At 39.9% G+C, this 233,617-nt stretch overlaps 1 long non-coding RNA gene across 2 annotated transcripts; it reads right to left on the reverse strand.

Moving 5' to 3' along the window:
* Positions 1–23,428: 23,428 nt before the first annotated feature.
* Positions 23,429–210,327, reverse strand: LOC139076334 (uncharacterized). Of its 2 annotated transcripts, XR_011527797.1 has the most exons (6): positions 209,962–210,327; positions 181,894–181,965; positions 156,266–156,325; positions 27,443–27,572; positions 26,785–27,297; positions 23,429–26,265 (listed from the first exon to the last, which is right to left on the reverse strand). It is a non-coding gene; the product is annotated as an uncharacterized lncRNA (long non-coding RNA). The 2 variants fall into 2 exon arrangements; XR_011527798.1 differs by lacking the exon at positions 181,894–181,965.
* Between the last annotated feature and the right edge of the window lie 23,290 nt (positions 210,328–233,617).

Raw genomic sequence — 233,617 nt, forward strand, 5'->3', positions numbered from 1 at the left:
AAAATGCAAATTCTGTTGTTGTTCCCATTCTACAGGTGAGGAGAGAGAGGCATGACACCTCCTAAATCAAAAAATGGCAACCCAAGGCAACAATCACACAACACTGCAGGCCTCTTTCTGCCTTCCCACGGATCTGAAACACAACTTGAAGTGACAAAGGAGTTGGAAAGACTGGGACCCAAGTAATGTTTCCACTTCTCCTGGCCAGAAAGACTTTATTGTATTGATTCAGCTCATCTCGGATGCATACACCATAGGTCCAAATAGACTCCTATAACTGCATTAGTCATTCTAGACACTTTAATCCATTACTTAATGCATTACTCAGATCCTGGTACCAGGAGGGAATGGCAGGAAGTCAAGGTTGGTTATACATGGATGAAACAATAATAATCTTGAAAACACCTGCACCTGTGAAGAAACAGCAGGGTCTGGAAACATCTGACTGTTTAAAAGTTTTATAATTTGTCATTTAAAATACTTGCCATGGATCTTATTTTTAAGCACATAGTATCTTTGTGTTAGTGATCAACTTTTAAATAATCATCCTCTAATTAGAGTAACCCCCAATCAAAAATGAGTCACTGACCTTTCCCTCAGAGTTGTATTTCAGTAAGCCAGAATAAACACATGGAATGGTTACTATGGAGACCAAAGGTACTGGAGGGACCCAGCCTCTCATTAAAAAATTGACACACCAGCAGGAAAAAAAAAAAAAAATGATGGATGTTGTGGTTATTTTAGGGAAAATCATGTCCCAAATGTTGAGGTTAAGTCAGCCACCCCTTTTCCTCCAGAAAAAAAAGTTTCCGATGCAAATGGTTTGAATTAATGCCATGGATATTTATAACAACAGTCTGGTTAGGGAACTTATTTGCTATTCATCAAGCAAATGTCCCCTAGGATTAAAGGAGCCCAAAGAAAATATTTTTTAAATAATAAATAAAATGTCTTTGGGGATGGGAAGCAGTTATATTCGTCTTCAACAGTGTGACTGCTGAGTTGAGTCCTCAAAGTCCAAGGCCACTGGGACCGGACAGCCCTGAGGTGCCTTTGGAAGAGATTGGCAGGACACGTGTCCCAGCTGATGTGCCAGCAGGAGAGCCAGGATTTTCTTAAGTTGACACCGTAGGTAATAAATAAGAAAAGAGAAACCGAGAATGGCCCAAGATTCAGATCTAAAACAGGAAAGGCATTGACTGCCTCTTTTTTAAGCTCCCTTAGTTGAGTTTTAGAGAGAAAAGGTGGAGGAGAAGAGGTCTAACTATTTTAGCATATCATCGGAAAATGCCATCGTCACTTTTTAAAAATAGCACTGAATGAAGAAACCTTGTTTGGGTGATGCTGCAGGAGCACTACCATAGAGGCTCTTCTCATTCATGGTGCTTCTGCCAGGGAGCCTTGTGTGTGCAGGGGTATGGAGAGGCAGACAGAGGAGCCAAAATGGTATGAAGGGGCCAGGAAGGCCCTGTGGGGACCAAGACAGCAGAAGTGGCCACAAGCAGAAGGCCAGCATTGGGCTCCCCCTCCTGTCTGGTCTCCATCTAGAGCCCTGGTACCCGGTGACCCAGGACCATACTGATTCTATCTTCAGTTTAAATATTGAGATTTTGTTCCGATATGGATTTTTTTTTAATATTTTTTATTTTAAATATTTAATATTTACATATTTTTTAATATTGAATTAAAATATTATTTATCTTGATTGTTGATTGTTTGTATCCCCTCAAATTTCTGTGCCTGAGGCAAGTGCCTCAACCACCTTACCCTCCCACCTCACCCCCTACTGTGGTCCGTCAGGGGCCCTCAGACGAAGAGTACCTGCCTGCCAGGCCGGAAGGTAGGAGAAAGCTGCTCAACATGAGCCCACTGTCAGGGGGAAAGTTGCCTTGAGGCAATGGCTTCTGCTTAGAGGACTTTTCCTCTCTCAGCAAATCAGGCCAAGCAGAACCCACAAGACACCACTTCCCAACCCCAAACTGAAAGCCAAGATTGCAGTGGCAGCTTGGGATCCTTGGTCTCAGTCCCTTGTCTGCCATTCGATTAGTCAACAACCAAACTCCAAACTTTGGTTTCCTGCTGTTTTAGCTGGGCCTAACAGAGAAGCCTACTTCCTGGGGTTGCTGTGAGCAGTCAGTGGGCTAATGCATGTCAATAGCTGAGAAACCGGAAACATTTAACCAGTGTCCGCCATTGTTACTGTTCTTCAGATCTTGGTTCCTCCACTAGGTACTTCACCCCTAGGAATCTCAGGTTCTTCTTCTGCAACATGGAGGAATAACAGCACTCTCTCTCAATGCCACAAAGGTTAAACGTTACTGTACATGAAGTGCCTAGAACAGTGTCTGCACATACCGCTATTATTACTACAAGTACTACTGTTATTATCACAGTACTTAGCTTCTTCACATACTTCACATCACGTACTAGCTTCTTCCTCTTCCTCCTCCTCCTGTTCTTCTTCCTGTACCTGCTATAGCTGCTGCTATCCTCCTGGAGGTTGGGTAGTTAATACAGTTGCAGTGAGATCTAGAAACAACTCCCCCCACCGTGTGAGGGATGCTTAGGCTGTGTTTACACATTCAAATCAATTTACTATATGCTGTGCTTTTTAAAATGTTTTAAGCTATTCAAACCTTTTTATTTTCTGCATACGATGCCAAATAACCTGTTGAATTGATTTTCTCATATTTTTAGCTTAGTTGTTTGGGTGTGCTGTAGACAGAACCCGAGACAACAGAAGAGTTAGTGTACTTTGATTGTTTATAAAGGAGCAGCATAAAAATAATCTTTAAAGCTAAGGGAATGTTAATATTTAGATCCATCTAAGGGAAAATAATAACAGTTTGTGATTTCTTCCCTCCTCACTCCCAGGGCAAACATTTTTAATGGAGGATTTTATTTTATAACATAAATTGTTTTCTATATAACCCCAGAGACATGAGTGATTAATAGTGAGCTATAGAAAGAGATGTCCATAATTAGCAGCTTGGGCACAGTCAGATATAAACATATATTTTGTTTATGAAACATGTAGCTTGAAAAAAAATCACATCTTGCTAGATGTCACAATAGAATTAAGACGATAAGGAAAAAGCCAATAGGACAAGGTTTTTTTTAAAAAAAAAATCAAAATCAGATATAATACATACATGTAGATCTAATACATATGTGCATACGTACACCACACAAGCCTGAGGCAAAATTTTACCCAGGTTTATTTCTTCATCATCATCCACATCATTGTAATTGTTGCTAATTATTATTTGTATCAATTATGGTACAACATTGTGATTCTGACTTTAGTTTTAACTACATAGACCTTAACCAAACACATAATAATTACCTTAAATGCAGATAAATAAATGCTTTTCAGATAATGAGTCAACATTTCATGACTGCACAGTTTATATGGTTTATTATCAATAATAATGGAACAGATGACATCTGGCACTTATTGGACACTTATGAAGCACCAGACACTGGCCTAACTTCCTTAAATACACTGAATTCTTTAATCCTTATAAGAATCCCTGGAGGATAGAAATGATCATCCCCACTTTATTGATGAAGACACTGAGACTTAGCAAAATCAAATAACCTGACAATGTCACATTTGATACGCAGAGTTGGAATTTGAACGCAGGTCTGTTGAACATCCAAGCTTGTCCTCTAAACCACGGTACTAACCAGCAAACCACCCAAGTTGACTAGTAACCTCCTTTGATCACCATGAACATTCACAGTTGCCAAGGTCACCCCTCCCCGTCCTGCTCCATACATTCAGATGGCCACTCAGCACATCTTCAGAAGATTTTCACTCAAGTCAAACAACAACAGTAAGTTCCACCATTTTGTTACATTTGTGAAACAGAAGACTAGCAAGGCTCTTGGCCAGGACCACTGTGTCTGGGTGGCCATGCAGGATGTGCACTGCACAAATTCAGGGGGTGCCATTCACAGAGGACTATTTGACAGGCATCCCCGGAGTTGTGCAATATGGCATCCCTGCGCATCCCTGCCCTTGCTGCTCCAACTGTGGCCTGTGACCCCTCACCAACCACCAGCCAGTGATTGGGCCAGGAGTAGACACCTGACCAAAGGATCAATCAGATTCTTGCTGTGTGGACAATGAACTGAGGGACACAAAGGAGCCTCCTCAGTGGGGCAATTGAACAGACATGAGACCTGGGTGGCGGGGGGACCATCACAGACTGCCCAGGCTGGGGTGGCAGAAAGGAGGAATGAAGAGGGAGGGGGAGGGTACACAAGGAGATATAAAAGAGCTCATCTCTCCTTAGGGACCCTTAGGGACAGTGAAAAAGATCTCGTTTTCCACTTTCCAAGAATCTCCTCAGACCCAGCTCTACTTTTCTGACTTTAGTTTCTAAGAGTTTTTCGTGTATCTTTTCAACAAATCCCTCTTTATATTGGCCTGAGTTTAAGGGCATCCTGATCTTTGCAGGACAGAGAAACACTCATTTTTTTTTTCCCTGAGGAAGATTAGCCCTGAGCTAACATCTGTGCCAATCTTCCTGCACTTTATATGTGGGTCGCTGCCACAGCATAGCTGATGAGTCATGTGGGTCCACGCCTGGGATCTGAACCCACAAGCCTGGGCCACCAAAGTGGAATGTGCCAAACTTAATCACTACACTACAGGGTCAGCCCAGAGAAGTGCTCATTCTTGACCAGACATCATCAAATGGAATTTTTCTTTATTCTACAAAAAGCAGGCTTGAATCTCACTCCCCAGATTCATGTGTGTAAGAAATGCGAATTTACTTTTCTATACCACAACTGAATTTCTATTTTGAGAGCCCATGCTGAAGGGGTGGCAGAAGCTTGGTCCAGTCATTTCAGGATTCTAGGGGAGTTGATTAGTACCCAAGGAGGCAAGGATAGGGGTGGTGGACATTGAGCTTCCGGTCATCATTAGCTATCCACAGCGGCATCTGCTGAGATGCCCTCTGGTCCTGGTTATCATCCAGCAAACTCATTGCTGCCCAGTTCACGTTCCTATCTATGCCTCTGCTTCTCCTGAGTTGCTCTCTGGTGCCCAGGCATGCACTTACTGTTTCACGCCATGCTGGGCTGTGAGAAGCTGTGGGGCCAATCAAAAACCCATTCACTTGGTTCAATCATTCTTCCCACCACAGTGGGCCACAGGAAACTGATGCTGTCTAAGGCCCTTTTGCTCTCCGCACAGTCATTGTTTCCCTGGGCACCATGGCGAGGTGGAAGTTCCCTGTACGTCTAGTTCCCACAAATCTATCTGGGGGCTCTGTAGTCACACCTCCCTAGAGCTTGGCCTGGGTAAGGACAGGGCACAGTCCTCTTTCTCAGGGACTATCCACACAGAAGCTTCCAAATGTGCCCCTACAACTCCCTGATGCCTCCTGATCCACAGAATCTTGTCCCCCTCCACGTGGGCAGCTGGCCCCCAGTCCTTAGGATTCTAGCTCATCTATTGTTCACGCCCCAAGGTTCTTCTCCTGAGGGAGCTAGCTTTTGGAACCCAGAAGCCAAGATTCGGCTTCTCTTCCCTTCCCCAAGGAAAGGAACCCAGACTGACTCAGCTTACCAAGTGGAAGCCAGAACCAAGTGACCCAAGAAAATACCAGAAAAATCCTCAGTTCAAATATCAAAATATTGCCCACTACACTGTGTTGGGTCCCCTCAGCCTCACAAAGCTTTGTTCTGACCATAGGCCCTGATTTCACTGTCCACTTCCCCTAGATGATGTTGGCCAAGCTGTATGGGATAGCTCCAGCCTTCAGCTAAGTTGATGGCTCTATGATTCTGCCAATTCAAATGCGGTAACGGTGATGATATATGAGGAACCATTCATCTAGTTTTGTTTAAGGTTTGCCTTTAGAGTAAGTCTCACGTTTGTAATTTGGGAGAAAGTAAATTGTCAGTAGAGATTTATCCTCTTTCCCTGTTTCACCTTTTCTATGAAAGTTGTGATAAACATTAAGAAAACTTTTCCTTTACTTGCTAAGATAACTGTCAGTCCACACCAAAAGGCTCATAATTCATCCTCCCTAAAATACTTCTCTATCTTTGTAAATATATTAAATAATACTTTCCCTTTTCTATTTTATTATCTCACAAGAGTAAGAAAAACATTTCAATGTGGACGAAAGAACTTATTGGTGGTTTACAGAAAATACATCCACACGAAATACCACATTTAATAAAATTAAGAAAAATGAGTCATACTGCTTTATCACAGTCAATAGCAAAACTGAGAGCTGTATCTAAACCTGACTTTAGCATTTGCTTTTTCTTATTTCTTATTCCCAAAGAATGTTGCCTTTTCTAAGCATCCCTAAGAGGCTCATATCTTCATCAGGATCTCTTAACCAAACAAATGCAATAGCTCATTCTTCCCTTGATTCATTCAACATAGATTTATTCAGAATGGGCTGTGTGTTGTGCCAGGATGCAAAATAACTAAGACAAGGAATTCACACGTCAGTGGAGGAGACGGAAGTGACAGCACAAAGTAACTTCTATAACAGAGAAGTTAAGAGCATTAGGTTCAGTTCTCTGTGTTATGTCTCAGTGCTGGGTCCACCACGCTTCCAGCCTCCACGCTGGCACCAGTTGCCTCCCTCCAGTGCATTCCAGATTATATCCCCCTCCTGCTAAAACACTCAGTGGTGCCCCAGCGGCATTTCCCAATCTAGGTCAGGGGAATACTAGTTTCAGGGGATCTGAGAAGGCATTACACACACACACAGTTTCTCACAAGACTCCAAACACTGCAATTCTGCATCTAGGGTCCTTCATCATCGGGCTGCACCCTGTACCTTCTGCTGCTTTCCCACTGCACCCCAGCTCTACAGTCCTGACCCTGGCAACCCGCTGTAGCCTGTCAATGCAGGGAGCCCATCCCCTCAGTGCCTTCGCACCTGTGATTTCCACCCTCATCCTTCCAGGCTTCCCAATGTAGCTCAGGTGCTCCCCCAGGAAGCCTTCGCTGACTACAGATGCATAGTGATCCTTCTCTAACCCACGTGGTATTTTAATACTACAGAGTCTGTTAGCCTTTATTCGAAATTTTTCTGGCCTAGTGTTCATTGTTGTTTTACCAGTCACACTGAGCTGGAGGGAGGGTGTGGGCTCTGAATTCAAGCAGCTGTTGGCCCTGGAGCCTAATTTCTGAGCTATGTGAAGCCCAGTTTCCTTATTTGTAAAATGAAGAAATAAACACCCACCCCCTGCACAGTTGAGAGTTGCCATGAGCATTAAATAAGGTCTCGCCTGTGAAGTTCCTGGCTCTCTTGCCCTTCATGAACTGTCTTACTGCTCTCCTGGGGCAGGACCATATCCTACACCAGCTCCCAGATCCATGGAATGCCTAGCTCAGTAATGTGGGACATGATCAGCAAGAATTGTCTAAGTGCCCAGAATTAACAAAAAGCTGGAAACATAATCTCAGTTGGCAAGGAAATGAGACAGATCCTTAATCATTCAAGACCAACGTGCCGCTAGAATGGAAAAGGAAAATGAGATAGCATAAAAAAGTTGCCCAGACACGACACACACACCATTTCTACTCTTAGATAGATATTTTATTGAACACACTTAGAAAAACCAATGTCCTGTTTCTATCCTTCAGTGAAGGCTGCCTTGAATCTAGCAGGGATATGCAGTAAAAAGATGTCTCCTTCAGCCCTTTTAACTCACCGAGTTCTGATTAGGTCCTATCACACATTAAATCACAAGGCAGGGATTTAAAATACTATGATCAGATATGCAGTGCATTTCTTAGTTTCTGTGTGAGCACAGAAATGCTGCACAGTTCAGCTATGGGCATTTGCCAGTTAAGTCTCTCTCAACCTTGGAAGTCGGAACAAAACAACAGGCCCTTTCGAGTCCCATCAGCTACACAGTGGGTGTGAGGACAGTAAAGATCTCCAATTTACATGATTCCTATAATTTTCTATCACCAAATGGAAAAAAATGCCATCCATTCACGTAAGGGGTTTCATTGAAAAGCAGAGCACTTCTTTCTATGTACTGAAGTGCCGAGCTCAAACATGTAGAAGCACAATAAATTCTAAACATGGTGCACATCTGGTCCAAAAACCACAATCAATTTATTGCTGCATCTGAAACATTTTCAGCGACTGTCATATAATATATTTTCACACATTTCTAACAAGACGTTTTCTTGGAACCAAAATAGACAGGTATATCTGTCAGTTCAATTTCTTGCAAACCAAAGAGAAAAATGTTTGGCTCAGATGTCTGTACTGTCTTTGGAGCAGTGTAACTATCATGTGAGAAGGGTATTAGTCAAAGATGCCAGAAGCTCAGCAATTACTTCCAAAGAGAGAAATTACTGGCTACACAGAAAAATAAAAACATATATGCATCGATGCATGCCCCTTCCCTTTTTACCCATTCCTACAGGACCGTTTATTGTATGTACTTGAAAGAGATGTACCACAGTCTTGTTAAACCCGTCTATCTCCCAGCACTAGAATATTGGACTCCCTATGAAATGGAATCTTTTGATCCCTGTGGCTCTTACAGCAGAACTTTATTAAAAGTTTTATTAAAAATTAAAATGTAATTGAAATCATGTTAAAATGCTTAAAAGCTCTATATTTTCACCCTAACCCCTCATGGGCATTCACAAGGAGAGTCACAAAGGTATTGAATAGCCAGAGAGCCCCAAGCCCAATAAAGAGGGCTGCCAAAATGTCCCAGTATTGGCCCCAGTGAAACCATTTACTGGCTCACCGTTGGCCGCATAACCTGCCTTTAAGCACTTTCTCCTCTGCAAAAATCCCAGGGCTCCTTTAAGAGCCTTGTCTCAGCACACAAAACTTTCAAATGACTTACCCTTCCCTACCCCAGCCCCCAGCCCCTCACAGCAGCCATACAGGCTTTGACCTTTCCTGATAACCCACTCAAAGCTCCTTCTGCTTCTAGAGTTGGCAAGAAATGCATAAAGGCAAGATTATCTGATCTTCGACAAGATGCCTGCACAAATCAGACATGTCAACCCTCTTTCACACTTTGGAGCCTTTGCCTGTGCTGTTACTCCACCAGGAAGGCCCTGGCTGACTGCTTGGTGAACACCTAATCATGCTTCAGAACTCAGTTCAGCCAGGACTTCTGGTAACACTCTCCCTGACACTTCTCCCCTTGCTGAATTAGGTGGCCCATTCTCTGGTATGGGATGGAGCACGCCATACAACCCTCCTCCAACTCTCCCCTATGATACTAATATCCAAGAGAGTGCAGGATGTGTCATGATATCTGTCTTCTGCAGCAGCCTGCAAGCCCCTTCTGGACAGGGCCTGGGTCTCGTTCTTCTCTGTATCCCCTGCACACAGGATACTGTCTTGCATAAAGAAGGGACTCTGCAAATATTTACTGAATGAAAGAACCATAGCAGCAAGCCAGAAAATTCCTGACTATGTCCAGACCAGTTAAGAGCTTCAGTTGGTTCTCCACCAGCAAAAAAGAGAATATCCAGAGAGGGCAAATTTAGAGTTTTCAGGTCTTTCAACCAAAAGAGCAGATAGTAAGGAAAATCCAACCAATTGTATGGAGATTAAGGAGGGAAACGTATGCCTTTACAACATGGGCCTGCTGTTAAAATTAGAGAAATACAAAACAGTTATAGAAGAGCATCCGAGAGAAAGGAATTTAAGAGATCATAGTGAATGGGAGACAAAACTGTAAGCGCTCTCCACTCTGAAAAGACAAAAGCTGAAAGGACAGGATCCAGGTGAGGAAACCAAGAATGGGAGAGTGGGGTGAAGAAGGGTGGGGAGGACATAGGATTTATAGCCAAATGACAGCACCCTAAAATGGCAAAGGGTCCCTTGAATATAAAAAAGGTACATCCAGGGGCCAGCCCAGTGACATAGTGATTTAGTTCACACGCTCCGCTTCCAGGGTCCAGGGTTCACAGGTTCGGATCCCAGGCGTGGACCCAGCACTGCTCATCAAGCCGCACTGCGGCAGCATCCCACATAAAGTAGAGGAAGACTGGAACAGATGTTAGCTCAGCAACAATCTTCCTGGAGCAAAAACAGGAAGACTGGCAACAGATGTTAGCTGAGGGCCAATCTTCCTCACACACAAAAGGTACATACAGGAAAAACGTAGAAAGACTCTCCCTATGTTAGCAGATAAGAAAAGGAGGGCAAGCAAAGAAGGGGACAGGAGGGCAGACTACTTGAGACTCACACACTGAAATGACCCCATGTATGCTGAGGGAAGTTGAACCAGAAGAATTGCACTGATGAATGAATATGAGACGGATCCTGTACTAAGTTCATAGTCTAGAGAATTCACACAATTCACACAAAACCCAGAAAACTCCAGGAGAGCTTGGCGAGTTCAGACAGAGGCCCACACGGGGCCGCAGGGGCTCACACTCCCCAGCTCGCAGGAACACATCACATTCTGTGTGCTATGGGCGGCGACCTTAAGGAGGTGCAGGTGTGTTTGAAGGAGAACACCTATCAGCAGCTGAAATAACCAAAAACAAGGTGGTAAACGGCTGCCCTGGGCCAATGTGGGGACAAATTGGCAGCATGGAGTGTTCCTCTGCAGAATTCTCCAACTGTTTGAGAATTCTACCGTCTCTCCTGCGCTGCCCTTGAAAAAGCTAAGAGGAAAGGTAGAGCCTTTTAAAATTTTATGTGGTTTCTAAAGCATCTTAATTTTTAATAAAAAGTTCTTAATAACTTTCTGGATGAAAGACTATGGTACTTACAAGATCTTTTTTATAATGCCAAACTCTTTGTGCGATACATGTATATACTTTTTAAAAGACCATGGTTTGGCAAATGCTGACGGCCTTTAACACATACAATTATTCTCCTTCCGTTTACTCTACTGCTTGATGCTGTGGCCAAAGGCAAATCCGTCCAATTCTCTACCCTGACTTTGCTTCCTTTCAAGGTGAGAAGTTTAAAGTGAAATGTAACATAGTGATAATTTCCAACAGCAGTAGCCACCGAAGTGTGTTCATCCAGCTGATACACACATTCCCTAAGGCCCAAGCACGTCAAGAGGCGCTATCAGAGACACATTTCTGGAAATGATGGTTATCTGGGGGCAGCAATCACAACTAAATAAGACACCCACCCACAAGAGTAGAACAGAATCTGTGACATTCTCCTGTCGTTTGGTTAGTGCTTTACAATTTACAAAGTGCCTTCTTTGAGCCTCAGAGAAGTTGTATGATTCACCAAGATTCCGAGGCTTGGTGCCAGAGCCTTAGGCTTGGCAGACTTTCTTCCTGTAGGTCCAGGCTCTGGGGGTACTCTGACTGGAACATCCATGGCCAGCATTGACTCAGCAATAAAATGTATGAGTAATTAACAACTCCATTCTGGAATCATTCAGAACAGTCCATAAGCTAGAGGTGAGGAGGACACAAGGGGACTCTGCCAGAGCTAAGGCATCAATGGAGGACAGAGTGAACACCATGTTCAAAGAATAGCCCAGAAACTTTCCTCAACACAGGAGAGAGGTGGTACCAGAGCACCATCAGGAATGAGTAATGAGAAGCCATATCAGAGAAGGCCGGACATTTTAGGAAGAGAAAATTATATTTCATGTGTCCTAAGCATCAGGGAATTGCTGGAAGGTTAGACTTACCAGAGTAGGTAAATGGGTCATTCACTTAGAAAATGAGTCAACTGGTTGCATCTTGTTACCTTTTATCTGAGAAGGAAACGTAAGGATGCTTGGAGAGAAAGACAAAATCCCCTCAAGAACAAATCCAGTGAAAGCAATGGATTTTTCCAAGCTGTTAGTATCCTATTTGTGAAGTTAGATTTTCTTTCAGCTTCTTGAATTCATGGGTGGGTTTTAAAACTCTCTTCTGAACTCAAATTTTGACTTTTCTTCAAAGGACTAAGAAGTCACCAACAGCCATTGAACACAGAGAAAACACACCAAACTTGAGAAAGAAAACCAAATGACAAGAAAGTAGGAATGTTCACATTAATTCACACATATAGAGCTTGACTCATTTTCTAAATGAATGACACATTGATCCTACCCTATTACTTAGCCTTTTTGTGCCTCAATGTTCTCATCTGTAAAGTAGGAAAAGTAATAGTACATGCTCATGGGTTGTCATTAGGATTAAATGAGCCAATGTGTATAAAGTACCTTGCATAGTGGCTGGCATAATAAATGACAAATAAATGTTAGCTATTATTTGTATCCCAATGAGTGCTTTGGTTTCTATAAATCATAAAAAGTGATCCCTGAACACATGCATGGAAGAAGTTTCCAGTGGTTTCTTAGGTCTGTGAAATTTGATCTTCTTTGCCTTTCCTTGGCAGGAATATTAACTAGCTAAAGTTATTGATCCAGGTAGCAAGACCCACACCTCTACATGACCGTTCCCACTCACTGAAAATTTCCAGAAAGTAATTATTTGAGGCTGAAATTCTCCATGCTTGGTCTGAACCCAATGGAAACTCGCTTGCATTGGAAGATGGGAGCAGAATTCATTCCTTGCTTTGGAGTGACTGGAGTTGAGGAACAAATAGACTTTTTTTTCTATCCCAAAGTAATGTCTTTTCACTGAAAAATCACTAAACATTGTAAATTTAAGCTTCGTTTAGCTCTGCATACAATAAGTAACACCTGCTTTGAAGCTCCTGTTATTTTTAAGATTTTTTAAGCCTCCTTTGAGACAAAGCGGGCCCAAGTTGAAAATTTGGTTTTTTTATATTCAAGTTTTTCAGCTAAAATAGTCTACATTTTAATAGTTGTTTCTGTGATTTTTCTCTTTTAACTTCATAACATTTTACAGCTCTGAGGTGCTGGTAAAATGATTTGGGAACATGTTTTTAACATAGATTAAATGCCAAGAGCCCTCTACTCTACCCACCAGACACATGCAGCCACAAGTCCGTTTCATCACAATGCCAAGACAGTGTTTGGAGACATCAGTGTCTCAATCACCAGACTGAGCAGGATCTGTAGCTTATGTACACCCAGTTCCTAACCCAGGGCCCACCATAATGCAGGGGTGGATGAATGAATGAACAAATGGGCATTATGTGGACCAAACTAGCAGATGGTTTACACAATATTTTACTTATCTGGATACTTCTTAGAAGTGTAATAAAGTTTTTTTTATTATAACTACTTCATTTCTCTAACATAAAGGTTTCTCCTCTCTTTGTCCTCATCACCACTAGCTACCGGTAGTCAAGTTATAGAAGCAGTGGCTACACATCCTCAAACCCACGAGCACTCAGAGTTGTAGTTGTTTTGACTGCACAGCTATCATGGTCCAATGTTCCCCAAAATCAGTGACTCTAAAATGCGACCTTTCTGAACTCCCTCCCCTCTGCCATGCCTCCCATAAACCAAGAATCACTTCTGATCTAAATTAGGAAATGCTTGCAGAGAAGGGAGCAGTGGAGAGAGGGTGAATATTTGATAGAGGAGAGCAGCACTCAAGCACCTCCTCTCACTGGATTCTGCATCAGAACAGCCACCAGGCTTTGTAAACTCTCAGGAATCAAGGATGCAGAAACCATGGCCCAGAAAATTTGCACTCCACTCACCACTCCACTTTGACAAATTATGAGCTCTAGTGAGCCTTAAGCTCCTAAAATGCAAAAACCATGTCATTTGCTTCTTTGTGTTCTCAAGAGCCTAGTGCAGTGGCTGGAATACGGGGAGGGTGGAGCTTAAGATGTGTTTGTGGGAGGAAGGAAAGAAGGAATGAGAGGGAAAGGGAAGATATAAAAAAGGAAGGAAGAAAGGAAGGGAAAGAGGCAGGGAAGGAGGAAGCAAGGAAGAAAGGAAGGGAGGGAGCGAGGAAGGAAGGAAGGAAGTCTCCATTTTGTTAAAACACTACTACCGCCTCCTTTGGAGAGGGCATGCTTCTGCCAGGTCACTGTAGCTACTATGACTTCCTGATGTCTTCCATCCACCTCTTCCATTAATTTGTGCCTGGACCACTTTCAATTTTCTGGACAACATGGGACAGGCTAAGGACCTGGACCTGAAACTCATATAAATGATAAAGTTTTGAATATTAGGTTGGGAATTATCTTGTGGTTCCTCCGCATGTCTGGTTTCCTTTAAATATAGTGTACAGCTGGAGGCAGGGGGAGAGCATGGAATTCTATAAAACATGGAATCGCATCACTGAAAACCATCAGAGGCCTTGAGCTGCTGAGGTTTGTAGGCCTGGGAAATTAGAGCCCTGGAACATGTGACGCCATCTTCCAACAAGAAGACCAGGTTCTTTGATTAGGCTTCAGGCTCCTGGAATCTCCTGATTGTTCATCTCATACTAACAATCAGGGAGAAATCCTAGAAGGCATGTTAATCATACTCGCTGCTGAGTCTGAATTGGGAGGGAGCCACCTGAAATATCAGTAATCGGCCAAAGGAAAGAAATAATGACAGGCTGACTAGATTAGAAATTTAATCTCTACAGTACTTTCCCCTAAGTAAATGAGATTCAACCTGTAAAACATTATGAAGAAAAAAAGCTATCACACACGTGATCTTAGAAAACGGGACACATCTGGACTCTCAGCTATGCCCTCCTCAGAGCCACATGCCAGAGAGGCAGTCCCCAAAGCAGGGTGTAGCCTCCAGACAAGAGATACTTAAAAATGTAAGCCATCAGCCCTAACCCACCAGAGCTGAGCACTAGCATGCCCACCACCCTCCATGATCCAGTGAATACTGAGCGCCCACTGGGGCCCAGCCACTCGTGCCCGAACTAAGAACACAGAAGAGCCCATCTCCAGCCTTGGAGTATGGTAGTAAGTAGTCCTTCCCTTGGAGGAAAACAACAGGAACTACCTTCCCAACTTGAAATCTTGTGAACTAACTTTGGATTTCCATGCTGGGTAGCCCTGCCTGAGCCTAAGTTCCTCCAGCAGAGCTCGTGGAGAATTCTCCCTTTGGAGTCAGAGGATGCCAGCCAGGTCTAGAGAGGCTGTGAGCTTCTGGAAGGCAGCTGACCAAGCTCCCAACTGTCAAAGAGGAGAGTCTGCCATCTATACCCATTGCCCCTCTTTCTCGTTTTCCCCTCCAGTGTTTCCCAACAAGCCATACAGTTTTGTGCCCCAGAATCACTGAGAGCACTTTTTAAAAATATAGATTCCTGACCCTACCTCAGTCTTGCTGAATTAGAATCCCTGAATTGGGCAGAATCTGCTTTGTAAACAACACAGGAAATTTTTACGTCAAGTTAGAGAACCACCGGGTAGTAGAAAGAGCACATGCATTGGAGCCAGATAAACCAAGATCTGAAATCCAGCACTGACAGTTAATTAACAAAATTAACCCCAGGGGACCTGGGTTAATTATGTAACTTCTTTGTGACCCAGTTTCCTGTGCAATAAAATGGAACAATGCCCAGTGTTGTTATAAATTTAGAATAGACTATGCAAAATACCCAACACTGACCCACTACCATAATCCCTTCCCACCTCCACTACATGCCTGCTTCCAGGAAAATGTCCTATATCAATATTTTATAATTTGGTTCAAATTTAAGTCAAATTTCTCCAGGTTGTTGTCTTATGGGTGTATCTCTAGCTGTGGAAAGAAGAGCTTTGTTTACTAATGTTAAAACTCTAAAAAGCGTATTATAAATAGGAAAGATTCAGGAGATTGAGTTGGTTTTAGCCATGAGTTATGGCTACCCTTCCCTGGAAAGAGACAAAGTCAATTATATCCTGAATTACTGGGAGCAAGAGATACAAATTTGGTGAGAATGATGAGAAAGGAGAGAGGCTGCCGTTACTTCCCTTTACATTTCTGTAATGAGCTGCCCTCTATTACATGATGAAGATGCAATATACAAAGAGCACTAGCCTAGGAACCAGAAGACCTGGCTTCAAATCTCAGCCATGTAACCTGACAACTCAGTTTTCTCTGAACCTCAGTCCCTTCCCCCATAAAATGAGGGAATTAGGATGCTAAAATCCTACTACATTGACTTACGGGTTTCATATCTTTTCAAAATACAGAATATTCAACTAATGGTCACATAAATGAAGCAGGAAGGTTCTGGCAGGCATAAGAGCACTGAAGAGCAAGGAAGACCTTCCAGGAAACTGAGCACCCAGGAAGCACAAATCTTGGATGTCTCACAGGAGTCTGATTTTAGACAGCATTTACCCTGAATTTGCCAACCATTGACCACTTTAGCATCCACAAGAGTTGCCCTTGGCCCCAAGTTTTCAGTGAAAAGAGGAATGGGCTGAGGGTCCACATGCCACCTGTCCCTGGATGCTCCACTGGCAGGAGGCAGCCAGGAAATACTTAAACCCAAACAGATAGAAATGAGCTCTATCCAAGACAATATACAAAAGATGAAATTACTCAATTGGTTTTGCAAGAAATTTTGGAGAATGTCATTAAGGGGTGAAAATCCACCCAACAAGGCCAAGTGAGAGCTGGCAGTGGTGCACCCACAGTCTCTATCACCAGTGGTTTAGCAGAGGCTCAGACACACCTCTCCTTGTTAAGGTGTTACAGTTTTGGCAGGGACCACAGCTGGGTTGCCCTTGGGTTGAGGGGTCTTGCTCAAGCACCGCATGAGAGGAACTGTTATCGGGATACTTTGGGAAGAAAGGAATTGAGCCAGAAAACTCCAAGGAACATCAACTTCCTTAACAATATACAGGCCCTAGCATGATCTTCCTTAACTTTGCCTTCTCTCTACTTTCTAACGTATCTGTCTTTCCTCCCAGCTTTCCTTCCTTCCCTCCTTTCCTGGAGGATGAGATGTCACCTAAGCTGACAGCTTTGTATCACCCTGATGGTTCCTCTCTCCTGGATGACCATACCCCACCCTCTCCTGCGTGACCACACATCATCCTGTCCTGGATGACCACACACCACCCCATCCTACATGATCACAACAAAGCTCTTGTTCTCTTGAAACTTTGCGTTGGCTTGTCTTCCTCTGCACTTCCCTTACCTGTTGGTTTCCAGGAATCCAGCCTCAGCCCTTTAACCTCTTTGTTGCACCTTCTCTCCTTGGACCATTTTATCCACACCTATGGCCTCAACCACCTTTGTGCCAAAGACTCCCAAATCAATATCAGAGTTCCCAAATTCAGTCGTAAGGTCCTGACTCTCAGATCTCCATTTTCCCTTTGACCTCTCCTTTTAGGACTAAAAGAAAATGGCCCGAGTTACAAGAAAGAGACTACAGTAGGATGCTCCTCAGAAGGCCTTTTCCTTGGGAAGCCAGCCTAACCACATTTTCTGTTCTCCTATTCAAACCACTTCTGCTTCCCAATCCCATAGCTACTGAAGCAGTATTGGAAATGGTGCAAAGGTGTCGGCAGATTTGAGCCCTTTGTTTGAATCCCATCTCCACACTCAAGACAATTTACCTAACCTCTCCAAGCCTCAGTTTCATCATCTGTCTTGAGGGGTTCATAATAATATCCATACCATGAAATCATTAAGAACATAAAATGGGATGATGCCTATAAAGTGTTTAACATAGTGATCAGCAGTTAGAAAGAGCTCAGTGTTAGCTATTATTATATGCCTGTGGTTATTATGCAAAAACGGTGGCTCACATTCAAACTTATACAATCTCAATAGGAAAAAAAAATTCGTTTCAATGCTTTCTAAGTTCTTTAACCCTTTCTTGCCCCACAGCTACACATAATTCAAATTGGGGGTGCCGAGTCCTGAAGCTGCTGGTAGAAAAGGTTCATTGAGGGAAAAGGGTTTTGTGTCTTTTGAGGTCCTTGTCTAAGCATAAGATTCTCTTATCAACCAGGATGAACTCATTCATGCCAAGCATCCTCCAGTCCAGGGTGAAGCTGAAAGGAAAGATGCATTTCTGAATTCAAACTACAGTGAACCGAAGAGACTGACATCAGGCAGAGTGAGGGAAACAAGGTGCCAAATACGGGAAGCCTGCTTTCTATAGTATAAGAATTTACTCTTGCCAAATTTGCTCTGCTCTCAAATTCCATCTTTTGCCCTGTAATTAAAATTGCCTTGTTCCCACTCCCAATCAAAATGGTTGGGAAAGAGTAAGCTTGAGATCCCACAAGAGACAAGTGACAGGAGAGACAAATTCTTGATCAAATAAAACAATTCTGTCATTAACACTCCTACCTCTTGTGAAAAATTGTAACACTTTCCATAGCTTCATTCTGTGTGGCTTCCCTGGTGTTGTGTGTTTGTTTGCACTCATCACTATTGGGCATACGCCTTCCTCCCTGCTATAGGTCCAGCTTTCATTTTTCTTTAGAAAGCAACACTTAGTGCACTGGAGCCTGCTGATTATGAGGGTGGACAGACCCAGATGAATCACAGAAGCAGGCAGATTGCACAAATACAAATCCTCTGCCTTGTATGTTACGCCCACACTAACCTTCTCATATGGCCTCTCTTCCCAGCATCCCTTTCCTTGATTACCTCATCTACACCCAAAGTACAGTTAGTGCATTCAAGCACTAGAAAAGCTAACAATGCAAGGGAGAGTGTAGCAAAGAACCTCCTGATTCCTAGAATCTAGACAGAACACAAAAGCAAAAGAAATAAAAAAGTAATAGCATCTGTAGCAAGTACGGTGGGGTGCCATCCAGATCTCCCCATCAGCTCATTACCCCAGCTGCCAGGAGCGTTGACTGCTGATGGCACAGTTGAGCCCCTTTCTAGGTTTTGTCCTTGGGCTAAAGGAGCCACCTCTCCCAAGGTTACACCTCCTGCCCAAAGACAGACAGCATACAATACCAAGTTAATGTGATGGATTCAAAGCCTGATCTCTCCGCCTAAATTCAGAGCATCACTGAATGGCCAGCCCAGATCCGGCACTCCCCACAGGGTGATGAGGGCCTTTGTTTGGAATGCATTGCGCTTCAAATTCTCCTTCTGCCAAAACTTGTTCTCCTCACTCCCAATAAATCTCCTGCATGCAAATCTCCATCTCAGTATCTGTTTGCCATTGAACATGACCTAAAACAGTAGCCCAGATAGGCTAAAATGTTAAGCCTCAATGAGACTGATATTCCAGAAACTTCCAACAAGACTTGAAGAACTCCTTAAGGTCCATGGAAATAGTCATAGGGGTAGTCTATGGTATTACAGAGCCAGCCATCAACTTGGCTCCACAATAAGATGAATACTCAAGTTGGGCTCTGGGGAATGAAAAGAGCTGGGAGTGGAGCCAACACGTCTTGGGCTCAGGCCAAGTGCTTCTTCTGTGTGCCCTTAGGCAGGTTTTTTAGAGCAGTACTTCTCAAATGATCAGTGGTAAAGGACATTTTTCATTTTCAATCTATCACAAACCAGCTATATTTTTATATCCAAACAATATATATTTAATACATATCACAAACTATATTTTCATAAAGCACAATAAAATAAATTACTACTGCCCAATCCTTAAGTGTGGGCTGCACATAGGGACTTCTTTCAAAAGAGTACACTATGGAAGGGGGACGTGGGAAGATAACTTTACAGTAGGGAAAACTGACAAACACAACCTCAGCCACATGATCAAGGTCAACATCAACAGTACTAAGTCATGTTGACAGTATGTTGCCTTGATATGATGTGATGAATATGGCCCTTTACCTCTCTGGTCTTCCTCCCAGAAACCCACATGCCCAATTTAATCATGAGAAAACATCAGGAAAATCCCAAGTGAAGGTCATCCTACAAAACTCCTAACCAGCACGCCTCAACACTAAGTCATCGAAACCAACAAGTCTGACAAATTGTCATAACCAAAAGGAGCCTAAGGAGACACAACAACTAAAGATAATGTGGTATCTCAGAGGGGATCCTGGAATAGAAAAAGGACATTACATTAAAAACTAAGGAAATATAAACAAAACATGGACTTTAGTTAATAGTAATGTATCAATATGAGTTCGTTAATTGTAACAAATGTATCATACTAATGTAGCATATTAACAATAGGGGAAATGGTGCAGGGGATATGAGAGCTCTGCACTATCTTCTCAGTGTTTCTGTAAATCTAAAGTTGTTCTAAAAAATGAAGTGTTTTGCAAAAAACAAATATAAATGAATTTTTAAAAAGCATACATAATAATAAGGCAATTTTTTTTAATATCAGTGTCAATCAACAAAACATCTCTGTCAAATTGCTATTAAAGTTTCTAAGTGCTTACTCTCACTTCTGTAGCTATATTGCCACCAACCAGTAGTAAGAAATTCTCAGAAAGGCACCAGTCTGAGGACCACACTCCATTTGACTCTAGGGCTCAGTTTCCTCATCAGTAAAATGAGAGAATGAGACCAGAGGATCAGATCTCCCATGTGCCTTCATGGATAGCCTCTGGAACGCCATGATAAGTGATCACCTTTTGCCAAAAACAGCAGGTACTCAGAAGCAGATGCCAGAATCAAGCCCCTTCTCCATGACAATGGCACAAGATACTCACTGTCCAGCTTTATGAGCAGCCATTCTCTTCCAAAACTTCCTGAACTCAAGCAACACAAAGGGTACTGTCTCTATCTCTGGGCTGTTTTTCTTTCAATACAGAACTAGAAAAGGGAGAAATGAAACATAAAAGTCAGGCTACATGTTCAGGCTGTCACAGAGGGTCCTCAAGCCAGGGTAGTGAGTGTTCCTTTTCTCTCTCTCATTCAGAAACCCTAGGAAACCAAGAGAAGCCTCTTGTGCCAAGAGATTGATGGAGTCATAACCCAGCTGTAATTGGCCAGGAACCAGAAGTCTGTCAGCAGATCATGAATTGTCAAGTTGAGACAGGGTACCATATGAGAGAAGACACACCACAGATGGGGAATTGTAAAATGAATGGAAAGCAAACCTTCCAATGAGCAAGAAGGAGGGAAAAAATGGCAGTTGAAAAATAGATGGTAGCAACCTGTCCCATCGAATAGGTTTTTGAGATGTGAATGGAAGGTTTCAAAACAACCCAAGGAGACAATTATACATTTGAGAGGGCCAGAGATGATTCAATTTCTTATGGGTATTGGAGAGCCTAGAGTTCATACCCACAACTGAAGCCCCAAGAAATAGGAAGCACATACAGCAAAAGCCAATAGGGAATTTGAACCGAGAACACATGCTACCACTCAACCACCATGAGTGAGATGAAGGATAATTAAATATTGGAATTTTTGGAAGGAATTTAAATAGTGAAACACTTAAGTTCCATATACCATTCATATATTATCTCCTATTAATCATCTATTACTCCTTACTAATTAAACATCTGTTCTAACTCTTCTGTGGTCCATGCCCCAGCAAGAGTAGGTCTAGGTATTTGACCTATATTTCAGAAATTCCTAGAGATGGGATATGTCAGCAAAGGTAGTATTCCACAAGAGTAATACATTAGTCAGGGTATTCTAATTGCTATAATGAACAACCTCAAATATCAAAATTTCAGTGGCTTAATATATCAAAGGTGGTTCAATGCAGGACAGCAATAAGAGCTCTGCTCCAGGTGGTCATTCAGGAACCAGCCTCCTCCCAATGTTGTGGCCCCTCCATCTTAAACACAAACCAGTAGATGGGGATGAGGGGAATGGAGAATGGAGAAAGCCCACCCCTTCCTACCTTCCTCAGCTTAGAAGTGACACAATCACTTTTGTTCACATTCCACTAGCAAGAACTAGTCATATGACCTCACTACATACAGGAGGACTGTATGGGAAAATACAGTTGACTATGTGGCCAGGAAGAAGAGAGAGGTTTGGTGAGCATTGAGCCAGTTGCCAAGAGAAATTACAAGAGGCACTCACAGAAAGCTGCCCAAACTTGTTCGTCTTCAATGGTTTCACCTATCTCAGATAACATTCTAGAAAACACAGGTACTATCTGGACAGTTTTCTTATTGGCACTTGAGTCAGTCCTCTGTTAGCACTTACTCATAGGATTAACTACTTTTATTCAAATATGGATTCTGCTACTTGCTTTCTGTGCAACCAACCTGGGATAGGTTATACATCCTCTTGGCACCTCAGTTTTTTCATCTGTAAAATAAGGATATTGATATGTGTTTCATAGGACTGTGGCATTTCAATGAGATCATTCTTATAAAGCACTCATCATAGTGCCCAGCACACAATTTTTTAACACTTGTTAAATACTTCCTATATGCCAGGGAATACCATAAGAACTTTACATGAATAAACTGACAATGCTCACAACAACCCACTGAGGTAGGAACAGTTTTCTCCATTTTAGAAAAACAGGTCCAGAGGAGTTAACCTGTACAGAGCCGTACAACTAGTAAGTGGAAAAGCCAGAACTAACACCCCAGGCATTCTTGCTTCAGAGCTCAGCATCTACACAATCATTTCCTGCCTCTCAATAAATATTTTCTATTGTTATTGCCATCTTAGCACCTTCATTGAGGTATAATTGACCCACAATAAACTTCACATATTTAAGATGTACAACCTTAGAAGTTTTGACATATTATATACCAGTGAAGGTGTCACCACAATCAAGATTATAAACATACCCATCACCTCCAAGAGTTTCTCCAAGCCCCTTGGTAACCCCTGCCTCCCATCACTCCACACTCCCCTCATCCTGAGGCAACTACCTATCTGCTTTCTGTGACTATGAAATAGCCTGAATTTTCTAGATTTTTACATAAATAGAATCATGCAGTACGTGCTCATTTTTATCTGCTTCTTCCTATTAGCCTACTTACTTGAATTTCATTCATCTTGTCACATGTATCAATAGTTCATTCCTTCCTATTGTTAAGTATTCCATGTTTAGATACACCAAAATTTATCCATTCATCTATTGATGGCCAGTTGAGTTGTTTCTTGTTCTTGACTGTTATAATAAAGCTGCTATGAATAATGACGTACAAGTGTTTCTGTAGACATAAACTTTCATTTCTTTTCAGTAAATACCTAGGAGTGAAATGGCTGTGCCATATGGTAAGTCCACGTTTAGCTTTTTAACAAACTGTTTTCCAAAGTGGTTGTACAATTGACACATGCCCCAGCAGTGTCTGAGGGTTCTGATTGCTCCACGTCCTCAATTTGCCATGGGCAGTCTTTACTCTAGTAGGTGTGTAACGGTATCTCATTGTGGTTTTAATTTACCCACAACGGATAGCAATTTTGAGCATTTTTAAATATATTTATTTGCCATCTGTATGTCTTCTCTGGCAAAGTATCTCTTCAAATCTTCTGCCTATTTTTAATTGGATTGTTTCTTCTCTTATTACTGAGTTTTAGGAGTTCTTTACATATTCTGTTTGCAAGTCTCTTATTAGATACATGATTTGCAAATATTTCTTCAAATATGTAATTAGTCTTTCATTCTCTTAACAGTCTCTTGTAAAGAGTAAAAGTTCTTAATTTTGATGAAGTCCTATTTATATATTTTTTTCTTTTATGGATCATGCTTTTGATACAGAATTTAAGAAATTTTTGCCTAATATCAGATCACAAAGTTTTTCTTTTACATTTCCTTCTAGAAATTTTATATTTTTAGATTTTACTTTGAGGTCTATGATCTTTTTTGAATTTGTATATGTTGCAAGGATCAGATCAAAGGTTCTTTTTTTTCTTTTTTTGCATACAGATATCCAATTGCTCAAAAGACTACTCTTTCTCCATTGAATTGCCTTTGGATCTTTATTAAAAATCAATTGACCATATACAAGTGGATTTATTTTTCCATTATATCTGTTGACATATTTGTCCATTGTGACATCATTACCACTCTATCTTGATTATTGCAGCTTTAGAATGTCTTGAAATTAGGTGAGTCCTCCAACTTTGTTCTTTTTTCAAAATTGTTTGACTATTCTAAGTCCTTTGCATTTCTACATGAATTTTAGAATCAACTTCTTAATTTCTACAAAGAAAAAAGCCTGCTTTTAATCTATAGATCAATTTGGGGAAAAGCAACAACTTAACAATATTGAGTCTCCCAATCCAAGAATTCTCTATTTTTTTCCATTTATTTAGGTTTTCTTAAATTTCTCTTAGCAAAGTTTAGTTACTCAAAGTATACAGATATTGCTATTATTTTTAGTAACTTCTCTCATATGCATATTATTTCTCTACCTAGATTGTATCTAAGAAAATCACATCATTAACATTTCTCTTGTGTCCTCACTGAACTTCCGTTTTCTCATGTGTGAAGAGGGAATAAAAACACTTACCTCACAGAGTTGGACACAAAATTGCACATGTAAATCATCTAACATTTATGCCTGTTGCACAATGCTACTGATCTGATTATAAGGTTAATAAATTTTATTTAATAAAAGGATAAAGAGGAAAATAAAGGAGTTGTAAGAATGAGGCAACAAAGTCTGGGTTCAAAGTAAAAGACATCTGAACTGATAAGACAGAGACTAAAGAAGGAACCAACGGCCACAGCAGCAGGAACTGCTCATAAATTAACCGCAGTGCTCAGATAACCAAATGAGGTGCTGTTGTGGCAGCAGCATTAATACTCATGGCTAGACAGAGAATTCATAGTAAGAATGTGCCGTGTGCACATCCATTAAGAGATTAATTGGTAATGTTCCAGTTTTAGGAATGGGACTTGGAAAGGATTAGAAAGTCAGCCAGAGAAGACTGAATATGTAGCACTGTACATCCTCTGCATATCTGGGCAGCCTATGACCTTCTCCAGGCCCTTGTAAGATCTGAATAAAGCTGACCTGGCATGGTTTTAAAATATCTTCACCTCTATTTACCTGGTGATGCAAGAAAGGCCACAACCATCGGGAAAGAGGGTTCTACCAACCCAGAGTGGGCACTCAATAGCAAAATACCCATAATGCTAAGTGCTTGTAACCCACAATAAAGTCTTAACTGACCAATCTTTTGCCAAGTGTAAATACTTTTATAATTAGGTCCCTAAAATGTTTTTTATTGATTGGTGGATGCAGAGAGAATAGATTGATTAATCAAGGTAATTAGCTCTTGCTCTCGCAACAATTAAATCAGAAATCTTAGAGGCCAAGCACAGTAAAGGTTAGTTAATATGCACTGGGTAGCCCTCCTTCATCTCAAAGCTGCACTGTCTCTAGCATGTGGCTTCCAAGGTTGCCACGCCAGGGCAAGAGTGCCACAGAGGAGGACACAGGCTCTTAACTGCTTCAACTCAGAGGATCCACTCACAGTCCATTGGCCAGAACTAACCACATGGCCCCAGGCTAACTGCAAAGGAGACTGGGAAATACAGAGGAGAAGCACATGGTGAGCATTACCTCTATCCCTGCAGATAAACTTAGAAGTAGCAGGGGAGCAAACAGATGAACCATTTAAGCAAAGGGTCTACTTTGAGATATGTTACATGGACAGGATAAAAAAAGATGGAAATCAGGCTGTCGTAATGAGGAAGACTGCTCAGTATTTATGGAAGGAATTCTAGAGAAGTGCTCTCAATGACCGTATTCTTGTACCCAAATATTCCCAACCAAAAAGCTCTGAAATGTTTCAGTGTACTAAACGTGTAACCGAGGGGTGGAAACAAGAGAGACCTCACTTGCCATCACTTTCAAGGACCCATGGGGGGATTTTGTCCTTCCTGTCCCCACAATTCTGGGCTCTGCAGAGTTGGAAGCCTTGGCCCTAGAAAGCCACATTTTTGCCAGAGGACACAGCAAGAGTTCCTGAACTATAAGTTATGACTGTTGACAGGGCACATTGGCCTCCTAGTGCCCAGGAATCACAGGCAAAAGGAGCAGCAGCATATTGTCTTAATATATCTCTGCGGGATCTGTAGTTAGATCCTCTTTTTCACTCCTGATATTGGTAATTTGTGTTCTCTCTTTTTTTCTTGATCATTCTAGCTATGGGTCTAGCAATTCTCTTAATCTTTTCAAGAATCAACTTTACATCTGTGTCTCTCTATTTAAAGTACATTTCTTTTTTTTTTTTATTGAGTTATTGATAGGTTACAATCTTGTGAAATTTCAGTTGTACATTAATGTTTGTCAGTCGTGTTGTAGGTGCACCACTTCACCCTTTGTGCCCACCCCCCACCCCACCTTTCCCCTGGTATCCACTAAACTGTTCTTGGTCCATAGTTTTAAATTCCTCATATGAGTGGAGTCATACACAGATTATCTTTCTCTCGCTGGCTTATTTCACTTAACATAATTCTGTCAAGGTCCATCCATGTTATTGCAAATGGAATGATTTTGTTCTGTTTGGCAGCTGAGTAGTATTCCATTGTATATATGTACCACATCTTCTTTATCCATTCGTCTGTTGATGGGCACTTAGGTTGCTTCCACGTCTTGGCTATTGTGAACAGTGCTGCAATAATTAAAGTACATTTCTTATAACCAACATAGTCTCTCTAATGTTTGTTTTCTTTTTCATTGATTTCTGTTCTTAATTAACTCCATCCTTCTACTGAATTGGGGTTTAATTTACTCTAATATTTCTATATTTCTAAGGTAGTGCCTTAGATCATCAATTTAGAATTTTCTTCTTTTCTAAGTCCTTAAAGATATAAAATTTCCCCAAACAACTTTTATGCTAGCTGCTTTAAAATCCATGTCTGCTAATTCCAATACCTGAGTCTCCTCAGGATTGATCTACATTGATTATATTTTCTCTTGAGAATAGATCAAGAACCCCATTCTTGCTCTTTGTATGTCAGTTAACTCTGGATGATATTCTGGACACTGTGAGTGTTTTGTTGTGAGGACCCTAGATTCTATTATACTTCTCCCAAAGAATATCATATTTTTGTTTTGGCGAAACTGCAAAAAAATTTTAAAAGTACTGTGCTTTTTGGCAATAGCTGATATCTCATTTCAGTCCACTTACCCTGTACTACTTGTAGTCTTCCACATACATCCATGGTTCAGGGGTCAGCCAGATATTTGCGAAGTTTATATGCAGAATTTGGGACTCCCTCCTTTTAGAGATTTCTCCCTTACTTTTCAATGGCTGTGATTGTTCTCGACTCTTTCCTCTAGTTCTTCAGGCCAGAAAGACTACGGACATTGCCCACGGCCTACTCTTAAGCTAAAAACCATAAATAAGGGAGGGAATTCCTTGTCTTGTCCTTTCATCCAAGTGCCAAGTACCCTCCATAATCTGCTTGCTTTTATTCACTTTCCAGTGCTTTCGGGTAGTTATTCTTTGTATTTATCATCTGTGTCAGGCTGGTAGCAACTTAGCCATCGCAGGAGCAAAAATTAGTATGCATTTTTTAAAATAATAAGCATAAAACATTGAAGTGCGTGAATTAACTTCTTGTATTCATTTTTTTCACAATCAGAAGACTTAGAGGAGCAAAAGACCCCAACGCAGCTTGGAGGTGAAGAGTAAACATCTCTAGAAATGGAGAAAACACAGAAAGGGAGGTAAAGCCACCCAAGACAATGTCATTTTGTATTAGGGTTGACTTGGCCAAATCTGACAAAAGTGTTAAAGATTATTGGTTAACACATTTGGAAGGCCACATGGCTGTGCTCAATACCTTCTGCTTGCTCAGATCCACTTTCCAATCTTCTCCACCTGCTCTCTGCCCTGGGGGCTGACCTGTATGGACAGCGTAAAGAACTCCCTTCCCCTCTGGCTTCCACTGGGATCCAGCCAGTGGTGGGTACCTGCAGGAGATCAAAGGGAGGGAAGAAAGTGAGGTCAGGACATTTTTTTCCCAAGATCTCTCCCCAGTAGTTTTCTGTGGGTTGACTGCCTTCCTCCACCAAAGGCCACAGTTTCTGTCAGGCAGCCCTCTGCAAAAACTCCAGATGCTGGTAAACACTCCCTCCCCTTTCCCCTTCAGACTGAGTGTTGGTAATGGCTCCCCACTGGGGTACTGCCACATCCCTTGCTGCTTTTCCTAAATCCAGCACACACCCTTGTAAACAGTCCCTTTATTAAACTCGTCCCAGCATGAGTGCACCATCTGTTTCCTGCCAGGATCCTGACGGATAGATCACTCCCAGAAAAAAATGACTTTAACAGGTCCTTAGAAACAGAGGATGGTAAAATATCAGCTCACATGTTGTCAAGCGGTGGAGGAGACCTTCAATACCTCCAAAAATAAGAACTCATAAATTCACCCACATGCATTGTCTAATTCAATGCAAACAGCATTCTGATTGAGTAGGTACTGATATCATTTCCATTAAAGGTGAGAATACTGAGACCCTAAGGCAGACTGGGGCCATTGGGATTTCCCGGCCTTCTTTAGACTACAAATCCTATCACCTTCCCACTACACTCTGACCCTTTCCATCCAGACCACACACAACACCAATGCTGAAATTCAGAGCTCTCCAAATTTCCAGGACATTTTTAAAGTCCTTGAAGCCCAGGGAAAGGAGTGGTCACTTCTGCTTTGCTGTCTGTTAAAATCCAAATGCTGGAGAAATAGCACATGGCAAATTCAGCCTAGTTTGGAGACCTGAGTTTATTGGTCAGAGACCTTTCCTGTACGTATTTTAAAGAAACTTTATTTAAAAGAAACTGCGATACAATATGGGAGTTGTAGCGTGTACAGTTCACTTAAATATTCCTTAAACATTATCCCATGGCTCCCCAGGAGTTCCCAAGCTTCAGATTGTGAAACTCATCATACAGAACTAAAGTCAGCAGAATAGATTAAGATCTCAGGCTCTGGAGACAGGCAGGTCTGAGTTCTGGTACCACACTTGCTAGTAGCTGTGTCCTAGGTAAGCTGCATAACTTTTCTGATCCTCAGTTTCCTCATCTGTAAAATGGGGATAAATAATAGTACCTACATCATAATGTTAAGTAAGTTAAAAAAAAAAGCTAATGCATTTTAGTGCTTAATACAGGACCTGCCTTGCTGTAATCACTCAACAAAATGCGGCTAATAATTATACCCAGATTCAAGTTCACAGCAAAGATTCATTTTACCATAAGATAGCATATAAATATTAAAAGAAAAAAAGAATGCCTTTGGACACATATTAAAGCTCCCCAATTAGAAATTTACAAAGAAATACAAAACTAATCCTTAAGAACATCCAACATTGCTCCCACTTCCATTTCAATAAAAAAGAGAGGGACTCCAGAAGTTGCTGGCCCTCTATATCAGCCTGTCATTTCCTAAAGTAAATGCTATGTACCACTGGGTATAAAAAGTAACAGAAAGCTATGTGCTCAATTTATTTTATAGCTTCTTACTTATTGTTTTCCATTTCCTGTTTTAAAGCTGCAAACTTCCCTTTAGCTGCAGCTAAAATTATTATTGTCATTGAATTACCTAATTTCTTAGTTCAGAGTCTGGATTGGAGGACACTCCCTCCTACAGTGAGCTGGAAACAGGCATGTTGCTAAGCTGGGGAAGTGCATTTTTCTCTTATACATGGTTGTGACCTTGTCATTGATAGGTGAGTTCTTTCTGCAGATGAAATTACTGCAGTGAGTAATTTTGGATCCAGATTTTGACAATGGGAGGCCTTCTATAAGTATCTGGGAATTGACTGATTTACCAGGAATGGAAATATTTTAACAGTATTCAGTTATCTTCCATAGGGAGACCAGAAGTTCCTCCCTTTTAAAGGCTTTTTAACCTTTTAAATATTTTATCCCCAAATTCCATTAAGTGTCTGGAGGAGCCTCCAATCTACCCTCTTCCCTTCAGTAAGGGCATGAGCAATCAATGAGCTGCCCCCCAAGACCAGCCCCTGGAAAGCATCTGGGCAACCTGCTCCTCAGGCCTTGGCTGTCAAGGCACAAGCAAGGCCTTCTGGGCAACATCATCCTGCAGAGCTGGATTCAAAGCCAGGGTCTTGTCTATTCCAGAATCAGAACCCAGTTAATATTTCTCTCAAACTCCCATAGAAATGATCACAAAATTACTGTTATAATCAAATATCTAGTTGGAGTTTTTGTTTTTTGTTTGTTTTGGCCCCCTTCATAATCAATCTCTGTTCTGAGAAACTAGAAGTAGGTTACAACAGTTGAGGTTTTTCTTATTGGGGTATAGTGTGCACGCGGTTTCAACCCTGCAGTTCACCCATCCTAATCTGAATGCCACCCTCCTCCCCTTGGGCACTCTGGACAAGCCCAGATTCTGTTGTGGGCAATGATTTGTGCAAGCGGTCTTTCAGATGGACTGCAAGACCTCATAACTCAAGATTCTGTAAACTTGTGACAATCTGTGTCAATCATGAACAGAAATCATCTAAAGCACAATGGCTTTAGGCATCCCAAAACTTGGGTCAAATTAGTTTAGATGTCTCTAGGGAAGAACCTATTAGGTTGTAACTTAAAATGTTATAAGAACTTCAGTGACTCTGAAGACTTATATTTAATCTTTCCTTAATAATACCCCCAGCTGATAAGCCAGACAGGACCCCCAGTGTTACTGATATGAAGGTTACTCAACTGTTTGATAAACTCTCTTCAGCAAAAAACAAATTTCAGCTTTTAGTAACCCAAAATAGCACATCACTGTGGCCACTGTTATCTCAGCTATTTCAACCACTGGTTAGGGTATCATTAAAAAATGGAAGCAACTGAGTTCAGTGGTGCTGCCTCAGGCTCTGGGAACCGCCAAGCCTTATTGCCAGGAAGTCTGGATATCATGCAAAGTAGCTGGAAAGCAGGCTACCTGTTGCATGGTGGTGAACTGATGGCGTCATCAGGAATTCTGCCCTACCCACTACAATCTAAACGTCAGCAGATGGAATCAACACAGCGCCAGCTTCCATTGCTGAAGGGGCTCCAGTTGTCTCCATCATCAGACACACCTCCTGGCCCTGGCCTCTAGGAGGTGGCCCAGAGAGGCCAGGTGGGACTGCTTCCACCCTGAGGAGGGCTCCTCCTGCTCTCTAAATGCAGGGGGCTCTTTCGGCTTCTGCTCTAATTTGCCCTGAAAACCATCACTAGAGATTGAAAAAATCAAAACTTTGCAGCAATGATAAGAGCACTGAGAAGCAGCAGACTTCCTGAGTCTTGAAAGGAAAGGTCATTGGAAGATATTTTTCTCACTGCCGCCTGTATTTTCTTAGGCCCAGCTAAATTTAAGGCCCATCTCTCCCAGTCTTAGGTACTTAGGCTCTCTGGTGAAGGAGGGCAGGCAGCTGCCGAAAATGTGTGGCTGTGAGTCCAAGAAAAGGATACGAAACCCTCAGGAAGAAGGTGTGTAATATTTTTGTTGAATCAAATCGTGATTTTGTAAGGGGAAAAAAAGACACACATAAAAGTCCATTTAATGTTTGGCAAAAAGGGAGAAAAAAAGAGCTTTCTGTGTTCAGTGCAAACTCACTTCAAGGGAGCTGTAGATCAAATTACCAGCCTGTGACATGTGGAGATTGGCCGAGGGGGCTAACGGTAACTCAAACTCCAATGCTTCTGGACTGTTCCCGAGCCCATAAACTACACAGAAAATGATCCTGTTTGCTGAATTATTTTCAGTTGCAACAGCTGCTATAACAACTCAGAGAATTTTAATATGTATATACAGGCCTGGTGAGTAACCGCTTCAAATATTCTGTGATGGGGTCCTTTCTTTCCTTTCAATCCTTTTAGCTGAAGCTAATAGAGCTGCTTCAAGGAACCCAGAATGAGGGAGCATGTTCAAGAAGATCACACAAGGAGTAGAATTAGAGCCAGAATTCCAAGTGGAGGATTCACAGGAGGAAAAAAACGTATTTTTTTTTCACAATAAACATATGCATTACTTCTATAATTTAACAAGTGAAAATGTGGTTTCTTGAGATGGAATCTACTCCTGGTGAAGATGCTATCAAGAGTGTTGAAATGACAACAAAGGACTTAGAATATTACATAAACTTAGTTGATAAAGTAATGGCAGGGTTTGAGAGGATTGACTCCAATTTCGAAAGAAGTTCTACTGCAGGTAAAAATGCTACCAAACAGCATCGCATGCTACAGAGAAATAATTCTTGAAAGGAAGAGTCAATCGATGTGGCAAGCGTCGTTGTTGTCCTATTTTAGGAAATTGCCACAGCCACCCCAACCTTCAGCAACCACCACCCTGATCAGTCAGCAGCCATCGACATCAAGACAAGACCCTCCCCCAGCAAAAAGATTATGACTCGCTGAAGGCTCAGATGATGGTTAGCATCTTTTAGCAATAAAGTATTTTTTAAATTAAGGTATGTACATTGTTTTTTCAGACCTGATGCTATTGCACACTTAATAGACTACAGTATAGTGTAAATATAACTTTTACATGCGCTGGGAAACCAAGAAATTTGTGTGACTTGCTTTATTGTGATATTCACTTTATTGCAGTGGTCTGGACTGAACCTGCAATACCTCTGAGGTATGCCTGTATTATATATATATACTCATATATATCATACATATCCACTATATATCAATTTTATATGTAAATATATATATATTAGCCCACAAAAACTTTCTCCCTATAAAACCTTCTTTAACCAAACACACACATAACAAAACGTAACTCAGAGCTTCACAAACCTTTTCCCTTATACTCCTGGGAATCTTAAAGGATATCTCAAAACAGTCTTCAATAAGCATGAAATTCCTTTGGAATCTCCATTTTGCAAGCCTTTCCACAATATACTCGTGTTTATTTTAATATAAAAGTAACTTCCCTCAAATCTTAAAGTGAAATTCACGCTTTAGGAAATCTATTGTGTTCTGCCTGTGGCTTTGTGTCCCCTTTGACGAACCACAGACACACCTAAGGGCAAGCTTTGAGCCTGGCTGCTCTCTCTGCAGCAGGAGTGGGAGGAGGGAATCTGTTACTGCCCTTCCGCCTCAGAGCCACACCCACACCTGGGCTGTTAGAACTTGCTCCTGCAGTATTCCTGCTGTTGCACTTTGCATTTCTGTTATGTTGTTTTCATGAATATTTCAATGGGAAGATGGAGAATGCTGAATCTCTCCATTTCATTGGATAATTTAAGAGAGGGATGTTAACTTGTGGTTTTCCCTAGGTTAGGGATGAGTTTTCTGGAGAACCAACAGTGAAGGACAAGTGAAAATGTAAAATAGATAATGGGAACTAAAAATATTAAATTAAAAATGCAGAAAAGCAGTTAATAATAAAAATTAATAGTCAAGTTATGAACAAAAATTAAAAGGTAGATAAGAAAGGTAGAGTTTTTTCGCTATTTGTGTTTGGTTTTGTTTGTATTTTCTAACTTTCCTCATGAAAATTTTTAAACCCACAGAAAAGTTGAAGAACGGTAAAGTCAATACTTATATATCTTTCATTTAGATCCAATAATTGGGACAGTTTGCCATTTTTACTTTATCCATCTCTCTCATGCATGGCCTAAAAGAAAGGAATTCTCCTACACAAGCTTCATACCATTATTACACCTAAGAAAATGAACAATTATTCCAGTCCATACTCATTCCCACAATCATCCTAAGAATGTCTGCTAGCTGTGCTTTGTTTATTTTAGAACCAGCATCTAATCAAGGATCACAAGTTACATACAGTGAATTCTCTTTGGTCTCTTTTATTTAGTCTGGGACAGTCTCGACCTCATCTTTTCTTTTCCCCCATAACTTTGGCTCTTTTCTGAATTTGTCTGAATATGTCCCCTTGTTATTGATTAACTTTTTCTCTATCTCCTTTATGGAAGGAATAATTTTTTAAAGATGGATTAAAATATTAAAAAAATATTAAACCTTAGGCAGCAAAAAATAATATTAAATGTAATTAAGAAAGTAAAATAGAAAATAAGAGGAAAAAATTGAAAATATGGAACAGAGTTTAAAATAGAAAGAATTTTAGCAATAAAAGCTTGAGAATGATAAATTTGAAAAGAACTAAAACTTTGGCTGCAAAACTGGATAAAAATCATAACTGCAATCTATTTTAATTGAAAGAAAAGCTTTGAGTACACCTACATTTATAAAAGGGGGAGGGGCCGGCCTGGTGGCTCAGCAGTTAAGTGCACACATTCCGCTTCTCAGCAGCCCAGGGTTCACCAGTTGGGATCCCAGGTGCGGACGTGGCACCGCTTGGCAAAAGCCATGCTGTGGTAGGCATCCCACATATAAAGTAGAGGAAGATGGGCATGGATATTAGCTCAGGGACAGTCTTCCTCAGCAAAAAGTGGACGACTGGCAGTAGTTAGCTCAGGGCTAATCTTCCTCAAAAAAAATTAAAGGGGGAAAACAACAGGCCTCCGTGTGTTATTTTCGTAAGTACTTAGAACGGTGCTTAGTACATAGTGATTGGTATGTAACTGTTTTCTATCATTGTCATCATCATCATCACCACCATGTAACATGGATAGTGAAAAGTAAAAGTTAAAACAGGAAATCTGAATGATGAGTGAGAGAAAAAGAGAAGATAATACTATACTGGCCAAGAATTCAAAAGGAAAAAAAGAAGAGGAACTTAAATCATTGTAACAAAATAGTCTGAATGCAAAAACACACATTAAAAATATTTTAATTATATAAAAATTTAGATATCATAGGTGTAAAAAAAAAAGCAGCAGAAAGTAGAAGGTACAGTCTCACGAAGATCATCTGGAGAGAGAACCTGGGGCAGCTCCTCCCTGGATAAAATAATATCCTTAATGATGCTGAACAAAGATGTTCCCAAGGCAGGAGCACACAGCTGGAGGCTCATAAGCAAACCCCAGATCTCTTGGAATCAAAGGTTCTAGACTCAAGTCCAGTTTCCCAGACTATCTAGCGATGTGCCATAACCTAGAAAGCAGGCTATTAGTGTTGGGATAGCTTCATTCTATTTTCTCATCTGTAGGACAATGAGTCAGACAAAACTATTTCTAAGAATTTTCAATTCCAGAAGTCTCTAAATGTTCTGAGGTTCTGGTTTTATTATTCATTCATTCATTCATTTACCCATCTCTCTAATTAAATTTCCCAGGGTTGTTTTGGTTCTGTCTCAGTCAGTCAGACTTGGCTTAAAAGATGGAACCACAGACCTGGCATTGTAGGAATCTGTGCACCCTGTCTAAGTTCTGAGGACTGCTTTTCTCTGTTCTTCCTCACCCATAGATATTCATAACACTAAACAATCAGAGAAGACCTCCACAATCCCCATTTCCAAATCAAGACTAACTAAGGAAAATCCCCTAAGTCCGCAAAACACCTCAGTTGAACCCCACACAATTCACAACTTTGTCACCCCGGGGAGAGGAGGCAAGCATCCTAGAAAAGCTCACCAGGAAGCCGTGACAGGTGAGGGTCTGGGACTTTGCACCTGTGTAGATACACCACTACTGACAAACGACAGCAACCTTTTTAGAGCAAAGGACACAGTGCCCACGTGAATATTTTGGAAATGACAGAGGTTGGGTCACTAATGAAGGTCACCCACACCAGCACAAACACCATCTACCTACAAATGCAGCCATGCCTCCCCTCAGGCCGAGTCCCAGCCCCAGGAAGAGATGACATACATCTCATTCCTTCTGCCTACCATACCCAAATAGGCATTCGTTTAGAAGAAATAGAATTTGGTCTAAGGCATTCAACTTTTTGAGGCTTCTCCCAGTTACGTCCTCGCACAGCAAAAAACATCCCTCCATAGAGATTTTGAAATTGCTTCCAAATATAAAAGTGTAGCAGCCATTCCCTTCTCTCCTACACTTGATCATCTTTCTCCAACAATACCCACCTACCTCATGGCGCGTGCGCACATACACACACACCCCCACCCCTCAATCTCCCAACACCACCATGGCTCTTTTTCCCAGGAGCATTGATTGGCCTTTGTCCCCTTCTCCATTGCTAACCTGTCAAGAAAGAGCAGTCACAGAGCACAAGCTTTGGGGACCAATCCATAAACTTGCAAGGCTGGCCATTTAGTTGAAAATAACAACAATCTTGGGTGAATTTGCTTCAAGTTGCCCCAAATGCTTTTATCCAGACATGACTGTTACCTGATCACAAAACTTTCTGGAGCAAAAAAGTATCCTAGCTGGAATGAAAACAGCTGCACAGCTGTCATTAGCAGCAACAGAAACATGCATGGAAATTAAACTTCACAAAAGTTCCCCAGCGGAGAAGCACAAGCTGTCGAAGCACAGGTCAGCTTTGCCAGTTGGAAGCACTCTGCAGTCCTCTGCCAGTCAGAGGGTCCGGTCAGAGCTCTTGAGTGGCCCCATCTCTCTTATCTCAGATCACAACTGCTCTGTTGTACTTTCCTGATTCTCTATCTTTTCCTCCTGAAATAGAAACGCTCTCAGGGCTCTTCTAGCTCCAAAACAGTAAATTCTAAAATTAATGTGATCTCTGTGATCTTCTTTGTTCATTTCCTAAACTGCACTCTACTGTGCGGTTTCCCACCCACGCTGGCTCTCGTGAAGGCAAAGTTTAAGCAGTTGCACTAGGAATCCATTGACAAGAAATATTTAACAGAATGCCCTAGTTGAATAGAGATTTTGTAAATCATTTCTGTTCAACATAATCTCCGATTTGCACTGTTCTATCATTGCCACTAATTCAATAAATGACCTGTTACAAACTCAGTTGAAAAATATGAAACGTATGATTTGATGACAAAAGTAAGAGGGTTGGATCCTCTGAAAATGTTTCTAAAGGAAAAGAGACTTACATTGCGAGGCAATAGTGAGAAAAGGTCACCAACAGTATTTAAATTGAGATTTCCCTGCAATACAGTCATGCGCAGCTTAACGACTTTCACTTTTGATGAAACTTAAATTCTTATATAAAACACATACAAATGTTTTTTTTAAAAATGTAGGCAAAACATGTAGCATAAAAGATAGTTAATAGACGTCTTTTGAACAAGGGAAGAGTGAGTGAATAAATACATGAAAAATGCAATTTATCCTCAGTGGCGTGGACTAATTTGGTTAGGGAGAACGTGCATAACTAACCCACAAAAGCCCAGATTACACATTTTAATGGGCAGCCTAACCTTCTCCGAGTTTTCAGAAGTTCTTACCAGAGACGTGAACAGGCAGTAAAAGTAACTGTATCTTAGCCTGCCTTTGCTGGCTGCACTGGAACTGCCAGCTGACAGCAAAATTCCCCAAATGCCCTTTTGACCATGAAGGGCAAAAGAAAGAGTCTCACAGCCCATAAATAGGATTCTCAAGCCCTGTTCCCCTCAACATAGAAGACGAAAAGTTACACAATAAAAAAGCACTGATGTTTTTATTCTCCTCTAGGCTATTATCGTCTCAGCAGCATTTGTCACAACTGTCTTTCATTGTTGACTAGAGTCACAGGTGGTTGGCCCTAGCTAGTCTATCAGGAATGTAATTGGAGTTGTCATTGTTTTTAAACACATTTCAGCAATGAGAATTATATGAATCCTAAGCAACCGTATAATATCAAGCTGCAAGCTGCGGACATTCTTTGGGTTTATGCTCTTAATTGACTTGCCACTAATGGGCTCCTTGGACTTTGTGGGTCTTTCATTTCCTAATGGAAGCAAATCTTGTGAGGCTTGAGTTTAATTTGCTGCTACTGCTGTCTCCTCAAGGCTGGATGGGGTGCAAATAAAAGTGGGTTCACTTTTCTCCTCTGCTGCTCAGTAGGCAGTTCAATAGAGAGAGATCCAGCGGCAGGAAAAGAAAGAGAAGATTGCGGCAGTGTTCTGAGTCAGAGCGGCTGGAGCCCTTGCTGACAAGTTTAGGACAAGCGATTTCATTGCAGAAGCAGTGAAAAGCTTAGAGAGAGAAGCCACAGAAAAGAAAGCTTGACCGTCAGAGACTGCTGGATTGATGTGTAAATTAGCACAGGCTTTCTGGGGGGCAATTTGTCCACAAGAATCAAAATCCTTAAAACTGTGCACATGCTTTGATGGAGTAACTCCACTTCTAGGACTTTATCCTAAGAGATAATCACATCTATTTGCAAACATTTAGTGAACAAAGTTAGTTATCACAGACGTGTTTAATAGTAGCAAAAAAATAAACAACCCAAATGTCCAACATTGGTAATTAATTAAGTAAACTTTGTACACATAACAGAATATGATTTAATATTAAGTATGTTGTGATAAAAAGGAAAAGATATTTACAATAGTTAAGTGAAAAAAATACAAAATAGCATAAACAGTATGCTCCCATTTTTGTAATTAGACAGCGGCAGAGAGAGAGAGTGCTACACAGATATATACCAAAAATTAACAGTGATTATCTGAGTGCGGGAAATGGTAGGTAATTTTTATTGTCTGCTTTGAACTTAATTGGGATTTTAATTTTTCTATGCATCAATTTTGATGGAAAAAAAGTTATTTTCAATAGAAAAGAAGTATTCTTCGGAACAAACTGAAGTGTTCACTGGACTTTTTTAAGTTGCAAGGTATAGAGTTGTCAGGTTATTTCAAATTATGATGGACTTTATTATGAGAATGCATTGGACAATGAGGAGTTTATAACGAGAAGTTACTGGAAATAAGAACAGCAATATCTTGAGGAGCCCATGAAGATGCACATCCCAGCCTGGCAAAAGCAATTAGAAGTTTGCAGAGTTGATCTAGGGGTGGGGTTACCTCTTTGCCCCTCCAGAGCAGGGAGTCAAAGCTCATCTCCCCTTTGGTGACTCATATGCCCTATCCTTGTTTCCATAGCTCTTGACACACCCCATCAGCCACCTCACCCTCCACTCTGCTTATGTTTCCTGTCTCCCTCTCAAGGCTTCTGCCTATACATGGCCATGATTTACTCAGGGACCCTCAAGGACCCTGTTGCCTCATGGCAGCCTGTTTATGTGTCTGCTAATTGACTGGCCCTCTCCATGCTTCTCAGTTCTGGCCAGTCCATAAGCTCAGCAGCCTGGGATTAGGTGCCCACTTCTGCTCCAAAGAGCCACAAGAAGAGAAAAGGTCAAGTTATGGCTCCTATGAACAACAGCTTATTTTTCCTTAGAAGAGCAGTTTTCCTTAGAAGAAAACCGTTAAGTATCAAGGCAACATAACTGACCACCAGTATAGGCCAGGGCCAATATTTCAAACTCTGTACTGCCTGCAACATTGGTGTCCCATGAGATATTAAGTCTGTTGGCAAAAGGAAAGTTTCCATGTCCAATAGTTAGGAGTTCCTACCAACTCAGTCTTCTCTTGGAGATTCATAATGCAAATTAGTATATTAAAAGCTATGAGGGTTTCTACAGTAATGAAACCTGCTTGATTTTGTTCAAAGCAAAGTTTCCCAAAGTTATTTGAGCAAAGAATCCTTTTTCTTTTTCCCGAAACACCTGCTAATACCAGTTAGTCATGGAACCCAGTTTAGGAAGTACTGCTTTGGACAATCTTCCAGAAGGAAAGAACAATAAACAATGGTATTTGTTCCATAAATTATTTGGTTAATTAAGATCTTCCATCTTCATCAGAGGCATGAAAATATCTGACAAGCCTAGATTCACTCCTACTATAAAAATCAGGAGTTATTAAACATATTACTAAAATAAGAAGCAGCTTTCAATTACTAACGTCCTCTTAGGGATATAAAACTTCTTAATTAAACAAATAAATAATTAGCCTTGCAAATGAACTTGTAAACAGAATGTAGTTCATGAATTTGTTGGCTTTTCTGCTCCTGTGGATGGTCCATGACATTATTTAAATCTAGAATGATCTGAGAGAGTGGTTGAAAGGTCTATTATCAGAAAGGAATACAGAGAAATGGGGCCCAGGAAATGGAGGTAGGAGCAGCAGGTCATTTAGGTACAATTCTGACATGGTTGGCTGGTAGCTGGCTGCTTTGTGTTTTTTGTGTTTTTTTGTTTGTTTGTTTTTTTCATGCCAGTTCACCATGACTTTGGCCTGGACCCCGTGCTGATCCAACTCAAATCTCTCTGACTCAGCCCAGACTGCCAGCTCTGGAATTCCTGGCCATCAGAATCACTGCGGTTAGAACACTTGGGTCTAGCTGAGAAAGAGGGGCATGGAAATCTAAGACAAGGAAAATGCTTGCTGCCCGTTTTACTATTTTTGTTTTGGTTTTGGTTTTTATCTTTTTTAAGCAAAGGCCTTCTACCCATACACAAGATAAAGCTTAAAGAGCCTGTTCAATAACCAAACCAGGTCAAAGATGACCATTCACATCACTTTCTACATACAGGCATTTTAAGGTGAGAGCCCTATGAGAGGCGGGGAAGGTGAGAGGGAGGAAAAGAAAGAAAGAAAAGAAATAATAATGAAGCCAAAATATATATCAACCCAAAGAATTCCAATAATGATATAATATTATCAGTATAATATCTGATTATGTTTTACCTATAAAACCAAAAGTTTCATACGGCTCACCCTCATAATAACCACACTAGGCACTGTTACTGCCTGCTTACTATGCGCCAGCACTATACACAGTTCATCCGCTATAGCATTTTATTCTCATTACACCTCCTTGAGATACAGATACACAATTTCTCATTTGTAATTCATAAATCCAAAAGTTCTGAAAACTCAAAGATTTTTCATAAATCTAGAGCAAGCTCAGTTGACAGAAAATCCTGACTTGACCTAATGCGAGGCTACTTAGAGCCTTTATTTAACCCATTTGGTGCGCATTTCACTACAGAAATGTTATGTTTCATTAGAGGATACTGCCCCAAACCCCTTTTAGGGTTCTATATAATTAATGACATGTACATTTTCTTACTTTTCTACAATATTAAAAATCCTGAATTCTGAAACTCATCTGGCTCCAAGAGTTTTGGATAAGAGATTGTTTCTCCCTATTTTCAGATACAGAAACTGAGGTCTGTTTGTCTTCATTGATATACTATTCTTCACTGATTTATTATTTTATTTCAGGTCTTTGGAACTTGCTCTTTTGTTGATGGTTTAAAACTTTTTGTTCTGCACAATTTTAGTTCACATATGCACTGACGAGATTTTAGCAATTCTCTTACGGAAAAGTTTTAAAAGACATCTTTTTCCCCCAAAATGGAAAATGCTAACATCCTCAGAAATTTTCCTTGAACCTAACTGAACTCATTTGCATTCCCCCACCCTTCATTTTCAGATTACTCAGTGAGTTTAATGCTACCCTTCCTCAATTCCACCCAAAAGCTCACATGGCGATGTTAAGGGTATTGGTTAAGAACACGTGGAGGAGTCTGAGAAGGCCTGAGAGGCTGCTAAGCACTTTGACATCTGTGGTTAGAGTGTCTACGTGAAGATTACCCATGCTGGGCTCCAGTATTTCAATCACAACCCCAGAATGAGCGCCTGGTCACTCTGTGGTCTAAACTCTGAGAGAGGACAGCATTTCATACTACACTGCATTTCGTAAACAATGATTTGATACATTGAAGAAACCATAAATATTATTTATCTTACCATAGGCATCAGAATGTCCAAACACCACAGTGCAATAATAGATGCAATAAGCCCAAGCCTGTTTTTCTGGTTTATCATAACTAGTAAAGCAATGGTCGTTACTTTCTAATTTGTAAGCATTTTGTTTGATGGCTCTGAGTGGGAAGTATGTAGCATTGCTTGTCCAATGGGAGGCCTTGCCACCATCTAAAGTCAGCACTAAGCTACATCTGTTGCCATTTATGATACTTTTTCCATTTGTTGAAGCACATTATTTGTTATAACCAAAAGAGTATATTCAAATACAGATGGAGCTTTTGCTAAAACATAGAAAGCCATTATTTTCTAACCAGCAAAAAGAAGGATTTGGTTAAAAGAAACTGATGAGAATTTCTTGTTTGGTCTTTCCCCAGCAGCTGACTCGTGTGAAGATCTTAGCTCACAGGCCACAGATGAAAATAAAGTTGATGCTGTGAGGCACTGGTAGCACGCACTAGTATATTTCACCATTTCAGAGTAACCCAGTTGAAACCTTTTAATCAAGGCCCCCAGACCAAGGTTTTTCAACCTCAGCACTACTGACTTTGGGGGGTAGATGATTCTTTATTGTGGGGTTGTCTTTGTGCGTTGTAGGATGTTAGCAGCACCCCTGGCCTCTATCCACTAGATGCCGGTAGCATCCTCCTCACCAGTCATGACCACCAAAAATGTCCCCAGACGTTGCCAAATCACCCCCAGCTGAGAATCTTGACTCTCTTCCACTCCTTGCACATGACACACCTTAATATTTCTGTGGAAGTGACTTTCTAACATTCATAACCTTATTCTTAAACAAGCATATACATAAGTATATACCCTTATTTTGTTAAGAGAGCATTTATTTAAAACCATATTACCTTGTGCACACTGTTCTTGTCTTGCATTTTTTACCTAATCATATATCTTGGAGATCATTATATAGCATTGCATAAAGGGCCCCTTAATTATTTGTAATATTACTTACAAATTATTGTATTGTTAATTAGTTACAAAGCTGTATTATAATATTAGCTGCCTTCTATTTCCTTGAATGGATGTGCCATAATTATTTATCAAAGAACATTTAGTCTGTTTCCAGTCTTCTGCTACTAAAACAATGCTTCGTAAATACCCTTTTACATAAACCACTGGAACATCCAGACACATTGCTGTCTTGAGGCCTTTGCCCTGGCTCTTCCCTCTGCCAAAAATGCTCTTCCCCCAAATAGCCACACAGCTAACTCCCTCACCTCTTGAATTCTTAAGGCTGGGCTAGGCTGCAATTATAAACAAACCACAAAATCTCAGTGGTTTAAACACATAAAAGCCCTATGCACGCTGTTCATAATGACAGCATTCTCTCCAGTAGTGGCCAAATAGTTGGGGCTGCTTCCGTCTTAGAACTCCACCATCGTCACTTGAGGCTTCTGCAGTTTCCAAAGCAGGAAAGAGAAAGCTAGCATCAGGTACCAATTCTCAAATACTTCTGTCCAAATTATTTCCACTTACAGCCTATCGATCAAAACCAGTCACAGGGACAAACCTAATAGCCAGGGATCTGGGAAATGTGGAAGCACAATATTCTGTAAGCACCAAATCTCTCTGCTGGATCTCCTTCAAATTGTTGCTCAGAAGTCATCTTATTGAAGCCAACCCCAACCATCCATTTAAAATTGCATCCCTACCCACTCCCAGCACACCCGATCTCCTTCATCCAATTCTGTTTGTCCAGAGCACCTATCATTTTCTAACATATTTTATCACTTGCTTATTGATGATGTTGATTATTTATGGTCTGTCTCCCCTTACCGGAACACAACCTCCATGAGGGTAAAGATCTTTGGTTTACCCAGTAATGTATCCCAAGCAACCAGAACAGTGACTGACACATAAATACTTGTTGAATGAATTAATAAATCTCATACATATATGAGTGTATTTATTGGATAAATTCCTAGACATGGAATTGCTGAGTCAAAGGATATAGGCATTAAAATTTTTCAGAAATATTTTTAAATTGTTCTCCATACAGCTTTATTAGCTTATATTCCCATCAATGATGTGTGAAATCATCTGTTGCTCCAAACACTCACCAAATATGTTCTCAAACTTTTTGTCCTTTGCCAGTTTGGTAAGTAGAAAAATGGTATCTACCATAACTGTATTTTTTATATTTCATATTATGAGCAAGTTTGAGTATAATTTCATGTCAAAGAGACATTTATACTTATTTTTCTGTGAACTGCTTATTCACAGATTTTTGATATTATATATAATTTATTTTTGATATTTTTATATCTATATAATTTATTTCTGATATTATACATCATATGTATGATATAATATATATGTAAAATGATACAGCCACCCTAGAAAAGTTTGGCAGTTTCTTATCAACTAAACATGCATTGCCATATGAGCCGCAATTCCACTCCTAGATGTTTATCCCAGAGAGACGAACTTATGTTCACACAAAAATCTGCACATGAATGTTCATAGCAGCTTTATTTGTAATTGCCAAAAACTAAAACAACCTTCAGTGATTGAATGGTTTAAAAACCTGTGGTACATCTATACCATGGACTATACTACTCAGCAATAAAAAGGAACAAACTATTGACACATGTAATAACCCGAATGAACAAATGAATGAGTGAATGAATCTCCAGAGAATCATTTGGAGTTTTGAAAAAAGCCAATTGCAAAAGGTTATATACTGTATAATTCCATATATATATACCATTCATTAAATGACACTATTATGGACATGAAGACAGATTAGTGATTGCCTGGGGTCAGAGATGGGGGAGGCGGAGCAGGCGGGAGGTGGATGTGATTACAAAAGGGTAGCGTGAAAACTCCTGTGGTGATGGAACTGCTCTGTATCTTGACTGTGGTGGTGCATCCACAAATAAAACACCAGACACCTGTGATAATCCTCCATAGAATTAAATACACACACACACACACCACACAGGCAAATGAGTACAAATTAAACTGGAAAAATCTGAATAAGATCTGTGAGTTGTGTGGATGTCAATGTCATGGTTGTGAAATGATGCTATAGTTTTACAAGATGTTACCATTGTGGGGAACTGGGGTCTCTCTGTGTTATTTCTTACAACTACATGTAAATCTACAATTATCTCAAAATGAAATGTTAAATTGTGTTGAATGTGACTTTATGTGACATGGATATCTCATCCTATCGTGTAAGAACAAAATAGTAGTGCTTCGTCTGGGTCATATGCTGCAATACGTTTTCCAGTTTATTGTTTGTCTTTTGACTTCGCAGTGTTTTTAATGACAAAAAAATTATTTTTATGTTGTTCATTTCATTAACCTTTCCTTTAACAGCTCCAGAGGGTTGTGCGAGGCTTGCAAAGGCCCTTCCTGTGGTAGATTATTTTAAAACACTGTTGGGGTTGGCCCCGTGGCCGAGTGGTTAAGTTCACGGGCTCAGCTGCAGGAGGCCCAGTGTTTTGTTGGTTTGAATCCTGGGCGCGGACACGGCACTGCTCATCAGGCCATGCTGAGGCAGCATCCCACGTGCCACAACCAGGACCCACAACAAAGAATATACAACTATGTCCCAGGGGCTTTGGGGAGAAAAAGGAAAAAATAAAATCTTAAAAAAAAATAAAATACAATAAAACAAAATACGGTCATGTTTTCCTATAGTACTTTTACAATTTCAGTTGTCCATATATTTAAATCTTTGATGCATTTAGTCCACAAAGTGAAGTAGGGTTGTAATTGTCTGTGTATGTCTGTGATTTTACCACTGGCTACCCAATTATCTCACTGCTACTTATAGAATAAACAGCATCTTCCCATCAGATATAAGGTTCAGTCTTACACCCCATCATGTAGGTATCATACATTCCTACAGGTACTCTCTAGTCTGTGTCATCAGTTTATTATTCCTAGACCCAGCATTCCAATATCCACATTATTACAGCTTCTGTGGTCCTTCAGTGTCTGGTAGGTCTAATCCCCTCTTACTCATCTTTTTTTTTTTTTTTTTCCCCAGAATTTTCAGAACATTTTAGTATGAACTTTAAAATCTAGTTTCCCCCTCCAAAATTTTTTTTCAGGGAAGGGAATAGGAGAAGTGTCGGCACCTTAAATTCACACCTTATTATTAATTAATAATCCTGGGATTTGTTGGGATGGTGTTACATTTAGAGAATGCCTGCTCTACCACCTACCAGTTTAGGCAAGTTACTGCCTCTGCTCAGAAGTCTCAGTCTCTTTATCTGTAAACATGAAAATAGTGGTACTCACCATCGCGGGGGTGTTGGGATAATTCATACAAAGCACCCAGCACTGTGTCTGGCACAGAAGTATTCAAGGCGTGTTACTGTTTATTATTTCTCCTTCTTCCCATGAGTTTTTGTACGTCCCTTCAACTAAAATCCTTCTGCGGAAATTATTTGTTTGCTTGCCTGTTTCTCTGGTCGTGAACCCCAGAGGCAGGAATCCTGTTTTATTCATCTTTCATCCTCAATATCTAGCAGATGGTACCTGCTTTGTCTTTGGCCTCTCATCTCTGCATCACGGCTCCTATCAATCTCTGCTTCTCCCCAGTCATTCAGTACTGCCATTCATCCTGACATTCAGTACTGCCTTCTCACTGTTCAGAAGCCCCCTCCTGCCAGCGTCTGGGCTCCTTAGATTGCGCTTTGTAGCTCACAGCTTCAGAGCCATCCCCTCTCCTCTACTCCTGCCTTTTCTGCCCAGTAAAGTCAATTCCCAGTTGACTTAATTAGGTAAGTTCAGAGTTGACTCTATAGGTATAAAGTCACAATAAAATGTGATGGCTCCTAGGTCAAACACTTCAATCTGGAAGCACATTACCTCAATTCTATTTCTGAGGGATACAGTGTATCTAGCAGTGTTGGTGAAGTCATCTTAGCTCAATTGGCCTGCCACCCCACCCACTGACTACATCCATTTACCCCTCATCCTCTTGAAGTGGTTTTTCTAGAAGTTGAAACACATGCAGTCATACAGCTTCCTCTTCCCATCTGCAAGAGCTCTGGACAAACGTTACCACTTCCCTGAGGAGTTTTCGATTAGCCCTCAAATGAAAACTACGGAAGGGCAACCCTACTCTTCTCAGAGCTCCTGAATTCTGCGTACAGCTTGACTAGGTGGAGAGGTGGAGAGTGGCATGCCCAAAGTCCAGTTTTAACAGGAAGGGAAGGTTGGGATTTGCTGGAACAGCAGATCAGAAAACTTCCCACGGCTCTGGAAACCCAGATACAGCTCCTAAGGTGGGACTTCCCGGGAAGAGAGTTTCCAGGGTTTAGGGGCTTCCAGGAATTTAAAACATCCTTTAAGACCCTAGCCAGAGACTGAGGTTGAGACGCCCACCTCTGTTCCTCAAATACTGCAGACCCCGGAGCAATTTCTGCTGACAAGGCTACACCTGTGGGGAGCCCAGCTCTATTAGGCAAGCCCTCTTCACAAATATTATTTTCCAACTCCCTTGTTGGGTCATAAGAGGGGAATTTCAGGGAAGGGAGTGGGAGCGGTGTCAGCAGCTTAAGTTCACACCTTATTATGCTTTTATTACACTTCCTAGTCACATCTGAACAATTCGTACTAAGAAAGAAACGCTTTGGCCCTCGGCAATATGATATGGAGTTACACAGTCTCTGCCCCTCAGCTCTCCCTCTCTCCCAGGTTAGCCTCACTCTCTCCAATATCATGTCTTCCATTCTCCTCGCCTCACACCTCAGCCCCTAGAACAGCCTCCTCATCAGTTTTCCTCCTGCATTCCTCCCCTCTACTCCATCCCACACACAGCTGTCACGACAATCTTCCAAGAATCCCACTTACATCATGAAACGAACTTAATTACTCCTGCCCCTCTCCCCCTTCCCTCCGCTCCGGGTTCCATCTGAGTTCCATCTCCTCCCTGAGATGTCTTGCGGTAGCCTCAGCCCCAGGCACCTTTGCTCCTCAAAGCTCCTACAACCAGGGCTGATGCTCCTGATCACAGTGCACAGATTGTTCACTCCTACAGTGTGTTCCTATTGGGTCCCATCCAGTCTAATCCCATCTGATGCCTGTGCAGGACCAGTTGTTAAATATGTTGACTGCCATACTTGTCTGCAGCATTTATGGTCTCTGTCACTCATCTGGGTATTCTATCACAAACTATATGCCTTTCTTATTTAAGTATCCACATTGTGCATAGGTTTTGACTTTCCTACTAGATTACAGACCCCCCGAGGGCAGCTACGCTTTCTATCCCAATCCCCAGGAACTAGCCCAGAGGCACATGCAGAGGTGGCCCTAGAAGACTTGCTGAAGGAGCCAGTGGATGAGGTAAATCAATAATTAGCAATAAAATCCTGTGCTTACTTACCCTCATTTACCGGTTTTAGAGCCTCTTGCCTTGCCTAAAACTACCCACCCTGCCAAGTTTCTTTACCTTTGTTCTTACTTTTCCCTCTGACTGCTTATTATTCCCTAACGTGCATGCGCCTCCTGGCTGTCTCCCTCACATATTGGAAAGTAGGCCTCTCTGGATGTTTCCATGTGACATTCCATCAGCCCTAGCAATCTGGACTCCCCACAGTATTTGAAACTTATTTCTGAGAGACTTTAAATTCCCACTCAAGACTCCAACAAGCCAGAGATTTCTGGGCAAAATGTGGATGCCAAGGAAGATATCACAGTTTCACGGCTGACACACTTTATTGACAACGTATTAACTTTAGCTGAAGAAGACCACAGAACTAACCATGCTTTATGGAACTGACAATACTCTCTCCCTGCCCCAGCCCTCTCAATCCTCTTTAACCTGGTCTGTTTACTCTATATCACTCTTGTCCTTCTAACAAAAGTTTATAATATACATATTTAATCTGTTTATTGTTCATTGTCTGTCTCCCCTAACTAGAACATGAGCCCCATAAGGGCAGGGATTTCTTTTTAACTGTAGTAAAATACACATAACGTAAAATTTACCATCTTAACCATTTTTAAATGTGCAGTGCAGTAGCATTAAGTACATTCACATTGTTGTGCAACCATCACCACTACCCATCCACAGAACTCTTTTCCATCTTCCCCAACTGAAACTCTGCACCCACAACAACTTCCCATTTCCTCAGCTGCTGGTAACCACCATTCTACTTTCTGTCTCTGTGGGTTTGACTACTCTAGGTACCTCATATAAATGGAATCACACAGTATTTGTCCTATTTCACTTAGTTAAAGGTCCTGAAGTTTCATCCATGTTGTAGCATGTGTCAGAACTTCCTTTCTTTTTAAGGCTGAATGATACCCCATTGCATGTGTATAACACATTTTGCTTATCCATTCGTCTGTTGATGGACACTTGGGTTACTTCCACCTTTTAGGTATTGTGAATAATGCTGCTATAAAAATGGATGTACAAACATCTTTTCGAGACTCTCCTTTCAATTCCTTTGGGCATACACCCAGAAGTGGAATTGCTGGATCATATGGTAATTATATTTTTAATTTTTTGAAGAAGTGTCATACTATTTTCCATAGTGGCTACACCATTTTACATTCTTACCAGCAATGCACAAGAGTTCCAATTTCTCCACAACCTCACCAACATTTGTTATTTTCTGTAAGGGCAGGGATTTTTATCTATTCTATTCACTGGTGTATGCCAAGCACTTAGAACAGGGCTTGGCACAAATTCAGCACTTGTATTTATTTATTGAATTCAACTGTAGAACGGTTGTTAACCCAGTGGCCCAGGAGTACCTGGATTTGAATCTTGGCTCATGTACTCAGACACTACACCATGCACACATTATTTGACCTCGCTGAAGTTCAGGTTATCACCCATCTGTAACAGCACCTATCTCAAGGAGTGTTATAAAAATCCAATACGATGATGTATGTAAAGCTCCTGGCCCAATATGTGTCACATGTTCCCTTCCTTCAACCCTGATTCTCTCTAAGGGCATATTAAGTGGACTTGGCTAAGAAGGCTATCGGTAGTCAAGGTGGATTGGAGAGAAAGCTCAGCCTTTTTTGGTAAGATTCATTTGACCACTTCTTGACATGTGAATCTAAGAGAATCTTCATTGATCAACAATCTCTTCTATTCCTTTGTTCTTCTTCATAGCAAGTATCATTACCTGAAAGTAATACATCATATCTATTTTTTATTTATTTACCCAATTCTCTATCAGAATGTGAGTTCCATGTAGGCAAGGTCCTTATCCGTATTATTTACTGCCATATCTGAAAGGCCTAGAATAATGCCTGGCACATGAAAAGCCTCAATAAATATTTATTAAGTGAAAAAATGCATTTAAATAGCTACTAATCACCTGCTATAGGCACTGTGCTTACCTACTGGGCATCATGATATGAGTAAGACCAGGAGCTCAAAGTTTAATTAGAAGAGGATTTATAAACAAAGCTTTAAATATAGTGTGAGATGCACAGTAAAGAAGTATGCGAAAATAATACAAAGAAAGAAGTTATTAAGTCTTTTTGGAGGTAGTGGTTTAAGGAAGACTTTCATAGGAAAGCCTCCCTTACAAAGTTTTGAAGATTAACTAGTTTCCCCAGTAAAGAAAGAAGGAAAGGGCATTATACGTTTAGGGGATAGTAAGTTAAAGTCACAGGGGCAGGACACACAAGGATGTGCTATGGAAACAACAAGTAATTTTGTGTAGCTAGTCATGAAATTAAAGGGAGAGGATGACAGGACAGGAGCCCAGAGAGGGGAAAGATCATGGAGGCTTGTTAAAACATCATGCTTAGACTTGATTCTATAGGCAGCAGAACCATTAAAAGCTTGTACACAGGAAGTGACACAGTGAGATATTCATTTTAGAGAGTCAATATGGTCCTGGTGTGGCAGGAAGCCAGCTGGGAACACCAGCGCTTCCTGGAGTGCCCCCATCATGGGCATGGGACCAAGCATTCTGTTTTCATGCTGAGGGCTGGAATGGACTGCTAGACTGGTGCTGGATCCAAATTTGCACTAAATCGGCAAATTCAGAGTCTGAATCTCTGTTCTAGCACTTTAAAAGAAAGATTTGTCAGGGTTCTACACATCTGGGTTTTAGAACAGCTGCTCAGGTTAGGGTAATTATACTGGAGGTGGAATAATTAGTCACTGGAACTTTGGCTTTAACATTCCACATTTCAAATCCCTTTTTATCTATGTAATTAACCTAACCTACTTTTGTTGGCCCACTGGTAATAAAGACGGTGTCTATTCAGCTGGGACTAGTTCATATTATTTGAATGAGTATATTCTGTGTGGTGGGAGGAGAAAGATTTGGCCATTTAGGCCAGATTATAGATTGCCTTCTCTTGGGTCCAGACTACCACACAAGGGGAAGAAAGTCACTTCAAATGTCTCTGAAACCAGTTTAAAATCTACCTCCTCTAGTAACTTGGTCTTCGCTGGTCCTCTCTCGATTCCACATTTCATCCTCACTACACCCTGTGTATGTGACATATCCACCACTAGGACCCACGTCACCTAGGGACAAGAGACATTCCTGACTGTATTCATTTCCTAGGGCTGTCATAACAAAGTACACAAACTGAGTGGATTAAAACAACAGAAATTTATTGGCTTACAGTTCTGGAGGCCACAAATCCAAAATCAAGGTGTAGCAGGGCCACAATCCCTCTGAAACCTGTAGGTGAGAATCCTTCCTTGTTTCTGTCCGAGCTTCTGATGGTTTGCTGGCAATCTTTGGCAATCCCTAGCTTCCAACTGCATAATTCAAACTCTGCCTTCATTGCCACATGGCATTCTCCCTGTGTGTCTGTGTCTTGACAGGCCACCTTCTTATAAAGATCCCAGTCATATTGGATTAGGGGTCCACTCTTCTCCAGTATGAATTACATCTGGAAAGACCCTATTTCCAAATAAGATGAGACTCAGAGGTACTGGGTGTTAGAACTTCAAAACATCTTTTTTGGAGGGACACAACTCAACCCACAACACTGCCTCTTCTCTTGGCGGCTCACCACAGAATTTAGCCCAGTGTTAAAAATGCGATAGTGAATGCTATTTACTGAAGTGAATTAAGCCACCAGGCCATATGCTTGTCTACCAAAGAGCATAGAAGCACCATTGCTACTATGTGCCAACCCCCTAAACAGCTTCACTTTCAAGATGACTGCAGAAAATACTGAGTGAGGTTCCATCAGAGTTGTGGTCCTCCTGGCTAAAAGCCGGAATGAGAATTTTTCAATGTCACTTACAACATGATGGTAATGTTGAACTTTAATGTCATACTGAATAGAGCATAGGTTTACGGGGAGTTCTCAGGTGCTTTTGTGCTATCATTTCATTTGAGGTCTTTCAAAGGACAGAGTACTACTTTCAACCACAGCATCACTATAATTAGCAATGGCAACCTTTTCTTCAAGTTGCGGGCTGTAGCATCTCAGGCTGCCACCCCTGCAATTAGACTAATAGTTGGCAAAGAGCCAAATAAGGGGATGGGGGTAAGTAACTACCAAATGAAATATGGGTTTGTTTTGAATTAAGCATTCAACGTTCTGGTAGGGAAATCTGCTCTGATTGCACCCTGTCATTTATATATGTAAAATATGTTAAAAGAAAAATGTATACCATATACCTTTTCACCATTAACAGTTTTCAGAGTTCTTTCTCATTATGCTATTTCCAATGGGACCCATAGGACTCAAGTTAATGATTGAGGGAGCTGCCCCTATGCCAGAGAAGGGTCCCCAAGAGCAACCAGGAAGACATGGTTTTTGTGCCCCTCATTTATTTTATTTCGTCCAAGCAAACAGTTGGCAAGAGCAGACATTTCCTATTGCCTGGGCAATGTTTTAATCACTGTTTAAATATTTGTCATCCTGTCTTTGTTTTGGTTAGAATTGCTGAGTTAATGCAATACAGCTATGTACTTTCTGCTGAGAGAAATATAGATTTCATCTCATGAACTAGAGCTATGTTCACTGGGAAGAGTTTCCCCACTCCCCACCTCTACTACTTGTCTTTCATTTTATGCCTTGTATTAATCATTTTATATCTTCTCAATGCCAACAGGTTACCGACAAATTGCCCCCAGGCAGATCTAACACATTAAGTTTCAGCAAACCTGGCCCTATGTATGACTCATTGCAAAATTTTAAGGACTCTTAAGTCAGTGTCTCTGAGTACTAGCCTAGAAAAATATCAGTCCCAGGCAAAGCCTCACCATCTGATGAACACTCTGGGATCAAGGTAAAATGAGTTTTTGGTGTCAGGCCAGTTTCCAACAGATAATAGGTTTGTGCCAAAGACTCCTTTTATTAACGAAGCTTTGTAAAGGTTCAGCTGAATCTAGGCTAACTTGGCCCCTGTGTAAGTGATTTCTTCAAGCCTCACCAGCCTGGATTTGCTCTAAGGGTCACATTAACAGTAGTAATTCAAATTTCACTGGTTCTTGCTCCCACCTGCTGATGGAGGGCCTCTGGCTCCATTTTTTTTGGCAGAATTTTTATTAAAAGTGCCGTTTCTGTTTTCACATCCAATCGGCTCTCTCTCTATGCAATTCTTCATGAATCCAATGGGCGCTGGACAGAATAGAAGTATGAGTGGTTGACATCATACTCACTCCTACTCCTCTCTGATAACCAAAATTCAGTTCTTGGGTCAAGCTCATCATGGCTGGCTCCCTTTTCCCTCAGGATCAGCACCCTCTCAAGCATCTTGTCAGTCCCCATCAGAAATGAGGTTTCCAGTAGGTTCCCACCAGAATTACCAGACATGCCAGACAACCAGTTCTGAATCCCATGTAGTCTTACCTAAGGAGCCCAGCAGATCTGAAATAACTGTTTACTCTTCTCAAAAAAACTCGGTTAAAATTAAAAGGTTTGGGGCTTTTTATTCCAACCATTGCAGACTAGGTAATCATTACCAAACCTTTTACAAAAGAAAACTAGAAAAACTGGATAAAGTATCAAAAACATATGTTTGATGGCATTAGAAAGATAACATGATAGTGAATAATTATCGGAGTAGAACCCTAGAAAAAACATAGGACAGAAAAAGAATGAGAAGAGCCCTACAATCGCCCCAGCTTACGGCCATGAAATAGTTTCCAGGTCACGGTACAGGAAGAGGAAACTCAGCTGTAGTCTGGCGGACTCCCTGTGGTGAAAAATGCAGCTAAGAATTTAGAACGACCACTGTAGCTAAAGGTGGCAAGATGGAAAGAGAAGACAGAGCTGCAGGGAAAGAGAACTGGACATCTATGAAGGGTCTCCCTTGTGTATTCAGCAGAGTACTCATTATACACACATGTGAGGAAACTAGCAGAGGCCAAGGAAGAACTATCTGAAACAATTACAAAGAACAGTACCTGGAGCTCACACAAGGACAGGAAAAGTGAATGTTCCCACCAGCCAGATTGGAAAACCTCATAATTTATAGGGAATTGAGTAGAGTACTCAGAAAGTCCTTGCCTCGGTAGTGAGAAATATTAGCCCTAGACCAAACAGTGTTCTAGTCTCACGTAACAAATATTAAAAGTAAGATTTAAAAGAATCAAACAGTTTCTAAGTAACCTAACTGCATCCCATCCCAGACAAACGCTCAAGAAATTTATAGGAATAAAAAAATAACCAGAACTCAGCAATGTAAAATTTACAATGTCTGCCTTGGTATCAAAGATTATTGGGCATGCAGAGAAACAGGAAAATATTGAGGAGAAAAATCAACTAATTAAAAACAACTCAAAGCTAACACAGATGTTAAAATTAACAGACAACAGCACTTTAAAAAAAATATTATAACTATATTCCATATATTCAAACAGTTAAGTAGAGACAGAAAAAATATTTTAAAAACCCAAATTGAACTTCCAGAGATGAAAACTACACTGAAAGGAATTAACAGCAGACAAGACATTGCAGAAGAAAATATCACTGAAATAAAACACAGAGAGAAATAAGACTGAAAAAGTAGTTAGTGAGGTATGGTACAACTTCGAACAGTCCAATACACATGCAATTGGAGTCCCTAGAGAAAGAGACAGAGATGAGACAGGAAAAGTCATGCCAAAGAAGGAGTAGCCAAGAGTTTTCCAAATTTGATGAATCACATATCCAAGAAGCTCAACAAACCCCAAGGACAAGAAACATAAAGAAAACTACACCATAAATTGCTCAAGACACTGATAGATAAAAAAAAAATCTTAAAAGCAGCCATAGAAAAAGATACATTATGTACAGAGGAGCAAAGATAAGGATGATAGGAAAATTCTCATTAGAAACAATGTAAGCAAGAAGACAGCAGAGCAACATCTTTAAAATAAAAAAAAATAAAAGTAGAGAAAGGACAATCTCTTCAATAAATGGTACTGGGAAAACTGATTTTCCACATGCAGAAGAATGAAATTGGATCCTATCTCAATCCAAATACAAAAATCAACTGAAAATAGATGAAAAACTTAAATGTAAGACCTGAAACTGTAAAACTACTAGAAGAAAACACAGGGAAAAGGCTTCTTGACATTGGTCTCGGCAATGATATTTTGGATATGACCCCAAAAGCACAAGCAACAAAAGCAAAAATAGGCAAATGGGATTGCATCACACTAGAAAGCCTCTGCACGGCAAAGGGAACAATCAACAGAGTGAAGAGACAACCTACAAAATGGGAGCAAACATTTTCAAACCATACATCTGATAAGGGGTTACTATCCAAAATACATAAAAACTCAAACAACTCAATGGAAAGAAAACAGTCCAATTAAAGAACGGGGAAAGGACCTGAATAGACATTTTTCAAAAGAAGACATACAAATGGCCAACAGGTACATGAAAAGATGTTCAACATTACTAATCATCAGGGAAATGCAAATCAATACCACAATGAGGTATTACCTTACAACCGTTAGAAGGGCTATAATCCAAAAGGTAAAGGTTAACTAGTGTTGGCATGGATGTGGAGAAAGGGGCACCCTTGTGCACTGTTGGTAGGTATATAAATTGGTACAGCCATTATGGAAAGCAGTAAGGAGGTTTTTTCAAAAAATTAGAAGTAGAACTACATATGATCCAGCAATTCCACTTCTGGGTAAATATCCAAAGGAAATGAAATCAGTATCTCAAAGAGATAGCTGCACTCTCATGTTCATTGCTCAGAGTCACACGGGCTCCAGTAAAAGGTCTGCTGATGCAAGGGCTTCCATCACGTCCTTTGGTGGATGTACATGTGCACACATGAGCCTTTTGGGGGCAGCCTCCCTCTCCCCTACACCTCCAGGCACCAGTATCTTCCCAAGTCTGCATCTAGTGTGATGGCACTGCTGGTCCTTTCTGAGTGTGGCATGAGCTTGGCAGGAGCCTAATCCAAGCAGGGGACTCCAAGAGGGGGGTATAGAGTGAGAGGGTTTCCCCACTGCAGGGCAGAGGGAGTTGATGAGACAGCAAACACTATGAAGTCAACTTCTGATTCCAAACTGGGAAGAAGTGTGCCCCCATTTGTAGTTTAGCAATCCCACCCTGAGGAAGTGTTCTACAAACTGAGGACAAAGCAAGCTCATCAAAGAAACCGCTGGTCTGCCGAAAGCAGAAGTCAATACAAATGATTCATGCTATCATCAAAGTAATGGTATTATGCACAAACCACCCAGCTTGCTACAGACACTGCCAGACTTTCCTCTCCAACTGCAGGAGCAAATGTCTCTCTACCCCCTCAGAAACAGAAAGGAAGCACTCCCCTTCCAGAGAACACCCCAACAGTGCACGTGGGAAAAATACAGTGCTCATCCAGGGCTGGCTTCTTGTTACAACCCCTCCACCCTAAAAAGGAAACGTCTACCCGTACTTTCATCCCCAAATGAGATACAGCCCAACTGTCCACATGAGGCATTTCACTGCTAGGAAGGAGGAGTTCCTCTGGTCTTCTCAGCCAAATAAGAAGTCAAGGACCTTGGAGACATCAGGGAAGTGGGAAATTCCAATTCCTCAGGAGTATTTATGTGGGGGAAGAGCGTAAGCATGGGTGTGTATAAAGCATGTGCGTGTGTAAAGGTCATGCAGCTAGAAAAGAACAAGGAAGAGTTTCAGCACAAGAGAAGAGTTTTTTTTTGTTTCATTTATTTTAATTATGCTTTCAGGTTTTTTCTTTATTCTTCTTCTATTTTTTTCCCTACATGAAACAAGAAAGAGAACGGCATTAAGAACGTGTCTATAAAAAGGCTTCTCTAATATTTTCACCTCCTTGGAGATGCAGTGGGAGGAGAAAGGAAGTTGGTTTACTTCATACTAGACCTTAAAAAAGTCTGATATCTTCGTATATCCTGAGCAGATGTGAATGGTAATAGTGCCAGCATCCTGGACTAAGATTCCACCAGTTTCCTCTGATGCAGCCAGTCTCCCACCCCCAACCCCACCCTCAGCTAAAACAGATCTGAATCTCAGAAAGCCTAAGCATCCTTGCATTTCAAAATATATTTGCAAGTCATCCAGGGGCTTTGTTTCCTTCCTCAAAAAAAATGAGAGCCTCAACACTTATTTTGTGAAAAGGCAAAGAAAACAAAGAATATCTTTTCAGTACCCCCATAGTTTGTAGGCTGACCTCAAAACTGAATATACATGGTCATGACTATAACTTCACTGTCACACCTGCATGGGTGAATAGCCCTATTCACTTCTTTCTTCTCTTCAATATGGAATGAAGATAAACAGTGAGAGTAGCATTGTCCTGGTCTATTTAAACACCAGTCTCTCCTCTTAAAAATACTGTGTTAGTATGAGATTTTCTTGACATGATTTTAAACCCCAGTGTGTACCCCGCTGGTTCTGTACACCAGAAGCTACTGTCGGCTGCCAAGAACCATTAATCAGAAGAACAAACGGATGCAAAGATATTGGAAATGGTGTGAGGACTCTGCTTCTCTGCAGAGGGGCTCCCCTTCCCTGCCTCATTTTGGCCCAGGACCCAGCTGAGAACATAGGACCCCAAGCAGAACACATTCCCTCCCCACAGGGGTGGGGGTCACGGGAGGGCACCAGAGCTCGGGGAGGTACTGTGGCATTCTGAATGCTTGGTGATAGGACTGGTTGTCATGAGAGCCTGTGGATAACAGGGCAAGGGCAGTAAATGGCATAAGATGTGCTTATACCAGCCTAAGACTAGACAAATTCTGGAGACCTTTCCAATCTATGCCCCATAGTCCCTAGAGGCAGCTGTACCCCTTTGGGCAAGTGCACACCATCTCTGTCAAAGCCAACTCCTGGCACCCACCCAATAAGCCTGGGCTGCTTTCCTGTCCACAGTTTATTCTTTCATGACATTTGAAAAGCAAAGGAGAGGAAATGGTCTTAGAAGGTAAACAGGGTACTTTAGTTCACAGACTTGATATTTTAGAACAAGGCTAAACTAAATTATTTCAAGGTCTTAGATTTAATTTGTGCCATCACTAACCAAACATTTTCAAGAGTTACTGAGTATGATGAACTGAAAACTATGATAAAGATATTATCAACATTCAGGCCATACAAAGGGAGTGGAGAGAGAGAGAACAGCTAGAAAAATATCAAACCAAAATATAGGCCAGCCATCCTTCAGAGCTTTTTATTTTATACCTGGGGTAGGGTGGGGTAGAGTTGATGTTAGCTTTTGGTTTCTTGTTTGCAACAAGCACATTTCATTTTTGAGCCAGGCTGTGCCAGTTAGTGACGTAATGTCCACATGGTAATACGATACTGTAAGCACAAATGAAGTGCACAGACCAGACTGCGGCCTGGGAAAGACAAGCTCTGTCCATATATCAACGGGAATGGCCTGGAACTCGGGGAGTGAGTATTTTGAAGCAATCGCACATGAATTCACCTTCAGGAGATTAGAGGCTGATGTCACCAGGGGAGTGAAGTCATCAGAAATGACCTAAACTGATGGGACGTTGCCAGAACAAAGCCACACTGTGCAGACACACAGCTTAACTCCTTCTGGGCTTAAGATTTCTCTGAGGCATTTTTGGTGGATATCAGGAGCTTTCAATGGAGACAACAAAGCCAATATGACTCCCACTGTCCTTGGCATCAGCTGGTGTCACTTGATGGAGGAGGCTTGAAAATAAATAGGTTCCACTAAGCAAATGCCCTGGAGATAAGCCCCCACCTCTTCATCTGAGAGTACTACCCTATCTCTAAAGATTCCAGGGAAATAGTACTAGCAGGTTTTTAATAAGTAGTAACTGAATTGAAGTGAATGGAATCATTAGCAATAGCAGGTCCCCAGAGTGCAAGAGCTAGGCCTCTGGAATGGGGGTGGAATAACACTACAAAAAACAACTCCTTAAAATAACCAGGGGCTGGCCATTGGTGTAGCAGTTAATTTCACATGCTCCACTTTGACAGCCCGGTTCGGATCCTGGGCACGGACCCACATGTGGCTTATTAAGCCATGCTGTGGCAGTCGTCCCACGTATAAAGTAGAGGAAGATGGTCACGCATGTTATCTCAGGGCCAATCTTCCTCAGCAAAAAAAAGAGGAGGATTGGTGGCAGATGTTAGCTCAAGGCTAATCTTCCCCCCAAAAAATAAATAAACAAGCAACTGACTGCCTCAGTCTGTCTGGGATCCTCAGTGGAGTACTCCATGAGCCAGTAAACAATAAGACGCTTGGCTTCTCTCCCTCCATAGAGCTGTCTAGCATCCAGGAGCCATCTTCTTCTCCTCATCATCTTCATTCTTAAGAGCCAGTGCCACTTGCTTGTTTCATGCCCTCTAGTATCAGCCTTCAGCTATGGGAAATGTCATAAAGCCAATCATGCCTTAATGAGGTCAAGTAATAGCAACATAACTTCAAAAGTTAAAAGTTAATTGGACATAGGGCTTACTTTCGGATAAATGTATCCCCTGAGAGGTAGTGACCATATTAACACTGAATCCGCAAAACAAGCTGGAGGATATCCTGTTGGAGGCCTTCTCAGAGGCAGGAGGCTGAACCTGGTCTCTCCTCTAGGATGAAACTAGCATCCGGAATCTAGAACCCATAATCAAGTGGGATACTAGGGACAAAATCAGCTTACAAGCTGAAAAGTATTATTCACTGAAAAATATTTTGATTTCATGATGATCCTTCACAAAGCAAGGATAAAGGAGCAACATCAATAGGTATGACCTTAATGAGTAGGCAAAGTGGGAGGCTCGTGGAAGTTATGCAAAGAAGGTCTCCTGCCCCTATACCTCTCTCCTAACCTGTCATGTGCCTAAAAATCCACCCTCAAACAACTCAAGTCAGTGCTTGTCAATTTTTTCTCAATACAACCCATGTAAAGAATACATTTTACAGCACCGTTCAGTAATCCCTCACACACACACAACTGAAACAAAAGTTTTGCAAAAATAATACTTTCCTTGCTACTGAAGATGTGCTCTGATAATTTCTAGTCTGTTTCACTCTATTTTATTTTTTAATGCTGGTTTGACAAATTAAATTTAACAACCACTAATGGGTCAAGATTTACAATTGAAAAACACTGAGATTTAACACCATTTTGAGGGGGAACAGATAAAATATGAATTACAGTGTTCAAGGTAGGGAAATAGGATCTTGATGGGGGAAAGATTCCACAATGCTTTAAGGTAAAGTGGGAGCTAGGAAGTGGGAGGCTGGAGGGAGCAAAAATCAGCTCCCATCACTTTATGAACTACCTTGGGCTACCAATGGAGACCCTCATCAGAGCCTATCAGTCTTCTAACTACATAACTCCTCCTCTATTCGCCCATTCCCAAACTCACCCACAGTCACAGAAAGATAATATACCCTCCTGGATAGAACCTAACAGAAATCATTGTGCATTGTTTAATGGAGGCCAGTTCAAACCAGTGAATCAAAGACCAAAGGGACAATGACCAATGAATGCACTGAAACCACTATGAAGATAAGATCAAAGTGGGCCGGTTTTCGGCTGTGAGTCAAATCACATTGATGTGAGTGCCCTCTTGCATCTTGCACAGTAAATGGAAAAGCTAGGTCCACTTTCTCACATCAAAGTATCTAAGACAAATCATCAGAGCTGTTGGCTTTCGAAGCTAAGATCGTCTTTTAGTGCCATTGAAACACCAAGAGACTTAGGCTAACTCTATCTTGGGCTGTTAGATGAACTACTGTGACCAGACATTGGGTCAATTTTTCAAACACAGTAAGTATTTACTGAACCTTTCTAGGCTGGGCACCATAATAAATTTGTCAAGGATTATACTTGGTTGAATAGTCTAGGTGTTTAATGGAACTAATAGAATTCAGAGTTGTAGTTACGCTTATTACCATAACCCTGAACCTGAACAGCCTTCAAGATCCTGCACAATTTGTGGGTTTAAAAAACACCATTCAACATTTATTGTACTGTAACAATGTGTTACTATTGATCCTCTGGATGTACTTTACTAAAATATCAATAACTTTCAAACATTCAAATAATATTTGAATAAATGCATTGTCTGCTAAGGGAGGCAATTTACATATCTTAAAAGGGGGAACCAAACAGGTCAGTTTCACTTTCTGTTTCCATCGAGACTAATTTCCTCTGCGCTTGCCTTTAGGATCTAGAGTGAATGAGAAATTTAACCTATTTTTAAAATTAAAACCCATGTCTTTTTTTTGAAGTATTGCACCAGACAGTAAGAGAGTTAGAATGCTAGCACAAGCCCATCCCTAATATTTCTAAGATCCAGGCATCAAACTGAATAAATGGAGTCAGGAGGCCAGAAGGGGGAGCTCTGACGGCCTACCACATGTCATTAATTGTGTTTTCCAACAGAGAGAAACCTACTTTACTACCCAAGTAGAAGGCAGGCAGATTTTCTCCTTGCCTAGCAACCAGCCCAGCCAATGAGAAACCACCATGCTCAGCCAATGAGAAGCTGTCACCACTGTGAACTCTCACTCTCCTCCAAAGGACTCTTGTTCATAACAGCCCCTCCCAACTTCCTCCTTTTCTCTATAAAGTAGGGCTCCCCTCCTTTGTTCTCTGGGCTTGCCCATGGTTTTGCCATAGTTTGTGTGTCCCAAATTGCAATTCCTTTGCTATTCCTGAATAAATGCATTTTGTTGAAATAACTGGCTGTTTTATTTTTAAGGTCGACAACGGCAAGAACACATGTGGAAACCAGGCCCAGGTTGCCCCTTTCTTTGCTCATTCAGCTCTGAGCCGCACCTTAAGAAACATCGATTATATGCAGGTCGACACTCCAGCCAGCAAGTGCAGGCTCTGTCAGCCCTCATTCCACCTCCAAATATGGCCACTCCTCAGACATAGGTGTGTACACACCAGGGTAGACACGGGACCAGGGAAGCTGAGGTGCTGGTCTCAGAGCATAGTCTAGAAGTAGGGTGTAGGGGTTGGGTGGGGGATGGATCCGGAGATGGGTCAGAGCAGGCTTGGGGTCTGGGGAAGGAGCCTTAGTTGCTCAAACCTAAGGTAGGTAAGAGGGACGAGTACTGTGCTGTATTAATACATTCAAATTAATGCATTCAAGGTGCTATCTGCACATGTGACATCCACAGCCAGCTAATGAAACCCCATCATTACATCAACAGAACAAACATAAATGCATGCCCAGCCCTAATTGAGAACCAAAGTGTTAGTGCATTCATTCTTAGCAAAACAAAACAAAAATAAAAACAGATTTTATTGTTTTTAGTCAAGTAGCATCTTTACTTTTTACAAAAAGCTAATATTTCTCATATACTCATTTTCTTAAACATGGCATATCAATTTGGAACCGATTTCAGTCTGGGCCTGCTTTGAGCAAGTTCGTAAAGAGCTTACACTTGATGTTCTCTTTTGCTGTTAATGTATCCTGCCCATTTGCAGGGAGCACGGAGAGGAGAATGACTGGGAAATGCAGAGAAATCAGATCTTTTTTTCGGCAGGTCTGTATGTGAGAGGAAGGGGGGAAGAAGAAGATAGGGGCTATTTAAGCCCCTGTCTCCTTACATCAGCCAGTAAGTATATCATAATAGCCCGTCTGTTAGAGTGTCAAGTAACCCGTAGGAAAGAAAACATTTCTCAAACACCTGTAAGTCCATTCCAGGGGGCAGATATGGCATCCTATCCCACAAGGGACCACTGCAAAGCTAAAATCAACAGTTAAGAACAGCTGCAGCCTTGCAACCAGCTGCCCTTGCTAACCCCTTTGGAGGGAGGGCAGGGAGAGCTCTGGGAGGGGTAATCAACAGAGGAGACTGAAATTACTCTTCCTTTACATGACTTTTCCTCTTGTGAAATGTGTTGGAACTCTCCCGGTATGCTGAAGATGTTCCCAAGACTGTTTTTTCACTTACCAAATGTCCTGCAATATTTCCAAGCCTTGTAGACCGTGGTGATGTCTAATCTTCCATTTCACAGAGCTAGGGCTCAGAGCTTTACACTGCTGCAGGAATAGACTCACCCATGCAAGGAAATTTTGTTGCTTTGGAATAAGTTCCTTTGGGAAGAGATTACTGAAACATGTCATTTAGTCCCAGGCTGTGAGACCTCTTAAGAGCTAAGTGAAAAACAGAAGAGAACAACGGTCACTGATAAAATCATATATATGTGGTGGATCCTCTCAAAGGATTTGACCTACCCACATGTCAGAAAAGAAAGAAGAGCCATAGCCAGGTGATGGGAAGGCTAAAATGATGAATAATAGTTCACAGGTATCTCAGGAGGACAAACCCAAGGAGGAAAAGAATTTAAGGATTATTCCAGGAAGATTAATATGATAAAAAATCATCTGAAAAAATAAAAATCATCTGAGAAAACTTCCTGATACTGAGAACTTTTTTTTTTTGAGGATTATCTCCCTGAGGAAAATGGCAGGAGAGCCATCAGCTAAATCATTTGTAATAAAGAAGGAGAAAGAACCAAAAACTAGATTACTTAGAACATCCTCCCCGCTCCCCGGCCTTTCAGGCAGTAAAATGGTGAGTTAAGTGAGATTATCTCATGAGCCTTCTTGTCTCTTAATCTTGTTCGGAGTGAAAACCTGTTTCTGGCTGCATTTCTCCCACTCTTTTTGCCTATGGCCCTGCTGCTAATGGAGGTGGTCAACACACAAAACTGGTAGTCACTCAATTTTCATTGAGCTTCTCCATTTCGCTTTTAAATGAATTAGGTCGCCTCCTCAGCACAAATTGTGATTTAGAGAGAAGGCAGAAGAATCAATCAGGTTCAAAGGTCCTTTTGCTGTGGATGTTACATGCCTGTCCAGGTGATGTTTTGGTGAATTTAGTTTTTTGGTGCTTTCTTGTGCTCAACCATTCTGGGACTTGATAGTGTGAAAAATAAAAATAAAACTAGCAGCGAAAAGTTGATTTTCAGATATGTGATATCTTGCTTATATGCCTAGGTTGTTTTTAAAATGAGAACACGCTCATCTGTGAATCTGTCAACAAGTCACAGGTCAGAGATCCTGCCATGCATTTGTTTTGCTATGTCACTACACTCCAAATGTCTAACGCAGATGTTTTTGGACCTGAGAAGTCAACTTATGTGAAACATTTTTGTTTAAATTTTTCAGGAAGCTATTGATGGCACCTAATCAAGAAGACTCAATAGAAGTTCAAAGGAAAATAACTCACTCACTGAATCACTCAGTTCTAATATCATAGACTTCTGGGGACATTCAGTATACTTTATCCCTTCTCTTCTGATGCACCCTTATTTCACTCCCTTCCTCAAGTCATTCATGTGAACAGATGTCGGCCAACTTGGATTTCTATATTTCACAAAAGAAAGGGGCATCCAGCACTCTCTTTAATTTCTAGCAAAAGTTGATTAAGGATTTGAGGCTGCCACAAAACCACGTCTTGCACATCTTCAACCACAGGGAATGTAATTGACCAAGGTATCTAGCTGCGGCACTCTGATATCCGCCATCACATGTGTACCAAGGCCACACTTGCCACAGTCTGCTCCCAGCCAATGACCAGGGGTGAAAGGTAGTCCTGTTCCTGGGAAACAAAGGACTTCTCTAGTGGCCAGCATTGGCTCAAGGACTCCCCAGTGGCCTTGCTGAAACTTTCTTAGGCTGGACAGTAGTCAAGTACACTTCCACCCAACCTTCTTTCCTTCTTTCTTTCACTTGTGGTTAGACTTTCCTCATAGGCTAATAGCTGTCCCATCTCCCTCTCTCCATTTTCTCTCACACAGGCATTCCTCCTAATAAAATCTTTGCAGATTTAATCCCATCGTGGTGTCTGCTTCTCAGAGAAACTAGACTAATACAGCCTGCTTTTTCATTCTTGCTCCTTTTCAATAAAGATAGGAAGGCCAGGGTTGTAGTATGTAAATATAGACTCCTTACTTTCTGCTAGATGGGTCACAGTCTAGAGAAAACAGGTGAAACCAGCATAGTAGAGAGCAGATGCTCTCACATCTTCTTTCTTTTAAGGCAGAGATTACCCTGTATACTAGTCCTTGCTCCCTAGTTCACCAATTTCAAATACCCTTAAAAGCCAGGGGGAGAGAGAGGATTAGGGTTGGGGAGGGATACTAAAAATCATCCTACTAAAAATATAAGCAAGATAATCCAACGTCTTAAGGGTTGAGTTTTATGAAGTTATATCTGACAATGTGAATAAGGGTCCATTTCTTGAAGTATTTTTACTATCTTTTGTTTCAAAACTAATATAATAACTTTCTGTTACCAGTGGATGAATTGGGTAGGAATGCCATGGAATCTTTTCTGGGACTCTCAGGTCCAACAAACCACAAGTGAGGTTGTAGTAGGAAATCATCTTGGCCTATCCACTTTCAATAGGAACCATAATGGGTCACTCCTAGGCTTACCAGAAGAGTTTCTGGGACCTTCATTCCTTTTGAGCCCAGTCCTACCAGACAAGGGAATAACAGGAACCATAAATTCCCCTGAGCTGCACCAATGTGATTCCAGCTGTGACAGCAAAAGCCCTGGAACTCTGCTCATCTGATAAGCAGGGAGGGTATCACTTCCTCTTTTCTTCCTTCATCTTCACTAGTTTTGGGAGAATTAGCAGCTGAGTCAAAACTTGCTAGTTGCCTACCCACTGTCCGTTCTCCCCTTTATTCTTATTTGGAAAATCTCAATTTTGTTCAGGGTACAATACACTCAGCTAAAAATACTACATTTTCTAGTAACTCTTGCAGCTAGGGATGGTTATGTGAATAGTTCCAGTCAATGAGATGTAATGAGAAGTCATTGATTGGGGCTTTGAGGACATCTCTTTAAAAAAGAATCAACTAAAGAATTTTGCATGTGGAAAATGATCAACTGATTCTAAACTGTATATGGCTTACATGACAAACCCACAGCTAACATCATACTTAATGGTGAAAGATCAAAAGGTTTTCCTCTAAGATCAGGAACAAGACAAGGGTACCCACTCTCACCACTCTTACTTAACGTAGTACCAAAAGTCCTAGTTAGAGCAATTAGGCAAGACAAAGAAATAAAGGCATCCAAGTCAAAAAGGAAGAAGTAAAATTGTCATCATCTGCAGAAGATATGATTTTATATGTAGAAAATTTTAAACAACAAAAAAACTGTTTGAACTAATCAAGAAACTCAGTAAAGTTGCAGGATATGAAATCAACATACAGAAATTGTTTCCATATACTAACAACAAACATCTGAAAAAGAAATAAAGAAAACTATGCCATTCACAATAGCATCAAAAACAATAAAATACTTAGGAATAAATTTAACCAAGGAAGTGAAATACCATACAATGAACACTATAAGACTTTGATGAAAGAAACTGAAGAAAACACAAATAAATGGGAAGATATTCCATGTTCATGGATCTGAATAATTACTTATTAATATGTTCATACTACCCAAAGCCATCTATAAATTCAATGCAATCCCTATTAAAATTCCAATGGCAGTTTTCATAAAGAGAAAAACAATCCTAAAATTTGTACAGAACTACAAAAGACCCTGAATAGGCAAAGCAATCTTGAGAAAGAAGAACAAAGCCGGAAGCATCATACTTACTGATTTCAAGCTATACTACAAAGCTAGAGTAATCAAAACAGTATGGTACTTGCATAAAAATATAGACCATATATATAGGCATATAGACCAATAGATCAGAATATAGAGCCCAGAAATAGACCTCCACATATATGGTCAACTAATTTGATAAGGGAGCCAAGAACACTCAATGGGGAAAAGATAGGCTCTTCAACAAATGGTGTTGGGATAACTGGTGAGCTGTATGTAGAAAAATGAAATTGGACGCCTATCTTAAACCACTCACAAAAATTAACTCGAAATGGACTAAAGACTTAAACAAAAGACATGACATCATAAAACTCATTGAAGAAAACATAGGGAAGAAACTCCTTGACACTGGTCTTGGTAATGATTTTTTGGATGTGATGCCCAAATCACAAGCAACAAAAGCGAAAATAAGCAACAAAAGCGAAAATAAGCAAGTGGAACTACATCAAGCTAAAAAGCTTCTGCAAAGCAAAAGAAACAATCAACAAAATGAAAAGGTAACATACGCAATGCGAGAAAATATTTGCAAACTGTATATCAGATAATGGGATAATATCCAAAATAAAGAACTCATACAGGGGCCGGCCCCGTGGCCAAGTGGTTAAGTTTGCGTGCTCACTTCAGTGGCCAAGGGTTTTGCTGGTTTGGATCCTGGGCGTGGACATGGCACCTCTCGTCAAGCCATGCTGAGGCGGCGTCCCACATGCCACAACTAGAAGGACTCATAACTAAAAATACACAACTATGTACAGTGTGGGGGGGCTTTGGGGAGAAAAAGGAAAAATAAAACCTTAAAAAAAAAAAAAGAACTCATACAACTCAATAACAAAATAACAAAGAAGCAATTAAAAAATGGACAGAAGAACTAAATATACATTTTTGAATCTAAATAACATCTAAATGGCCAACAGGTACATGAAAAGACACTCAACATCACTAATCATCATGAAAATGAAAATCAAAACCATAATGAAGGGCCGGCCTGGTGGCGCAGTGGTTAAGTTTGCCCGTTTCGCTTCAGTGGCCTGGGTGCAGACACAGCACCACTTGGCAAGCCATGCCGTGGCAGGCATCCCACGTGTAAAGTAGAGGAAGATGGGGATGGATGTGAGCTCAGGGCCAGTCTTTCTCAGCAAAAAGAGGAGGATTGGCAGCAGGTATTAGCTCAGGGCTAATCTTCCTCAAAAAAAGAAAAAACCCACAATGAGATATCACCTCATATGTTAGAATGGCTATCATCAAAAAGACAAGATACAACAAGCATTGTTGCTGATGTGGAGAAAAGAGAATCCTTACACATTGTTGGTAAGAACATAAATTGGTTCAAACACTACGGAAAACAGTATGCAGTTTCCTCAAAAAATTACAAGTAGAACTACCATATGATCCAGCAATCCCGCTTCTGGGTATGTATCCAAAGGAAATGAAACCAAGATATCTGCAACCTCACATTTATTGCAGCGTTATTCACAACAGCCAAGATATGGATACAACCTAAGTGTCTGTCAATGGATGAATGGATAAAGAAGATGTGCCATATATATATACATATATATATATGAATAATATGATGAAATATTATTCAGCTGTGAGAAAGAAGGACATCCTACTATTGGCACCAGCATAGATGGATCTTGAGGGCATTATGCTAAGTGAGTGTCAGACAGAGAAAGACAAATACCGTATGATACCATTTATACGTAGATGCTAAAAAAGCCAAACTCATAAAAACAGACAGTAGAATGGTGGTTACCAGGAGCTGGGGTGTGGGGGAATTGGGAAGACGTTGTTTAAGGATACAAGCTTGCAACTAGTGGATAAATAAATCCTGAATACCTAATGCACAGCATAGTGATTACAGTCAATACCATATTATAAACTTTAAAGTTGTTAAGAGACTAGATCTTAATTGTTCTTACCACAAAAAAAGAAATAATAATTATAAGACATGATAAAGGTGTTAGCTAATGCTATGGTGGTAATTACATTGCAATATATAAATGTATCAAACCAACATGTTGTATAACTTAAACTAACACATCATTACATGTGAATTATTTCTCAATAAAAATAAAATTAGAAATAAAATAAAATAAAATGTATATGGCAAAGCAAAGGGTTAAGTATAGCCAAGGCAATCTTGGAAAGAAGTAGAAAATTGCAAGACTTAAACCGCTAGCTATCAAGACCCATTTTATTAAATAAGACAGTATGGTATTGACTCAAGGATGCACAAACAGACCGATGAAACGGAGTCCAAAAATAGATCCACACAAATATGGATGCTTGATTTACAGCAACGATAACAATGCAATGCTATAGGGAAAGGATGGTTTTTTCAATACACTATGTGGGGTCCACATGGAAAAAAACCAATCTTGACCACTACCTCATATCATATATAAAAATTAATCCAGATACATTGTATATCCAAATGTAAAAGGTAAAACAATAACAGTTTTAGAAAAAAAACATAAGAGGAAAACCATATTCATGACTTTGGAGTGGACAAAGAGTTTGAATTAGGCCCCAAAAAGTGCTAACTATAAGGGAAAAAATGATACATTAATTAATATTAAGATTAAGAAATTCTATTTATCAAAGGCAGCATTAAGAGAATAAAAAGGCAACTAACAACGTGGGGGGAAATGTTTACACTACATATATCCAACAAAGGACTTGTTATGGACTGAATTATGACCCCACAAAATTCACATGTTGAAGCCCTAATTCCCAGCACCTCAGAATGTGACTGCATTTGGAGACTGAACCCTTAAAGAGGTAATTAAGGTTAAAATGAGTTCTTTAGGGTGGGCCCTGATCCAATCTGACTGGTGTCCTTACAGGAAGAGAGATTAGGACAGAGAGAGAGAGAGAGCAGGGCCCCCCTGCACGGACGGACAATATGTGAAGAGGCAGCAAGAGGGTGGCCATCTGCAACCCAAGGAGAGAAGCCTCAGGAGAACCCAACCCTGCTGACTCCTGGATCTTGGACTTCCAGCCTCCAGAACTTCGAGAAAATTAATTTCTGCTGTTTAAGCCCCCCAGTCTGCCGTTTTATGCTGTGGCAGTGCTAGCAAAATAATACAAGACTGATGTCCAGAGGATGAAGAGACCTCTACAAAACAATATGAAAATGACAACACAATGAGAATAGTACAAAAAATAGGAACAAGTCCTTCACAAAAGAAGATATCCAAATAGCCAATAAATATACACATATGAAAAGTTGCTCGACTTTAGTTGATTCATGAGTTATCAGGGAAGTGAAAATTAAAAACACAATGTGAGACTACTACACACCCACTGGAATGGCTAAAATGAAAGAGGCAGATAATACCAAGCGTTGTCAAGGTTACAGAACAACCAAAACTTTCACACACTGCTAGTGGAATAGCAAATCAGTACAAATTCTGGGAAATTTGGCAGTATCAGAGCTAAATATAAACATAATTTATAACTCAGAGATTCTTCGTCTAGGTTCTTCATCTACAGAAACGTGGACATATGTTCAGCAGAAGACTTGCACTGGAATAGTCCCTGCATTACTGTTTATAACAGCTAAAACCTGAGAGCTATCCGAATGTCCACCAATACTGGAGTGGAGGTCTTTTTTAATTTATATTCAGACATTGGAATAATACAGCAGTGGCAATAAATGTTCTATAATTACATGCAATAATATGGGTGAATCCCACAGATGTTATGTAAAGCATTAACATTAAATAACATTGTCAGGCACAAAAGACTACATGCTGTACAATTCCATCAAGTTCAAAATCAGGTAAAATCAACCTCTGCTGTTCCTTTGAGTATATAAGAGGGACTTCTGGGGCAATAAGGAGAATTCTCAGGTACTGGAAATGTTCTGGTTTTTCTTCTGGGTGCCAGTCACATTGGTGGGCTCACTTTGTAAAAACTCATCAAGCTGTACACTGGTGATTTGTGAACTTTTCTGTAGGTGTATTCTCTACCACTATAAAACCTTTATGAAAGCGAGGGAGCCAACTCATTTGGCTTGCACTTTTTCCTTCACCTTTGCCCCTCTTCCTGCCTGGAACCCAGATGTGATGCCTGAAGTGGAACCACGAGGTGACAAGCATGGGAACAACAACCACATGCTAAAGATTGCCAGGCAGAAAACAGAGGGAGCCTAGGAGATCCTTGTGAAGCTCTGTCCTGCCTACTTCCAGTCTTCTTGCTCCATAAGAAAAATTAAAACCCTAACTTGTTTAAGCCAGTATCTAATAAGGCTTGCTGTTACTCACAATTAAATGCAATGAGAAAACCAATTCCTCAGCAGCTTCCTAAAAAATGAGGAAAATAAAGAAGAAAATATGTATTGTACATGATGACCAAGGATAAAGATGGTGGACAGGGATGAACCAAGTCTGAGCCTGCCCCAGCCTTCCTAGTTAGGATTTTTATACATAAGTATGACTCTGAGCTAGGCTTCAGGGAAAGGAATTTAAATTCACAGGGACACTCTCCAGAAGCCTTGAAAATAGGACTGAAACAGGCAAAGAATTCAGACATCACTATGATACAGGAAAAGTATATTCATCCGGCAAAGAAAATAAGTAATTTTATGTTAGTCTTATTACTAGCAATGGGGTATATAGCTCAACTGCCGTAACATGAATCCAAATTGACAATGGATTACGTATGGTAGCCCTTCAGCGTTAAGGACCCAAACTCCACTTGTATTGTTGCTCCACCATCCCTAGGATGTTGCCCTCATCTGCATGGTCCAAGATGGCTCCCCATGACTACTCTGCATTCAAGCAGCAGGGCAGAAAAAGGAAGTCATGGAAGACACATCTCTCTCTCTTTAAAGGCACAATCATGAGTTGCACATGATTGGCCAGAACTCAGCCCAGAATATCAGCAAGAAACATTAGGAAATGTAGTTGTTAGCTGAGTACCCGTGATCTCACTTTAAGATTCTATTACTATGGAAGAAGAAGGAAAATGGATATGGGAGATATGGGTTCTGGTACTCCTGCTGCTATACAGGATAAGTACATTTCTACATCCATTTCATCTATTGAGAACCTACGTACTAGTAAGAACAAGAAACAAATTTGTTTCGTCAAAGCAAGTTTCTTAAAAGGAAGCATGACTTGGAGAACAACTTAAATTCTTTTTAAAAATTTAAACTAATTCTTGCTTCACCATTTTCTTCTGTTCTCTAAGAATTCTGTTCAAAGTTTACCTTTCCTGTTAAGCTCCCCCGATGAATTACACCTGGCTCCAGTCCCTCTGATCACTTCCCAATTTCACCCGCAGCACATATCTGTCTGTGTGTAGCACTAAGTGATTATGCATATGTGTGTACACTTTCTACTGAGCTTAAATGTATTTTTCTATGATGAGGTGGAAATAATATGGCTTTTGAAGTCTGGCAGACACTGATTCAAATCCCAGTTCTGTGACTAAGTGACTCCATGACCTTGCTACACTCCCCCCACCCCCACTGATACCTTTGGTCTCAAAAGAGAAGTCTGCTCTGGTCCAGCCCACCTCTTGACCCCATCCCTCCCACTTACTATAACAGTTATCTTCCCTTGTGCTTTCAATCTCTCTCCACTATCTTCTTTCTCTCATCATATAGACAAGCTCACATCTCTAATTTTTTCAAAACTCTCTCTCATCCCTATTTCCCATCTTGGATAGCTCTTCTCTCTCTTACTTTACCATAAAGGTTCTTAAAAGTCTGTGCCCCCATCCTTGCCTGCCAGTCACCCCTCTGCTGTCTGATTTCATTCTTATCGGAAAATGAATCTGCTCTTACAAAAAGTCCTGACCACTTCTAAAAGTTAATCCAGTGGTCAATTTTCTGCAGTCTCCAACACGGTCAACCATTTCTTCATTTACGGATGTTTTTCTCTCTTGGCTTTCTTTCACAACCCCACCCCCTCAGATCTTCCCTTGCCTCTCCGGGCTTTCCTTCTGAGGCCCTTCATGAATTCCTCTTCCTCTACTACCCATCAAGGTTGGTTTGCCCAGGAGCCGTTTTTGGTCATCTTCTCTTCCCACTCTCTCCATTCCCTACAGATGTTCATCCATGCATTTGGCTTCCATAAATTTCAAATTAATCTCTTTAGCCCAGACTCTACTGAGTTCTAGACCATTCCAGTTTTCTTGGGACCAAAGGATTTCTTGAGACACAGAACTTTCCGTTTTAAGACTGAGAAAGTCTCAGGCAAACCAGAATGAGTCAGTCACTTTGGAAACGCTAAGCACTTCCTAGACATTTCTACTTAGGTGTCCTACAGGACCACAAATTCGACATATCAATCCCTGAAAACATTGCCACGTTCTACCCCAAACCTGCTCATCTTCCTTTATTCACTGTCTCAGTGAATGGTGCCTTAACATTGACAGTTCTCTCAGCCTCTATGTCCACTAGTCACCAAACCCTGAACAGAATCAAAATGAAACTTCATCGCCTCTGTCTTAATTCAGGGCTTCTTCAACTCTTGCTTGAACTATCATGACCATATCCTACCTCCCTCCCTGCCCCTAGCCTCATCCCTCTAATCTACATAGCCAACAGATTGATTTTTCTAGAACCAAAATCGAACCATGTTATTCCCCTGCTTTATCAAAGTTTCCCATAAAGTTCAAACTCCTTTCATTGGACTTCAAGTCCTGCAAGACCTAACCCCTGCCTGTGTCTCCAAAAATCCTCTTTCTGATCCCTGCCCCCTACCCCTTGTAATCTCCTTACCCCAGATACCGAACTCCTTGCACTTCCCTGGGAAAGGGAATGCTGCTTTGCATATCCATTACTTTGCTCATTCTGTCCTTTCTACTTGGAACGTCCCTTCTTGTGACCTGACCAGCTCTTATTAACCCTTGAAGGCTTGGTTCAAGTGTCTTCTTCCCTGAGAATCCTCCGCTGTATCTAGAATATACCTCCATCCCACCCCTTAACACATGAAAATGCAATTACACATGTATTCACATCTGTTTTTCCTGCCAGACTGAGTATAAAATTCTTGAGAGCTGGAACCATGTATATTCATTTTGTATTCAAGGACAGTGTCTGGAACACACTCAGAACTAAAATATATTTTTAGTTGACTAATAACCTCTCTGGGTCTAGTTCCCCATCTGTAAGAACTCAGGTGTTACACCTATCTTGAAGAGTATATTGTGGGGATTAACATATAGGAAAGTACCTATCACTCTGCCTGGAACTCAGCAGACCCTTGTGTTTCTCTTCCCCTTTATTATTGAATTAAGACCTGTATTTTCTACATGCTTTGTTATATCCCCAGTAGAAACCTGATAAATATTTCTGAATAACTGATACCATGGTTTGGAGCTGGGGGCCAGGAAAAGGTCTCCATTCCTCCTTGGGTGAAAGAAGAAGTCATCTTTGGGATTAATTAATATTTGTATCAGTATTGATTCCCAGCAACAATAGATCATCTTTATAGAGAGTTAGCAAGGATCTGTGCTGCTCTACCAGGTTCACATTCATGGAAGAATAATCTTCTTTTAAAATAATTCTCATTTGTGCACCACATACATTGCACTTATCATCACAGAAGTACTCAATAAAGACAGCTGAGATTAAATATTTGAAAAGAGAGGGTAAAACCATTTCACACTCACCAAGCTGACAAAAAGTTTTAAATGGCATTGCCAGATGTTGGCAAAGATGTGGCACAATGGGGATTTTCATACACTGCCAGTGGGAGAGCAACTTGGGACAGCTCAACTTTAGAAAACAGCTGAGCATTACCTAGTAAACTTGAACTCGCACACACCCTATGCCCAAGTAATTCCACTCCAATGTGGATACTCTAGAGAAAGCCCTGCATGTACGTATCAGGAAATATGTGCAAGAAAATTCATAACAGCATAGTTTGTAGCAGAAAGAAGGAAGGGAAGAGAAAGACAGAGGGAGAGAGAGAGAGAGAGAGAAGGAAGGAAGGAAGGAAGGGAAGGGACGGGAAGGAAAGGAAAGAAGGAAGGAAGGAAGAAAGCCAAAGCTCATAAATGAAAGTCAGAGTACTTTATGATAATGAAAATGAATCAGCTACAACAACACATTTCAACATAAATGAATCTCAAAACTCAAAGCTTACAGGAAAAGACAGAGGTGGAAAGGGGCAACCAGGAGGGGTACTGAAGGATTTCAAAAGTGAGCATAATGTTCAGTTTCTTAGTCTGTGTGGTTAGTAAATGGCTGCCTGATCTATTTTTGTGTTACTATTATATTACTGTTCTTTAAATTAGACCCGTAAGTTTATACTCTTTTGTATGTAATATATACTTTAAATTTTAAAAAGTACCTTTTTAAAGAGAGGCTAAGTAATATTTTCAAGGTCATACGAAAAAGTAACAGAGCCACATGTGAAACTCAAGTCTTCCTGACCATAAAGTTCATGCTATTTTACCCCTTAACATACACACTGGCTCCTCAAATATTGCACGCCCATAAAAGTTTCATGTCCTCAGCCCAAGTGTCCATTGATGGATGACTGGATAAACAAAACATGATATAAACACATAATGGAATATTATTCAGCCTTAGAAAGAAGGAAATTCTGACACATACTACAACATGAATGAAACTTGAGGACGTTATGCTAAATGAAATATGTCAGGCAAAAGAAGATAAATGCTGTATGATTCCACTAACATGAGGTACCTAGAGCAGTCAAGTCCATAGAGACAGAAAGCAGAACGGTGGTTGCCAGGGGCTGCGGGAGCGAGAAATGTGTATTTAAAAATATCGTTATTGTTTAATGGTATAGAGTCTCAGTTTTGTAAGATGAAAAGAGTTCTGGAGATGGATGGTGGTGATGATTGCATAAAAATTTGTGAATGTACTTAATGCCACCAAACTGTACACTTAAAAATGATTAAAATGGTAAAGTTTGCATTATCTGTATTTTACCACAATTTTTTAAAAAGTTGCATATTCTTATCTGGAAAATAATCAAGATGAGCGGAATTTAGTGGTGGCGCACAAGAAAAAGCTACTTTCTAGATTTCCAGACATGGCCCAGTAATTCACAGCCGACTTGCTCTCCTTGGCTGCACCATCGCCTGAGTCTCTGGGCCGTGGCCTCCTGAAGTTGGTCTGTCAACCAAGGCAACTGCCATTTCTCGTTTGCCCCTGGCCTTATCCCCATGGTGATGGAATGGAATGTAGGGTGGCTGCCAGATGGCAGATGAGTAAAAGGGCAAGATCTGAGGTTGAGGGAAACAAGAAATAAAGGGGTAGCAGGTGCTGGCAAAGCAGCCTGGTGCTCAGGGGTCTGTGGGTCTAATCATTTCAGCCCATCAGTCTCCAGCCACATGGTGAGAGGCACAAGAACAGAAAGGGATGAGGCATCAGAGGAGGAAATGAGAAACAGAAATCAGCACCTGGAACGTTTGAGCAAAGAAACCAGAATTTGCCACAAAGCTGAGCTTTGAGTCTGAATACATCTCCAAGAAGAATGATTTAGCTCTTATATAATTTAACAACTCACACATGACAGAAACACAACACAATGCACAAATATACATACACAGACACATTCCAAAACATGATGTTGAGAGAGATGTAATTTAATCATCTGGATAATTTGCCTACATGATATCAAGGAGCCAGAATCTAGACGATTGACTTAATTCTTTGTGTCTGACTTTGGCATCATGCTGACCCAGCCTCAGAAGTCCAACTGCAGGCTGACACTCTTTTTCCATTGCATTAAACCTGCTAGGCAATTATCTTAAGAATTATCACAGCTAGTAGAGAGCACATACATTAGCATTTAGAGATGAAATGCCACTGAGATAACAGTGTTCTTAAGCATTCATGACGCATTTTATGTGTGAAAATGCTTAGGAATCACTTTTCAGTTAATCCTCTAAGCAGCCCTAGGAGGGAGGCTATTAAATGATCTATTAATTAGACCTTGTACACATGAGGAGAAACTGAGGCACTGAGAGGCAAAGGGACTGGTCCAGATCACATACAAAATGTTAATTGCAGAATATGCTTAAACCTCCCATGCCCCAAACTCAGGGGTGGGCTTTGCCAACTGAGTCAAGGTACCTCTCCGAGCGGGTCACAGACTAGCACGATCGGCTCCTCACCTTCCCCACGCAAAATGGAATCAGATCCAGCACACATTTCAGAGGGGTTTTTGGAGGTCTCTGTCGTACCTGGCTCACCCTCAACCTAAAGGTCCCCCAAGTAATTAGATCCTCTAAGCATCATTGAAAGGGGGACGTTAAACTACTCTGTCGTGGTCTGGTCTGTGCCTATTTCCACTCTAGCACAAACCAAAACGCCAAACTGTGCCTCAGAAAAAAATCAGCCTTACTAGAGTCCCATCATGCACTTCCATGTCTTCTATCCAACTCCAGCCTCGCCTCAGTCCTACCCCTCAACACACACACCACACGCCTCCAGACTCCAGGGGCAGTGCAGGATACTGTACACCTAGACAGGTCATGTTCTCAAGTAACTGTGTTGAAAAGGAGCTGTCCTGTGTGTGTGTATGTGGGTGGGGAAAACAAGAGTTGGTAATAGTCATTAGTCCTGCTATTTCTTTCTTTTCACCACATTGGCTTCTTTTGAGTCGTTCTCAGTTTGTGAGTGTTTGGCAAAGGCCCCAAATCAAATCCTCTTCATTATCAGTCATCTTAGGACATAACTTCCTGCCTAAGCCATCTCCTCACTGAATCTCCATGCTTTGGAGAAAACTGAATCTCAAAGAACAATAGAAAGTCCTGGTGATGGAAAATTGCAGGTGATGCTAACATTTCTAAAATGTATTAGTTTGCCAGCCCCATGTAGATCATCCGTTAATCGGTCTTTCAAATCCATGACAAGGATTCTCGATATCCAGCTAGCAATTGCTATCCTGGAAAGGCCTTTAAAATTTTTTTAAAACTGTTTTAAGTATGAAATATCAAGAAAAGAAGGAATGTAGTCCCATGTGGCTCTCCAGGTGCTCTCTCCCAGCAGCTCCATCGTGTACCTGGGATGCTGGTGTTCTCCTGACTATGGCTTTCATCATGCTTCTCAGATAGTCCTGTGTGTCCCTAGTTAATTGTTTACTAATGTGGCTACCTCCCAGCTCTATAGAGTTGCATGCACCAGAGCTGGACACCATCTCCAGAAAGCTGAGGACCACCTTGTTATCATCACCACAGAGACGAGGCTCCGAGGTAAAACTATTTAGCTGTGCGGTCCTCCTGGCCACGACAGCACTGGACACCTTCTTAATAATAATGTCCGCTAAGGGCCTGATTTACTAAAAGCAATTTTTCTTAATCAAGGGCCACAAATCTCAGGTTTGCAAAAATGCCATTATTTTTTCTCTCTCAAACTCCGGTTCATGAATGGCAGAAAACTTAATCTAATTGATTCTATATAAACTCAGACCTTTGGAGTTTTCTCAATCATTGCTACTTTTGTTGTCAGTTCCAGATTTTCTCCTTCCCATCCTTTTCCCCTTTCTCCTGGACTGACTTGAGTTGCAGTGGGTTTATAGAATGTCTTGGTGCCAACATTCGGGATAGGAATGTTTTTGGTCTGGAACTGTCCTCTCTCCTCCCCAAGACACCTGAGTTGTTCAGTCCCACCTGGTTTCTATGTAAGACCATCTTTCCAGGCTGGCACTACTGAGGTGTCTGTATACCCACCCTGTCTCTGACTTTGGGGCCATACCACCTCCTGATACAAAGACCCCCTAGGTAGAATCCTAAGACTCATTCAGTTCCACTGACTCTCCTATTTAGTCTCATCCTTCCTCTTTCCCTCAGCCAACTTCTATGCCTTCCGTGGAACATAGGAAAACTCAGCTGTTCTGAGGGTAACAGAAGACCAGATGGGCTGCCACAGGCCTCCTCTCTGCCTGGCGCCCAGTGAAGCCATGTTAACTCTCAGCTTCCACTCCTGCAGTATGGGGAACCTGTAGAAGGCAGCCTCTTCCCAGGGCTCAAGGAGAATGGGGCACGTGTCCTCTCTATTCTTGAACACAAACTTCTCTGTACATTCTGTTATACAGAGTGGGAGGGAGGGGCAAGGCACACAGTCCCTTCTCTGAAATCCCACCACCTACCTCTCCAACTCTCTATCACAGAGGGCTTTATCTCTTCTCTGTTGGAGAAAATTTGTTCTGCAGGTTTGGTTTCAAATATTTCTATCTTATACTTGGACAGTACCAGTCTGGGTTCTTGGTGTGAACACCTCTGGCAAACTTAAGCAGAAAAGGAATTTATTGAACCAATACTGGGTGGTTCACAGAATCACTGGGAAGGCTGAAGAACTGGCTGAGAAACAAAAGAAAGTGAAACCAAACACTGAATAGTTAGGGACTTGCCACCACTGAGCATGCCTCTGTTACCTCTGTGACTAACCACTAGCTATCCCTCCAACTCTGGATCGCCACCTTCACATGTAGTCTTCGTGAGGAGTGCCAAGCATAGTTCACATGTCCACAAGCTGGCTAACAGGTAGCAGAAAGATGGGGCATCCAGCCCTCACGTATTTCCACATTGGGAGGCAGGAGACTGCCTTCCACCAAGACTCATGTGATAGAGGGACCCCCAAAATAGGAAAGGCCTCAGAACTCTTGACAGACAAAAAAAGGTAAATATCCACCACAATGACCAAGACCTCTTAAACTAAGAGTTAAGAATTTGATTTCTTTGATCTCTGACTCAATTCTCTGATTTCCTCTTATCTAGCTGCCTAAATAAAAGAAGATCACAAGCGAAGGGGAGTGTGAAGAAAAAAATACATAAATTAATACCTCATAATATACTATCAAATAAATTTTATCGTCCTAGTTTCTTATCATTCCATAGATTGGTATTTTTATTCTCATTTTGTATGTGGGAATGTCTAGATTAAGAAGGGTGCCATATGATCTTGGGCAATTTATTTATCTTCTATATGCCTCAGTTTCCTCATTTGTAAATTAGGATAAACCTACCTTATAAGACTATTATAATAAGGTTAAGACTTATAGCTATAAGCACCTACAAACAGAGTTCCAGGGAAAACAGTGTAGTGGGAAAAGCACCACTGAACAGGACATCAGGCAAACTGACCACTAATTCTCTGTGCACCATGGACGCATCACTATACATCTCTGGACTCCCATTCCGTCATCCGTAAAATAAGCATGTTGGACTAGATGATTGCTAAACTTCCTTCTGTCTCTCAAATTCATTGTCCACAAGTTCATCCTATAAATCAGCTCCTAAGCCTGCCAGATTCCATGCAATGGGGCAGTGATCAAGATGCTCACTTCCCCTCCCTGTGCAAGCTGCCAAATGAGGCCTAGACCCTCCACTTGGCTCTAGAATAACAGTATGATATGACCTATTAAACCATGAAGCATGATACAGTGATGCATACACACACAGAGCACCCCAGCATCCTTTTCATCAGAAAAAAGGCCAGCATGATCAGAACAGCATCAGTCAAACAGAGCCCACAGAGAAGAGATGCACAGGCAACAGGGCAGAGGGATCACCTCGGATGAGAAAATTCTTAAAGGCAGCAGACCCTAGAGGTTCATCATGAGTGTGAAATATTTAAGATTTGCTTTTAGGTTGCCAGCTCTGTTTTTTGCCAACATCACCGTGTCATGTTGAAGGAGTTAAAGACATTAAAGTCATGAGTTCATGCTGAGATTTGTAAAGAGGACAAGGGCAGATGTAACTGTCTTCACTCTCTGGAGATTCCCAATGGGAGTAATAGACAATAGATGAGTTTAGAAGAAGAAAGACAGGATTGGAGGCTAAGAAGAATAGACAAGAAGAAAATCCCGGCAAATTCAGCTGTGAGTTTGGGAGGGCTCTATAGGTATCCTCTTGGGCTACACCCCGAAAATGGAGTGTTAGTGACGCCCTCCCTTGTGCTCCCACAGCACTTAGCACATATCTTTATTGCACCACTTCAAATGCACACTAACCAGAGTCTGTCTCCTGCACCGGACTCCTGAGGCTCCCTAGTGCCTGCCCCGTGCCTCAGCGCCCAGCAGGTCCTCAGTAATGTTTATTTTACCAATGAAGGCAGCAATTAATTCCAGCAGAGGGGAAGGGGAGTTGGGTAAAGTTCCACAGAGGTTTTAGCCTATGGGCAGAAATTTTTTTTAATAAAGATTTTTCTAGATGGGACAGCAGAGGTAATGTGCTGCAAACAGAAGAAAAAACAAAGAGAGAGAGGACAAGGCTGGTACAAGGAAAGACAGGCAATCTCAGGAGGGTACAGGGCACTGAGTAACTGAGTCAGAGAACACAGGACAAGGGAAGTTTGAAGAGCTCATAGAAACCCAGGAGAAGGTGTCCCGAAGGGAGGGGTCAGTGTGGGTGTGAGGCTGAAATCAGGAAATTGGATAACCCACAGATGATGTGCAGAGGAGGAAAAGATGAGGACCGAGGATGTGACTCTAAAGACGGTAACATTTCAGGAACTGGGAAGAGAAAGCATCAAGGAGACTAAGAAATAACACAGAGAAAGAAGAGGTGAAGCACACGGGGCTGTGCTGGGAAAGCCAAGAGGGAAAAGAGTTTCCACAAGTTCAAAGAGCACGAGCAGCTGAGCCATCCTTTCAGAGTCAACCCAAACAGCATGGGGAGTGGCTGTAATTTCAAATGCCAGAGCCAGCTCTGGTTCAGTGGCTTTGCCCTGGGTCATCAGGGTCCCACCTAGCCCCTGGCAGTTTTCATGGAGACTGTGCAAATCCACTTTGGTACCAATGAATGGGCTTGTGTTCCAGGCTTATTGCAAAAGACTTGAGGTTCTCAGAACTGGTGTCTTTCGGGGAAAAAAAAGAAAGAAAAGTGGGACCTTTTCTAATATGTGATAAAGGAAATGCACGAGAATGTTTCCAGTGTTGGCCTGCGGTGATGGGCAGTTATTTTCCCGTCAGTAAACCTCTGTGAAACAATCCGAGACTGTCCTTCCTTGAGAAGCCGAGGCTGCTGGCAGCGGTCACCATCTGGGAGAGCAGGTGTGGTTGAAAAGAGATGCTGACAGGCCTTGCCACGCACGCACGTGCAGAGGCTGGGTGTTTATTTAAATGCTGCAGCTGCTGCTCGCAGATCCTGAAGCTGTTTGTGCCTAGCTATTAGAATCCACAAGACCTATCCCAATTCTGTTTCCTGCAAAATGTGTATTTGTGTTTCACTTAAGTGCTTGAATTTTGCAAATGTTTTGCACGGCTGTATAGATTGAGCTGGTCTGCCCCAATCATTTCTCAGAAACTCGCTGAGTTCTCACCTAAGGTTGTGCCTGAAATGCCTTCTTAGATGCATCCTGAATTCAGATTGGAGAGTTGACAGATTCCCCTGTCTGCCAACTGGTGCCTGAAATTCCTGAACACAAATCCTTTGAGTTGGAGCACAGTCCTCTGGGACAAAGACATGCCCTTGGGCTCCTGGCTAAGAAAAGAAAGAATGTTCTAAAAACATTCCCACCAAAATCACCTACATGAACAAAGAAAATATGAAATAAGAATTGTCTATGCAATAATGTAAAACCTTAGAAATTACAGCACTCTGGATGCCAATTCAAAATTAAATAATCCTCTTTAATCCATGGCAGGCAGCCAGCATCTGTGCTGATTCCTGAAGCCCTGGAGTGGGTCTTGCATTCTGCAGTACCTTGAGACCATTTTCTTTCCACATCATTGCAGGAAACTACATTTATATTGACTTCCTTTCACCTCTGCATTTTTCTCCGCCTGTTCCTAGCTCGTCCAGTTTACTTGTGGGTCCAGGAAGATGCTCTTTGTTGACTGAGGGCATAAGAGTCAGCCTTTTCTCCCAGGAGCCACTGGAATCGGTGCCAGCGGGACTCAGAAGCATTTTCTGTGAAATGAAGTCCCATAGCAGCAGCCACTTCTTCTAGCACCACCACCACTTGGTTGCCAACTCAGCACCTGCCATGAGTCCTTTTTAGTCCTTTAATCTAGCCCCAAAGAAGACCCTTTGCATTTAACCTAGGTGAGGCTGTGCACCACAGGGCAACCCCCATGTCTTGTGTGTACTTGAAAATTGGGCCCTCACAGATCTTTCTTCAGATGGATAAGTAAAGAGAAACAAATCTGGGCACACGAAAATATTCTACATCACAAGCAGAGATGAGAAAAGAGACAGGGCACTCTGGGAGATTCACTGCCCTCAAAAGCAGGTATTTTGCAAGAACAGAAGGGAAAAAATATCATAATATGTTTTATGTTACTAGTAAAACACAGGAGTACACAATCTCTAGGAATAAAAGGATAAACCATGGTAAAAAGGGAACTATTTGAAAAAATATATATTTCATGCCAAGTAAAGCCTAAATAAGAGCTGCTTTTGCAGCAAAAAGTAGCAGATCAGTAGTGGATAAAACCTAATTAATGAAGTAAGGGGCAAACTTGAACAACGCTCCCTGAATACAAAGGAGGGAAGAATAAGATAGCAGGTGTGATGACAACCAAAAAATAACAAGCATTTCTGAAACAGAGAATAAAACAGTACATACTAGAAGAAATATCCCAATTTTTTAGAAATCCAAGTCCAAACCTAGAGAGTTCTCACAATAATCCAGGCAATAGTTTTGAAAAGAAGTTTATACCTAGCATGTTTTAGTGAATTTTTAAAATTCCAAAAACAAAGAAGAATTCTAGATGAATTCAAGCAAGAACTGCAAGGCACCGATTGTTTTAGCCTGGGTTTCCCTAAAGGCAAACCTGAGGGAAAGGTCTGTGTGCTAGTATTTTGGTGGGGAGCACAATCCCAGGGAAGCAGAAGCGCGGGGAAAGGAAGAGACTAAGAAAGAGCAAATATGCAAGGTCCCCTTGGTATCAAGTCTGCACAGCCCATCTCTCAAAACCTCACAGGACCATCTTCCAAGAGGCCTTTTGAGCTATGGCGACTCAGGGCAGTCTTTCCAAGGGAGGAAGAGAAAAGGTTTTACCCAATGCCTCCCAATTCCCACTGGCCAAAGATTTGCCCCCAGTGGTGTTAACTTGCACACAATTCTGGGTTGCACATATATAACGCCCAACAAGCCCCCAAGATGTCCGTGCCTCAGCATCAGCAGGGAAGCCCCAAGGCAGAAGGCGAGCGATGTGAGGCTGGACATAAGGCAGGCACTGTGCATTATATCCACATGAATCAACTGAAGCCACATGAAGCTGGTCATCATAGCAGCACTTGGGACAGAACAAGTGTCAGGGCCCCAATGAGCCCAAGAGAACCCTAGCTGCCTGCTTCACTGACAAAGGATCAGAAATTAACTTCAGACTTATCCTCAGCAACGTTAATTTTAATTAAGCTTGGCAAACCATGCCAGCTTCATATCAGGCACTACATGCTAATGGAGCAGCATCTCCAGAGCGTGGAGAGAAAAAAGTCACACCCAAGAATTTATATACAGCCATCATCCTTCTTGTAGAAAGACGAAAGAAAGACATCCTCAGATACAGAGGCTCAGAAAATGTCCTGATCTTTTTCTGAATAAGGTACCTGCAACAGGTTCCCAGAACACAGAAATGCAATGCAATTAAGAACCCAAGAAGGAAGAAGTTGTAGCCAAAAAGAATGATCAGGAAGCATGAAAAACTGTTAAATTATGGATACAGGTGTAAATAATCACTGTCAATTTGATTGAAACCTTAACAGAAAAGAGGAAAAATACTTTATAAGGAGATACATATTGACCTTTTAAAATTGAATTGTGGTGTTTATAACCACACATTAAACTTTTAAAGTCTCAAATAATTTACTATTCAAAACTTGGGGTTATAAATGATTATTTTGTTCTTGATTTTGACATTTAAAAAATAGATAGGATTTATGAGGTTAGATTTTATTTCTTTAAGATATATATTAGCAGAATGAGAAAAAGGATGTTCACACTCAGAGGTAAATGCAAAACAGTATTGTAGCATAAATAATAATAATAGCATAATAAAATAAAGCAAATAGTATATATAGCATAAATCTGAATAAAATGGAAATATAGAAACAGAAAGTACAAATCAAGATGCCCAAAAGAAAAATTAGGTTAAAAGGTTATGGGCATAAATGTAAATGGATCAAATGCCTGTACAAAAGAACAAAGGCTTTCAGACTAGATGAATAATAATGACCTACCTATACGAGATTTTATATGCTATTTTTTAAAATTGGCAGGGATATATCCAGCATACGCAATATGCAATTCAAAACAAATTACATTAAATTTAAAAAGAAGCAAATTTTTAAAAGTTGATAAATGGCACTATCCATAATAAATATTTTACAATAGAAATCTCTATATGTAAGAATAAAGCACCAATATATAAAGCTGATTCCAAGCTCAGAAACACCAGTACTAGCCAGTACCAGACACCAATACACCTCCCAACAACACTAGGATATTGACATCATTGATGGTCTTATTTTATAGATAAGGAAACTGAGACTTAAGAAGGTTAAATGATTTGCCCAGGGTCAAACAAATGATATGTGGAAGAGTCCGGAAACTGCTACCAGGTCTTCGGACCAGAAATCCCATTTATTATACCCCCAATTTCATGTCATCCACTGATACCTTATGTTTTCATTTGTCCAGTTGGGTGTAGTGGTCATTAGGGTTGTTCACAAATATGGCAGTTATCTCCTTGCAGGCACATGGCCAGCTTGTATCTCCACTCACTTGAGATTAGGTGTGGCCATGCATCCATATGGACTTCCCCACAGTCTCTTTCCCCATTGTCTTGATAGCCAGCAAGTTTCCAGATAATGAGTATAACAACGGCACAGATCAAGACCCCTACCCATCCCCCATCACCTCAGGATGGACTTGTAGTGCAGGAGAGAAATCAACCTTTATTATTTAAACCAACTAAATTTGGGTGTTGTTCTTTATTACAGCATGGCCTAAAATCCATCCTGACTGATCCATCCTTAATAAAATGTTTTCTCCAAGATAGGGACAAGGACAAAGTCTGGCAGCATCCAACAGAAGCAATTTCACAGGCCAAAAGCCATCAATCAGGGGGCCGGCCCCATGGCCTAGTTGTTAAGTTCACGCACTCTGCTTTGGCAGCCCAGGGTTTCACCGGTTCAGATCCTGGGTGCGGACATGGTCCCGCTCAACAGGCCTTGCTGAGGCGGTGTCCCACATAGCACAACCAGAAGGACCCACAACTAAAATATACAACTATGTACTGGGGGGCTTTGAGGGGGAGAAGGATAAGGGGGAGGAGGAGGGGGAGAGGAAGGGGAGGGGGAGGGGGAGAGGGAAGGAGAGAAGGAGATGGAGGAGGAGGAGAAGAAGAAGAAGACAAAGATTGGCAACAGATGTTAGCTCAGATACCAATCTTTAAAAAAAAAGCCATTAATCAATAATTTTTGGCTTCAGCCATTTAACCAGTTACTAATCCACCTAATTATACTATCACATGGACCACAAGGCTATCAAAAGAGACCTTACCAAAGACTTACGAAATCCAAAGATACCATGTCTGTTGCACTCCTTTATTTATCAGACTAGTAATAATGCCAAAAAAGAGATGAGGCTAGTGTGGAATGACTTCTTTATCAAAAATCCATGCAGGTTACTGGTAGTCACTGCTTCCTTTCCTAAATCTTCACAGATCGGATTTTTTGTTTGTTTGTTTTAGAAATCCATCCTGGGAGACAGAGAAAGGTAACATTTGATCTGAATCTTAAAAGATAAATACAATTTTTCCAGGCAGAAATTGAGAGGATAGGACATTTCAGGTTGAATGACAGAATGAACAAAATTGAGGGGGAACGAAAGTGCATGGCTCTGAGTTATCATCCCTTTGCTTCTATTTTAGACCACAGAGCAAAGGTGGAGACAGTGACTTCATAATATGTAGAGATTGTTACTGTGTGCAACGAGTTTTAGAAACAAAAAGGGAGAGGACTGAGAAAAATTTCATTTTTAAGCCTTCGGCAACTTGTAATAACTGATATAAACTTTGTCTTTAGATTTACTTAGAAGAATTTTAAGTAAATATAAAGAATTAGATATTAACCTAATATAAAGAATTAGATATTAACCTAAGCCCTCCCTAAATTTCCCAAGGAAACTCATAAATTTTCAATAACAACATTTAATTTAAAACTCCTTCTTAAGATCATAGACAGATAAATAAAAAGCTTTTAAAAGTTTTCCACTTGAGGAATGAATTTACTCTGCTAGGCTTTTTTCCTAAAGTGAATTCATTTCCCATGCGCTTGGTGACTACACTCAGAGATTTCACGACAAAAATAATAGAAAGCATCTGCTGAGTAATTATGGGCTCTCCTTGGCTGACGAGGAAAAGCCATACCTCCCCTTCATGCTGTCATCCCAGAAGTCAGAGGTCTATCCGTCAAGTACACGAAGCTGGAAATTTCCAAATAATCTAAGAAAACACTCAAACCGCTTCAGACCGTTTTTTCCATTATTTACGATGCAGCCCATGATAAGATGGAAATTTTCTGAGGGTAGCGTGATAAACTTCATGTAAGCAAGACACAGCTAATGGCTTGAGGAGTGGAATTCTGGTGCTTCCTGAAGAGGCCATTTTACTGCAATTTCCCTTTGACAGGGTTAAGCTGCTTACAGATTCCTTAGATAAGATTGCAAAGCAGACAGCAGAATGTAGCCCCATTTTAATGCCTCAAGACAAAAATGACAGAAAAGAGCAAGGAACTCTTGAAATGCAAGGTGCTTCTCTTTTATACATCCGTCACTTTTTCTGCCTCCACGAGAGACTAAAATGACAGTAAGCTAAACTGTTTCAATAAGTAATTAGCCACAGAGCATGTCTTCCTCTTGGTTTTTGGTCACAAGACAGCAAGATATAACGAGGAGGCCAAGGGAGCTGCACGGGAGAGGTCAGAGGTCTGTGCATAAGTTTGGTGCCTCTGCTGTCAATTCCCCTTAAACAAATGGCCTCACCTCGGGCATCAGAAAGCTCCTCTGTTAAGCCCGCCAAGCAGCAGCTGGGAGCTCATCCTGACATTTCTTAGAGTCCTCTCTAGCTCAAATTTCATAAAAACAGGAAGCAAAAGTCCTAAAAAAGTACAAGTTCCTATTTTCACAAAATTTCTCAGCCTACTTCGCAGTTTCAAACACTAAGCTGGTACCTAAAACTACGAGAACAGAGAATGTTTAAAGCTGTGAGAATCTTTAAAATTCATCTAGTCCAGAAGTCCTTGTGATGATAAAGAAGTAGGAGCCTCAGAGGAGAAGTAACAGTAACGAGGAAAGATCAGTGCTGGTGGGGAGCCAGTTCCCAATTCGCAACCCAGAGCTTGTTTCCTCTATGCTGTGCTGCTGCCTTTGTCCATATTTAAGGTCAAGAAAAGGCTAGAGGTGAAGTGGACAAATTCTACCATCTCCATGTTGCTTGAGTCTGCGTTTCTCTGGCCCATATGTTACTACTTCCCACATTTCTTGAATATTGCTAGTATAAGTAACATTTTATTCCCTAACAGACTGTTGGGACTCAAATCTCATTTTCTTCAATCCTCTTCCCTGCTGTTGAGAGTAAATTAGAATAATTTACCTAAATTTCGCAATGTCAATTTGATCAATCTCCCTCTCCAACTTAAAACCTTGTGATGATTTCCCTTCTTTTATGATGTAAGTTTAAATTCTCAGCATGCCCTGAAAGACCCTTTATGATCTGACCTCGCCTAGCTCTCCGCCCTCCCCAACACGCATGCTGAGCCCCAGCTGTAGGCATTCCTTGCGCATCAAGTTTTTGTCTCTCATTTCTGTGCCTTTCATGTGCTGGTCCCCTTATCTGGAAGATCCTTCTCCCTTTGTTTGACTGGGTAACACTCCTTCCTCTTTCAAAACATGGTTTAAAGAATACTTACCCCAATGATCAATGTCTATTGAGATCAAAATATTGGCCAAACGTGAAGTGACCACACGTCATGTTCAGAAGTGCCGTATTAGGCACCGCACCAGTTTGCTGAAGTATCTTATGAGCACCATAATAAAAATTCATCCAGGGTTAAAATATATGGACAAAATGCTACCTGATTAATAAGAAAGGGAAACACTTTCTGAGCATAAAAGCAACAGAAATCAAGAAGAAAAAACAAGTAGATCTGATTACATAAAAATTAGAAACTCCTGTTAAGCAAAAAGACTTAGAAAATTTTGCATATGACTAAATTAATTAATTACTAAAAAGCTCTTACCAAAGAATAGGAAAAACACTAGAAACCACAACAAAGAAATGAGCAAAGAACATGAATTGAGATTCATAAAAGAAGTACAGATGGCTAATAAACATTTAAAAGATTTAATTACATTAGTAGAGCAAAATAGCAAATTAAAAGAAGATAATATTTTTCAACTATTTAACAATTATCATATTCGGTGATAACAAGAGTAACCAGCAAGATAATCGCTCTCATACTTTGCTAATAGGAGTTACATTTATATTATCTTTCTGGAAAGCAATTTAACAATACATATCACAAACCTTAAAATTTCATCCCTTTAACTCTGTTTTTTTCCTTTAAGGAAAATTAGAAGGAAAGCAAATTGTCATAGATAATAGAAATCTATACTTCACAGTATTATTTATGGTAGGAAAATGGAATACATCACTAGCAGTCAATAAAGGAATAATTAAATAAATTATGATACAAATATAGAATACAATGCAGTAAATAAATTTTCCTTTTAAATATTATTTTAATGACATGAAAAATGCTTATAATTCAATGAAAGCTTTAAAAACAAAATGAAAATCCTGTTTGCAATATGATCCAAATTATATTTTTAAATATATGTATGTCTAGAAAAAAGGTTGGAAAGATATACATCAAAATGTTAACATTGATTATTTCTGGGGAATTTTAATCTTTTTCTTTGTACTTTCCATTATTTTCCAAATTCTCTATGATAATTTTACATTACTTTTATAATAAGGGAAAGATGTTAGTTAAAAAAACAAAAATTTTATATATATTTCTACATAATTATATTTATATTTTATATTTATACATTTATATATTTATATAAATATATAATTATACATTACATACAATATATATTATATATGAATATATATTACATATAATAAATATATATCATATATATTTACGTATATAAAACTTATGTTATATATATATACACATACATACCTACACACACAGATATATGTATTTTACGTGTGTGTGTTTAAGAATTAGTGCAACCCAGCAATCCATTTATAAACTACATGATCAATCTCTTTCTTTCTAGGATGTTCCTTGTAACACCTAATAAAAGTTCCTAAGGCTCCTGATACTCACAAGAAAATGGAGTACAGCAACCCCACCATTGGTGAATCCACCACACAAAAAGAAAGTCTTCTCTAACAGCACCATAAACCTCTTCTTCAGTTACAATTTTACAACGTTTTGTGTTGTTATTTGATTAACATCCACCTCTCCCACTAGATTAAGAATTCCAGGAAAGAGGGCCGCCTACATGTGTGATCCCTAGAGTGTGATCTGGCGTGCAGTATGCCTGGACACACATGAGATGCTCAATAAATTTTTTTAATTGATTTTGAAGAAGAGAGAGAAAAAACAAGGAAATCTAAGGCCATGGGGACCTCTAAGAGAGGCCAGTAAAGCTCTTAGTTATCTCACCTCCTACTTCCCTGTCCCCCACAGCCACTAACCAGAAGGAAATCATATGAAAGGTGGAATCCAACTTTTCTTTTCTTTTCTTCAAATGTATTCTCTTAAAGTCCTTTTCACTAAGATTAATTTCTTCTGGATATTTTACCTAATTAGAGCTACAGACCCTTAGACATTAATTAACACCTGGCTGGATGCAGCCAGGAGGTGTCTGAATCCATAAAGAGGCTCTTACTCTCCACAATGAAATCTTAGTTGGCAAAATGCTGGGTCAGGGAAGGTCTCTGTAGGCCGTGGGCCTTCTAACACCCCTTGGACTGTGTTTCTCACAGCCAGCAAGATCTGTTCTGATCTTCTTCAATGAGAGAGAGAGAGACTGTCAAAAACTAAAAGAGACTCCACAGTGCTTACTAGCCAATCTCCCAACCTCAACCCATCCTCTGCCCCAGGCTTCCTCATCTCTTGAGCAACTACACCTGGGGTCTCAGTAAACACAGTCACCGACAGCTAGGAGAGTGTCATGGATTGGACCACTTAGCGCAAATAAGAAAGGAGAATGCTTTGGGAGGCTCGCCTGGGTTTCTCAATTCAACAATTCATTCAGGGCGAGCAAACAATTAAACCAAGAGGATAGTAGAGAAAAATGATGCTGTTTTACTGTCACTGAGACTTATGAGGGAAGAACAAATTGGTAAACATTTTTAAAATTAGTAAAACATTTTTGCTCATTTATAAGGATCACAGATGAGAATAAATCCTACCACCAAGACTGAGTGAATGAAGAGAGAATGAAGATTTTCCAAGGCATCAAATAATGACTAATATCCCCTGAGCTTCCAAAGTGTGTGATTTATTGATACCGTCTGGAATTTACATTCAAGAGAAGTGAATTATCTAAATTTTTATAAATCCCATCTTGTTCTCAATTTGCAAAACACAAAATAACCACCACAAGACATTCACTGTTGCAAAATAGTCTTTGCAACTAGAAGGGGTGCTGACTTAACCATCAAACAAATCTGGTTTTCAATCTGGCTCAGGCACTAGAGAGTGGTGTGACCTTGGCCAAGTCTCTGTCATCTCTCAAATAGAAAATGATGGCAGCCACGGCAAAAAGATGTTATTAGGATTAAACAAGGATGCCTCTTACAGTTCTTGATAACAGCAGACATTCATAAATGGTCTGTATCCAGATCTGAGTAGGAATAAAACCACTTGACCTAACATTTATCAATAGATACTGCCTCAAGTATATATAGACCTTGAATTTAGATGGTTCCCTTTCCTTGAATGCGAATTCCAGTGGATCTTCTTGCTTGCACCAACATCTCATTTCTCTTTACACCATGCCTGAGAAGTAGCAAAGGTACTTATTACCCTCATTTTGAAGTTGAGAAATTAAGGCTCAGAAAAGTTGAGTGAATTGTGTACCATCGTCACCATGGCTAGAGAGAAGCAGAAATAAAGTGAAATTCCAGGAGTTATGAGTATTCTAAGTACTTTACTCTTTCCATGCCCCTAGATAGCATGGTTTCTAGACAAATAAATCTGAGATGCTGACCAGACCAACACAGTCAACTAAACAACTAACTTTAGAACAGATTCTCAAAACAGGTGATAGAGACATAACAGCTGTGCTCAACAGGTCATCTAGAAAGCACAACCCCACAGTTTGCAGTAAAGGAAATATATATTGGAAAGTCAAACAGCTCAGCAAAAAACAACGGATAGTAAGATAATGAGGAAGCTGAGGGAGTAGGATATGGAACTTCCAGATACAGGAATTACTTTATTTACAAGCAAAAAGATTTTGCAGGGAGATATGTGTCCAAAAAGGACAAAGATACTCCAGTGCTGCTGAGCTAGACTATAAAATAATATTTTATGTTGATATAACATTTTTCTGATTAATACCACACTTGATACAACTCTTTCAGTGAAGCAAGATGGGGACAGGTACACGATTTCTTATCAGCAATTCCAAAATCCAAAATACTCTGAAAACCAAAAGTTTTTTCTCACGTTTGGCACCAGAAACTCATTTGGTGAACTACTATGAGGTTATCCCATGTGGCATGAATATTCAGATGTTCCACATCAGAAATATTATGCTTTATTACAGAATGCTGCCCCAGACCCTGCCTGGGATGCTACGTAATACAGCCACCACATTATTTCTCTAATATCTGCAAAATTTTGAATTCTTAAATATATCTTGGCCCAAAATATTCAGATAAGAACTTTCAGACTGGTATTATTTCCTTCATTTTAAAACTGGAAAGTGAGTCAATCTCAAATTAATTTTTATTTTGCTTTGTGACTAATACCAATCTCTAGGTAAGTATACTCAAAAAGAAGTAAAGAATTCTGCTAAGCATGAATCCATATGACTGTCCTTTTAAAAACTCCTTTTGTACCTGGAAAGAAACCCAGTAAATGTCTATAAAACTAGGAGAAATTAGTTCAAAGAGGAATTAAATCATGCATAATGTTCCCAAGGTTACATCTTAATGACTGTCACACAACTACTAAAGAAAATGTATTTATCAAACCGTGTTGTTAAAACCATTGAGTTCTGATGTAAGAGGAAGATTTCAGCCAAGTCATCTGAGTGGTGTTCATAAAGACATCCCAGACCATTTGCCTATATTTTCATCTCTGCCTTGATGTGTGCCCTGGGACCAGCCAAGGACTCCAGACCTCTCGTCTCTTGGATAACTGCCTAGAACCCAGGCTGGAGAGGAAAAAAGAAAAGCTACATCCTGAAAACAGCAACATAAAAAGATCAAACAACCCACAAAACTCCTCTGTTTGAGGAAGATTTTTTAAAAGAGTTATGAGGTCTCTGGGCGGGGCTTAGGTGGTTTCAAGGTTTGTGTGGCTCTGAATTATTTTGGGTTGTCACATGAAAGTGGGGAAGGGGCAGGCTCCCGGTGGTTTGCTGAAAGTCATCTGCTTCAGATCAAATTATTGGCTTCAAGCTTGGAAGTGAGGAACTAATTCCAAAGTGTACCAAAACTGAAAGAAGGAGGTGTATGCGCATCTTGCGGGGCAGGGAAGGTTGGAGGACCAGGGAAGGGCTAGAGAAAGCATTACATCCTGAACCAGATTCTCCAGAGTTTCCCTGGTTCTTTTTAAGCTACAGATAAATCCTGCCAGGAACTCTTCCTACTCCTCTACCTCCCAGTAACTCACCCGCCCTGAGACAACCAACAGCGATGTTTCTTCTGCTTGGAACATCTTCCCTCCTGTTCATCACTTAATTCCACTCATCCTTCCGCGTAACAGTCTCTTCTTGTAGGAAGCCATCCTTGGCATACACGCTACATGGCCCTGTACTACATTAGGTCTTCCCCTAAATATGCCCACAGCTCCTTGCATCCCCCATCAGAGAGCTTACTTTACTGTTATCACTGCTTTTTCTCTGCCATCCCTGTTGGATATATTGTCTTTGAGGGCAGAGGTTGTATTTATCTTGATTACCATTGTATTCGCAGCACCTACTACAGTGCCCAATCCATGGTATGTGCTTCATAAATACCTATTAAATAAATGAATCAATCAATTAATAAACTGGTTCCTAACTGCTTGGGGTTCAGGGTTCATTTAAGAAAGCTCCAAGTAGGCAGAAGTAGACGCAGTTGAAGTCTTTTAGAAACTAGTGAGACAGACTGGACTGTATCATAGCCCTTAAATGATGCCTAGAATTAAGAAAAGCGGAGTGCTTCCCCCACTGTAAATGAAGGAAAAACACAGAGCGGCAACAGGAATATGCCTGGTGTGTTCTGGAGCAATGACGACTCTAGCTTGCCTTCAGTGGAGGGTCTATGTGAGGAAGTGAAAGGAGAAAATGCTGACGTGAAAGTAAGGGCCAGTCACAGAGCATGGTAGTTACCAAACTAAGGGGTGTGAACTTTGTCCTGTGGTCAGTGTAGAGCCAAGAAGTATATCTGGCCTGAGAATAAAATGTGCAGATGAGCTGTAGGGGAACTGATGGGAGGAATGAGGGCCAGCAAGGAGATAATTTAGTCATAAGGCAACAAGGCATGAGAGTCTGGACTAAAAAGGTAAGAATGAAAATGAAAAGATAGGAAATATTAAGAAGTGTCCAGACTGAGTGATTAATTGGATATGTCTGAGAAAAACAGCAAGGTCTAATTAAGAAGTTAGTTTGAAGAAAGATTATAAGGAAGGATAATGATTGCAACTATCACTTGCTGACTGTGTAGCACATGCCAAAGGCCTTACATTTAATTTAATTTTTACAATAACTCTCTTGGGGAAATATTATTTCTGTGTTTTACCTATGAAAAAAATTGAAAGCCTTTTTTAAAGGCTCTTGCAATCACACAGGCTAGTGGTTTTCAAACCACAGAATCTTCTGGTACCACCTCACCAGGCAAGGCGGGGCTGCTCCAAGATCCCTTCCCCTATGTTCAACTAGAGCAGCTCCCCTTTATATACCTTATATAATAATTCTCTATGTAAGAATTCATCTTTTAAAAGTGTTCTCTTTCTAAAAACAATGTTTGAGAAGTATAAAACTAGGCAGCAGTGGTTAGAAACATATAAATTGGGATATTGGGGAGAACATTTCACTTGCATCAACAGAATTTGGTATTAGTGGAAGAGGAAGAAAGGAGTAGTGGATGATCTTGGGTCTTTGGCTTAGATCCCCCTCACTGGGTAGTGGGAAACTTTACTGAAAGCAGGATACAGTAGGAGGAGAGCACTTAGGGAAGAGAATCCCTTTGGTTTGAATTAAGTTGAGCTGGCCCCGTGGCCGAGTGGTTAAGTTCGCGCGCTCCGCTGCAGGCGGCCCAGTGTTTCGTTGATTCGAATCCTGGGCGCGGACATGGCACTGCTCATCAAGCCACGCTGAGGCGGCGTCCCACATGCCACAACTAGAAGAACCCACAACGAAGAATATACAACTATGTACCGGGGGGCTTTGTGGAGAAAAGGAAAAAAAAATAAAATCTTGAATTAAGTTGAGCTTATGATACCTATAGGACAACCTCATGAATATAATCAGCTGGAAATACAGGTCTGGACTGGCATACAGACGATGGTGAATCCATGGTGTTGGAAAAGATTACTAAGGAAAAGAGGGCAGGAGTAAAAGAAAAAAAGACAATGACAGAAGCCTAAGGAAAACTAACATTTCATTCATTCACCCAACAAATATTTATTTATTATCTACAATGAAGTTGTAAATAGAAAGAAAGAAAAGACAGTGAAAGAGACAAGGAAGAGAGAAAAGTAATAAAAGGAAAATGTGAGTTGTTACAAGAAGGAAAGAAGGAATTTGAAGGATAGGGTGGTTAGCAGTATCAAATATGACAGAATTCAAATAGGATAAGATTGGGGAAAGAGGACATGTTAAATGTGACCATTTGAAGGTCACAGGTGACCTCTGAGATAGGAACTGCTGCTTTCCTTCATCCAACAATTATCAGCATCTCTGAAGTACTAGACACTGGGCCAGCCTCTGGTATTAAATGGTGAGCACAAGGCAGGTCCATGCTTTCATGGAGTTCATAGCTTAGTGAGGGAAACAGACATTAATCAAAGAATCATACAACCTAAATGTAAAATGGAAATTATAACAAGAGCTAAGAAGAAGACACATCCCAGGCCATGGGAGTCTATGGTAGAAGAATGGGACCTTGTCAGGGAAGGTTTCCCTATAGAAATGATACTTGAACTAAGATGTCCAAGATGAGTGGAACTTAAGTAAAGAGGGAGGAGCTCATGAAAGCCTCATGGTAGGAGAAAGCCCAAAATGTGTTGGAGGGATTGAAAGCCCAGTATGTCTAGAGCAGAGAGAGGAGAAGTGAATGAAAGGTAAGAATGCAGAGGCTGGCAGAAGCCAGACTGTGTAAGGCTTTGGAGGTCACATGGAAGAGTTTCTTCTTAGGATATCCTAAGAGTAACAGTGGGCCCTGATGTGTTCAAGTGCTTGGAGGTGGTGAGGTAGGCAGCAAGATACCATAAGATTTGCGTTCTGGAAATATGGGTCCAGTTGGAGTGATTGAAGATGCAAGAGAAGCAGGATATCTTAACAAAGTTCCAAGTGACACATGAATCTCAGCAGGAATGAGAGTAGGGGGCAGGGATAAATTTGGAAAGGATGCCTCTTCTGAGAGATAGGAAGGACAAACATAAAGATGTGAAGAAATGGGGGCCAGCCCTGTGGCCTAGTAGTTAACTTCAGTGTGCTCCACTTCGGCAGCCCGGGTTCAGTTCCCAGGCATGGATCTACACCACTTGGTGGCAGCCATGCTGTGGTGGTGACCCACATACAAAACAGAGTAAGACTGGCACAGATGTTAGCTCAGGGTGAATCTTCCTCAGCAAAAAAAAGTAAAGAAATGAATATATTTGGAAGTAAAGAGAAAGTTTAGAGAAAATTTGAAGTTTTTATTTATCTGCTAAGAATGAAAAAACAAATGGATAAAAGGTGGAGGTACAGTGCCTGCTACAGAGATGACTGCCATCAAAATTTATTGAATGTTACTGAATGTAGAGGTCTGGAACAGCTGCTGTGGCAAACCCAAAAGAGATCCAGCTAGGGATGACTCTAATGATTGCCTAGCAACCCAAGGCCCCACTTTGCTAACACCACTTAGCGTGCACCATTAATGCCTATAGGGAAAATGTGCTGCCTCCAAAATATCATAAACTTGGAAACACTGCAGACACCTGCACTAGGAAAATCTGAATCATGGTGTCATATTGCTTTAAAATGCTTAAAATTAGGGGGGAATGTCTTTAACACTCTTGATTACCACCCCACGAGGGTAACACAGTTCATCCTGTGATTAATCATAGGTGGTTTGAATACTTTGGAAGTGATTTTCGCTGCTGGCATTTTCTAAAGAAGCATAAATTATGACTAAATTTCTCCTGTTTACATTCACTGCCATTTCTTCCCACAGCTTTCATCAACAAATAGCAATCAGAGCAATATGGCTAAGAAGTAATAGCTGTGTCTTGTTTCCAATACCATGCCAAGCTAGGCTGCCAAATGCTGTCTGCTATCTTTTCTCTCCCCCAAGTCACAGAGGGTAAGAGGTAAGACACAGTGGCTGCCACCTTGGAGACCAAATGTGGTAATTACAGAATGAAATATAATTTTAATCTTTGTGATGAGCAGAGTACAATACGTTTCATTCTTTTGTGGCACCTCAGAGATAGAAAGGCATTTTTCCAGTGTTCTCCTAAGCAGCGGACATCATTCCCAATGTCGATCCACTGAGGTATGGGAAGAAAACAGTAGAACTTGATTTTTTATTTTTTAAGACAAAGAATTAAGCTTTACTAGTATTGAATTCTTTATATGAATCAGCACTGACATCTTACTCAGTCTGAACACCAGTTGTCACATGTGGCCCAAGGGGAGAGAGGGAGTTCCACCACACTGGGGGTTGGGCAGTGGTATTCTCTGTCATTGTGTCTACTTAGGTAGATTTGTGAGCAACCTCAGATGATGCAATTTTGTTAAGATGTCAGTTCTCTACTGATTGACCTACAGATTCAATGCAATTCCAATCAAAATCCAATTTTTTGTAACAGCTGAAAGAAAACTTTTCCGCAGGAATTGAGAAGCTAATTCTAAAATTCATATGGAAAAGCAAAGAAAGAGTCAAGAAATAGATCCACACATATTTGAACAATTGATTTTTGACAAAACCACAAAGGCAAGTCAGTGGAGTAATGCTAGACTTTTCCACAAATGGTGCTTGAACAGCTGGATATCCAAATGCAAAAATATAAACTTTTATCCATAATTTGCACCATATACAAAAATTCACTCAAAATGAAACATAGACCTAAATGTAACCTAAAACTATAAAACTTCCACTAGAAAACATTGGAGAAAATTTTTGTGACACTAGGTTAGGCAAAGATTTCTTAGATACAATACCAAATGCACAATCTATAAAAGACAAAAATTGATAAATTAGAACTCATCAAAATCTAAAACTTCTCTCCAAAAGATTCTAAGAGAATGAAAAGACAAACCACAAACTGGGAGAAAATATTTGTAAATCGCATATGTGATAAGGAACTCGATAATAAAAAGAAAAACACCCCAATTTAAAGATGGTCAAAAGATTTGAACAGACATTCCACCAAAGAAGATACACAGTTGGCAAATAAGCATGTGAAAGATGCTGAACATCATTAGTCTTTGGTAAAACACAAATTAAGATCACAGTGAGGTACCATGTCACACCTATTAGAATGGCTACAATTTAAAAGACTGATCATACCCAGGGTTGGCCATTTATATTTTATAAATTTCAATTTATATAAAACTGGGTTTCAATTTATATAAAGTTCTAGAAGGTGCAAATTAATTTGTAGTGACAGAAAGAAGACCAGTGGTTACCTAGGGAATGAAAGAGAGATTATAAAAGGGACCAAGAAAATTTTTGAGGGTAGTGAGTTTATTATCTTGATTGTGGCAATAGTTTTAACAGTTATATACATATGTTAAAATTTATCAAATTGTACACTACACATATGTACAGTTTTGTATGTTAATTACACCTCAATAAAGCTGTTAAAAGAAATTATGTCCTGTTCAACAAAAAATTATTGGTAGATTCAGCAAAATATCCTGAATATTACCTCACCCACCACGGTACTTAGGTAAGAGGTGTAATCTGTTACCTTGCAGGATTCCAGTTGTATATATAAAATGAAGAGAATGCTTACCTCACTGAAGAATGATGAAACTGATATTGAGTGGGTCCACTGAAAGTGCTAATTGTTGGGCAAACTGATTTATTTTTAGTTATAAAATATAAAATATGGCATTTATTTCATGTCATTGGCTCTAAGCATATCACTATTGGCTGAATTTATCCCTAAACACTTTAATTTGGGCAAGCTACTTGATCTGTAACACCAGTTAACTGTAAATGTGGTTCAAGATTTTCAGGCTGTGCTGGTGTACAGGCAAAGATTTTATTTTGCATGTTAATTATATGGCTTATTTAATCTTATTTACACTAAAAACTGAAAAGAATGGTAGATTTCATAAATACAGACAATATTATTGGACTCCATCCATAATCAATTCATCAAATCCACCTGAATGCACCTGAACAGATTTTCTCAAGAGAGAATTTAGTTGCTTATATATCAGGACAAAAAGCCTTTTCTCCTTGGATCTTCACATTCACTGGCTAAGTGTGCTAAACAAGATGAGCATCAAAACCTTGCACTCTAGAGTCACATGAGACTGAGTTCTAATCCCAGCTCTGGAGCTCACTTGCAATGAGATCTTGAGCAAGTTACTTAACTGCTTCAATCTGTTTCTCTCTTTGTAAAAATGGAGTAAGATTCTTGCCTTCTGGGCTCTTAACACATATCATCCTGAAAGCTGACAAACCATCTGAACTTCAATATTTAGCCTTAAATCTTCACTGCAGTGTTGTTTGGTAAAGGAAAGGAACTGATCCTACCAGGGTCTTGCACTGTGGCTTGATCTGACCCTCTAGGGCACATGTCAAAGGTAGGTTTATTTATTCTAACCCATTTATTAAGTTACTCACACATCATTCCCAACTCTTGAGAAATGGAAATTTATTTGACTGAGGCTTATGAGAATTAACCAAATATGGCGACACATTTATATGTGAGTTACTAGTCGCAAGCATCATTCGTTCTATAAATATTTGTTAAGTACTTACCGTGTGTCAGAGAGCCCGCAGTAAAAAAATCTCAGCTTACCATTTGTTATGGACTGAACTGTGTCCCCCCAAATTCATATGTTAAAGCCCAAACCTCCAATGTGACTGTACTTGGAGATGGAGCCTTTAAAGAGATAATTACGGTTAAATGAGATCATAAGAGTGGGCCCCTTTTGGCCGGCACCATGGCTGAGTGGTTAAGTTTGTGCACCCTGTTTCGGCAGCTCAGGGTTTCACCGGTTCAGATCCTGGGCATGGACCTAGCACCACTCATCAGGCCATGCTGAGGCGGTGTCCCACATGGCACAATTAGAAGGACCTGTTTAGAATATACAACTGTGTACGGGGGCTTTTAGGGATAAAAAGAAGAAGAAAAAAGATTGGCAACAGATGTTAGCTCAGGTGCCAATCTTTAAAAAAGAAAAATAGAGTGAGCCCCATTTATCCAATGGGACTCCTGTCCTTATAAGAACAGGAAGAGACACCACTAGTGTCACACAGAGAAGATGCCATGTGAGGACACAGTGAGAAAAAGGCCATCTGCAAGCCAATGAAAGAGGCCTCAGGAGAAACTAAAACTGCTGACACCTTGATCTTGGACTTTCGGCGTTCAGAACTGTGAGAAAACATATTTCTGCTTTTTAAGACACCCCACTCTGTGGTACTTCATTATGGCAGCCCTGGCAGACTAAGGCACCGTCTTTAACTGAAAAACTGGTGTGTCTGGTTTGAGAAGGCTTTTTTCAGGTCATAGGTCAAGGGGGAAGTTACACAAGTTAGAAGCTAAAAATGTGGAGGAAATGTTTTCAAAAATGCTCTGAGAAGGAATGCTCCTATAGTACTGCCATTTCTTGGGTATTGGTCAATTTTTCCCTATGAATCTTTCAGGGAGAGTTGTTATAAGCAGCAGTGATGTTATTACACCATGCAATTTGTCAGCATAGGAAAGTTTGCCTAAGAACGGTGCCTCTGAGGTAACCCCTGGCAGCCCCATTTCAGAGTATCCAGTGCTTGATCCTGGGCATCTCCCTTGATTTCTCCTCCCAGCCCTGAAGGTTCTCACTCTTAGGACAGAAAACTAATCTGGACCATGCATCCACTAGCAGATAAAAAGTTACTCTTAAAAACTGTCCTGGAATATGTGTTGTTACACAGGTGTGCTGTCTTCTGGGCATGTTTGTAGCAGCTTTGTGGTTCTCAAGGGAAGCTGTGTCCTCCACAAAGTGGCTCTTGGTCTCTAGATGATTGCATAAACCAAGAGAAGCCACCTCCACCCCATCACAGGAAGGAAAGCAGGGAAGCAGGAAGGGGATGCAAAGGGTAGAAGCTTTGGAAGAAAACAGACTTTTCTTCTAGTGTGCCCTCCACTTAGACCACATTCCCAACAGAGAAGCCTCCACTATCCCCAGAGCTTCCACTCTTGACTCTAAACTGGTGGTTCCCACGTCGTTATTCTTAATCCCAATTTCTCAAACAGCCCTGGTACTATATCTACAATTGCCTCCTGGACATTTTCACTTAGATGGCCCAAACTCATCTCTCACTAATCTACTTCACCATAACCTTCAGCAATAACATTTTGAGGGTTCTTATGTGTCAGGAACCATCCCACTGAATTTAGTTATCCATTTAATTCCAAGTATAGGATTCTTTATTTTAAATTTCCTATCCTTTGGCCTTTCACAATAGAGGCCTCGTTTGGAGAGGGTTTTCCCACTTTATCTATTTTTTTATTGCTCAAATTGTTCTGCCTTTAATAAACAAGCTAAATGTTACTATTTCTGAACAGTCATTTTTATACATAAAAGCACATTTTAGACACTTTGCACATCCTACCCTCATCCTATGAATATGTTCTCACAGAAAGTTTTAGAATGAAAAAAAGACTTTTCGAGGTTTATTTTGGTTTCAAAAATTAATATTAAATGTGTTAAATTTTACAGTTACCAACCAAATAAACATGAGGCATGGACTAACAATGAGAATCTGTCATGAACCAAAGATTCCAACTGATCCAATTATCTATTTGACTGATGGATTCCAACTGATCCATTTGAAAAAGAATACAAAACATCATTATTCCTTAAACTTTTAAGTTTGGCTTACAAATATTATTATTACATTTGTAACTCCAGCAAATTTTAACAATCACTTTTAAAAGCTTTTGGAGAATATTTATTCTAATGTTCAAATATTTAAAACTAAATTTATAAATTTAATATACTCAATTTACTTCAACTGTATTTAACCAAGACATTTTCCTATGAACTTTAAGTGATTCTCATATATCTGATAAATTTATAAAAATGATGGATCTTAAGTTCTCTTAAACGTTCCAATTCTATATATAAAATAGTCAAACTTCAACTAAAAAAATCACAGCTCAAAATCAACGATTGAAAGATGTAAAATCTCTGTCTTGGTTTTTTTTTTACATATGAACTTACAATTGTTCCAGCACCATTTGTTGAAAAGACAAGGTCTATCCTTTATCCTCTGAATTGCCTTATTTGTCAAAGATCAGTTGACTATATCCGTGTGGGGCTATTTCTGCTCCATCTCTACCCTTTCCCCAGTACCACGACGTCTTGCCTTGATTACTGCAGCTGTACAGTAAGCCTTGAAATTGGGCAGTGTGAGTCCTCCGGTTTTGCTCTTCTTCAGTAGAATGTTTGCTCTGCTAGGTCTTTTGCTTTTCCATATAAATTTTAGAATCAATGTGTTGATGTTCACAAAATAGCTTGCTGGGATTTTTACTGCTGGGATTTTATTTATCAGATTAGAGTGAATCTATAGATCAATTTAGGAAGAATTTACATTTTAACAACACAGTCATGAACAAGGAATATCTCTCCCTTTATTTAAATCTTCTTTGATTTCTTTCATAAGTGTCTTTGTGGCTTTCCACACACAGATTTTATACATATTTTGTTAGATATATATCTAAGTATTTCATTTGGGGGATGCTATTGAAAGAGGTTTGGGTTTTTCTTTTTTAATTTCAAAATCCAATTGCTATTACTGGTATACAGGAAAGCAATTGCCTTTTGTATATTAACCTTGTATCTTGCTACACTTGTTCATTAGTTCCAGTAGTTTTTATGTTGATTCTCTGGGATTTTCTACATAGACCATCATGTCATTTGTGCAAATGACAATTTTATTTCTTCCTTTCTAATATGTAGCCTTTTATTTGCTTTTCTCATCTTATTGCACTGGCTAGGACTTCCAGTACAATGTTAAATAAGAGTGGTGAAAGGACATCTTTGTCCTGTTCCCAGTCTTATGAAGAAAGCATCAAGTCTGTCACCATAACTATGTTAGTTGCAGGACTTTTGTAGATGTTCTCTATCAAGTTCTATTTCCAGTTTGCTGAGAGTTTTTATCATGAATGGGTGTTAGAGTCTGTCAAATGCCTTTTCTGCATCAAATGATACGATCATATGATTGTTCTTTCTTAGCCTGTGGATGAAGATTATATTGATTGATTTTCATATGTTGAACCAGCCTTGCATAGCCGGAATAAATCCCAGTTGATTGTGGTGTATAATTCTTTTTATACATTAATGGTTTCAATGTGCTAACATTTTGTTGAAGACTTTTTTATCTATGTTCATTAGAGATATCGGTCTATAGTTTTCCTTTCTTGTAATGTCATTACCTGGTTTTGGTCTTAGGGTAATGCTGGTTTTATAGAATGAGTTAGAAAGTGTTCCCTATGCTTCTGTTTTACTGGAAAAGATTATGGAGAATTGATATCATTTCTTCCTTAAATATTTAGTAGAATTCACTGAGACTGGTGCTTTCTTTTTTTGGAAGGTTGTTAATTGTTGATTGAATTTCTTTAGTAGATATAGGATTATTTAGGATATCTATTTCTCCTTTTGTAAGTTGTTATAGTTTGAGTCTTTCAGAGAGTTGGTTCATTTCCAAATTTGTGAGCACAGAGTTGTTGTAGTATTCCTTTATTATCTTTTTAATGTCCATGAGATGGTCTCATAAGACATATAAATATATTTTCCATTTAAAGAATCTTAAAGGACTCCTGTATTCTTTTCATGTTTCCGACATCTTGGGACTGTACAACATGAATGGATATTGAAATGATACTCCTTGGAATTCTAGATATATCTCTTTTATTTGTCTATCCTGTTGCAACTTTCAAGGTCATTCTCCCAATAGGGCTAGAAAAAATCTGAGCATATTTATAGTATTTAACAAATTTGAGGCTAAAAGAGCAATAGGTCAGCCATTTTTTTTTTCCTTTTTTTCTCCCCAAAGCCCCCCGGTACGTAGTTGTATATTCTTTGTTGTGGGTCCTTCTAGTTGTGGCATGTGGGATGCCGCCTCAGCATGGTTTGATGAGCAGTTCCATGTCCGCGCCCAGGATTCGAACCAACGAAACACTGGGCTGCCTGCAGCGGAGCGCGAGAACTTAACCACTCGGCCACGGGGCCAGCCCCCAATAGGTCAGCCCCCAACAGGTCAGCCTTTTAATTCTAGTTTAATATTGTTAATTGAGAAATTGATTTAGATGTGATTTTTAAATACAAATCTTACTATAATTATGTACAGTCAAATATTTAAATGATCTTAAGAATCTGCATAATTATAGGTTTATTTTATAGACTTATAAGCATTTTTAAATCTTCAGAAAAGTTTTGGTGTCAGACAACTGAAGTACTTTAAAAATCAAAATATTTGATTTTAAAAATAAGTTAAATATAGAGAAGAATGTAAATAACTTTGTAAATCAAAATGTAACCCAAACGCCATCTTAAGAGTGATTGCTAAAATTTATTGACATAAAGTTTATTGACATAAAAGATCTGTAAGCTAAGTTTAGATATTAAAGGAAGAACTAGGTTTTCAGATGTAACTTTAAAAATTGAATATTAATTTTAAAACTAAAATAAATCCTTTGAATTGCCTTTTGTGGGCAGAAGGCCACTTTTAGGGCCATCAAAAATGCACATTTAATGGTTCCAGTATTTTGAGGCCAGAGAACTTAACAAGGAGAGAAGGCCAGGCAGGCAGTCGGAAGGGTGCCTTTTCACAAGTGCTTGGTGGCAGTTCTATTCTTAACAAAGTGCCATCACTGAAGATAACCTATCACTAAGGGTTATAGTACCTTGGTGCTTGAAAAGGCAAACCAACTCCATACTGCATACTTTCACTTGCCAGAGACTGGAATGAATAAGGAGGAGAAAGACAAGCACAGGTTGTGATGAGACTGGCCCTGTTTTTTAATTGTGTACTTTAACATGTCTGCAGGAATACCCTACTTGCTAGCACTTGAAACTGAGGTGTGCCCTTTCAGCAAGATCAGAAACTTATATGGGGGCTGTAAAACAGAACCTCAGACACTTCAGCAGCTTAACAGAACATTAACCAGTGCCTCCAAGTGTGTCTAACAATCAACAGTGGCTAGCCTGAATGATATGGCAGATGCCAACAGACACAAAGCTCAGCCAAAGACTCGTTCTCCATCTAGCCAAAAACAGTGTCTCCCTTTTCAGACCTTGTGTGACCATATATTTTTCAATCACGTTAACCTTTTAGATGAAAAGTATCACACAAGTACAGGCCACTTTATCCTGATCCCAAACAATTCTTTAAAAAAAAAATGGCTTTTTTTTTAAAAAGTTGCTACACTGACTAGTGGTAAATAAAATGCACAAGGAAGAGAACTAACATTTGGATAGTACACATTACGTGCCCGGTATTACAGGAATCATTTCAGTTAATACTCCCAACAACCCTGTGAGGTAGATATTATTATCCCCCTTTAACAGGGGATTGGAAATTGATGCTTTGAAAGTTTCAAAAATTTATCCAAGGTCATGAGGCAGAAAAGAGCAGTGCCAAGCCTTGAACTTCCTAAGCTCTTGCTCTTAATTCAACACTGTCCAATAGAAATAGAATACAAGCCACAAATGTGAGCCACATATGTAATTTTAAGTTTTCTTGTAGCCTCACTTAAAAAGTAAGAAGAAACAGATGAAATTAATTTTAATAACATTTTATTTATCCCAATATACTCAAAATATAATTTTAGCATGTACATCAATATAAAAATGATTAATGAGATGGTTTACATCTCTTTTTCATACAAAGTCTCCGAAATCTAGCATGCTCTTCTAGCACATCTCAGTTGGGACTAGCTACATGTCAAGTGCTCAACAGCCCGTGTGGCTGGTGGCTACCACATCCCATGACACATATCTAACCTCTGGCCGCTTACCAGACTGTTGGACCTCCCTGGTAAGCTGCATTCGTCTGCGCAACAAGCATCAATGCACTAACTGCACTGAGCTGTTTACCTCAATGACACTGGAAACCAATGATCTAAAATTCATAAACCCACATCTTCAGAAAGTGTAGACTGCCAAGGAGGGTAGTAAACCCAAGTGAGTCCTATCTGAATTCTTCTAGGCTGTCCTTTTTTAATCGATTTTAGAGGAATCCCCCACAAATTATACAGCACTATATAAATTTTATGCATCCCCCACTACCATCCACTCTAAAAAAGCTCTCTCAAAGGGCTTAGTTTGGGTTAAGGAATTTCCTTTATTTATTTTCCATTTCCTTCCTGTTGTAACCGTATTTTTATCCATCCTGCTTTCCCCTCTTCCTTTCCTCTCTTTTCTAGTTGGTTTCCCAGATTCTTAAAACTGCACTAGCTTTTTTGTTTTGTTTCGTCTTTGTCTTTCAACATTAACTGTTGTTACTTTGCTGCCGCTTTTCATTGCTTGCCTGCCACGCAGATCGCATTTCCTCCTGCCTGGAGGAGAAAGAGAAAACCTCTCCCGCACCATCCTCAGGGTTGCTTCAGCCCGCCCGCCTCACAGGAGCAAGGGAAGGAGGGATGTTGCAGACTTCCACCCCACACAACTCCTGGTGAGGGAGAGTGGAGTGGGGTGGAACGTGTCCAGCTGCCAGCGCAAGTTTTCAGTGAAATTTTTACAAAACTGTAACATTGTAAAATTCACCTACTTTGGTTGTTCTGGATTATGTTTACAAAATGAAAATAGCTTAATTTGTTTAGACTCCAGAAGAATACAAAAAAGCAAAAAGAAGAAAAGATAAAGCACCTGAAATTCCACTAGCAGAGAGAACCAGTTAGCATTTTCATTTAAAAAAATCTTCGGGGCTGGCCCTGTGGCCCAGTGGTTAAGTTCACGCGCTCCGCTGCAGGCGACCCAGTGTTTCATTGGTTCGAATCCTGGGCACAGACATGGCACTGCTCATCAAACCACGCTGAGGCAGCGTCCCACATGCCACAACTAGAAGGACCCACAACGAAGAATATACAACTATGTACTGGGGGTTTTGGGGAGAAAAAGGAAAAAAATAAAATCTTAAAAAAAAAATCGTTTAGTTTTTTAACCCACAGAAGGTTAGTGAGCTGCCACTCACTCCCACCCAAGGTGAGAGGGGAAAGAAAGAAATAGTTGTGACTTAGTTCTGACATAATGTAACAATATTTAAGTCTGAAATGAGCACAAAAGTCAAATTACACGTGAGCTATCCCTCACTCAAGCTGCTGGTGATCTTTGTCTGAATATATGTCCTTTTGAATGTAATTATGAGATAATAATAAAAGTAATAAAATCCATCATTTACTGAATACTAATTATGTGCCAAGCATTAAACTGGGTGCTTGGCCTATGTTTTTCCATTTTAATTCTCGTCACAATTCCATGAGTTACAGAGTACTTTTTCCATCACACAGGTGGGGAAATTAAGACTCACAGAGGTTAAAGCCAGCTACTAAGTGATAGAATTAGGATTTGAATTTAGGCCTGTCTGATTCCAAAGGCTATGTTCTTTTTCCAATACCCTACTGCCGTAGCTAAAGTCATTGTATAACTGTGCCATCTAGAGTTGAATGTTTATTGTTTTCAAGAAAATAGTAAGTTAATAAATTTACCTTTACCAGTTTTAGAACCTAAAAAGTCGGGCCTAAGAACTTGAAGATAAATATGAAGTAATTTAATTCTGGCAGGAAGATACCTAGAATTTTCACCATACAACTTCACCAACCCCAGGGACAGCAGAAGAGCTTCCTCTCTCCAGGAACTCCCCACTCTAGCAGACTTCGGAAAGGAAGTGTGTGCCCCCCAGCCAACTACCATCTCTTTCAGGGCCAGGAGAGCCTTGAGTTCTGGTTACAAGGCAACCACCTTCATTTTCTACAAAATCAAGAGAAGTCTTTAACAAAACAGCTAACAGGAGAAACATTTTGTTTTTGGTTAACAACAATCTTTCACCTTGAAGGACCATGGGGCCTGGGCTGTTTTCCCAGGGGAAGAATTGAGGTTGGAGTGAATAAAGAAATTCACATTTGCTGTCCACAATCTCTGTACACATATGCCCTAACATCTAGTTTGATTTACAAGTACTTAAGAGCGTTAGAGAGAAATTTGTTCTTAATACAAAGAAGAGACATAAAGAACTCTTGGCAATGGGTTAAGCTGATGAAGGCAAGGTTCTAGCCAGCCCACTGGAAATTGGATGACCAGATAGGTAGCCAATGACTCTGCAGAGTACTCTTCTTTAGATCACTGATTCCCAGTGTTGTCATGTCATGGCGCTCAGAGAAAATAATAACACTTGTATGGTACAACGGGGCCAACTGGAGGAGAGCAGGAGGAAATCATTAAGGTTTCCTTATGTAACATATTTACAATTGAACAATAAAATAAAATTATTATGAAAGATATTAAGTACTGAAATATGTAAAACTTCCAAATAGGATCTTTTCAGATTTTTAATGAGAAATATGAGCTTGCTCCTTTGAACATAACTTTTTCATATAAGGTTTGATGCATAAATTAGCTACATGTACTTTCTGACACAGGTTTTATAAATCATCATCTCTTTAGAATTCTTGGTCACCGACAATGAGAAACTTTGCACAAGCAGATGATTAAAATTTTGTAAACATTTCATAATCATTCAAAATTCACAACCGCAAAAGCTATAATTAGCAAATCTAAGCTCTGCCTCTTATTTTAAATTGAAATGTCTGCTGATAATATAACTGTGTTCCAAAACTAACAAAAGGTGTTCATATCAAGAATTTCAAAATAACAATGAAATTCTAATTTTTAGAATGCAAACAAGTTGTTGGTGCCGTTCTTCTGAAGATAAAGCAGATGCCATAAAGAAGGCATATCAATGGCACGTAAACCTACCTATCAATTTGTGAAGACAGAGATTTGGGGTGGCCATCTAGAGCTGGGCCTTCCACCAAAGGGACTCATCCGGACCAATATTTCATACTGTTAATCCACTCACAGCACGCTCTTTGGGAAGTTTTACCCTGAATGAAGGTCACAAACCTACATGGACCTTTTCCAAAGTTTAATCACTTGTTTTCCTTCACTACACACATTCTAGTTCCTGCAGTCAAAACAGCCTTTCTCTCTTTACTGATCTGGTATCATCACTTAAACTTCCACTGCCTGCATGCCTCCATTTCACTGAGTTCTCTTTGCACACACAGACTCTCCTTCTTCATACCGCACAAAAATCACCAAGGGATTTCAAAAATGAAACTCCCATAGTGGATTTCAAATTGCTAATTTAAATTCTAAATTAAATACAACTTTTTAAGAGCCTTTATATGTAACTTTTTAATAATCTTTTACAGTCCTGTGGGAACTTGCATGTCCATCATCTTCAGATCCTTAGAAGGATACTTAAAAGAGACAGGGTGAGTATTATTTTTTCCAATTTTACGTGAGAAGCTGCTACAGAGGGACTTAAGTAACTGGCCCAGAATCATTCTAATAGTAAACAGCGAGCTCAAATCTCCTGACTCATAAGCCAGTGCTCTTCTTCTCTGTCACACCTCTTACCTATTTGAAGTCAACTACTCATGCCCTGTAGGTTCCCAACTAAAAAGCAGAAGGGGATAGTGTAAAGTGGTTGTTATATTTATGACTCCAGGGCCTCAAGTCCTTCACTCACTTACTGTGGCCCAAAGTGGACAGACTTCAAGGGTAACCAGGACTGTCCAGGAGAGGTCCTGCTAAAGGGGGTCTGGATCCAGGGCGGGGTGGAGAAAATCACCCCTTCCTTCTCCTCAGCTCCTTTTCCGCCCCTATTTCCCCACCCTTCAGCCTGACCACTACCATGCATTTTCCTTTGTTTGATGAGTGTGAAACGAATAAAAATAAACTTGATTGAAGGCAATTGCACAGAGAAGGAAACCACAAAGACAAGCAGGGTCTACACATGAGGGAAGCCAGGGGAGTCCTTTTTCGCTTTGAGAAGGTGAAAAGAGAGTGGTTTCTCTGCAGCTTAGCCAGAGACTTTAAGGCACTTGCTGGCAGCGTCATCAACTTCACCTTACTTCTTCCAGCATTTGTTACTTGATGAACCCCCATCATGAACAGTGCTGCACCCAGGCATAATGATGCTGCCAGTTTTCTCTGTTATGGCCAAAATGCACCTGAGCACTCAAGAGGTATTAAATTCTTAGCGTGGGGGGGATCATACATTGGATGGATGCTACAGCTGTGCAACCATATGATTCCAGTATAGCATTTCTTATGCATCACTGAAAATATGGCAAAATGTCAACAAAAATATTGTAGGCTGAAGCTTAGTTCATTCCCAGCTGTCTCTCAGCAGATATACACTGATTCTCAGAAAGGATAGCATTGTGTATTCATCCAGTTAGTGTCCATCTTTCCAAATGATTAACTGTCATTGCTTCAAATGCTCTATAATTTTAGCTTTAGCAACTTTCTTTGGCACCTTTTGCCTCTGTGAGTTTTTCAGCACATGGATGTCCTCCTTCTGTGAGGGAAGAAGGGAAAAAACACACTGCTGGCTAGTACCCTGTCCTCCTCAGTTCTAGTTCTTGCCTAGTTCTCTTTATGCCCTTCGTGCCCTAAAGTCCTAGTTGAACCCCTGAAGAACTTACAAATCAAGATTACTGTCAGGGTTGTTTACACTGCATTAAACCTTTCTCTGTATAAATCAAAATGAAATTACACCACTATTTTAATTTAAAATTTCCCATGAAAGGCTGATGGTTAGTACTTCTGTTGAAAACCCAACACAGTAAACCATTTATGACCAATTCATGTAACTCTATTGTTGCGAGAGTTTACTGTGGTTTTTCCTTTTTGGTGATATAAGGATGTTTCACAACTTCATCAAATGGGTCAGCTCCAAAACTCAGAAACTTTTAGCCATGAACATTAAAAATTGTAGTAACAAGATGAATAATGGTTTACAATTAAAATTTCAGCAGCACTAAAGATAGCGAATACCAGAGTTAAAAGGTAATAATGTAATTCAACAACCTCTAGACCCAGCAATACCTCAAATTGGTCTATAGTAAACTAGTCTTTTCACATGTTTTTAATTTATTTTTAATTTTAATAGATTGTTTTCAATTTTGTACTCCTCAAAGTGAGAAACCCATTAACTCAGAAATAAGTGAAGCAAAATTTGTTACATGTTAGCAAGTTTTTACAGAGCTCTACTTGTGTTATTTTTTCTGATTCCAAATTAAAAATCCCATAGTTCTTGAACACTATTTACCTGGCTTTCAGTAGCATTGGGCATAGGTGACCCCTCCTTCCTTTCTGAAGCACTTTTCTCTCCTGGCTTCCCTGACCACACCTTCTCCTCAGCTCCACTTGCTGCTCCTCGTCAGCCTCCTTTGCTGGTTCCTCCTTGTGTTCCCACCTTGGAATTGTTGGTGTTCCTCAGAGCTCAGTCCTAGACTTTCTCTCTCTTTTTCCCACACTTTCCTTAGGTAATTACATCCACTCCTGAGATTTTAAAGGCTCTTTCCTTCCTGATTTCCAATACTATATCTCTGACTTAGACGGCTCTGTCTCAACTTCTGCACTTGAATGTGTTACAGAGAGCTTAACCTTAACATGAAGGGTATAAAAGGAATTAAAATTCAAGTGTTCAAAGAAGAAATGGTCTAGGCAACATATTGTTGTTTATCTTTTGCTTCAATATCTCTCCAATAGTTCTTTTTAACTGTATTGAGGTATAATTGAAATACAGTAAACTGCACGTATTTAAAGTGTATAATTTGCTCAGTTTTGACAAGTATTTATACTTGTGAAACAATCATCACAAACTTAACAAATATTTCATCACTCCAAAATTTTGGCCCTCCCTCCCTCTTCCCCTGTTTCCAGGCAACCACTGATCTACTTTCTATCACTATAGGTTAGTTGGCATTTTCCAGAATTTTATATAAATGGAATTATATAGTATATATTCCCTTCTGCCTGGATTCTTTCACTCACCATAATGATTTTGAGATTCACCCTGTTGTTACATGTATCCATAGTTCATTCCTTTTTTTAATGAGTAGTGTTCCATTGTTTGGTTATACCACAATTTGTTTATCTATCCTCCTGTTATGTTCCTTTGAGTTGTTTCTATTTTGGGGCTATTACATATAAAGCTGCTATGATTGTTTGTGTTCAAGTCTTTCTATGGACTTATGCTGTTTTTTTCTCTTGCGTAAATACCTAGGAGTGGAATGGATGGATGGTGCAGTAGGTGTACTTAAAATCTTTAAGAATCTGCTGATTCCAGTTCAAGACAGTGACGTAGGAGGCTCCTGAACTCACCTCCTCCTATGGACACAACAAATCTATAATTACATACAGAATAATTCTCTCTGAAAGAAATCCAGAAGCTAGCTGAGTGACTCCTACATACAGAGCAAACAAAAAAAACACCCCACATCAAAATGAATAGGAGAGGCTGAGACACAATCTTGCCATAAACCCCAACCCTGGTGTGGTGATACACAACTAGGAGGGAACTCACAAATTCCAGCTTCTCCCTGAGGAGTGAAGGGTTTAGACCTCACATCTGGAGCCCCAACTTTCAAGACTTCCATCTGAGAGATGGGCCTCCAAAACATCTAGCTTTGAGAGTCAACAAGGCTTGCATATACAAGACTCACAGGGTCACAGAAAACTCAGAGACTGTTCTTAAAGGGCTTGAACGGACTCACCATGGCTATTCCCCCAGGGATCAGTGCACAGGCAGGAGACTGAAACTCACCCAGTCTCTTTGTGAAAGAGACCTATTTGCTTATCTTAAAGGCTGTGGCATCAGGTGTAGGCTTCTAATTTAAAACACACCTAGGGACAGACTGTTATAGTCTCCAGAGGCTGTGGAGGCTGACAGGTGCCATCTTATCACTCTCCCTCTGCCTTGCTCCAGGTTGCCAGTATCTCCAAAAAGGAGCTTGTGCACATGTGTGGTGCCCCACGTTTTGTGGCTATTGCCCAGTGGACGCATCCCTTGATAGCCTGGCTCTGGTGGCCAATGGGTCCTGTGTTCACGGGTTCAATGGGATGGTAGCAAACAAAGAAACAGTTCTTAACTGGCTATCAGAGCTCAGTGCAGAGGCAGCAAAGAGAAACTCCCATATCCCAGTCTTCCTCTGAAAGAGGTACATTTGCATACTTTAAAAGCTTCTGACTGAGAGTCCAGCTTCCAATCACTCTGCATCTAGGTGCTGACTAAGATCTTCCCATTTGAACAGTGACAGGTCGTGGTATACTCTCAACTACCGGGAGACACTAAGAACAAAGAAGGCTGCTTGGACAATCAGAAAGGTTTTAGAGAGAACCAAGAGCTAGGGCAGTGTTGAAAGATAAGGTTCATCTCCTATATGAGACCACTACTCCTTCAAGACTGGGAGAGGTAGCTGCTTTACCTAATGCATAGAAACCATCACAGAGAGTCAAGGAAAGTGAAGAGACAGAGGAATATGTTCCAAACAAAAGAATATGAAAACATCTCAGAAAAATAACATAATGAAACAAAGATAAGTGATTTACCTAATGAAGAGTCAAAATAAGGAGGCTCACTGAGGTCAGGAAAATAGTGCAGGAACAAAGTAAGAATTCAACAAAGAGATAGAAATTATAAGAAAGAACCAAACAGAAATCACAGAGCTGAAGAAGACAGTAACAATTGAAAAATTCAATGGTTCAACATCAGAAAAGACAAAGTAGAAGAAAGGATCAGTGAACAAAGACAAAGCAGTGGAATTCGTCCATGCAGAGCTGCAAAAAGAAAAAGAATAAAAAAGAGTCAAAATAGTTTAAGAGACTTATAGAACAACAGTAGTCAGACAAATATTCACATTATAGGGGTCCCAGATGGAAAAGAGAGTGAGAAAGGGGCAGAAAACTTATTTCAAGAAATAATGGCTGAAAATTTCCCTAATTTGGGGAAGAAAACAGACAGCCAGATCCAGGAAGCTTAGAAAGTTCTAAATAGGATGAATCTAAATAGAGCCATACCAAGACACATTATAATTAAGTAGTCAAAAGTGAAAGACAGGGAGAGAATCTTAAAAGTAGCAAGAGAGAGGGCCGGCTCTGTGGCCAAGTGGTTAAAGTTCTGCACCCTCCGCTTTGGTGGCCCAGGCTCATAGGTTCAGATCCCGGTATGGACCTACTCCACTCATCAGCCATGCTGTGGAGGCATCCCACATACAAAGTGGAGGAAGATTGGCATAGATGTTAACTCAGGGTGAATATTCCTCACACATACGCACAAAAAAAGTAGCAAGAGAAAAACAACTTGTTACATGCAAGGGCCCCCCATAAGACTATCAGGAGATTTTGCAGCAGGAACTTTGCAGGCCAGGGACAGGGGGGGCATGATACATTCAAAGTACTCAAATAAAATAACTGCCAGCCAAGAATACTCTACCCAGCAAAGTTGTCTTTCAGAATTGAAGGAGAGAGAAACAGTTTTCCAGATAAGCAAAAGCAGAAGTTCATCAGCACTAGACAGGCTTATAAGAAATGTTAAAGGGACTTCTTTCAGCTGAAATTAAAGGGTGCTAATTAGTAACAGGAAAACATGTGAAAGTTTAAATCTCACTGGCAAAGGTAAACATATAGTTAAAATTAGAATAATCCAATGTAATGGTGGTAGGTTAATCACTTTTAAATCTAATATGAATGTTAAAACACAAAAGTAGTAAAAATAACTATAACTACAATAATTTGTTAATGGACACATAAGATAAAAAGATAAAAATTGTGACATGAAAAACATAAAATGTGGGGGAGCAGTAAAAATGTAGGGCTTTAGATTGCATTCAAACTTAAGTTGTTATCAACTTAAAATAAACTATTATAAGTTGTTTTATGTAAGCCTCATGGTAACCACAAAGCAAAAGCCTACAGCAGATACACAAAAGAGAAAGAGAAAGGAAGCTAAGCATACTGTGACAGAAAATTAGCAAACCACAAAGAGAGCAAGAGAAGAAGAAAGAAACAAAGGAATTACAAAACAGCCAAAGAAAACAATAAATAAAATGATGATAAGCCCATACCTAGCAATAACTACTTTAAATGTAAATGGACTAAATTCTCCAATCAAAAGACATAGAGCAGCTGAATGGATTAAAAAAAAAAAAAAGACCCACTATATCCTGCCTACAAGAGACTTTTAAAGACAAATACAGACTGAAATTGAAGGATGAAAAAGATATTCTATACAAATGGAAACCAAACGAAAGCTGGGGTAACTATACTTAAACAAAATATACTTTAAGATAAAAAAAGGGGCTGGCCTGGTGGCATAGTGGTTAATTTCATGCACTCTGCTTCAGCAGCCCAGAGTTCGCACGTTCAGATCCTAGGGGTGGACCTATGCACTGCTCATTAAGCCATGTTGTGGCAGCAACCCATGTACAAAATAGAGGAATATTGGCACAGATGTTAGCTCAGGGATAATCTTCCTCATGCAAAAAGAGGAAGATTGGCAACAGATGCTAGCTCAGGGCCAATCTTCCTTACAAACAAAAAAAAAACCCTGTAATAAGAAACAAAGAAGGTCATTATATAATGATACAGGTGTCAGTCCAACAAGAAGATATAACATTTGTAAATATTTATGCATCCAACATAGAAGCCCCTAAATATATAAAGCAAATATTAACAAACCTAAAGGGAGAAATAGATAGCAATACAATAACAGTAGGGGACTTTGATATCCCACTTTTATCAAGGAATAGATACCTAGACAGAAAATCAGTAAGGTAACATTAGACTTAAATGACGCATTAGACTAGATGGACTTACTTAACAGACATTTACAGAACATTCCATCCAAAAGCAGTAGAATGTACATTCTTCTCAAGTGCCCATGGAACATTCTCCTGGATAGATCACATGCTGGGCCACAAGACAATTCTCAACAAATTCAAGAAGATAGAAATTATATCAACTATCTTTTTTGACCACAATGGAATGAAACTAGAAATCAGTAACAGGAGGAAAGCTGGAAAATTCACAGAAACATGGAAATTAAACAAAATACTTTTTTTCTTCAAGTAACTTTACTGAGATCATAATGGTTTATAACATTGTGTAGTTTCAGGTGTACATTATTATTTATAAATTTCTGAACACACTTCATCCTGCTTACCCCCAGTAGTCTAATTTTTTTCATCATCATACATATGTGCCTCTTTATCCCTTTCACCCACCCCCAATTCCCTTCACCTCTAGTAACCACTAATCTGTTCTTTTTATCCATGTATTTGTTATCTTCCACACATGAGTGAAATCATGCAGTATTTGACTTTCTCTGTCTGGCTTATTTCACTTAACATCATACCCTCAAGGTCCATCCATGTTGTTGCAAATGGGACGATTATGTCTTTTTTTATGGCTGAGTTGTATATATAGCATATATATACCACATTGTATATATTGTGCACATCTTGTATTCCATTGTATATACATATACCACATCTTCTTTATCCATTCATCCATAGAAGGGCACTTGGGTTGCTTCCACATCTTGGATATTGTGAATAATGCTGCAATGAACATAGGTGTGCACAAATATCTTGGGATCATTGCTTTCAAGTTCTTTAAACAAAATACTCTTAGGAAACCAATGGATCAAAGAATACTACAAAAGGAAAATCAAAAAATGTTATGAAACAAATGAAAATGGAAACACAGCATACCGAAACTAGGAATATGCAAAACTTAGAACTGGGAGGGATGTTTATAGTGATAAACACATACATCAAGAAAAAAGAAAGATCTCAAAAAACCCCTAACTTTACATCTCAAATAACTAGAAAAAGAGGAACAAACTAAGCCCAAAGTTAGCAGAAGAAAGGAAATAATAAAGAGAAGAAATAAATGAAACAGAGAATAGGAAAGCAATAAAAAAGATTAATAAAACCAAGAGTTGGTTCTTTACAAATTGACAAACTTTTAGCTAGACTAACCAAGAAAAAAAAGAGAAGACTTAAATAAATAAAATTATAAATGAAAGATGAAACTTTACAACTGATACCACAGAAATACAAAGAATCTTAAGAGACTACTATGAACAACTATACACCAACAAACTGGATGACCTAGAAGAAATGGATAAATTTCTAGAAACATCTTGTTTCACTGAATCGTGAAGAAATAGAAAATCTCAACAGATTGATTACTAGTAAGGAGATTGAATCAGTAATCAAAAACCTCTCAACAAACAAAATTGCAGAACCAGATGGCTTCTCTGGTGAACTCTACCAAACATTTAAAGAATTAATACCAATCCTTCTCAAACTCTTCCAAAATATAGAAGAACAGACTTTCAAATTCATTTTATAAAGCCAGCATTATCCTGATACCAAAACCAGACAAGGACGCTAAAAGAAAAGAAAATTATGGTCCAATAGCCCTGATGAACATAGATGCAAAGATACAGCAAAATACTAGCAAACCAAATTAAACAATACATTAAAAGGATCATACACCATGATCCAGTGGGATTTATTCCAAGGATGTAAGGATGGTTCAATATCTGCAAATCAATCAATGTGATACACCACATTAACAAAATGAAGAATAAAAATCATACGCTCATCTCAATAGCTGCAGAAAAAGCACGTGACAAAATTCAACATTCATTCATGATAGAAACTCTCAATAAAGTGCGTATAAAGGGAACGTACCTCAACATAATAGAGGCCATATATGAACAAGCCCACTGCTAACATCATACTCAATGGTGAAAAACTGAAAGCTTTTCCTCTAAGATCAAGAACAAGACAAAGATGCCCACTCATGCCACTTTTACTCAGCATAGTACTAGAAGACCTCACCAGAACAATTAATCAAGAAAAAGAAATAAAAGGCATCCAAACCAGAAAAGAAGAAGTAAAACTGTCTCTATTTGCAGATGATGTGATATTATATACAGGAAACCCTAAAGACTCCACAAAAAAATTGTGAGAACTAATAAACAAATTCAGTACAGTTGCAGAATACGAAATCAAAATATAAAAATCAGTTGAGTTTCTATACACTAATAACAAACTATCAGAAAAAGAAATTAAGAAAACAATCCTATTAACAGTTACATCAAAAAGAATAAAACACCTAGGAATAAATTTAGCCAAGGAGATAAAAGACTTATACACTGAAAACTATAAAACATTGATGAAAGAAATTGAAGACACAAATAAATGGAAAGATATTCCATGCTCATGTATCGGAAAAATTAATATTGTTAAAATGTCCATACCACCAAAAGCAATCTACAGATTCAATGCATTCCCTATCAGAATTCCAATAGCATTTTTCACAGAAATAGAACAAACAATCCTAAAATTTGTATTGAACGAAAAAGACCCCAAATACCCAAAACAATTTGAGAAAGTAGAACAAAGCTGGAGGCATCACATTTCTTGATTTCAAATTAAACTACAAAGCTATAGTAGTCAAAACAGGATTGTACTAACATAAAAATAGACACATAGATCAATGGAACAGAATCAAGAACCCAGAAATAAACCCGTGCATATATGTTCAACTATTATTTGACAAAATAGCCAAAAATGGAGAAGAGATAAGTCTCTTCAATAAATGGTGCTGGGAAAACAGCATATTCATATACAAAAGAATGAAACTGGACCCCTATCTTACACGCTCACAAAAAATAACTCGAAACAGATTAACGACATATGTAAGACCTGAAACCATAAAACTCCTAGAAGAAAATATAGGGGAAAACTCCTTGACATTGGTCTTGGCATTGAATTTATGGCTATGACACCCAAAGCACAAGCAACAGAAGCAAAAACAAACAAGTGAGACTACATCAAACTAAAAGGCTTCCACACAACAAAAGGTGCTCAATGTCACTAACCATCAGTGAAATGCAAATCAAAACCACAGTGGAATATCATCTCATACCTATTAAAATGGCTATTATCAAAAAGACAAAAGGCAACAAGTGCTGGCAAGGATATAGAGAAATGGGAACACTTGTGCACCATTGGTGGAAATGTAAATTGATACAACCACTATGGAAAACAGTATGGAGGTTCCTCAAGAAATTAAACATGGAACTACCATATGATCCAGCAATTCCACTTCTGAGTATGTATCCAAAGGAAAGGAAATCACTGTCTCAAAGAGGTATCTGTACCCCCTTCTCCTATTCATTGCAGCATTATTTACAATAGCCAAGATATGGAAACAACCTAAGTGTCCACTGACAGATGAATGGATAAAGAAAATGTGATATATATATAATTGTACCTATGTGATATGATAGATATGTTAACTAACCTTACTGTGGTAATCATTTTGCAATATACACATGTATCAAATCATCACACTGTGCACCTTAAATTTACACAACGTTAAATGTCAATTATATTGCAACAAAGCTGGAAAAAATAAATTTTTTAAATAATAGTTTTTAAAAATTTTAAATAAATGACAATTCCATTCACAGTAATACCATGCCATAAAATTTCTAGGAACAAATCTGACAAAAGATATCCAAGACCTCTCCACTTTATTTTGGAGAAGATTTTCTTAATAAAAAAACAATTTCTTTAACATAGCACCATTCAGAATTTCTTACTTCTTCTTGCATCAATTTTGATAAGTTGTATTTTTCAAGAGATTTTTCTATTTCATTTAGGTTGTAAATTTGATGGCATAAAGTTGTTCACAGGGTTCTCTTATTGTCCTATTATTGTCCATAGATTCTGTGGTCAGAACCCCTTTTTATTTCTGATGTTAGTGATTTGTTTTGTCTCTCTTTTTGTCTTGACCAGTCCAGCTAGAGATTTGTGAGTTTTGTTCATCTTTTCAAAAAAAACCAGTTTTTGGCTTTGTTGATTTTCTCTATTGCCTGTCTGTTTTTTATTTATTTATTTCTGTTCTTATCTTTATTATGCACTTTCTTCTACTTTGGGTTTGCTTTGCTCTTCTTTTCTTTAGTTTCTTAAAGTAGGACCTTAGGTCATTGATTTTAAATTTTTCTTATTTTCTAACATAAGCATTTAAAGGCATGGTTTTCATTTGAAGTACTGCCTTAGCTCTTTGTCACAAAATTTGTGTATTTGCATCATCATTCAGTTAAAATATTTTTTAACTTCTTTTGCCATGTTGTCTTTGACCCATGAAATATTTAAAAGTATGCTCTTCAATTCAAGATACTTAAGATACCTTCTATCTATTTCTAACAATTCTGTTGTCATCAAGGAATATACTCTGTATGATTTTGCTCCTTTTAAGTTTCTGAGACCTGCTTTATATCCCATCACCTGGTTTTCGGCCATTATTGCTTCATCTTGGTAAACGTTATGTGCACTTGAAAGGAATGTGTATTCTGTAGTTGCTGGATATAGTGTTTTATAAATATCAATTAAATCAAGAAGGTTGATAGTGTTGTTAAAATTGTATCTTTACTGATTTTTTTGTGTAGTTGTTCTACCAAATGCTGAGAGAGAATATTAAAATCTTCTATCACAAATGTGCAATTTGTTTCTCTCTATAATTTGGCCAATATTTATTGCATGTATTTTGAGGCTCTCTTAGCAAGTGCATATACACATAAAACTGAAAAGTTTTCCTAATGAAATGAGCCTTTTATCATTGTGATATACCTCCTCTCTTATCTCTAGGAATAGTCTTTGTCTTGAAGTCTGTTTTATCTGGTATTAAAATAACAACTCCAATCTTCTAATGCTTACTGTGTGTACGATGTATCTTTACATCTACTTACTTTCAATCTCTTTGTGTTTTTATATTTAAAGTGTATTTCTTAGGGGCAGCACATAGTAGAGTCTTGCTTTTTATTCACTCTGTCAATCTCTATCTTTTAATGGAATGTTAAATCCATTAACGTTTAATGTAATTATTGCTACGGCTGAATTTAGATCTACCATTTTTAAATTTGTTTTCTGTTTCTCTCTGTTTTTGTTTTTACTGTTGTTGTTGTGGTTCTCTTACCTCTGCTACGTTTTTTTTTTTTCTTTGCCTTCTTTTGGATTATTTGACTATTTTTTAGTATTCCATTTTAATCTGTCTTTGACTTTTTGGCTATACGTCTGTTTTGTTTGTTTGTTTTGGAGGGCTTTTTGGTTGTATGTTTTTGTTCTTAGTGATTTATCTAGTGATTACAATTACATACCTGATCTTCACATTCTGCATAGAGTTAGCACGCCATCACTTACACAGAATGTAGAAGTATAGAACCACATATGCCCCTTCACCACCTTTATGATAATAGTTGTCATATATCTTGTATTTATATATATATATGTATGTATACACACACACACACACATACATAAATCCCTTCAGAAATGCTATAATTATGGCTTTCAGCATTAACATAGGGAAAAAATATTTTTCATTCCTGAAGAGCCAAGCTTCCCTCTGGTATCATTTTCCTCAGCTTGAAGAACTTACTTTAGCATGTAATGCTCATCTCCTGGAGATAAATTCTCTTAAAGTTCCCTGATCTGAGAATGTCTTTATTTTGCATTCATTCCTGAAAGATATTTTCACTGGGTTGAATTCTGGGTTAACAGTTATTTTCTTTCAGCACTTTATGCTGTCTCACTATCTTCTAGCCTTCCATGGCTTCTGAGGAGAAATCTATAGTCATTTGAATTGGTGTCCCCTGTATGTAACGTGCTGCTTTTCTCTAGCTTCTTCCTTTAAAAAATTTTTATTTATCATTGGTTTTTAGAAGTTTGATTTTGATGAGTTCTAGGCATACTATTTTTCAGTTGTTATCCTGTTTGGAGTTCACGGAGCTTTTTTTGAATGTGTAAATTACCTCTTCCACCAAAGTAGGGGAGTTATTGGTCATTATTTCTTCAAATATTTTTTTTCTGCCCCAGTCTCTTTATCCTTGTCTTCTGGAACTCCAGTCACACATACTGATATTGTCACACAGGTACCCAATGTTATGTTCTTTTTTTTTTTCAATCTTTTTTCTCTGTTCTTCAGACTGGATAACTTTTATTGATCTAGCCTCAAGTTCACTGACTCTTTTCTCTAGCATTTCCATTTTGCTATTGAGCCCATCCAGTTTTCAGACATTGCATTTTTTTATTTCTAAATTTTCCATTTTATTCTTCTTCCGGTTCTAAAATATCCATCCGGTTCTCTTTCTATTTCTTTGCTAAGGGCTCCTATCTTTCCACACATTTCAAGTGTGTTTTCCTTACTTCATGGGGCACAGTTATAATTGCTGCTTTAAAGTCTGTGTTTGATGATTCCATCAACTGGGTCACATTGAGTTTGGCATAGGTTGATTATCTCTTCTGTTGGTGAAGAGATGTGAACACATTTTCCTGGTTTTTTAATATGTCAAGGAACTTTTGAAATGTATCTGGGCATTGTGAATGTCATATTTTTTAGGGACTGAGTCCTATTATAATCCGCTAGAGAATGCTGATGTTCTTGTTTTAGTGGCAATCAACTGTTTAGGCTCAGATTGTAAGTTCTATCTTGCCATCTGTGGGCACTGGTTCAAACTTCAATTTGGTTGTTAAAGCGTGTGCTATGCTGGTTAAGTCTGTCACTCCCATTTGTACTTCAAGAATGAGCCTGAGACTTGTGCAGATTCATACCCAGAATTAGGAATCCGTTTCCAGTTCTCCCTTCTCTCATATTCTCCCCTCACTCTCCAGCCCCCAAGGGCACCTTTTCCTGGTTCCTCTAGCCAGAAGGACTGTGTTTCTATTAAGATTTCATCTGCCCATAACACCATCACTCCCTCACTGTTCCATAATGGGTACCTACCCTTAGGAAAAAGCTGTAAGGAAGAAGAGGAAAAAATGGGAATCTCACAACTATGTGGTCACTTGTCCAAGCTTTGCCCCTCCTCAACAATCTGCCTGCTGTTGTTTAGTTTTCAGAATCTTCAAATAGTGTTTTGTTTTATTTGTATTTTGGCCGGTGTTTATAGTTGTAGTCAGTGGAAGAGATGGGTTGTATTGGGTTTACTTTGCCACGCCAGAACCAAAATCTTCAGTAGCTTTATAGGCTGAGAATTGGGCCTATTTCACTGCCATCTCAGTTATTTAAATTGAAAAATTTCACCAGGGGTGTGGGAAACATGTCTGTGTGCCTATACATGTGTGTGTATGTTTGCATACATGTGTTTGTGTGCACTAAGTACTTGATCTACGTCCCATAGACCAATATAAATTCTTATCTCAAAGTGTTGTTGCAAGGCTTAAATAAGGTAATAGAAATAAAGCGCCCAATACAGTGTCTGGTAAATTACAGTTCCCTTTCCCACTACTGAGTATAAAGTACACTGAACTGCAATGACTAGTTTATTTAAACAAAAACAACAAGGGTAATGGAGAGTTGAAAGGCTTAGACTTGTTCTTGGCATCTAATTTGTTCTTAATTATATGCTACTCCTTCATTCTCTCTTGTTTATTCTTTCTCTTTGTTGACAACAATCAACTGTGTCACTAGGATGACACTGGAATCAGGCACACCTATAGCATTAACTAAAGCAGAATCTGTTTCCATAGTTCTGGCCCATCCTAAAGCCTTAAGTCAATTCTCTGCCTGCTTTGCATCATTGTCACATACAATGGAACTGCCTGAAAGGAAACCACAAGAAAAACAATAACTTTCTAAATCCAAACTCACTTCAAAGTGAAGAATTCTCCATATGTAGCCAAGAATACAAAGGTGCAATATATGAGTGGCACACAATATTCCAAGACAATTAACAAAAGATTAGTGCGACATTCTCCAAAAAAGGGGACTTGGGGGAAGTGGAAGAGAGAGGGAATGAGGGAAAGTAAGGAGAGACTGGACGAGAGAGAGAAACTAAAGTTCCCTGCTCCTTAAAAGTGTAGGAAGAATTCTAGTCAAAATATAATCATTCAAATCCTTTTTAGTCTTGCAGCTGTAACAATATGACCCAATCCCACAGAAGTCAAAGCCATTTGCCATAAATAGAGGTGTCCCATCACCTCAGGTCATGAATAGAACTGCATTCCAGAGGCCCCTGTTTCTGGGACTCTGCAGCAAAAAAATAAAGAGCATTTTAGAATGGAGACTTGACATTCAAGCTGCACAGAGTTTAAACTCCTCTGATTACTCCTCTAAACATAACCACATCCAATAGCTTTTCTGGTGGCCTTGGCTAGGCAAGTGTGGACTCCAGAACCTACTCTCCTCAGCCTATTTCATCCATTTATTCAATAAAAGCAAACCTACGGCATTAACCAGGGAAAAATCTGCTCCCATAGCTCTGCCCCATCCTAGAGCTTTAAGCCAGGTCTCTGCCTGCATTGCATCACAGTTACACATAATGGAACTGCCAGAAAGGAAACCGCAAGGAAAACAATAACCTTCTAAATCCAAACTCACTTCAAAGCGAAGAAGCTCTCCATATGCAGCCAAGAATGTCAAGATGCAATATATGAATGACAACAATATTCAAAGATGATTGGTAAAAGATTAGTGCAACACAGTCTCCAAAACATGGGATTGGTGAGGGGAGCAGGAATGGCGGGAGAGGAGGTGGCTCCCTGTCTCCAGGCACCAGCCTTCGGAAAGCTAAAGCAACCTTGCTCTTGCAGGTGTTCTCCAATTCAATAGGATCTCAAAAGAGGAGAACAGGGTTGAGAAGTATAAATAACTGCTTCTTTACACGCCTACAGCAGTATGTAACTGGACTGGGGCAGGAGCACTTAGGACCATGAGGCTGACATCTTTTCACACAGCCCAGCTTTTCACGCAGCTCAGCTTTTCAGTTGGGCCAAGTGGCTGGAGCTTCGAGATCATGGGCCCATAGAAGCAGGCCTCTGAAAGAATCATTTTTTTGGGTAATAGGATCTATTTTTGGTCTGTAACCAATCAGAGGATGGAAGAAAGCAGGCCTAAATAATTACTGATTGCCAAGTGTCATAGAGCGGGTCCACAGTATATTTAACTTCATACGGATGCAATTCTCACTCTAACGTCTTAAAGGGCAAAACGGCAGCTAAAGAAAGTGTAGAGAAGGTGTTCAGAGCACTCTTCAGACAGCACAGAGAAGGATGTTCAGAGCACAATTGCAGGTATTTGTTTTTTAAATCGAGTTATAGTTATTGAAGCATTTTGTCAGCTCCTTTATTTCATTTTGTTGCAAGTCAGTAAAAGGGAAAGAGAAATTTTAAGAAGGTTTAAGAAAAATCCATCTTCTTGGAAATTTCTATTGTTCCTGGATAGTGTTAAAGAAAAATCATGAATGGGAGGAAGGAAAGTTAATATATTTAGTGACTACTCTGGCCAAGCTCTCTGCCAAATACTTTTACAGTGACTGCTTTCAGTTTCACAAACCCTGTGAAGTTTATTTCCATTTTAGAGATGAGAAAACTGAGAGTCAGAGATCATAAGTAACTTGCCCAAAGTCACAGAGCAAACGAGCGGTGGAGCTGGGACTCTAACCTGATCTCTCTGATTGCAAATGCTCTTCCAATTCTGCTATACAAAATGTGTCTGGAAGCAACTGAGTTCTGGTCCTAGTTATTCGTTAATTAACTCTCTGAGTGACCATGGACAAGTCCCCCTATTTCTCTGAGACGTGTTTCCTCATGTGGAAATGGCAGCTCCTAAGGCTCCCTTCAGCACCCTTGAATGCCCCCACTGCTCAGGGGTTCCCAACTCTTCCACTGCCAAGAAGCCTTCTCTTCTTCTTCACATTTTTCCTCTTGGAAGCCATCTTTAGAATGATGGTATCGACTGAAATTTGTAACTCTCAGGTAATAACTGATGTATTGTTCCCACTGTAATTAATAAAAAAAAAAATTCTATATATCAGTTCGTGTCCAGTGAGGAAAACAGAAACCACTCTAGGTGTTCCAAACAGAGAGGATTCAATATGAGGAATTTATTGCACAGATAACTGGAGAGTTGAAAGAGCACCCAGGGAATGCTGAGGAAATCCAGAACATAGCAAGAGCAGGAAGCTGTTACCTTTCCTATAGCTGAAGAAACAAGGAGAGATGTTGCTATTAGAGTCCAAAGCTGGGACCCTCCTGCAGAAACCAGAACCACCATGGAGCCTCGAGGTGGGATGGGACCATAGAGGGAAGAACACTCCAGTAGAAGTTAGAGCCACTGAGGAAAAACAGCCAATGAAGGAGACAAGACCTGAAGCACAGCAGAAGGGAGGGATGCCTAGTTTCTCCCCCTCTCCCACCCTCTAGTCTTCCTCTGATGCCCCCCATTAGCTGAACCTACTCAGAGGTCAGTTGACAAGCAAGCCTGGAAAATATAGTTCACTTTGATACAGAGCAGAATAAGGGAAGGTGGACAATGGATTTGAGAGCAAACAGGCAAATGACCCACACAACCCACTTAACTGGTAATCAGAGATTCTGATCATCAAAAAGTGACCCAAGGGACTAGATAGAACTCTAGCTAAAAGCAACGCAACTTAACATTTTATTTAGCCCATGAAGCTTTGCCCCAGATTAAATGTTCACTTTCCATTAGGCTCCTTGAAATCATTTTTATACCCTTTGGAACCCTCAGGTGATCAGGGACACCATTTTGGAAATCACAATTCACATTTCAACAGTCTACGTTGCATGTGATTCTAAAATGGAGAGACTTAGACTCAAAGAACCATGAGGGGGGAAACTGGATCCTAATTCTAGCCCTGCCTGAAGTGACTCTCAGGAAATGACTTTCCTTTCTTTATATCTCAGACTTCCTGTCTGCAAATGAGTAGGTGAAATCACCACTAATCTCCAGAATTACTAAATGAAGTTATGTAGCAGAGTTTTGAATTTACTCACACTACACCCAGAAAACGTATCATATTTCAGAGAGTCTAAAATGTGCTTTTTTTTTTCACATTTTAGCATCTCTAAAATTGAGATATGTCTCACCATAATATGCCATAGTTTAGTTGGTAGCTGTGGTGGTCAGTTTTATGTGTCAAGTTAACTAGTGTACAATCTCCAGCTACTCAATCAAACACTAAGCTAGGTGTTACTATGAAGATATTTCACAGATGCAATTAAAGTACGTCATCAGTTGACTTTAGGTAAAGATTATCCCAGATAATTCAGGTGAGTTTGATGCAATCTGTTGAAAGGCCTTAAGAGCAAAGTTGAGGCTTCCCTGATGAAGAAGGAACTTGCCTGTGGACAGCAGCTTCAGCTCACGCCCAACAGTTGCAGCCTGCTCTTCCTACTGACCTGCCCTAAGTATTTCAAACTTGCCTTGCAATCACAAAAGCCAATTCCTTGCAATAAATCTTTCAATATAGATCTCCTACTAGTTCTGTTTCTCTAATTGAACCCTGACTGATGTATTAGCTTTTTTCTTTATCAGTAATTCATAAAATAATAGTTCTTCTAATAATCAATGACATCCTAGCTTTGATAAAAAATAGGAATTCCTACTTTCTCTCCATACTCCATATGATCATCCTCATAAGCCCCAATCCTCTAGAGCAAAGCTGGAAAAAAAATGAAATGCCTTCCAATCCAGCAAATTTGATTGATCTGATGCAACAACAGTCCCTGTAATTAACTGCTTGATCTATATGGGTAAAATCTCTCCCTCCCCATCTTCCAAACCAAAATGGTAGCTGGTTGGAGGGGACAGCAATGATCATACATGACATTGTGATAGAGGAGGAAAGGGGTCCTCAGAACCACATGAGGTCTTTTGGATTCTCACTGAGTCTCTGCTGCAGAGTGGTTGGGCTGAGCTTCTCCCTCAACTGGTGACCACAGAGGTGCAAATGGGCCTGCCTGGCCATTTAAGATCACATGCTGGCACCCACTGCTGGAATCCAGGATCCAAGCTATTGATCCTCGTCTTTTAAGTCCTCACCCAAAATAAACTCTGTCCTCTTATCAGGGCCTTTGCTGTTTCACCAGGACCCTCAGCATCTCCACCTCTCCTCCCTGGGGCACGAAGTACCCTAAAAATCTTCTACATACCATACACAGGTCCAGGGGGCCCAGAAATTGCTGACCTGGTCTCCCAACACTACCTACATTTGCTCATATGCCCTGCTAGCCATGGCACCAAGCCTACAGCTGCGGTTTTCCTGCAGAGCTTCAGTCTTCAACACACTAGTCTAAAGGAGCAAAGGTTTCTTTGGGTCCCCCATTCCAATATGGATGATATTTTCTAAAGCCACACCCCCTTCCCTTTCCTATGTTGAACCCTAAGAGGAGAAGAGAACCAAAGATCCCGACATCTGACTTTCTCCTTATTCCCACAATCTTCCCACGCTAGAAGGGCCAACTTTTCTTATTTCCCTCTACATCATGACTTCCTTCTATCTAAGGGCAGCAAGGCTCTTGGCTCAGCCTGCAGAGGCAGAACAGAAATCTTCTGAACACTTTAGGAAGAAACTGAATGATCTGATTCCTCCAGACCAGATTCTTGATGGGCTACAGATATTTAGAAAAGCCTCTTTCATTGGCCTATTGAGCCCATCGTTTCAATGAGTGGGAAGCCCCCAAGTTGTCAAGATTTACAACAGATGCAAATATATCTGAAAAAAATTTTTAATATGTCATCTCCATTACAAATATTTTTATCACCGTAAGGGTCAAGAGTCCACATGCCACAAACAAACTCAATACACAGGCTTTTAGAAATCTATCAAATCAGGAAGACTTGGATTGACTGAGTTCTACTGAATCAGTCATTGGTGGCACACAGAAAAGCAAATCCAGGTCCGGCCACTTAAACCATCTGAGCACTGCCTTCTCTGCAAAATCCTTTATTGAAATGTAAAAATGCTTTATAAATTTCACAGTGCTCTGTGCATAGAAGGTACTAGTATTATTCTTTTTGAAATCATTAATATTTTTGCTTCACTAACTTTTAAAATTATGTTACTCACACTAACTTCTTTTTTTTTTTTTTGAGGAAGATTAGCCCTACGCTAACATCTGCCACCAATCCTCCTCTTTTTTGCTGAGGAAGAGCGGCCCTGAGCTAACATCCATGCCCATCCTTTTCTGTTTTATATGTGGGACACCAGCCATGGCATAGCTTGATAAGGGGTGCATAGGTCTGCGCCTGGCATCCCAACCAGCGAACCCCAGGCCACCAAAGCAGAATGTGCTAACTTAACCACTGTGCCACCAGGCTGGCCCCTAACTTCTTTTTTTTATTGAGGTAACATTGTTTATAAAATTATATCAATTTAATGTATATATCATTATATTTCAACTTGCATATAGACTACATCATATTCACCACCAAAAGACTACTTCCATCCATCACCATAAAAATGTCCCCCTTCACCACTTTCATCCTCCCTCTGACCCCCATTCCCCTCTGGTAACCACCCATCTATTCTCCATATTTATGTGTTTGTTGTTGTTGTTTTATCTTCTACATATAAGTGAAATCATATGGTATTTGACTTTCTCTGTCTGACTTATTTTGCTTAGCATAATACCTTCAAGGTCCATCCATGTTGTCACAAATTGCAATATTTCATCTTTTTTATGGCTGAGTAGAATTCCATTGTGTATATATACCACTTCTTCTCTATCCATTCATCTGTTGATGGGTGCTTTGGCTGTTTCCAAGTCTTGGCTATTGTGAATAATGCTGCAATAAACATAGGGGTGCAAATATCTTTTCATATTAGTGTTTTTGTGTTCTTTGGATAAATATCCAGAAGTGAAATCGCTAGATCATATGATAGTTCAATTTTCAATTTTTTGAGGAATCTCCATATTTTTTTCGATAGTAGCTGCACCAATTTACATTCCCACCAGCAGTGGATGAGGGTTCCCACTTCTCTACACCCTCTCCAAAACTTGTTATTTCTTGCCTTGTTAATTATAGCCATTCTGACGGGTGTGAGGTGATATCTCCTTGTGGGTTTGATTTGCATTTCCCTAATTAGTGATGTTGAACATGTTTTCACGTGCCTGTTGGTCATTTGTATATCTTCTTTGAAAAAATGCCTGTTTGGATCCTCTGCCCATTGTTTAATTGGGTTTTTTGTGGGTATTTTGTTGAGTTATGGGAGTTCATTATATCTTTTAGATATTAAGCCCTGATCAGATATATGATTTGCAAATATCTTCTCCCAATTGTTAGGTTGTCTTTTCGTTTTGTTGTTGTGCAGAAGCTTTTCGGTTTGATGTAGTCCTATTTGTTTATTTTTTCTTTTGTTTCCCTTGCCTGAAGAGATATATTCAAAAAGATACTGCTAAGACCAATGTCAAAAAGCATACTGCCTATGTTTTTTTCTAGGAATTTCATGGTTTCAGGTCTTACATTCAAGTCTTTAATCCATCTTGAGTTAATTTTTGTGTATGGTGTAAGAGTGATCTACTTTCATTCTTCTGCATGTGGCTGTCCAGTTTTCCCAACACGATTTATTGAAGAAACTTTCCTTTCTCCATTGTATGTTCTTGGCTTCTTTGTGAAAAATTAGCTGTCCATAAATGTGTGGATTTATTTCTGGGCTCTCAATTCTATTCACTGACTTATGTGTCTGTTTTTCTGCCAGTACCGTGCTGTTTTTATTACTATAGCTTTATAGTATACTTCAAAATCAGGAAGCGCCATACCTCTAGCTTCATTCTTTTTTTCTCAGGATTGCTTTAGCTATTCAGATTCTTTTGTTGTTCCATATAAATTTCAGGATTCTTTGTTCTATCTCTGTGAAAAATGTCATTGAGACTTTGATAGGGATTACACTGAATCCGTAGATTGCTTTAGGTAGTTTGGACACTTTAATTATGTTAATTCTTCTGGTCCGTGAGCATGAAATATCTTTCCATTTCTTTGTGTCTTTTTTTATTTCATTCAACAATATTTTATAGTTTTCAGCATATAGGTCTTTTACTTCTTTGGTTAAATTTATTCCTAAGTATTTTATTCTTTTTTTTGCAGTTGTAAATTGGATTGTATTCTCTTTCTGCTAGTTCATTCTTAGTTTATAGAAATGCAAGTGATTTTTGTATGTTGATTTTTTACCCTGCAACTTTACTGTATTCGTTTATCATTTCTAATAGTTTTTTGGTGGACTCTAGGATTTTCTATATATAAAATCATGTCACCTGCATTTAGAGACGGTTTTACTTCTTCCTTTCCATTTTGGATCACTTTTATTTCTTTTTCTTGCCTAATTGCTCTGGCTAGGACTTCCAAAACTATGTTGAATAAGAATGGCAAAAGTGGGCATCCTTGTCTGGTTCTTCTTCTTAGAGTGATAGCTTTCAGTTTTTGACCTTGAGTATGATGTTAGCTGTAAATTAGTCATATATGGCCTTTATTATGTTGAGGTACTTTCCTTCTATACCCATTTTATTCCATTTTTATCATAAAGGGTGCTGAATCTTGTTGAAGGCTTTCCTTCCATCTATCAACATGATCATGTGATTTTTATTCCTCATTTTGTTAATGTGGTGTATCATGTTGATTGACCTGAGGATGTTGAACCATCTTTGCATCCCTGGAATAAATCCCACTTGATTGTGGTGTATGATCTTTTAATATATTGTTTATTCGATTTGCTAATATTTTGTTGAGGATTTTTGCATCTATGTTCATCAGCAATATTGGCCTGCAATTTTCTGTTTTTGTTTTGTCCTTGTCTGGTTTTGGTATCAGGGTAATTTTGGCCTCCTAAAATGAGTTAGGAAGCATCCCCTCCTCTTCAACTTTTTAGAAGATTTTGAGAAGGATAGGTATTAAATCTTCTTTGAATGTTAGGTAGAATTTACCAGAGAAGCCATCTGTTCCTGGACTTTTGTTTTCTGGGCGGTTTTTGATTACTGTTTCAGTCTCCTTACTAGTGATCTCTCTTTCAGATTCTCTATTTCTTCTTGACTCAGTTTTGGAAGGTTGTATGATTCTAAGAATTTATCCATTTCTTCTAGGTTATCCAATTTGTTGGTGTATAGCTTTTTATACTATTTTCTTATAATCCTTTGTATTTCTGTGATATTGTTGTAATTTCTCCTCTTTCACTTCTGATTTTATTTATTTGAGCCTTCTCTCTTTTAAGAAAAAAAGAGAGAAAAGTGAATCTATCTAAAAGCTTGTCAATTTTGTTTATCTTTTCAAAGAACCAGCTCTTAGTTTCACTGATCTTTTCTATTGTCTTTTAGTCTCTATTTCACTTATTTCCACTCTGATTTTTATTATTTCCTTCCTCTACTAATTTGGAACTTGATTTGTTCTCCTTTTTCTAGTTCCTTTAAGTGTAACATTAGATTGTTTATTGGAGATTTTTCTTGTTTCTTGAGATAGGCCTATATTACTATAAACTTTCCTCTTAGTACTGCTTTTGCTGTATCCCATAGATTTTGGTATGTTGTATTTTCATTTTCATTTGTCTCCAGTTTTTATTTCTCTTTTGATTTTTTAATTGACCTAATAGTTTTTCAGTAGCATTTTGTTTACTCTTCACATATTTATGACTTTTCCAGTTTTATTCTGGTAGTTGATTTCTAGTTTCATACTATTGTGGTCAGAAAAGATGTTTGATATTATTTCAACCTTCTTAAATTTATTAAGACTGGTTTTGTGGCCTATATGTGATCAACCCTGAAGAATATTCCATGTGCATTTGAAAAAAATGTATATTCTGCTGCTTTGGGATGGAATATTCTGTGTATATCTATAAATTCATCTGGTCTAATGCTTCATTTAAGGCCAACATTTCCTTATCGATCTTCTGTCTGGATGATCTATCCATTGATGTAAGTGAGGTGTTAAAATCCCCTACTATTATTGCGTTACTGTAAATTTCTCCTTTTACATCTATTAGTAATTGCTTTATGTATTTAGATGCTCCTATGTTGGGCACATAGATATTTACAAGTATTATATCTTCTTGTTGGATTGCTCCCTTTATCATTTTGTAATGCCCTTCTTTATCTTGTTACAGTTTTTGTTTAAAGTTTATTTTGTCTGATATAAGTATTGCTACCCCAGCTTTCTTTTCATTTCTATCTGCATGCAATATCTTTTTCCATCCCTTTACTTTCAGTCTGTAAATGTCTTTAGATCTGAAGTGTATCTCTTGTATGCAGCAAACATATGGGTCTTGTTTTTTTTTTAATCCATTCAGCCACCCTATGTCTTTTAATTGAAGCATTTAGTCCACTTACATTTAAAGTAATTATTGACAGATATGTCCTTATTTCCACCTTGTTACCTTTTTTCTGGATTTTTTTTTTTTGGTTCATCTCTGTTCCTTTCTTCTTCTCATGCTCTCTTCCCTTGTGATTTGGTGACTTTCTTTGGTCTTATGTTTGGGTTCCTTTCTCTATTTTTTCTGTATTTATTATAGGTTTTCCGTTTTTGGTTACTATGAGATTTATGTATAACAACCTATGTATACAGCAATTTATGTTAGGTTGATGGTCTCTTAAATTCAACCTCATACTAAAATCCCTACATTTTTAGTTCCTCTCCCACATTTTATGTTTTTAACATCCTTATTTGACCTCTTTTAATTTTGTATATTATCCCTTAACCTCATATTGTAGATATAGATGATTTTAGTACTTTTGTCTTTTGACCTTCATACTAGCTTTATAAGTGATTGAGCCACTAATTTTGCTATATATTTGCCTTTACTAGTGATATTTTTTCTTTGATAATCTTATTTCTATTTGTGGCCTTTTCTTTCCCACTTAAAGGAGTCCCTTTAACATTGCATGTAAGGCTGGTTTAGTGGTTATGAACTCCTTTAGTTTTTGCTTACCTGGAAAACTCTATCTCTCCTTCTATTCCAAATGATAACCTTGCTAGGTAGAGTATTCTTGGTTGTAGGTTTTTTCCTTTCAACACTTTGAAATATTGTGCCACTCCCTTCTAGCTTGAAAAGGTTTCTGCTGAAAAGTCAGCTGATAGACTTATGGGGTTTTCCTTGTTTGTAACTTGTTGCTTTTCTCTTGCAGCTTTTAAGATTCTCTCTTTACATTTAATCCCTAGCATTTTAATTATAATGTGTCTTGGTGTGGGCCTCTTTGGGTTCATCTTTTTTCGTACTCTCTGTGCTTCCTGGATGTCTGTTTCTTTCCCCAGGTTAGGGAAGTTTTTCAGCTATTATTTCTTCAAATAAGTTCTCTGCCCCTTTGTCTCTCTCTTCTCCTTCTGGGATGCCTAAAATGCAAATGCTAGTATGCTTAATGTTGTCTCAGAGGTTCCTTAAACTGTCCTTGTCCTTTTTCATTCTTTTTTCTTTTTTCTCTTCAGCTTGGCTGATTTCCTCTACTCTGTCATCTAGATCATTGATCTGTTCTTCTGTGTCATCTACTCTGTTGTTGATTCCCTCTAGGGAATGTTTCATGTAAATTATTGTATTCTTCACTTCTGATTGTTCTTCTTTATATTTTCAAATTCTTCCTTGAAGTTCTCGCTGTGTTCATCTATTCTTCTTCCAAGTTCAGTGAGCATCCTTTGACCATTATTTTGTACTCTTTATCAGGTAGATTGCTTATCTCTGTATTGTTTAGTTCTTTTTCTGAGGATCTGAGCTATTATTTATTTGAAACATATTCCTCTGTCTCCTCACTTTGCCTACTTCTCTGTGCTTATTTCTATCTATTAGGTAGATCAGCTATGTCTCCCAATCTTGGAACTGTGGCTTTAGGTAGGAAATGTCTTCTCGGGCTCAGCAGCATGCTCCCTTCTTGTCATCCATGCTAAATACTCCAACGGTATTGTCTGTGTGGGCTTCATTGTGCCCCCCTGTTGTGGTGGGGATGCTATTGCTGTGGGCATATGGGTAGGCAGGGTTGGCCCCTGGGCCAACTGGTTGTAAGGCCTGGTGGTGCACAACCACTGAGGGCATGCTATTGGGCAAGGTAAGATCCTGGAGTGGCTGGCTGCGAGACCAGATGGTGCACAACTGCTGCAGATTTGCTGGCAAGAGAATCAAGCCCCCAGTGTGGCTGGTTGTGAGGTCTAGTGGCACATGACTGCTGCAAACTCACTGGTGGGTAACACAGTCCCCTGGTGTGGCTGATTACTAGGCCTACAGGTGCATAAGTGCTGCAGGCCCCTGGTGTGTCTGATTGTGCAGCCCAGCAGTGCTCAACTACCTCAGGTGCTCTGGTTGGCAGGGCAGACCTCCGGTGCAGCTGGCTGCACAGCCTGTGACTGCTGATATCTCACTGGTGTGGAGGGCAGGCCCTCAGTGTGGCTGGGTGTGCAACCCAGTGGCTTGCAGCTGTTGCTCGCTCACAGGTGAGGGAGCAGGCCACCAGCATGGGCTGGCTGTGTGTCTGGTAGTGCACAACTGCCTCAGGCATGCTAGCACGTGAGGCAGACCTCAGTGTGGTTAGTTGTGCAGCCTGGGACTATTGGTGGCTCACTGGGGGCCAGTGCAGGCCCCCAGGATGGCTGTATGTGCAGCTTGACAATGCAGTTGTTGCTAAATTGCTCTTGGGCAGGGCAGGCATCTGGCACAGGCTGGCTGTGTGTCCTGTCAGTGCACAACTGCCTTGGGCATGCTGGTGGGTTGGTCAGGACCTATGTGCAGCAGCACATGACCATTTCAGGCACATTGATAGGTGGGGCAGATCCCCTGTATGGCTGGTTGCAAGGCCCAACAGCACAAGTCTGCTGCCTCAAGTGCTCTAGTGGGTAGGGCAGGCCTCTGAGCTAATAGGATAGACAAAGGATTCTAAAATGGTGCCTGTTAGTATCTATATCAGCACAGCTGAACTAGGTCACAAAATCGCTTCCACCAGCATTTCAGTCCCTGAGAGAGGGAGGGGACCCGAGCTTCCTCCTGCCTCTCTAGAAGGCACTCCAAGCTTAGTAAGTGAGTCTCTTAGCAAGGGGCTCTGCACTTTTCTATCTGGTGTTTTTGTGCTGGTTTCCAGGTCAAGTGAGTCTGTGCATGAGCCCTTTAAGAGCAGGTTTCCTTTCCCTGAAGTTCTATGGTTTTCCTGGACATATTCCTCGTTGGTTTTCAAAGCCAGGTGTTTTGGAGTCTCATCTCTCTCGTGCTGGATCTAAGGGCTGATGTTCTTAACAAGGAGCTCAAATCCCACGCTCCTCCAGGAAAAGCTCCATACCTTTGAGATCACTCCCAACTGTGAAGCACTGCTGCTAGGATGTGGTTTTTTCCTCAGCAGGACAGTATCTCTGCCTCTTCCACCCCTCCCTGTTTTGTCCCGTGTTGTGCAGGTTCTTTTCTTCCAGGTTCCAGATCTCTCTCAGAGGAAATTATTCCTCATGTAGTGATAGCTTTGTTGTGTCCATGAGAGGAGGCAAGCTCAGGATCCTCCTATGCCACCATCTTCCAAAAACCTTCCCAGACTAACTTATTAAGTACTGCTGGTCTACGGCCAATTTTCCCAGCTAAAGAAATCCATGGTCTCATTACTGTCACCAGCAACACAATTACTATTATTTTTGACTAAATGAAATACATTCCTTGTTTCAGCTAGGCAGCTTGACATTTCTTCATTTTTTTGTTCGTTTCCTCATAATCTGAGAAGGATTGAACAGATTTTTTAACCAAATTTTATACAATGCCATAGGACAATGAGTTATATCTAATTTGTTCAGTCCGCCATTTGAAACAAAATGTGTGTTGCTTCATTTTTCAAACACTGAAGATATCCTATAGTTTCCCAGAATTTTGGCAAAATCTGGTAAGTACAAAGACATTACAGAAATTCGGCTTGCCCTGAATGACAATGTAGGTTACAGGATGCCTAGTGATTTTTAGTATTAAGAGAAGTCAAATATACTTCCTAAACTTGATGATGCTAACAAAGGCTAGAAGGGTTGCTGATAAGAGCAAAGGCTACCCTTAGTCAAACAAAATTTGTGTTCATGTCACTGCAACTCCTAAGAGCCAACAAATCCTAGATCCAGTTTGGTAGGCCCTTAAACTTGTTTATCTGAGCTCTGTGAACAACGAGTGCCAGCCATACTGACAAGCACACTTAATGCGTGCTTTTTAAACAATTTCTTTTTTAAAGGTACCCAAACCATACCCACAAGGGCTGTGAGCTGCCTTTCTGAATCTAAGACAGGCCCTTTGCTACCACTGCTAAGGACGGTGATTATGAAATGCACAGACCTGTCTAACACCAGCTTCCATCTCAGTCTGCCTGTCCTGCAGTTGCTGTAGCTGTTACATTGCTGCAGGGCCTGCTCAGCACAGCAGGTTGGTTTAATTACTTTTCTTACCAACTGGATAGAGAAATATTTCATCTGGGTTCTCTGTGGAGTGCCTTATTTGGTAATTGGTCTTAGAATAGAGGAGGAAACAATATTTTTTTGGCAGGAGCTGGGGCCTCCAGAGAGAATTTCTAGGTGTCCTGTTTTTAAATAGAGAATTTCTAGTGTACTGTTCAGGCAAGGCCTTAGTGAAGCTTTCTGGTCAATCCTAATGGTCAGCCTGCTCCAGGGACCTGCACAGGGACATTTGTTAATCTTCACAAGGGGAGAAATTGCCATGGTTGAGGATACATTTGATTTGGGGAGATGGCTAAATGTCATACGGAGCCAAGTCCACCAAACTAGAAGCTTCGAATCAAAAATAAAAAATTTGACTAAAAATAGAATAATTTTCGTGTGTGTTTCATTCACCAGCTTTAAAAGCAATTCAGAGGCAGAAGTTTCAAAAAGTATTAGAGCACTAAGCTCCTAGTAGGCAATTAAAAAACATTTTATTGTCCTAATAACTCAAAAAAGAAGGCACCACTGGACTAAGTATATAATCTTGAAAGGTCACTGATTTAAAGACATATTTGAATATATATCACATATCAAGGTCATTGATTTGAACAGATATGTTCTGAAAATTTAGTTTTTAAATGGTTTGTAGACTTTACAATCTCATTATCTCCATGCCTAAAAAAAGTAAGTAAATAAAATAAAAACTATTAGAAAGTACTTTCTAGACCTTCAGGCATGGGCCCTGTCTCATCCTGGTTTTGGTCTACAAGTATCATCAATAGTGAGTCAATGTTTGTTCATTCGAAAATTTCTTGCGTAGCATCATGCAGAAGACATAAGCAGCATAACCGGATCGCGGAAAGGCTTAGCTACAGTATTGAGGGAAACAATCCTAGAGGATTTCGTTGACTGAAAGCTCCATATGTGTCAGCAAAGCGCCATGGTTACCAAAAAAGTTAATGCAATCTCAGGCTTCAGGAACCACAGTACAGCATTCAGTTTATTGTCTTCCAGAGTGCTGCTCAAATTTGTACTGATAAAGGAACCTGGACTAACAGGTTCACTTCCGGACAAACTGAAGCACAGAGGTTTGAAGTGACTGGCATAGTGAAGGGAACAGAACCCCCAAAATAGGAAGAACAATTGTCAGATTTGAGGAAACTGCACCTGGAGACGAGAAGTCTTGATGACTCACCAATACCTAGAAAGTTTAAGGAAGAAGAGAGACTACATTTATTGTATCTTTCTCTTCTTCAAGAGGAAGAATTAAGACCAGTGTGTAGAAGTCATAGGAAGGTAGACTTGAGTTAGTATAACAAGTTTCTGAAAATTAAGATGGTCCAAAAATGGAATGAGCTGCCTAGTGAGGTAAAGAGGAGCCATTACAGGAGGGGTTTGGGTGGAAATAACATGACTATTTCTCAACAATATCATTTAAAAGATTCTTGTACCACAGATGATTGGCCTGGAAGACCTCTAAGGGCTCTTCCCAATTCTCATAGCCCTTAATTCTAAGTATTATCTGTAATCCCTACTGCATATGTTATATGGACATATACACTTTACACAGGTGGTGGATTTATCTAAACTCACTAAAAATACTATCACTGAGAGAAAAATAATAATCTGCTACTCACTTCCTGACATAACTGCTATTTACCATTTATCATTATGAAACTTTCTTGTGGTTTTTCAGTTCAATCTTACTACTAAGTAGGAAGTAACCGAAATATTGAGTTGAATGCTTACTACTCAGAAGTTGCTCACAAACACTTACCAAGCACATATTATGTGTTTAGCACCACACTCGACATGCAAAAACGAGTAAGGAATAGTCTCCTCCCATGCTTGAAGACTAAAAGGTCAAATTAAGCCTCAACAAAAATTTTAATATATTCAGTAGTAAGCCAGAAACCACAGACTCTAGAGAAGGGGCCCTTAGTCCCACCTAGTTTAAGGGAAGACTTTCTGGAGAGAATGATTGTTTATCCAATGAGAGTCAGCCAACTAAAGAAAAACAGGAAGGGTATTCCAGAGAGAAGGATTGTTGTGAATTGTAGAGCAGCATAAAGTGTGAAGAATTCACTAGTGTATAAAATGTCAAGTGCGCAGTGGGGAGGGGCAGGAAATGAGGCTGGGGAGACAAAGAGAAAGCAACACACAAAGGGCTCATATGCTGTTGCTTAGGAGCTTGGGGACCAGGCACAACAGGACCACAATCAGGGAGGTAACAAGGTTAGATCTATATTTAGGTAAAGCAATCCAGCTATTATACCAAAGAGAATAAACTTAAAATTTGTACACAAGACAACGTATTTGAAGAATGAAGTTTTATTCACATATATTGTTTAAGGTTTAATTTTGAAATTCCACACCGATTAAATCCTAGGTTAAGCACACTTCCATCCTAGATTAAACACTTAGGAGCACAGATACACACAACACAAGAACGGGAAGAGCAACTGCTCACGTTGTCTTTTCTATGATCCACATCTCTCTCTACTTCCCACTTAGTCACTGCTCCCAGGAGTGGGAGGGTCAATTAAACACAGCTCTTTCTTACTCATCTTTTTCAGAACTACATCTGGAAATTGCCATTCATTATCCTTGTCCTAATAAGCAGGAAGATAAAAATAGAAACCTGTACTTGAAGAAGGAAATGTGGGAGATCTTTCCTTCTTTCTTTGTCCTGATGAAAAGCTACCTCTAGTTTTTTCACCATGTTCATATCACCACAGACTGGTGGGGAGGCAGAACCCTAAAGTCCAAGTTATGGTCAGAGTTGACTGTTGTCATCGTTCATCACTCTTTTGAGAGCACAGCAAGATAATGATGGTGTCACACAACTAGAAGACCACCTCTGTAAGTCCTGAGACATATCTGGCTTTACCTGGTGAGCTCCCCCATCTAAGTCAACATACATAAAACTCATGATCTGCTCTATCTTATTTCTTTAGAAGGAAAATCTCCTGTTCATTATACACACCACAACTCTTATCCTCCTGTTTCCATCCTTGAATATGCAGTTCTGGTGACAGAGAATCCGTTTTCCAGCACCTATTATAAAACAGGTGCATCCTCCCATTTAATTCAGTTAACATTCTTAACAATTTAGCACAAAATCTCTCTGTCAGGTTCTTCAGACTAAGTTTCTCAAATGTGTGCACGTACGAATAAAACTATATCTTTTTTTCAAAAGCAAAAACTAACTGCTACTTCCTTATAATTCTGTCACAAAGCCACAAAAAACTAAACGTTAGGAAAAAATCCAGCAGCTTGGAGGGCTGGAGTTTTGCAACAATTTACAAATGCTTCATAAGTCTCACCAAAGCTTGCTTCGTGGTTGAATCAAGTCAAATTAAAAGAAAACTATTATGGTAACATGGCTGCCAAATAAAGGTAGATGCTTCCTCTTTCTTTTTTACCTCTAATCCCCAAACTCTATTATTTTCCACACAAAGATTTAATAATCTGGAGCTATGGGAAGGCATAAAATTTTGCTCCCATGTCTATCCAACACAGTCCAAGTATCTGCCTATTGGAATACCTATGCTAATATGCTTTTCTCACCATAAACATATCTTTCACTTGAGGTGACAAAATTTCACATGAACTCTTCCAGGCACAGAAGGAAACATAAAATCTAAGGGATGATGCTCAGGCAAGGCTTCACAGGAGAGCTGGATGCCAACCTGGCCCTGTCACTAACTTAGCTGTGTGACATGGACAACTGGGTCCCCCGAGGCCTCAGTGCCTACCAAGGAGGTTTGAAGCAGGCCATCTTTAAGGCTATGTCCAGACCTAGAATCTCACTAGGGCAATGGCAAGTCCTCACTTGATGAAGTCAGATCCAAGTTACAGAAAAAATGGAAGAAAACAGAAAAGAGATTGAAAAAAATAGTCAGAAGACAGTCAAGCAGTAGAGGTAGATGAGATCAGGTGGGAAATTTACTAGAGAAAGCAGAAATATCATAAAACATTGTATGAGACATTGTATGAGTGAGTAAGGAGTGCAGAAGAAAAGACAGCAAATGACCAATGATGACAATGAGTGGAGCTGAGAGAAAGAGAGAGAAAAGCAGCACAAAAGGAAGACAACTAGCCCTCCAGGCTCAAAGCTGGCAAGCATGGCACAGGGTAGTGATGAAAAAGGAAAGCAAAGTCAGGAGGTTCGCTGAAAGTCTGTCTCTGGTTCGCTTGCTCACTTGCTCTCTCTCTCTGTCTCCATGTCTCCTTGGCAAAACAACAACAACTAGAGGAATCCTCTCTAAAAAGTTAAAATCAACTTCCTGGGAAGAATTGGGGCTGCTTGGGAGATAGTGACACCTCCGATTAAAGCTCTCCTCATTCTGGAAAGTTAAGGCCCCTCCTTATTCAAAGGCTGACTTTATTTAAAGCACTTTAGCTCACCCTAAAGTGTAGCCTGCCAGTCAACATGCTCCACCTTCACAGCACAGCTCCCAGAGAGCCTGCCCTATAGGAGACATCTAGAGGGAAAACCATCTAACATATTTAACAGAATAGAAAAATAGCAATGCTTAGATACATCATCATAACAATTTCAGACAGGAAATACATAGAATATTTACCTCCTATGCAATTTTTATGAGAAAGTTACTTGAGGATTTACTCCACGAAAATGAAAGCTGAACACAGAGAGTGGAATTCAAAAAAAATGGATGGAACTCAATCAAGTATCCAATAAAAAGAAATTGTAGGATGACAGTGTGTGTCAAGCTAAGAAAATAGGCCCAATTGGCACAGGATGCCAGTCCATTTCATGAAAAATACCTTCAAGAAAAATTTTGTAGATTCCAAGCAGTGGACAGAATGACAAATATGCTTGATGTTAGCAACATGGTAAAAAAAAGAAAGAGAGAGAAAAGTTTTCTATCTCAATAACGAATTAGCGTTTTGAAATTCTAAGGGAAAATTGTCAATAAAAAGATCACAGTCCAAATATAAAGCAAACTAAAATAGTAAACTACTGAATAATTTTGAATAATTTATAAATTGTAAGAAAAGAAAATCCATTTATCCTTTTGAACTGTACAGCAGGAATAATGACTGTTGAAGGTCAAGAGTTTGTGATATTAGACATAAAGAGAAGGAAACATAATGTTAGACTGTGGAAATATATCTTAGGAAATATAATTTTTGGCTGTGAAGTGGCAACATATTATTCCCACGCATAATAATAAAATAGCTTTAAATCTTCATAATCAATCTAAGTATTGCTATGGAACAAAATGTAAATGCTAACAACCTTAATATAAAAAAATAAAGGTTCAGTGGTCAGGAGATGGGAGGTGGGATAATATAGAAGAGTTAGAAGGAAAGGTAAGAATATTAATATCTTCATCTAATATAGTGAGGAGTCGAGAAATTCTCAAGTTGATTGCACAAGGCTTGAGATTTATATATATAGAAAAAACACTGAAAATTGTGAAATAAATAAAATTGGAAGAGAAGGGATAGATTCATGCTGTGTAAGAGGTTTAAGCTTCCACTTATAGAGAGGAGACAAGAATCAATGTCTTAAACTGATGAATCAAGAAAAAATTATTTACAATTATCATACAATCAAGAAAACAGAAACCATTCCAGATATTTCAAACAAATGGAGAGTAGTACAAGGAATTAATTATAAGAGGACTGGAAAAGGTCAAAAACAAGGGAAAGGAGAAGTTACTTCAAATGTATAGGAATTGGCAAATGAGTGACCAACAGGATTTTACAAAAGGAATAGAAATGGTGAGGTCAGAGGAGGAGTACAGGGGTAAAATGATGAGTTCAGTTTGGGATGTAATTAAATAATCACAGGAGGCCATGAATAATTATCAATTAAGTGTAACAACTATGACCAGTGCTTCCCACACTCTTGTTCCTTCAATACGCATGTATAACTGTTTTCTGACATTTTCTTCTCAAAATGAATTTAAAGAAGGGAAAGGATTGGGGTTCTGAAGGAAAGAAGGTGGGGAAAAGTTTAGCTTGAAAGAGTGTAGGAACAATCAGTGCACACGGAGACTGATACCCATCTGGTCCCAGTGACTCCAGCATCCCTTTTGGCCCTTGGCATGTACAGCTGTAGTTGGTGAGGCCTGTGTTTCTCTGGTTTGTGGTTTTATTTATCTTTCCTTGGTTCTGCCCTGCTTTCTTCAGTAAATTGGAGGCATAGATTCTACTTCCTCTAAAACTACAAACAACTAATAGTAAAGTGTTCCACATATATGGGGCACATAAATAAGGCCAACTCCCTTGACAACAAAGTGAACTAATAAAGGAGGAACTTGCCACCAAACACGGAAATGCCCTGAAGTAGAACCAGCCTGAGACTTCACCCATTGAGTTCAGGATTGACGCCTTCTGGAGACATGTTTGTTCTCATTAAGAACTACTGCCGTTCCTCCTTGAACATCTATTAAATGGATTTCCTGGTTCACTGGTACAGTGAACAATGCTTGAGCTACAGCTAACATTTTAAAGCCTTACCAAAACTTTAAATTTGCATAGTAAATCATTTAGGTCCCAACTCAGAAGTCACTTCCTCAGAGAAGCCTGTTCAGACCACCAAGGTAAAGCCAACTCCATCACTCTCTGCCACATGACCTTATTTAACTTTCTGCTTAGTACTTAATTGTACCTGAAATTATCTCACTTACTTATGTGTTTATTAGTTTATTACTTATTATTTTGTTAGCTTATTGTCTGTCTCCACTCACTAGAATGCAGGCTGTACAAGATCGGGCATGCTGTCCTAGACTGCTCTAGCCCCAGCCTCTAGAACAGGGTTCAGCACATATTAGATACTGATGAAATATTTGTTGACTCTGCAAATATTTGTTGCCTCTTTTCTTGTCTGATGTATAGAGTTGTTCTGGTTAGAATTTTTAAAATTTATAGAACATATAGACATTAAAATTAAATAAAATCTGAATTGGAGACCACTGGGACCTCAGCATAGCAAAACAAATATTCCATTAAATGAATCCTTGGGTGAAATAGTTTTATTAGAAAACACTCGTTTACCATTTTAAAAGATAGTTTATTGGAGAATATGCAGCTAGAAAACAACTGTGAAGTAGACTTAGCAGTTGTTAGCATGTAGAAGAGTTTCCCCAACTATAGGGAACAGGTACATCATGCCGCAGAACATTTAACCCTTTCTTAAGACCTGTTACATAATTTGTGGTGCCCAGTGCAAAATAAAAATGCAGAGTCACTTGTTCCAAAAGAATTAAGAATTTAAATATGGCAACAGCAGAGCACTGAAACAAGTGCAGGGCCCTTCTGAATGTGGGACCCTGTGCAACTGCACAGATCACACACCCGTGAAGCCAGCCCTGCCCTTCCTTCATCCACAACAGCAAATGGGCAAAGAGGGTGGTACAGGCTCTAGTCAGAAAGGTAGCTCTCAGAGGTTGTGTGTAACTGGGAGACCAGAGGTTCCCTGGCTTATCACTGACTTGTGTGTGTGTGTGTGTTTGTGTGTGTGTTGTACCCATGCAAACAGATACCTCCATTCCATTACCTAGTAGCATGCAATGGTCACCAAAGAGTCACAATCTTGATAGGAAGCGGGAAGCTCAGAGAAGAGGGTGTGTCCTGTCTAGTGAGAGACAGAGGAGGGGAGCTGGGAGAAACCAGGAAGACCGAACCAACCTCCAGTAGCAAGATGTGTAACAGGAGAATGGAAAGTTGCTCCAAACTGGAATGAGGCAATTTTGGTCTACTTTCTAATTTGACCTAAAGCCATTTTTGCTCTAAGATCACAGGAGAGAACCAAATAGCTGAGCTTTTCAATGGCTTACATACACCAATTTTAAGATCCACCAATGACCAAAGCAGTTTCCATCTCGTAGAACCTCTACTGGGGTCAGGTAGGGGTTCCAGGGCCCCCTGGGGAGTCTTGGCTGCTCCTGTGGGAGAAGTCCACATTTAGAGTTGTTTTAGACTTTCAGGTAGTACAAATTAAAATCATCCCAACCCAGTTAATCTCCTGCAATTTTAGGGCCAGGCAGGAATTGGAATCTTTGTAAGAACATGATTGAATGAGAGTCAGTTCAGTGGGGTAGATTTACAGCTAGTTATAAATAAGCATAGCCAGAATGTTAATTAATCACTTGTTATCAACACAGAAAGAAAGTCTCCAACAGAGTACACTGTCCTTAAATCCGTTCTACTTAATATTTTAAGTTAATGATTTATATGAAAACTTAGAAAGTACATTTATAGATCTACAGACAACCTGAAAATGAGCAGGATAACTAATATGTTAAAATATAGAATCAATATTCAAACGTAGCACAACTAGTGAAATGTTAAGCTAAAACAAACAAGACTACTTATAACTGGATTATTGTGAAGACGTTTTTGAGTCCCAAAAAGTAAAGTGCAAAATTGTAGAATAGGAACAGCAGTCCAACTTGATTAATCTTGAAATTCTAATTAACCAAAACTTATAAAAATATACTAATATGACATGCCTAACTCTAAAAAACAAGGGAGGGGGAATCTTATATTGCAATAATAAATAAATTCACAAAAGCCCAAATCACAGGAAACAAAAATAATCCCACTTTGTCGTCATTGATCGTACCCCCATGCAGGTTGCAATACTGATTTGGTCCAATGGTATGACTTTAAAGATGGCAACACAACACTTGGAGAGGTAAAAAGGCTTGTAGTGCAAAGCCAGGGCTAGGACCCGGTTGTACCTGAACCCCACTATATTTTCCCCACTATATTATGGCTCCTCCAAGCCGTGTTTGGCATTGTCTTATCTAGGAGTAGAACATGTTCAGGAACATAATTTCGTATTCACAAATTTTCTCCAGCAATTTGACTAACACAGAGAAGAATGGTTTTGGAGACTCTAAATAGGATTTTTAGGATGCAACAATTTCTATAATATTCATATATTGAGCTTGAAAAGCATTTATGACTTTCATATTGTGGTCCTGGCGCTATGTTAGGTGCTGAAACTGCTTAACCAGACAGTCCCTGAGCTCCTGTCATTCACAGTCCAATGAAGGAGACAACAACGTCAATAACTGAACTCTTATTATCCAGTATGATATATAACAGCTGTAATTAGAAAGTACATGGTAGGGTCTGAATGTCTGGGTCCCCTCAAAATTCTTATGTTGAAAACCTAATGCCCAATATGATGGTATTAGTAGGGGGAGGCTTTGGGAGGTGATTAGTGCCTGAGGGGGAGACTTCGTGACTGGGATTAGTGGCTTTATTAAACAGGCTTCAGAGAGCTGGCTCACCCCTTCCCCTATGTGAAGATACAAGAAGAAGTCTGTGACCTGGAAGTGGGCCCTCACCCAACCAGGCTGGCACCCTGATCTCTGGATTCCAGCCTCCAGAACTGTGAGAAAGAAATTGCTGTTGTTTACAAGCCACCCAGCCTGTGGTATTTTGTTACAGCGGCCCAAACAGACTAAGACAGTACAGAAGTAGTAAAAAGAAGGGAGCTATCAAGTCTAAGTCAGCCAAGGAAGGCTTCAGAGAGGCAAGGATATTCTACTCATACTAAATCATTCCCCAAGTGCTTCTCGTGTTACGTCAGCAAATGGATTAGCACTTAACTTTGGGAGAGAGAACATGAAAAGGAAGCAAGACCTGGCTGAGATGGACTTCCAAATTAGCCTGCGTACCAACCAAACGGGATACAAAGAGGGGATAACCATCTATAAGATTGAGAGAACCTTTTTAAAGAAATCTCCCATGATAAATAGATGAAGTAAAGGCTAGACTTCAGCATCCATCCTGCAAAGTTCTTCAAACACGCAAACCTCAAAACTGCACTGACAACATTTTGCATACCCAGGAAAGACGTTAAGTGTGAGAAAAGTGGTGCCCTCCTCTTTCATTTTTGTTCTTTCTCCTTCAAAAACCAAGCGGGTGTGGCCTCCAGGCACTGTCTTCACCAGAATAAACTCCCACCCAGCTTTGGCCAGTTATTGTTTTGCTCTCTTTCAGTCACTAAAGCAACACAATTTTATCTTTTAAATAGACTATGTCTTGCTGAAATTTCCTCAGTGCAATTAATATGATTTCCACTATATTTCAATAGGGATAATACGTGAGGTGCACTGTTCGTGCTGGGGTTCTCTCTCCCATGTGTGAGAACTGTGAAGTACCTATTTTTATTGCTTGAGAGTATCATTGGGAGGTTCTTGTTCGAAGGCATCGTTAACCACTGGTTGGGGAGAGGAGCTTGTACTGGGGAGGCTCTTGTCTTGTGTAGGGTCTGGGAGGTGGAGGTTAGAGAGGTTGCACATGGAGAACAACCAGCTATCTCCCTAATATTCTGTGCTCTGCCCAGTTCAGCCCTGTGGCAGCCCCTGCCTGAGCATGAGCAGGGTCGTCACCCTGAGATTCTCTCCACTCCCTTCTTTGCCTATTGGAGTCAGTCATCCTTCCATTTCTGTGAAACTTCCCTCAAGCTCTGCTTTGAAATTAGTTGTTCTTTCTGTTAAGTTCCCCCTGCATTCAGCTATTACAGCCCTGATTTCATTCAGCCTTACGTTACAGTTAGGCGTCTGCACATCTGTCTCCCTTACTTAGGAGTAAGAACTCATCTGATGCATCTGTGATTTTTCTCTGTTGGCATGGGACAAAATTCTTTACAGTTAGTAAATCTTTGGTAGGTTGAATTCTATTAACTTTCATCTTTTCATGAAAGGGGCAGTCTGATCAGTTTATTTTCAATAACACTTAGACTGCCTAGCCTTCCACTAAACTTAGTCCTTAAATTTGCAGTGTTATGCAACTAGTTCTTGTAAATGTGCTATTAGTCTAACAAGATCACAAGTTCACTTAAAGTGCAGCCCACATATCAGTGCGACTCACACTTCTGTCCTAGCTCACCCTCGGCAGTTTCTCTTCTCATTTCTCCCTCAGTGATCTCACATATGTCCACAACTTCAACTACCACGCACAGACCAATGACTCCCAAATTTCACACCTCTGGCCCTCGCCTAGCTCCTAAGTTCCATAACTGTACTTCTAACTACCCATCCACAGATTCATCTGAACGTCTCACAGACAACTCAAACTCCACATGACAACTGTTCTCTCAAAAAGTCATACCAGTGTCTTGGGACCAGCAGGTGATAAATACCATACCTGATTTGAAGGATCCTGAAACCCTCTCTACCTAGCATAACTGTTCTACTGTAAGTCATTCTTTTGTATTAAGGCACGAGATCTTCAAAGATCTTCAAAGATCTTCAATGCTAGTAGATCTGTTAGGTCTCCCCTTCTTAGTAATGTAAGGAAAGAACAAGAGCTCACGATTTTATTCCACCTCCTAATTAGAGAAGGTTGCTGGCAAGTTATAAAAGAAAAAACTTTTGTTTGGCCCTCTACCTTGTCTAAACCCACAGAGGGCCCATTTTTATCTCCCCACTAAATTTAAGTAATGAAACTCAGCATCTTCTCTAAGGGGTGTAAACACAGAGCAAATCACTGAATGTATCTTTCCTGATACAAATGCAAACATACATGTGTGCCCCTCCCCCACACACACACACACACACACACACACACAGAGGCAATGTGTGCAAATAGGCAAATACAGGTAAAATCTAATGTGAATGAACATTAAGATCGATCTCATTCAATGGAGCCAAAATTTTAACCAGAAAAAACAGCAGTAAACAGAAGGTAAAGATGTTCCCTGGGGAGGAAGAACAAAGGTGAACCACTACCAAAAATGGCAGCCTAAAGCCCCAGGAGAATGTGTGCAGGAGGAGGAGGAAGTTTGTTACCACCAGCCACCCTGTCTTATGCTGTCCAACACACACACACACACACACACACACACACACACCCCAACTCTATGGGGCTACTAAAGGAGCGCCTTTAGCACCAGCAGGTGGTGCCATCTCCTTCTCCTTCTCACCCCCTCCCCTGCCCCCACCTCAGGCCTGGATTCATCACTTAGCCCAATTATCTAGTCTCAGGCCAGAAGAGAACAGCATCAGACTGCAACCGCTGTTGGTCATCTAAGTTCTACCCTACTCCAAGACTGGCCTGGACAAAAACAATCCATCTCAAATTATTTTTGGTCATGGGTGGTATATAGGAGAAAGTCATACAAAGATAAAATACATATATATATACAAAATATATATATATATAAAATACACACACACATGCACAAACATATATGCGTGTGTGTGTGTGTACTCCCTCCAAGGGCAAGTCAGAATTTTTCATCTCTGAGTAAGTATCCCTTTCCTCAAGGCAGTTACACTTCCATATCCTCAACCACCTCCCCCCCATTTTCTTCCATCTTTAGGCATTTTGGCCAGCGTTTCTTCTCTCCTCTCCCACTGAAATGAAATGAAAGAACATTTTGATCCTCCCTTACCCAACCCCCCCAAGAAACTTGTTTTTTTAAGGAGCCAGTTACAATTCAAAAAAGCACTTCGTCTGACACACTTAGACTGACTGCTTGCAGTGTTGCACAATTTTTTGAGAACCATTAGATTCCCTAGACTGCCTTCAGCACTGCTTTTTAATTTTTGCCCTTCAAAAAAGCTCCTACGTAAATTCTTTTAGTGGCCCCAATCACTTCAATAGCTCAGGCTGACTTGGAATACATCTGGAAGCTTTAGCTTGATGAAAACTGCCTGCATGCTTACCTTTTCTTTAGTTCTTTCCTGAACTCTCAGCTTTGTCCACATAGATGATCTGAGAAGACGGTTTTGCATTTTGGGTGCAGCAACTCTCAGGCTGTGGTTTCACCATGGGTCCCCTGGGGGTCTGGCCCGGAGGCTCAGGGAGGCCAGGTGTCTGACTAAACACCTGAGTGGACAAAGTTAGAGCATTCTCGGCCTGCTTGCAGACGTAGCCTCATGGCAGAATTATAGAAGGGTATTCTAGGGCTAACAAAGCTGCCCTGGGCCTTTGCTAGTAGAGCTCCACCTAGCTCAGGTGGGAGAAGACCCTGCCACAAGGTGGTAGCTTTGATCTGCAAGCACTCAGAAGGCCAGCTTTTCTTTCCTCATCCTCCCACCCTAGTTGGGAGTAAGTACAACATGCAGAAACATAACTGAAAGTTATTGGGGAGAAAGCAAATTTCCATAAATAAAATCATATTTGCCCTTGATTTTCTCTGTTACACTCCCATAAAATAAACATCTTGTGCATAAGACATATAGTTAAAGATAAACCATTTGAAATCATAAATGATCATAAGACATGTAGTTAGATTAAATGGGAAACCATTTGAAATCATATGTTTAAAGAAATGATATGTTTGTGATAAAGCATTCATAATTATTTTTAAAAAACTAACACCACTCAAATTACCTCCTCAAAGTTAAGGGTCAAACCATTCTTATTAGGTAAAGTCCATAGAAAGTGAGATAAATGTTGGTCAATAACCTTTTAATGTCAGTGTTTATCTCATTTGAACATAAATAGTCCCATTTTAAGCTCTAAACATAGCTATCACTGTGTCCTTCTGGGGAATATTTAATTTATATATGAGATAGACCTAAATGTGTGCTTAATAGCTCAGGGTAGGGTTCTTATAGTTCTCCATGTGTTTACTTAGTAGTTTTTGTAGATTTTTCATGGAGAAATGTGTATCACTGTGCACACAAACTTTTTAAATTATTGCCTTGTCTTATTATGACTAAGAATGAGAAGGGTGAAGCTTTTCCCAGAACGAGATTTTTTTTATGCAAGATTTATCAGCCTGTCCTTATTTTGTAATGTCTTTCAGCAGGTGGAGTTTTTTTTTTTTTTTTCAGTTTTAAGTCATTGGGTGGAAAACACTAATTGCTAAAGTATTTATAATCTGCAACTACCTGTGCCTAGAATCCTCTTGCAATTACTGTTCCTGGGCAAGCCTTATGCTTCAGTCCCCCTGACCCTGGGCCCCCATCAATAAATAAATGAAAATTTTAAATTTTTAAATGAAAATTTAAAAATTTAATGAGGAACAAATTTCAGAAAGAACTGTTAGGAAGCTTTCATTGTTTGTTTCAAACCCTGGTTATAACTGAAAGGTTGACCTAAACTCCCAAGGCATGAGCTGATGGGAAAATACAGGTGATGAAAGGCATGTGTTTTATGTGCTGTAATTTTGAATGTTTAAAACCTGAGAGTCCTAAATGGGGAATTCCATGCTCATCCGCCACTTGGGACCAGCCAACCAGTCTGGAGGCATTAATCAGGGCAGGCTGTGGAAGTGAACCTTATTACCTCATTTCGAAAGAAATCCCTTTGAAGACAATGAAGACAGGGCAGGCAGAGGGTCTTCACAGAAGTGTGGGCTGCATCTGGGAGCCAAACAAATGATTGTACCACTCTCCAGATGTGTAGAATGATCATTTTCTTTAGAAAAATAAATCTCTAATCTCATTACTTCTCTTCCACCACTATGCCCCTACCCCCACAAAGAGAAAATGGCCACCAAGCATCCTCTGCTAACACTTGAGGGCAAAAGTGGGAGCCATCCGGACTGATAAACTATCAGGCTGAAATATAGTTTTCAGAGAAAATCTTCTTACTCCTTTCCTCTAGGGGGACCCTTATCTAGACTTTCCAGGAATTCGTTTTGATTAAAAAATGATTGAAGCAAGATAAATCTATGGCAGGCTGCATAGTTTTTATCACCACAAAGTTAACGGTGAAAAAATATCTGCCCATGTTGTAAATCCATTAGAATAAATTAATGTTTCCACTGACACACTCAAAATAAATATGTACCTGTCATAAACGTAATTAAATAATTCCATGGAAAAATTAAATGTTGAAACAATTACCCATATGGTTTAAAGCATTATGAAAATATTATGGAAAAGAAAAGTGGGAGCTGTTATTAATAGAACATGGGGATTTTCACGTCTTTTAGCTTTTTTTCCTCATTCCCTCATAACGAAAGGAAAGAGAAAAGAATATTTGCAAAGTGCCTTATATGTGCCGCTAAGTACTTTCATATCCATCATCTCATCTGATTATCATAGTAACCTTTTAAGTTCACTTTACAGACAAAGTAAAGGTAACTGAAGCTTGGAGATGTCAGGTAACTTGCCCAAGGCCACATAGCCAATCAGCAGCTGAGCTAGCATTCCAGTGAAGGTCTGTGCAACTCCAAAAACCGTGCTCTTTCATCCCTGTCACTCAGCCTCTCACCTCAGCCCTCCATTCCACATACCTCTCTGCAGAAGCCACAGACTGCAACCTTCACAACTCCTGTGCTGTCCTGTTGTCTGCTCCACCCTGGAGCCATCAAGGAATGTAGATGCCTCTTCCCGGCCCAGTGACTATATCCTCAACTCCTATTTAATGTTTAATCTACAAGTGTAAAGGAACAGTAATGTAAAAAATAATAATAATTAAAAGAAAGCAAGAGGCAAATAATGCAATGGGGGGCTCCCTCTCAGAGCCTACAGAAATCTGCCTATTAATGTAAGTCCCTAGTGGTGAGAAGGTACTGGGAGGGCAGCCAAGAGTAAGTGGGAGTGGGTGTGGGAAAATGCAAAAGAAAGAAGGAAAGCTGCTAAAAAAAGACTGGCCATATGTCACAAATTATAAATTCTCTGGCTGCAAACATAATTTCCGTAGTCCAGAGCCTCTTAGGGGAGCACACCTCAGACACACTGCAGGAACCACTGGGTAGGACTCAGTGGATGCCCAAACAGGTCACCAAACCATACTAAGCTGGGAATCTTCTCCAGGATGAAGGAGTCTGTGAATGGTGGATCCAGAGCCTGACAGCCTGGTGTTAACAGAGATAACGCTATCATTTCAGGGCTATCTCCCAACCCCAGCTCAGCTTCAGCCTGTAGAAAAGCTGACGCCCTGGCATAATCCAAACTTCGGAGGTTTCTGAAAATGTACAAAAAGGTTTCATTTACCTAAAATTATGGCCATCAAAGAACACGGACTGAGAGAGTAAAGGGAATTCCTGCTCTGGGAGGAATAAAGACCGCCTTATGCAAGAGCAGGCACCGTCGGCACCTCCTCCCCCAGAACGCTTTCTGCCAAGTAGAAGCTGAGAACTACTTGGTGTGGCTTCAAAATCCCTTACCCACAAACTACTTCCTCCATCATCCTGAAATTCCCATACCGCATTCTCCTTTGGAATAAGACCCTCAAAGATTCCTGCTAAGATGTAAACGTTATCTTGGAGAATCAAACCAAGGAGCTAACACCAGCTCTAAACACACCACAGGTGAAAAAAATTTTATTAGAATGGTTTACGTTACTAAGCAGGGAAGAGACAGTGATTCCCAGGATTCAGAGTAAAAGGCACCACTGCTGCCGCAGGAATAAACCAGGTGTAATGCAGACCTGTTGTCTTTATACCAGCTCAGCTCACAAGAGAAGACAGAAAACAGGTGAAGTCCACAACAACAGCAGATACCACTTCAACACAACTCTGGATAACCCAACATCACAGCTCCCACTACTCACCAGCATGTGTCACAGTTTTATCTAGAAACTTAACCACATATCTCCTCCCTTTCTGTCCTTCTAGTTTTGCAGTGAGTCTCCACAACAGGGGAGGGAGGGATGGAGACGGTTCCACTAGCACGAGCCTATAAAACAGAGAGGGCCTTGCCTCTCCCACCTTACAACCTCCCCCATGATGACAAGGACTGTCCTGTCAGATGCCCCAGTATCCTGGACCCTAAGAGGGAAAGTTTTCAAGAAATTAAACAGGACTTCTCCTTTTAAGTCTGCAGACCCTGGATGAATAACTAATGCAAAGCAGAATTTGTGTTGACATTCAGACAAATTTTCAGTTATATTTCTGTTAGGTAAAGTGAGCCTTTACTATGTTTGTGTTTCTGCATGCTTTTTCACCACTTTTTGGCACAAATATGAAGATACTCCCAAACTTTTACTTGCCTGGGATGCTAGGATACCCATATGCTCCATATACCCATGCCCCATCACAGAAACCAATTCATCCCGGTTCTTACCTCCAAGTGGTTTCCAACCACTTTATCTTTGTTCCCCCCTGTATTTTAGGGTATTATAACTTTATAAACTATTTGAAATTCTTTTTGAAATTAGGCAGTGTAAAACTCATGAAATTAATAATTGGGAAGTTTACAAACCATATTTCTCTACATGCAGACGTGCTATAAACCGGGTGGTATAGTGAAAAGCACGCTGGGATGGGAGGTGGGACTGGGGTCCTACTGGTGACCTGCCACTGCTGGCAGAGCTCTGAGACCCTGGAAGCCTGTGTCTTATGTCTGTGTTGGGAGGGGCGCTAAGTGAGAGCTCTCCAAGGACCATTCCAGATGCCTGGTTCCATATTTGGAAGGATTTATCAAAGGGAATTTTGTCATCTTTCTACTTCCTCTCTTCAGAAATCTTTTTCATGTAACATATGTGTCTAAAATGAGTAGCAGAGACAGGAGCTGATGACATAGCTCATGTTCGGAAATACTGTGAAAATAGAGCTGAGCAGCCATCGGGAGCACCATGAAATGTGGAGCCACTTTCTGACTTGAAATTCTTCACGTACAGATCTAACTGACCACAAAAAAGGCACAATCTCTTTGAACCTACAATTATCTCCTTTGCTCCCCCTCTTTGTAATTATCAACCCAAGTACAAGTTGATTGTGGTTGTGCTGCTGCCTGTGAATGTGGCTGACTGGCAGGTCAATGAATGACCTTGGGTAGCTCTGCCCACACCAGGGGAAATGTTGGAAACACTGAACAACTAGGACAGGGTCCCAGCCAATCAGAATGGGCACCCAATCAACAGCACAGACACAGACAGGCCTGCCACACAAGGACATCCTGGCTGAGGGTCAGCCCTCTCCTGTGCCACCTCATACTCCTGTTCTGGCTCTTCACAGAGGAAGGAGGACATGGAGATACAGTTGGGTGGTACTGGGCCTGTAATTCTAGCCTTGGTGACTCCAGAACTTCCTAGGGACAGGATTTACTTGCCAAGTGCTGTAATCTGCAAGACAGGCACTTGAAGAAGGAAACCGAAGACTGTTTTTTAAATATGGCCTGCATCCGTCTATCTATCTATCTATCTATTTATCTATCTATCCGTCCATCTATTCATTCTCTCTCTCTCTTCATTTTAATAATATTATAAACACCCACAAAAGAAACAAAAGCTAGATTCTGAACAATAACCTCTCTCTAACTATATGGCTCCCCCATCCTATCTCTCTGGCTTCACCCACCTGAAATAGCTATCATTCTAAATCCCGTGTTCAGCACACCCTTGCTTTTGTTTTGTACAGTTTATTCCATTGGTCCTCATTCACAAAAATTATATTTTCACTTTGGTTGTTTTGATACTATAAAAAGTATGTCATGTTGTTTGTTCTTATTTGGAACTTCTTTTCAGTTTAACATTATATTGCTAAGATTCACCCATATTGTCGTCCTAAAAGTAAAATGACTTCCATTTTCTGATAATAAAAAGAAAGTTTATACTCATTGTAGCAACTGTAGAAAACAGAAAAAAAATTTAAGGAAGTAAAACTCATCAAATCCTGTATTTCTTTTGTTCTTTGTCTTTCCAAGGCATACATAACTTTTTCTCACAAAATTGGGAGATTTTGCATGAACAATAAATAAATAGCTAATTACAAATTTTGATAAGTGCAATGAAGGAAATAAACAGAATACAGTTTATTTTCTGTATAATAATAATGGAGTGGAAACCATTGAATTGTACATTTTAAATGAGTGAAATTTATGTTTTGTGAATTATATCCTAATAAAGCTATTTTTTTACAAAAAAAAGAATAACAGGGTAGAAGGACAGAGGATCAACTTAAGGTAGACAGGGAAGAATTCTAGTTATACGTCACAGAGAAAGAAAAGTGAGAAGAGAATTTGGCAAGTCAATTAATATCTGAAATATATTTGATTTTTTGGTATGTGTACTCTTTGGAGACCCTAACAACTGTCATTAACAATAATCAGTTATTATTGGTATTATTCCTAAAACTATTTTTGTAAAATATTTTAAGAATTGCTATACCAAAACCCTAGAATATTAGCTATAGACATTTAATAAATAAATCATATTTGTAACCTGAGCAAACAAAAGAATAAAACTATTGGAAAACTATTGGATTTTTCTCAGATTTTATACTGGAAAATCTACTTAGACAAATCTTTTTAGAATCAGATAAAGTTTGAGAAAATTCTTACGACATTTTGATCAATTGAAAGATTAACAGGCATCTTATAATGACAGTAAAATCATTTTTGCTACTCCAATTAAGTATATTCAGGAGTTCTGAAGGATTTATGGGAAGTACTTACCACAGTGTCTCTATGAGCTAGGTAGTTCCATCATCATTTTACAGGGAAGGACTCCAGGCCCTAGAAGGAAAACAATTTGCCAAAGTGAATCTTTCACAGCTATAACATCAGTTCATTGTTACTGGTTCACAGCGGTCCACACAGTACAAAGTGGAGATTCAGCAAATATTAAGTTAAATGCATCAATACAGAGAGCCAAGCTGAATAATTCAACTTGACTGCCATCTGAAATCTGACCGATGTCTACATCTTGGCAGAAAAATTACAGTTGATGAAGACCAGTATAACCCATATTAATGAAGACTTTCAGTTACAGATATCAAAATCCAATTAAACCACCATTTTTTAAAGGAGAATGTTTTGAAATCCCGTAATTAGAAAGTCCAGGGGCATTCCTAGTTTAGTTATTACTGGGGTACGAATAACATCAGGGATCTGCCCCTTTTTCTCCATCCCTTAGCCCTGCTTCCTCTGTGTTGACCTCTTTCTCAGACTGTCTCTCCTCAGGATTAGCAAAGAGGGCCAGTGGCAGCTTTAGACTTATACTATCCTTACAGCTAATGAGCCAGCAGAAAGACTGCACCTCATCCTGGACAGATCCAGCAAGAGCTCCAGGGCAGGACAGGACAAGCGGGCTGAGTTAGGTGTCCACTCCTGAGTCATCACTGCAGTTGAGTGGGTGGAGTACCTTCATAGTCCCGGCCTGGGTCATGTGCCCGCCTCTGCATCCAGAGGTTGGAGTCAGCCCCATCAGAACCTCAAGGCCTGAGAATTGGGAAGGAATGGTACTCACAGAGATGTCAGGCAGACAAAAACCTTGCCCAGCACAATGACTACATTCCATGGTTTACTATTCTGACCTTAGGCCTTGGAAATTTATCAAGTGTCATGTCTCAACTACATGGACAGTGCTGTTAACCTGAGATTGTAAAATGATTAGTCTCATCATGGAACTCATAGCTAGAGGGGAAGTTTAGGAAAGGCCTGGAGGGGCCACCTCAGCTCTGAATTTAGATGAGAAATTCCCAGGATGTGATGCATCTGAGTGTTAGAGTCTTGACTCTTGGTTTAGCATATGTGTCAACATATGAATGTGCTGGCATTCAGCGCTGTGTATCAGCACAACTCCACTACAGCTTCCTGACTTGGGATGCAAAGCTGTGAAATTCAATGAAACACACTAACATCTTGGAAACATTCATAATCTTTTGCTGTACATATGAAAACATTAAGATGAAACATCTCTGGACTTCTTTTTGGCAACTTTATGTCATACAAAGGAACAAGATTTCTGTAGGCTATAAGTGCTGGAGTTGATAGTCTTAATTTTTTATATAGATCTCTCTAGATGTTATATTATTTGTTTTCTTAAAACTGTATTATATCACCAGCCACCCAAGGCAAAAAAAAATGTTCATGACAACAAATATGTTTCTTTGACAATACAATTCAGAAAATAACTATATTTATAGCTGTAGTGTATAACTCAATATTTAGCATGATACTCCTGTCAAAGCAAGGTACCTTTTGAAATAAATATTCTAGAAAATAAGAATCTCTCCAACCAGGTTCCTAGTGAGCCCAAAATATGCAATTCTCTACAGTGCCCCATAACTAGAATTTTAATGCTCACACAAGGAAAAATGTACTCTTATTAATGAACCAATAGTGTAACACCGTGACCAATTTGAACAGGCCACCCTTGACTCCTCTGGTGAGAGAGAAGACTATGATGATGGAAGGGGTTCCAATTTGAGCCTAAGCTGTGTCTATGGCTAGAATTCAGACTTCTGGAGCCATGTCTGAAAGATAAGTGCAACAACTCAATTAGAATGTATTGGTTTGAGGAATTGAAGTGAGAAACCAGTTGAAAATAATTCACCTTGAGGTGGAAATATTTGCATGAGCTTGATTCAATATTCAAGCCCCCATCTTAGAGGGCACAGCATGGTGTCAGCCTAGCAAAAAACAGGGGGGTAGAGGGGACACAAATGAAATCCCTGGAAAAGGATTTCTGTTAAAAATGATGGCCTAGATTCACACTTACGACTCTGCTCCATCTCAAAACCCTACTAAAGTAACAATAGAGATTTTCTTAAAGGCATAAGCCCACAAGCATAAATGTGAAGATGGGAAAGGTGATAACAGCAAAAAAATTTTGGAAATTACAAAGCTGATGAAAAAATGGTAACTGACATCACAGAGCAAAGAAAGCTGAATCATAGTCTGGCATTCGGGGAAAGCCCAGAAGCCATCTAATTTATACCTCAGAACCTCCAAAAGGCTTAGGCATCTCTGGAAATAGGGAAGAAGGACAGGCTAAAACAGATTTCTTTAAAAGTTTTCAGATCCTCCCCCCTCACTACCACCCCCCGACCAGATGACAAAGGCTTATTCTCTAGAGAGGGTAAGACAGGTCTCTGGATGGCGAGACAACTGGCACCATTGAGGGTGGGGAACCGTACTGAAAACAGGAAGATGAAGCAAAAACAGGAAGATGGCGAGACTCCCAGGTTCTTCTCTCACTCAGCTCCCATAACACTAACAGTCAGGCTTATACCCTCCGGCATGAGGTGGGACAAGCCTTCTCCAACCAGCGCAAGGGAAAACCTAAAGTTATTAACATCAGAAATTCAAACAGCACAGCCACCTTACTCTCAAGTGTACCACACATACACACAGAAGGGTTTCCAATCTCCTTCTGATGCCCCATTTTTGCATATAAACAGGCAATTAAGGACACCAGATTTTGGAGGAGAACTTCTTTTATGAAAGACAAATACAAAATAAACAAAGAGAAAAAAGCACCCTGGAGGAAACAGACTGTGCAGGAAAATGAAAGCTTCAAAAAAAAAAATCTATCAGTAATGACCTCAGAGAAGCAAAGGAGAATATTGCACTTATGAAAAAAAAAGAATGTGATTTTTTAAAGTATTTGGAGAACAAAAGAAAGTCTGAGAAATTAAAAATGTGACAGCAGAAATGAAAAACTCATTAAAAGGGCTAGTAGTTAAAATTCAAGAAATCTCCAAGAAAGTACAACAAAAAAACAAAGATGGAAAATAGGAGAGAAAACATAAGAAAATTTATTTATAACTATATATAAATATATATTGAAATATATTGATATACAAAATATCAGTATTATCAATATATATATGAATATTTATAAATATATATGAAACACCTCTTCTCCCCACTCCATACCAAAACAATGTGTAGTGTATGTGTGAACACACATATACATATACGTTATATATTTATGTGCCATATATGTCAATCATCTATACGTTGCGAGCAACCACAGGAAGTCTTATAACTTCTTCCTCTAAACAGCTAACCAAGCATGCTACACCAAAGAGACATGGTGGCAAGGGAGGCAAGAGGTACTGCAAAGGATGTGAAGATGGAAGGGACTGTCACCAAGGACAGTGATGTCAAAGAGCAACCTAAGAATCAATAACTGGGGTGCCCTCTATTTTGGGGCCACCATGGGTCACAGTTTAGGGTTTAACTATGAACTCCAGGAAGGCAAGAATGGTGCCTACTTGGATTCTTTAATCAGAGCATTTCCAGAGCTTGGTGCCAACCCCTATGTCAGGGAAGAATTGGGCCACTCAGAACACATGAACACATAGAGGGGAGATGGCCCCCTCCATTCACACAGTGGTCAAGTGTTGCTCACAGCACATAGTTTGGAGGGTTCAGAAGCATGCTTCAGTATTATTCTCCTGGTACTAACACAATTCTATGGAAGCCTGCAGGGGGGACAGACCAGAGCATGGGAGTAAACGTGGCGGCATGGCTCCAGGGATTTGTAGTGGTAAACACAGACCTGCAGGATCAAAGTTCAAGGCATGGCATATGTGAGCCCTCTACCCCACTCATTCCCACAAGCACCATAAAATGCATTTACTCCATGCAATGTGGTTAAAATGAACATCAAGGGCAGATACAAGATTTATTTCTATAAGACGTATAAGACTACCATCCTTGTGGTTGAATCTCAAATCATGAAACCAAATATCATTTCAAAATAATGCAAACATCATGAAAGATATACATAGATCCCATTTACACTCTTTTTTTTTTTAGGAAGATTTGCCCTGAGCTGACATCTGTACCAATCTTCCCCTATCTTGTATATGGGTCACCACCACAGCATGGCTGACGAGTGGTGTAGGTCTATGCCCGGGATCTGAAGCTGTGAGCCCAGGCCGCCAAAGCAGAGCACACGAACTTAACCACTAGGCCATGGGGCCGGGCCCCCCAATTACACTTCTTAATATCACCCTATTCCCTGTCCCTCTTTTGCCTCCGCATACTAAAATGGCTCCCAAACCTCTCTCCCCAGTACTTAACCCCAAATGCTCTTCCAGCCCTTGCCCCCAGGTGCCCATTGGATAGTTCACCTCTCTTCCCCCAGGCACAGAAAAGAAAGATCCTGCTTATGAAGGGGGACAGGTTTAAAAACTGGAAGTGTTCTTATATTAATAACCTTATTCTATCACATTGCAAGAAAGAAACATAAAAGGCATTAGCCAAAGAGTTCTTCTAAGGTGGCATGCGTGTGTATGTGCATGTGTAAGACAGGAAAGATTTAAACATGTTTGAAGACAGGTGACATTGTTGGGCACACCTGCATTCTATAAACTGGATTTAGGAAGAGCAAATGGCTATCAAGAGAAATTGTGGAGAATGAATAATGTATAATTCATAACTTAGTCAAGTCTGTTCACACAGACAGCTCCAACATCAGTGCAAACACAAAGAATAAATATATTCAACATCAATAAAGCCATTCTGAAGTTGAAAAGGAACTTGGAAAATCAAAACTCCTGTTGTTTGGGATAAATTTCCTCCAGTGGATTGAAAGCCAGCCTGGGGGGCAGCCCACAGAAAGAACAGATGGCCAGAGATATGACCACTGGCTTACATTGGCTTCTTCAAGCTTGCTATAAAAACTTAGAGAGAAAAGAGAAACCATAATAAGGCCAGGTTTGTTATATTTCACTTGTAGTTCTTTTATTTTGGTGAGATTTTCTTTCGTTTAACTTGACCACACAAATAACATGTGGTTTTGTTTATCACATTGTGAAAGGAAAGAAAACTGGAGCAGAGGTGCAATGCACAGAGGGCAGTGATGTGAGATGCTGTTGTCCTGCAGCAACATAAAGTCAATGCCCAAGAACACAGGCAAACCATAAAAAACGCAGCCTCCACAAAAGGAACATTTTTCTTGTCTGCAATAAGTAAGTATCACTTTTATAATCACTTTCATAAAAAGAATTTTTAAAAATATTGAATGGGCCTTCCTTCTTTGTTTCTTTAACTTCTCTATTCTGTATGCATGTAACATTGCTTAAAAATCTCTTGATAGTTCCAAACTTGCTGGTCAGTGAATTCCTTGATGACAATACCAGTGCTTGAGAGATTTCAAATGGCTGTGACACTGTTTAGAGGTATCATTGGGATGTCATCCCTAAAGCATACAACAGCACCAACCTGCAATAGTTGTTCCAGGTTCAGCTAACTGACAGCTTGCCTGTCACTGACTTAGCAGAGGCTTCGTGCCAAGAAACTCCTGCAACGCTTGACATTTGACCATTCAAAGAGAGAATACAAGAAAAGCAAGTGGTAAAAGTAATGCTGTAGTGAGAACAAGAATGAGTCCATCATGCTGGTTGTTGCGGTACTTTCCTTGAAAGAAAAACACTTTACTCTTGAGAGATTTCCATTCTAAAAATAAAGAACACCAAAAGGAACACATAGTCCAGAATAGATGGAAATATTCAGAGACTGAAAAATAAAAATCTGTTGACCTTTATTCTGTTAGGCACGTTGTCAATAGGATTCCTCAAGACAAGACCTATCTCTTTCTCATTAGCTTCCCAGTTGCTCACAAAGAGTCAGAAGGGGTCGCGCCCCCACAGCTTTTCCAAACACTGATTCATTCCAATCTGAGGGAGTGCTGGCCGGGCAGACCTGCCTCCAGTGAACCTGTGTGTGAAATTAAAGATTCTGTTGACTCCTATTCTCCCTTTGAACAGCAAAACAATATTCCCCTTAGCTTGAATTCTTTGTTTCACATTATTATATACATTCTCCACTTTTTCAGGTTATCAACTCGTCGTGTGTGCAGAGTCATGTTAGAAGAGCAAGTATATGTCTACTCTTCTAACATGGCTTGGATGTACTTAGTGGTGAATTCCTGAGTACAGAAGTTTTGTGTGAATGAGAGTAACGTTCAGTGTCACAACTATGCTGCATAAGGTTAAAACATGTTAGATCTGGCAGATACAGGCATTAAGAAGGCGCTAATTAGTGCCAGACTCCCTGCTCAAAGATGCTGCTGCTAGCATATTTTCCTTCCAGCGAATTACAGTGCAACATGCACTAAATTTTGACAATGAACTATCTCAAGCCTATATAAAGAACAAAACCATTTTTTTCTATAAGAGATTTTTAAATTTCTTTGGAAATGTCTCCGAAAATGGACTTGAAAGACCCTTTTCTGAACTTGCATAAATCCGAATTCTTGGGGCTCTTTCTAAAGAGCATTCTGGAGGGTAGCTCTATGCTGTAGATTCAGAAAGCAGGTGACACTCCTTGGATGATACTCCTGAAGGGCAGAGGCAATACACAGAAACCATGCAGACGAGAGCAAGAGGGGGTCTGCCAATCCCACTAAGTGTGTCCTAAAGCCACTGTGCTCTCTTGACTCTTCCCCCAAACTGATTCTCACCTAGGGAACACTAGCTCTACGTGTGTTTCTATTGAAGAGGCTGAGACACATCACAAGCTGTCAATGATCAGAAGATTGATATCCCTTAAAGGGGAACAGATACATTGGGCAAGAATAGTAAGGTGTATTTAAACAAAGGGTTTGGGGAACTTGCTCCTTACATCAGTGAAGGGCCTTCTAAAAGCTGTGTGTGGTCTGCACCATATTTTCCCAATTTATTAGTGCTGTTCAAATATAAGAGTAGAATCAATTCAATGTGAATGCTGGAAATTCCAGCCCCCTTTCCAAAAACATTCTCTTGTCATCACTTCTGACACTGCTGTTCTAATCAATGTCATATTCCAGACAATAAAATGTCAGAGGAAGAGGAAGAGGAAGAAGAAAAACCTATTGCTCAGAAACCTAACCACCACTAAGCCCGACACCTCCAAATTAGGGTTCTTGCAAAGTTACCACCTCCCTCTGAGCTGAATCACCCCAACTTGGGGCTCATCCTGCATGGCTGGGTAAGGACATTTTCAAATGTCACATCATAGGAAACATCAAGCATCTAATTTCTTCACCTCCCACTCACTCCTCAACTCATTCCAATCTAGCCTTATTACTCCATCCTTTTCACTCCACCAAAACAATTTTTACTAAGGCCACCAAGATCTGAGATGCGTGTCCACATCTCATGTGTCCGGACCTCATCCCACTAGATTTCTCAACAGCAATTGACCCTCATGACGACTACTCCCTCAAAGCCCTCTCTTCCTTTGGTTTCAATGATATCACTCTCCTGGTTTTCCTCCCAGCTCCTCGCTTCTTCTTCTCACTCTCTCTTAATAGCTCTTTCCTCTCTGCCTGGCCTTTAAATGTTGAAGTTATTCAATATTTGGTCCTAAAAGCTCACTTTTCTTCTCACTCCATATACCTTCCTTAAGTCATATTTTCCATATCCATGGCCTGCACAATTCCAGGAGACACTATGCACACCACGGTCTATGTAACTGGCTCCCCCTTGAGTTGTACAGTGCACTGCTTATGTCACAAGGGCAGTTCTATCCACTCCTGTGGCTTTAATTACCATCTGTACATTACTGACTGCAAAATGTGTATCTCAGGCCCTGACAACGTTGAAACTCAAATCCACACATACAACTGAATACTTGAGATGCACTTGCTCATCTCAAAGGAACTATAAATACCATATCCAAAACTGAACTCATGATCTTCCTGGACAAACCTGATCCTCTTTCAGCATTCTCTGTATTGGCAAATGGCACCAGTATCCATCCAGTTGCCTAACCTAGAGCCTGGAAGGCATCCTTGTTATTTCCCTCTCTGGCACCTTCAACAAATGTCCTGTTCGCATGTTTGTTTGTTATCTGCCTCCCTCCACTATGATGTAAGCCATTTGATGACTGGGATCTCTCTCATTCACCGTCACACCTCCAGAACTAGAGGAACGCCTGGAAAATAACATTTGTCGAATGAAATAATAAAGACTCATTGATTTTACCTTCTGTCTATCTCTTACATCACCTCTATCACCACCAGCAGCCTTGCCTAGATTGCTCCCTCAGGTTTCCCCTCTTTAAATATCACTTCCTCAGGAACTGCCTCTGATGTCTCCCACTGGGCCAGGCCCTTTTTTGATGCTGTCCTAGCTCTTCTTACTTACACTTCTTTCCCTATCTGTTCTCCTCAACATTTTTATCTTTTGTCCAACCTCTATCTAAATCTTTCTTTCCTTTTGCATTCCCTCAAAATTCTTCCTTAATTCATCCAAAAAAGTACCAAATCCCAGGTATTCAGCTAGGTTCTGAAAATCCTGAGAAAATAATTTCAAATAAGTAGTTCAGAGAAGGACAGGAGACAAGGACATGCACACAAACATATGATACGGTATGCAACAGCTGCAAAAATAGAGATATATACAAAGAAGTGAGCAAGTACAGAAGAAAAGGTGATTAAACCCATTGGGGGGCGGGGGGGTGGGGGGTGGCCAGAGAAGTCTCACTGAGTGGGTTTTGCAAGGCAGATCTTTCATTCTTACTTCCTTACAGACTACTCCTATATTCAGAGCATTCACGCAAACTGTTTGTTTTCAACATTTTCTTTTAACCCAACTCTCAAGGTCAGCTCTAGACAGTTTGAATCTGGACGACTCTGCCATCCACCTCCAAGATCTCCCCTTTCCATGGACTCACAACACTCTTAAATGTCTTCATTCTCCTTAATTTCTGTTCACTCTCCCCACTTCAACAAGTTTTTTGCCCTTTCTCTCCTTTCTCTTTCTCTGAAATGTAATCTATTGCATTCACTCCCCCTAACGTGTGAAGTTATATCTTCGTAGAGTACACACATTTTACAAGAGGCCCTTGAGAGAAATTGCTACCCTAAGAAATGAATCTCAATATAAGAGTGGCAGGTCTGCTCCAAACCCTTTAAATCACAACAACAGATAAGACCTTGTATTCCGCCTGCAAGTAAGAGCAGTGCTGCCAAAGCAAACACGACTTTCCAAGTTGGCTAACTGTGTGTGCTTCTTGGGTTATTTCTCTTCCCAGCAAATATGAGAGCAACTTGAAATGATCATCACACTCAACTTTTGCAAAAGAGCATCACCTATTGTGAAAGATATTCGATTTCAAGGAAAATCCAACAACACTCAGCTCATCTGTGACATTTGCCTGGACTCCTCTTCATGCTTGGCCAACTCATATGCTTCATTAAGCCTCAGCTCAAACATCACTTCTTTAGGGAACCCTTTCTCTTCTCCTGACTCTCAGTTTCATGGTAGCCTTTGCTTCCCCTCCTTGAACACTTACATACGTGTAATTACTTGTTTAATCTTCACAAGACATGGGTCTGTCTTGTTTTCAGCTGTATCCCCAGGGCTTAACACAGTGCCCGGTACATAGTAGATCCTCACAGGCAGTACTTATTGAAGGGAATTGCTATATCTGTGCCTCTACATGCTTCTATTGCTACAACCATTGCACTATATTGTAATTTCTTTGCTTTTGTGGCTATCTACTTCCCTTCACAGTAAGTCCCTCAAAAAAATCATAAATTATTCATTTTTGAATTCCCAGAGTCTAGCACATTGCCAGGACCATCAATAAATATAGAAAGAAGAAGGAAAGGAAGGAAGGAAGGAAGGAAGGAAGAAAAGAGGAATCGAAAGAAGAGAGGGAGGGTGGAAGGGAGGGAGGGAGGGAAATCTCACGGGTTGACATTTCTACAATTTCAGTAAAGTCTTAATAAGAAGAGGCCTATATGTCTGTAGCAAATCACACACACAAAAATACATTGTAAAAGTGTAAATCAGGCTCTCAGTTTTTGAAAACTCAAAGATTCAGAAAAACTCCCAATTTCTTGAAAGTTTCTTTAGTCAGCATACTTGCCAGGGCCTGTAGCATTCTGATTGCCCTCCTTGTGAAAGAGGAGAAAAATCTAACATTTCTGAGCACCTACTATGTGCCAGGTGCTTTGCATACAGCACAGTTAGTTCAGCAACAGCCTAAATGAATATCCATTGAGTTGCTACTAGGTACCACACACGTGACCCTGGGGATCAAAGATTTGTTGGTATCCATTTTTAAAAGATGACTCATAGAACTGGACACAATATTTCTGTTGAGTTCTGACCAATACAGAGGTTTGGGATGTTCTATCTCTATTACTTCAGCCTAGGATTCCACTAGACCATTTCACTGCTAGAGCCTTTGGGTGGTCTAACACAGTGCTTGTAGCTAACTAACTCTTCTCTAAGACCATTTTAATTTAAACATTCTCAAGTCAGGTTTTCCTCAGCTTGGATTGGGTCAATTGATTTCAAAATCTAAATTGAATACTTCACACTTTTTGCTTTACATTGATTTCACCATCTCTCAAGCCTGTCAAAAATGTTTAATTCTTGATTCTATCCCAAATATATGAGAGTGGCAGCCTGAGACCATAAAGTGACCTTGGGCAAGTCTCTTAACTTCTGTGAACAGAAGTGCCACATTGAACAACTCCAGCAGACACTCATTCACACCGTAGTCTACGAAAATGGTACCTCCTAAAGTTGTGCAGTGGCTTGGTCTCAGGATCTGCCATTGCTCAGCTGCAAAATCAGTGGGTTGGACCAAATCCTCATTCTATGATTTTGCGTCACTTACACTTTTGATAAGTATTCCTTCTATGCTTTCATCCTATTTACTGATAAAATTACTGATTAGAAGCAAAATACAGAGGAGCATGTGTGTACCCCAGGTCTCATTTTGCATTCTTGGGAGGCTGCTTTAACTAGGTCAACAGTCGTCCTTCACTTCCTTTAGAGCACCATAGGCCTTCGAGAGCGTGGAAGAGAGCAAATTGCCACTTCCTTGTCACACTGAGCAAAATCCTCATGAACTACAATGCGTAACAATGTGAAACATACATTCTGAAAATCTCTGAAAGAAAAAAGCTGATTGACAGTCAATCAGTCTTATCAACCAAGGAAACAGAATAACTGGTCTGAACGTCACTGAGATTTGGCATTATGATCTATTATGTGCCTTTCTCTTTTAGTTTTGCCTCAGCTAACATCCATAACAGTGAAATATGATTGTCTATTCCTGAAAAGACAGGGAAATGCCATGCAACATAGTGCTGGTTGAAGATGAAACCAGTAGTACTATATTTTTTTAAGTTATGAACTATGTCTCCTGAAAGTGGAGTAGTAAATACTCCTGAAATGGGTAATAAAGTAGGAAATAAGTGATTGAAAGGAAATATGATAAATGTGCTGTTATCTATAAAAGTGAAAATAGAACATGTGCAAAAGCCCTGCATGCAATGGGAAAGAGCTTAGTGAGTTCAAGAACCTGAAGAGGAGATCTCGTCAAGATGGCAGTGCGAGCAGACATTGAACTCGTCTCCTTCCACGAATACAACCAGGTTACAACAATTTTTGGAAAAATTACCCCGGATTGAAAACTGAAAACTGGATAAAAAGAACCCCCACAACAAGGGACAGTCCTAAGGCAGAAGAGGCAGAAATTCCTGCTGGAGAGGAAAAAAGCCACCTTTGGGAGCAGGAGCTTCTCAGCTGGCCAGCCGGGAGCCACCCTAAGGTATGCAGCCCTCCCTGGAGGAGTGAGGTCCGGAGCCGGGGCAATACTGCAATAAGCATCCTTCAAACTCAGCCCAAATGAGATGGGGGTCTTACTGTCTGGCTTTGCTGGCTATTAAGTGCAGCGAGGATACCCCCGGAAAAGCTATCGGCCGAAAGCAAAAAGACTCGGGTCTTAAAGGGCCCACACACAAACTCACTCATTGCAGCAAACTACAATCACTAGAGAGAAGGCTGACAGTCCTTTGGTGAAATGAGACTCACCTAGTGGGCTCTGGGGGCATCTTGGTGAGAAGAGGGACCTCTCTGGAGACTGAGACATCGGTGGGGGTCTTTGTTCTGAGCTGGTCGAGGCGTGTTGATACGGACACCAGTGGGGGCCGTTGAGGTTCATCCCTTGGCCTGTTAGCCCAGAGGTCTGCCACGCCCACTAGAGCATAAATTTAATCCAGTTCAGCCAGGGCAGGCAACCCGCCCTATGGACACAAATTTAATCCAGTTCAGCCAGGGCAGGGAACCCGCCCTAGGGACCAGCCCCACCTAACAGCAAGCCCTCAGGCTACTTGTCAGCCTGCATTGACTGGGTGCCTTGATCCTCTACAGGCAGGCAAAGGTGTCTGCCTCTGTGGGGCAGGGCCTGTGTGAGGACCAGGTGAACTGTGGGGGGCATTGGTGGAGCATTGGGGGCCTCTGCAGTGCAGCGTCGGGGTACACTCCAGAGGGTTGAGAAGTGTGCATGGACCAGGACTGTGTTGACAGTGTATGTGGTCCTGTGGGGGGGTGAGGTTTATCAGCGGCAGAAGACCTGTGCTTCACAAATAGCCATAAAAAGGATCAGCCCCACCTTCCAAAGCCTGAAACAATTGAGTGCCTCCATGCCAAGGGCCAGCCCCACTCAGCTGCACTCCTAAGAGAACTGACAACAGCCTTGTAGGCCTGAGGCCTATCACAACTGTACGCCCCTGAGCCTAGCAACTAGCTACACTGGGTACCAACCCAATTAAGAGGAAAATTGCAATAGGAGTGTGCTGACAGACTTTGTAGCCAACAGTGCTGAGGCTCCCCAAACTGGATTTACAAACAGCTGACCAGGGAAGGAAAGATTAGACTCCCTGGGTACCTGCAGTGGGAGCAACCCTGCCACAGCAGAAAGACACAAGTAGCCCACAAAGGGGTCACTCCTGGTTCTTATGGACTGGTAATGAGAGGGAAGCACACTGCTGGGCCTCATAAGGCATCTCATACATAAGGCCACTTCTCCAAGATCAGGAGACATAGCCAACTCACCTAATACATAGAAATAAGCACAGAGAAAGAGGCATAGTGAGGAGGCAAAGGAATACTTTCCAAGCAAGGGAATAGGACAAAACCCCAGAAAAAGGACTAAATGAAACAGAAACAAGTGACCTACTCAACAAAGAGTTCAAACAAAATATCATGAGGATGCTCACAGATATGGGGAGAAGAATGGATGAACACAGTGAGCACATCAGCAAAGAACTGGAAGATATATATAAAAAAAACAATCAGAAATGAAGACCACAATACTGGAAATGAGAAATTCACTAGAGGGACTCAGTAGCAGAGTAGAAGCAGCAGAAGAACAGATCAGCGAGCTAGACGAAAGACTAGAGGAAATCACCCAAGCAGAAAAGAAAAGAGAAAAAAGAATTAGACAGAATGAGAACAGTGTAAGGGAACTCTAGGACAATATCAAGCATGCTAACATTTGGATTATAGTTGTCCCAGAAGGAGAAGAGAGAGACAAAGGGGCAGAAAATTTATTTGTATAAATAATAGATGAAAATTTTCCTAACCTGAGGAAGGAAACAGACATCAAAGTTCAGGAAGCACAGAGAGCTCCAAACAAGATAAACCCAAAGAGGCCCACGCCAAGACATATTATAACTAAAATGTCCAAAATTAAAGACAAAGAATCCTAAAAGCAGCAAGAGAAAGGCCACAAGTGACATATAAAGGGAAACCCACCAGGCTATCAGTGGACTTCTCAGCCAAGACCCTACAGGTGAGAAGAGAATGGCACAACGTATTTAAAGTGCTAAAAGGAAAAAACCTACAGCCAAGAATACTCTATCCATCAAGGTTGTCATTCAGAATGGAAGGAGAGATAAAGAGCTTCCCAGACAAGCAAAAATTAAAGGAGTTTATCATCAAGAAACCAGTTCTGCAAGAAATGCTGAAGGGACTTATTTAAGTGGGAAAGCAATGACCACAAATAGAGATAAAAAAATAATTATCAAAAAAACAAAACAACAACAACAAAAAAAAAACAGGCAATAAAATCACTTGTAAGGTAAAAATATAGTAAAGGCAGCAGATCAACTACCTGGGAAGATAATATGAAGGTTAAAAGACAAATGTACTAAAATCACCCATTTCAATGATAAGAGGGTAATGGATAGACACACACTAAACAAGAGACTATATATGATTTGAAAAACATATAATGTGGGAGGAGGGGAGTGAAAAAGTAGAGCTTTTAGAAAGAGGTCAAGCTAAAGAGTCTATCAACTCAATATAGACTGTCATATGCACAGTATATTAAATAGGATCCTCATGGTAACCACAAACCAGAAACCTATAACAAGCAGGAAAAAAGTAAGACAAAAGAAATCAAACATATTACTAAAGATAGCCATCAAACCACAAGGGAAGAGAGCAAGAGGAAAAGAAAGAAACAGAGAAGAACTACTAAAACACTCAGGAAAAAAAAAGGGACAAAATGGCAATAAATACATATTTATCAATAGCTACTTTAAATGTCAATGTACTAAATGCTCCAATCAAATGCCCTAGGGTGACCAATTGGATAAAAAAACAAGACCCATGTATATGCTGCATACAAGAGACACACTTCGGACCTAAAGACACTCACAAACTGAAAGTGAAAGGATGGAAAAAGATATTCCATGCAAACGGCAAAGAAAAGAAAGCAGGGGTAGCAATACTTATGTCAGACAAAATAGACTTTAAAACAAAAACTGTAACAAGAGACAAAGAAGGGCACTACATAATGATAAAGAGAATAATCCAACAAGAAAATACCACACTTGTAAATATCTATGCACCCAATATAGGAGCACCTAAATATATAAAGCAATTATTAACAGACATAAAATGAGAAATAGACAGTAACACAATAATAGTAGGGGACTTTAACACTCCACTTACACCAGTGGATAGATCATCCAAACAGAAGATCAATAAGGAAACACTCGCCTTAAAGGACACATTAGACCACATGGACTTAGTAGATATATACAGAACATTCCATCCAAAAAACACAGAATACACATTCTTTTCAAATGCACATGGAACATTCTCCAGGACTGATCACATATTAGGCCACAAAACAAGTCTCAATAAATTTAAGAAGATCGAAGTAATACCATGCATCTTTTCTGACCACAAAGGTATGAAACTGGAAATCAACTACAGGAAGAAAACCAGAAAAGCCAGAAAAATGTGGAGATTGAACAAAATGCTACTGCACAACGATTGGGTCAATGAAAAAATCAAAAATTTCCTGGAGACAAAGGAAAATGAAAACACGACAAAAAAATGCCAAAATCTGTGGGATACAGCAAAAGCAGTTCTAAGAGGGAAGTTTATAGCAATTCAGGCCTACCTCAACAAAGAAGAAAAATCCCAAATAAACAATCTAAAAGTGCATCTAAAGGTACTGGAAAAAGAACAACAAACAAAGCCCAAAATCAGCAGAAGGAAGGAAATAATAAAAATCAGAGCAGAAATAAACAAAATAGAGACTAAAAAAAAATAGAAAAAATTAATGAAACCAAGAGCTGGTTCTTTGAAAAGATAAACAAAATTGACAAACCCTTAGCTAGACTCACTGAGAAAAAAAGAGATAAGCCCCAAATAAATAAAATCAGAAATGAAAGAGGAGAGATTACAACGGACACCTCAGAAATACAAAAGATAATAAGAGAATACTATGAAAAGCTATATGCCAACAAACTGAATAATCTAGAAGAAATGGATAAATTCTTAGAAACACACAACCTTCCAAAACTGGACCAAGAAGAAGTAGAAAATTTGAATAGACCAATCACCAGTAAAGAGATCGAAACAGCAATCAAAAACCTCCCAAAAAATAAAAGTCCAGAACCAGATGGCTTCCCTGGTGAATTCTACCAAACATTCAAAGAAGACTTAATACCTATCCTTCTCAAACTCTTCCAAAAAATTGAAGAGGGGAGGCTTCCTAACTCATTCTATGAAGCCGACATTATCCTGATACCAAAACCAGACAAGGACAACACAAAAAAAGAAAATTACAGGCCAGTATCACTGATCAACATCGATGCAAAAATCCTCAACAAAATACTAGCAAATCAAATACGACAATACATTAAAAAGATCATACATCATGATCAAGTGGGTTTCATTCCAGGGGTGCAGGGATGGTTCGACATCTGCAAATCTATCAACAAGATACACCACATTAACAAAATGAAGAATAAAAATCACATGATCATCTCAATAGATGCAGAGAAAGCATTTGACAAGATACAGCACCCATTTATGATAAAAAACTCTAAATAAAATGAGTATAGAAGGAAAATACCTCAACATAATAAAGGTCATACATGACAAACCCACAGCAAATATCATTCTCAATAGAGAAAAACTGAAAGCTATCCCTCTAGGAACAGGAACCAGACAAGGATGCCCACTGTCATCACTCTTATTTAACATAGTATTGGAAGTCCTAGCCAGAGCAATCAGGCAAGAAAAAGAAATAAAAGGGATCCACATTGGAAAACAAGAAGTGAAACTGTCACTCTTTGCAGATGACACAATTTTATATCTCAAAAACCCTGAAGATTCCACTAAAAAACTTTTAGAAACAATAAAGGAATACAGTCAAGTCACGGGATACAAAATCAAAGTACAAAATTTGGTTGCATTTCTATACACTAACAACGAAGTAGCAGAAAGAGAAATAAATAATACAATCCCATTTACAATTGCAACAAAAAGAATAAAATACCTACCAATAAACTTAACCAAAGAGGTGAAAGATCTGTACACTGAAAAGTATAAAGCGTTGAAAGAAACCGAAGAAGACACAAAGAAATGGAAAGATATTCCGTGCTCTTGGATTGGAAGAATTAACATCGTTAAAATGTCCATACTTCCTAAAGCAATCTATAGATTCAACGCAATCCCTATCAAAGTTCCAACAACAGTTTTCACAGAAATAGAACAAAGAATCCTAAAATTTATATGGAACAGCAAAAGACCCCGAATAGCCAAAGGATTCCTGAGAAAAAGAACAAAGCTGGAGGTATCACACTCCCTGATCTGAAAATATACTACAAAGCCATAGTAACCAAAACAGCACGGTACTGGCACAAAAAGAGACACACAGATCAATGGAACAGAATTGAGAGCCCAAAAGTAAACCCACACATTTATAGACAGCTAATATTCGACAAGGGAGCCAAGAGCATACAATGGAGAAAGGAGAGTCTCTTCAGTAAATGGTGTTGGGAAAACTGGACAGCCACATGCAAAAGAATGAAAGTAGACCATTCCCTTACACCATGCACAAAAATCAACTCAAAATGGATTAAAGACTTGACTGTAAGACCCGAAACCATGAAACTTCTAGAAGAAAACATAGGCAGCATGCTCTTTGACATCAGTCTGAGCAGCATATTTTCAAGTCCCACGTCTGACCAGGAAAGGGAAACAAAAGACAAAATGAACAAATGGGACTACATCAAACTAAAAAGCTTCTGCACAGCAAAGGAAACCATCAACAAAACGAAAAGACAACCTAACAATTGGGAGAAGATATTTGCAAACCATATATCAGATAATGGGTTAATATCCAAAATATACAAAGAACTAATACAGCTCAACAACAACAAAAAAACCAACAATCCAATTAGAAAATGGGCAAAAGATCTGAACAAAGATTTCTCCAAAGAAGATATACGGATGGCCAACAGGCATATGAAAAGATGCTCAACATCATCAGCTATCAGGAAAATGCAAATCAAACCTACAATGAGGTATCACCTCACTCCGGTCAGAATGGCTATAATTAACAAGACAGGAAACAACAAATGTTGAAGAGGATGTGGAGAGAAGGGAACCCTTGTTCACTGCTGGTGGCAGTGCAAACTGGTGCAGCCACTATCGAAAGCAGTATGGAGTACCCTCAGAAAATTAAAGCTAGATCTACCATATGATCCAGCTATCCCACTGCTGGGTATTTATCCAAAGAACTTGAAAACGCAAAGGCATAAAGATACTTGCACGCCTAGGTTCACTGCAGCATTATACACAATAGCCAAGACATGGAAGCAACCTAGGTGCCCATCAAGGGATGAATGGATAAAGAAGATGTGGTATTTATACCACGATGGACTACTACTCAGCCATAAGACATGATGAAATCCGGCCATTTGTGACAACATGGATGGACATGGAGGGTATTATGCTGAGTGAAAGAAGTCAGAGGGAGAAAGTCAAATACCATATGATCTCACCCATAAGTAAAAGATAAGAACAATGACAAACACACACATAGCATTGGAGATTGGATTGGTGGTTACCATAGGGGAAGGGGGGCGGCAAAAGGGGTGATTAGGCTCACATGTGAGGCGATGGACTATAATTAGTTTTCAGGTGGTGAACATGATGTAATCTACACAGAATTCAAAATATATTATGATGTACAGCCGAAAATAAATTAAAAAAAAAAAAACCAAACCACGTATCATACAAGAAATGAAATATTTATGTGTCCTTGTCATCAAATGCTGAGTTTTCAGGCTAAGTGATGCTCCTGGAATAAACGACCATCGATTTCAGTTATTTAAAAAAAAGAAAACCTGAAGAAAACCAGGGTGGTAAGGGCCTCGTGGGCAAGGGGAAGAGGGTGGGAGACAAGCCTAGAGGGACCACGTCATACAGATCATACAGATTCATAGGCCACGTTGAAGATCTTGGGCTTTCTCTCAATTGTAATCGAATATCATTGTTCAACAGTTGAGGAATGGGTTAGTGAATTAGGTTATATCAACATCACAGAATACTACCCATCACTGATTCCCAAGGTGTGTTATAACACTTATCTGTGGAACAGATGTTTCATTGTGTATTTAAAAAAAATTTTCATGTTACAATTAATTTGAAGAAAATGTACCATATTCTCACCTTTTTTCTTAAAGCATATTACAATATTATAGGTTTTGAGAAATCCTACAGTAAAAGAATTTGTTTACTTTTACAACTTTCCAAACTTATTTGACCTTGGAGATGTTTTATTTTCCCCAAGTAACATCAGTTAAAATCCCAAGAAACTAGCAGTGGTAAAATATCTTTTGGTAAATATTGCTATATATCCCATTTTAAATGATCATATGTAGAAAGTCTGCAGAAAAGTGGAAAGCATTCCATGATTGTAACTATATATAAAATATGAATTTATGTGAAGGTAATATGCAACAATTAAAATATCTGTTGCCTAGAATGACAGATTTATCAGTGATTTTATATCTTTCTTAAGTCTTTCTTTAATCTTGATAGTAAATCATTTTTTCAATTAAAAATTATAAAGTAGTAAAAATTTATGAGAGCCATATTTTTATTTAAATGTATTTGAAGTTTTGCCAATTCAATCAACCTGTGGGCTGCTGCACAAATTTCACTTCATTAGTGTGGCTAGAGACTAAACATTCTATGATGGAGAAGAAACCAGTCATCATAATACCAGTGCTAATCCCCTTGCTGGCAGGTTGATCTCATTAACATCTCTTAATTGGATGAATTAATTTAAACTAAAACACAACTTGATTCATACCATGTTTAACCATAGACATTTTTCATAGGATTCATAGAATCCTCTGAACTTACCTCCCAATCCCACCACTACTTAGAAAGCCATTTGAAAGAGCATTTCATATACACAGATCGAAACCTTTTTATAACTTTGGTATTTGGGCCAGAAATTAAATCCTGAATTTTCATTCACTCAACAAACATATATTGAGAGTACTAGACTATCCCTAAAAATATAAAAATTTAAAAAGACAAAATCCTTATCCACAATGAATTCTCAGTAGGCGATACAGACATGCAAAAAAAATGCAACACAGAATAAATACTTTAACTTTGATATATCTTGGCGTAATGTTAGTACAAAGAAGAGAGAAGCTAGTTCTTCTCAGAATAGGGAGAGTAGGTCAGAAAGGCTTCAAAGAGGATGAGATGTTTGAACCACATCTTTAAAAATGAGCATGAGTTTGCCAGGCAAATGAGGCTGGGAACATTCCAGGCAAAAAGAGCATGCACAAGGCCTTGATGTGTGATCCAGAACAAGTACCAGGTGGGACTAATGAAGAGGGCACAGTGAAACCTGCCACAAATCCATCAAATAAGAGAAAGATTAACAGGTTTGGATTTTAGATGGTAGCACCTACTTTAAGCATGAGCGGGTTCAGAGAATTAAGGAGAAAGGTCCAAACTGCAGTCAATTGAGGAAGGAATGAAGGTCTCAGGAAGCACACTCAGCAGACTCAGTCATTTGTGGGGTAACATTTTGGCAAGTGATATTCTTAACTCATGTAACAAATAGGTGCTTATGATAGGATTCTGTTGTGCATGTAATAATAAAAATATATTTTTTAACTCTGTGTCGCACTGACAGAATCTAAATATAGATGATTCTTATGATTTCAAGCAGGTCATCCTTTCACTTTAAAAACAATAGTACTTAATGACAGGTTGTAAGTAAATCTTGATATCTTCAGATGAAAAATGCCATATAAATATAAAGGGTGATTTATCAAATTCACTTCCAGTGCAAAGGCTCCCAAAGTACCTGGCAAAGAAGCATGTGTTCTGATATCTTCAATGAAACAAAGAGGAGAGGTGCACATTCATAGTGATACTACACTTTGAATGTTTGCAGCAGCATATCTCTACGGGTTGCAGGACACTCCGTAAGCATGTTTACTTTTGTAAGAAGAGAGTGGTCTGTGCTCACATTTAACCACAGATAAAGAGGTGACATTAAAAAATGCAAGAATTGCAAGCAACCTTAAGCATCATCTATCCAACCTCTTCATTCTATGGTTGAAGAAACAGAATCAGAGAGGTTATTAGGTTGCCCACAGCTCACACAGTGAGTCAGAGCTGAACCCAAGACTGCAACCTAAGATCCCAGCTTCCAGTAGTCTGGTGTTTTGGTTTTCACTGCACCCTCCTGGCCTGTCCCAAAGGGCAAACTAAATCAAAAACAGAACTAAGAAGTCAGTTAAAAGCTGAGTCAACAATACAGTGATCCTATTACCCTCGGCCTGTAACTGAGGATGCACTTTGTAGTCAGCATGGGGGAAGGGAGGGTCACTGTGAACACCTGCTACACGCCAGTCACTTGGCTGAGTGCTGTGCATACACTCACAACACACAATGCAAAGTTATTCTCTCATCATTTCACTGTCAGTCAGTAAATAAATATTTCCTGGGGGGTTATTATGTGCCAAGGACAGTTCTAGGCCCTAGAGATCACACTGAACAAAACAGAGTCTCTTCCTTCATAGACTTGCACTCTAGTTGGGGGAGACAGATAATAAACAAGTCAACTAATGAATACACAAGAGAGTAGTAAGTGCTAGATAGAGAAACAAAATGAAATGATGTAATGAAGTGTGACAAGAGGGAAGGTGGGAGAGTGGGCCCTGCCTCATCTTGTGAGGTCAGGGGAGGCCTTCCCAGGTCTTCTCCTTATAGGCTGATAAGAAGGACATGCAATCAGGCATCAGGCATGAACCTTCATATGAGAAGACATGAAGATGGCTTAGAACCTGACGATATCCAAGGGTAAAATCAAGTCAAAAATCAGGGAAGGCCATGTGTGAACCTGTGTGTGGAGGCACATGTCTGTCTAAGCGTCACCAAAAGGAGCAGGAGAGAATGGTCTGAGGGCAGTTCAAAAGGACCTTCTGTAACAGTTTGCTGCTGCTTCCTTTGGCTTTTATTAGGCCAAGCTACTTAATATGCAATGGTTTTCACCCTGTGGCCTTCATTCCTCAAAGCTCTACTAAAAGTCAGTTTCACCCCCCCCCCCACCCCCGCCTTCTCTCCACATGACTCCTGTCTTATTTTAACTGGATATAACTGCTTCATAACTGTTGGGTTAAAGTAAAGGTGATAGATATGACTACCAAGACCCCATGCCAATCTCAAGCATTTCCTGGAACAAGACAAATGGGACAGGGTGGTGGAAATGCTGGTCTAATGGGCCTTCCAAAAAGCATAAACAGATTGAACCCAAAGTGAGTGCAATACCACCAGGACTTCTTAAGGGAAAACAGCAACAAGATGTTAGAATTAATTTGAGGCCTCTGACATTGACAGAGTTGGAAGCAACATGAAGCACAAAAGTCAATCTGCTTTGGGAATGTTAAAAGGAAACACTTGTTTGGAAAGAATTTTTAAACGTGAAAAAGAAAGACCATTTTCAGTAGAATTTGTGAACAGTGAGCCTGACCACACACCAGGGGCTGACAGAAGACGTATCACTGAGGGAACCAGGGTCCAGCTCCCAGCAGTTTTCATGCCCAGCACCCAATTGAGAAATCATGTGCGCTGATGAATGTCTGCAACAGGCCAAATGACTCCACTGGGAGAGAATCAGACTCTCAAATTCAATCTCGGCCTTGATTCCATTCTTCCTTCTCCTCGCCCCAGCGTTCCCTGTGTTTCTTCATTCTGTGGTGATTGTATACACTCTAAGAACCACACACCTTAAGTTTAACTGTTTTACAAATCACTTCCCATTCTCCATTGGTAGATACATGTTCACATGAAGGCCACACTTCAGTGAGAGGGTTCCGATTGTACCCACTAGACCAGACTTACTCCAACACATTCCTGGGCCAGGTTCAAGTCAACAGGCTAAAGGAATCCACACCTGAGGCAAGTCTCCCCACTGCATGACTGAGCTAACGGTGGTGTACTTTATAACATCTCTGTCTACTCTTCCTTAGCATCTGGATGGATACTCAATTCACCTTGTTGGTGTGGTATTCAGGAAGAGTTTGGGTTTCTGAGGGGAAAAGATTACATACTGCTCTAGTTTATCTTCTGGATATCTTTTTCTACCACTGCATCAAGTACCAGTGGATCCTAAAAAGTGTCCTTTTTGTGATCAACACGCATTGAAAACATCCAGTCATCCCCCAAATTCCAACATCTTTCCGCACCTGTGATGATGAGGTGACAGTGATACAAGCACCCTATGATGTTGAGTTACAAGAGGCTGACTCTCAAGACTAGGGATGCAGAATTGCATGTGGGAAACCTCTGGCTGCTGAATTAAAGATGTCTTCCTTTTCTGAAACCTCTATTTCCTATCCCTTGATTTGCTAATCCAGAAAGATGAAACTCCTGTTTGCTTCTCAGTGAGAGCTCCTAATAATGTATTCTATATGATCATTGCCCTTAGAATGGTTAATTTTCCACTTAAAGCTCAAGCAACTTTGCTTTCTTACTATTTTAAATGTGAAAGTTCCTTGCCCTTTGAAGAGACATATTTAGAAATGATTTTTATGGTGTGATAGTAACAATAGATATCTCCTGCTGGTAATTCTTCACCAAGGCGAAGGAGAAAATAAAAAAATATTTTAAGTTAGACTTACAGTGTTTAGATTTTAATATATTCTTTAGATATAAGCATATTTCAGATAATCACTAAAAATTGTCTCAGTTTTTTTTCCACTGCAATAAAGGAAGCTTTAAGATTGTGAGCTATACAGATGATAAAATATAATACAATGTAATATACAGTAGTCCCCCCCATATCCTCAGTTTCACTTTCCACAATTTCAGTTACCTGCAGTCAACCACAGTCTGAAAATATTAAACGGAAACTTCCAGAAATAAACAGTTCATAAGTTTTAAATTGCACACCGTTCTGAGTAGGGTGATATAATCTTGCACTGTCCCTCTCCATCCCGCCAGAGGCATGAATCATCCCTTTGTCCAGCGGATCCATGCTGAATGCGCTACCCATCCATTAGTCACTCAGTAGCCATGCTGGTTATCAGATGGACTGTCGCAGTATCACGGTGCTTGTGTTCAAGTAACCTTTATTTTACTTAATAACGGCCCCAAAGCATAAGAGTAGTGTTGCTGGCAATTTGAATATGCCAAAAAGAAGTTATTGTTGTTAATCTCTTACTGTGCCTAACATAAAATTAAACTTCATCATAGATACATAGGTACAGTCATTCGCTGCATCATGACGTTTCAGTCAACTACAGAACGCATATACAAAAGTAGTCCATAAAATTAGTACCATATATCCTATGCGTGTAGTAGGCTATACCATCTAGGTTTGTGTAAGTACACTTCATAAAGTTCGTGCAACAACAAAATCACGTTAACGACATATTTCTCAGAACATATCCTCGAAGTTAAGCAACGCATGACTCTACAGGAAAAAATAGCAAATATAGGGCTCAGTAGTATCTGTGGTTTCAGCATCCACCAAGGGTCTTGGAATGCATCCCCCTCAGATAAGGCGGGACTGCTGTATGCATAAAATTTATGTAACTATATAAACAATATCTACAGCCTAAAGATTTAAAGCTTAAGAGATCGTACATTTTAAAATTTTTGTAGCTCACCTTATAATGTAATTTTCTCATTTCAGATCTCCTGGATCAAAAATACGGAATTAAGAACCATGATTTTACATAGCTATATAAATTTTGTAACATACCTGTAGCAAATTGCATGTTTTGTTTTATTAAACATAATAACATACTATGCAAGCTTAATAGACATACAATACAATCAATCCTTATTATCCACGGATTCCATATCTGCAAATTCCCTTACTTGCTCAATTTATTTGTAACCCCAAAAGCAATACTCACAGCGCTTTCAAGGTTATTTGCGAATATGAGGAGCAGCGAAAATTTTGAGTCACCTGATGTCCACATTCCCAGCTGAGGTCGAACGAGGTGAGACACTCTTCCTTCTTGTTTCAGCTCTTATAGTAAAAACAAGTGTCCTTTTCACAGTCTACTTAGTATCATGTTTTTCACATTTTGGTGCTTTTTCTTGGTGATTTTACTATTTAAAATGGCCCCTAAGCATAGTGCTAAAGTGCTGCCCACTGTTCATAAGGGCAAGAAGGCTGTGAGGTACCTTACAGAGAAAATACATGTGTTGGATAACCTAGTTCAGGCATGAGTTATAGTGTTGTCCACCGTGAGTTCAATGTTAACGAATCAATTACATATTAAACAAGGCATTCAAACAAAAACACACATAAAACAAGGTTATGTATTGATCAGTTAACACAAATGTTGACCAGAAGCTGGCAGAAACTAAACCCCAAATTTCCCCTAGAAGTAATGGTTCAGTATTCCTTAATGCAGCGTTTACAGTGAGTTCACAGCACATAACTCCCATGAATAACAAGAATCAACTGCGTTACATTTAAAAACAAGTTCACGCATTACTACAAATGCTCTTTGCAACTTCCATGCTTCCCACGTTGAAAGCATAAGCATGTGACTATGGAGTACTCCTTCCACAGAGCCTAGCTTGGCGCCATTAATGTGGGTTTCTTTAAGCTGCTTATCAGGTGATGCTTCCCAAGAGGCAAGGCGCCAGAAGGAAAGTAGTGACCAGCAACCCTAGGGGCCTGAACTGTGTTCCCTGCAGAGGGAAGCCCTCTAGCCAGAGCGGTCGTGTGAGGAGCCATGGGTAACTCACAGAGGCTGCGTCCCACAAGGAGCCTGGACAGGCCTGAGGTGAGGCATCCATTCCGAGGCCAGGTCATTGCACCTGAAAGGGGCAAGATGAAAAGGGAGAGTCAAGAGGAGACCACAGAGGGTCAGAAAGTGAGGCGCAAAGAGGTTCAAAGAGAAGACAGGAGGCAGGGTGTAGAGGGATGATCGTGTCAGGATTCAGGAGTTTGCTAAGAAGTTAGACGTGGGGATGGTGACCTCTGGCCTGGAGGGAGGGAGAAAAGTGGCTAAAGTGCTGGCAGGGAGTGGACGATGCTGATGGCCACCTAAATAACCTCTGAGGGAAGTGGACAAATTCATCTCCAAGGTTCCTTTCAGCCCTATAGGTGTATGATGATAGAGTGATAATAAGGAAGAACAGTGCAGGTTGGCGGATCAGCTTTGTTCATTTTTATTGAAATTCTTGCCTGCCATCAGAATCCTCAAAAGAGAAACAAATGTCTTCTGGAAACCACAGCTTCACCTGTCTCCACCAGTACAGTGGTGTTTGGTAATATAAAACATCTTTACTTTCTTAATCTGTAACAGAAAGGGATACAAAGATTTTCCTTTTTAGTGTCCGGTTATCTCCAATGATTACATCAGTCTAGTTTTTTCTTCTTTAACTTTTATTATAAAACTCAATCATACACAAAAGTAGAGAGAATTGTCTAATAGACTTCCATGCACCCATCACCTAGCTTCAATAATTCTCAACAGTTTAACCCAGTTTTGTCATCCTCTTATTTGACTAACAGAGCTTTCATATATTTTTTTCATTCAACAAGTATTTCTTGAGCTACTGCCATGTCAGAAACTTTTCAAGTACTGGACTGAGTGAAAAAAAGAAAACAGACAAAAAATACCTGCTCTCAAGGACCTTACATCTTAGTAAGATAAGTAATAGCTAATTTTACCAAGAGTCATTGGCCATCACTGTTATGAACACTTTACTTTTGATTATTTTGTGTAATCCTCACAACAACCCAATGAGGTAGGCACTCTTATTATCCTTTTTACTGATGAGGAAATTGTAGTACAGAGAGGTTAGGTAACTTGCCCAAGGTCACACAGCTACCAAGTATTGTAGTTGGGGTTCAGACTGGCTCCGGAGTCTGTGCTCTTACCCACCATGCATACTGCCTCTCTGCACCTCAGTAAGTCCTGCCTCTTTCACAAAGCACTTCTCTGCAGAATCCTGGGCTTCTCTGACCTCTATGACTTGGTGAGAATTACAAGAACCAGGTAGAAGTTAGCCACATAACCCTTTTTCTCCACTCACATTGACCTCATGGAATCTTTAGATTAAAAAAGCTGTGGCCATTTATCTTTGTTGGACCAACTTCCTCTTAAAAGACTTGTCTTTTTGTAGATTTCAATTCAAATATGATAGCAAATTAAAATACTTTTTATTAACTATCAAAATCCTATGTTTTCTACCCTAGTATTAAGAACAGATAACATTTATTGAGCTGTAGCTCTGGGCCAGGCATGGGGCTGAGTACTTTAAGTGCATCCATATAGACCTCATAACAACTCTGTAAGATAAATATGACTAGCCCCATGTTACAGATGGAGAAATGGAGGCACAAGCAGATTACAGAGCCCACCCAAGTTCACATGGCTAGAAAGTGGCAGAACCAGAACTTGTCTTTATTTCATACTCTTAACTACACTACCCCCACCTCCACCTCAGAGGAATTCTCTGTACTAAAAAATCCAGAACTCTCTTGATGGTTCAGCAGAAATATTTTACATGTATCATATAATAATATTTTTCAAAACAAAGCTTTTCACTTTTGTATCATCCCACTCTACATTTCAAATTTCATTAAAAAGTTGAGTTATTTCTCCAAAGAGCCCTGGGAGTATCAATATTCTGATTTTTATCATTCAAGACTGGGGTAAACCAACACATGGAGTTTTTATGACTAGGCCAAGCTCTCATATTAAAGGTGTCTGAAGAGACAGCAAAAGGACCCAAAACCAGGATGGAAATCACATACTAAGGAAAACATCCAATCAATAGATCCTATTTCAAGACATAAATCACCAAATAAGGACTAGTAGAGTGCTTGGCACATATAAAGTGCTTGCCAACATTGGTTTAAATAATTAATTTTAAAGTTATATGCAAATAAATCAGACTCTCCTTTTGAAGAGCAGTCTTGAAATGCCCTAACAAGCTATTCACGTTATTGGGAAGGTGGAGTTGTTTAAAATGTTCCGCTGAGTAATAGAAACCTCCCTAACTTCTACTCTAGGTTAGGGGCACCTATTGGATGCTCCCATACCTCTCTGCACATTTTGTAGAACTCAGCATATTGCAATAATTTGTCTACATGTCTTCCCAAGAAAACTATAAGCTCCACAAAAGTAAAGATTTCTGGATCATGTTCACTGTTGTATTTCTAGTGATCAGCACAGCGCCACGGTAATAACAGGACAGATCAAATAAGTTTCATTGAAAGGAGTGAATTAATGAATAAATAAGTGAATAAATGAATGAATGAAATAGGCATTCTAGTACTAGACAGGACAATGAGAGCTATCCAACTCCCTCTGGCACCGTCTTTCCTTGGGCCACAAGGACGTTTAAGTACTTACATTTACTCAATCAGGCTTTGCTCAGCCAGGATTTCTCTGTTGTTCTATCATCCTCTCCTTTTTCCTTTCTTCTTCGTAGTTTTTGTCTTATTCATCTGTTTTGGTCTCAGTGTATCTGTGTTCTTACCTAAACCACCTTAACTTTTCTTTACTAAAAAAATAGTAAATTAAACTGTGAATATTACACATTAACCTATGATGACTAACATGAATCCAAATTTGCCTACTAGAGAATTCTCTACACATAAATAAATGTTCCAAATCCTTATTTTTGGCCAAAGACCTATTATTTTTACTTTCTCAGAGAATTCCCTTTAACGTTTTAAATTTTTCACATATGGTTAGATGATCTTCATGCCAATGATTTGGGAATTACATTGACCCTCAGTGAACCCTTTTATACCTAAAATTAAATTTTGCAGCTACCCAAAAGCATTAGGAAATTCAATGCCCCCGAGGGCTTTGTAGTTAAAATCATAACACAAAGGCTTAACATCTATAGAACCCCTCTCTGATTTTCTGAAATTATTTTGTATCATTTTGTAAAACGAAAAAAAGAAAGAAGGAAGAGGGAAGGAAGTAGAAAGGCATCAGCATCATGCTTTCCTGGTATTTCTCAACATTACTGGCATCTCCTTTTCATTCCTGTCAGTGTAGTCACTGACTCTGAAGTTCAGTGCAGAGATGGTACTAGAGAGTCCAGCCTCTCTGGTCAGGGAAGCTGCCCGGCCCAGGTTCAGGAAGAAACCTCCATCTATGGCCAGGAAGTGAAAACTCACCTGACTCAGGTGCTGTAATGCCAGCCATCTCCAGCTGAAAGTAGTCCTTTGAATCATGAGTCTACAATATTTCTCATCCCTGCTATTTTGAAGGATGCTAATAATGGGCTCCTCAATAGGAAACCAAGGTCTGAACACAAACCTATGAAGGAGATCATCTGATTCTGAGAATGTCACCTGATAGAAAGGGTGCTGTGCTCAGAGTCTGAGACATGGGTCCTAATCCCAGTTCTACCACTAACTCGGTGTGTGTCTAAAGGAGAGTTCCTTTACCTGTCTGCATTCCAGTTTCCTCACCTATAGGAAAAGGATACCTACCGTGCCAACTTCACCCACATACTGTGAAAACAAATCAGTAGATGACTTAGTGCTTTGAAAAGTTAAAGCACCTTGCAGACAAACACATTAGTATGCGGTACCCTCCCACATTCCTTTTCTCCATCTCATTTGGGGTTTCTCTTTCTGAGCCTCTCCAAGAAGCTCTTTTAGGCCATGAACAACAAAGCCTTCCCTTCAGCCTTATCACATCTGTAATCTCCCAGGGTGTATTTGGGAAGGGAAAAACCCCCCCACTATGTTAATGGCCTCTTCCTCCTCTTCTTCCTTCTAACAAAAAGAAAAACAACTACAATTACTATCACTATTGAACATTATATCAAGTACTTGACTTGCATTATCTATTTGATCTCCACAAAAATCCTCTTTGCTTTCAATAGCCCCATTTTACCAACGAGATTGAACAAGTTTAAATAACTTGCCCCACTAAAGTATCCTGGAGATTTCCAAATCCCAGTGCTGGAGAGGAAGAAATCCCTTGAGGTCAGAATTTCAGGCATTGTGGCAAGCCAGTCAGAAAGTTTTTATTTGAGGATTGGGAGACTCACTTTTCTGGATTATCCTTCAAACCCGCCTTCAGGGAGCACCTATGAAAATAAGTCAATTCCGGAGTTTTCACCCAAATCGCTCTCAGATTAGAGAGCCTTGGATTCCAAAACAAAAGTAGTCCATGCGATTTTTAAAAAAAGGAGAAGGACATGAGAAAAAAGCATGTCAAAGTGTGCACTCCACCACCAGGCATATTTACAAGTGACCACGTAAATTGTGATTTAACGGTCCGGCACGTGGTATAAAATGTCAGCAACTTTCACAGTTCTGAAAACTGTGCAAAAAGAGAGGCAGGGAGAGAAGTCTGCTCTTTACACCCACACAGTACTGTACACTTGACTCGAGCGCCCCGAAAATTCCCCTAAGCATTTTTATCGTTACGTATCACTTGTATCACTCCACAGTTTAGTCAGCCAAACCATATCCTTTTCCAGCTTTAGATAAATTGCCTTTTGACAAACTGCACACAGATGAAAATATCATGAAGTCCCCAAGTTGTAATCTCTACCCTGTTTTTCTACCGAGATGAGTAAGATTTTCCTATTTAGTTTTTTTTAAGAACATAAGCAGCAGATGTATATAATATACAAATGTCATCATTAGTATGTTTACTCACTCTTTCTCGCAATTATCTGAGTTTTATCAGATACCTTTGCCCAGATTATGGCACTTGCAAAATCTAGTAAAGAAAATTACCATGCAAGGACATATTGATTTAAAAAAGAGGTGGTCATTTTCCCTTTCTAACTTTCATTATGATGATAAAGTTTTAGCTCTATTTTGGGGGAAAAAAATGAACATAATCAAAAAGTGTAAGATGCTTTGTCACTTTCACCAAACTTACAGTCAACGTTTTAAACAAATTTTTAATATACCATAGAGAGGCCATACTTTATAAATAACTACAAAATGTTTAATTATAAATCATTTTAGCCAAAGTCAAATAAGAGGTCAGCTTACCTTCCTATCCTGTAACAGGTTATATTTATTTTGAAGAGAATACAGTAACTAATACTTTACTCATGCAGCTAATATTAAACTTATGTTCAATGGCTATTCAAGAACATACTTAAGACTAGGATCAGAGATAGGAAAATGTGTCACAGTTCCTGGAGACTCTACCCATTAAGGTTGTTAATACATCAAAAAGGTATTTGTCATATAAAGAAGTATATGCACCACTTTGCTAAGCTAATGAAACTGTTGTGATACAAAACACAAACACACACACACACACATACAGCTGGAAAGACAAGCAGCCACTGACCAAACATAGTCATGTGTCACTCAACAATGGGGATATGTTCAGAGAAACGTGTCCTTAGGTGATTTTGAAATTGTGTGAACATCATAGAATGTAGTTACACAAACCTAGATGGTATAGCCTACTATACACCTAGACCATATAGTATAGCTTATTGCTCCTAGGCTACAAACCTATACAGCATTTTCCTGTACTGAATATTGTAGGCAATTATATCACAAAGGTAAGTTTTTGTGTATCTAAACATAGAAAAGGTACAGTAAAAATAAGGTATAAAAGATAAAAAAATGGTCCACCTGTATAGGGCACTTACCATGAATGGAACTTGCAGGACTAGAAGTTGCTTTGCTCAGTGAGTGAGTGGAGAGTGAATATGAGTGAACATTACACTACTGTAGACTTTATAAACACTGTACACTTAGGCTACAGTAAATTTATAAAAAAATATTTTTCTTTCTTCAATAATAAATTAACCTTAGGTTACTGTAATTTTTTTACTTTATAAATATTTTAATTTTTTTTAACTTTTTGACTCTTTTATAGTAACACTTAGTCTAAAACACAAACACATTGTACAGCTATACAAAAATATTTTCTTTCTTTATATCCTTATTCTATAAGCCTTTTTCTATTTTTTATTTTTTCACTTTTTAAACTTTTTTGTTAAAAACTAACACACAAACTCACATTAGCCTAGGCCTACACAGGGCCAGCATCATCAATATCACTGTCTTCCACCTCCACGTCTTGTCCTACTGGAAGGTCTTCATGGGTAACACACATGGAGCTGTCATCTCCTATGATGACAATGCCTTCTTCTAGAATACATCCTAAAGGACCCGCCTGAGGCTCTTCTTGAGGAGGTGTCACACTTTTCAGAAATATGTCCATGGTGGTTTGCTTGCTTTGTTTCTTTTTTTCATCATAGATTTGCTTGTAAGGAGATAATGCACCACGAACGTTCCTCTCTGTCATTGAAGACCTTTCAGTGTTGGGGGTCTATGTTTTCAAACATTTTAAAGAGCTTGTTGAGGTCTGCAAAAGGTCCTGCTAAACCTGTCACTGTGGGTTCTTCTCTTTCTTCTCCTGTAGTTTCCTATTCTCTTGCCTCTTCTTCAGCTACGCACTCCTGTTCCAGTTCCAACACTTCCTCATTAGTCAGTTCCTCAGGAGCCACCTCTAGGAGCTCCTCGGTGTCATCCTCATCTACACCCAGGGTAAAGTTGTCTGCCGTCTCAACCACAGCCTTGTTGATTTTTGCAACCTCCTTATCCTTGGCAAATTCTTTGAAGCGTATCTTCTTCCAGATACCATTCATACACTCCTTGGGGACATCACCCCAAGGTTCTTGATGCAGTCACAGATGTTGTAATCCTTCCAGAATTGCCTCTGTGTCTTCTCAGTGTCTTCCTCAGTTGCAGCAATCTGAGCAAAGTTCTTCTTGGGAAATAGGTCTTAAAAGCTGCTATAACTCCTTGATCTATTGATTGAATCAAAGAGGTGATGTTTGGAAGGTGAAACACTACTTTGGTATTGAGATGAAGGTCATCAATAAAAAGAGGCTGCCTGGGAGAATTATTAACAATAAGCAAAATTTTGAAAGCTATGTTATTCTCCAAACAGCACTTCTCCATCTTGCTGTCATAGAAATTCAGGAGGGCATCTTGGAAGAGGAACTGGGTCATCCATGACTTCTTACTGCTCCTGTAGTACACTGGCAGTGTGTGCTTACCGATATGCTTGAAGGCCCTGGGGTTTGCACTGTGTCACATCACAAACAGTTTCAATTTGTAGCCTACAACATTGCCCCCAAGCAAGACTATTATCCTGTCCTTAAAAACTTTGAAATCTGGCATTGACCTAGCCCCCTTATAGATGAAAGTCCTCTCAGGCATCTGTTTCCAGAATAGGGAGGCCTCATCCATATTGAATATTTGTTCCGGCAAGTAATTTTCCTCCACAATCAGCTTATCTAGTTTCCAAAAATTCTTCAGCTGCCTTCACACCAGCATTCGCAGACTCACCACTCACTTTCACATTATGTAATGAATAACGATTTTTAGGTCACTCAAACCTCCCAGAGCTAGCAGTAAATTCAACATCATAGTCTGGTCGAGCCGTTTCTTTCAATACTGCAAACAAAGTTTTTGCTTTGGCTGTGATCGTCATGGTGCTGAGAGGGAAATGATTCTGTGCCTGGTCTCCAACCCAGATCATTAGAAGTTTCTCCATGTCTGATATAGAGCCTGCTTGAATTTTTCTTAGTCTCACTGCCTTCAGTGAAACAGATCATTTTACAGCTTCTGTCACTTTGATCCTGTTCTTCAAGATGGTAGTTGGATCTTGGTGGAATGGATTATGCCTGACTGGTGAGCAATAACCATAACTGATTTTCCACATTTGTAGTCCTTAATCACTTTTAATTTTGTTTCCAGTCAATCACTCAAGGTGGCCTCTTACTGGCAATATTAGCAGTGGATTTTGTATGCTTTGGGGCCATGATGAGCAAAGCAACACAACATGAAATCAAGCACAAAAGAAAAGGATGCAATCAAGAGACACAGTGAATCCAAGATGTATGAGGCTGATGCTGGGGGCAACATGGAATACTGTTTTACAGTAAATTTTTTTTATAAGTAGAAAGAGTACACTCTAAAATAACAATAAAAAGTATAGTATAGAAAATACATAAACCAGTAACACAGCTGTTTATTATCATTATCACATATTATGTACTGTACATAATTGTATTGCTATACTTTTATACAACTGGCAGCACAGTAGCATCACCACAAACACGTGAGTAATGCATTGTGCTGCGATGTTACAAGAGCTAGGATGTCACTAGATGATATGAATGTTTCAGCTCCATTATATTCTAATGGGACCACCATAATACGTATGGTCTGTCGTTGACCAAAATGCCATTATGCAGTACATGACTGTAAACCAGACATTGCTCTAAGATCAGCAGTAAAAACATAACCGTGATACCTGGTGCCTAACAGTGCCTGGCACATGCAGGAACTCAGTATTTGTTCACAGACACTGATGAGTTTTAACCCTGATATAAATTTCATAGGAAGAATTGTAAAAATGTTGGACTTCAGGAGTAGGTCGGAGGCAATGATGATGAACATTTTTCACACCTTGGTTTTGTTTTCGGGTTTCTTTTTACAAATTTCGTACTTGAAATTAATATACTACGTCTTGAAATTAGTGTTACACAAGTTGCTTAGTCCATTTTCACATCTAAAGTGTATGAGTTTTACTTTCAATTTTTACCTAATGAGACGCATGCCTTGATTAATACACATTAATTCACACAATCCTCTACAAAGCTAAGTGCTTTCAAAATGATTGTACTCTACATTTGTAAAGTACCATCGAGTTTTCAAAGCCTTTCATGCCCATTGAATCATTTAATGCAAATAGCAACCATAGGAGTGAGAAAGACAGCTTCACTATCCCCACTTTACAGTGGAAACCAGCTCAGAGAAGTCTAAGAGTCTGGGCCAATGTCACAGAACTAATGAGTGACAAAACTAGGACTGAAATCCAGGCCTTCTGGGTTTTCCTTCAACATGCCACCCACACATAGTCAGCACAACAACATAACCATAAAATTAATCGCACGGAAACTATTTCTATTATGCCTTCATTCATTCAACAAGTGTCTATTCACTACCTATACATGCTAGACACTGAACTAGAAAGATAGATAAAAGCTCAACAACTCTGCATGCTTTTCCAGGAATTTTGTCTGACTCTTTTCTTTCTTCTTATCCCTGTTTCCAGGAGTTGCGTGGGCTTTCCTCCTTAAACTGTCCAAAATAAACATGGCAATGGCTTGAAGTCATAGCATGCAACTGCAGGCACTGTGATGAAGGCACCTCAAAGTCCATTTTGGGGAAAGTTTCTGAGACCTTCCTTGAATCCTCGGTCTATTGAATACTGTGGGGTAAAGAAGGGAGTCATGACTGTTCTGCTTAGAAAACATGATTCTGTGATTCAAGAAGATGATATATTTAATATCCCACTGATTTTTTTCCCCATCGTCTATATGACTTAGATCATGTTGGTGACTTGGTAACCAACTCCCAAAACCCATTCACCTCTCTGGGTGCCTGTGACTCACTGGATCCCCGACACACTCATTTACATCTGAAGATCTAACCAAGACTGTTTGTGGAGGTACTTTCCAGAGACCTGAGACTATCAGAATTTCTTATCCAAAATTTCTCCTTCCTGCAATACTATCATCCGAGTTTTATTCTTTTTTGTTAAACATTGTTCTCTTCATTCAGTTTGTTTTAAAAATGTGAATGCTGTTAGAAAAAATAGTGTGGGAGGTTTCCATGGCCTTAATGTGAATCTGATTACTGTGAGCTTTGTAGAAAGCTGAGGGGAACAGAGCAATCACACTGAAATGGGATCCTGAGAAAGAGAGGGCGCACAGAACATTCAGAGGCAGGGAGAAAAACAGCAAGGGAAGGACCATCTCATTTAAAGCTCTCCAACTTCACAGTTGTGCCAAAAGGAGCTATGAAATAATAGATATATCATTGGATCCTGAAGATACAGTGCCCACCAGGCAACGTTTCTGCCTTTTGTCTTTTTATTTAAAAAAATCATTTGCAATGTAAAAATGGAATTTTGGTTTCTGTGGGGGAAATGGATGAATTACTTTGAGTACGAAAATTTCCAGCTGCCTCTAAGAAATTTCTACCTAAGTACATTACCACCAAATCAAATAAATCATCACCCTAAAAACGTCCCCAAACACCTCCTCATAAATATTCAGTTTTTCCACAAACACACAATTCAGTGTAGGTCCTTGGGAACCTCTTTGATGCAGTCTTTGTCTTCCTCCTCACATCTAATCTATCACTGAACACTGACATTTCTCCCTACAAACCATCCAATTTGTTTTATTCCCCGTGACTTCATTCTTTTTCATTTCACCCCTGGATTACAGCAGCAACCTTGGGATTGGATTACCTACCTTGAGTCCATGCTTCTCCACCTTGGTTTAAGCTGGGGAAATTTTTTAACTATGGATACCTGAGGTTCAGCGACAGAGATTCTGATTTAATTGGTCTGTGATACAGCCTGGGCATTAAGAGTTTGTTGTGTTGGGTTTTTTTTTTTTATTATTGTGGTAAAACATACATAACATAAAATTTACCATCTTATCTATTTACCATCTACATCTATTTTTAAGTGTACAGTTGAGTAGTGTTAAGAATATTTACATCATGTGCAACCAGTCTGCAGAATTCTCTTCACCTTGCAAAACTGAAATTCTCTAACCATTAAACATTACCTCCCCATTCTCTCCTACTCTAGCCCCTGGAAACCACCATTTTACTTTCTGTCTCTAGGACTTTGACTATTCTATGTATCTCATATAAGAGGAATCACACAATATTTATCTTTCTGTGACTGGCTTATTTCACTCAGCATAATGTCCTCAAGTTTCATCCATGTTGTAGGCTGAATAATATTCCATTATATGTGTATATCACATTTTGCTTATCTGTTCATCCGCTGACGGACACTTGGGTTGTTTCCATCTCTTGGCTGTTTTGAAAAATGCTACTATGAACATGACTGTGCAAATATCTCGTTGAGATCCTGCTTTCAATTCTATGGGGGTATACACCCAGAAGAGGAATTTCTGCCTTTGGCCTTTTAAATGCCCACAAAAGGTGATGATAATTTACTCTGCTGTCAACAAACAACAAACCAGGTATGACTTGAGACACTCCACCCCAAGAGAGGGGCATTCCCTTCCCAAGGCTTCTGAGTCTGGCATCACCCTTTCTTGAGTGCGCACAGTGTGCAGAGCCTTACCCTGTCCTGAAGGCCTGGAGGCTTGGCTTGAGCTGAGATATTTATGTGTCTTCACCAACATGGAAAACAAGGAGAAGGTGGGAAAGGACCAGAAGGGGCGGCAAGAGCGGCCCTGGCATTCTGGGTTGGAGGGATGGTTCCTACATCATTGATTTAAGGGCTTCAGAGGCCATGAACACTGAAGAGAGTATTATGCCCACTCTGCAGCTGTAATTAAAATTGGAAACAACTTTCATGTTTAGACCCTAAAATAACTGTAATGAAACCCCACGAAGTTTTGATTTTCCCTATCACATATATCAACTTTGATGCTTTTATACACACACACACACTTATATGTGTGCATATCAACTATTATATAGATATAAAATATTAAAACTTTTTCAAGACATTGTTTTCTTATTTGATGGCCCCCTTCTTGCAAGTGCCTGCAGCCACGTTGACTCTGTCGTCTGGGTCACCCAGCACTGTCCATCCCTCTGGAGAGGACTAGGATTGGAACCAGGTGGTTCAGAGTCCAAATCCAACACAAAAAAGCCCGAGTGACAGTTCCAGGCCCTGCACATACTTGGCAGGGTCTAAGAGCAGGACATTACGACATAGTCCTAATGCTTTATATTGTTCAGGATACTTTCCCAGACATCACACAACTAGATCCCGAGGTGAGGAGGTGCTGTGCTTGCACACATTTATAGACAAGGAAGCCGAAACCCAGTCTAAAGTCACACAGTAAATCAGTGTCTCAGCCTGCTGTCCTGCCTCAGACAAATGCTCTTGTCCACTGCACTTCTGGCACGGATCCTCCCCACCCAGGCTCTCCCATCTGCCTTTGAAGTAGCGGGGTCTAGTCTGCCCAACCGTCAGCCAAGTTCACTCTTGGTAATCTAAACCCTGTGGGAAACAGAAGTCCAAGCCCTCTTCTCAGGACACTTGTAATCCAGAGGAGAAGAAAGGATGCACATAATGAAAACAGACAGGAACACAAATTGTTTTAAATATATAGCCATATACAAACCAGTTGCAGCTGCTACATAGGGCTGTGAAGGGCTGCTGGGAGAGGGAGTGAAGTTGGTCAGGAAGAGGTGGACTTAGAGCAGAGAGGGGTGGGGAAGCATGGCTCAGGGAAAGCATGCTGCACTCTCTTCCAGCAATAAAAAATGGCTCTCATGTAGACAAGTTCTAAAGTTTGAGAAATAAAACCTGGAGAAAGGAGGTCTGTGGGCCAGAAGGGGCCATCTTACCACGATATATGACAGCAGCCCAGGCAAACACAGGCAATTGGCAAATGTCACAGATCCGTGAGTAAAGTTTTAGAGTTTTTGCTAGAGGCAACCAGAAGCCATGGAGATAGTAGCTCTCCCTCAGGAGTGTACTGGGCCTCAGTTTCCCTGTGAGCCCTGAGAACCATCCTACCCCTACATCAGTTTCTCCTAGGGTGGCCTTTGTTGAGGCCATAACTGCAACAGATGCTTCAGGGCAGTAAATAACAGGGTCATGATAGAAAGGGTCTGAAAAGTACCAGAACAACTTTACGTGAGAGTTTTTTTTTAATTGATCCAAATATCTCTATAGGACAAGTATATCACCTCAAAGGTATCTTTCCCTAGCTTTTAACTTTCCACTAATGTTCCAAAAGACCAGATTAAGTTCTCCTGTTGATGCTGCACTTTCCCTTCATAAAATTCCTTCCATTTGCGACTGTTTGTTTTCTGTCTGTCCTGTTACTGGACAGTAAGTTCTTCCAGGGTAAGAACCACCTCTGTCTTATTCTCAGTCAAATCCCCAGCAGGTTTCACAGGCCTGGCCCGTCACAAATGCTCAATAAATGTTTGTTAATTGCTTTCCTGACTAGTTGTGGAAACTTGATTAAGTTACATCCCCTCTTTGAGCCTCAGTGTCTTCATTTATCAATTCACAGATTTGAACTATGTCTAGTCAAAAATCTAACCATGTTTGTGGCTAGCATTTCCCAAAAGGAAATGGGCTGAGACGAGGCACGCCCAACACAGGGCAGAGCCAGAGGCCCTACCACAGCCTCCCCTTTATGTCCCTGGTCCCCGACACCAATCTCAAGGGGAAACCTGAAGTGGGAGCTGGAGAGCAGGTAGAGGATGCACGAGACGGCAAGACCCAACAGGAAGAGATTTGATTGAGAATTAGGTCCTAGTCCCAGTTCTGCTAGTCTCATCTGTGACCCAGAGAAATTCACTGTGGACCTCATATTTCCTAATCCATAAAATGACTGAGCACCAAGGAAAGTTCCCTCCAGATCTAAGATCTTTTTTTTTTTCCTCTTCAGAGCCAAAAGTTGCTCAGTCAGAGCTGTGCTGGCCATGAAAGAGACTTGAGCCCAGTATTATTGCTTGCATTCCCATGGTCTCCTGAGCTCCAAATCCGCACATTTTCTTAGGGGAATTGATGGGAGATTGAATCAACCAAAAGGAAAGAGATGCAGTTTCCTCCAACCTAAGCCATATTAGGCTACCAGGGAAAAAAAATGTAAGGGCTATCAGTAGGGAAGATTTGGAGCATCAACGCAATCCCTCCCCAAGCTGGACTAACTGCACTTTTCAGCTTTTGCATCTGTGTTGTCACTGGGGAGTTATCTGGCTGTGTCTGTGTTTTAACATCTGTCAGCTAAATCAGAGATTCAACTGCAAAACTTGTAGGGCTCAGAAGCACCATGTGGTTTTTGACACTCCCTAGATGACACAGGGTCAAGAAAGCAATAAATGAATTGCCACGAGACCCAATATAACATTTTCATCAGTAAGACGGCCCTTGTTGCAAAAAGCCTGTGCTCCAAAAAGAAATAACATGTACCCATTTTCTCCAGAACCATATTTGGAAATTTCAAAGGAGCAGACTATAACAACCAGAGGCATCTGGGATGAACAAACAGCTTTCTATTTAAAGAGTATAATGTCTCTAAACATAACAGAACCAACATGCCTCATCAGAATCTACTCCAGGTACGAGTAAGTAGCACCTTGAAGCAAGGTACATGTGCTTTTATATCTGCTACACAATATCACAGGTGTCCTGACCATGTGGGCACACAGCCACATAGAACTACTTCCTAGGGCCCTACTGCTTTAACCAAAGGCTACTCTTTCAGCTTCCTTTGCTTTGCAGATAGAGAAATTGAGCTAGGAGGTAGTGGAATGATAGGTCAATTCAAACAGCCCGATTTACATTAACATCAGGATTCGAAATCACAGAATTCTCAAGATTTCATATAAAAATTGAGTTACTGAATAACTCTCCCCCATGCAAAGCAGAAGTGCAGTAGCAACGTTTCAGAATACCAGGTGGCCCACCAGCAAATCCACATAGCAAGTCTTCCACTGGAGCAAGGGCAGCATTTCCTTTCTTAAAGGGGCCCACATTTTTAATACTCCCTACTAATTCCAAGCAAGATCTCTTAACTATAAATGTGATAGCTAAAGTCTTGTGGAAAGAATAGTCAATCAACTTCTAGACTACATTTCCACATGGCTTCTGTTTCAAAGGCTAATGTTCACGTAAATGAGGGTTTCTGGGTCCCTTTGCTTTTCACAAGTCTTGAACTCCACACCTAGCAGCCACATTCAGCAGAAGGCCTCACTGAAATACTTGCCCTGTGCTAACCAGAAGCATGAATGTTTTCCTGCTCTGCTCTGTCCTTGGACAGGAGTTGAAGCTCATTTCATATGTAACTGTTAATATACAATATTGATATGTAACTGTTAATGCATCCACTGTTGTAAGCTCTTTGCATGTATTGCCTCGTCTAATCCTCAAAACAACCTCACGAGGTAAGTACAATTTTGTGATTCCACTTCACAGATACAGAAACCAGAGGCACAGAGAGGTTAACTTATTCAAGGTTAGGTAACTCAACAAGCTAACAACTGATGGAGTCAGGATTTGAGTTCAAGCTTTTCTGCACTACCAAGTAAGCTCCATGAGAATGGAGACTATTTTATTCACTGCAGCATTTTCAGTCATCTGCGTGGTACTTGGGATATAGTATGTGCTCAATAAATATTTATTGAGTGAATACACTGTACATCTTCATCAAACCAAAAGAATGACCCAGCATCACAAGCATTGACATGAACCAAGAGTAAGTTGCTTAGAGGAGTATTCGGGGAGAGAATTCTTCATGTAACCCCTGGGCTTTCCATAAAGAATGCAAAAGCCCATTGTGTCCACCTGAGAAGAACTAGGAGAAATCCTTCTGACCTATTTCTCAAGTGACTCCCCAAACCTCCCTTCTCCCAGGCCACCTTGATTAGGTCACTGCTGAAGTTGAGTCAGTGTTTAGCACCACAGTCAGCTTATAATGCTTTAACCATTAAAGTTTACTCTATCATCTGCACTTTAAAGAAAGAAATTACCCCAAATCACAATAGCCAGAATCTCCTTTAGATCTGTCTACAGAATCATGTTAAGATGCAGACTTAGAGTTTGCCTCTAGTTTATCACAAAGTAACTCTTCCAGAACTGGACCAGGCACGTGAGGTCTCACTCCTCCACTCCCCACCCTTCATCAGAGGGCCACCTCGCTCCTGTCTTCTGCCATTCTTCCAGGCTCCTTCCTAAATTAAAATTTTGGATTACCCAGACTCTCATGCTTTTCAAAATAAAACCTAAATTACTACCTTATGTTTGGGTCAAGTCAACACTCCGTCTGGCATCTCTCATTTCTGCGTGAGATTTGAACAAACCCACCCAGCACAAGTGGAAAATTGGTCTTGCATCACATACTCTGTTAGGATCACCACATTTGGAATTCTAGGTTTATTCTCCCACAGAGTCAAATTTAGCCCAACCCTAGAGAACAGTTCTGTGCACTCTGACATTCAAAATAATATTTGCTAAAAAGCGTGGGGGGTTGCAGGCAACTTGAGCTGCAGCAAAAGTCATGTTATTACTGCCTCAACTCCTACATGGGTTCCATCTTAGTCATCAGGCACATGGTTAGGGCCTTGGCTTAGTTTCACAACCTACCTCTATTTTTCAACCCAACCTCAGAGGACACAGGTAGGTTTTGTTGTATAGTTGTTGTTTTGTTTTGTGAGAGCCAAAGAGTAAGCCATCATGGTTATAGTCTTTTCTTTTAAGGAAATCTCACCAAAGGTGAGACAAAACTTATATACAGGCAGGTATGCCTTGGCTAAATCAAAGTAATGATGGTTGCTTCCAAAGTAGCCAGGACTGAATAAGGAAGTAGCAATCTTTAAAATTCTTTGTGATTTAAAAGCAAATTTCATAGCTTAATTTAATTCCCAGTTGGATTTGTCCCTCCGGCTGCCAGTTTTAACCATTCACCAACCACACAGACAGATGGCACCGATAAGGATTATTTCTCTTTTATAGTAAAGACTGAGCCTCATTCAGGTTACCTCAAGGAAAAAATTAGATTTATTTTTAAAATAAATGGGCTAGCCTTGGCTCAGAAACTATCAGGATCCTAGGCAGTTACTCTCCCTTCTCTCTTTAGCCACTTCTCTCCCTCTCCACATGTTAGTTTCATTCTTCTTACTTTACCAACTAGCCTCCTTGTAACTTCAGCTTGCACCTGACCAAAATGGCTGCCTTGGCTCTAAATCTACCACATGGCCTTTTAGCTAGCTGGCCTAGGTTTCTGTTTCCCATCTTCTGGTTCTGAAGGCCTCATCATATCTTTGTGGGCCAGTGTATGCAGGTCTTGGTAACTGGTCAGTCTAGGTTGGAGACATCCCTGAATGTGAAGTCAAGAACCCACCAAGTTCCAGACAGACAGATTTGCGACTGAGTAGTATAAAACATAATTATTAAGGGACTGTGGTGGGCAAGCAATGCCTGGTATCTCAAGTACAAATGTTTTTAAATTTTTGTTCTCATTAAAGGCAAACTTGCTAATAGCCACCATTTAAAATTAAGGTTCCATATATCTAATACTACTATACTTTTTAAACCTCCTTCATTCTTTATCTTATTGAGATGTAATTGACATATAATCCTCCCTCATTCTTTAAAGTAAAATTGGACAAATTGAACAAAAACTTTAAATGGTAAATGTGATCATAATCTGAAAAGCTCTGGGAATCTTTGATTCATGTGGAATAATGTACGAACTCTCGAATCTTTCAGATAGCAATTGTCAGTGAACATCATTATGTCCCCTCCAAATTAACCCAACATCACCAAAAACCGAAAACGTGGGATGCACACAGTTTTAAGTAAAATCAATAAACATTGGTTAATGTCTCTCACCACCTCTGTTTTTCACAAGCTGCACCTATTTCCTGTGGCTCGTGAATGCTCAGAAAATAATAAGACCATCCATCAGCAATTCTATCACAGCTTTTGCATGCCGATTCTCAACTCTGCCCCCTAATTTTCTTCCTGATATTAAGAATAATGTTTACAATGTGATAACAGCACATTCCCAGTGTGAACATGGCCAACAGTCATAAAAGCAAATACCTAGAGCTATCTCTGTTGAATGTGCTTTGCAGTACTGGTCCCCATGGGATAAAGTAGCCCAGTACTCCATGAGGGAATTGTAGTATAAGTATCCATTGACCTGTAGCTGAACTTACCACTTGCTGTTTTTCTCTTACAATCTAAATCTGGAAATGTGCTGTCTGGTCAGCAGCGCACTACCAAGTCATTCAGCAAAATGCTCCAGATGCCATAAAAGCGTGCCTATGTGTTAGAAAATGAACTTGTAAAATATAGTCTAAGGATTGTGTGAAGGCCATATTTCACACAGCCAAAATGCTTCTGCCGAGACACCTTTGTAATGCAGCCAGGCAGCAGCTGTGTGTATTGTAGACGCTGTGGGTGTGAGTCTGTCTGTGGAGTCACAGCTGACCCTGCCCCTGGCCTGCCTTGTCACTGAACACCCTCGCTGGGACAGCATCCTGAATCCGTCTCACTGGGCACTAACAACGGAGCCAGGCCCGCCTCAGAGAGCTCCTGTCAAATCAACGCTCTCTTTAGTCTGACTTCGTAAGACACATCACTACTCTCCAACCATCGGCAAACTGGAAAACAGACACAAATCATATGTGACAAATATTATATAATTTAATAAAGAGCAAGCCAACTTTCTGAAAAACACTGTAGTGGCTATTTTTTTTTAAGATTTTATTTTTCTTTTTTCTCCCCAAAGCCCCCTGGTACATAGTTGTGTATTTTTAGTTGTGGGTCCTTCTACTTGTGGCATGTGGGACACCACCTCAGCACAGCCTGACGAGCAGTGCCATGTCCGAGCCCAGGATCCAAACCGGTGAAACCCTGGACAGCTGCAGTGGAGCACGCGACCACTTAGCCACAGGGCTGGCCCCTGTAGTGGCTATTTTTAATGAATAGTTGTGCTTTAAAAAAACACTAGGCATTTCATGATTATGTCTGGCCTTTTTGTTTTTCAGATTGGGGCTTTGGTTTTAATTTATCCTTAGGTTCATTAGTTGGGTTGTCTTTTGCTTTTTAACAAATACTTCATGTTGATTTCTCTTTTAGTATTTACGTTATCTGTATCTATAAATTATGTTATTTATCGCTCCATAAACGTTTTTGTTGATTCCACCTCCTAATTGTCTCTCAACTCAGTTGACTTCTCTTCCCCACAATCACCCTGTCTAAGCCCCCATCACTTTCGCCTTCAGTATCCGCCTCCTAACGGGCCTCCCCACTCCGCTAAAGCTCCCTCCTAGACACTGAAATCAGAGAACTGTTTTTAATACATATCTGACCAAAACACCTCCAGGATTAAAAGCTCTCAGTGACTTCCTAATGGTCCTTTCTGACTTCTCCAGCTTAATTTCACACCAATCTTCCCCCTCTACTCCTATCCCAGCACCTGCCCCCACACCTCAGGACTACAGGAGTCCTCCTTCAGTTTCTCCCAAATCCTTACCCCTTCAGACACTTCCCAATGCCATTCCCTTTTGCCAGAAATGCCCTTCCCAACTCTTCGCCTGAAGTACTCATAGCGGTCCTTCCTCTCAGCTTAAACTGCATTCCTTCCAGAACCTTCTCCAATTGCCAATCCAGGTGAGATCCTACTAACTGCTTTCAAAGCACCCTGTTCTTCATCATGCTTATTATCACAATTGTACTTAACTATGTGGGCAATTAGCTGTCAAATGTGTGGTTCTGTACCTGTGTTCAACTTGGTCTCTCTCAGATGTTGACATCACAGACCTTCAGCAAACACCTGCCATGAGTAGAGTGCATCACCGATACATGACATGACAACTGTTCAGAAGGGTAACTGAAGTTGCTCGCATAGCAGGTTGAGGATGGGTCTGAGATCGGGGCTTTCCACCGACAGGAACACTCTTCCCTTGGTGCTTTCTGTTGTCCTGAAGTCCACAAATAATTAACCCGGGTCTGGCTGAGAGGCTAAGGTCTGGCTGAGAAGCCGACTGGTGAAACTTATAGCCCAAAATTCACCTGACCAAATCATATAGGAAATCATTTTTCTCAAGTTAGAAGGAGGCTCAAGATTTTATGTCTCTCTAGGAGTTAAGTCTAATAATCCAAAAGGCTCTTACTTACATTTTTCCTGTTACTTACTTTTTTTCTAATAAACTTTTTATTTTAGAACACTTTGAGATTATTGTGAGGATAGTACAGTGAATTCTTGTATACCCCACACCCAGTTTCCCCTATTATTAGTACGTTGTACACTAGTATAGTATATTTCTCACAATTAATGAGCCAATATTGATACATTATTATTAACTAAAGTCCACCTTTTACTCATCTTTCCTCAGATTTTCCCTAATGTCCCTTTTCTAACCAAGGATTCCATGCAGGATACTAATTACATTTAGTAGTCAGGTTTCCTGAAGCTCTTCTTGGTTGTGACAGTTTCTCATATTTTGCTTGTTTTTGATGACCTTGATAGTTTTGAGGATCGCTGAACATTTTGTAGACTCTCTTAACTGGCATTTTCCCAAATTGAGATATAATTCATACCATAAAATTCACCCTTTTAAAGAGTATAATTCAGCGGGTTTTAGCGCATTCAAACTGTGTTGCACAACTCTCACCACTATACAATTCCAGAAAATTTTCATCACCCTAAAAAGAAACCCAGTACCCATTGGCAGTCACTTCCCATTTCCCCCTCCCCTCAGCCCCTGCCAAACACTAATCTACTTTCTGTCTCTATAGATTTGCCTATTCCGGACATTTCATATAAATGGGATCAGATAATATGTGGCCTTTTTTGTGTGACTGCACTTAGCATAAATTATTCAAGGTTCACCCATGTTGTAGTATATATCAGTACTTAAATTCTTTTTAGAGCTGCATAAAATTTCATTGTATAGATATACAATATTTTATCTATTCATCAGTTGATGGACATTTGGGTTGTTTCCACTTTTTAGCTTGTGAATAATGCTGCTATGAACATTTATGTACAAGTTTTTGTGTAGACATGTGCTTTGAATTCTCTTAGGTATATACCTAGGAGTAGAATTGCTGGGCTGTAATTAGCAACTCTATGTTTAAACTTTTGAGGATTTCTGAAGCAGCTACAACATTTACATTCCCAACTTCTACACATTCTCACCAACATTGTTGTTGTCTGCCTTTTTTATTTTAACTATTCTATTGGGTGTTAGGTGGTATCACATTGTAGTTTTGATTTGCATTTTCCTCACGTCTAATGACATTAAACATCTTTTCATATGTTTATGGGCCATTTGTATACTTCTGTGGAGAAACGCCTATTCAAATGTTTTGCCCATTTTTTAATTGGGTTATTTGTCTTTTTATTGTTAAATTGTAACTGTTCTTCATATATTCTGGCTCTACCTTTATCAGATGCATGATTTTCAAATATTTTTTCCAATTGTATGAGTTTATTTTCACTTTCTTGATAGTGTCCTTTGAAGTTCAAAGGTTTTTATTTTGATGAAATCTAATGTATCTATATTTCCTCTGTTTGTTTGTGCTTTGGGTGCCACATCTAAGAAACCATTGCCTAATCCAAGGTCACAAAGATTTGCACCTATTTTTTCCCCAAGAGTTTTATATTTCTAGCTCTCACATTTGGGTGTTTTTTTTTCAATATATCGAATGAAGAGTAAAACTTGCAACAAGAAACAAAACTACATTTAATATAAACAACCAAAGTAATGTGAATAGAAAGATCTGTATTACAGGTTCTGTTGTACCTCTGAACAATCATGTGAATGAAGGGAGCACTTTACCTCTCTGAATCCCAATTTTCTCATCTATAACATGGGCTAATGAAATGTTGGTCTCTAAGGAAACTGTCAGCTCCAGTAAAATCATGGAAGCAGATGGAACAAAGCCTATTCTTTTAAGAAGAAAATAATGAATATGAAACTGGACATAAGAATCATGTTAATGGATACAATGGAGAAAAGACAGTCTCTTCAATAAATGGTGTTGGGAAAACTGGACAGCCACATGCAAAAGAATGAAGGTAGACCACTATCTCACGCTATACACAAAAATAAACTCAAAATGGATCAAAGACTTGAAGATAAGTCCTGAAACTATAAAACTCCTAGAAGATAATATCAGTAGTACATTCTTTGACATTGAACTAAAAAGGATCTTTTCAAATACCATGTCCTCTCAGACAAAGGAAACAAAAGAAAAAATAAACAAGTGGGAATTCATCAGACTAAAGAGCTTCTGCAAGGCAAAAGAAACTAGAATCAAAACAAAGAGACAACCCACCAATTGGGAGAAAATATTTGCAAATCATATATCTAACAAGGGGTTAATCTCCATAATATATAAGCAACTCACCCAACTGAACAATAAAAAAAACAAACAACCCAATCAAAAAATGGGCAGAGGAGATGAACAGACATTTTTCCAAAGAAGATATACAGATGACCAATAAACACACGAAAAGATGTTCAACATCACTAATCATCAGGGAAACGCAAATCAAAACTACACTAAGATACCACCTTATGCCTGTTCAAATGGCTATAATCACTAAGACTAAAAATAACAAATGTTGGAGAGGGTGTGGAGAGAAGGGAACCCTCATACACTGCTGGTGGGAATGCAAACTGGTGCAGCCACTTGGGAAACAGTATGGAGATTCCTCAAAAAACTAAAAATAGAACTACCATATGACCCAGCTGTCTCACTACTGTGTATCTACCCAAACAATTTGAGATCAACAATCCAAAGTAACATAGGTACCCTTGAGTTCATTGCAGCACTATTCACTATAGCCAAGACACGGAAACAATCCAAGTGCCCACTGACTAAAGATTGGATAAAGAAGATGTGGTTTATATATACAATGGAATACTACTCAGTCAGAAAAAAAGACAAATTCATCCCATTTGCAATAACATGGAAGGACCTAGAGGGAATTACGCTAAGCAAAATAAGCCAGTCTGAGAAAAACAAACACCAGATGATTTCACTCATATGTGGAATATGAACATGGACAAAGAAATACATGTACAAAGAAAACAGTTCAGAGGTTATGAGGGGAAGGGGGTTGGGGGGTGAGCACAGGGGGTGAAGGGGAGCAGTTATGTGGTGACAGTCAAGAAATAATGTACAACTGAAATCTCTCATTGATGTAAACTATTATGAACTCAATAAAAAAAAGAAGTATAAAAGAAAAAAAAAAGAATCATGTTAACGGATATATCCATTAAATCATACCAGCAAGATTCCTTCAATTGATGCTCATACTTGCTGAGAACTAAAGGTGTAAAGTGTTTAGGAAATACCACAAAAAGAAGACAAAAATCCAAGTCATTCATTTGGGAGTATTTATCTGGACATTTGGGGTTTTGATACTTTTTTTCAGTTAATTTTTGTATATAGTACAAAGTAGGGATCCAACTTCATTTTTTTGCATGGCTTTTGTTTGTTTTTTGTTTTTTTCTGAGGAGATTCACTCTGAGATAACATCTGTTACCAATCTTCCTCTTTTTGCTTCAGAAAGATTTGCCCTGAGCTAACATCTGTGCCAACCTTCCTCTATTTTATATATGGGATGCTGCCATAGCAGGGCTTGATGATCCACATCTGGGATCCGAACCTGCGAACCTCAGGCCTCCGAAGCGAGCATGCAAACTTAACCACTATGCAACCAGACCAGCCCCAGGCCATTACTCTTTATAATATTCTTTCTGCTCCTTTCTCGCTCTTCTATTCTTCTGGGACTTCCGTTATGTGCATATTGGTCCTCTTGATAGTGTCCCACAAGTCTCTGAGGCTCTGTTCATTGCTCATCATTCTTTTTTCTTTCTTCTCCTCAAACTAGATAGTCTCAATCAATTTATCTTCAAGTTCTCTGATTATTCCTTATGCTTATTCAAATCTACTGCTGAGGCCCTCTAGTGAATTTTTTTATTTCATTTATTGTAATTTTTAACTCAATAATTTCTTCTTGGTTCTTTTTTTACAATTTCTATTTCTTTTGATAGTCTCTATTTGGTGAGATATCATTCTCATTTGTTCCTGTAGTTACTTGAACATATTTAAAATAGCTTATTTAAAGTATTTTTCTACAAAGTCCAACATCTGGGCTTCCTTGAGGACAGTTTCTGTTGACTGTCTTTTTTTCTGTGTATAGGCTATACTTTCTTGTGTCTTTTCATATATCACAATTTTCTGTTGAAAGCTGGATATTTTAAATAACATAATATGGCAACTGCAGAATACAGATTGTCCCCCTTTCACTAGGGTTTGTTGCTATTGGTGTTTGTTGGTGGTGGTGGTCATGCTTTAGTGACTTTTCTGAATTAATTGTGTAAAGTCTATATTCTTCGTTACATGTGGCCACCAAAACTTCTGCTTAGTTAGGTGTTCATCTAATAATTAGACGTTCCCTTAGATGCCTGAACTCAATAAGTTTCCCAGTCTTTGCTGAGGGACTCTGTGTGCATGTGTGGGCATGCTTTCAACAGTCAGCGAGGCAGTTTACAACTCCACCTTAGCCTCCACTTCCTGCTTGTACAGAGCCTCAAGATTAACCAAAGTGGAGAGCTTAGAGTGAGAGGTGAGAGCTTAGACGTCTTTCCTGAGTATGTGCACGTCCTTGGGCATGCACACAATACATTCATGTGACCTTTTAGATTCCCGGGAACAGGACATAGCTTTTCAAAACCCCCTATGGATATCTTGCTCCCCAGAATTTCCCTTTGAAGCCTTTTTGGTTAGCCCATTGTTTGCCACAATTGTTATTCACTGCTTCAGGTAGCTGAGATGTCAACATTTGCTTCTCATTGTTGTTAACAAACATCTCTAATGAAAAGGCTATTCACATTAGGTGACCTCTGAGTTAGGCCAAATAAAGATAGTTCTGCAAGTGGGGTCTTCCAGTGAACCACCAGACAAGTCCAATCATGACAAGTCTCTGGGAATGGGGATTTGAGGGAACCTCAACCCAATTCTACCCTCTCCAGTGTCTACCAGGCTGCTGGTTTTCACTGTGGTTTACAGACTGTTGGTTTTCATGTCCACTGTGGAGCTAGGAAGGGTGGAGTGGGGGATTGAATGGGACAAGGTAAACACCACAAAGCTCTGTACTCTTATCAAAATTCAGCCATTTTTCTTGAATAAATGTTCCCTAGATGGCAGTAAGCCCTGAGATCCAGGAAGCTCAATGAACCACAAGTTAAATAAATAGACATGCAAACACCAAGGCACATCATAACCAAGTTGCTGAAAACCAATGATAAAGAGCAAATCTTTAAAGCAACCAGAGAAAAGAGACATTTCACAGATAGAAGAGCAATAATTAAAAATATCACTGACTTCTCACCAGAAATAATGCAAACCGAAAGAGAGTGGAGTATCATCTTTAAAGTGACAAAAGAAAAAGCTATAACCTAGAATTCTATATCCAGCAAAAATATCCTTCAAAAATATAGGTGAAATAAAGGCATGTTCAGACAAAATAAAGATGAGAGAATTCACTGCCAACAGACCTTCAGGTGGAAGATATGTATGTGAATAATATAAATGACCTCTTAATCATTTAATTCATTAAAAGACAATTAATTATTTAAAGACAAAATAATTACAATGTAATGTGAGATTCATAATATAAGTCTTCTGGTCTCAGGGTTCTCCTCTGTTCATGGATTCTTTTAATACAACATGGCATGATAAACTGATATACATCCCCAGGTAAGATCACAGCAGAGAAGAGGGACACCAGGCCTGCATTCATGCCTAAACAAACAAAAAACTGTAAGAAGCAGATATATTCTCTTATTACCCAAATACACTTTGTACTCCTCAAGCCTTTGTTCCCCTTTACCTCCTCCTCTCTTGTTGAGAATAACTTCCCCTATCCATCTCTGTCTATCCAAAATCTGACTTTCTTTCAGGGTCCCATTCAAATCCTTGCTCATTCATGAAGCTTCTCTTGACTCACCCAAGGACACCTAGCTAGTTAACAGCAGTGCTAGATTTAGAACTTGGTCCTCCTGACACTTATTTCAGTATTCTTTATACCGTAACAAGGGTTCTCAAGGTTTATCAGGCGGCAGATTGCATGAAAGTATTGGCATTTTTGCAAAACACTATGAAATGGTACTTTTAAATTTTTTCAAGTTATGTGCTATGCTTAATCAGGTACTCTCTTGCACTAGATTCTAGCACAGATCAGACATCAAAGCTTAAGGAAGTATTGGAATAAAAAACATAATGCTGGGAAAATTATTTTTCTAAAATCAAAAAACGGCACTCATTTTTTCAATATTTTAGTGGCAAAACAACCTTATTTTGCCTAAAGAATACCAGCGTTCTGTGGAACAATTGAAAGATTGTCATACCAGGTGCCATCCTGAGATTTTAGTTCATTCTCCATGAAAGTTTCTGAGCGACACTTTACTGAGGCTGAACTCCATTCCAATTCCCAAGGAGATGTGCAGAAAAAGAATTTCCCCAGTCTCATATTGCTCTAAAATAAAGTGGACTCTGTTATTGGGCAGAGTTTCATTTTAGAACAAAGATACCTGGATTTGTGGCCTAGAACATGGCTCATTCCGTTATTCTAGATGTAAACTCTCTTAGTTACTCAAATAGACTCTCTAGTCTCAGGATATTCTCTATAATATGTCTTTTAACACATACATTCATGTTAAACAGAGAAAATCCTGACATGGAAAAGAGAAGCCGTTTCCACAGACATCTTCTTCGTATGGCACTAATTAGGGATCCTGGTGCTGAAGGTTTGCCTTTGTTTGGAGCACATGTGGATCTCTAGGAGGAGGTGAAGTACTGCATTAACTTATGATGCTTGGTACCAAGACAGGTGACAAAATCTTTGCCAATAATTCCTGAAAGAAGTCCACCTTTCTCACCAGAGGCCTAACGAGTCACACTGCTGAGAGATGCAGTATGGCTTAAGCTACGCCAACTCCCAGGAAAAGGGACTCTGTGTTCTCCATAGAAGAGACAAGGACACAGGGGCCAGGCTGGTTTTCCAAGGTAAATTAAGCTCCTTCAGAAGAGCTACTGCCTCAGAGTCCCGGCAGTATCCAGAGGATGGAGCACAGCTGGCCTTAGTCACCACCACTAAGGGCAGAACAAGAGGAAATGAGTCTAAACCTCATCAAGAGAAATCCAGGTTAAACAAAAGGAAAAATCTGTGAAGACCGTTAGCGGGATACAATGCCCTTGTGTTTGCCAAGTATTTTTTAAACTATTCAACTCTCCTCAACAGTGGCTGTGACTAATTAAAAATCATGTCACCATATTCCGAAATTTAAACTGGCTATAGCCACAACCACCTTCAAGAATCTATTACTACGCCTCAGGAACTGCTATAATACAACCCAGAAACGGTTCCTGGGATATTTCTATACAATGTGAGAATTCAAATTTAGTTGAATTTAGTTTTCACTGTCTACTGAAATAAACTTTGTGAGGCAACCAAGCTACGTGAAGAGACAGAGAGAATTTTTTTTTAAATATGTTTATTCAGAATTGGAGAAAAGCCACATAATTTACTATACTATTTCAAGCCTAAACTTAGAAAGATATCTCACCATCATATAACATTATGTGGCAACCAGTTTTTGCAAAACAGTCAAACTCCCAATCAGTAATAAGGAATCTTGGAATTCAAAAGTGTGTATTGTTCTTTGGCTAAAAATAGTAGAAAAATCTCAATCCCTTAAATACAGAGTAATCTCTTATAATCTCTTTAATTTACTGCACTTCCTGTGACCAACAAAACCTTACTGAATACCTATTATGTGCCTATTATGTGTAAAGCTTTTTATAAGCATCAAACTGAAATTTTAAATATAAGAAAAAAAGCCTTCTTAAAGATGTTGTAAACATTTAGCATGTCCCGAAAATTATATTATACATTTTAGACACGAGAATGTAATTTAACTAGTTATATGTATTTCTCCTTCTCATACTCAGCAGGTATATTTTCTCAAACTTCTGAGACCTGTATAAAATTCAGTTTCAAATAATCTTTTTAAGAGCCCAAGTCTTTAAGAACACATTTTAGAATTGTGACACTAGTTCCCACAAATTCAGTGATGAGTACTTGCACAGGAACATGTACAATTACGTTCCCAGCCCCCCTCCCCCGACCCCATCTTTCACTCCCCCCCGCCTCTCACTCCCCGCAAGCCCCACCTTCCCGCCCCTGGGGATGTCTGATCTCCAGTCTGGGAAAGGAAAGTACCTCCTCCACATCCTCTCCCAGGGTCTCTCCCCAGGCCTGCGTCCATGGGGAGAAATGCTGACTCACAGCCTCGGCGGGTTAGCAGCTCTCACTTCCCCAGCCCTGCTAAGTGGGACGGCAAAGCCGAGCAACCCAGTGGGTGTGGAGAAATTGTCGTTACACTCTCCAGAGGGCTGTGGGAAGGAAACACCCCAAAGCCTAGAGCGTCTGGCCGACTGTAGGAGCTGCAAGCAAAGGCACCAAAATGTTTGGCTGCCACAGGGGAATGACAGAAAAGGAAGAGAAAGAAAAGAAAGGAAATTAAAGGTCAAGAGGACAGAGAAGGCAAAGGGAGAAAAAGAGAAAAAAAGAAATGCCTAAGGTGAAGTGGTCCGTGGCCTGCCCACCCCTCCTTGAGGGTCACTGTTCTTCCTCTGCCCCTCCTTCCCAGCTGGGGCCTCTGTGCAGGATGTGCCCCTGTCCCTGGGGGCAGCCAGCCAGCAGAGTGTCTCCTTGCTTTCAGCTGACTAACAAATAATCTTTGGCCAGACACTTGCAAACTTGTGTTTATTTGATTGCTCACCAGGTTCCCTTCCAAAAGCTTTTCACTTTTCATTCCACAAAGGAGAAAATTTAATGGAAGTGACTTGCCCAAGAACATAGTTCAAGCTATCTCTCGTCGACCAGACCCAGAGGTAAACTACTGCTCTGCCCAGGACAATACCCACTGATAATAATCTATGATTCTATGTACTTTAGAACCCTGAGGGCCACGTTTCATCATCTCAGAAATTTACAGTGTTACTAATAAAAGAAAAACTCCCTTTCATTCTCAAAAGCAGTTGTGTTATCCTAGAACTATTCTAACTGTAAATTCCAGAATAGGCAAAACTAATCTGTGACAGGAAGAAGTCAGAACAAATTGCACACTCAGTAACAATTGTCAAATACTTTTTTATCAACATTTTATTATAAAATTTTCAAACTTCCAGAAAAGTTGAAACAATTTTATAGTGAAAAACCATATGCCCACCATTTAGATATCATAAATAGCATTTTATTAACTTGCTTTTTCACATATAGATCTCCACGTACCTATCCTTCTACCCATTCATCAACACATCTTGATTTTTGGAAACACTTCAGAGTAAGTTGCAGACATCAAAACACTGCGTCCCTAGACACTTAAGCATGCATTATCTTTAATTAGAGTTAAGCATTTTGTATGATTTTTTTTTCCCTTTTTGGTAAAATCTACACACACTGAAACACACAAATCTTAAATATATCATTGGAAAAGCTTTGATAAATGCATACAGTTGTGTAACCCAAACCACTAGTAAGTATTAAGATATAGAACATGACCATCATTCCAGCAAGTCCTCTTCATGCTCCTTCCTAGTCAATCCCATGCGTGTACCCCCAGCAATCTAGAGAAGATCAGAACTCACCAGGTAAAATGGGCTTTGAACAGTTCTGGGAGCAGTAGGTAGTCCTTGAGCTTTATTAAATGTAAGCCTCTTGATCAAAAGTATAGAGGTTTATGATGTCAGAATCTAAATGGGGCCGGTTGTTCAAGAACTATTGAGCTGAGAAAACCAAAATTTCCAGATGTAAAGTAGCTATCCAGAGCCTCCAAAGGTAATTTTCATATTGACTCATTAAAATTTTTATTATAAAAATAATGCATACTTATTGTAAAAAATTCAGAAAATGTGGAAAAATATTTTTAATAGAGGTAATTCATAACCCAATCTCCTAAGATAATCACCATCAATATTTTGCTGTATATCTTTCTATACTTTTTTCTAGGCTTGTGAAAACAATTTTTCCTATAAAAATGTTGCATTTATACATACGATTCTGTAACTTTAACAATAAATTATAAATGTATGTCAATATCAATAGATTCTACATCATTTTAATAACTACATAACATTCCAGTGAATTGACATAACATCATAATTTATTTAATTGGTCCCCTACTATTGGGTGTTTAAATGATTTCTGGGTTTTGGTTGTTATAAAGACACTGAAATGAACATTCTTATACATAAATCCCTATTTACTTGTTCAATCATCTCCTTAAGATAAATTCCCAGTACAAGACTTCAGTCAAAGAAATGTAAAAAGTTCTTTAAAACTTGCTGTGTTCCACTCACTCGAAGGAGTTTCTTAGTGGTAAGGAGCTTACCATAGGATTAAATTAGATAAATTTCCAAATGGTTCTTCCATGTTTTTTTCTGCAGCATACCTCCTTAAACTTACCAGTGTTTTCTAGGGGTCCTGGGTTTTGTTTGGCTTCTTTTGGTTTCTTGTGGGCACCAACCATCCTCTTCAAATCAGAAGTCTGGTGAGCAGGCCCACATTTACTCCAATAAGAGGTCCTCTTCTTGAGAGCAGTCCAGATGCTCAGACAACTGGAAACCACTGGGTAAACTGAAAACCCCTTCCTTCCACCACAGTCAGCTTAATGCCATAATTTCAGATGTACAATTATGTCTGAAAATGGGCCCATGAACACTGAGTCAAATGTATGAGAGAGAAATGGCTGCTCTGGGAGCACCAGGGATAGTGTTACACTCGTTCAATACAGTCTATACCTGCCCATATGATGGAGAAGCTAGTAAAGACATCCCCAAAATTTATCCTCAAATTTTATTTATTATTAAATGGTGGCGAGATATGCGGACACCTTGGAGGGAAAGATGGAAACATATGACATGCTGATATTGCCTCCAACAAAGTAACAGCAGCTGGCGATAACTGGTCCTTGTCCTAACCCCAGTACCTCAGAATGTGACTTTATTGGGAAATAGGGTCATTATAAATGTAATTAGTTAAGATAAAGTCATACTGGAGTAAGATGGGCCTCTAAACCAATGTGACTGGTCTCCATAGAAAAAGGGGAAATTTGGACACAGAAACAGACAGGCATAGAGGGAAGACAATGTGAGGACACACAGGGAGAAGACAACCACCAGAAGCTAAGAGAGAGAGATGGAACAAATTTCTCCCTCACAGCCTTCAGAAGGAGCCAGCCTTGCTGACATCTTGACCTCGGACTTCTGCTCTCCAGAACTGTGAGATGCTAAATTTCTGTTCTAAATCACCCAGTTTGCAGCATTTTGTTACGGCTGCCCTAGCAAACTAATAAACTTCTCTACCCACCTTTAACACCAGAAAGAAGTGAAATGCTAAAAGAATAAAGGGATTCACTTTCCAAAATCCTGCTCTTCTTTGGAAATAAAAAATGTTAAACCACAGAAATTAAGTCATAGCATCAGATAGTTGATTAGGCTCCAAAAGAGAAAAATCCCATCATTAGGGAATGAAATAACTGCCCTAATATGCAGAGGCATCAGCTGGAAAAGAGCTGAGGTTTGACCCAGGCATGTCCAAGGACAATCTCTCCACCTGCACTGTCTTTGGCAGACTTTCACCTCTTCTGAATTCTGACCCCATTTCCCTTTTCCTTCTCCTTGGCCCTCAGAAACACAAGGCTCACAAGCTGCCTCCGGCCGTAGCCCCCACTACAGCACCCCACCCAAACCAACCCTCCTCCGGAGAACCACATTCCCAACACATCTTCCTTCCTCCGCCTTGTTCCACAAACAAAACACCTAGGCCTTCCGAATCAGAGCTCTGCTAGATTTTCAGAAGAAAGCAATCTGAATTATCTAAAGTAATTTATACAAACGTGTATATAAGATATACAAATGCCTGAGGAGTTTGTAAAGCAAAGAATCTCTATTTGGCAAAATATGTGGGGCAAATAACTTCAGTAAGGTGCATTTTGGGTGTCACTTGATGACTGGGCAACTTTCCTTACTCTTCCCCCATCCGCCTTTCTCATAGACTTCTGGTCAGGGGTCTAGGAAGTCATTAGCCAGTCCCCCAAATACTGTCCTCCATTCTATTCATCCTTTTGTCCTTTGTTAAAATGCATATGTCCCTGGGAAATTTACAGCTCAGGGTGGTTGGCCTCTCCTGAGAGTCACTGAGGGGAGGCAGAATGTTAATACCCCAGGTTGGAAGGTGGGGAGAGATGCAGAGAAGAGCGCCACAAAAGACAGCCTATCTAAAAGACCTCGACATCATACTTATGCTGTCCCATGATTCTGTCTAACACAGAAGCAAAACCTTCAGTAAGAGCTTTGTCTCTCAGGTGCTCTTAGATGTCATGGTAAAAGCAGCTTAACTGAGCATTTTCCATGCCTCAGCCACTACCCTCAGCACTTTTTAGGTATTAACTCATATCATCTTTACAACAACCCTAATAAGTGGGTGCCATTATCCCCCTTTTACAAATGGAAGAACAGAGCTACCAAAGGGCTAAGTAATTTGCCTAATACAGAGTGAAACTTGTATCCAAACCCAGGCAGACCGACCCCACAGGCTCCTGCTCTAATCATCACAAGGCAGGGAAACCTCACATGTGATGTGCGCTATTATTATTTCAGCAAAAACATATAGTAATCGGTTGAAGCATCTGCTGACCCATTTGAGATACAGCAAATGTTTCCACATAGCTGCACAAAGCAGGCATCAGGAGCTCTGACAGGCCAGCCTGCCTGTCATGGAGTCAAGAGGCCTCCTCCCCATCCACCTCCGGAGTGTTCCACGGTGGCAGTCCAAACAGCTTGTCTGAACTGTCACACTAAGGGAATTTATTTCCAAACAGAACAAAAGAAAAAAAATCCCAAATGTCTGCTGTCCTTCCAGGATTTAAAAGGCCTGATGTAAGAAAGTAAAAATAACAAAATTAAATGTGAAATTCTAGTGAGTATAATGCCTCCAATAGTTTGTTTTACCATAAATTCCTAATCTGCCTGTGCCTTGTCACTTCAGTAAGAGAAACGTGAAGCGTATCAGCGTCTGACTATAAAGCAAGCTGTGGCTGAACCTAAGGAAGGCTCTATCAGACAGGCTGTGATTTCAGGATGTAAATCTGAGCTGGTGATGGTTTTCAGTTTTATTGCTCAACAAAGAGGGCAGCTCTAAGAATTTCACACACACACGCACACACGTGCACACACACACTTGTCTTACAGAGCGATCCTAGTGATGAAAAACAAAACACAGTACTGTGAAGTGAATGCCTCTGCCAGGACAGGGCCCATTCAGCCTTTCAGGGAGAGCCTGAAAGCTGCCCTTAGTGCTCCTCAAAGTCTTGCTCATCCAAGCCCATCCAGGCCCCAAGGGAGAAGGGACTGCTGAGTTTCCCACTTCTCCAGCCCAGCAAGCCTCCTGCATGCAACAAGGCCCAGGGTCCACCCCCTCCCCGCAGGAAGGGTACTCCATTAGCTGCCAACAAGCCTGATGAGCTGAAGTGTGCAAGACACAAAAGGGGATGAGGGAGCAGAATCTTTCCACCCAGAGGATGGAAGCAGCACTTCCCAAGGGAAGGTGCAGGTCACCAGGACAGGAAGCTTGAAAGATGGGGCTGGAGAAGGAAGAGAAAAGGAGTAAGAGGCAGGGGTAAGAGATGCCTGCTCTCGCTAAGAGTAGTGCCCAAAGAAAATATCTCTGAGAAATGAGGTAATGAGTGAGTTGGATCAACTTACAACCTTTGATCCCTTCTTCTATACTGAGCAGGTCAATCAACTACCCAAATCCATAACGGTCCTGAGTAGGTATCACCTGAGGAAGAGCAGCAAGGAAGGAGGTCCTAGAGAAAGGAGCAATGACCAACCATGTCATCATTCAGGGTCCTCCATCCTCGCAAAGACTGGCTGAAGAATGGGCCACTCTGTGGATTAGAGCTGGAGACCTGGGTATCACCAGCTGCAGGGGGCGGGGGTTCGGAGGACCTGAAGCCCTGCAGCAGCCAAGACACCCCACCCCCACCCCCAGGAATAAGAGACAGCAAGACTGCACTTCCTGGTGTTCCCCATCTACAACAGATTGACAATAAACCATCTGGAAAGAGAGGAAAGGTGGAGCTTCTGCTACACAGGCGTTACATTGCTGACGTTTACGTTTGTTCTGTTTGCTCCTTTGTAGTGAAGAGCTCTGAAGTCCTCAAAACAAAAACAGTATTTGCTGATTCAGAGAGACAGAAAGTAGAACAGTGATTGCCAAGGGCTGGGAGAAGGGGGAAATGGGGAGATAGTGCTTAATGGGTATAGTTTCATTTTGCAAGATGAAAAGGGTTCTGTGGATGGATGATGGTGATGTTAGCACAACAATGTGGATGTACTTAATGCCACTGAACTGTACACTTAAAAATGGTTAAGATGGTAAACTTTATCTTATGTGTATTTTACCATAATTTTTTTTAAAATGTTAATGTTTTTGCTGGTCTTCAGGGTCAACAGAGAAAAGGGAAGCGTAACCAGGTGGATGTGTCCCACTCCACAGCTAATTCTTAAGAGATCAGAAATCTAAGGGAAAGAAAGAGTGTTAGCAATTGCTAAAAGGAAAGAAAGGTAGGAGAAGGAGAAAGAGGAGGATAAGGGGGAAGAGAAGGATAAGGAGGGTATAGGGAGGAAGAAGAAAAATCAAGAGGCAGGATGAGCATCTGATCTGGCCCCAGGGTTTGGCAGTAGAAAAGCCTTTGAGTGACGTGGAAGTAGCACATTCCTGCAGGCCCACCCCATGAAAAGGCCATCCCCCTCACTCTTCTTTGTCTTTTCCAAACCATTGCTGTTCTATCTTTCCTCTAGAACCTCTTCCTTTGAAGCATGTGCTATCCTGTAACACCATCCTTTTCCATCCTCTCCCCCAGCATGTCTGAAGGCCTTGGCATCTGCTCAGTCTTTATCCATCCTGGACTCCTGCCAGCATCTGGGTAACTTCAGTGTTCATGTTGATGACTCAGCCAATCTGATTTCCTTGGTACTCACCAAGTGCCAGGTACCATATCGTAACTTTGCATCATTATCTGTAACCCTCACAACAAACCTAAAGTTAAGCTATAACACCCAAATTCAGAGATAGCAGGAGCTGGGATTCTAAACCATGCTGGTCAGACTCCCAAATTCATGCTCTCCTCTCTTTAAAACAATACCTCGGAATGCATCTAAAATGTAAACCTGGAAATCCTGCTCTCTGACCATACACTCTTACCTTGCTACCTCTCCCACTAAACCTCTACCTCCACCTCATCAAATGTCCAACTCGTCAATCCCTGCCTTTACTCCAAGTTTATCAACCCTTCCTGATGCTTCTTCCTTCCATACCTGTGCACAGAGGAAATGCCAGGAAAATTCCTCATGAGACTGTTTCTTTGGCTCAATGCCCATGTAATGAAGCCCCTCCCTTTGATCACCAGACTACTGATTAAATTAGTAAAATCTTCTAGGTCTAGAATTATAAGAAATGTTATGATGGTGATGTAAGTGCTGGATTGAACTTTTAATAAGTGTGTTAGATTGGTTGGAACTAGGTGGAGAGAAAACAGCTGATGGCAGGTGGCAACAGATAAGAACCATGGCTACTCCCAGATGTAGCCATGTACTCCTCATAAAAATGAGGCCCCTGTGCTTCCTCTTGGGGCTCTTGATCTAGCAGGAGCACACTCTCCGACCATGACGTCACTGCTGGCATCCACTGAAAGACATTCTGTCTCTCTCCATCCTGAAGACAGTGACTCAGCACTCTAGGGGTCCCACAAGTAGCTGAAAAAAATTCTCATTCCCTTTACCTTCCATCATCATAAACCCACTACCACTGAATGAGGAGGACAGTAAAATGTGCCCTTCAATAGGGACCTCCCTTCCGTCTTCTCCAGGATCAAGGTTTGCAGGGGGGAATTGGAGAGTAAATAAAGTGGACTTTTGTACTTAAATGTGGAAGCACACGTATGCCTGTGCATTCTTTGTCATTAGGCATGACAAAAATCTAAATGAATATGAGATAGATCTGTGACAAGTTCTGAGCCCTTGGTCATCAATAATACAGACAATGATACCTGCTCAATCACTTCAACAACATTCTCATCAATGTCTCCGTTCTCTTGCCCTGTCATCTTGTCCTTGTCCCCTCTTTCTGATAAACCCCAGGAACTCTCTGATTTCCCCAATTCTGAGAGGTCTAGTACTACTGAAGAGAATCACAAAACCATGTTGATTACCTAAATTACAAATTTAAGATCTCCAACCTCTGCTCTGCCCTAACTATTCCTCCATTGTGTTTCCTTACAGCAGCACTTCCAAAGCTGCTCCATGTTCTTCAAGTCCCCTGCCCCAATCCTAACCCCTTTATCTTCATAAGACAACACTGCTTCCTAACTTCCAAAAAAAAAAAAAAAAAAACAGTCGTCCACAACTTCCATCCCTTCTACCTTTCAGGTTTTATTTCCACTCATCTTCCCCATTTCCTTCTTGTCCAGAAAGAAAAGTATCCTACTCCTTTCCAGGGCCACTCACTCCATCTGCATTTTGATCCCATCCTTGGCTTCCTCTTCTAAAATATTTCATCAGTTCTTGAGTCTTCTCCTTCCAAACAATCACTCAATAAAGCGAGCCTTCCCTCAATTCCACCTAGTCCTCAAACCACCACCCTGTGGCTGCTCTTCATTCACTACCATGCCCATTTGTGGCACTCATGCCTTCTTTCATTTAGCTTGTCATAATGTAGCTCCCAGTCCTACTCCTATATCAGAGGTTCCCTGGAAAAAGTAATAAAATTCTTATTTGTCAAACTCAGCCATCAGTTCACATCCAACTCTCTTTTCTGAAATTATAGCATGGCTGTGAGTTGGTCCAATATGGGGTTAAAAGGAGAAATTCTGGAGTCAGTGGCCTGGGTGCAGCCAGGTTTCCACCAATGACAAACTGTTTGACCTTAAATTGAATTACACCACCTATCTGCACTTCAGTTTCCTCATCCTTAAAACGGAGAATATCCTAATAATAACTCCTAGCATTTAAGGCTTATTAGCTATCTTAGTGAATGAAGAAGTGGACTCTGAGATAGTGAAAAGCTGGATTGAGAGTCTGGGGAAGAGGGATTTAAGCCCAGCTATAGAATCTTTGTAATAGCAAGATCTCTGGATCTCATTTATTAAATCGACTGGGTGATCATGAAAGTCCTTTCTGGCCCCAACACTTCTATGAGACATTAAACAGTTTGGCAACAACCTGAGAAAAATGTACAAATGAGTGCTAAATGAGCAATCCTTGGAATAGGCTTCCAGGAAAGGGAAGAGTAATGTGAGCAGGAAATTTGAAGGAGGATGAACAGGTAAAACTTCTGTGGACCCTAAAATACAGGGAGGATTTTGATAGATGTGAAAGAGGGGGAAAGATTTCCAAGTTGATGAGCAAAACAACAAAGGCATGGAATGATTTAAGGCCCACCAGGAAGACCTCCCTGACAAAAATATCTTCCCCATCACTTGTCAATAACTTCTGAAGGTCAGTGAATGGTGTTGAAGTTACCATTAAACCACAAATAAGTTGTTATTTATAACTGATAAAAATTAACGTGACCTATAATCTGCAGCCATTTAAAGTAATTTGCAGAAGAATGGTTAATGAAGGATGTACACTAAGGTATTATTGGTGGTTGTCTCTAGGCAGTGGTTGTAACTGACTTTTATTGTGTTTATCCATATTTTCTTAAACGAATAGGAATTGTTACTTATAACTCGAAAGACTAAAGGCATATTTAAGGTTTTAAATGCAGTTAAGGAGGTGGACCTCTTAAGCCGTTAACAATTATTAGTGGGAGGAATTGGTTGACAGATGGCTGGGACACAGTTGAAGACATAGAGATGCCAGGGGCACTAAGAGGGCTATTGCAAGAGGAGATAGAAAAGCGTTGGCCATATTCTGTGCCTAGTTCCTAAATTTGCCCCTGCAACAGTATATTTTAACCTCTTAAAGGCCATTTTGTTCTTTTTTACCTCCACTTTTATTTCTAGTACCCAAAAGGATTCAAGGATTTTATTAATTGCAAAAGATCTCTTTTTAAGTCCTGCTATATAAAGGGTAATGCAACTACTCATTCTTTTTCAGTGGCACATGTCTGTCAGTTATTCTTCACCTCAGTCCTGACTGTCAGATTTCTGGAGCCTTGGAGTAGCTCTGAGGAGTGAAAGGCTGGGCAAGATGACTCATGTGGATAAGCATAAAGGGGATAATTTCTTATACTTTAAGAAGTATTTTTAATTCATTGCCGCCTATAAATCAGGTTTTCTGCAGCCTTTCCGCCATTATGGCCCCAGAGAAAGGGAAAAAGCAACTCCTCTCTCAGAAAGGAGGACAGGATTTAGAAATATTTCCTACCAACCATAAGGGGAAATTTTAAAAACTCTCCAGTGAATGGTGACCTCAAATAAGAGATATAAGCAGGGAGACAATTATGGCATACTTTGTTTGCATTGGGCCCAAGTCTCAAAGGGAGAGGTTATTAAGTAAAAGCTGAGGGAAAAGACAAAAGTAGAGGGGTATCTATCCCCACTTCCTACTGGAACTCAGAAAGAAACTGCATATGATTTCTACACCAATATGGAGGAGTCTCATGAAAGGAAAAATGGTATGGTTAGAAGAAAGAAGGTCTGAGGTGGCATCCCAAAGTCTTCCTCAGCTTCCATGTACTGTGGAAGGGATCCAGAAATTCCCATGTGCCCCTTGGAAGGATTCCTGGTGAACTTCTGAGGCGGTTGCCATGGCAGCAGTGAAGAGAGCCTGTGGCCAAGGACCACAGAGGAAACCTCTCAGTCTGGGAATAAGTGAGAATCCTAGCAGGCCTCAAGAGCAAGTGTGGCACCAGCAAGAGATGAGGTGGCTCAGTCATCTAGGGAAGACCAGCCACCAGGGCCCAACCAGAATGAGAGAGACCCAAGTTCACAGGAAGCGGATACCAGCAGACTGTTGGCAACCTGCAGACAAGTGACACTGGTGTGGAGAACGGAGGGCAGCACAAGGGCCTGAGTGTGTCTAGTTAAGCCCTCCGCTCTGTCCAGACATTGAGATCTGTTGAGAATAGTGGTGCTCTAGTTTGGCAACAGACTCCTCAGAGAGGAAAAGCCCTGGTTGGTAGCATTTGGGGATTTCCATGGTGTGAACACTCTCAGTGAACTTGGAGTTGGGAAGAGATGGAATACACAGCAGTGCACCATTATATAGTATTTCTGCTTACAGATACAATAGACATAAATAACTTTGATTGTACAGATAATAGTAAAATATAGTAAAATAATTAGGAAGTGATGAGTTTTGAGTCTTTTTAATATTTATTTAATTATAAGTTTATAATTTAATTGTTAATAAAGATTACATTTAAAAACTGACTTGCAAAATTCCCAAAAATTTAACACCCAATTCTGATACGCCAGTGCAAGCCATCCAGAGCATACCACTGCTTAAGAACCCCTACCCATTTTCTCCAAACATCATCTTGGAGAGGTACAGGGGGCATGGAAGGAAAATTGAACAACTGTGTCACTTACCCATAATAAATTAAATTATCATTAATTGATAAATGTAAGCGTTACTACCACTTCCACCATCCTCATTTCCAACTTTAAGGCTCAAGAAGATGAAATTAGTTCTAAAAAATTTAAAGAAACTATATTTTATTTGCGCATCTGAATTATAGAATGTGTCGATTAGAAATTCTGTGCCAAGTCATTGAATCCTCCAGTGACAGTGGCTTATGTGGATGAGGATTTATTGTTTTCACATAACCAGCAGTCAGGCTTGTATTTCTTGGTCACAAAATGGCTGCCCCAGCTCCAGCCAATACACTTGCATTCAAGCCAAGATGAAGAGACAAAAAGCCCAGCAGTTTCTGTACCCGTTTATCAGAAGCACAAAAGCTTTCCCAGAAATCTGCTTTCTCTTGCCCCTTCCCACTCGCTTCCTCCCAGTGGACTTCTGCTGCTTCAGTCTTACTGGTCAGAACTAGGTTACTCAGCCACCTCTAGCTGCAAGAAAGACTGGGAAAGATATCCTAATTGGCTTAAACCAGTCAGGATCCACTACCCAGGGCTGGGCACATTGCTGCCAATATATGATCAAAATTAGGGTTCTATTAGCAAGGAAGAAAGGGGTTACGGAGAATGGGCAAGCTGGAAGCAGAGTCTGGCACAGCATAAGTCAATATTTCTAACCCCAATTCACACAGCAAAGTAGAAGGACTATTTTTAATGGGAAAGAGCCAAGATAGGCATTTGTTTGCTAGAGCATAAGATGGAAATTCAGGAAGAGCCTGAAAGTGTCTCTCATACCTAAGGTAGAGGTGATTAGGAGTGCAAACAGAGAACTGGAGGTCTTAGCTGCTGCTGGACCTCCCCGTCGCACTGGCCATCATGCTGCTCCCCTCAGACTCCTAGAGGAAGGCATTTCCTTTCAGCCACTTCAAAAGCAGGAAACGGAGTAAAGACAATGAAGTCCAATGTTAAAGAATTTCCCTAGCAGAGAAAACTAGGGAATAACAGACTCTTGTTGCTTAATACTGTAAGTTATTCAGAGCTTTTACCAAACAGTGCTTTCTAGGGACCTGCAGCCCACCTGCTCTGTCCTTAGGACATACTTTAAGTGTCATTCACAAGGCTGGGAGCACAGCAGGACTGGAAAAGAACTCGAAAAGAAGGTCCTTCCGTCCTTCCCTGCCTCTGACGAAGCTCTAGACAAGCAAAGGTTCATTACTGGAATGGTTGGGGCTTATTCCTTGGGAAAGGAGGTGAATGACTAAACATTCGTGAGTGCTGAGTCGCACATCCCATCAGCAAACGGAGCATGCCCTACCATGAGTGACTATCATTTGGCCAATCAACTAATTGTAGGAGTCACACTAGATCCAGGAAAAAGGCAAGTCACAGATGCTCCAGAGACGGGGCTGAGGGCTGGGGAGCAGTAAAAGATTAACTACTAGACAGGAATTAAATGTTAAATTAAAATCCACATTAGCTTTTCTGAAATAAAATGTAGGTCCTTTAATGGAACGAGTTGAATAAATGCAAATAATTTCAAGCAAAAAAGATGTGAGATTCATCTGCCAGTCTGCAGAAATTACATGTGTGAATTAAGTTTATTCTTCTAGAGAAATGTATCCAATGCTTTTTCCCTGTCATGTAATATTAACTTATTTAAAGAACATTTACACAATAGCATTTTGAATTTTTCGTTTTCCATGTTTCTCAACCAAAGTTCTCTCCTTGAACTCTTCATTTGTGTGGGGGAAAAAAAACAGTCGCTGCCTCTTTAAACAAGTGCTCAGACTTGAAAATGCTAACTAATTTCATTTCTTGATAAAGTTTGTCTGTGATCAGAACTGAGTCATACCAAAAATACTTCTACAAGATCTGACCTTTTACTTAAATCCCACATTGAGATAATATACTTAAAATGGTTATCAATAAGACCTTTGTTTTTAAAAGCACATTTAAAATAAATCACTTTTTTAAAGCAGAAAACTGTTTTCAATTAAGTTCTTTACAGGCAATCAGCTTGAAAGTTATGTTTGCTCCTTTATTTTCTTTATATATAAATTATGCCCAAGAGTGCCATGATAACAGCACTATACAAACTGTGCTTTACCTTTGTATTTACTTCTTAAAATAAGCTCTACAAATTAATTTGTTTTTAGAATGCTTTATGACCAATAAGCCCCAGGGTGAAAACAATGCCAGCAGCAGCCATTTTTTATTGTTAATGAGAAAAAACCAGTCCAATTATATGAGGATAATTAATTCTTAATTCCTTCTGATGAAGAGTTTTCTCGTAGTAGGAAAAAATATCACTCAGTTCTAACAATGTTCTATCATTTAGAAAATTTTCGAAGACAGATTTTTGCCTGAGAACCTAAGCAAAGTGACCCTTCAGTGATGCCAAAATAGGGCTAATGGTCTCCTATATGTTTTAACCACCTAAAACTTTTGTCATCAAATTCCTGTTTGCCCCATAAAATGCTGAGAGCTTACTAGACAGATATATAATATAAAAAGTATCCATTCCAAAACAGATATTTCTCAAATTTCCTATTTTTTTCCCCCTTTGGTTTGACCCACTACCCCATCCATGTTAGAAGCTGTTTTGTTAGTGGTTGATTTTGTATTTTCCTTAGTGGTTTACTATGAACGTCCTAGAGGAGCAAAATTCTGATCTGAGCAAGGAGAAGTCTAGAAGGAAAATAATCTGGGAATAAAATAATTTGATATAGGTATATTTATGAATATTTATTTGATATGTAAATTTAATCCAAATCACTATAAAATGAGCTTGCTGCTTCTAAAATGAGCTGTGGTAAGTGTAGGATTTTAAAAAATTGGATCTTATAGGATGTTTATTGGATTCCTCCTCCTATACTCCTCCCACCATGGCCTGGAGAGGTTAGCACAGGGTGAGGCCCCAGAACCCAGAGTGGGATTAGAAGAGACGTTTACTCCAAGGGCCTAGAATTTAGAAGAGTTAGAGAAGAGTCAGGGAGTGGAAGAAGCTGAAAATCTCATCAACCCAAAAGGGCAAGCACAAGGCTATTAAGGAAAGATAAAGGTCAAGTTTGAAACATTGGACAAATGGGAGCAAAGAATGGTCCACAATAGCATGTGGAACAACAAGGGCACAGTTGTACCAGCCCTGCACCACATCGAGGAAGGGACATGGAAGGGGGAGGGGTCGGGTAACCAGCAGGGAGTCTGATTTGAAGGCACAAAGGACAGCAATAAGAATGACCATAGACTTCAAGTAAAGCCAATCTTTTTCTTGAGTCTTTCTTTTGGGCCAGTTACTGGACCAAAGATCTCTGAGGTTTACCACAGAAATAACACCACTACAGTGTATTTTGTCTCTGAGTTAGATGTAAAAAGTTAGCAGCTACATCTCCACCCTTCTTGTATAAACCACCTCTAAAAGAAAAAGCCTCACACTCAGAAGGCCCATCCCACCCAGAAGTATTTCCCTGTGCTGTGGCCCAAATAACTCTATCAATCAGATCAAGCTACACTCTCTTGACAGACTTCTCTCTCAGTCAAGTTCTCAGATGAAGGAAGCTGATAATACAAAACCCAAAGGCATCACAGTGAGGTGAGTCAGCTCAAGCAGGCTTCTCTGAGACAACCCAAGTTTGTTGATACTAATGGAAAAAAACCCACAGAATTTCCTTAAGCTATCATTCAGGCAGAAACTCTGGCCTAACTCTTCCTTTTGAGGTGGGTACACCATTAGAAACTTTATGGAGTGGATATGAGTACCTTCTATAGAGAAAAAAGGACATAATTTTTCATAGAACAGAGAAAGAGCCATCACATCACATCCTGAGGCCGAAGATAGCAATAAAGTATATCTATCCTAAGTTGTTAAATGAAGTAGAAGAAAAGAGATCTATAGATGAATGTAACTCTGTAAAAGACACCAGAAATAAATAATCTTATTACAATTTTCTCATGCCTTTCCTTTCACTTAACTCTAAAAGCAAGATCATATCCATCAAGTAATATCCATATATATGAAAGGAAATTGAATTGTAAATTATATGTTCCTATATCCTTCATGGATACTGTGATGGGTAAATTTATGCGTCAACTTGACTGAGCCACCAGGTGCCCAGATAGCTGATCAAACATTATTCGGAGTGTGTCTGTGAGGTGTTCCTAGATGAGAGTAACATGTGAATTGGTAGACTCAGTAAAGCAGTTTGCCCTCACTTCTATGGGTGGGCCTCATCCAAACAGTAGAAGGCCAGAATAGAGCAAAACAACTGAGTAAGAGAGGATTTCGCTGCCTGACTGCCTTCAAACTGGGACATCAGTTTTTTTCCTGCCTTCGGACTTGAACTAAAACATCAGCTCTTACTGGGTCTTGAGTTTGCTGGCCTTCAGACTGGAACTACACCATCAGCTCACCTGGGTCTCCAGTTTGCCAACTTACCTTGCAGACCTTGGGACTTGGCCTCCACAATCACATGAGCCAATTCCTTATAACAAATCTCTTATATATACACACATATACATATACACATATGTACACACACACACAATACATTCTGTTGGTTCTGTTTCTCTGGAGAACCTGACTAATGCAGATGCTTGTATAAATTTAACAGCAAAGTCAGTCGTGTAAAGGATAAAGATATATCAAGTAGTCTTCCTCTCTCCCAGACCCACAGCCATATGTCCTGCTCTGGCAGTAATCAAAGAATAATTTGGGGTAGAAGTCACACCCAGACTAAAAAGGAACTGGCCACAGCCCCCACCACTACCACCATATTCAGAGCTGCCACATTCAGACAGGGTCATTTACATTGAAATCTGCCACCTTCGTATTGCCTTCTGGAAGCAGGCTATTTTAAACAACTTCATTTCCAAGGAGAGACCCACTATTGGGTATACACTAACTGCAACTGTACACCTCCCCTCTTAGCAGTCCCACTGATTTAATGAAAGAGTGAAGGGAGATTGGTCTGGCTTGTAGGGTCTTAGATGACTTGACTGAATACATCCTATCAACGTGAGAGTAAGGAATATGTCTCAAGCTAAGATCAAAGAGTAAGTAAGAGCAAAACTTTCATATTGATATGAAAATTGTATTCACCAGAATTCTGGGGTAAGGGTAACTTATGCTAACAAAAAAAACCATCAGAGCTGGACAGTACATGTTCCAGAGGACTGCACACGCCAGAGAAGGTCAGTGTGTGGTGGATGAGGGCACAGAATAGGAGAGCTATCCAGGAGCGCACTCCAGGCAGAGCAAGAGAGAGATTTTTGCAGTTGTCATGAATGGGAAGCTGCTGAGAAGGAAAGAGGCATAAAGGGAATTTTTAGGAAAATTTCTGTATGATTTCGCTATGTGAAATCCATATACTGAAATTCCTTAAAAATAAAAGAGTAAATATTTTAAACATTGTTCTTCAAGGTTTCTCGAGTTAGACTATTGTTGAACACTGCACGTAAAAGAAATTGGACCCATACAAGGAGGCCTGGCTTTGTATGAGTTTCATTTCATTTAGACAAAGCCTATCTCTAGATTTCAGCATCTTTCCCAATCAGCGCAGCCCTTTCCTATTACTATCACTATAACAACTTACAATCCACAATAAACAGTGGGGGTCATTATCAAGAATGGTGGAAAGATTGAGTTTTGGTGTTTATCATCAGAAACCTTAGCTTATTTTTATGACAGTACTTGTGGCATATAGCATCCATCAATCAACTTTAAAAAAGAAAATGGGAGTGTGTCCAGCATTTTGGCTCCAGGTATGGCTATTAGTATCTTCCATAATGTCCCAGATCAACAGTAAGATTACATAGACCCTATACGGCAAATGTAGAGAAGGCAACAAATATCAGCCCAAACTATATTCTCATCACCTAAGAAGTCTAGAAAACATTTTAGATTAAAAAAAGGAACACAAAATGTCACTAGCCTATGAATTATCTGTCACAAAAGGCACCATAAAGAGAAATCAGACACTACTATGGTGTGTTATCTTAGGCGACAGATTCTAAAGTCAGCACTTAGGGCTAAAATTACACATCATTAAATTTACCCTTGAAAATCCCTAAGGAATGCACGTGTTGGAGATACACAGTCTCTCAGTTCAGTCCCATACGTCCAGATTTTCCTCCAAAGGTGGAACAGATGACCATGGCTTTGGCTGAGACTAGAGACCTAGCCTCTGTTTAGAGACTATGTGGTAACAACAATATGTTGTACCAATCAATATTACAATCACACATAGCACAATTAAAAGTTCACGCCATGAGCAGCACATGGGAACTAAGACAATGAAGGGAACAGCAGGTTCTTTTCTATCATCTCCTACGTGCCACAAGGCAAACACTCACTAGTTGGAGTAGGGAGCAAAATTATCTAAGTATAATTGTATTTATTTAAGCTAAGCATACATTTGATAGGATTCTACTCTATTCAGCAGAGAAAACACAATGGAAAGGAAGACACAGCAAAGTGGTTGACTTGACCCTGGAACGAAAGACCCAGTGTTACTCACTTAAATCTGTTTGAATGTTTAGCCTCACCAGCAAATACACTTGGATGAAAGTCCAAAAGACACGAATTTTTCCTTAGAGTCTCAGAATTATCCTAAAGGTTGAGAGAGGAAAAACTGCCTGTAGAGCAGATACTGACCCAGGGGAGTTCAATTTAAGAAAATATCTAAGAAAAGCCACAGTTTTCCACTGACTTAACAGATAGTTGTGGCCATATGGAAGCCAGAAATGACAATGGTAACAGACACCACCATGTTCTAAAAAGCTGAGAAGTAAGAGGAGAACACTTCCCAGTTCCAGAGTCAAGAGCCTGCAATTCATCCAAAGGATGCTGGAATAAGCAGATGTGGTGTGAACACAGCTAATTTTAAATCCTTTGGCTTACAAAGCATTAGAAACCCAACTTGGACACTGAATAGTCGCTCTTCTACAAAAGCCCTTTGGCCATCCCAGCTATCATGGTATCAGGACAAGACAGTCCAAGGCAGAGGCAGGTGTCTACGTCTGCATTTGAGAGAAGCTATATAGCAATCTGGTTCTGAAGTCTCCTCATTCTATGTCCTCTAATTGCCACCAGCCCAGTCCTGCCTAAGAATGTGATTCCCAGACTAGCCCTTGTCGTTTCCCCTCGGTTAGAGAAGAAAAGGCAGAGCAGCAGTGGGACAGTGACGATGAGAGGAATGGGATGGAGAATTAAGGTCTGAGAGGGTAATAGAGATGGAGGCTGCTGCCAGAGATGCTGAGCTGGGAATGGCTGTTTATCTACACATTTAACAAATGCTGACTGAGCGACTAACATGTGCACAGCACTCTGTTGAGCATTTCTCATATTTGACGGTCTTAAAGGGGGACTGTTTCCAGTGCCTTTTTTGTTGAGGCTCACTGCTTCATCGGGTGAGTAAGCATCCGCTTTTCCTTACACTGCTTAACCCACCTTCACGCAGTCAGAGGCTCCCAGCCCTGGAGGCAATGAAAGAAGAAGAGAATTCAGCCACAGCTGTAGGCCACAAGAATTGCCTCAGATATGGTCAGCTTCCAAAATCAAAGCAGGGACTGGGTTCACGCAGTGTTCAAACAACGTAAAACACGCTTCATTTTCACTGCAGATCCCTGGAGGGACATTTTTGGAACAGAAATTTGAGAACACTTGGATTATTCACTACAGCTAAAAAAAGGAAGCCAATGAGGGTAATTTATAGTATTACAAGAGATTTCGAGTTCAGAGATGGAGGACAGAGTCTATAAGATTTCAACACAAGTTAACATAAAGCAAGGGTTGTATGTGGTGAGGCTGACTGAGAATCCGTTTCATCTTCTGATGGAAGAAAGATGCCCGAAGTCCAGTTTCCATTTCTCAAAAAGACCTTTTTCTGCCTGTGGTTAGGCAATTGAAGAAAATGTTGTTCCAAAGCCACAGAATTCATCTTTTTTTTGATCTAGCAAAAATTTGCCCATCTGTGACAATGCAGATTTGGACAGTTAGAAAGCAAGATCTTAGACAAGAAATCCCAGCCACTATTTCTCAAAAGCTATCCCCAAGATGGAGATTAGGGTCTTTGCTACCCTTTGACACTGTTTATTGGTCTACCTTTCTTTTCTGTCAAAAACTATGTCTATTAAAAGAAAAAAAAGTAATAGTGAGCATTGACAAGCTAACGTCCTGGTCTACCTGTACCTGTACGAGGCAAAGCGGAACGTTGATAGCAAAAAAGTCCCCAGACAAGGGCTGCAGCAAGGAAGAGCAGAAAGCAGAGGAGGACTCCTTACTCACTTCAGTTCATGTTTTGTTCCAAAAATACCCCTCTCAAGTGGTCTGGTTATTTATCTCATTAAATGAAGCAATAAACCACACTAAAACCAAAACCGTAAAGCACAGCACAAAGTAACTCACATTATTATTATTCCATTGCCTTGAGTCTAATTAGGAAGAATATCTTTTTATGGCATGAACACCGAGAAACACAGAACTGCTGACTGCCTAACTCTAACCTATAGTTTATTTGGCATCTGATTAGAGCAGAGGAAAAAGACGTTGTACGGGCCAGTCCAAGAGCCTAAAGTGCAGAATTTGAGGTGAAGAGGAAAGGGGCTTTGGGATGAGAGGTAACAGGTTTCCAACCCCTTATGTGTGGATTTCCATGGAAATGACAAATGGAATATAAACCCAGGGCAAGTTTGCATCAGTACTGGGAACTAGAAAGGGAGTGTCCATGGTCAGAACTGTTGAGGAATTTCTGGTGGAAGCACTGCAGAGGCACAAGGCCTGAACCCCGCCTCTCACCTCCACACACGTGTACAGAAGCAAGCAGAGGAGACCCTGACAGAACGCAACTGCCACTAGCACACCTTTACGTGGAGGGTGAGGGCAGGCCAAAGGGTGGGCAGTCACATGAAGTACACCAAGGGGCTTCCCTCACAGGCGGCTGCAACACTTGGCTGTCCCCTGCATCGCTGCATAGGCAGAGGAAGGGAGTTCCTGTCAGAGATGGTCCATGTGGAAGAATTCATCTGCTCAGAGATAAAGTGGCCAATCATGACAGTCTACAACCTTGCCTCTTCATCACTCCCTCTACCTTCATTCCCACAGGTGCTGGATCTCTGATAGAGCAGTGCACATTTACATCCAATGTAAAAGTTTCCTCCTATTTCTGTCATTTGAACCTGAAGGATTCATGCTGTTCCCCATACCTATTTCTGATAGCTCCCTCCTCAACTCCTACTTCAATTGCCTGGTAGGCTTTCTAAGGGTAAATTGATAGTAAAGTTGTGCCACTTGTATTTATTATTATTATATCAAATTAAATATTCGGTTATCTGATGAAATGTGACAACAAAGAGAAAGAGATTCCTTTGAAAAAGCAAATCAAATTCTTTTAAAGAATCAATAAAGTTGAGTTGCTAAGAAAATCTGCTCTTAAATTGACTGTGAGTGAGACAACTGTTAATGCCAGGAAAGAATAATAAAAATACACAAGGATTCTGCACCTATTATATCATAAGCGTCTTCAAGATCTTGCTTCTGTTTAAAGAAACTGAAACTAGAAATCATAGGTGATTCATTATGAGTACGGTTTATGTAAAAGAGATGGTATGAATAATCAGTCGACCCATTTTCAAAGAAAATGCCTTAACCCTACAGTAAAAGATGGCTAATAGAATATCCATTGATACATTTTATTTTAAGATGTCTGTATCATTTTTTCTGATTCCTCACCTTCTCATGATTAATCAGCCTACTGGTTCTGATCTCAAAGATACAAGAAGGCTATTGCTAAAGACAAATCAACAGAGCTAATAAAAGATATTATGGCTTAAATAGAGAGGACAGACCTGAAAAATAGAAGGAAATGCTTCCCTTTGATTTACTACAAACAGAGGACATTTTTAAATTTTTTGGAAATGAATTCGCCAAATGATCAGTCCTCTATTGACTAATTCAATGAGCGACCAATTCACTGAGCAATCATCTGACAAATACCTTAGATGGTGCATCTGTCAGAGCCATTACACCAAATCAATGCAAAGGCACAGGTAGGAACAGAAGTAGAAGCAACAGGAACAGGGGCAAAAGTAATTAAGACAAAAATAAGTGTTTAAAAAGAAAAAAACAACTTTATCATTCTATAGAAATTGTTGAACATCCAGAAATGCTCAGGGTCTAGAACACGAAATACAGAAAAGTTGACCAATACATCTCCAGGAGAATAGCTAGGGCAAAAATACATTTAAAAAAAAAGACAATTTTTTTAGCAAATTCATCATTTGGTCAAATGATTACTAGAGAATTAACTTTTTGGTAAGTTGGCCATTCACCAAATGGTTTTTGGCAATTTTATGTTGGGCGAAGTAGCCAGTTCCAAGGTGACAGAGGAGAGCATTCTGGCTTGAATGAAGAAATCACCTAACTCCAAAGTCAGTTCCAGCAGGTAAGAGATTACGTCTATTTAGTTTACTGCTGCAGCAACAGCACTTACCTCGGGGCCCAACATATACCAGACTTTCAAAAAATATTTGTTTCATGAATAAATGTTGAAGACTAATAATAGACAATAATATTCTATACATATGTCAGGACTCAGACAGGGGACAGCCATGGGTGGTAGGCTATGTATGCTGCCCCTGATCCTATCTGTAAGAAGGAACTCACTGAAGACTTCTGAGCAGTCAAGTTATATAACTGAAGTAAAGCGTAGGAAGATTAATCTGTTTGCAATTAGTAGAATGTGTTAATAGAGGAGAAACTACAATCCAAACGTCCCTTGATGGATGAGTGGATAAACAAAATGTGGTCTATACATACGATGGAATACTATTCGGCCTTAAAAAGGAAGAAAATTCTGACACATACTGCAACACAGATGAACCCTGAGACATACTAAGCAAAATAAGAGAGACACAAACAGATAATATCATATTATATTTATTATAATATTAAGTAATTCCACTTATGTGAGGTACCTGGAATAGTCAAATTCAGAGACAGAAAGTAGAATGGTGGTTGTCAGGGCCTAGGGGGAGGGCAATGGAAAGTTATTGTTTAATGAGTATAGAGTTTCAGTTTGGGAAGATTAGAAAGTTCTAAAGATGGATAGTGGTATAATTGCACAACAATATGAATGTACTAAATGCCACTGAACTGTACACTTTTTACAAAAATTTACCACATTTTTTACCAAAATCATTAAAATGGTAAACTTTCTGTTACGCATATTTTACCACAATAAAATAAAATCTAGAAGTTAGAGAGAGACTGGCTAGACTGGGAAATTACATTTTGCCATAGGACTAGAGCTAAGCATTTGAAGTGTACAAGATTTGAGTTAGAATGGGGATCAGATAGCATATCATGAGGGGCCATGGCAACTCTAATGAGTTTGGACTTGGCACTGATGTTTGAATGATTCTAACTAAAATGTTCGTTCACGGGGGAAAAATAAGAGGAGAATCTGTAACAGGATGATCCAGGAAGCTATTTCATTCATGCCTGGTCCAACTAGATCTCGGGAGTGGGAATGAAAACAAAGAAAAGGACTGATGTCAAAAGCATCACAAAAGAATTATAAATGATTTGTTGATTGGTTGGATAGGGGAAGGGATTAAGAGAAAGAAAATATCAAAGTTTTTAGCCTGGGGGCTGGAAAAATGATGGTACCATTAAGAGAAAAGGGATGGCCAGAGGAAGGAGGTGGTTGACAGGTAAAAATGATGATTTCCCTTTTGACATGTTAAGTTGGAGGTGACAAGAGAAAATCAAAGTGGGAAAGTCCAGTAAACAGCTGGAGATGTAAGTGATGAATAAAGTGTAGCTAGATCAATATACCAAAGGTAGGCTGAGGACATCAACCTCACCATGTGGCAGCTGGTGAATTTATAATGGCTTTCAAATAAAAAGAATTAGTGTGAGTGCAGCAAACAAACTCTGCAATGAAAAAGATTGATTACTACCACAGACACAAGTTATTGAAAAGGTTATGAAATAAAGAATAGTATATACTACATCCTTCAGTCTAAAATTAAGCACATTCTATTTAAATGAATTATAATTTCCTTCATATAGCATGCTGAAATAATTTTTGAAACACATTTCCTTGGATGGAATCAAAAGAGAAAACTTTAGGATCTATCAATTTTTCAATCCAATTTTCTAAATTATTCAATCTGAGATTTCTTAGTCTAATATCAACATACATTCTAACAAAACAATGTATGAAATATTGCCAATACCCTATCCTTTGGTGATATTATCATTCATTTCATCATTCAACAAACATGTACTGA

This window comes from Equus przewalskii, chromosome 16, assembly GCF_037783145.1.
Source record: "Equus przewalskii isolate Varuska chromosome 16, EquPr2, whole genome shotgun sequence".
Lineage (NCBI taxonomy): Eukaryota > Metazoa > Chordata > Mammalia > Perissodactyla > Equidae > Equus > Equus przewalskii.